The 274,326-nt window shown below is 41.3% G+C and overlaps 1 protein-coding gene and 1 long non-coding RNA gene across 11 annotated transcripts in view; both read left to right on the top strand.

The window, feature by feature from the left end:
* The window catches only part of LOC140469040 (uncharacterized), a 110,694-nt gene extending 24,937 nt beyond the window's left edge, over positions 1–85,757 (top strand). The window contains exon 3 of the long non-coding RNA XR_011955931.1: positions 83,244–85,757. This is a non-coding gene — a long non-coding RNA (uncharacterized lncRNA). The remainder of the gene's footprint in view (positions 1–83,243) is intronic.
* Positions 85,758–136,134: 50,377 nt separating this feature from the next.
* Positions 136,135–237,915, top strand: glceb (glucuronic acid epimerase b). Of its 10 annotated transcripts, none has more exons than XM_072565244.1 (6): positions 136,764–136,994; positions 186,831–186,944; positions 194,889–194,998; positions 203,406–204,022; positions 231,807–232,052; positions 233,587–237,915. In XM_072565244.1, exons 4-6 carry the CDS (start codon positions 203,419–203,421, stop codon positions 234,609–234,611), a joined length of 1,875 nt encoding a protein of 624 aa, XP_072421345.1. In that variant the 5' UTR covers positions 136,764–136,994; positions 186,831–186,944; positions 194,889–194,998; positions 203,406–203,418; the 3' UTR covers positions 234,612–237,915. The 10 variants fall into 10 exon arrangements, with proteins under 10 accessions (XP_072421341.1, XP_072421347.1, XP_072421342.1 ...); XM_072565243.1 differs by having other exon boundaries at positions 186,831–186,982; XM_072565240.1 differs by lacking the exons at positions 136,764–136,994; positions 194,889–194,998 and adding an exon at positions 136,135–136,408 and having other exon boundaries at positions 186,831–186,982.
* The last annotated feature ends 36,411 nt before the right edge of the window (positions 237,916–274,326 follow it).

Below are 274,326 nucleotides of genomic sequence, written 5' to 3'. Positions count from 1 at the left end.
GTGTCTGTGGGAGTGTCTGTATGAGGAGAGAGTGTGTGTGTGTGTGTGGGACTGCCTGTATGAGGAGAGAGTGTGTGTGTGTGTGTGTGTGTGTGTGTGTGGGAGTGCCTGTATGAGAAGAGAGTGTGTGTGTGTGTGTGTGTGGGAGTGTCTGTATGAGAAGAGAGTGTGTGTGTGTGTGTGTGTGGGAGTGTCTGTATGAGGAGAGAGAGTGTGTGTGTGTGTGTGTGGGAGTGTCTGTATGAGGAGAGAGTGTGTGTGTGTGTGTGGGAGTGTCTGTATGAGGAGAGAGAGTGTGTGTGTATGTGTGTGTGTGGGAGTGTCTGTATGAGAAGAGAGTGTGTGTGTATGTGTGTGTGTGGGAGTGTCTGTATGAGGAGAGAGTGTGTGTGTGTATGTGTGTGTGGGAGTGTCTGTATGAGAAGAGAGTGTGTGTGTATGTGTGTGTGTGGGAGTGTCTGTATGAGAAGAGAGTGTGTGTGTGTGTGTGTGGGAGTGTCTGTATGAGGAGAGAGAGTGTGTGTGTGTGTGTGCGGGAGTGTCTGTATGAGAAGAGAGTGTGTGTGTGTGTGTGTGTGGGAGTGTCTGTATGAGAAGAGAGTGTGTGTGTGTGTGTGTGTGTGTGTGTGTGTGTGTGTGGGAGTGTCTGTATGAGGAGAGAGTGTGTGTGTGTGTGTATGTGTGGGAGTGCCTGTATGAGAAGAGAGTGTGTGTGTGTGTGTGTGTGTGTGGGAGTGTCTGTATGAGAAGAGAGTGTGTGTGTGTGTGTGTGTGGGAGTGTCTGTATGAGGAGAGAGAGTGTGTGTGTGTGTGTGTGGGAGTGTCTGTATGAGGAGAGAGTGTTTGTGTGTGTGTGGGAGTGTCTGTATGAGGAGAGAGAGTGTGTGTGTGGGAGTGTCTGTATGAGGAGAGAGAGTGTGTGTGTATGTGTGTGTGTGGGAGTGTCTGTATGAGGAGAGAGAGTGTGTGTGTATGTGTGTGAGTGGGAGTGCCTGTATGAGGAGAGAGTGTGTGTGTGTGTGTGTGTGTGGGAGCGTCTGTATGAGAAGAGAGAGAGTTTGTGTGTATGTGTGTGTGTGGGAGTGTCTGTATGATGAGAGAGTGTGTGTGTGTATGTGTGTGTGGGAGTGTCTGTACGAGGAGAGAGAGTGTGTGTGTATGTGTGTGTGGGAGTGTCTGTACGAGGAGAGAGAGTGTGTGTGTATGTGTGTGTGGGAGTGTCTGTATGAGAAGAGAGTGTGTGTGTGTGGGAGTGTCTGTATGAGGAGAGAGTGTGTGTGTGTGTGTGTGTGTGGGAGTGTCTGTATGAGGAGAGAGTGTGTGTGTGTACGTGTGTGTGGGAGTGTCTGTATGAGGAGAGAGAGTGTGTGTGTATGTGTGTGTGGGAGTGTCTGTATGAGGAGAGAGAGTGTGTGTGTGTGTGTGTGTGGGAGTGTCTGTATGAGGAGAGAGAGTGTGTGTGTATGTGTGTGTGGAAGTGTCTGTATGAGGAGAGAGAGTGTGTGTGTGTGTGTGTGTGTGTGGGAGTGTCTGTATGAGAAGAGAGTGTGTGTGTGTGTGTGTGTGTGTGTGGGAGGGCCTGTATGAGAAGAGAGTGTGTGTGTGTGTGTGGGAGTGCCTGTATGAGGAGAGAGTGTGTGTGTGTGTGTGTGTGTGGGAGTGTCTGTATGAGGAGAGAGTGTGTGTGTGTGTGTGTGTGGGAGTGTCTGTATGAGGAGAGAGAGTGTGTGTGTATGTGTGTGTGGGAGTGTCTGTATGAGGAGAGAGAGTGTGTGTGTGTGCGTGTGTGGGAGTGTCTGTATGAGGAGAGAGAGTGTGTGTGTGTGTGTGTGGGAGTGTCTGTATGAGAAGAGAGTGTGTGTGTGTGTGTGTGTGTGTGTGTGTGGGAGGGCCTGTATGAGAAGAGAGTGTGTGTGTGTGTGTGGGAGTGCCTGTATGAGGAGAGAGTGTGTGTGTGTGTGTGTGTGTGTGTGTGGGAGTGTCTGTATGAGGAGAGAGAGTGTGTGTGTGTGTGTGGGGGAGTGTCTGTATGAGGAGAGAGAGTGTGTGTGTGTGTGGGAGTGTCTGTATGAGGAGAGAGAGTGTGTGTGTATGTGTGTGTGGGAGTGTCTGTATGAGGAGAGAGAGTGTGTGTGTATGCGTGTGTGGGAGTGTCTGTATGAGGAGAGAGAGTGTGTGTGTGTGTGTGTGGGAGTGTCTGTATGAGAAGAGAGTGTGTGTGTGTGTGTGTGTGTGTGTGTGGGAGGGCCTGTATGAGAAGAGAGTGTGTGTGTGTGTGTGGGAGTGCCTGTATGAGGAGAGAGTGTGTGTGTGTGTGTGTGTGTGTGTGGGAGTGTCTGTATGAGGAGAGAGAGTGTGTGTGTGTGTGTGGGGGAGTGTCTGTATGAGGAGAGAGAGTGTGTGTGTGTGTGGGAGTGTCTGTATGAGGAGAGAGAGTGTGTGTGTGTGTGTGTGTGGGAGTGTCTGTATGAGGAGAGAGAGTGTGTGTGTGTGTGTGTGTGTGGGAGTGTCTGTATGAGGAGAGAGAGTGTGTGTGTACATGTGTGTGTGGGAGTGTCTGTATGAGGAGAGAGAGTGTGTGTGTGTATGTGTGTGTGGGAGTGTCTGTATGAGGAGAGAGTGTGTGTGTGTGTGTGTGGGAGTGTCTGTATGAGGAGAGAGTGTGTGTGTGTATGTGTGTGTGGGAGTGTCTGTATGAGGAGAGAGAGTGTGTGTGTGTGTGTGTGGGAGTGTCTGTATGAGGAGAGAGAGTGTGTGTGTGTGTGTGTGTGTGGGAGTGTCTGTATGAGGAGAGAGTGTGTGTGTGTGTGTGTGTGTGGGAGTGTCTGTATGAGGAGAGAGTGTGTGTGTGTGTGTGTGTGTGGGAGTGTCTGTATGAGGAGAGAGAGTGTGTGTGTGTGTGTGTGTGTGGGAGTGTCTGTATGAGGAGAGAGAGTGTGTGTGTGTATGTGTGTGTGGGAGTGTCTGTATGAGGAGAGAGAGTGTGTGTGTATGTGTGTGTGGGAGTGTCTGTATGAGGAGAGACAGGTTGTGTGTATGTGTGTGTGGGAGTGTCTGTATGAGGAGAGAGAGTGTGTGTGTATGTGTGTGTGTGGGAGTGTCTGTATGAGGAGAGAGAGTGTGTGTGTGTATGTGTGTGTGGGAGTGTCTGTATGAGGAGAGAGAGTGTGTGTGTATGTGTGTGTGGGAGTGTCTGTATGAGGAGAGAGAGTGTGTGTATGTGTGTGTGGGAGTGTCTGTATGAGGAGAGAGAGTGTGTGTGTATGTGTGTGTGTGGGAGTGTCTGTATGAGGAGAGAGAGTGTGTGTGTGTATGTGTGTGTGGGAGTGTCTGTATGAGGAGAGAGAGTGTGTGTGTATGTGTGTGTGGGGGAGTGTCTGTATGAGGAGAGACAGTGTGTGTGTATGTGTGTGTGGGAGTGTCTGTATGAGGAGAGAGAGAGAGTGTGTGTGTGTGTGTGTGGGAGTGTCTGTATGAGAAGAGAGTGTGTGTGTGTATGTGTGTGTGGGAGTGTCTGTATGAGGAGAGAGAGTGTGTGTGTATGTGTGTGTGTGGGAGTGTCTGTATGAGGAGAGAGAGTGTGTGTGTGTATGTGTGTGTGGGAGTGTCTGTATGAGGAGAGAGAGTGTGTGTGTGTGTGTGTGTGTGGGAGTGTCTGTATGAGGAGAGAGAGTGTGTGTGTATGTGTGTGTGGGAGTGTCTGTATGAGGAGAGAGAGTGTGTGTATGTGTGTGTGGGAGTGTCTGTATGAGGAGAGAGAGTGTGTGTGTATGTGTGTGTGGGAGTGTCTGTATGAGGAGAGAGAGTGTGTGTGTGTATGTGTGTGTGGGAGTGTCTGTATGAGGAGAGAGAGTGTGTGTGTGTATGTGTGTGTGGGAGTGTCTGTATGAGGAGAGAGAGTGTGTGTGTATGTGTGTGTGGGAGTGTCTGTATGAGGAGAGAGAGTGTGTGTGTATGTGTGTGTGGGGGAGTGTCTGTATGAGGAGAGACAGTGTGTGTGTATGTGTGTGTGGGAGTGTCTGTATGAGGAGAGAGAGAGTGTGTGTGTGTGTGTGTGTGTGGGAGTGTCTGTATGAGAAGAGAGTGTGTGTGTGTATGTGTGTGTGGGAGTGTCTGTATGAGGAGAGAGAGTGTGTGTGTATGTGTGTGTGTGGGAGTGTCTGTATGAGGAGAGAGTGTGTGTGTGTGTGGGAGTGTCTGTATGAGGAGAGAGAGAGTGTGTGTGTGTGTGTGTGTTGGAGTGTCTGTATGAGGAGAGAGAGTGTGTGTGTATGTGTGTGTGTGGGAGTGTCTGTATGAGGAGAGAGAGTGTGTGTGTGTATGTGTGTGTGGGAGTGTCTGTATGAGGAGAGAGAGTGTGTGTGTATGTGTGTGTGGGAGTGTCTGTATGAGGAGAGAGAGTGTGTGTATGTGTGTGTGGGAGTGTCTGTATGAGGAGAGAGAGTGTGTGTGTATGTGTGTGTGTGGGAGTGTCTGTATGAGGAGAGAGAGTGTGTGTGTGTATGTGTGTGTGGGAGTGTCTGTATGAGGAGGGAGAGTGTGTGTGTATGTGTGTGTGGGGGAGTGTCTGTATGAGGAGAGACAGTGTTTGTGTGTGTGTGAGTGGGAGTGTCTGTATGAGGAGAGAGAGAGTGTGTGTGTGTGTGTGTGTGTGGGAGTGTCTGTATGAGAAGAGAGTGTGTGTGTATGTGTGTGTGTCGGAGTGTCTGTATGAGGAGAGAGAGTGTGTGTATGTGTGTGTGGGAGTGTCTGTATGAGGAGAGAGAGTGTGTGTGTATGTGTGTGTGTGGGAGTGTCTGTATGAGGAGAGATTGTGTGTGTATGTGTGTGTGTGGGAGTGTCTGTATGAGGAGAGAGAGTGTGTGTGTGTGTGTGTGGGAGTGTCTGTATGAGGAGAGAGAGTGTGTGTGTGTATGTGTGTGGGAGTGTCTGTATGAGAAGAGAGTGTGTGTGTGTATGTGTGTGTGGGAGTGTCTGTATGAGAATAGAGTGTGTGTGTGTGTGGGAGTGTCTGTATGAGAAGAGAGTGTGTGTGTGTGTGTGTGTGTGTGTGGGAGTGTCTGTATGAGGAGAGAGAGAGTGTGTGTGTGTGTGTGTGTGGGAGTGTCTGTATGAGAAGAGAGTGTGTGTGTGTGTGTGTGTGCGTGTGGGAGTGTCTGTATGAGAAGAGAGTGTGTGTGTGTGTGTGTGTGTGTGGGAGTGTCTGTATGAGGAGAGAGAGTGTGTGTGTGTATGTGTGTGTGGGAGTGTCTGTATGAGGAGAGAGAGTGTGTGGGTGTGTGTGGGAGTGTCTGTATGAGAAGAGAGAGTGTGTGTGTGTGTGTGGGAGTGTCTGTCTGAGGAGAGAGAGTGTGTGTGTGTGTGTGTGTGTGGGAGTGTCTGTATGAGGAGAGAGTGTGTGTGTGTGTGTGTGTGGGAGTGTCTGTATGAGGAGAGAGAGTGTGTGTGTGTGTGTGTGTGTGTGTGTGGGAGTGTCTGTATGAGGAGAGAGTGTGTGTGTGTGTGTGTGTGTGGGAGTGTCTGTATGAGGAGAGAGAGTGTGTGTGTGTGTGTGGGAGTGTCTGTATGAGGAGAGAGAGTGTGTGTGTGTGTGTGTGTGTGTGGGAGTGTCTCTATGAGGAGAGAGAGTGTGTGTGTGTGTGTGTGGGAGTGTCTGTATGAGAAGAGAGAGTGTGTGTGTATGTGTGTGTGGGAGTGTCTGTATGAGAAGAGAGTGTGTGTGTGTGTGTGTGTGTGGGAGTGTCTGTATGAGGAGAGAGTGTGTGTGTGGGAGTGCCTGTATGAGGAGAGAGAGTGTGTGTGTGTGTGTGTGTGGGAGTGCCTGTATGAGGAGAGAGAGTGTGTGTGGATGTGCCTGTATGAGCGACAGAGAGTGTATGTGTGTGTGTACATGTGTGTGTTTGTGCTTGTTCGAGTGAGAGAGAGAGGGAGTGCTTTTGTGCCTGTGATCCAGCATAGAATTCTCACCCTTGTGTACAAAGGCAGAGGATCCAGAATTCTGTTCCTGGATTTGAGCACAAAATGTAGATACACCCTCCAGTATTGCAGAGACAGAATGCTCGACTTGCAATGGTGCCATCTGTCAGACAAGACATGATACTTGGTCAATGATATGTCCCTCAATCAAATCAAAAAATGTTTTGCTAATGATTACATTCTTGTTTGTGGGAGCTTGCTGTGCGTGAATTGGCTGCCACATTTCTTACAGAACAATAACAATCACCATGAGACTGTGGTGCTAGGCCTGGAACCCTATTGCCCCCATTCCCCAGCCAGCAACAATCTGACTCCAGCACAGTAGATCCCCAAGAACCCAGGCCCTAGTTATTGGACCATGATATACACCCCTGTTCTGGGGTGACTGGGCTGCATTGATTGTAATGCACAATAGTATATCCTGAGGTTGTGAAGCTGCTATTAGTTCTTGACGCTTTTGCTTATTTATGAGTTACTGCCCTCCAGGTCAAACATGCTAACTGCTGGTTCACATACTCTCTCCTTTCTACTGAGATTCACAGAGCTTTACAGACGGGAAAAAGTAAATCAACCACTCCCCAAGCATTCCCTTATTTTCTCTTGTAACTGGTTCAGTTCTTGAGCTGAATACTAACCTTGCAGGCACTTTGGTGACTTTGCAACTGGTAATGAATAGTAGAATGTGATGCAAAATGTTAAGAGATTAGATGTGATTTTATAGGGCTGTGTCAGTGGATGCTGCATTGCAGACGTAGCGAGACCAGTGCTCTTCATTATAGGCTGGTGAAAAATTCATTCCTTCATTTGTATTTTTAGAGCTAATTTGAAATTTTGAATTTGAGAAACATATTGAACCTGTGTACATTCCTCTCGTTCTAAAGTGTCTCAAAATAAGATGGAACTTTGGAACAGTTCTCCATGCTCACCTTGTTTGGCATCAAGTACGACCAGACTCCTGGGATTCAGTCGGTAGCTCTCACACCTCCGAGACAGAGGTTTGTGGTTTCAACACCCACGCCAAAAGCTTAACAGTGACAATCAGGGCTTTTACACCAAGGCAGGATTGAAGCTCAGCTGCACAGCTGAAAGTGCCTTTTGTTTTACGAATGAGATATCAAATTGAGGTCTCGTCTGCTCTCAGTGAGGAGATGTTAAAAGATTCCCAGCCACTATTTTGAGAAAGAGCTGGAACATCCTCCCTGGTGTCCTGATCCATATTAATCATTGAATCAACATGACCAAAATGAATGTCCAAGTCAATAACACATCGTTGGCCATGGAGCTTGTGTATAATTTGGCTGCAGTATGTCCGACAGTAGAACAGAGATCAAAGTACTTCCTTGAAAAGTAGGTCGGGGCACCATAAGGTGCTATATGAATATACACTTCTTGGTTTTGGTCCTTGATAGGGTTAAGTTATTTTTCTTGACAGTTAATTGGTTGCATTGGAAGAAGTTTAAAATAGACTTTCCCATTTGGTATTAAAAAGACTTGACTGGAGGCTTCTTCCCAGCCTGTCAATTGTCTGCATTTTATAAACTGGCTGCACTGATGTGTGTAAAATATGAAAGTATGACTGCCCGGAAGGGAGATTTTAACCTATTTTCTCTGGATTTCTTCGGAATTTGCCACCCTCTTTGTAGTTCTGAAGGTGCAAAACAAATCAAAACTTGGGAGAAAATAAAACCTTACAAAATATTGTGGACTCTAGTTCGAAAATAAAACCATATAGAATATTGTGGACTTTAGGGGTACGTCAGGGCTTAAACACATAAACTTGAGCTGCCTGGTATCTTGGCACAGCGATACTGACGGAGTGCTGCTTGGTCAGACTTGTTGATAAACTAAATGTCGGCTTGCTCACTTTAACTTAGAAAGAGTTCAGAACACTTTTCAGAGAACTGTTTCCCCCGCATTCAGACCAATATTCTCACTTCTACAGACACCAGCAGAACAGATTATTTGCTCATTTGCTGTTCATTGGGGACTGTCTGTTACATTTTTACATCTACTTGTTGTCAACCTCCATGGTATGTAGCTGTTGAAGGTACACTACAATGTTGTTCCATTGACACTGCAGTCAGGCATACCCCAGATTGAATTAGAATCCACAGACGTGTGTTAAAGGCAAACTCAAGCACAATTACATTCTACATTCTTGGTTGAGATAGGTACTTGAGTCAGAAATAAATCTATAAATAACTACTGTACAAACCCCTATTATAGCAGATGCAAGCGTACACGTTATGTAAAATGCAATAAAAGAGGTATCCAGTTTCCACGGCAACAATTGTTGGCAGTTCTAATTCCTTTGTTATTTATGGTGGGAAATAGCTATTTGCTCTTTTTTCCCCATTCTGCACCATCTTCACGATAAACCTTGAATGAGCTATCACTTCGGTCACTTTAGCAGAGCACGGTTAAAGGAGAAATGAATTAATTAGAACTGCCAAATATAATAATTCATCGAGAGAAATATCTATCCATGTTTCTGGTGTCCATGTGCACTCTTTTGATCCATCCACTTCATGGTGTAAAGTTCCTCAGAGGGTATTTGTGGATCAGTGCTGTATTCCTTCAATGTTAGGCTTAAATGGTAATTTGACAAATTAATGTACGTTCTATTGTAAAAGCATAGCACACAATGGCACAGCAGAGAAGGAGCCCACTCAGCTGTGAAACCTGCTGTTAATTGAACATAATCAAGGTTAAATGTTAAACCTTGCCTAGAATTTTGGCAAACTCAGTTTTTCTTACAGCCTCCATTCAAAAATATTTAAAAAATTATTCCTACCAGGAGGAACAGACAAAACATAGTTGAAAAGGCTAAAAGTCTGAGACAACAAAAATGAAGCAAAACACAATATAAATGCCAGTTTCTGAATAGCTATAAACTGTATAGACGTTGGGAGGTCATGTTGTGGCTGTACAGGACATTGGTTAGACTACTTTTGGAATATTGTGTGCAATTCTGGTCTCCCTGCTATAGGAAATATGCTGTGAAACTTGAAAATGTTCAGAAAAGATTTACAAGGATATTGCCTTAGCTGGAGTGTTTGAGCTACAGGGAGAGGCTGAATAGGCTGGGGCTGTTTTCCCTGGAGCGTCGAAGGCTGAGGGGTGACCTTATAGAGGTTGAAAACAATCATGAGGGGCATGGATAGAGTAAATGGACAAGGTCTTTTCCAGGGGTGGAGGGAGTCCAGAACTAGAGGACACAGGTTTAGGATGAGAGGGTAAAGTTTTAAAAGGGACCGAAGAAGCAACTTTTTCACACACAGAGAGTGATGTATGTATGCAATGATCTGCCAGAGGAAGTGGTGGAGGCTGGTACAATTACAACATTTAAAAGGCATCTGGATGGGTACATGAATAGGAAGGGTTTCGAGGGATTGGGCCAAGTGCTGGCAAATGGGACTCGATTAATTTAAAATATCTGGTTGGCATGGACAAGTTGGCCCGAAAGGTCTACTTCCATGCTATACAACTCTCTGACTCTATGACTCTGCCTCAAACTCCATTTGAGAAGAAAAGATCAAGAGTTTTCATCCATTGAAGAGAGGCTTGGAAGATGGGCAATAAATGTACCAGGGCACATAGATCGCCTTCACATTTTAAAGTCTTATATTCTGCTCTTATTTTTATTTTTCCCTTATAAATCCTCATATTGATTGTTTTGGAAATTGCCAATATAAATGGTCTATGCTGTAATTATGTCCTCCCACCACTGTTGGTGCTGCAGCAAAGTCAGAAGCTGACACAACATGGTACAGATTGTGAGATTAATTGAATGGAAATTGGCCACCATCCTTGGGGAAATAAAACTGAATTCAAAGTTCAGGCAATCTTTTGATTAAGTATTTGCTTTTTTCCATCATAAATTCAAATCTGGTACCATGTTAAGGAGATTGGCAGAGATGAGGGTTGAGATAGATGCTTGAGTCAGGAATAAATATATAAATAATTATAGTACAAAGTTCCATTATAGCAGATAGAGATATATATTATGTAAAATGTAATAATACATATATCCAGGGATGCCATCACATAAGCCAATCATATTGAAGTATTATAACAGACAGCAAATGAGGAAGTAAATGCATTTGTTATTTATTAGGAGGATTACACTTCTTGGTTTTGCTGTGATAGTCACAGATTTTCAATAACTGCCCCAGTGTTATGTTTAACTTCATAAAAAAGATTATGTCCCAATATTCACTTTTATCTCCTCGTGTCTCTTACATACTGGGCCAGAGAGGGCGAGAAATGTTTTTAAATTTCATCCTTCTACCTGTAAGGATTCCACTGCATGGCACCTCATGCAGTCCACCTCGTATCCTTATCTACTTGATGTCTCTGAGGGATCTGTCATAACTGGTTTGGCAACATTGCTGATGATATCTTTTCAATGATCTACAGAATAGACCTACCAACACTGATTCAACATGACCTCTCACTTCCAACTTCCCCTCCTTCTGACTCCTGCTACTGGTCACCCAATATGTCAATCATCATGGAGCCTTGCCTTTTCAATATGTTGAAAACCTGATCACCTGACACTTTGTAAATTTTATAGAAAGTGGAATAGAGGTTGTCATTTACACATTATGAGCAGTAATAAATAACACTTTAAAACTGCCCATTAGATGAAACAGATTGAATTTTTATCATGAATAAAAAGTTTGAGACTACACGTACATAAAGTTAGTTTTCCAGGACCAGAGAGATTGTTCATAATAGCTGTAAATTTTTTGCTGTTATATTCCCAGTTGCATATTACAAAAAAAGCAAAGTTTTCCCAGGTGGAGCTGTTTAACAAAGATATTAAGACAAAAATGGGGATGTTTTCATCAGTTCAGTGATTCCAAAATAAAAATGTTGTATCTGAGGACTTCAACAACACCCTTTTGTGGAGAAGAAGAGAATCCAGAAACTTCTGGAATTTCACATTGAATTGCACACGTGAGGATATGAGATCTTCCTGTCAGTTTCACTGTTATAAGTGATGGTGAGTGTTGACAGTTTTGTTATAATTAAAACCACAAAATTAAAGCCAAAGTGTTGATATAAAGCAGTTCCATTATAAAGTAGACATAGGGATATAAAATAGAAAAGGAGCTTTTGGTAGGGATGTAAGATTTTCAATACATTAACATAGAAAGATATTCTTAACTGTGTATTGTATTCATGCTGCTTTTTGATTTCTCTTTGGGATTGAAAGGTCAGAGCCTTTCAAACGTCAAAAATAGTGGATCAGGAGCAATGTTCCAAATGGCCTACTCTAGTTTCTATATATATTCACTGAGAATACAGTCTCTTCATCAAATCTCTCAGGATTCTTAACTCAGGAGATGTGACTCTTTCCTTCAAAACGTAATTAACTATTTTTCATTTAATTGCACTGTTAATCTTTCTCCTGGTTCACAAGACCAACTTCTATTTAAGACGTGATTTCAGCATGAAACCAAGAGATCTGATAAGCAATCACAACCCCTAACCATTTCATTATTGCAAAGAATTGAAGGCTAGTCTCAAATGCCTACTTAAGTTCGACGATACTTAAATCTTAATGGAATAGAAGGAACCAGTAGATTGCAAGCAAATTTCACACTCTGCTAGAAGGAAATCCTCAAGATGGCATTGTCCCAAATGAGAAAGGTCTCCCCAGTGCTCTTACTGATGGTAAGTCAAATTAACGCTTTTATATTTTGTTTTTATTTTGTCATTGGTTTTCACTCTTTTTGCTGCTGATCGATGAATCTTTATTACGAAAGATGTGAGCCATGAACAGCCAACACTTAACATTAACTCCCTCTCAGTATGCAACTTGATAGTTTTTATAAAAGAGCTTTACTTACTAGAAATAATAACTTGTATTTATAGCAGTCCATTAACACATAATAAGAAACAAGGCATGTCAGAGTTGAGGATTTATCCGGACTGTAAAGGGCTAAGGCTAAAATAAAGGTTTTTAAATGTCTTTTTATGGGACGGAAAGATGGAATGAATCTAGAATATGTAGATTAGATTGCAGAATATTTGTCACTGTGGGTTAGATAGATAGTGGAATTCACAGTAAATGTTACTATTTCACTTGGCACAGCCTTGTTCACACTAGATGGTGAAGAAGGATTTTGTGGAAGGCATTATTGATGTAGCATTGGTAATTCTTTTCAATAATTCTGGAACAATGTAATGTTCATTAAATGTTCATTTATTGGGGAGATGATGGCCCAGTGATATCACTGGATTGTTAGTCCAAAGATGCAGATAATGTTCTTGGGACCCAGGTTTGAATCCCTCCAAGGCAGATGGTGGAATTTGAATTCAATAAAAAAAATCTGGAATTAAGAATCTAATAGTGACCATGAATCCATTGTTGATTGTTGGAAATACTCAACAGGTTCACTAATGTCCTTTAGTGAAGGAAACTTCCATCTTTACCTGGTCTGGCCTGCATATGACTCCACAACCACAGCAATTTGGTTGAATCTTAACTGCTCCCCGCCCCCCCACCCCGGGCAATAAATGTTGGCCCTCATCTTATGAATGAATTAAACAAAAACATATTAATTAGTTTTTGGAACATAAGTAAAGGCTAAGTATATTAAGCATTAAGGGGCTGGTTAGATCAGTTGGCTAGATGATTAACATATAGTTCAGAATAACAGCATGAGTTTGATTACCTGTCCTGGCTGAGGTAGACCTGTCCTGGCTGAGGTAGACCTGTCCTGGCTGAGGTAGACCTGTCCTGGCTGAGGTAGACCTGTCCTGAACTGAGGTAGACCTGTCCTGAACTGAGGTAGACCTGTCCTGGCTGAGGTAGACCTGTCCTGGCTGAGGTAGACCTGTCCTGAACTGAGGTGAGAGTGGAAGGCAATGGCAAATCATTTTTAATAGACGTTTTAAAAAAAAGCCCAGAATGAAACATCAGCAAATTCAAGGACTTGCCTTTGGTCCGGGAACACATATGAGGTTGAACATTATGAATATTTTTAGTCAACCTATTCAGAAATCTTATGACACACCTCTGGAGTAGGTGGGAATGGAACCCAGTAATGACACTACTTCTGAACCAAATGAGTTAAATGAGCCAACCCCTATGTCTATTGAACATTATATTATTAGCTACTTACCTTGTATGCTCTAATCTGTTTAATTCTCAAAACTTTATATACATTTATCTAATAGTTTTAGCCTGAACATGACAAATTGAAAGTGCAGCATTCAGGAGTGAGAGAGTGACAGAACAGTCTATCTCATGATCAGTGTTCAATAGTGAAAGTTAGTGTGTGGTTAACTGGTTAATCCATTCCTTCGTTCCAATTCATGTGAGGCATGGTTCTCATTAAGGAACTTGCATTTCTGGTGTGGGAACAAAACCATGAAACCATCAGACATAGGAGCAGAAGTAAGCCATTCGGCCCATCTACATGGCTCCACCATTTAATGAGATCATAGTTGATCTGATAATCCTCAATTCCAATTTCCTGCCTTTTCCCCATAACCCTTGATTCCCTTACTGATTACAAACTGTCTATCTCAGGCTTGAATAGATGTAATGACCTAATCTCTACAGCCATCTGTGGTAAAGAATTCCATGGATTTATAACCCTCTGAGAGAAGGCATTTCTCCTCATCTCTCTCTTAAAGGTTAACCCCTTATTGTGAGATTACACTCTTTGGTCCCAGATTTTCCCACAAAGGGAAACAACCTTTCTGCATGTACCCTGTCAAGTCTTCTATGAATCCTGTATAATCCAAACAAATGGCAGGTCTTGGGAGAGAGTTTTCATTGAGGCCTGAATTGGAAGGAGTCATACTTTCTATTTCACGACTTCACACACAGTTCTGCTGGTCTCAGCAGCTTCACTCCAGTCACCTACAACCCTTGTAGGTATTTTCCAATCTACCGATAACAGAGATGTTACTCAACACCTCAGGAGCATGTAGAACTTGAATCAGGCTTCCTTGCTCAGAGGTACGGACACTACCACTGCAATGAGGAGACCATGAGGACCGCAGATGCTAGAGAATCAGAATCATAAAGGGTGACGCTGGAAAAGCACAGAAGGTCAGGCAGCGTCCGGGGGGCAGAAGAGTCAAAGTTTCAGGTATAAGCCCTTCATATTCCTGAAACATTGACTCTCCTGATCCTCAGATGCTGCCTGAACGGTTGTGCTTTTCCAACACCACATTTTTTGACACTACCACTGCACCACAGGCACTGACACACTATGCTTGTATATTTTATGTTTACTGCACCTCAATTACTACCACGTTAATCAATCTATGTCAATTAAACAAAAGCAATGGATGTCCCCTTCTTGAAAAGGGCACACACTAATATATTGCCTTTTCACGAACAAAACTTAAAAAAAACTTAACTGATCAAATGGAGGTGATATATTGAGGGTGATGATGTATTTCAATCTCCCTCATGCCCACTACATAAGGAAATCTTCAAGTGTGCGAGAGAATACCCAGGGACTTCCAATTATATCCCTACAGTACGGAAACAGGCCCTCCTGCACAACAAGTCCACACCGACCCTCTGTAGAGTAACCCACCCAGATCCATTCCCTGCCCTATATTTACCCCGACAAATGCACCTAACACTATGGGCAATTTAGCATGGCCAATTAACCTAACCTGCATATCTTTGGATTTTGGGAGGAAACTGGAGCACCCGGAGGAAACCCACACAGACACGGGGAGAATGTGCAAACTCCACACAGACAGTCACCTGAGGTGGGAATTGAACTCAGGTCCCTGGCACTGTGAGGCAGCAGTGCTAACCACTGAGCCACTGTACTGCCCAGCTGTAGCTGTGAAAGAGACTCTGAATGTTCGGTGCTCCTCCTCAACTGCCAGTTGCCTGGGCTTCTCTACAGCCATGCCCAGGGATGGTTTCAAGAGGAAACCCTCTAACCTGCCTCTTGTCTGTCACTTTGTCCGTGCCTGGGTATCCTTGGAGAGGAATGCACTGTGCCCTCTACTGTTCTCGAGACCTTCTGCACTGGATGGTCAAGAACTATGACCCTGAGACTGAGGTGCATTCAAATATTGAGGAACAGCCTCTTTCAGACAGTGAACTAAGGCTCCCACCTCCAGAGGCAAGGTCAGAGTGACTGCCCTGAACTTCAAGGCCGCATGTGACTGAGTGTGGCAAGAAGTAGTCCCAGTAAAGCTAAAGTCAAGGGGAATCAGGGGAAGACTGTCTACTGGTTGAAGGCACAAACGACAATAGCTGTGATCATTGAAAGTCATTCTGCTCAGTTCCTGAACATCACTGCAGGAGTTCCTTATGCTCCATAGCCGTGTAAATACCGTGGCTGCATGAGCAGATCAGAAGTTAGGAATCCTGCAGTGAGAAACTCACCTCCCAACACCTCAAATCGCATCCATCTTCGACAAGTGTGAACAGGAGTGTGATGGAATACTCCCCACTCGCCTGGATATGTGGAGCTTCAACAACTTAAGAAGCTTGACAACATCCAAGACATGGCAGCCCACTTCATTAGCATCACATCCATAAACATTCACTCCTCCCACCACTGACATTGAATAGCAGCAGGGTGTAGGATCTGCAAGATGCACTATGGAAATTCACCAAGGCCCCTTTGGCAGCGTCTTCCAAACCCACCATCTGGAAGGACAAGGGCAGCAGATACATGGGAATTCCACCACCTGCGCGTTCCCTTCCAGCTACTCACGGTCCTGACTTGGAAAGTGTTGGCTGATCACAACCGTGGAACTCCCTCCCATATGGCATCTACAGCACATGGTGGTTCACCACCTCCACCCTCTCAAAAGCAACTAGGGATAGGCAATAAATACTAGCCCAGTCAGCAAGGCCCTCATCAGCCCCATTCTGAGTGACTTTTTAATAAAATCTTTACAAATCTTATAACCAGAGCCCTCCAGGCCACAAAAATATACAGCTGACTTTTGGAGTCTGCGAATTGACATAGAACTCCCATTACATAGAACTTCAACATGCAACCCTTCCATTCCAGATTCCTTACAGACTCCTGGGTAGAGAGCACTTGTTATTCCCATTTGGAACAGGCTACCAGGTAGAATTGGGTCATCAAAGATATCCGTAAATGGAAGACATTAGGGTTGATATTCAATTCCAACCTTATACCTCAGAAGGTTTGCCCACAATATTACAATGTGAGAAGTGAGAAAACAAAATGGATGTCTTGTGACCCATCTGGAAAGCAGCAATTTGTAATGTTATTCAGCTTGTGGACATTTGACTGCCTGGGTAGTTAGTTCCAATTTATCAACACTGCCTCGGAGTTCACCTTGACACAGGTAATAATGTAGGCAGAACCAACATGTTGCTCAGTAGGAATGTTTGTATAACACCTCTCTGCAGAAACACCAGCAGTAAATAATAAATTCTATTGAATATTTAATATGCTCTTACGACATTCCGCTGTATGTTAATTTATGTAGGTTAATGCCCCCAGTAAAAAACAAACAAAATATCAGCCAGAAATGGGTAGTTGTTCATTTTCTTTCATTAGAAATATTAGTTCGGAGGTTTATAATTCAATTTGTTTAGAATTACAGAACATTTTCAATGGAGACTAATAGAAATGATCTTTAGCCAGCAATTGAATGGTCTCAACAAGAGGCCATAGTTAAGGTTAAACATAAAAGATTTGGTACTTTGAGCAGGAGGCTTGTTTAACACAGAACATTCTGAGGCTGGAATCTACAGCTGAAATTAGCGTTCGATTGACGCAGAGACCATGTCGAATTGAAGACCACATTAGATGTGCCTCAAGAAGGGGAGACAAGGATTGCGATTAGCAGCATCTGGCTGTCTGCTTCAATTGACTTGTTTGCTGGTAGCTGTTTCAATAAAATTCAACTGAAGTTCTGGAATTATGATAGCCAAGCACTTGGAAAACAGTGTCAGGTTCAGACAAAGTTAGCATGGATTTGTGAAAGTGAGATCACACTTGACAAATCTAATGGAATTCTCTAAGGATGTAACTAGTAGAGTTGACTAGGGGAGATAGTGGGTGTGGTTTATTTGGACTTTCAGAAGGCATTCAACAAAGTCCTACATTAAACATTATTGCGTAAAATTAAAGCAAATGGGATTGGAGATAGTTTATTGAAATGAATAGAATACCGTCCAGTGGCAGACGGGAATCAAAAAGTGAGAGTAAACAGATCTTTTTCCGACAGGCAGGCAGTGATGAGTTGGGTACTGCAGGGGTCAGAGTTGGGACCTCAGCTATTCACAATACAGTATATATTAGTGATTTAGATGAGGGAACTACTTGTGTTCTCTCCAGATTTGCAGATGACCCAAAGCTGGATATGAATGTGAGCTGTGAGGAAGATGCTGAGATGTTTCTTTTCGATTTGAACAAGCTGACTGAGTGGGAAAATACTTGGCAGATACAGTATAATGTGGATATGTGTGACATTATCCACTTTTGGAGCAAAAGGCGGATTATTATCTGAATGGCTACAAATTGAGAGATGGGAATGTGCAATAAAATCTGGGTATCCGTGTACACCAGTCACTGAAGGTAACCGTGCAAATATAGCAGGCAATTAAGAAGTCATACTTTTTTGCCTTCGTAGTGAGAGGCCTTGGGTACAGAAGCAAGGATGTCTTGCTGTAATTAAATAGGGTCAAAGAATAAAGTGCTGGAAAAGCACAGTTGGTCAGGCAGTATCTGAGGAGCAGCAGAATTGATGTTTCAAGTATAAGCCCTTCATCAGGAATGAGGAATATGGGCCAAGGGGGCTGAGAGATAAATGGGAGGGGCTTGGGGTTGTGGGGAAGGTAGCTGAGAATGTGATAGGTGGATGAAGGTGTGGGTGGAAGTGATAGGACGGAGAGGAGGGTAGAACGGATAGGTGGGAAGGAAGATGGACAGATAGGGCAGGTCAAGAGGGAGGTGCCAAGTTAGAAGGTCGGATTTGGGATAAGGTGGAGGGAGGGGGAAGAATGAGGGGATATCTCATAGAAACCTATAAAATTCTGCAAAGGACAGATGCTAGAAGGATGTTCCTGATGACAGGACCAGGGGTCACAGTCTAAGGATGCAGAGTAAACCATTTAGGACTGAGATAAGGAGAAATGTCTTCACCCAGAGAGTGGACAGCCTGTGGAATTCCCTACCACAAAAAGCAGTCAAGGCCAAAACATCGTAGGATTTCAAGAAGTAGTTGGCTAGAACAGCTGAGATGAAATGGATCAAAAGATACGAAAAAAAATGAGAAGAGGTTATTGAGGTGGATTATCAACAAGATGGTATTGAACAGCAGAACAGATCAAAAGGCCGAATGGCTGACCGAGCACTTGTTTTCCAGGTTTCTGTATTAATACAGGATATATGTGAGGGTCAGTTTAAAAAAATCTACGTCAAATCTTAGATGTTATAATGTGAGACAATAGTCCAATATTGTCAAATGATCCATTGGGTCATCAGTGACATCAGGCTGAATTTTGTGGGTGTTTGGTTATAGAGTGTGGTGTTGGAAAAGCATAGCTGATCAGGCAGCATCTGAGGAGCAGGAGAATCAACGTTTCAAGCATATGCCCTTTGTCAGGAATGAGGCTTACGGTCCAAGGGGGCTGAGATAATTGGAATGGGGTGGGGCTGGGGGGAAGGTTGTTAAGAATGCAATAGGTAGATGAAGGTGGGGGTGAAGGTGATAGGTCTGGGGAGGAGAGTGGAGTGGATAGGTGGGAAGGAAGATGGACAGATAGGACAGGTCAAGAGGAAGGTGTGAGTCAGAAAGTCGGAACTGGGATAAGGTGGGGGGAGGGGAAATGAGGAATCTGGTGAAATCCACATTGATGCCGTGTAGTTGGAGGGTCCCAAGGTGGAAGATGAGGCGTTCTTCATCCAGACATCGGGTGGTTAGAGTTTGGCGATGGAGGAGGCCCAGGACTTTAATGTCCTTAGTGGAGTGGGAGGGTTTGGCCACAGGATGGTGGGGTTGTTTAGTGCGTGTGTCCCAGAGTTGTTCTCTGAAATGTTCCACAAATAGGCATCCTGTCTCCTCGATGTAGCATCAGGAGCAACAAACACAGTAGATGACGTGTGTGGAAGTACGGGTAAGTCTCTGATGGATGTGGAAGGATCCTTTGGAGCCTAGAACGGAGGTGAGAGGGGTGGTGTGGGCACACATTTTGCACTTCTTCTGGTGGCAGGGAAGGTGTCAGGAGTGGAGGGTGGGTCGATGAGGCTGTGGACCTAACAAGGGAGTCATGGAGGGAATGGTCTCCCCAGAATGCAGATAAGAGTGGGATGGGAGATATATCTCTGATGGTGGGATCTCTTTGTAGGTGGTGGAAATGATGGAGGATGATGCGATGTATTGGGAAGTTGGTGGAGTGAAAGGTGAGAACCAGGGTGGGGGGTTCTGTCCTTGTTGCGATTGGACAGGTGGAGAAGATGTGCTGGAGAGGAAATTGCAGTCCTTAAAAAAAGAGGCCATCTGGGATGTTCTATGGTGGAATTGGTCCCCCTGGGAGCAGATGTGGCGGAGGTGGAAGAATTGGGAATAAGGGATTCTCTTGCTCCCTGAATCCTGCCTGACCAGCTGTGCTTTTCCAGCACCACACTCTTCCACTCTGATCTCCAGTGTCTACAGTCCTTATTTTCTTCTAAGTGTGTGAGTTATGTCAAGTTTTTTGGAGAGTTTCTTGCCACAAGATCCATTTTCCTATCACACCAAACTCACCTCATTAACTAGCTGCTCCATCCCTATGGTATTGTGTTTTTTTCTAGCCCCATCTTACCACATACTATTCACAGAACAACTGCATATCCACCAAAAGACTGGCATTCCTCACGTCTGTGCCATCTTTAACAGCCCATTGTGCACGCAAACAAGCTCCATCAGCCTGGAGCTGCCCTGCACACTTTCTGATCATTTCTCTGGACATGGCAGACAGGGGGAAATTGATGTCCCACGTTGCAGGCCTGGAGGGAACCGCCAACACTTTCTCTCCACTACCTCACCCTCACTCTATCTCCCACTTCCCATCAAAGCTAATGCTCTCCCCCTCTCATGACCACCTGCAACCTCTTCCCTCACTCAGTGTTACCACTACAACCCCCCAACACCATTAACCTCACATTCTCTCTTTGCTACCCACTTGCTTGAGATGTCTCCATATCTTTATCAAAAGTGACAGCTACGCCATCAACTTTCAGCTCTCTCAATACCTGCTTCTCCCTCATTCCAGAGGACAGCAGCCCACAGTAGGGCAGAAAGAGTCAGGGCGTGTGGTAGGCTGCCCAACTTTCAGCTTCTTACTCCTCATGTGGAGAATATCCTGACTTGGACTAGCCTGAGTAACTGACTGACTGTGTCCAAGCCTCTGGGCCTGGCATCAAAGGCTGCCATTAACTCACTGTGCCAGGATCTCCTGAGTGAAGACTATCTCCATTCGCTTGATTGAGTACTGTTGATAATCATGTCAAGCTTTATGTCTGTGCTAAACAACAAGGCACGATAGAAGTTATATGACCCTGGTAACTCTGGCTGAGGTGGGTAAAGTGCAAAGAAGGCAAGGCAAGGCAATGTATGAGTATTGGGCTTGGCTCAGGGTGAGTGAGTGATCAGACAGTGAGTAAAGATCCTACAGATATAGCCTGGTCCAGTCCATGAGCTAGGAGGGAAGCGAAGGGAGTCTCTGAGCACACAGTGTCCATGCTGCCGAATTACAGTGAGAGTCACCAGGGCAGCATTGAAGTACAGAAGTGCCTTGTAAGGGATCTTAAAGATTGGCACATGTCAGATGCCAATATTTATGAATATGAGGTGCGTGCATTCGATGGCCATGGAGCTCTTGTTACCCAGGGGCCAACATGGAAGGCCTTTGGAGTCAGCAGTGAGCTGACAGGTATCCAGTCTGACTTCTAAGTCCGGAATTCTCAACATTTAGTTTTTAAATTTAGAATCTCTACAGGCCCTTCGGCCCTACAAGTCAACACAACCCTCCGAAGGGTATCTCACCCAAACCCATTCCAATTACTCTACTCTTGACCCTAACCTACACATCACTGAACACTACAGGCTATTTATCACGGCCAATTCACCTAATCTGCACATCTTTGGATTGTGGGAGGAAACCAGAGCACCCAGAGGAAACCCATGCAGAAACAAGAGAACGTGCAAACTCCATAGACAGTTACCCAAGGCTGAAATTGAACCCAGATCATTGGCGCTATGTGGCAGCAGTGCTAACTACCGGGCCACTTCTAGTTTGTTCAGTCAGTTTGGTATGGTAGGAAACTGGATACTAATGAGGTCTTAGACTATTAATAAGATGTTAACAAGCAATTATTCCCCTTAATTGGAAACTCGGCGTTGCCTAATGAGAAAATTGGCGGATGGATCAAAGATGCAGCTAGATAAATACTTCCTTCCGCTGCTCCGGCCCCGATAAGATTCCACTATCAGTTTGATTTTCATTTTTGTGGTAAGGTGGATGCAATGATGTTACAACATAATTCACAGCTGAAACCTAGTGAGAACATTCATAAGTGCAACTTCAAAAGTGCAAATATAGTAAGTTGTAAAAGGCAAAATGATTAATAATTAACTCTAAGTGCTTGTCACCAAGCTTGTTTTGCCAGCTGTATGAGGCTGTTTAGCTGAGTGTGGGTTGAATGCTCTCTGAACTAATTGATTCCTAATGTAGATCCAGCCAAGTTTCAATGGTTTTACAATAGTCTTGACCTTGTCCTCTAGTTCCATGTTGAAACATTGCAAAACGTTAACTTTCCTTTTCTGTCTCTGACAAGGGTGCGGGTGCGTCAGATTGACTAATAACAAACAGATGGTGGAAAACAGCTCTCGGGAGGGAGGGGGGGGGAATGAATGCAGAAGCAAGGTCATTGCTGACATGATGAATACCATACTGCATGCATCCCAACTATGGCAATGAAAAATTAATGAAGTCCTTTCCATTCGAGAGAAGCAGAGTCAACTGTCATTTTCTCTTGCCTTCACCTTATCAGATGCTCCTATAAGTGATGTTAAGTAAATTATTCAAAGAACCAAGGCTCTTTGATTGAAGGACAAATCCTGCTTTCATACGATTATAATTGCGCTGGCAGAGGAGAGAAAAATCAAAAGGCATGAAGGAGCCCACATCCTTACAGTGACAATTGGAAATACCTATTATTGCACAGCTCCAGGCAAGTGTTTTCCATTCTCGATGTGGTATTTCACTTAACTAACCAATCACGGAAAACAAATTACAGGTTACAATGGGTGAAATGACTCGCTCACTCAAGACATTTCATGCGAAATTGAATTCAGAAAACATGTTGGGTTCCCTTCAAAAGAACACATCTAGTTTCGCTAATAAATCAAATTAACCTTTTCAATGAACTTATTTTGCCTTTCCTTGATGTTGTCATTGTGGCGCTTTGAATCTTTCATATGTGCCTATTTAACCCAATAATTTTAATCTGTTGGGACCACTGAATAATAGAATATTTTAAAGTCTAGGCTGTGTGTCCAAGTGACATTAAACAGGAGAGTTTATAGGAGACATTGGTTTAAGGTTTACAAGAATGTCAATCAGATTCATTGAGACTTGACGCAATAAAAAGTATTGATTCTGCATAACAACACTGGCACAGTCTCTTGTGGTGAGGGCTTTTAAACTCTGCAAATTATATCCAGTTCAGAGGCATGTGATGCTAAACAAAGATGTCATTCTTTTCCCTTCTTTCTTCTGTGTTGTAACAGGAGCAGTGTCTTTGTAAATTAAGAGAACCAGTGATGGTAATTATACCATGATCATGACAGCTTATGAAATCAGAAAGGGATATGATGTGCAAAAATATCTGCTCCTATTAATTAATTGAGGGTGCAATGATACTGTGATGTTAGCAGCTACGGCTACACCAGCCCTGCTGCCTACAATGACAACTTCTTTTGTGCGCTGTGTTGGATTCTGGGGGCCACATTGTCAAACTATACTTTCAACGGGGATAAGTTTGAAATTCACTCCTCATTCCTAATGGATAATTGATTCATTGCGTTTCCCCAGTTTAGATCTTTAATGGGCATTGGTTGTCCCCCCTGCCCGTTCCAGTTAAGTACAGTGACAGGTGTTCACATAGATAAGGCTGGGAGCTATGTCTAGGCCTCTGATTGCCGACTGTAATTTAAGAATTCACGGCAGCCAGTAGATTATGTCGAATTTAGCATTGATGCTTGACGCTCTTTAACAGTCTGGTGAGGATACATCGCTAAAGTAACAGAGGAATAGAAGGCCATTTAGCCCCTTGAGCCTGTTCTGCCAACAACTATACCATCACTTCTCTACAACCCAAGTCTTTCCGTACATATCTTTCCTCCGTGTCTCTGGTTAACAAAAAAACTATCAAACTCCAATTTAAATTTAACAATTGAGCAAGCTTCAACAGTGAAAAATAGTCGCAAACTTCAACCATCCTTTTGTACGTAGGACTATTTCTTAATCTTACCTCACAAAGGAGTGACTCCAATTTTAGACTACACCCCATTAATCCTCGACTTTATGTTTAACAAAAATAGTTTCTCTCTCCATGTACATCAGTTCATTTCAAAATAAATCTTATGCTCAGATCATGGGCAGCACGGTGGCACAGTGGTTAGCACTGCTGCCTCACAGCGCCAGAGATCCGGGTTCAATTCCCGCCTCAGGCGACTAACTGTGTGGAGTTTGCACGTTCTCCCCGTGTCTGCATGGGTTTCCTCCGGGTGCTCCAGTTTCCTCCCACAGTCCAAAGATGTGCAGGTCAGGTGAATTGGCCATGCTAATTTGCCCGTAGTGTTTGGTAAGGGGTAAATGTAGGGGTATGGGTGGGTTGCGCTTCGGCGGGGTGGTGTGGACTTGTTGGGCCGAAGGGCCTGTTTCCACACTGTAAGTAATCTAATCAAGCTATCCTTAATGTTTTAATTTCCAAGAAATACAAGCTGTATTTTATCTGAGGGTGTGGAATCTGCTTGAGAGGAGCCCTTCAAAGTGAAATTGCTTTAATCAGACACTTAGACAGTTCAGATCAAAGATATGTGTAATCATAGAAAGCTGCATATGAACCACAGGCAGTGAGCAGCTATGTGGTATACAAATTCTGGTCACAAGCAATCTTGACCATGTCATTGGTCATTACAGATTGACTATCATCATCTCATGAAGTGGGGAGTGAGTGTAAATGTGTCCCCTCTGGACTAAAATTCAAAAACAATGTAAATTTTGTACGCTGCACAAGGTGTCAGAACTGATTGCCTTTCATCTCGAACTACAAGTGTTTGGCAACATGCCCTATACTCAAAGCTGTATTTCCTATTGACCTAGTGGCCTTGGTACAATGACAGTGCAGAGAAACTGAGGATAGACAAATGTGTCAGCAAGCCCAGGACCAGCAGCAACCTCTAGAAGCTGCTAAACAGCCTCCACATGGAGCCATACAGCTGGAAACAGACCCTTCAGTCCAACCAGTCCCTGCCGAACATAATCTCAAACAAAACTAGTCCCATCTACCTGCTGCTGGTCCATATTCCTCTAAACCTTTCCTATTCATGGACTTATCCAAATGTCTTTTAAACATTGTAATTGTACCCAAACCCACCACTTCCACAGGAAGTTTATTCCACATGTGAACCAACCTCTGTGTAAAAGATTTACCCCTCATGTTGTTTTTTGAAATCTTTCTCTCCTCACCCTAAAAATATGCTCCTAGTTTTGAAATCTCCCATCCTAAGGAAAAGATACCTACCATTAATTCTATCTAAACCCCTCATTATGCCTCTCAACATCCTACACACTCGTGATGGTGAAAGAGTAGCTGAAGGTTTAACCACAGGAAGGTAAAGGATACCCAGACTCTATTGCCGCAGACTGAGGATATCCTGTTACTGACCGGTGCTCCGTGCTCACCAAGAGAAACCCTCCACAACCCTGGAAAATTCACACCCAGCCAATTTTTGATCAAATTCAGCCTACAGTGTTGAATATCAAATGTGATTCCATAATTGGACAACAATTACTGAGTATTCCTAAGTGTGATCAGATTTGCACCAACAACTGATTTACAATTATCAGTTGAATTTGTGAGATCCTCTTGCATTAGTGCAACATATTCTCATAGCTGCATGGTTTGTTAATTAAAAGACTTGAAGGAAATGTCAAGTCTGTAAGTGGGAGTGCCATCAAACAAAACATGGCCCATTTATTCTTTCTAGAAGCTTAGAGTCATAGAATCATAGAGATATACAGCATGGAAACAGACCCTTTGGTCCAACCCGTCCATGCCGACCAGATATCCCAACCCAATCTAGTCCCACCTTCCAGCACCCGGCCCATATCCCTCCAAACACTTCCTATTCATATGCCCACCCAAATGCCTCTTAAATGTTGCAATTGTACCAGCCTCCAACACTTCTTCTGGCAGCTCATTCCCTACACACACCACCCTCTGCGTGAAAAAGTTGCCCCTTAGGTCTCTTTTATATCTTTCCCCTCTCACCCTAAACCTATGCCCTCTAGTTCTGGACTCCCCAACCCCAGGGAAAAAACTTTGCCTATTTATCCTATCCATGCCCCTCATAATTTTGTAAACCTCTATAAGGTCACCCCTCAGCCTCTGACGCTCCAGGGAAAACAGCCCCAGCCTGTTCAGCCTCACCCTATACCTTAAATCCTCCAACCCTGGCAACATCCTTGTAAATCTTTTCTGAACCCTTTCAAGTTTCACAACATCTTTCTGATAGGAAGGAGACCATATTCCAACAGTGGCCTAACCAATGCCCTGTACAGCCGCAACATGACCTCCCAACTCCTGTACTCAATACTCTGACCAATAAAGGAAAGCATACCAAATGCCTTCTTCACTATCCTATCTACCTGCGACTCCACTTTCAAGGAGCTATGAACCTGCACTCCAAGGTCTCTTTGTTCAGCAACACTCCCTAGGACCTTACCATTAAGTGTATAGGTCCTGCTAAGATTTGCTTTCCCAAAATGCAGCACCTCGCATTTTTCTGAATTAAACTCCATCTGCCACTTCTCAGCCCATTGGCCCAACTGGTCCAGATCCTGTTGTAATCTGAGGTAACCCTCATCGCCGTCCACTACACCTCCAATTTTGGTGTCATCTGCAAACTTACTAACTGTATCTCTTATGCTCGCATCCAAATCATTTATGTAAATGACAAAAAGTAGAGGGCCCAGCACCGATCCTTGTGGCACTCCATTGGTCACAGGCCTCTAGTCTGAAAAACAACCCTCCACCACTACCCTCTGTCTTCTACCTTTGAGCCAGTTCTGTATCCAACTGGCTAGTTCTCCCTGTATTCCATGAGATCTAACTTTGCTAATCAGTCTCCCATGGGGAACTTTGTCGAACACCTTACTGACGTCCATTTGGATCACGTCTACCGCTCTGCCCTCATCAATCTTCTTTGTTACTTCTTCAAAAAACTCAATCAAGTTTGTGAGACATGATTTCCCACGCACAAAGCCACATTGACTATCCCTAATCAGTCCTTGCATTTCCAAATACATGTACACCCTGTCCCTCAGGATTCCCTCCAACAACTTGCCCACCACTGAGGTCAGGCTCACCGGCCTATGGTTCCCTGGCTTGTCTTTACCGCCCTTCTTAAACAGTAGCTTCTCGTTTGCAGATTTCTGTCCTCGGTGAGCAGGATGATTGTGACCAGGCGTTGTGCTTTTCTCAAATAAAACAAACATGGATGTTCATGGTTATGTCTTTACCAATCAGGATCCATTTGCCAACAAGCCAGCACCTTTCTCTCACACAGGATAAATTGTTGTTCCCTTTGGGGTTTGCTATTCTTTCAACTGTCCTGATGAGTAAAAGACAAAGAGCTTCAGCAACCTGTCTTTCTTTTTTTCCCAAAAAATACTCAAGTTATGTACCACTGAGCAACAGTTTGAATATTAAAATGTTTAATAATTGTGAATATTAATATACTCAAAACAATATTAAAGCACGCGGGTGACAGGAAATGTTTTATACTGAGGCCAAAAGTCAGTGCAACTTCCTGTTCAGGAACTGAGGTAATTAACCTTACACTATAATTTGATTTATTTTTTCATTTTTTTCCAAATTTATAGCCCACTGTTTACTCATTAAGGTGCAGAGATCATTATAGGATCATATTCCACAGGCTGTAGTAACGTGCTCAGATGGTCTTGTCATGACTTCATTCCTGAGACGTGGTTATTGTTGGCTGGGCCTCCATCACTTGCTGCTGTCCCTAGTCATCCTCGAGAAGGTGGTGGTGAACTGCCTTACACTGCTGCAGTCCATTAGCTGTAGGTAGCCTCACCATGTATTTAGGAATGAATGTCCAGGCTTTAGGCTCAGAAACACTGAAGGAACATTGAGATATGTGTGTGTGTGTGTGTGTGTGTGTGTGTGTCAATGGTGAGTGTGTAAATCTGATTTTTATACTTGAGCAAAATGCGTGGTGCTGGATCAGTTGGGTATTGTCTTAGAGCGCAGTTGGTTCTGATATAACACGATAGTTCCATTTTTGTGCAATCTTGCGTTATAAGAAAATTACACAATAGCAACACCATTTAAACTAATGAGGCTGGAATTATGTTTATAGCCAACACAAGTGGGGAAAGTTTGCATTCTACAAATAATGGTCTAACTTCTTCAATTGCGTTAAAGTCAATCCATGTTGAAGGAACACGTGTTCTTGTAGAATCGTCTGTATATATCACGATGCACAATTCTAACAGTTGTGTGATACAGGCTGTATTGATAAGTGGGACCTTATATGCTATATGCCACTGTTCATGTGTAATGACCATTCAGGGGATATTTGGCAGGTAGGAATCTGTGACAATAAGATCAACTTGGATAAGCAGGACATTTTTAAAATGTTCCCAAAGAAACCACTGAAACATGATGGAGCAGATTTTTCTACGTTAGTGCAATATATTCCTATAACTACACAGTTTTTTAATTAGAAGACTTGAATGAAATGTCAAAGCCGAGAGTGAGACTACCATCAGAGCTTACAAGATTGCATAAATCAATGTGCCATGGTGAGATGATGCCAAGTCTGTTACAATTTTTTTGTCCCTGACCGATCCCTACAATTATCAGTTCAAGTACAATTATGTAGTTGTCTAGTGCCCAGATCATTATATGGTGTTTCCTGTCAATTACATTATTTTTCCTGGAAGTTATGTTTGTTTTCAAAGTACAGTTAAAATCAAGATTTAAGTCCCACTGATGTTTAGTTCACTAAAGGACAACTTGTAACTTGTCTGCCGTCACTGTGACAAATGCACTGCCGGTGTGGACCAGAGCTGAGAAGTCTTCGGGTTGGTCCCCAAGGTGTCTGTTGAGATAGTGGTTTCCCGCTTGAGTGACAGTCGATTCCAACTAACCTTAGTGATCCAGAGCTGTGGAGGGGTAATATTAATTGTGTGTTTGTGTGTATACACGCATGTACATGCTTGCGTGTTTGTGTGTACATGTGTATATTGTAAAGCTGTGGAGGAGTTATACAAATCATGTTTCTTCATTTTCATCCAGTGATTCCAGCCAGAATATGTGTGTGTGCGCGCGTGCATGTGTGTCTGTGTCTGTGCAAGAGTTTTTTTTGTATGTGTGTGTGCGCACATCTACAATAGTATTACCAATCTCGGTTTTTGTATTCTTGTTTGTGACATGATGTTTTAGAACTCAAGAAAGTACCTACTACATGCAGATTACGCATTTTTCTGTCCAGCTACTAGAATCATAGGCTGAGATTTCCCATTTCAAATTTAATGTAAATTGGAAGACAGAGGGTGGTGGTGGAGGGTTGTTTTTCAGACTGGAGGCCTGTGACCAGTGGAGTGCCACAAGGATCAGTGCTAGGTTCTCTACGTTTGGTCATTTACATAAATGATTTGGATGTGAGCATAAGAGGTATAGTTAATAAGTTTGCAGGTGATACCAAAATTGGAAGTGGACAGCGAAGAAGGTTACATTAGATTACAACGGGAACTTGATCAGATGGGCCAATGGGCTGAGAAGTGGCAGGTGGAGTTTAGTTTAGATAAATGTGAGGTGCTGCATTTTTGGAAAGCAAACCTTAGCAGGACTTACACACTTAATGGTAAGGTCTTAAGGAGTGCTGCTGAACAAAGAGATCTTGGAGTGCAGATTCATAGCTCCTTGAAAGTGGAGTCGCAAGTAAATAGGATAGTGAAGAAGGTGTTTGGTATGCTTTCCTTTATTGGTCAGAGTACTGAGTACAGGGGTTGGGAGGTCATGTTGCAGCTGTACAGGACATTGGTTAGGCCGCTTTTGGAATATTGCATCCTATCGGAAAGATGTTGTGAAACCTGAAAAGGTTCAGAAAAGATTTACAAGAATGTTGCCAGGGGTTGGAGGATTTGAGCTATTGGGAGAGGTTGAACAGGCTGGGGCTGTTTTCCCTGGAGTGTCAGAGGCTGAGGGATGACCTTATAGAGGTTTATAAAATCATGATGGGCTTGGATAGGATAAATAGACAAAGTCTCTTCCCTGGGGTGGGGGAGTCCAGAACTAGACGGCATAGGTTTAGGGTGAGAGGGGAAAGATATAAAAGAGACCTAAGAGACAACCTTTTCACGCAGAGGGTGGTACGGGTATAGAATGAGCAGACAGAGGAAGTGGTGGAGGCTAGTACAATTGCAACTTTTAAAAGGTTTCTGGGTGGGTTTATGAATAGGATGGGTTTGGAGGAATACGGGCCGGGTGCTGGCAGGTGGGACAAGATTGGGATATCTGGTCGGCATGGACAAATTGGACCAAAGGATTTATTTCCGTGCTGTACATCTCAATGACCTTGACTCTAAATCCACTAGTACCTGGCACAAGTTATCTCATGGGATCATGTGCTTCTCACCAAGGTCAGTAAGATGTCTTGTGGATTACTCACTCATAAGTAGAAGCAAGCTGGCATTTCCCAGGGTCAAAGCTTCAGGCACTATATTTAAAGGCCAGATGGACAACACTCCACTAACGGCAAGCCATGAACTTCCAGGAGCCCATGGTGGTCATCTCCAGGACCCCTGAAATGTTGGCCAAGCCGTCGAAGCTGAGCTGAGTTTAGCGGTGTGGACTTGCTGATGCTGCTGGAGAGAGTCACTGAGAGAAGATCAATCCTGTTCCCTGGAGATGACACAAGGCCATCCCATCAGACCCATTCGGCCTGGAAGCAGCTCACAGCATACCCCAGTAACAAGGGCCTGCACAAAGCAGACAGCAAGAAGTGCCGCAAGAAAGCAATGTTCAATCTCCTGTGCTGCACAAGCAATACCATCATCTCTCCAATACTCACACTCACAGGGACAACACTCAGTCTCACTTTGCCACTCCTTAGTCATTTCACAGAACTAGAGGGCATAGGTTTAGGGAAAAGTTACAAAAGAGACCTAAGGGGCAACTTTTTCACGCAGAGGATGGTGCGTGTATGGAATGAGCTGCCGGAGGATGTGGTGGAGGTTGATACAATTGCAACATTAAAAGGCATTTAGATGGGTATATGAATAGGAAGGGTTTGGAGGGGTATGGGCCAGGTGCTGGCAGGTGGGACTAAATTGGGTTGGGATATCTGGTTGGCATGGACAGGTTGAACCAAATGGTTTGTTTCCATGCTGTACATCTGTATGACTATGACTTAAATTACAGGCAGATTCAATACCAAGAATGTGAAGAAGCTGCTATTAAAGAAGTTACCATAGGGTACTAGGATAATTTAAAGGCAATCAGGTAGATGTGACATGGTTTTGTGAAAGGGATATTTTGTTTGACCAATTGATTCATTCTTTGAGGAAGTAACACATGTTGTGGATAAAGAGGAACCAGTGGATGCATTGGATTGGGATTTCCAGAAAGCTTTTTGGTAAGATGCCAAATCAAAGGTTATTGCGGAAAATAAAAGCTCTTGGTGTACAGCATAACACATTTGCATTGACAAAAGATTGCAGATTAACAGGAAGCACAGATTTAGCATAAATGGGTCTTTTACAGGTAAGCAAAATATTATTCTAAATAGTGGTGTGTCACAAGGATCAGTGTTGGGGTCTCAACTATTTACAATTTATATAAGTGACTCAGACAAAGAGTCAGAAGTTAAGGTTACTCAATTGGCTGATGACACAATGACAAGCCAGATAGTAAGTTGTGAAGAGGACATAAGAAGGCTATAGCTGAAGATACAGAAAGGTTCAGTGTGTGGGCAAAGCCATGCCAAATGGAGTATAATGTGGGGAAATGTGAAATTGTCTACTTTTGATGGGAAGAATAAAAGAGAACATATTATCTAAATGATGAGAGATTACAGAGCTCTGATAAAGCAGAGGGACCTGGGTATCCCAGTACATGAATTGCAAATGGTTAGTATGCTGATACAGAGAGTAGCGAGGGAAGGTAATAGAATGTTACCATTTATCACAAAGGGAGTTGAACACAGAAATAAGGAGATTATCCTTCTGATATCCAGGGCATCGTGAAACCACATCTGGAGTACTATGTCCAGTATTGATCTCCTTACTTAAAAGAGGATGTAAACACCTTGGAAGCAGTTCAGAAAAAGTTTGCTCAATTCATTACCCCCTGTGTGGGTTGTCTTATGAGGATAGGCTAGGCTCGTGTCTGCTGACATTTTGAGCAATAAGAGGTTACTTGTTTAAAACAGTTAAGATCTTAAGGGCCCTTGACAGTGTAGAGGAGGAAAGGATATCTTCTCTAATGGGAGAATCGAGAACCAGTCATTACTATTGAGAAGTCAGGGCTGCCCATTCAAAATAAATGAGGCAAAATGTTTTTCTCTCAAAAGATTGTGAATCTTTGTAACTCTCTGCCTGAAAAGGTGGTGTAAGCAGAGCCCTGAAATATGTTTAAAGGTAGAGGTGGTTAGATTCATGTTAAGCAAGGGGTTGAAAGTTACCAGGGATAGGCAGGATTGTGGATTGGAGGTTACTATCAGCTGAACCATGAAGTTGAAAGAATAGTAGAGCAGATGGAGGAGTTGAATGGCCTCTTCCTATTTGCACATTTCTCCATCGGGCCAAGCACAAGAGGCTGCTGCCTTAGCCCTGTTGTGGCAGCCCCACGATCCCCTCATTGAGGAGGAAGCCAATAAACCTTCAGAGGATGCACCTACAAGGTACTCCCCAGTATCACCTCAGTGGGCTTGCATGGATCACAGATTACAGGAAGAAATGGAAGTTTAGAAAGATGTTTACCTTATTCTAATCATAAAGCATTTTGTGTAGCCTCTCATTGAGTAGCTAAAATGATGATATGCCAGTGATGCTGACTAATTGAGGCAGAGCGATCCAAATTACCAATACTTTAACAGATTGCTGAAGGAGCTACTCATTAATGTTCCATTCCACTCAGAGTTGCTAAATCCAGGATGATAATCCTGATTTTCAGGTCACGACTTCAGCCGAGAGGCGTTAAAATTTGAACACTTGCTCACCAAGTGAAAACCTTTAAGTTTCACAAACTTTTCCCTGCAGAAATATAGCTACCTCACTAATCACCAGATCAGAAACTGTAACTTGAGGGGTACATGGTCAAGAAATGTGAAGATAAAGTACTTTTTCCTGAGTTGCAAGCTGCAGTGTATAGGATATTAGTCTGTTGCTCTGGGAGACAACCAGACAATCTGTGAGGGTTGTCAATAGCAGTGTGTGAATGTCTTATAGGGAAAGGACCAGGCTTTGCTAAGAGAAAGAGTGATATAAAGAATGACACTTTGGGTATGCTAGCAGAGAGCAAATGGTCCTGGTTTCAATGAACTATGTTCCAAGAAGTTGTGGCTTTAAAGTGGAAATGTAGGAATGGATGAAAAATCCCAATATGCATTGAATTTACCCCAAACATGTTACCACATTACAAATCATTTTATGTTACTCCTTAAACCTGCCTCTTTGATCAAGCATTAGGAAACTTAAAGGAGATTTCATTAAAATTTGATCAATTTTTTAAAGGTATTTTTATACCTTCATGGAATTTGTGTGGTTTTAGCAAGGTCAGTCTTTATTGCAATCATCCAGGCTAGTGGAGAATTTTCCATCACACTCCTGAATTGAGCCTTGTAAATGGTGGACATGTTTTGAGGAGACAAGAAGTGAGTTGCCCAGCACAGACTTGTCGGACTTGTTCCTGTAACTACAGTATTTATATGGCTGGTCCATTGAGTTTCCAATCAATGGTAACCCAGAGGAAGTTGATGATGAGGGATTCAGCGATAGACATGCCACTGAATGACATGGGGAGCTGGTTAGATATTGGCCAGTGGTCACAGTCTAACCAGTATGATTGTCCACCTTGGAAATTCTGTGTCACTGGTCATGCGTCCTTGTGTGGATGATGGTCCCAATCCTAGAGCTGCATCTCCCACCACGCTTCTGGAAACTGGAATTGGTTCATGGCTTTGAGATCACTGGCATTCCTTTCTCCGATTCCTTCTCCATACTTCTCGTTGCTGATGGGTGGTTGCAAAAAAACTGTGTCTCTTCATACAGGAGTCTGATCCAAATTGGTTTCCTCTGAATGAGGCTCCCCCAGGCGTTGGCATCTGTGTTGCATTTCCAAAGGGAAGCTTTCAAGGAGTCTTTGAACCACTGTCTTTGTCCTCCTATCATTTGAGTACCTTTCTTGAGTGGGGTGAAAATGATTTGCTTCAATAGTCAGAGCTCAGGCATCCTCAGCCTGTGACCAGCTCAGTGTTATTGGCTGCTTCAAGGACACTGACATTGGTATGCCTCTCCTATCAGCTGGTGCAGACAATCTGACTGGAGCAGTGTTAATGGAACTCCTCTGGGGTCTTGAGGTGGCAACTATATGTAGTCCAAGTTTTGGAGCCATATAAAAGTTAACAAGCTTGGTTACAATATATTCGTCAGATAGAGATGTTAAGTACTTTGAGTAGAAATTAGTCTCCTTGGACTTTTCTTTCCCCTGAAGCAATACAGTGAGGTTTATAATTGCTTTTTTTATGGTTACACCAGTTGCATTTTGAATTAGCTGAAAGTACTAAGCTGTATAAGCTGTAAGCCATATAGATTGAAATACACAAAAGATTAGCAAAAACAGTTGATCAGCTTATGAGATCACATTATATTCAGAATGTGGTGCAGATGAGAATGGTTTGCTATGTGAAAACAAAATGATCATATATTGGTTTTGAAATTCTGAATTCTTCTGTGGCATGTAAGATTTTGGATGTGTTATTGTACTAGATTAGACTAACATTTATTGATGGGCTAGATAGATAAGAGAAAGATTGGATCAGAGGATGGGCCAAGAATCCAGAAGGCATATCAGAGGAAAAGCTGAGCCAGATGGCTCAAGCCTAACTCTCAGCATCTGTGCACAGAGCTGCAGAGACTGAGTCACCCCACCTGCCCTCCCTTAGCTGGGAGATGCTTTGTGAGGAGGAGACAGGGTATTTTCAAAGCAGCAAAATCAAATTGACAGGCAAAGATTCAAAGTCATGTATCCTTGTCTATGTTAGAGCCACACAAACTTCAGCATGAATCTCCCAATCTCACTGAAGGTATTGTAAGGTCAGCTGGCTTGAGAAGTGAAAAAAAAATCCATCCTTAATGCAGTATGGTGCATTCTTCTGAGGCTGCAGTTAACATTGTTAAGGATTCAAACCACGTTGCAATGTTATCAACCAAACTAGTTGAACGCATTTACATTTCTGGCCAAAAATAAAGTGTTTTGTATATTTTCTTTACTGATATTGCACAGATTAATTTCATCCTATTGATCAGGACAGAGTTAAGAAAGACTTACAATGTACATAAGTTGTCACCTCTGTGATCTGGGAGTCTCTGTGAATAATACTAGATGCCTGAAGCACATCACCTAACACTGGCATTTCTCCATCTTTCAAGGAGCGGAGAATCCATATTTCAGGCAAGGAATGCTAAATGTACTAAGCTATACAGGCTGTAAGCCACCGCTGCTGCCTGACCTGCTGTGCTTTTCTGGTACCACACTCTCAACTCTAACCTCTAGCATCTGCAGTCCTCACTATCGCATATCTCTCCACCTTAGTCAATGCAAATGACTTTCTCTAAGGAGGTAAGTATTGCTGCAAAAATATTGTGATCACCTTCTCGCTGACTGAAGCTCCAAAGTTTTGCCCAAAAGATGTAAAGGCCATGACCCAATCATATATTAGGTGGGTATAGGGGTAATGTCTTAGAATGAGGAGACTAGGTCAACAACTCAGAGTCACAGAGTCATACAATGCGGAAACCGATTCTTCAGTCCAATTTGATCACACTGACCAGGTTTCCCAAATAAACTAGTTCCACTTGCTTGCATTTGGCCCATATTCCTCTAAACCTTTCCTCTTCAGGTATCTGATCAAATGTCTGATAAATGGTGTAACTGTACCAGCCTCTATCACTTCCTTTGGCAGTTCATTCCATAAAGGCACCATGGTCTGTGTGAAAAAGTTGCCCCTCACATCCCTTTTAAATCTTTCCCCTCTCACCTTAACCCTACACCCTCTAGTTTTGAATTCCTTCACCGTGGAAAAAGACTTTGGCTATTCACACTATCCATGCCTGTCATGATTTTATAAACCTCTTTAAAGTAACTCCTCAACCTCCTATGACACGGGGAAAGAAGCCCGAGCCTATCCAGCCTTTCTTTATAACTCAAACCCTCCAGTCCCAGTAACCTTTTCTGCAACCTTTCCAATTTAATAATATCCTTCCTATAGTAGGATGACCAGAACTGTATGCGGTACTCCACAAATGGCCTCACCAATATCTTGTACACCCACAACATGATGTCCCAACTCCTTTACTCAATGTTCTGACCAATGAAGGCAAGTGTGCCAAATGCTTTCATCCCCATCCTGTCTACTTGTGCTGCCACTTTCAAGGAACTATGCATCTGAACCCCTAGGTCCATTTGTTCAGCAACAATCCCCAGAGTCCTGCCATTAACTGTGCAAGTCCTGCCCTGGTTTGCCTTACCAAAATACAACACCTCACATTTGTCTAAATTAAACTCCATCTGCCACTCCTCGGCCCAGGGTTCCAGCAGATCAAGGTCCCATTGTACTCTTAGATAACCTTCTTCACTAACCACTATACTGTCAATTCTGGTATCATCTGCAAACTTACTAATGATATGTCCTATATTTTCATCCAATCGTTTATATAAATGGCAAACAACAGTGGAGCAATACTAATCCCTGCAGAACAGTGCTGGTCACAGGTCTCCAGTTTGAAAAACAACCCTCTACCACCAGCCTCTATCTCTTTCTGTCAAGTCAATTTTGTATCAAATTGAATAGCCTTCCCTGGATCCCATGTGATGTAACCATACTAACCAGTCTAACATGTGGAACCTTGTCAAACTTCTTGATGTAGATTTATCTACACACATCCTGGAACTTAGAAATTATCGCCACTGAAAGGTTTGACCTGGCAATCACATCTGATCTACTTTGGGGTAAATAAATACAAACTGTAACAGCTACAAAAACTGATACAAGTGTAAGATTCATTATGATACCTGTCTCCATTGGCAATTTGAATGTTTAGAAAGTTTATGGTGAAGGAATATTGATAGCCAACCGGTTGACGGCTGAAAAAGAAAATCCATTGCCTGCCTCCTGCAGGTACTAACATAACAAAATCAATGAACTGAATGTGGGTGGCCTGCTCCCTGTCAGTGAGTAATGAGCTCAACGGTTTAACCAAGTTAAGAAATATCAGCATTTTTAACATTGCACAATGCTTTCTGCAATAAATCTCAAAGTGGTAAAAGGTGACTTGTTCCAAAATAGTTGAGCAATTACAAACTAACCTGTGGGAATGTCTGAATCTCACTCAGTAAACTCCTGTAAAGGTTTGATTGAACAATAAAGTAATTCTTCACTTTGGACAATTGAAAGGCGTCATGTTGTGAAATGTTAACGCTGTTGCTCTCTCCACAGACACTGCCAGAGCTGCTGAGTATCTCCAACACTTGCTGTTTTTATTTCACATTTTCAATATCTGAAATTGTTGTAGTAGGGAAATACGCTTGTTTGTTTCAAAAATGTTTACACAACGTGACTTGCTGGTCATTGCTTCCCATTCTTGAATATTTCCAGAGATGAAAGGCTTGTCTAATGAGGAGCAGTTAAGTCCATAATCTCGAGTTTAGAAGGATGAGAGGAGGTCTAATTGAGGTATATACGATGCTAAAGGAGAATAGAAATGGAACGGGTGTGTTTCCCTTTGTGTGGAAATCTAGAATGAGAGGTCATAGTTTCAGGATAAGGGATGGCAGATTTAAAACTGAGATAAAAAGGAATTACTTCTCTGAAATGGTTGTAAATCTCTGGAATTCACTCCCTCAGACTGCAGTGGATGCCAAGTCACTGAATAAATTTAAGAGAGGACATAGAGAGATTTTTAATTAGTAAAGGGTTACAGGGATTGAGTAGGAAAGTGGAGTTGAGACTGAGGTAAGATCAGCCATAATCGTATTAAATGGCAGAGAAGGCTCTAGGGGCTGAATTGGCTACTCCTGCTCATAGTTTTTATCTTGTCCCACTAATCTAGCAAGTTGTAACTGCAGCTCCTGCATGTGTTGTTCAGATATCTCCTAATGGCTGTGGTGAGAAAGCATAGTGAGAGGATGACTGGGGCCCAATCTAGTTGGAATGTCAGTAGTTCACAAGCAATCCAGAACTTCCAGACAGAACTTCACTCTTTTTTAAAGTGGATGTATTGACCATGTTGTTATCTCCATCTCAGGAAGTTGTGGGCTTAAGTGCCACTCCTGGACTTGTTCACATAGCCCAGGCTCATGCAGCTGTGCAGTACTGAGAGGTGCCAAAGAAAAGGTCCTCACTAAATCTAAGCTTGTCTAACTCTTTAGATAAGATGGTAAGACCATGAGAAATAGGAACATAAGTAAGCCAGTCAGCCCCTTCCACCATTCAATCGGATCATGACTGATCCAAGATTCCTCACATCCATTCTCCTCTTTACTCGTGATTCCCTAAATGATCAAGAATCTCTCTATCTCAGCTTTACATGTGCACAAGGACTCTGCACCATGGCTCTCGGTGGCAAGTAGTTCCAAAGACTCACAACTCTCAGAGAGAATAAATTCTTCCTCATCTCAGTCTGAAATTGAAAGCCCTTTACTCTGGGATATACTGGAGATGAACACTAAAATGTTGTTCATTCAAGCTGTGGGAAGAGCCAACCTAAATCCTCTACACAACACAAAATACAAAAACAAGTGAATCTTATTTGAGATCTCATGTTTGTTGTGTTGAAATTTGTAGTGTGCACATTAGCTGTTACACTTATAATACAAGAATCGTTGCTGTTAAAAATAATTTGTGTTATACATATGATTTAAGGGCGAGCACAGTGAAAATCTTTTTGTCTAATGGGCAGGATGCACTGGCAAAGGGTTAAAGTCTTCAGGCATGTCAGCCTTTAGTTTTATGTTTTAAAATGTTTACATTCAATTCCTAGTTCCGGAATGTTGGTTGTTAGACAAATTCATCCTGACAAGACAATAGATGGTAATTCAGTTACGAACTGAAAGTCCCTCTAATGTACAATAGCAGAATTTGAATACAGACACCCATTAAAATAATAGTTTGCAGGTCATTGAAATGCACTGGTAACAACAGTGTCTGTGAAAAATGAGATACATGTTGTGTCATTGAATTTAATTTGTTCCTTTTAAGAATTATGGATTAAAGTTAGCAATAAAGTAGAAGCTCCAGTTTGTAGACTTGATAGTTCACATTCTGCATAGATACTCCCTCCACCTGCTTGTTACAATCCAATTCTGCGCTGATTTAACCCTTTCGACTCCAATGAGGTCTAACATATATAATGGTACAGAATTTCTTAGCACAGCAACAGGACATTCAACTCAACTGACTCACATGAGTGTCCACCCATTTCATGTTACCTGCATATCCTTCGATCCTCCTCTCCCTCATGTACTTATCCAGCTTCTCCTTGAATGCTCGTTATCACTACCATTGACAAGTGGTAGCAAGTTCCACTCTCTAAGTACCCTTTGAATGAAGATGGTTCTCCTGAGTTCCCTGTTGGATATATTAATAACTATCTTATGCCTATGGCCCTCATTTTTCAACTCACCCACAGGCAGAAACATTTTATGCTAGCAAACTCATCCATAATTTTAAAGACCTCTATTTTGTCTCTTCTCAGTCTTCTTAAGGAAATTAAAACTCCCAGTCTGCTCAGTCTTTCATTGTGCACATGCACTGGAGCCAATTTGCCTCTTGCAGGCACAGAGTACGGTAGTGGGATTGATCTCCAGCAGAAATGGACTGAGCTTTGCCAATTGACCTTGATCCCTGATTTACAAGGGCCAGAGAGGTGTTGACTGAAAGAAGACCAGGCTCCAGTATTAATAATCCTACTAGCATTGAAAACATTCAAGATCATTCTGTTCCAGTTATAGCAACTGACTTGAATGCAACCAACCCAAACCTGAACTGATTCACAATTTTACGTGCAACTGTCTTGCAGCTTTTTCAAAATTTATTGACCAATAAATTAAAATTTCTCCGTATCTTTGCTCTACCCTGCCTTTGTTATCTCCTCTAACTCTCTGAGACAGCTGCAATCCTCTCATTCTGCCCTCTTGTTGTATTCCCAAGTTAACCTGCAACACCATCAACGACCAAGTTATCAATTACCTCGGTCTCAAGCTCTGAAATACTCTTCCAGGACTTCACTAATTCTCTACACCATCAATGACCAAGTTATCAATTACTTTGGTCTCAAGCTCCGAAATACCCTTCTAGCACCTCACTACCTCTCTACACCATCAATGACCAAGTTATCAATTACTTTGGTCTCAAGCTCCGAAATACCCTCCCAGCACCTCTCTCTCTCTCTACCTTGTATTCCTCTCTTGGGGTTGCTCTTAAAACCTACCTCTTTAATACCTTTTTGATTATCTGACCTAACATCTCCTTCTGCAGTTCAGTGTTGTATTGTTTTATAATGCTCCTGTGAAGTCTCTTGGATTAGAGATCTAAAATCATGATATAAATATATTATTGAACAACGACATGTTTCTCACAATACTCCAGTTCCGTATTCCAAATGACTCCTTTATAATTTATCACTGTATTGGGGTCCTGGTACTTGGCAATTGGTCAGAAAACAAGGAAACAATGGAACTTTACTGGGAGATAGGTCTGCATGTGAATAGCTGCATTACACAGAACAGAGATGTCTCAAATGTGATCCATGATCTGGTTAGAGTTTGATGATTTCTGCCAGGCAGAACATACCAGTAGCTTCAGCAATCCCACTATGATGGGGGATAGTGCTGGAGGGTAGGGGAGGAGATAGTGGCTGGTGAGAGAGCGAAGCTGGCTGGGCTTCTCTTTAATTCACTATCTAGTGAGTGGGCTGGCGGACGTGTGCAGATGTGTTCTTGTAGATGAGGAGTAGATCAAGGAGACACAACTGCAGTCTGATCGACCAATTAGGTAAGGGGAGAGTAGCAATACACAGCGAGAAGGTACTTACAAACTGAGAAGAAACAAATGGTGAATCCAAAGAGTTTCTTTAAGTATATTAAAGGAAAAAAGAATAACTTGAGAGAGAATAGGGCCCCTCAAGGACCAAAATGGATATGTATGTGATAGATTCCCTACAGTGTGGAAACAGGCCTTTCAGCCCCATAAGTCCACACCAACCCTCTGAAGAGTAACACACCCAGACCCATTTCCCTCTGAATGATGAGCAATTTGGCATGGCCAATTCACCTGACCTCCACATCTTTGGACTGTGGGAGGAAACCGGAGCACCCCGGGGAAACCCACGCAGACACGGGGAGAATGTGCAAACTCCACACAGACAGTTGCCCGAGGCTGGAATTGAACCTGGGACCCTGTTGCTGTGCGGTAGCATTGCAAACCACCAAGGCACTATGCCACCCCTGTGTAGAACTACAGGAGATGGGCGAGGTTCTCAATGAATATTTCTCCTCTATGTTTACTGTGGAGAAAGACATGAAGACTTAGGAACTTGGGGACGTTAGTGGAGATATCCTGGGGACAGTCGATATCACAGTAAAGGAGGAATTGGATATATTAGAATGTATGATAATGGGTAAATCTCCTGGTCGTGATCAGATATACCCAAGAACACAGCAAGAGACAAGAAAAGAAATTGAGGGAGCCCTGGCTAATAGTTTTGCATCATGATTAGCCACAGGTGAGGTCCCGCAAGACTGGAGGGTAGCGAATGTTGTGCCCTTATTCAAGAAGGGCTGCAAAGAAAAGTCTGGGAAATATATACCAGTAAGCTTAACACCTGTGATGGGTAAGATACCTGAGAAGATTCTAAGAGCTAAGATACACATGCATTTGGAAAGACAGGGTTTTATTAAGAGTAGTCAGCATGGCTTTGTGAGTGGGAGATCATCCCTCACAAATTAGTTAGAGTTCTTCGACGAAGTGACCAGGAAGGTTGATGAGGGTAGGGCAGTTGACGTAATCGATATGGATTTCGGTAAGGTCTTTGATAAGGTTCCCCATGGTCGGCAGCTCTGGAAGATGAGATCACATGGAATCCAGGGGGACCTGGCAAATTGAATACAAAATTGGCTTGATGGTAGGAAGCAGAGAGTAATAGTGGAAGGATGTTTGTTGGACTGAAGGCCTGTGACTAGAGGAGTGCCTCAGGGTTGGTGCTGGGCCCATTACTGTTTGTTATCTATATCAATAATTTGGATGAGAATGTACAAGGCATGATTAGTAAGTTTGCTGATGACACTAAAACAGGCGGTGTCATGGAGAGTGAGGAAGGTTATTAGAAATTGCAGCAGGATCTTGATCGGCTGGGAAAGTGGGCTGAGAAATGGTAAATGGAGTTTAATATAGATATGTGTGAGGTCTTGCATTTTGGATGGTCAGATCAAAGCAAGAGTATCATGGTGAATGGAAGGGCCTTAAGGAGTGTAGTGGGACAAGGGACCTTGGAGTTCAGGTTCACAGTTCTCTGAAAGTGGAGTCACAGGTAAACGGGGCAGTGAAGAAGGCTTTTTGGCACACTGACCTTCATCAGTCAGGGTATTGAGTATTGAGTATAAAAGTTGGGAAGTTATGTTGCAGTTGTACAGGACATTGGTGAGGCCACACTTAGAGTATTTGTTCAGTTTTTGGTCACCTTGCTGTAGGAAGGATGTTATTAAACTAGAAAAAGTGCAGAAGAAATTTACAAGGATGTTGCCTGGACTCAATGGTCTGAGTTATAGGGAGAGTTTGGACAGGCAAGGACTTTTTCCTTTAGAGTAGAGGAGACTGAGGGGAGACTTATGGAGGTGTATAAGATCATGAGAGGCATGGATAGGGTGAATGCACTCAGTCTTTTACCCCAGGGTTGAGGAACCGAGGACTAGAGGGCATCAGTTTAAGGTTAGAGAGGAAAAAGTAAAAGGGAACCTGAGGGGCAACATTTTTACACAGAGGGTGGTATGCATATGGAAAGAGCTGCCAGCGGAAATGGTTGAGGCGGGTACATGAACAACAGTTAAAAGGCATTTGGACAAATATATGGACTGGAAATGATTAGAAGGATATGGGCCAAGTGCAGGGAAATGGGGTTAGTGTGGATGGGCATTTTGGTCAGCACGGACCAGTTTGGGCCAAAGGGCCTACTTCGTGCTGTAGGACTCTCTGACTCTATGACTGTAACAGGCAGGACTGTAGGTAGGAGAGAGACACAGAAGAATACCCATGAAGAAGTAAGGGAAAACGAAACAGTCGCTGCCTTTCCCCGGTATGTTGCTGAGAATTTGATCTCCCGTTGTTCAATGGGAGTTGGGCCAAAAATATGGCTAAGCCCATCCATGGAATCCACATTGTATCAATTCTCCTGTCATAGCTCCCTGTGCATACAGCTATCGCCAGGGGGCTGAGGGATAAGTGAATTTACTCTTACATGTTACAATGATGACTGCTGAGAGCTCAGTATCGGGACACAGCATCAGTAGATAGGCTCAGTATTAGAGTCTGTGCTGTGAACCCACGCCCGAGTTGCTAAGTTCCTTGGCATTGCTTCAAAGGGAGCCAGTAATCCAAAGCATGTGGTGAGGACTGCTCTCTCAGATTGAGTCTCTCCAGACACCATCAGTTTCCATGTCTGAAATACTTCCTAGTGGTTGATATTCTGTTAATAATGTGGAGAAAAAGGGGGAGGAGTGGATGACATAACAGGATGGGAAGTTGCCCTTTTAGTACAGGGATTAGTGCTTGGCGCTGGGTCAACTTTATACTTTCTTCTACCTGCAGTGAAATTTCAAAAAAAGTAAAATAATCAAAGCAACGCTAAACCAGAAAATGGTGGAGGTGATGATCAAGAACCTTCCATAGACAGAGAGAGAGAGAGAGAGAGAGAGAGAGAGAGACAAGGTTAACATTGATGGCCTATGATCTTCCACAGAACTGGGAGAAGTAAGAAATGGGCTTTGAACAGTTGGAAGGAGGAAAGGCTGAGAGGAAGAACAAAATGGAAGGTGTGCTTTCGGGTAGCGGGATAAAATAACAAAATGTTCATCAGGTAAGGCAATGGGAAGGCAATCAGAAAAATAAAGGAAGTAAAATTGTTTCAAAGCACTTAATTGACCTATTGGCAGAGTTTAAAATTAGGAAAGGTTTTGATAGTGGATATAGAGAGAACGTTGCTAATTATGGGAAAGAACATAACCATCAACATGAGATAGACTCCATAAAAGCCAATGGGAATTCAGAAGAAGTTTCCTTACCTAAAACATGGTGAAAATATGAAAATTGCAACCACAGTGAATCGAATAATGTATTTAAGAGAAGGCTACTCAAGCTCTGCCTATTCAAAACCCAATGTATTTCTCATGTTTCCCAGCTCTGATCGAAGTTCACAAGCCTGCAAGGTTAACTCTGTTTCTCTCTCGCCACAGAACCCTTTCTGATCTGTTGTACATTATCATCAATTTCGATTTACATTTTGTTTCTTTATGAGTTTGGGCCTACAACATGAGTCAGTAGTCTCAGCCAGAGAAGTGACAGGGTGGTTGCTGTGGGGAATTGGTGTGGCCCTGATGTTCTATTGTGGCTGATGTTGAGATGGAGGGAAGGATCCTTGTTCTTCCCCGAACACTGTGATGGGTTATATTTAAACATATGGGGGGGTGGGCAGAATGTAAAGCCTTCAATATCACAGCAAAACTATTTATTGATATAAAGAAAGAAGTTAATCTATATCACATCTTTAATGCCTCCAGCACATCCCAAAAACTTCACAGACAGTTATAGAGTTAGTCAGCATGGAAACAGACGCTTCAGTCCAGCCAGTCACAATGACAATATTCCCCAAACTAAACGAGTCCCATCTGTCTTTGCATTTGGCCCAAATCTTTCCTATTCATGTAACTTATCTAAATGTTTTTGAAACATTCTAACTGTGTCCGCATCTACCACTTCCTTTGGCAGTTCATTCCACATGTGAGCCACCCCCTGTGTGAAAAGGTTGTCCCTCAGGTCCTTTTTAAATCTTTCTCCTCTCACCTTGAAAATATGCCCCCTAGCTTTGAACTCCCCCAGAGGAAAGACCTTTGTCATTCACCCGAACTATGCCCCTCATGGTTTTATAAACCTCAATAAGGTCACACCTTAACCACCTATGTTCCAGTGGATAAAGTCCCAGTCTTTCCAGTCTGTTTATATCTCAAGCCCTCCAATCTTGGCAACATCCTGTTACGCCTTTTCTGAAAACTTCTCCAGTTTAACAGTTCGTCGTTTCGGATCTGCTGTCATTACCTCGGCAACCCAATTCTTAAATATCATAGCTCCACAGTCAGCAATGAGATAGATGACCAGGAAATGTGTAACAGTTGGCCAGGATGGTAGAGGAAGTCACTGATTTTCTTGTAACCTGCAATATGAACAGGTCAACACGTGTTTAATTTAACACTGCATTGAAAAGACATCCATCTCACTGTGAGCTGTCAGCCTGTGCTCCAAGGCAGTTTGAACCTTTATGAACCTTTGTGAAAATGTCCCTGAAGAAAGTAAAACTAAAAAAATGGAACATTGCCCAGAAAGAGGCTAAGGCAGTTTATGACCAAAAAACAAAGGATTCTGCTCCGTCTGGAAAACTTGGCGGTGTAGTGGACAATGAAAAGGTTATCTCAAAGTACCATGGGATCTTGATCAGATGGGCCAATGGGACGAGGAGTGGCAAATGGAGTTTAATTTAGATAAATGTGAGGCACTGCATTTTGGAAAGGCAGATCAGGGCAGGTCTTATACACTTAATGGGATGGTCCTGGGGAGTGTTGCTGAACAAAGAGACCTTGGAGTGCAGGTTCATAGCTGCTTGAAGGTGGAGTCGCAGTTAGATAGGATAGTGAAGAAGGTGTTTGGTATCCTTTCCTTTGTCGGTCAGAGCCTCAAGTGTAGGAGTTGAGAGTTCATGTTGCGACTGTACAGGACATTGGTTAGGCCGCTTCTGGAATGTTGCATGCAATTCTGGCCTCCCTCCTTTCGGAAAGCTGTTGTTAAACTTGAAAGGGTTCAGAAAAGATTTACAATAACGTTGTCAGGGTTGGAAGATTTGAAATGTAGAGAGAGGCTCAATAGGCTGGGGCTGTTTTCCCTGGAGCATCAGAGACTGAGGGGTGACATTATAGAGGTTTATAAAATCAAGATGGGCATAGATAGGAGAAATAGACAAGGCCTTTTTGATGGAGTGGGGCAAGTCCAGAACTAAATGGCATAGGTTTAGGGTAAGAGAGGAAAATTTTAAAAAGGGCCTAAGAGGCAACTTTTTCGTGTACAGGGTGGTGCATGTTAGGGAATGAGCTGCCAGAGGAAGTGATGGAGGCTGGTACAATTACAGCATTAAAAAGGCATCTGAATGGGTATGTGAATAGGGAGGGTTTAGAGGAATATGAGTCAAAGGCTGGCAAATGTGACTAGATTAGTTTAGCATATCTGGTCATCATAGAAGACATGAACCGAAGGGTCTGTTTCTGAGCTGTACATCTCTATGACTCTGTTGTCGTGACCATTCCAAGGATGATCACTCTTTGCATCTCACGTTAGTTTGCTGCCACCAGTCCTCCATTTATCTTGTCTTTGTCTTGGGCCTAACTAGTTATTAGTGGTAGAGGATACACTACCATAGAGTTTCTATATAGGAGACACTGTGCCTGGAGAGGGCTGCGTTGATATTGTGGGGCATGTTGGTATATTAGAGGAGATGGTGTTAGATGTTTTGAAAAGCATTAGGGTAGACAAGTCGCCAGGCCCTGATGGGATCTATCCAAGAATACTAAGGGAGGTGAGGAAGGAAATTGCTGGGGTTCTGTATGTAATCTTTAATCACAGGAGAGGTCCCAGAGAGCTGGAGAATGTTGTTCATTTGTTTAAGAAAGGCATCAGGGATAATCCAGGAAATTACAGGCCAGTGAGCCTTATGTCAATGGTAGCGAAATTATTGGAGAAGATTTTTAGGGACATGATTTATTCACATTTGGGAAAATATGGACTCTTTAGCGATTGGCAGCATGATGTCATGCAGGGGAGGTTATGTCTCACAAACTTGTTTGAGTTTTTTGAGGAAGTGACAAAGATGACCGATGAGGTTAGAGCCGTGAATGTTGTCTGTATGGACTTTAACAAGGATCCTCATGGCATTTTGATACAGAAGGTGAGGTCACATGGGATTGGAGGTGAGCTAGTAAGATGGATGCAGAACTGGCTTAGTCATCGAAGATAGAGAGTAGCAATGGAAGGATATTATTTTGACTGGAGGTCTGTTACAGTGGTGTTCCTTAGGGATCAGTGCTGGGACCCCTGTTACTTGTAACGTAAAAATAATTTGGAGGAGCATGTCGGTGGTCTCAATTAGTAAGCTTATGGATGACACAAAGACTGGGGAAGCTGTGGCAGTGAGGAGGATAGCCAGAGGATGTATCAGGAAATAGAGAGGTTGGAGACTTGGGCGGAGAATCGGTAGATGGAATTTAATCTGGACAAATGTGAGGCGATACATTTTGGAAGGTGTAATCCAAGAGGGAAATGTACAGTAAATAGCAGAACCCTTAGAAGGGTTAATATACAGAGGGATCTAGGCATACAGGTCCACAGTTCCCCAAAGATGACAACACAACTGAACTAGTTGGTCATACTTACCCTCATCAGTCAGGGCACAAAGTTTAAAATTGGCAAGTCATGTTGCAGCTGTGTAGAACTTTAGTTCAGCCACATCTGAAATATTGTATTCAGTCCTGGGTTGCGACACCACAAGAAGGATGTGGCGGCTTTGGAGAGGGTACAGAGAGCATTTACCAAGATATTGCCTGGTTTGGAGGGTATTAGGTACGAGGAGAGATTGGACAAACTAGGTTTATTTTCACTTGAATGTTGGAGGCTGCGGGGCGACCTGAAAGAAGTTTCCAAAATCATGAGAGGCCTGGATAGAATGGATAGTTATAGTTGGAGCTTGTCCCAGGGTAGAAATGTCAATTACTAGGGCATATACATTTAAGGTAAAAGAGGGGAAGTTTGAAGGAGATGTGAGATGTAAGTTTGTTTTTACACAGCGGGTGGTAAATGCCTAGAATGTGCTGCCAGAGGAGATGGTAGAAATGGCCACAATTGTAACATTTAAGAAGCATCTTGACTGATTTGTGAATAGGCAGGAAGTGGAGGGATGAAAAGTGTGGGGCTTATGCTCGAAACGTCAATTGTCCTGCTCCTCAGGAGCTGCCTGACCGGCTGTGCTTTTCCAGCACCACCCTTTTCGACTCTGATCTCCAGCATCTGCGGTCCTCACTTTCTCCTAGAAAATAGAGGGATCCAGATAACATACTATTCTTTCTTCTAGAACAAAGTTTTATCGCAAATGCTAATAATAAGTACAACTATGTTTGGTCAGATATAATTACAAGGACCTTATGGAACTGGTACAGATATATCTGCTCTCTCCAAAAGCTGAAGTAAAACTCTTTAGGTGCAATCTTATAAGGGCCTGAGCAACATGGGCGAACTGCAGTGAGACACCCAATGCGGCCTGTCTTGACATCGGGAGCAACTCGCTGCATCTTTTAACTGAGTTTCAGGCATTGAGGCAAGATTCTCACTATGGACAGTTGCCTATTGGGGGATTATTACTTGTTAATGAGCCAGTGTTCTGAGGAAGTGTCACTGGACTCGAAATGTTAATTCTGACTTCTCTTCACAGATGCTGTCAGTTCTGCTGAGCTTTTCCAGCAATTTCTATTTGTGTTTCAATTTCCAGCATTGCAGTTCTTTCGTTTTTTTTATATTTTGTACCTCTGACCTCTAACACTCACTTGTTCTGAAAAACCTGGATGCTTGAAACATCCCTGCCTTGCCTTGTTTTTATGCTTTGCTCCTCAGGCAGAGATACCAGGCTCACAGTACTGTTGGACTGTCTTGCCACTTAGCACAGACACAAAGCCAGGAAACTTGTTATGGTTGTCAACAGTGCTCAGTCAAGTCAGGGGAGACAGCAATTGGTCATGGGATCCTGGCACAGGGCAACCTCTGATACCAGTCCAGGGTCTTGGACAGTCAGCCATTGGAAGTGGTCAGTCAGGACCCTCTCATAAGGGGTAAGCAGCTGAATGTTGGGCAGCATTATCCCCACCACGACATTTTGGCCTGGAGTGTGAGAGAGGCGGGTATCAATGGAGATGGAAGTGGGTGGCACAGCTGTTACTCTTGGTGGGGAGTTACTCCAAGTGAATGGGCATCACAGATGGCATGCAGGGTTCGTGATGTCAGGGCTTGGGTGGGTGAGCGTAAGTGAAGGAACATGTTGCAGGTGATAGTGAGAGTGGAGGAACACGAGTTTTGGGAAGAGGTGGGTAAAGGAGCAGAGAGAGTGAGGGTGAGGTATCGGAGAGAAGATGTTGGCACTGATCTTGGAAGAATGGAGAAGGATATCAACCTACTTCCCTGCAGCGCTGGGCATTCCCCAGGCACTGAGATTGTTTTAACAGCAGTGGTAACCTCGGGGCAGACTGGCATGGTCTGATATTAAGGGTTCCACTGCCAGTCCTCGGGGCTGCTTCTACAACACCCAGGTATCTGCCCATAAAGTGAGGTGTGCATTTCCCCCTGTCTGCCATGCTCAGGGCAAATATATGGATCCATACTGGCAGCTATGGACTGACAGTGCCTGGTTGGATGCAAAACAGCCTTTAATGATGGGATTGGCTCTGGGAGATCCCGGCAGTAGTGACTTGTTCTGCATACAGTGGGTGGTAGAATGGGGCTAGAATCATGTGAGATAGGTGGGATAGATAAGGAGACGAGTTTGGTAAAATACAGCAAGAGATCTCATTTACCATCCAAGAGAGAAACCCTCCATGGAACATGACAAAACTGACACAGCCATAAGCTTCGGCCTTTAATGTGTGAGATCTGAGGAATGGGGTGGAGCCAATGCAACAGGAATAGCAATTCTTTAAACAATTCCCATGAAAACTAGCATGTGACCCCACATTTCTTTCCCCTTGACTTGTGGTGACCTTTACAATTTCCCCAGCATTCATGAGGAAGCAGGCAACCTCCTTGAATCCCACCTTTTTTTTTGGCTAGACTGAGATCAGCAATTCTTTGTATGGAGAATGAGGATTACTAGCTGGTCTGAACCAGTCTGGATGCTTAAAACCCAATCCAGTGTCCATCTCTCCCTGTCTTGATAAACAAGAACTTAGAGAGAGAGAGGCAGGGAAGGAGAAATCTGGTACAGTTTAACGCTCATGAATTCATTGAGGCCTACAGCACAGAAAAAGGCCCTTCAGCCCATCAAATCTGGACTTACCACATGACCATTCTAATCCTATTGTTACGACACGGCAGTGAACTCCTCTGCTAATTAAACCAAACACCCAGAAAAGCTCACCTCGCTTCATAATCTGTTAAAAAAATATGAGTGACAGAGAACTCCCACATTATAATATTTAAAGGAAATAATATCAATTTATTCTTTAACTCTAAAAGTGAGCATTAAACAACTATTCAAAAATCTAAGCCCTCCTTTCCCCTAACTGCTTATTACCTGCCTCCAACTCTGTAACAATATGCTGTTCCAATACAACACTTATTAAAATTACATCAACTTAATTTCGAAACCACACAGTGGCTATCATCCTTGATGTCTGTCTTCTTTCGGCTGAAAATCTCTCTGGGTCATCTTCTTTCTTTTTACTGTGAGGATGTTTCATATGAAAAAGTCCCTTTGATAGAGAGTGTTTCAATGTCTTGGGTCTCTTTTGATGGAGTTCCTCTGTCTGATTTTCAAACTGCCTGCCATTTTTATATCCCCAAGATCGAATCGTCTCATTGGCTTGATGTTGGCAAAATAATAAATTCAAACTCGATTGGTTTTTAGTATTTTGGGGCATAATTTAAACTATTGGTTAAATTAGAATTGTTGTCAAAACAGCTACCAACTCAGGTACCTATTTCACAGCCAAATGTTACACATTTTCAATTTTCCAGTACACTCCGAGACTGCTCTTGTTAGGTCTCAGTGCAGAGGAGCATTCACTGTCTCTTAAAGGTACAGTACACACCTTCAACCTCATAACACTATTTCCCAGCACTTGGCCGATAGCCTTGAATGACATCTGATGGGGGTTTCTGCCTTTACCACCCTAACAGACAGTGAGTTGCAAATTCCTACCACCCTCTGGGTGAAAATATTTTCTCACATCTCCAAAGATGTGCAGGTTAGGTGGATTGGCCATGATAAATTGCCCATAGTGTCCAGGGTTGAGCAGGCTAGGTGGATTAGTCAGGGTAAACATAGGGTTACGGGGATAGGGTTTGGGGTGGGGGTTGTGGGTCTGGCTAGAATGTACTTCCGAGGGTCAGTGCAGTCTCGATGGGCTGAATGACCTCTATTTGCACTGTAGGGATTCAATGATTTTATGATTCAATGATCTCCTCTAGACCTCCTGTCCTTATCTTAAATCTATGCCCCTGGTCATTGATCCCTCCAGTTACAGGATAAGTCTCTTCCTGTCTGCCCTGTCTATGTGCCTCAGAATTTTATCCATCCCAATTTCCTCTGCACCAAGGGAAAGGAGTTGGACTGAAGGGTCTGTTTCTATGCTATACAGCTCTATGATCCTATGCAACATTCAAATGGCATCTGGATGTGTGTATGAATAGGAAGGGTTTAGAGGCATATGGGCCAAGTGCTGGCAAATGAGACTAGATTAATTTAGGATATCTGGTCAACACAGTCAAGTTGGACCGAAGGGTCTGTTTCTGTGCTGTACAACTCTATGATTCTAGGACCAATTTCTCTTCATAACTAAAACTCTCCAGCCCAGGCAATTTCCTGGTAAGTCTCCTCTGCACCCTCTCCACTGTAATTACATCCCTCCTGTAATGTGGATTCCAGAACTGCATCTCAATAGTCTAGCTGTGGCTTTTATACTGTTCCAGCATAACCTCCCTACTCTTAAACTCTATACCTCAACTAATAATGGCAGGTATCCCTTACGGTTTCTTAGCCACTTTCTCCATCTGCCATGCTACCTTAAGGGACTGGTGAACATGCATACCAAAGCCCCTCTAATCTTTGGTGATCACCAGAGTCCTACTATTCATCAACATTCATGTCAGGGAACTTGGTTTGGTTAATGTGGAAAATTAATGATGTGAACCAAAAGGAGAAGCTCTTCGTATAACACAACCATAGGGTAAACAAATGCATCTCAAACTAATCAAGGGACAGGATCTACAACACTTTATTCAATCCAACAGGTTAACATGATAAAATCTAATTACATACTTCGTGGAGCTCATTCAACCTAGCAGTTAACTTATTGTCTGGGTTTTGTGTTGCCCTGGTAACTTTTAAGAATATACGTGGAGCCACTGCCATCTAAATCATCTAACAAGCCTGAACTTGTGAATTATGAATGATAAACATTATAATCTAGGGCTTTGAAGACAAGAAATCAGGATGCATTTCCAGGTGAAGAGTATATCTAGTGAATGGAATGTGAAATATATTGCCTCTAATGCTGTTGTCGTGCTTAAAACAGCTACTTCTTTGTTAAATATCTGCGAAGGAGCATACAACATGCCATGGATCAGGTCTGCTCAGTGACAGTACAACAAGGCCACTAATTATGTTGCTTCACCGCATGTGGTACATTTGGATAGAAAATGTTTTTGCATATTCCTCCGTTTCCTCCTACTCCCTGCAGATGCCTGTGGGTGGCTATATCTATCTGGCCTCTGAGGTAATCCTTTGATCCCTGTCCAGCAATCAACAAAAACATTTTGTATAACATTTAAGGCAGAACAATGTTATACAGCGGGTGAAACCATAGACATATTCAGACTCTTGTTGAAAATATATAACAGTGCCATGTTGGAGAAATATTTTCCCTGTCAACCGTCTCAAACTGATTACAATAATTATCTGTTCCAACCACCTTGCCCAATGTTCAATAGTGCGCAGTGAACTATACTTCCCTGCTTTCAAGATTTTCAATGCGAACTGGGAAATATCCACCTGCTTTACAACAGCCTTTTTAAACGATTCTACAGAGTACTATTTCCAGCAGCATACTTCTGAATAAATTAATAATTGGGATTAAAAAGAGGAAGTGTTGGAAATGCTCAGCAGGTAAGGCAGCATTCATGGAGAGGTAAATAAACTTCACATTTCATTTCAGGTCAACCATCTTTCATCAAGAGCGTGTGAAAGGGTGGCAGGTCATTAACAAGTAACAGTATTGCTGTCTTCCCCTACGCTGATGGTGATGTAGTGGTAATGTCACTGAGTTAGGAATCTAGTCATACAGGTTAATACTCTGGGGACATGAGTTCAATTCCCCACCACAGAGCTGCTGAAATTTCAGTTTAGTAAATTTGGCATCAAGAGCTAGTCTCAGTAATAGTGACCATGAAAATATCATCAATTGCTATTAAAGCCCATCTGGTTAACTGATGTCCTTAGGGAAAGAAATCTGCCATCCTTACCCAGTCTGGTCTACATGTGACTTCAACCCTACAGCTAATGTGTTTGACTCTTAACTGCCTTCTGCAATGAGCCTAGCCATCCGCTCAGTTCAATGATAATTAGGAACGATTTTGATTTGATTTATTATTGTCACGTGTACCGAGGTACAGTGAAAAGTGTTGTGTTATGTGCTTTACAGGCAGACTGTACTGTACAACTGCATCATGGTAACAGAACAGAATGCAGAGACAGTGTTACAGCTGCTGAGAAGGTGCAGAGAAAGAGAGATCAGAATTAACATTTAAGAGATTCATTCAAAGGTCTAATAACAGTGGGGAAGAAGCTGTTCTTGATATTTGTGTTTATGTGCATACAACTTGTATCTTCTGCCAAAGGAGAAGGATAGAATACAGTATAAGAGAATGGGAGGGCTCTTTGATTAAGTTGGTTGCTTTCCTGAGGCAGTGTAGACAAAGTCAATGGATGGGAGACTGGTTTGTGTAATGGTCTGGGCTGTGTTCATGACTCTCTGTAGTTTCTTTCAGTCCTGGGCGGAGCTGTTGCCATACCATGCTGTGAGGCATTAGCATAGAGTGCTTACTATGGTACAACAAATCCTGGCCTTGACAGTGATCACTCACATCCCTTGAAATAATAAACAAAATAAAAAAGTTGTCAGACCCTCTAGGGTTTCCAGCACTTGCTGTTTTTATTTCAGAATCTCAGCATCTGCAGTGCTTTACTTTTGCATTGATAACCCATGTTTGGCTAACACAACACAAAGGAATTGCTCTAGTTTTTAGTAGCATAAACTGAAATTCCAATTCCTTTGATGCATGATTACACCTCTGTACATCCAGGTGCTATGACTTGTGGTTGCTTTTACATTGAAGGAAACACTGATCAATTTCAAAATAATAAAGTTTTGGCTCCTTGGCGACAACCATGTTCATTACCAGCTTTGAAATTCTCATTGCTGGACTGGAGAGAAAGATAGGGTTGGTAATAGCTACAATGGTCAAATGAAATGATCTAACCATTACCATGTTTATTGATCTGAAGCACTGAAAACTGCCACAATGATGGTTTTTTTCCTTAAGTCCTAAATCACCCCTGTGTGATTTTCTTGATCAGTTTTGCTATGATAGCGTTCACTTTCAAAGTTGTCAGGGTTCCAGCAGTTGTGTAACTCTGCTGTTTTGCTGACGTAATGGCAAATCATTAGATATTACGCCTGGTTTGATGTGTCTTTATTGTTGGAGCTGTCATGATCTTTGGGACACAGCCTGTCGAGAGTTTTCTATCTGAGGCTCTTCCAGTCTCTTCTGGTAATGGTTTCTGCTTCATTATAAACACTGCTGTTGACTCTGGTATATATGTAAAAAATTGTTTAGTTGAACTATTTTACTTAATGTTAATTTCTGTAGTATGGGTTGTTCCTGTGTCTTCCCCACCTCATGCAAGGAACTGTTGCATTATGCCCTACATCAACTCTTTTTTTAAGTATTGTCGCATGGGATGTGGGCATCGCTGATTAGACCAGTATTTATTGCCCATCTGAAATGTCTGGAGGACAGTTATGAGTCAACCACATTACTGTTGGATCTAGAGCCATATGTAGGTCACACCAAGTGCGGACAGCAGATTTCCTTCCCTAAAGGGCATTAGTGATTAAGACAAGTTTTTACAACAGTTGACAATGACAACTGTTACATAGTTGTCATGAGTTTTCCATTTTTATTCTAGATGTTTGTTATCAAATTCAAATTTCACCATCTGTCATGGTAGGATTGAAAGTCACATCCCCAGAATAATAGCCTGGGGCTCTGGATCACCAGCCCAGTGACATTACCACAACACTGCTGCCTCCTCATTCTCATTACATAAGGTCTCACTTTAACACATTTCCATTTTGGCCAAGACATGGACTGCAGGATCAATTAATTTTATGTTTTCCAATAACTGCCACATGGAAGGTTTCAATTGCCATATCAAACAGGCTCTGGTTCCCCATTGCACTCCGTGAGGTCATCACCCTGGCTTCAATAAAACCTGAAACCCTTCAGTAATACTTCGGGCTGAAATCAGGCTGTGCAGCTTTTGTGACAAACCTTTCAATACTTTGTGTTTGGAATGTCTTTGTTCAGCCTCTTACAGAACATCTTATTTGGTTTTACAAGAGGGTTAAACTACCAAAGTGTCGCATTTCCATACATACAATTCCTTGCTAATATCACTCAGCAGGCATTCAGCGACTTCTTAAAGTTTCAGAACAAGAGAGGAATATTAAAACCTTCGTTATCAATCAATCGGAAAACTACGCACTTCAAATGCTGTATCTGTTAAATAAGCACATTACATGACTCCACAATTTATAAAATATTCAAGAGCATCCACTGTTGTCTGGATCGTCTTCAAAGTTGCTCTCTCTGCATGTCAGAGACGGCTGATTGTGTTTGAAACAGAAAAGAATCTAACATTTCAGGTGGATTTTGACTTGGAGACACAATATGATTAGGGGCTGCTTTTGTGTCAGAGGCAATTTTTAAAATTTCAGCTTTGAGCACTGAATTACAAGCAGGAAAGGAATAACCTTTGTTTGATCTAAGGGATTTATTTATGATTTCAAGTCCTTAGCTATGAAACTAATAATGTAACATCAACATGGGGCACATATTGAAATGTTCCATTTTTGGAGCCTAATTTGAAATGAAAGTGAGACTTTCTGTGTCATTTTCACCTTCCTCTGTTTTTGCTAGCACAAAAATTCCTAAGGAACCAAACAGTCAGCCAAATACAGTGGAGTAAACCACCTTTCTGCTCTCGCCCCCAGACGGACTCCTCAGACAAAGGGCAGGAATGGGTCATTTGCATTGCTGAAGCAACTGGATTATGGCTACAAGGGCATCCCATGGGTGACCATCTTGAACAGCTGGGAGGATGGCCTGAATGCTGCCTGTTACAGAACAGGTGAGACCCAAAAAAACCCCTCAGCTTTAGATCTTCTATTCCCACTGGGGCTGTCGTTTCCTCGGAAGCTGACTCTGGCAAAATTGCAAAGTGGGCGGGACCACAGAACAAGGAGTCAACCTCAGGTATTCTTTGTTCCAAGATGTCGCCTACATGGTAGCTGGTAGGCAGACTTGTTGGAGCCCATCTGCTCCAAGCCAGCGGTATCACTTTCTCTGCGTACTTTTCATCTGTTTTCTTCTCTCCTTCATTTCCTCTTTATCTGCGAGGCTGGAGGAGTGTTGGCAGGGTTATGGCTGCAGCATTGGCAGTGTGGATTGGGACTCCTTGTGATAGTGGCAGTAGGCCCAGAGCCTGGACTCAGGACAGTGGTAGGCAGGATACTAGGCACCTGGCAGTGGTCCCGATGCCCGGATCCTGGACTCCTGGTGGTGGTGGTGCCCAGAACCTGGACCCCTGGTGGTGTCAGCGAGTGATAGCAGAACTGGGACTCGATAAGGTTGTTGCTGTTCCTGGAGCAGGGCTCCTTGAGGACTGGAACACATTGCAGAAACCCTGAAGCTGCACTTGAGATCCCAATTTGAACAGAAGATAAACTCTTATTTAAATAATTTCTTTTTATTCTTATTGTAACGCAAAATGGCGCTGGATTGTGGCAACAAAACACTTTTCACGGTAAACTCAAGATACATGTAACAAGAAATAAATCATTCATTCATTTTCACTATTTTGCCTCAATCATGTCTCCAAAGTCCTGAGAAATGCATCCCCAATGCCTGAAGTTAAATTCTTTTATTCGTACATGGACACAGTCATCACTGACAAGGCCAGGGCTTCTCGTTCATCCCTAATTGCCCTTGAACTGCAAGCGTCATTTCAGAAGGCAGTAAAGAGCCAAACTAAAGTCACATGTGGGCCACACCAGTTAAGAATTATAGCCTTCCTGCCAATCGTGAACCAGATGGGGGTTTTATGATGAGAGTTACATGGTTACCATTACAGCAGATTTTGTTACATTTCAGATTTGATTGGATTCAAATTCCACTACCTGCTGTGGTTGGATTTAAACCCATATCCCCAGAACATTAGCTTGGGGTTCTAGTTTACTCTAATGGCATCACCACTATACCACTGTCTTCACTACTATGGGTCAGGACTCCAGACGTCCCTTGCTTTTCTACAAAAGCACATTGGAACCTTTTACACTCACTTAAGAGAGAATACTAGGCTGGATTTTGATGCCTCGTTTAACAGACTACATCATCAACAATGTGGCACTCTCTCAGTGTTACGCTGCAGCGTTGACCTGGATAACGCACTCCTGCTTCAGCTAATGGTCTGTTGTTCCTGAGTCACAGATGAGAATGCTATCCAATGACCTTCATCTCGCACAAAGCCTTTATTGTTATGATCTGGTTGAGTAAAGATGAAAACACAGATATTGCTGCCTTTCAATGCAACATGTGTGGAATTGTAGTTTTGTGTGGACGTTCACAATTGTACATGAATCATTTTAACAAGCTCTGTACTCAAAATTTTCATCATTTGCAAGGGTCCTCACAATGCCAGACTCAGACCTATGCTCATTTTAGATCCACATTGGAGTAAAGGGTTCTGGAGGGAAGCAGGAAACTGGAGCTGAGGCATAACTAGTTGAGCCATTAAATGGCAGAGCAAGGTCAAGGAACCCAATCACAGGGGTGTTGCAGCACAGAAAGCAGCCATTTGTCCCATCATGCCTCAACCAACTCAAAATGAATATCATTACCTTGTTCCAATCTCCTGCTTTTTCTCCAAACCTTTGTAAATTATTTTTATCCAAATAATCATTCGATGCCCCTCCTGAAGCCTCATTTCCAGCTGCCTCCACCACATTTCCTAACTACTCACTGAATGGAAAACTTCTTCCTCACTTCACTCTTGCTTCTTTTACAGATCACTTTTAAATCTACACACCCTCATTTTTGTTTCTTTTATGTGTGGGACAGTTTCTCCCTATCCACTCTATCCAGCCCGCTCATGATTTTGAAATCCTCTCAGTCCTCTTCTCTCCAAGGAGAACAGTCCAACTTCTTCCATCTATCTTCAACACTGAAGTTCCTCATCCCTGGAAGCCATTCTTGTAAATCCCTTCCGCACTCTCTCCAATGTGTTCACGTCTTTCCTACTCCTGCTTTGATTTTGTTTGTTGCAACAAATCCCTGAAAAGAAATAACCAGGAGAATCATTGCTAGGATCTGAGATTAGGAATGGATCCTGCAGCATTTGGTTAGAGTAAGGAACTTGGTGGATTTGTAGCAATCCTAATCACAGGTGTAGAAAGCGAGGGTATTTCAGTGAATATCAGTGTTATAGGCTATAAGTAGTAAGCTGGTTTAGTTTCTGAAGATTGTGATCCTCCAAAATATATTAGAATTTTTTTTCTCAATGAATTATTGAAGATGAATTGAGGTGGAATGAAACATACTGAAATTAAGAAAGTAGGAACAGAGGGAATACTGCTGGGGAATGAAACTGTCTGGATTGCTCTAGAGAGAGCCATCATGGACCCAAGGTGCTGAATGGCCTACTGAGTGGTAATCATAGAATCCCTACAGTGTGGTAGCAGACCATTCAGCCCATCAAATCCACACTGACCCTTCGAAGTACAGCCTGACCAGACCCACCCCTACTACCCTATCCCTGTAACCCTACATTTCCCATGGCCAACCCACCTAACTTGCACATCCCTGGACACAATGGGCAATTTAGCATATCCAATCCACCTAACCTGCACATCCCTGGACACAATGGACAATTTAGAACAGCCAATCTGCCTAACCTGCACATCTATGGACTGTGGAAGGAAACCGGAGCATCCGGAGAAAACCCACATAGATATTGGAAAAATGTGCAAACTCCACACACACCCAAGGGTGGAGTTAAACCCGGGTCCCTGGTGCTGTGAGACAGCAGTGCTAACCACTGAGCCACCATACTGCCTCAACGACTGGTGACTCAGCAACTCTACAAGACGGAGTCCTGCCTTGTATAAGTCCTCGCTTATACAAACTTTCTCTCATATGGATCTATAATAAATCTTTAATACTTGGATGTTGTGAAATGTTCCATATATCAAAGGTACAGGATTATCTTTTCAGGCAAGTAAATTATCATTTCCTTTGCTGGTCGCAACATGTACTGAGGCTGTATCTTGGCACCTGGCCAAGAAACGCATTGTCTGTCTGACTTCGTCTCATCCTAGAGCCAAGCAAACAAGGGTTGCCTTCCGAGGATATTTGAAACTAAACTGGGAGGAGCAGAGAAGCAGAAAAATGAACCGACAAGGCCAGACTCAACTCTGAACTCTGATATTTGCAGACGGATAAGAATTTACCAACTTTACAAAATTTCTCTTCTCAAATGAGTCTGTGACATTCTCTATCCCACAGGCAATGGAGGCAGCATTATTGAACACTTAAAGCAGAGGCAGATAGATTCTTGGCTAATGGAGAACTAAAGCTTATAGAGGGTAAGCAGGAAAGTAATTTGAGGCCAAACTTGAATCAGTTATGAGCTTATGGAATGGCAGAGTAGGCTTGAAGGGCCTACCCCAGTCCTAGTTCAAATATTTGTACAGTCAATCCTCTATGTCCATTAAATTACATATCATGAATTTGCCTGTCAGCCCCCAAAAATAAGTAACAACAAAAATCAACATCTCCTGGCAAAGATCACAAATCTGTGATATTTTGAATCATTTTAACAATATTTTCATCATTTGCAGGGGTCCTCAGGAACAGAACCCTTGTGGATACAGAGAAATGTCTGCATGTTCATATAATCTGCTTAAATTGAGTATCATACTTTAGAGAAAGAAAGATTTGCATTCATATAGTGTCTTTCACAACTGTATGACATCACAAAGCACTGTGCTGCCGCAAAGTGCATTCTACTGTTCGATAGAAACTGCAGCAGCAAATTTGCAAACTCCCACCAGCATCAATTTGATAATTGACAACATTTATTGTTTGTGATATTGGCAGATCACAGCAGAAAACTCTCCTTAACATGTTTGGCTGGCACTCCCTTAAATACCTCCTTATTATTGCCTCAAACACTCCTTGTAGTACTGAAGTCCACATTGTGACCATTCTCTCGCTGAAAAAGTGCCTCCTGAGTTCTTACTGAGTTTATCTGAGGCTGTCATACATCTGAGTCTTAGTTTTCAGCTCCCCCAGCAAGTAAAACCATTTACTCTATTGAAATGGAATCGATAGAGTCAATAGATAGCACAGACTTCCAGGTGACCCCTGCAACTACAATTGGCTCATCTTAGTAAATATAGCTCATCTTGGTCTCAGGTTTGATATCATTTGCTCTATATAGAAGTTTGTGGCTGCCAAATTGCTGACTTAACTTCTGTTATACATGAAAGTGATGAGGTTTATATTACTATTGGTAATCATTAGCAATGCTCATACACTTTAAGATTTGTAAACTATCTTTTATTTTGATAAACTGCACTGGTGAGGAAAGCACGTTGTGCCGTATTTATTTGGAAGGCTAACCAATGTTTAAAGAAGCAAATGGATTCCTATTGCAGGCAAGATAAAAATGCACTCAGTAAGGATCAGAGCAGCACAGAGTTCCATGTGTCAGGCTATGAAGAAAAGTTCTTTCTGCAGATATCCATTAACAGAATTCTATTTCGATAAACGTGAAAACTATTTTTTTGCTGTGAAGAATAGGATTCAGTGAAACTGGGAAAGGTTATTTCTTACTTAAAACATAAACACTAAAAATAAACACACATCCACTCAGCTCCCTGGAACTGGTCTGCAATTCAATCATGGGTGATCTGATATTGATCTCAAATCCATTTTCCTGTCTGACCCAGATGATCCCATGTGCATGAAGACTTTGTCCAACTTAACCTTGAATAAATTCAATGATTGTTCTCTGGGGAAGGATTCCACAGAGTCATGACCCTCAGAGAACGAAAGGTCTCAGTCTGAAGAGGGAGATCTCTTATTTTTAAACTGGGTCCTCTAGTTCTAGTCTCTCCCACAAGATGAAACATCCAATCAGCATCCATCACATCAAATCCCTTCAGGATCTTATATGTACAACAAAGTCACCTTTCAAACTTCTAAACACCAATGGATCCAGACCATATTTCATAAGCCTTTCTTCACAACATTAGTCCCTGATTTCAGGAATGAGTCAAGGGAACCATCTCCGAATTGATTCTAATGCAATTATATCATTCCTCAAATATAGAGTCCAAAACTGTACAGAGTACTCTAGATGTGGTCTCACTATGTTCTTGTAAAACTGCAGTAAAACATCCCAACTTTGATATTTCATTCCCTGTGCAATAAACCTCAATATTCCACGTGCCTTCCTAATCATCTGTTGAACTTAGGTTCGAGCCTTTATTGATTCACGTACTACCACTGAGTTCTGTAAATTCTCATGAGTTATGCAGCACACTATAAACATTAGGATATTTTAATATTGTTTTCTAAACATTTTCACTGCCAACCTATCATTATAAGCCAATTTTTAAAAAAAAACTTGCATTGATATAGCATTTTTCATGATCATTGATTGTTTCAAATCTCTTGAAATGATGTTCTTGTACTGCGGTACTGTAGGAACAGCAGCAGCTAATTTATGCACAGCAAGTTCCCACAAACAGCAATAAAATAATGATCAGATTATCTGTTTCGTCAGATGTTGGTTGAATGTTGACTGCCCGGCCCACATTCCACTTCCAACCAATGTGATCAGATCAGCATGGACTGTGACCTCTGACTTAGCACTCTCCTGGGAAGAACGTCTCCCAGCTGCTCTGTCACATCCTTAACCCCCAGCACCAGGGAGGCGACAGACTATTCTGGGGTCATGTCTACACCACAGTCTGTCTATTTCCCTTAACAGTGAATCCCTATCATGACTGTTGTTCTCCCTTCCCTCCTGTACAGCTAACCTTGCTGCACTCCTCTGAGGAACCATCACCCTCACCAGTATCGAGAATGAAAAACCTCAGCCGATTCCTGCACTCGTCCTCTTGGACTGTCTGATAGTCCCCTATTCCTTATCTACCTGCATGCTCTCAACACCATGGTGTAACTATCTCTCTGAATGTGCCAACCCATAGCTAGCCCACACACCTTTGGACTGTGGGAGGAAACTAGAGCCCCTGGCGGAAACAGAGAGAATGTGCAAACTCCACACAGACAGACAGTCACCCAAGGCTGGAATCAGACCCAGGTTTTTTTTAAATTTCAAAAATAAACTTTATTCATAAAATATTTTGATGATCTGTGCGGTTTGTCCTGCCAAACATACGTAAACATTTCATTTCTTTGCATACAGAGATCAGAATTGATCATTTTTATATATAGGTCTGTACGTTTAAGAATCATATATCCATATATTTAGCTGAGGCATCAGCGAAACCCAAATGACTGCTTGGGCCCCCTGTTCTTCTTAGGCAGGCAGACGTTACACGGTGGTCTTTCCCCACCGCGCCTTGGTGGCAGCTGCCCCAAGCTTCAGCGTGTCCCTCAACACGTAGTCCTGGAGGGTCAACTCCTTCAGCTGGAAGATTTCCGACCACCCAGAGAGCATCCTTCACCGAGTTGATGATTCTCCAGGCACAGTTGATGTTCGTCTCGGTGTACGTCCCAGGGAACAGACCGTAGGGCACGGAGTCCCGCGTCACGGCGCTGCTCGGGACGAACCTCGACAAACCACCACTGCATTCCTCTCCAGACTTCTTCTGCAAAAGGCACATTCCGGAAGGAGGTGTGTGACAGTCTCGTCCCCCCTGCAGCCGCTTCGAGGGCAGCATGCAGTGCGGCTGAGAGTCCGGGCGTGCATAAAGGATCTCACAGGCAGAGCCCTTCTCACCACCAGCCAAACCATGTCTTGGTGCTTGCTGGAAAGTTCTGGCAATGAGGCATTCTGCCAAATGACTTTGACAGTCTGCTCAGGGAACCGCTCGACAGGATCCGCCCTCTCCTTTTCCCGAAGGGTCTCAAGGACGCTACGTGCTGACCACTTCCTGATGGACTTGTGGTCAAAGGTGTTTTTCTTCATAAACTTCTCACGAAGGACAGGTGATACGGAACAGTCCAACTACTCGGAGCGTTCCGCGGCAGCGAGGCCAGGCCCATCCTTCGCAACACCGGGGACAGGTAGAACCTCAGTATGTAGTGACATTTGCTGTTTGTGTACCGGGCATCCATGCACAGCTTGATGCAGCCACACACAAAGGTGGCCATCAGGGTGAGGGTGGCATTGGGTGTGCTTTTTCCCCCGTTGCCCAGGTCTTTATACATCAAGTCCCATCGGACCCGGTCCATCTTTGATCTCCATATAAAATGGAAGATGGCCCTGGTGACTGCAGCGGCACAGGTTCTGGGAATAGGCCAGACCTGTGCCATGTATAACAGCAATGACTGTGCCTCACACCTGATGACCAGTTTTTTTCCCGCGATGGAGAGCAACCGTAGCTTCCATCTGCCCAGCTTCTGCCTCACTTTTCTGATATGCTCCTCCTAAGACTTGGCACACGCCCCAGCCCCCCCAAACCACAGACCCAAGTCCCTGATGCCATGAGGCAGCAGTGCTACCTGCTGTGTTACTGTGTTGCTCCTAGGTTCATGGTCATGAGTTCAATCCCCATATCAGTCAACATTACTGGCTCTGCCCCAAAGATTTTGATTGGGGTAGTTAGATAGTAGATTTTGACTGACATGATGGGCTGACCTTTTTCTGTGCTGTAGACCTCCATGTCTCAATGATTCTAAGAGGTTGAGTCATCATGAGGCATTGGTAATTGCTTTTGAAAACTGGTTAATGTGAAATAAAGGCAGCAGAGTCTGTGCATCTTCGGCACTGTTATCACTGGACGTGGAATGGGGTGACCTTAATAGAACCAACGTGCCCCTTTGCACATTTGGAATGACTGGCATTTGGAGTCATAACTCAGTTTATTTACGCTAATGAAATTCAGAAAATCTACGATCTGACAGTTACACAACCAGTTTAAACCAGACGGTTAATTAACATAGCTGACCTTCGCCTCAACTTGATTAAAGCCACCTTGGAAGAAACCTCAAATGTAAAAGCAGTAAATTTAAGAAACCAATGGTGTGGAAGTTGTACTAGATCTTATACAAAACAATTACCCCATAAAAATACACTCCCTTGCTCACCAAACTCATAATTATCCACCCTGTTCCATTGCATTCCCACGCACCATCAATCCTGTTTCCCAGATGTCTTGAATCTGTCAGTATTTTGGCAACAGTGATTGGTTTTAGGAAGAGCTGTTCCCTCCTGCTTGAAATACCCATAAAGTCACAGTTTAATCTGTGGTTAATGAACTCATAAGAATGTATTTTTAAACAGTCCAAATATTAAATCCTAAAAACAGATGGATTGGAGATAAATCCAGGGTTAAAATGCAAACATTTTGGAGTAAGAGCCAATCACATCCTGCTCTGTCTTCATTGGAGGTGGGTCAAAGGCCAAGGTCTAATGCACGCAAACTGGTCATTTACATATTTACATAATAAGATGGTGCGTCTTCATTTCAATGGTCATTTTGTATTTAACAACATATGGCTGGGTTTGCTGGGGCTGGGGAGAATTCAACAGCTTGAAGGAGGTTGGAAGAGCTGAATTAATGAGATAAGTGTCTCTGTGGCACTGCTTGTGGGCCAAAGGAGGAAAGATCCCTTCAGGCTAAACAAGTTGCCACATAAACCCCACCACTTCATCACTTCCACTGAGTGATCTGCCTCTCCCTACCACAGATCACATCGAACATTCTCCGATCAACACCCACTCCCCTGGACCAGCAACCAACACGCGCATACACACACATACAACCACACAGACACACACACACACACACTATGGAAGCACTTCTACTTCGACAAGTAAGAACCATCCCCTCGCCCTAACCCTAACCCCAGCCCTGTTACTCACCAATACACCAATCTCACCTTGGAGACTGTGTACCCTGTGTCTCTAGCTGGGGGGCCTGCAATTTCCCAATCAGGCTGCCTGGAGCAGGAAACCTTGAGTGGAGAAATAAATGAAAGCAGTTACATTCTGCAGGAGTAAAACCATTCTGCTGAGGGCTTCCCAACTGTACAGCAGGCTACCTGCTCATCTCCCAAACTCTTACAGAAAACTCCTCACCAGGCAAAAATCCATCACATAACTGGACCATGTTTTCCTTCATGTAACTATTGTTTCTAATAACAGACTACAGACCTTTAATTAAAATCACAGATAATGGTGCTCCCACCTTCTAATATTGCCCCAGAGTTCCACACATTCTGAAACTGGCTTGTAATTGTCCACAGCCTCACTTCTCATCTTTCCATCCAGGTTATGTGGCTGATAACAGGCTTGGGTCTAAGACCAATAGCTGTTCTAAGTACTGGAGCTCTTGACTTGAGGCTAGTCATTAGAATATTTTGTGGGTTTTTTTATTCTGCTCCCAGTGGCATGGATGCTATAATTATCCAGCTTTGTTTGCAGTATTCTGCACTGCAAACCTTCCATTTACCAGCAAATTGTTGGCCCTAACTCTGAAAAAAAGACACAACACTGAACTGAGAGCAGCATCAGAGTAAGACATGGCTGTTTCAGATAATCCTTTCAGCCTAGGACATGTAGATACAACTGGCAACATTAAGGGAAGGGAACTTTATGACAAAAAAGAACCGTTGGATCCGTCTAACGAGCTCTTGTTGCCATGGTAATGATACACCTTACAAGATAGCTCTTATTTCATTGGAACACCTAAGGTAAGATCAGAGCTAAATGAGTTTGGAACAAAAAGGATTAGGAGCTGAGGCAAATCAGCAATTAACAGGGAGCAGACGCCAACTGCATTGCCTTACAACTCTGTTAGTTATACAAGGAAGGAATGAGAGGATTTTCACAATTTTGTGTCACTCAGAAAGAATATGCTGGCACATAGAAATGATTCTCAATTCCAATCAGCTGCAGGCTTGGCTGATGTTTCAGTGCTGCCGTGACGGCGTGCTATATCTTCGGAGCTGTCTCCTTTCAGGTGAGTTGTTAATCCAAAGCCTGGTCTGCTTTCTCAGGTGGGTGTAAAAGATCCTGTGGCACGACTTGATAAAGACCAGTGGGCTCTCTGTTCATCCACTCCCCAAAATCATCCAGATATCAATGTCACTGTGCTTCATGTGCAACAACATTTCAAAGCTAAGGTTCTTAACCTTGTGTCCAAATGCCTTTGGGACTTGCCTCTCCCTACACTCCACCACTTCCTCTGACCTTGCTACCATCTCTGATATCCATATTCCTCATTCTGGCTTCCAGATCCCTTCACCCTACCACTGTTCAGGCACTAAGCTGCGGTATTTCCATCCTTTACCCAGTTGCTTTGGTACTACTCCCTCCTCCTTTATGACACTCCTTGAAAATGCGCATAGCGCAATCCCACAAACAACGATGAGACGAGCAACAGCAACAATCTGCATTTGCATAGAACCTTAAGCATAGTAAAACACCCCAAGATGAAATGCAAGAGTATTATCAAAGAAAGTTTGACCCTGAGCCTCATGATGAGCTATTAAGAAAGGCAACCAAAGGTTTGCTCAAAGAGTTGGTTTTAATGGGTGCATTAAAGGAGGAGAGAGATGGGGAGACAAGGATGTTTAGAGGAGGGTGTTGGTTAGGGAACTCGATGATGGAGTAATCAGCCGTCACTGGCAGAGTGATTAAAATCAAGAATGTGCAAGCAGACAGAATTGGAGTAGTTCAGAGTCGTTGGAAGGTTGTAGAGTGGGAGGAAATTACGGATGAGGACATATGGAGGGATTTGGAAACAAGAAGAGCTTAAAATGAAAGTGTCTCCACAATGGAAATAATGTAAGTCGGCAAAAACAGGGGAGCGAGCATCATTAAACCAGTGAGGATATTTTGATCAAATGTTACAAGATAACATAATACAATAAATGTAGCTAATAGAATTTCATAATAAACAATGATGTATCTCTCAATAATCTGGAGTAAAATATATAACAGGTTTTTATCCTTCACTATGAATGTCTTCACAGGTCAATGATACAGAGCAGATTTATTAGAAACTTTTGATAACCTGAAGGCAGCAAGGCATGACTAAATGTGGCAGGTGATGGCCTAGTGGTATTACTGTTGGCCTATTAATCTGGAGACCCAGATTCAAATCTTGCCATGCTGAAATTTGAACTCAATTTTAAAAATCTGGAATTACGAGTCTAATGATGACCATGAATCCATTGTCAATTGTTGGAAAAAACCCATCATATTCATTAATGTTCTTGAGGGAAAGAAACTGCCAACCTTACCTGGTCTGGCCTACATATGACTCCAGACCCACAGCAATGTCGTTGACTCTCAATTGCCCTCTAGGCAATAAATGCTAACCTAGCCAACAACGCCCTCATCCCATGAACGGATTTTTAAAAAGTGACTTAAAATTTATACAATACTCATTTAAAAAATATTTTTCTGGACCTATTTCCCAGCTATCTTTTAAGCTTGAGGTTCTGACGGAATTTTTTGTTGAAAGTTCACTTGTGGGCATCGCTGGCTGGGCTGGCATTTATTACCCATCTCTATCTGGCCTTGAGCCTTATAAACCATTCAAGGTTCCACATTTACATTTGCCTAATTCTCATTTGATTATTTGTAAAACAATATACAAAAGCAGCCAAATCTGTATTTACTGCTGAGCACACCATCCAGAATAAAACTGATCATTAGGAAGCTGGATTGTTTATATTTGACCTTTAGTTTTGGGTGAATTTCCGGATCTAATAGAACAAAAGTGATGAACTTTAGAATCCCTGGGCTAGGAAAGAAATAAAGAATTGCATGTAAATTGCGCATCTCATTAGACAACACAGCTTCTGCCCAATGTGCATTAATGAGTTGTTGTGATAAATAACAGGAGATGGGGGCATGGGCTGCAATCATCAGTAAAGCATTGAGATTGTTGGGAGGCTCCAAAGGACAATTTGCAACATTTTTGCACCTGAAACTGACAGACTTGTTGCTGCATGTTGCAGTGCTGTTGACTTTCCTGTGATTCAATATTTGTTTCCCATTCCCTCTCCACCAAAAACAAGGTGAGAGAATTCAATTAGCAGCATCAAATTCAACTTCCCATCCCACTGTGTTAAAGACCCATGAATTCTTTCCAACTTGTCCTGTACATTGAGTCGCCACAGCTGATAGTTAACTTACTTCTTGGTTGGAAAGCTATGGATTTGAATCCTTTACCAGCTAATAATACAGGCTGGGACATCAGCACTGTGCATTATTTAAGTAGCAATGATAAGGCTGGTCACAAATTACCTTTTGTGTACTACTGCCAGCCAATACCACTAAAACAGTTAGACTAACTGGCCCTTTATTGTGTCGTGACATTACTGCACAGAACATCTGATCTATTTGCCTACTTAATAGCAGTCACAGCAGTTCACAAGTTACTTGAAGCATTTTGGCATAATTGGGTTCTACACTGACTAAACTACCCTGGAGTCTCAAAGTTCATAATTTTCCAACCAAGACATAAATTAACTGAGGTGACTTAATGTACAGAACAAATTTTATTTACGTAACGTATTCACATTCTGAGCAGTGAGAAAATGGGCTGGAGGCCATTCAAGTCACAGCAAGAAAAGGATGGTGCATCTGTCAGCTCCCAAGAGGGTGGGTTCACGGACAAGTGCTGCTGTCGAGGATTTAGGTGGGGGGTCCAGTGAGGCAGCACACAGGGAACAGCTATGATCAAAGCAAAAGTGTGCGGATGCTGGGAATCTGAAATAAACAGGAAAAGAGCTGGAGAGACTCAGCAGGTCTGGAAGTATCCCTAGAGAGAGAAACAGAGAGCGTTTTGGGTCCAGTATGTCTCTTCTTTGGATTGAAAAGAGCTGGGAAACATAGATTTCCACACGCACACAGAGATGCTGGTTAAAATGGCTAGCTTGTCATCAGCCTCCCATCACAGGCAAACAGCCTGAAGGAGTCCAGCTCTGGGTTGGCCAGGAAAACCTGCCCAAGCTGCTGCTCCCTCCTACCTGTCACTGCCTGGGTGTAGGTTGCTCGCCTGCTCCCCTGCCCCTCCATTGTACGTGTGGAAAGACAGTGCGGCACATCCAGGAGCTCAACACAAGAGTCCTCCAGAAACACAGCAGCACATTTCCAGACACTTTGCAAAAGAGAAATAAAAATTCAAAACGAGCTTACCTGCAGTTTGAGTTCCTAGACTTTTCTGTGCCAAAAACAGTAAGTTGGATTATTGTAACCTGAATGGAGATAGATTGGGAAACGGGGGGTGTCCTTGTGCACCAGTCACTGAAAATAAGCATGCAGGTGCAGCAGAGAGTGAGGAAGGCAAATATTTGTGTTTATTGCGACAGAATTTGAGTGCAGGAGCAGGGATGTCTTACTGCAGTTGTACAGGGCCTTGTTGAGACCACATCTGGGATACTGTGTGCAGTTTTAGTTTCCTTTTTTAATTCATTCGTGGGACATGGGTGTCGCTGACTGGGCCAGCATTTATCGCTCATCCCTTAGTTACCCTTCAGAAGGTGGTGGTGAGCTGCCTTCTTGAACTATTGCACTCCAGATACTGTAGGTTGACCCACAATGCCCTGAGGGAAGGAATTCCAGGATTTTGACTCAGCGACAGTGAAGGAACCATGATATATTTCCAAGTCAAGTTGGTGAGTGACTGGGACGGGAACTTGCAGAGGGTGGTGTTCCCATGTATCTGCTGCCTTTGTCCTTCTAGATAGAAGTGATCATGGATTTGGAGGGTGCTGTCTAAGGATCTGAGGAAGAATGTTCTGGCAGGGACCAAAACATTGAGTGTTTACAAGACGAAATTAGACTTGGTACATTGGGCTAAGAGGAGTATGGAGGAAGTGGAAATAGGATAGAGTGGTGTGATCAGCTATGATCATATTGAATAACAAAGGCTCAAAGGGCCGGATGGCCTACTCCTGCTCCTTTTTATTCTGTTTCTTTCTCAAGAATTATCAATGTAGGGCCCACCTTGTCTCCTCATACCGGACCTTAGCTCAGCAAATACAAACCCAGGATCCACATGCCCAAACATTTGAGCACTGGTACTCTATCAGCTGATTGGGCTGTGGAGAAAGTGAGGACTGCAGATGCTGGAGATCAGAGCCAAAAGGTATGGTGCTGGAAAAGCACAGCCAGTCAGGCAGCATCCGAGGAGCAGGAGAGCATAAGCTCTTCATCAAGAATGAGGGCTGTGACTCAGGACAGAGTGGGTGTAAAACCTCACATTCACCCGTTTCCAGTCACAATGCCCCATACACCTTGTAGGAAGAGACTGGTGGCATATTGCCAAAGGGCGTTCATACGCAATCGAAAACCCAACCCATAAAGTCAACAATACCAGGAAATTCAATCAGAAAAAGAAATGCCATTTAATATTCGAATTGAAGCAGGTGGTGAGTTCTGTCTACCTCCCACAGATTTTCACCGGATATGTGAAACTTCAACTAATTAACAGCTAGCAGTCGATTGTGGTGCTTGGGCCAAAATCAAGAGAAGTTGAATGAGTGAATTATCTTTCAACACCACTGTAAGTCACTCAGAAATGACAATTTAAGACCAACAAGAGCAGGAAATAGAAAATATCTATCACTTGGAATAGTCCCTATTTGTATTATTGTACCATTTACTTTCAAAATGCTGACAAGGTGTTAGAGAGGGATGTGATAGCAGCTCACATCAGGAAAAAAAACTGGGCCATGAATAATTGAGGTCAAGCAACACATTGAATCTTGAACAACGGCCATCCTTACCTTCTCCCCATGGACACTTCCTGGCAATTTCCCTCACCCACCATCTGTATTTTTCATGCTGCCTGAGAGCTTCTAACCTCTTATAACATCTAAATTAGTTCAAATAAAGGTTTGAGAGACATGTTCAGATGGAAAGCCAGTAATGTTATGTCCCTCACAATGTGTTCTATAATGCTAAAGGAAGACTGCACTATAACAACAAACAGGCAATTTGTGGTCCATTTAGTAATGTGAACAAAGTGTGGATAATTACAAGGGTTTTAAAATAAAACAATGTATGAATTCATCAGACAGAATGTTTCTGGAGAACAAAACTCAATTGATTTGGTGCACCCAGTGCAGACATCGTACAAATTTGGTTTGGATGCCACAAGGTCAGATCCAGGCCATGATGGAACAAAAATATCATAGAATTCTTGCAGTGTGGAAACAGGCCATTCAGCCTAGGAAATGCACCTTCTGAAGAGCATCCCATCCAAACACAGCCCCCCACCCCCCCCCCCCATCCTATCTCTTAAACTTTGCATGTATCATAGCTAACCCACCAAGCCTGCACATTCCTGAACACTATGGGCAATTTAGCATGCACATCTTTGGATTGTGGGAGGAAACTACAGTACCCAGAGGCAATCTTCACAGACACGGGGAGAATGTGAAAACTCTACACATGCAGTCGCCTGAGGCTGCAATCAAACCTGAGGCCCTGGTGCTGTGAGGCAGCAGTGCTACCCACTGAGCCACTATGCCACCCCTGCAATGGTCATTTATACCTACAGCAGTAACACTAATAAGCATGTGAGCCTAACCCTCCCAACAGCTAACTGAATGGATTGGTCTGTAAGCTGGTTTGACACCCCATGTGACTTTACTCTCAGTTGAGGATAACAGAGCAACATTAGGTGGGATGAGAAACTGGCTTTGGATTCAATTTGATTTGTTCCCATCCTGTGAGTTGGTTTAAAATTACCTCACATTTCACCTTGCTTACCTTACAACGCTGACTAAAATTGGGATATCAGCACCACATTTTCCACTTGGGAACCCTGCAGCCTTCCGGACTCATGGTCAAGTTCAACAGGTTTAGGGCTTGAGCATTTTTCCCTGTGCTTTCCTGCACCCCCACACACCAGGCCTTGTCATCGTGGGCTGCTACCACACACTACCCATTGTCAGACACTAATAGGCCCCATTAGCAGTTATTCATTCTCCCAGAATGACCATCAACCTCTCCTTTGTCTGTCTAACTGTTTTTCTCTTGATGTCTGATGTCAGTTCCAACACCTTCATAATTAAAACAAGTTTGCAATGCAGTGCCCACTGTGAACTGTGATGTGAAGGCGCCAGTGTTGGGCTGGGGTGGACAAAGTCAAAGTCACACCACACCAGGTTATAGTCCAACAAGTTTATTTAAAATCACAAGCTTTTGGAATGCTGCTCCTTTGTCAGGGGTGACTTCACCTTGTGATTCAAATAAACGTGTTGGACTGTAACCTGGCATCGTGTGACTTCTGACTTTGTCCACTGTGCACTGAACACACACATTAGCATCAGCCGACATCAATTCCTGGTTTTTGCTGAGTTAGGTGATTTTAGGCCAGGAGCAGTAGAAATGGTACAAAATAGCTTTCATGGACCGACACAGGAGGGGAAAGATTAGCCAGTGACTGATATCCAGTTATTCTTAGTAGAAAGTGTGATTTGTGGATGATATGTGAAGATAGGATTAAATTGAACTCTGTAGGTCTTCCCCTGACAGTTAATTAAACTGCTGTCACTCATTGTCTGGGCTGACATACAAAAAATGGTCACTTCAGCAAGCACAGGGCAGTGGATGCCTGTTAGACCAAGCAATAGGGCAACTTCTTTAGGACAGAGGGGAGGAAATTAGGGTAAGTAGGGAAAAAAAGATTCTCAACAAACAGCATTATCAACAATTCCTTGAAATTGACTTCTGATCTCTTCCCATTAATGTTTAATGCAGTTAATTTATAAAAATTTCACTCAAAAACTTGGCTCTCGAAGACCAAGTTATAACAAGGATTGAGAGTAGTATCAACACAGACAAATGGTGGCAACACATATTCTAAGACAGAAACACATTAAGTAGTAGCAATGGCTTAGTTAACTCAGACAGTTTAACAACTGTTTATCCTAAAAATAAGATGCATTAACTGCCTTGAAACATTCCCATTCCAGGCAATATTCGTTAGTCTCGATGAAGCTAAAATGCAGCCAAGTTTTGAAGGGTTTCGCTCCTCCCTTCCAATAATGTTCCTCTCAGAAGATGCTCACACAGAATCATACAGAGGACAGTCTGCACATTTGTTCCATCCTGGTTCTTTGAAAGCTATGTCTAATGGCTCCCTTTCTGTGTAGCCATGCATTTCTTCCTCTTTCAGCATACCCATATCCCATGTGTAATTTATCATAAAATATGTTTCTACTATCATTTCAGAAATTGCCTTCTAGCTTGTAAACAATTTGAAAACAATTCTCTGAATTTCCCCCTCTGTATTTTATCCCCTATTTTCTTACATTGGCATCTTCTAGACACTGACACTTCTCCTGATGGCATTGGTTTTCCCTGCCTATCCTATCAAAGTCCTGCATGTAGATATGTCATTCCAAGAACACCAATCTCTTCCAGAACTTCACCCAATTTGCCCTGTATTTTATATAAAACTGCCATCTGAGTTTCAGCATGTGATACAACTCTCAGAGCAATTACAGCCAAGCTTGGCACTGGTCTTATCTCAAATACACATGCACACAAACACAAACAAGTAAGAACAAAAACACGCACATACACACAAACACACACATACACACAAACACGCACATACACACAAACACGCACATACACACACACACAAACACGCGCATACACATAAACACACACATACACACAAAAGCGCACATACACACAAACACACACATACACACACACATACACACAAACACGCGCATACACACAAACACACAAGTATGCATATACACACAAACACACAAACACACACATACACACAAACATGCACATACACACACACATACACACAAACACACACATACACACACACATACACACAAAGACGCACATACACACACATACACACAAACACGCACATACACACAAACACGCGCATACACACAAACACACAAATATGCACATACACACAAACACACAAACACACACATACACACAAACATGCACATACACACACACATACACACAAACACACACATACACACACACATACACACAAAGACGCGCATACACACAAACACACACATACACACAAACACGCACATACACACAAACATGCACATACACACAAACACACACAAACATGCACATACACACAAACACACACAAACACGCGCATACACACAAACATACAAACACGCACATACACACAAACACACAAATACACACAAACACGCACATACACACAAACACACACATGCACACAAACACACACATACACACACATACACACACACAAACACGCACATACACACAAACACACACATACACAGAAACACACACATACACACACATACACACAAACACGCACATACACACTAACACACACATACCCACAAACACACACATACACATAAACACACACACATACACACAAACACACACATACACACAAACACGTACATACACACAAACATACAAACACGCACATACACACACATACACACACACAAACACACAAATACACACAAACACGCACATACACACAAACACACACATCCACACAAACACACACATACACACACATACACACAAACACGCACATACACACTAACACACACATACCCACAAACACACACATACACATAAACACACACACATAAACACAAACACACACATATACACACAAACACGCACATACACACAAACACACACATACACACAAACACACACATACACATAAACACACACATACACACACACATACACACACAAACATGCACATACATACAAACACACACACACATACACACACATACACACAAACAGACACACACAAACACGCACATACACACACACACATACACACAAACACGCACATACACACAAACAGACACACACACAAACACGCACATACACACAAACACACACATACACACACACATACACACAAACACGCACATACACACAAACAGACACACACACAAACACGCACATACACACAAACGCACACATACACACACATACACACAAACATGCACATACACACAAACACACACATACACACAAACACACACATACACACAAACACGCACATACACACAAACACGCACATACACACAAACAGTCACAATTAAATACAGGCACAAATACACATAGTTACACAAGCAAGCACTTTTCAGTAATTTTTAGATAAGGTGCAAGATGCCTGGCTGACTTTTCTTCTCCTTAATGCTAGGCACTGAGTCCATGAACTTATGAATTAGGAACAGGAGTATGCCCTTTGGCCCCTTGAGGTAAAAACAATGACTGCAGATGCTGGAAACCAAATACTGGATTAGTGGTGCTGGAAGAGCACAGCAGTTCAGGCAGCATCCAACGAGCAGCGAAATCGACGTTTCGGGCAAAAGCTCTTCATCAGGAATAACAGAGCCTGCTCCATGGTTAGGCAAGATCATGACCCATCTGATTCCTACCCACCCTTGAGAACCTCTCACCCTCTGGCAAAACACAAATCTATCTACTTCTACCAAATAAAGTTCAAATATTCTGCTTCCAAAGCCCTTTGGGTAAAAGACTTCCAAAGCCTCACGACCACCTGTGACAAAACATTTCTCTTGTCTTAAATGGATGACCTCATGACTATCTGGGTGTAAGTGAGAGATTCTCTCCCACTGCCCTGACTGAAAGTAGATGAGTTGACACAGTAAAGATCGAAGTGGGACATCTCCACCCTGAGTCACTCAGCTGCACACCAGCCAATTGAATGATCAAATCAATCTCAACATTTTGAACTTTCATTCTAAAACTTTTCTGTTCTGCTTCTTTGCTTACACAATACAGCTACAAATAATGTGTAACCTATCCCAATGCCTGGGTCAGAGTTCACTGGGCTTTGGAGATGTTTGAGTGCAGTTCCTCTATCCATCCTCAATTAGCTATTAACTCATCCTGTCTTGCAGGGTTTGTTTTGACACATACCTAGGAATTTCATCACAAGAATCTCAGGGGGAGATGTTGCATGGGGTTGGGGGCGGGGGGGGCAATGTTAGGAGCAGGGTGAGGTGTTGCATGGGGTTGGGTGCGGTGTTGGGGGCAGGCGGATGGTGTTGGGGCAGGGGGCGGTGTGGGGGATGGGGGGACGGTGTTGGGGCAGGGGGAGGGGTTGCATGGGGTTGGGTGTGGAGGGGCAGTGTTGGGGACGGGATGAGGTGTTGCATGGGGTTGGGTGCGGGGGCAGTGTTGGGGACGGGGTGAAGTGTTGCATGGGGTTGGGTGCGGGGGCAGTGTTGGGGACAGAGTGAGGTGTTGCATGGGGTTGGGTGCGGGGGGCAGTGTTGGGGGCAGGGTGAGCTGTTGCATGGGGTTGGGTGCGGGGGAGGGCACAGTAGGGGTGGGGTGAGGTGTTGCATGGTGTTGGGTGTGGGAGGCAATGGTGGGGCGGGGGGAGGTGTTGCATGGGATTGGGTGCAAGGGGTGATGTTGGGGCGGGGGAGGTGTTGCATGGGTTGGGTGCGGGGGGCGATGTTGGGGCGGGGTTGGATGTGGGGGTGGGGTGAGGTGTTGCATGGGGTTGGGTGTGCTGTTGGGGCAGGTGGATGGGGGTGGGGCAGGGGGCGGTGTGGGGGAATGGGGGGACGGTGTTGGGGCAGGGGGAGGTGTTGCATGGGGTTGGGTGTGGAGGGGCAGTGTTGGGGACGGGGTGAGGTGTTGCATGGGGTTGGATGCAGGGGCAGTGTTGGGGACGGAGTGAGGTGTTGCATGGGGTTGGATGCAGGGGGGCACAGTAGGGGCGGGGTGAGGTGTTGCATGGTGTTGGGTGTGGGAGGCAATATTGGGGCGGGGAGGTGTTGCTTGGGGTTGGGTGCAAGGGGCGATGTTGGGCGGGGGAGGTGTTGCATGGGTTGGGTGCGGGGGTGATGTTGGGGCGGGGTTGGATGTGGGGGTGGGGTGAGGTGTTGCATGGGGTTGGGTGTGGGAGGCAGTGTTGGGGGCAGGATGAGGTGTTGCATGGGTTGGGTGGGGGTGTTCGTGTTGGGGGTGGGGTGAGGTGTTGCATGGGGTTGGGTGTGGGAGGCAGTGTTGGGGGCAGGATGAGGTGTTGCATGGGTTGGGTGGGGGTGTTCGTGTTGGGGGTGGGGTGAGGTGTTGCATGGGGTTGGGTGTAGGGGCAGTGTTGGGGCGGGGGGAGGTGTTGCATGGGGTTGGGTGCGGGGGGTGATGTTGGGGCGGGGGTGAGGTGTTGCATGGGGTTGGGTGCGGGTGGCAGTGTTGGGGGTGGGGGAGGTGTTGGGGCGGGGGGAGGTGTTGCATGGGGTTGGGTGCGGGTGGTGGTGTTGGGGGTGGGGGAAGTGTTGCATGGGGTTGGGTGCGGGGGGCGCAGTGTTGGGTGCGGGGTGAGGTGTTGCATGAGGTTGGGTGTGGGGGCAGGGGGAGGTGTTGCATGGGGTTGGGTGCAGGGGGCGATGTTGGGGAGGGGGAGGTGTTGCATGGGGTTGGGTGTGGGGTCAGTGTTGGGGGCAGGGTGAGGTGTTGCATGGGGTTGGGTGCGGGGGGTGCAGTGTTGGGGGTGGGGTGATGTGTTGCATGGGGTTGGGTGTAGGGGCAGTGTTGGGGCGGGGGGAGGTGTCGCATGGGGTTGGGTGCGGGGGGTGCAGTGTTGGGGGTGGGGTGATGTGTTGCATGGGGTTGGGTGTAGGGGCAGTGTTGGGGCGGGGGGAGGTGTCGCATGGGGTTGGGTGCGGGGCGGGCGATGTTGGGGCGGGGGTGAGGTGTTGCATGGGGTTGGGTGCGGGTTGCAGTGTTGGGGGTGGGGGGAGGTGTTGGGGCAGGGGAGGTGTTGTATGGGGCTTGGTGTGGGGGGCGCAGTGTTGGGGGCGGGGTGAGGTGTTGCATGGGGTTGGGTGTGGGGGCAGGGGGGAGGTGTTGCATGGGGTTGGGTGTGGTGGGCGATGTTGGGGTGGGGGGGAGGTGTTGCATGGGGTTGGGTGCAGGGGGCCATGTTGGGGATGGGGAGGTGTTGCATGGGGTTGGGTGAGGGGGGAGGTGTTGCATGGGGTTGGGTGCGGGTGGCGGTGTTGGGGGTGGGAGGAGGTGTCGGGGTGGGGCGGGGGGAGGTGTTGCATGGGGTTGGGTGCGGGCAGCAGTGTTGGGGGTGGGTGGATGGTGTTGGGCGGGAGGAGTTGTTGCATGGGTTTGGGTGTGGGGGGCGATGTTGGGGCGAGGGGTGGTGTTGCATGGGGTTGGGTGCGGGTGGCGGTGTTGGGGGTGGGGGAGGTGTTGGGGCGGGGCGGGGGGAGGTGTTGCATGGGGTTGGGTGCGGGTGGCAGTGTTGGGGCAGGGGGAGGTGTTGGGGCAGGGGGAGGTGTTGCATGGGGTTAGGTGCAGGGGGTGGTGTTGGGGGTGGGGGGAGGTGTTGGGGGCGGGAGAGCGCGGGGAGGTGTTGTACACAGTTGTGGGCAGGGGTTGGAGTTGGGGGCGGGGAAGCATTGTTGCACAGTGTTTGGGGCAGGGTGCGGTGTCGGACAGTGTTGGGGGCAGGGTTGGAGGTGGGGGCTCAAGTGCTGTGTGTTGCTGCAGTCTCCTGCATGGGGAGCAGACTTTAAAAACTTCAAGCCTGAAAGAAAAGGCATTTAATCGATTTTCCAAATAATCAATTATCTGAACGAAATAGTGCCCGCCCATCATGTTTGGATAATCGAGGTTCCCCTGTATATCTGTCAGCCAGGCCTCCCTTATTGGACCAGGTTAACAGTCTCAATCAGGGAACTCATATTCTATGAGGTACACCTGGCTGACCTTGTCCCAATCAGTATAACCATCAGATGGACAATCCTTCACTTTCCTTACAGCTCCAAACTTTAACTGTTCGTCATACGTTTTATTGTATTTCTTTTATTAACTTTTATTCATAATGATCACAATACTTGTCAGTGCAGCTAACCAGCTTTTCTTCATTAATCTGACCATCTCTCCTCCTCTTCATAATCCCTGTGAAACCCTGCATTCATTTGGAGGATATCAACTCTGGATGGATATATTTCTGGGAGTTTTATCACATGACCTTCCATCTCCAAACATCCCACCCAATTAAAAGCTTTAATTTCCCTTATTTCCAATAAATCAACAACCAGTAAACTAATGTTAAACAAAAAAGAAAAGATTCACAGTTGGTTTAATGCTCCTGTTATTTATCACCTGGGTTTTTCTGACCACGGTGTCCAGGAGATTAAACTTTAATTCTTGGAGATTTGAGGATCCCAATCTGACCTAGCTCCATTTGCCAATTACCCCTCTAAATCTCTTCTATTCATATACCCATCCAGTGTCTTTTGAATGTTGCAATTGTACCAGCTTCCACCATCTCCTCTGGCAGCCCATTCCATACATGCACCACCCTTTGTGTGAAAAAGTTATGCTCTAGTTCCTTTGTAAATCTTGCCCCCTTCCCCTTAAACCTACACCCTCTAGTTTTGGACTCCCTCACAATGGGAAAGATACAGAGGAACCTCAATTATCCGAATATCAGATTATCCGGTAAGATCATAATGTCCTGATGCTCAGCTAACTGATGTTATCCAGCATTTGATTATCCGGAATTTGATTAACCGAATGAAATACTCCCCGCCCGTGTCCTTTGGATAATCAAGGTTCCTCTGTATTGGCTATTCACCTGATCCATGCCCCTCATGATTTTATAAACCTCTATAAGGTCACCCCTCCGCCCCTGACACTCCAGGAAAAGAAACCCAGGTTATTTAGCTTCTCCCTGTAGCTCAAACCCTCCAGTACCAACAGCATCCCTTTCAGCAACTTTTCAAGATTAACATCTCTCTATTAGAAGGGTGACCAGAATTATACACAGTATTGCAAAGGTGGCCTCACCAATGTCTGTACAACTGCAACATGACCTCCCAGCTCTAATACTCAATGTTCTGACCAAAGAAGGCAACTGTGGCAAGCGCCTTTTTCATCACTCTGTCTACCTATGACTCTACTTTCAAGGAACTGTGCACCTGCACCTCTAGGTCTCTTTGTTCAGCAACACTCCCCAGGGCCTTACTATAAAATGCATAAATCCTGCCCTGGTTTGCCATACCAAATTACAACACCTCACATTTATCTAAATTAAACTCTATCTGCCGCTCCTTAACCCATTGGCCCATCTGATCAAGGTCCCATTGTACCCTGAGATATTCTTCTTCACCGTCCCCTACACCACCTGTTTTGGTGTCATCTGCAAACTTTACGAACCATATCTTTCATATTCACACCCACATTGGCAGGAAGGAATAGGACTAGTCTTATTCAAGTGATGATCATTTCAATCATAATGTCATTGAATGACAGAGGAAACTCGAAGGGTCAAGTGCCCAATTGTCAAGGTCTTATGTTTTATGGTATGTAGAACATCCTAGAGTCCAAAACTGTAAAGTAACACTTCCTGAGCAGTTCCTAACATGATCAATTCTTTGGGAGGAAATTCAATTTGTGGTTCCAACTTCTGTGTCAGCTAATAATGGATGCCAATGTGTGTGTTGGTCGCAGCTCCCAAGATCAATGAGTGAATGTCTAGATTCCAAGCCTGAATTTATGCCTTTGTCCATGTACACCAAAGAAAATGAGCCAGAGAGGTTGTTCAGCTAGATGAAAACATACACAAGAAATTGTACTCAAATAATTGCCTTTGTGATGTGTGACACATATATTATATATATAGCAAAATCACTGCTTTAAGGGTTTGGATTTTAAACTAGTGACATATGGGTGTTGGTTTATTTTGTGAAGTTTTAAAATTTAGTGAGCCTTTCCAGAACCATGTCAGACAGTATGTGTCAGTCGCCAAATCACTGAAAGAACTCCTCGAGTGTTAATGGAAGTTGTTTACATTATGGAGATTTACGACAGGAAAGACAAACACTCAGCCATTAGCTTCAGCAGAATCTAGAATGAGCAATTTTATTTTTCAAATTTAGTTCTAAACTTTTGGGTTCAGTTTGAATGAGGCAAGACTGGGGTCAGAAGCAAAATACGGCCTCTCCTAGAAAAGGAGATTGGTCAGAGCAGTTTTTAAAAAATATGTTTCACCCCTGGGATGTGAGTGTCACTGGCTGGGTCAGCATATACTACCCATTCCTAATTGCCCCAAGGCCAGTTAAGAATTAACCACAGCACTGTGAACCTGTTCTCACATGTAGGCCAGACCAGGTGAGGACAGCAGATTTCCTTCCCTAATGAACATTAGTGAACCAGATGGGTTTTTATGATAATTGACTTTATGATCAGAATTAGATCAGTGTTTTATCCCAGATTTTTACTGATTTAAATTTCACTACCTGCCATATTCAAAATGCTTGTGCCCAGAACATTCACCTGGAGTTTTGCATTACTAGCCCAATGATAGGACCATTATGCCACCACCTCCTGTCTTTAAACAAGCGAGTTACCTCAGTGAAGAGTGTAGTTGGTGAAACTCCAGACCATGAGTGTTTGGTTCAAATTCTGCATATTAGTAAAAGACTGAGAAAATCTAATGTAATGGAACTTCTAGTAGCAAGTGGCAATGGTTAGGGAAGGCACTCAATCAATCAATTGGACCACCACTGGAATAAAGGATATCTTTTGGGAAAGGGGCACTCATGGGAGGAAGATTCCTCAACCAAATGTAAACTACAGGCTTTATTCCATCTAAGCACAATAAATACTTCCTTGTTTAATCTTAATTTCCCTTCATGAATAAAGAATCCTTGCTTCATAATCTTTGGGACCCCTGTGTGTCTAAATCTCATGTTACACTGAACTCTTGGTGTCTGAGTATTCCAGGGAAAGTGCTGACAAATCCACAGGACAGGAACTGAGAAGAAATATTTAAAAACATTTTGGATAGGTACACGGATGAGAAAGGTTCAGAAGAATATGGTCCAAATGGGATATGTGGGCAATTGGACCTAGCTGATGGGCATCATGGTCAACATGGACCAGTTTGGGCTGAAGGGCCTGTTTCCATGCTGATTTACTCTATGACTATGTCTCTAAGACAAATCTACAGACTGGACAGAGAAAGAAAATTTCTCTGGATTTTGATTAACTGTAAAGTGATAATGTTGGGGACTAAATGAAACTTTGCCCTCCTTATAATATGATCTTTTTGAACTGTATTATTTGTAAGTATCTTGGTTTGGTTTATTTTATTATTAGTTCTTTTGTGAACTAAACTTCTGTTTCATTTTTAATATAGCCACGTGCACTTATGTTTCAGTCAAAGACTACGTTAAATTAAGAGACAACAAAATATCAAGCCTTTATTTGTCATGGCATAGATTATAAGAGCAGAGAGGTTCTGCTGGAGCTGTAAAAACTTTGGTTAGGCCTCAGCTACAATATTGTGTGCAGTTCTGGTCACCTAACTATAGGAAAGAAGGGATTGCACTTGGAGCAGATGTAAAAGAGATTCACCAGGATGTTGCCTGGGATGAAGCACTTTAGCCATGAATAGAGGCTGAATAAGTTTGGTTTGTTTCTTGGGAGCATAGAAGATTGAGGGGGGGTAGGAAGCTGGTAGGAATTCAGTAAAAATCTGGGATAGTGATGCACAATTTTATGAGGAGCCTGAATAGGGTGAATGAACGGTTCTAACCTGAAATGTTGACTCCCCTTCTCTTCTGATGCTGCTTGACCTGCTATGGTTTTTCCAGCCCTACACTTTATCCACTCTGACTCTCCAGCATCTTGAGTTCTCATTATCTTCACAGACAGGGCAAATAGAAAGCAACAGTTCCCCTTAGTCAACGGTTAATAACAAGACAACGTCATTTTAACGTGAAAAGCAGGAGGTTTAGAGTGGATTTGAGGAAAATCTTTTTCACCCAGAGGGTGTGGAGGTCTGGAATGCACAGCCTTGGAGGGGAATTGAGGCAAGAAGCCTCACAATCTTTAAAAGGTACTTGGGTGAGCACTTGAGGTGTCTTAGTAATCAAGGCTATGGGCCTAGTGAGGGAAAGTGGGACTAATATAGACTGTAGCATATATTTGTGTCAGTACAGACGTGGTTGGCTGAAGGCCCACTTCTGTACTGTGTATGATTCCATAGTTCTATGAATTGAGCTGGCTTGTCCAGTACTAACACTTGTTTTTATTGTTGTCCTTACAGGCTTCAGAATGAGCAGCAACTGACAGTGAAATATGATTTCCTCTGTTTCGGTATGAAGGGAAATGAGATGTAAAATCAAGAAACATTTTTTTCACGCAAGCAATAGTAAAAATCTGGAACTCTCTCCCCTAAGTTACTGGAATAATTTGTGCTTTCTGGATCGATACATTTTAAAAGAATTTAAAAGATCAATGTAAGGATATGGAGCTAAGATGAAGCTCAGCTCTGGACCTAATTGAATGACAGATCAGGCTCATGGGGTTGAATTGCCGCCTCCTGTTCCTGTTACCGTATAAACAAAGATGAGTAAATCTTTTCTGCTACTGCTTCCCACACCACAACAAAATGTCAAACTGCCTTGATGTTGTTCTCTAGCTACTGGCTCCCACAACACCCAGCTGAAAAAAAGCCTGTATTTTACTTTCAATCAGAGACTAAAAAACAGACTATAGAATCCCTACAGTGTGGAAACAGGCCCTTCTGCCCAACATATCCACACCGACCCTCCGAAGAGTAACCCACCCAAACCCATTCCCCTACATTTAACCCCCAACTAATATACCCAAACTACACTGATGTACCCCCAACTAATGTACCCAAACTATCCCTGAACACTGTGGACAATTTAGAATGGCCAATTCACCTAATCTGCACATCTTTGGATTGTGGGGGGCAACCCACACAGAGAGTCACCCAAGGCTGGAATTGAACCCAGGTTCCTGGTACTGTGAGGCAGCAGTGCTGACCACTGAGCCACCATGCCACCAATATTTATTTGCATTTTATTTTTTGGTGGGATGTCAGCATCCTTGGCAAGGTCAGGATTTGCTGCAAATTGCCCTTAAACTGAGTGGCTTGCTGGGCCATTTCAGGGGCAGTTAATAGTCAACCACAGCAGTATAGGCCAGACTAGTTAAGAAAGGTACAAAGTTAAAAATCAGGCAACAATACATTATAGTCTAACAGGTTTATTTGGAAGCACTAGCTTTCGGAGCGCTGCTCCTTCATCAAGTGGTTGACAATATCATGGTGTTGTGTGATTTTTAACTTTGTACACCCCAGTCCAACTCCAGCACCTCCAAATCAAAATAAAAGGTACATTTTCTTCCCTAAATGACCAATCAATGATAGTTTCCTGTTGTGGTAGGATTTGAACTCACACCCCCAGCGGGCATTAACCCAAGCTTTTGGATCAATGGCCCCATGACTTTGCCACTATGCCATTCACTCCCTCTTCACAGCTATCCATATTCTGGGATGATAAACTCTTTGCTCCAATGGCTGCACTGATGATGCCTCAACTCTGCCATGGTCAGAGTGACCGCGTTGTTGTAGACACTGACCAAAATGCTGCCATCAGTTGGCATGGGCACAGAAAGTAAAGGACACAGAGTTTACAAGAAAGCTGCCACTAGGTCGAAAGTTAACTATGGGATAGTGGCACATGCAGCTCAATCTCCCAAAATCTGGGTATAATTGCAATGTAAAAGCATTTCTGTTGTGTTATGACTCACAGCAAATGTGCGTTATACCTTTAAGGGACATGCTTATAATGGCATGTGATCTAATGGTATAACAGCCTCAGGCTCCATCTTACTGAGCCCTGTCCTCTTGAAGCATAATGCTGAGGGGAGCATCTGACAGTACATATGTACTGCATAGATCGAGCCATTCAAGTGCCTTGCTTGTGGGGTAAATGTGTAGGTATGATGAGCTGTAATAAAATTAATTGAAACCTTCAGGACTACATATGACATATTTCATATTTATGTTATAGGAGCTAACATAAGCATCACAGCATGTATAAGCTGTAGACCAGCAACTATCATGCTGTTCCATCATTCCTGGTGGCAACACAGTAGTAAGCATCAGTAACAGCTTATAAAAGAGTCCTCACTGAAGATTATTCAACACAGGATTGTAAAATATTCAAACAAACAATTACAATACATTTATGTGAGTATAGTTCGCGAACACAGAAAGAAAGATTTACTGTTCTACTGAAAGGTCAAGACCCAGAAGCCTTCTATCTTGTTTACAAAACTTAAAATGTAATTTCAGCCCTCTCCCTGATATAGAAGTTAAGCTACAGCAATTAAAAGGCTTCTTACAGATTTAGCAGCAAAGTCCTCAGCCAAAAGCTTCTTACTGGCTTCAAAACCATATTGCGGCATGTGACCGAAACGTATAAAGCTTTCAGTCTCAATCTTACTGAGCTCAGTCCTCTTGTAGCATGAGGGAGATGTTCAACAGTACCTCAACATTGCTTACCTTAAGTCCAGAATGCAAATACATGCATATATGGAATTATAAAGAGCCATAATTAAAATGGATTTAATTCTTCACTAGTGCATAGCCTATGTATTTATGTTACCGGAGCTAACATATTTACTGCATGATTTGAAATCTTCCAAATTGTGTTTTATATTCTGTTTATTTTAGTCTATTTTGCATAACAGCCTTTTGTTGTTATTATTAAAACCAATTCTGTAGCGTTGCATACTTGTAGTTGAATGGAAGGTCACCTTATTAAATAAAACAAAACAAAATATGATTTTTCAAGCTAGCTTTCAGTGTTGGATCTGACTTGTCTAGTAATTACATTAACTTCATGACAATAAAGCTAATTCAATTCAATGATAACACTCAATATTCATACAAATTGCCCATTTAGGTGCGGTAATGTATTGTTAGAAGCAAAGTTTGGATCAGATACTAATCTGAGGGTAGTCTGCCTGGTCATACAGACTTAAACATTTGAAACACTATTTAAAAAGTAACTTTGTTTTCCCAGTAGCCTGACCAACATACCTCCCTTCATCAACACAAATAAAGTGAATTTTTGTTTTCATTTTTCACTTTTTGTTACTCTCTATTTAATTGATACTGTCACATCCATATTTCTTTGATAAACATATTTTATTTATCCTACTCTGCAGAAGATGTTTCCTCTCTGGATCTTTACTGTGTTGAAATTCAGACGGACCAATTCTTTCACTAGTTCTTTCTTGGAACTACAAACTTGTGGAGACACCTTCACTTTTACCTTCCTCAAACAGCTCTCATTTAGTATTATGTGTCAGCACATAATGATCTACTTCATTTTCACGCCAACCCAAACCTTGATGGAAACTCCACCACAGAAGTTGATGTCATCTCATGACCAATCAGAAAAAAAAATTCAACCCATGGTTACTAATTTACATTTCTCAAATTCACTAATTCCGTCAACCAAGTTCCATCAATCACCATCATCTGCTGTCCCTTAATTCAATTATAATGTCAGATTTAAGGTCTTTGTGTGACTGAACGGGCCAAATCTTGACCTGCAGATCTTGAGGCTCAAGCCTCAAGATGGCCCACAAGATATTAGGACCATGGGAGACAGCATTTGCTTCCTTTCCTCCTCTGCTGCTACTCTGCCTCATTGGTAAGACGTCGTGACTCAAAGTGTGATGCAGCTGGATGGACAAGTCCTTGCCGTAAGCTGCTCCAAGTTATGAATGTCAATGCTGCTACACTTCAAGGAGAGCTCAAGTGATTTTGTCGCGATTTCTTTGTCCTTCCCTGGAACATTGACCATTCGAGAGTTGAGAAACAGGATCTGGCGGCAGAGACATTCTTCAGTCATTGGATACCGAGTCCAGTCCATTCCAGTTTTGCTGGAATTTTGCCATGATGCTCCTGGGACTAAGTTCCAGGTTGACATGAAGATTTGTTTGATAATCTTCCAACTTTCTCCAGAGGATATGGTGGAAGCATTGCAGATGGAATTTCTCGAGCACGTCATTTGATTTGATTTATTGTTGTCACATGTACCTAAGTGAAAAGTTTTGTTTTGTGTGCAGTACAGGCAGATCACAACATACAAAGATCACAGGGTGATTGAACAAAGTGAGGAATACAGTATTTGAGTGTGTCACTAATCCATAGCCCAGATCTCAACACAGGATGGGAGGGTGTAGATGACAATTTGTTCAGTACACTACAGCTTTTGTTGACCTGTCTTTGTTGCCAAATAATTGATGCCATAGTGTGTAAAAATCTGAGCTGGCCCAGTTTATTGCATGTTAGATTTCTTTGTCAATGATGACCTTTTGAGAGAGCTATCAAAGGAGGGTTAGAAATTGCTCAACATATTCCAGAATCGCTTCTTGAAGAGATTTGGGTCAGAAGTCACACAACACCAGGTTATAGTCCAACAGGTTTATTTGAAATCACAAGCTTTCAAGCACTACCCCTTTGTTAGGTGAAGTCTCTAAGCTCTGGCAATTATGCACTTCACCTGACGAAGGGGCACTGCTCCAAAAGCTTGTGATTTCAAATAAGCCTGTTGGACTCTAACCTGGTGTCGTGTGACTTCTAACATTGTCCACCCCAGTCCAACACCAGCACCTCGACATCATGAAGAGATATAGATGATGGAATATTTAGCTGCTTGTGTTTTTGAGTCAGTGAGGACCAGTAAGTGACCATTGATTTACAGATGGTGCTTAAGGCACTAGATTTAGGATAAAATTGGAACAAAAACTTGACACCTGTAACTTGAACAGGATTGTTGCAACTCAAATAGGCTCTTCCAGACCCAACGCTTTCAGCTCCTATTGACTTTGTAATTTGATATCTGAGTTTACTTTGGGTAACATTCAAGGACTGGATGAGTTTCTTCTTTATAGACACAAAGAGCTTGTGAGTGGTTTACTAACTCACCATTCTGAAACTCTCTAACTCCACCAACCCAGCTCCCAAAGTTACCTCATTAGCAATAAGTGTCTCCACCAAAACATAGAATAGATTACACAAAAAAAGTTTTTAAAAAATAATCACGATTCTTTGGAGATTTTTTTTCTCAAATGAGCCTACTGTTCTAGCCTTTTCTATTGAAGATGCCTGGGGTTATGGTAATACAAGTGTCAATTACCCTCTGGTATCTCATCAAGGGACCACTCTTGAGCTTTACGTTTAGACAGTGAAAATTGTTGCTTAATTAGCTCGAGGAGACAGTTTCCTCTGAGCCTGCTGGCACTTGAAAGGTCAAGTGGGAAGTAGTGAATAATGAAATATTTAAAAACTGACCTGTTTAGGTAAACTGTTGATTGATTCACATTTGCAAAGGTCAGAAAGGAAGAAATTAATCTAATGCTTAAGCATCCATGGTAAGAACAATACTACATGTTAATGAAAGTAACCCTAAGTGTTCAACACTTAGGATAAAAAATAAAATGTATTGGATGGAGGATTTTCAAACATTGTTTGAAGAGAGGTATAACGTTAAGTATAATGATTGCATTTCTGTGTATGGACTAACGCGACCCTGGGTATTGGGAATATGTAAGACATGTTACATCAAAAAGCCAAATTAAATGCCAGTCAAGGAGTTTACTAGCTTGCACACATGGGGCGGCATGGTGGCTCAGTGGCTAGCACTGCAGCCTCACAATGTTAGGGGTCCAGTTTCGATTCCAGCCTTGGGTGACTGCCTGTGTGGAGTGTTTCTGCTGGGTGCTCTGCTTTCCTCCCATAGTCCAAAGATGTGCAGGTTAGGTGGATTGGTCATGCTAAATTGCCTATCGTGTCCAAGGATGTGCAGATTAAGTAGATGAACCATGATAAATGCAGGGCTACAGGGAAGGGGCATTGTTATGTTCTTTGGATGGCCGGTGTAGACTTGATGAGCTGATTGAGCTGCTTCTACACTGTAGGAATTCTATGACTATCTTCTATGTTAGTGTGTTGCTCTGTATCAATACAACCTGATCCAATGATCTGTTTGGAGGGGTTTAGGTGAATAGCTTGGGCTTGTCACTCACTGGAGTTCAGAAGAATTGGGGGGAGGGGAGGGGATCTGATTGAGGTATATAAAATGCGAAAGGGGATTGATAAGATGGACGTTAAACAGATGCTCCCCCTTATAGGACAGTGTCTGAGAGGAGGTAGGTTCAAAACTGAGTCCCCGTGTCCATGTGGATTTCCTCTGGGTGCTCCGGTTTCCTCCAACAATCCAAAGGTGTGCAGGTGAGATGAATTGGTCAATGCTAAATTGTCCATAGTTATCAGGGATGTGTATGTTAGGTGCATTGGTCAGGGACAAATATAGGGTAGGGGAATGGATCTGGTTAGGTTAATCTCTGGAGGATTGGTATGGACTTGTTGGGCCGAAGGGCCTGTTTCCACACTGTAGGGATTCTATGAAGTCTTCTACGAGATGAGGAGAAACAACTTCTCTCAGACAGTTGTGAATCTGTGGAGCTCACTGTCCCAGATTGCAGTGGAGGCAGAATCAATCAACACATTCAAGAAAGAAACAGATATGTTTCTCATGAAAAGCAGGAATAAATGACCATGAGGAGCAGGCAGGAGAGTGGAGTTGAGACCAGGAGATGAACAGCCATGATCATGTTGAATGATGGATTGGCTCAAAGATCTGAATTGCCTACTCCCGCTCCTAATTCCTATGTTCTTATGTGTTGGGTGTGGTATAAATATGGCAACAGGATGCTTCCTATGCCCTTCCTCAGATAATGCTATAGGTGACAGGTGGGGGCTGTGGTCTAACATCTCAAATAAAAAGGTTTGAACCCCAAACAGAGGCAAGAGTTTAGGGTAGAATCCATTATCTTGTCTTCTGTCATCTGATAATCTCTGCCTTTACTCAGGCACCCTCCTTACCCCGAAGGTGCTCTCTTGAAAGAGAGACTGACACCTGCAGAATCACAGGAGAGGTTTTGATAGAATAGCTGGAGCAAAGCAGAGCCAGTAATCTGAGGACACATATTTAAAATCAACAACAAAAAATATTATATGGCATCTTTCACCAGCCTTGGACATGTCAAAACGCTTTCCAGCCAATTAGATACATTTGAAGTGAATTCACTGCTGTAATGTAGCCTCCAATTTGTGTGAAACAAGCTCCCATACACAACATTGTGATAACAACGAAAACATCAGTTTTTGTGATGATAATTAATGGAAGAATATTGGCATGGACATCAGAGAGACATCCCCTGCTCATTTTTGAAATTGTTTCGTGGAATCTTTAGCATCTATCCGAACAACAGAAGTGGTCTTGGTTGAATGAACAAACAAAATTGAATTAGGTGACTTCTGAAGATGAATCATACCGGACTTGAACTGTTTCTCTCTCCACAAGATGCTGCGAAGACCTGCTGAGTTTCTCCAGCATTTTATGTGTTTAAAATGAATGAGGAGCGAGTGTAGGCCATTCAGCCCCTTGAGCCTATTTTGCCATTCAGTAAGATCATTGTTGATCTGATTGTAACTTCAAAGTTGTGTTCCCGCCTGCCCATGATAACTTTTACCCTCTTGCTAAACAAGAATCTCTACCTCTGCCTTGAAAAATATTCAAGGATGCTGCTTCCACTATCATTCCAGGAAGAGGATTCCAAAGATTCACAATCCTCTAAGAGAAAGATTTTGCCACATCTTTGTTTTAAATGGTTGATCCTTGATTTTCAAACAGTGAGTCCTGATCCTAGATTATCCCATAAACCGTAACATTCTCTCCACATTTACTTTGTTGGGACCATTTGGGATCTTACAAACCATCCTAAAGGATAGCACCTCTGATAGTGTCTCTCAGCACTGCACTGAAGTGTGAATTTTGAATTTTGTGCTCAGTCCCAGACTGAGTCATGGAAGCAGGCCATTCAGCCCATCAAGTCTGCACTGAAGCTCTGAACTGTATTCCATACACACCATCCCATCTCTGTAACCCTGCATTTCTCATGGCTAATCCACCTAGCCTGCACATCACGGGACATCACGGGACACTACAGGGCAATTTAGCATGGCCAATCTGCACATCTTTGTGACTGCAGGAGGAAGCCAGAGCACCCAGAGAAACACACGAGAATGTGCAAACTCCACACTGACAGTCGCCCAAGGATGGAATTGAACTGAGGTCCCTGGCATCATGAGGCAACAGTGCTAACCACTGAGCCATCGTACCATCCCTACTTGAAGGTAGAATATTAGGACCCAGAAGAGAGAGTGCTACCAATTGAGCCACAGCTGAAAATTGGCATTAGATAAATACATTGGAGGAGATGAGGTGAAAACTTTGTAATGCCATAATCTGTAATCCACTGGCTGAAAGACTGGTGGAAACAAACTCAGTAGTAACTTACAAAGGTGCATTTGAAGAACACTTGAAAAATAAAAGCAATGCCAAGCAATGAGAAAAAAAAGGGAGTTTTCTCAGTGGGCTGACAGAGACACATTGGGTTGAATGGCTTTCTTGAGCTATTCAATGAAATTTCAGAGAAATAAAGGTGAAAATTAATGGAAAATAAGCATGGAATTTGTTACTTTGTGAGGCTGGTTGATAGAAAACATGCATTAGACATTAAGGCTTTTTTTGAAAAGAAAACATGCTACACTGTCAGAATTTCCTACACAGCTCAAACCATGCCAGAGAACAAGGTATAAATCTGTGTACTGTCCAAAAAGCTGTTGCTTCCAGCTGAATGTTTTAGTTGCACAACACTGTGCTAAAATGATTCCATCAGATTCTTTGTTTTCTTTATTCCAGTGGCTTCAAGCATGACAGAGAGGTTAATAACAGATACAGGACCTAATAAGTTAAAGCCTGGCACCGCAACACATCACAATGTGACAATTAGAAGCACGTCCTGAATACAAATCACCAACAACCTGATAGACTTCAAACCAATCCACTAGGTTTTGCATTCTCTCTTACTCTCTGACTCATCTATCATTTTCCTGACAGCCTACAAAGCTCACACTGAACATTAGGATCACTTCCTAACTCCACTGTGAATGATCTATGCAATAAGAAAATGGGATAAAATCAGTTCTCCTACCCATTGAATATTTATTACATGCTTCTTCCACCCTCCTTGCAGCCTAAGGGCCTTTAAAAGGAGGAGGTTATGTGGGTTATGCTACGGCTATCCGTCATACAGCAATGTCTACTGATTGTGTTATTAAGAACATCCATTTACTGTGAGTCATTTTGCAAATGCAGATAAAAGAACAATCTGCCATATAGGCAACTCATGAAATTCTCTTGGATAGAAACAAAACAAAACCACAAAGAAATTACGAAATTCACAGGCGTGATCATGGGAACTGAAGAACCAATAATGGATTTTAAAAAAAAATCTGAGTTTTGATGCAGGTTTCTTACATAGTTCTATAAGATGCCAATTTTCACTCTGCAGTGTTGAAATTGCTGTCATTTCTGACGTTTGATCTGCCCACCTAGCAAATGAATAAAGAATTTGGCTCAGCCAAGGCAACCGCGGGGACGCTCTAATTAGCCTCAGATCCCAAGCTGGGAGGGAGGATGAGGCAAGTACATACCACTGGAAATCAATCAGGGTGCTTGCCAGTGAATGAAGTATCTCAGCATGGTTAAAGGTCAGGGAGTGGGGGGCAGGGGGGGGGCATTGAACGATGCAGGTAGTGCTGATGCATGTTCTTTCCAATGATGATCTTTTTAACAATGGGATGATCATTACACTCAGCTCATTTATTGTGTATTTTTTGGGAATATTTTGGTTTATATTATTTTTCTGTGTGAATTTGAGTTGTGGTTGTTGAGTTGAAGTGCGCAGACTCATTGCAAAGGGGACCTCCTGAACCAATGACATCAGGGAACTGAATTATAGACTCATAGAGTCATAGAGATGTACAGCATGGAGGCAGACCCTTTGGTCCAACTTGTCCATCTGACCAGATATCCTAAATTTATCTAATTCTATTTTCCAAAATTTGGCCCATATCCCTCTAAACCCTTCCTATTCACATATCCATCCAGCTGCCTTTTAAATGCTGTAATTGTACCAGCTTCCACCACTTCCTCTGACAGTTTGTTCTATACAAGCACCACCCTTTGTGTGAAAACATTGCCCCTCAGGTCCCTTTTAAACTTTTCCTTCTCACCTTAAACATATGCCCTCTAGTTTTGGACTCCCCTACCCATAATGCCGTTAGGGAGGGAATTCCAGGATTTTGACCCAGCAACATTGAAGGAACGGCGATATATTTCCAAAGCAGGATAGTGAGTGGCTTGGAGAGGAACTTGAAGGTGGTGGTGTTCCCATGTATGTGCTGTCCTTGTCCTTCTAGATGGAAGTGGTCATGGGTTTGGAAGGTGCTGTTTGAGGATCTTTGGTGAATTTCTGCAGTGCATCTTGTAAATAGTACACACTACTGCCACTGAGCATCAGCGCTGGAGGGAGTGGATGCTTGCGGATGCAGTGCCAATCAAGCAGGTTGCTTTGTCCTAGATAGTGTCAAACTTCTTGAGCGTTCTTGGGGCTGCACTCATCCAGGCAAGTGAGGCATATTCCATCACACTCCTGACTTGTGCCTTATAGTTGGTGGACAGGCTTTGAGGAGTCAGGAGTTACTTGCTGCAGTATTCCTAGTCTCTGATTTCCTCTTGTAGCCACTGTGTTTATGTGGTGAGTCCAGTTGAGTTTTGGATCAATGATAACTCCAAGGATGTTGATAGTGGGGGATTCAGTGAAGAATGGCAAGCAGCGGTGGTTAGATTGTCTCTTTTTGGTGATGATCATAGCCTGACATTTGTGTGGAGCAAATGTTAGTTGCCACTTGTTAGCCCAAGCCTGGATATTGTCCAGATCTTGTTGCATTTGGACACAGACTGCTTCAGTATCTCGGGGATGCAAATGGTGCTGAATACTGAAATCATTGGTGAACATCTCCAGTTTTAATTTTTATGTCTTTTTTAATGAATTTCAATAAAACATGCTATTCTTTAAAAAAAAAGGGGGACGTGAAACGTTGTAGAATGGGGTAAATAATTAGTTTTAAATCAGACTATTGGAGTGAAATTCCTGCCACGCTGCTCCTATATGTGCTTCAGCCCAAACTTCCCAACATGGCTTTCCTTAACCTTTCTCCCATTTCTCAGAGTAAGGAAAGCAAAGTGGTATCAAGTTATACAATTTGTCAAGCTGTGCTCACTGAGAGCAGGAATGGTGCTTCCCTTAATTCAATGACCATTTCATTTTGCATGTGTGCATTTCAAACTGCTCCGTCCAGTCGTGAGAGGCAATCATACTTCCCTGGAGTTTCCACTCACTCTCTCCAACTAAATGTGCCATGATGTCACTTTCTATTCAAGAAATCAGAATGCCTTTAGCATTGTGGGTGCAGATTTTGCTTTCAGTCCACAAGGATCACTATTATTTTGTGAGAGGGGTCACTGTGGATTTTGGTGTGAATTTCTGTCATAGTAAAACAGATTGATAAAACAAAGATGCTAATCAGCTGTGCCAGCTCTGGAAGAGTAACTTCATTAGTTTTCACCTGCTGGTCTTTTCCTCTTCAAATCTTTGTTCAATTTCCTTTTGAAATTACCATTGAATCTAATTCCTGCACCATTTCGGTCAGTGTGCTCTGTTATAATATGAAGTGATACCTCTGGGTACCAACCACTGGTGGCTGAAAATGTTGGGAATAAGAATCCCACATTTACTGTAGGTAGATGGTAAATACCCAAAAACAGCCAACAAAATCAGGAAATATGCAACCTATCATCTGGACTGCCTTTCTGCACCACACACCATCCTGGCTTAGGACTATATTCCTTCACTGTCACTGGTTCAAAATCTTGAAGCTCCCTCCCTATAGCAGAGTGGGGTCTCTATATTACATGGATTGCAGTGGTCTAAGACAGCCTGCCATTACCTTCTCAATGGCAGTTAAGGAAGGCAGATGCCTAAATCCCACAAATGATGTAAAAAAGTGTCACTTCTGAAGTTGTGAAGTAATTTAAGATATCTGATCAGCATGGACAAGTTGGACCAAAGGGTCTGTTTCTGTGCTATACATCTCTATGACTCTATGAGTGCCTTGAGATGGTCAAACGTACCATATAAAGGTAAAGTTGCCATTGTCTTACTGGACCGTAGAGCTGCACTTCCATCAGAGAGAGACATGCAAATGATGGTGGTTTAACCTGATGGTCACCATACTTCAGGCAAGGGGAGAGGTCGAGGAGAGTCCTTCATAGTAACCCCAACCAGTACAGGAACTGAACCCATGCTGTTGGCCTCATAAACTGCATTGCAAAACAACTATCCAGTCAACTGAGCCAACTGACCTCTTGTGCAATGTGTTGTTGATTGGGAGACGAAGACTTATGTGCATCATAAGATTGGGATGAAAGAAAAAGGCCCAGATGATTTCAAGAGTTCATCATCTCTATTTTTTTAGTTTCTCTGAAGAATTTCCAAAGCTTGAAGATTCAGTCATGGTGTTGGAGTGAACATAACAGAGAGAAATAACTGTTGCAGTAGTTAATCTAAAACCAAAATTTGAGACTCGTAATTGCATATTTGTCAAGAGCGACATAGAGTGAATTCTTAGCTTTCCATCACATTTAACATTCAGGTCCTGATTTACATTCCTGGGTACATGGTACCATCAATCCAACCTTTAAAAATAGCCATCTGAATTTCCCATTTGGGGAATGTTGAGGGGCAGAACTTGGTGTCAGATTTAGTGTCTTGAGGACAGCTAGGGAGGTTGCTAGCTCATATGTTGAGCTGGGAGAAAACATTGCAGTTAGAAATTAAAATGAAATAATAAAATGTAGAATATTCTTCCAGCCTTTAGCCCCTCCTCACCCATACACTCCCCATGCATTGCCAATGCCAACCTCTGCCACCCAATGCACTCTACCCATCCCCCATTGTGCCTCATGCCCTTATACCATCTTATGCCCCTCCATCAATCCTCCATTGCTCCTCATACAAAGAAAGTAATTATCAAGAATACAGTTAGCAGATGCCTAGATGCAGGCCAATCCCCTATCCTACTGGACAGCAAAGATTAGCCTATGTGGGAACAGGAAGGGCACTTTCTTGGTAAATCACATAAATATAGAATTGCCCCCTAATTTTTAGAAAATATTTGGCTACATTGATGTACTCATCAATCAGTCGTACTTGGTATATGTTTAAAATGTGTAGGAGAATTTTAATTTGATTATTTGTTACAGTTATACACAAGAAACATAACAGAACATAGAACATTACAGTGCAGTACAGGCCCTTTGGCTCTCAATATCGCACCAACCTGTGAAACCAATCTGAAGCCCATCTACACTATTCAATTTTCATCCATATGTCTATCCAATGACCATTTAAATGTTCTTAAATTGGCAAGTCTACTACTGTTGCATGGGATGTTGGGTGTTGATTAATTATGATTGATTAATACATAATGGGTGTTGTAAACATGTACTGGTGTCGGCATTAAATGAAGGACAAAAAGTGCATACATTTTATTATAAACTTATGTGAAACATGATCCACACACATCTTGAATAATTATAGATATTTTCCTAATCAACTTGATGATTAAATGTTATTACACACCTCCTGAGCAGGTGGGACTTGAACTAAAGCCTCCTGGCCCAGAGATTGGGATGCTACCACTGCCCCTTTGAATAACTGTATGTTGTATACAGGGCTATATAAATTTGTTGCTTTGCAATTTCTTTTACATGCTTTCTTTCATTAGACTTATTTATTTACTCTGTCCAAAAGTTCTATGGCTAACTAAACCTTAGCGTGTAACCAAGCCATATGGTCTGTGAGAGTGCTAGGCTGGGAGATCTCTGTCAGAATGCTGAAGGCGCATGGCTAATGACCAGTCACTTTGCAGCTAGTGAAGTGAGAATCAATTCTTTGGTTCTTCAGCTCCTGTTTGTAGTTCAATAATAAAATGTGCATGCCTTTGTATGTTCAGCACAGAAAGGATTTAGCAAGTTTTGAAAAGATCTGTAGCTCAGGTTGAGGTTCTGGATGTAGGTTTGCTTGCTGAGCTGGAAGGTTCATTTTCAGACATTTCGTCACCATACTAGGTAACACTTTCAGTAACATAGTCAGGAGGCTCACTGAAGATGTTACCTAGTATGGTGATGAAATGTCTAAAAATGAACCTTCCAGCTCAGCGAGCAAACCTATATCCTAAAAGAATTTAGTTGAAATGTTTCTTTTCCAAATTTAAAACCCTGAGAGTGTGGAGGAGGCAGACTCAATCAAGACATTCAACAGGGAATTGAGTAATTATTGCAATATGGAATAAGGAGCAGGGTTATGGGTGGACAATGGAAGTATGACATAGCTCATTCAGAGAGCTGGTGCAAAATGACCTCTTCTGTGCTGTCAAAATCTGGGAATTTCTGCTGATGTTCACTTTCAAGGTTCACATATGAAGAATGATCACTAAGGTGAAGAGGTTTCTGAGGACTGCTGGTACCCACAGGATTAAGTGGCATAACTTAATTTGTTCATGGGATGTAGACATTGCTGTCTAGGTCAGCATTTTCTGCTCATCCCTATTTGTCAGACCAGGTAAGGTCAGCAGATTGCCTTCCCTAAAGGACATGAGTGACTTTTTGCAACAATCAACAGTGCTTTCGTGGTTGCCGTTAGGCTAGTATTTTATATTCAGGTCAGGTGTGGAAAATAATTGGGAAGAAATTACATTAACTTCGTCCTTCGAAAAATATACACAGTGTGCTTAAAATTCTGATGATTGACAATGGAGTCAAAACCAATGTTAAAATTCACTTGTTTCATGTAATTTACTGCTTATATATTATTAAAAAGAACTTTCATTGTGGCCATATCAGTTTTATGAAAATTATATGAGAGGTTTTCAGACCACACCAAGTACTTTCTGCAGGCATTTGGAAGAGTCACATAGACCAAAGCTCATGACTCTCATAAAATGCAGGATTTTGTGAAAAGCTGTCAGTCCATAAATCTATCAATTTTCCAGGTAAATTATTAAAAGCTGGTTCAGAATGATTTAGAAGCATTGAAGTTTATCAGTTGTAAGAGAAAAGAAAAACAGTAATCTTAATTTAATCTTCTTGCAATGTTTCTTCTCATTCTTGCTTTTAATTTTGCTTCGTGGTTTTATATGAAAACGACAGAATAGTCACGCTTCAACTCTTCCACAAATTCCCATACTGATTCTGCTTGAAGGCCTGGTTCAGGTGTGTATGTACTGACAGAGAAAAAAGAAAATAATTGTTCTCTCTTCATCCTCCTTGAGTACACACCATAATGAAGTAATTCATCTCTGCTTGAAGATATGTTGAGTCAGCCATGATAATTGGACCAAAGCTCTAAAAATATATTAAATGGTGGAAATCTAAAACAAAATACTAAATGACAAGAAATGGACAACAGGTCTGTCAGTATGAGAGAGATCAAATGATATAAACAGTATCAAATGATTAAGGATTCCACATGAAGCATTTATCAGTCTGCTCCAATTTAGACTTTCTTGGTCTGTTTCCATTCGTAATATGTTCCATCATTGCTGGTTTGGACCCGTAACTCGAGGAGTTGTGAACTAAACAGATGTAATTCCACAGAACCAAATTGGTTCTGTATGTTTATCATTTGAAATTTCTTGCTTATTTTCATAGCTTTGGCACTGGAAACTTTAATACTTTTATGTCTGTTGCAGAATGAGAAATCTTCAAAGAAAGAATTGAATGGAGGGGAGTTACCAGTCTTGTACCCGAGCCTATTAATGTAAACATTTACATTCCTTTCTAGGCAATGTCAGATAGAAAAGAAAAAAAATTGAAGGCAGCTAAGTTGGGTTTCATGGAGAACAAGTGCCTCAGTGTTAATCTAAATGTGATTGTCCTATAGTGCTTTAGCAAATATGTAAGTTTAATCTTAACCAATACAAAGTTTGTTACTGAGCTACATACCACTGCCTGACAACCGAGGATGACCGAGACCGAATGTAGCCTGAGTGTCATGTTTCTCATGAAGATTAAGTTATGACCACATATCTGCACCATCACTAAGACCATTTATTTATACATAACATTGCCCAGATTCACCCCACCTCAGTTTGCCTGAGACTGTAACCCTCATCTATGCCTTTGTTACCTCAAGTCAATGCTGCCCTCCTATATTCTACTCTGCATAAATTTGAGGTCATCCAAACTCAGCTACCCACAACATAACTCACACCAAGTTTCACTTATCCACCACCCCTGTGCTCACTGACTTATACTGGTTCCACACCAAGCAATATCATGATTATAAAATTTTCATCCTTTTTTTCAAACACCTCCATGCTGTCACCAGCTCTATTTTTAAATTCTCCTCCAGTCCTACAACCCTCTGAAACATTTGTGCTTCTCCAGTCTATTGAACATCCCTGGTTTTAATTGTTTCAGAAATAGCCATGCCGACAGTTGCCAATTTTAAGTCAGAATTTCATCCCTAAATTCTTACCCCTTATTCCTCCTTTAAGATGCAACTTGGTCAAGCCCCTGGTTATCTGGCATCATATTTCGGTTAGTGGCTTGGTGTTAGATTTTGCTTGATAATGTATTTCTGATACACCTTTGGGTTGTTTCAGTATTTTAAAGACTTTATATAAATGTGAGTTATTATTGATAGCTTGCTGTGACCATATAAATCTTATATATTGAACTCTAGTGACATCAATATCCACGGAAACTAACATAAACCCATCCAATGTGACACTTCTATTCAGCTTTAGTCAGTTACTGGGAAGACCATTTTCTTTTCACTTATTTCTGTTTGACCATATCCAACAAGTTTACTGTGCATTTGCTCCCAGTTGATGGTGTTTAACAAATCGATATTCATACGTTGAATTATCCAGCAAAATACTTTGGGTTTTATTGAAAATACATAGTTTAGCATAAACATTATTTTACCACCACCAAATCACCAGTGTTTCGAACAAACATTACAATTATTGAGGATTACCCACTAGGAGCATTACAATGACAAATAGTTAAGGAAACGGAAAGAACAAAATTAAAATGGAGTTAGAGGGTGAAATAAGGCATTCCAACCCTGCGGTGCCCCTCTCTCTCTCTCTCTCTAAAGGCATCGAGAGTGATGGTAGACATCACATACTCCACCTCCAAGGACGCGCCCCAGAGACAGTCTTTTAGCCCCTTTCTCATATCCAGAAGTGTTATAACACACAAGTAAATGGTTTTTTCCTCACCATCAAATCACACATATCCAACACCATTAAATTCCAGAGGTAATATTTTTTAATGAACCTTTTAAGAGGTTATTACATAGCCCTATTGCAGGTGAGACTTGAGGTAGGGGCACTTTAAGCTCAGTTGGCTGGACGGTTGTTTTGCAAAGCAATGTGATGCCAACAGTCTGGATTCAATTCCCATCACCAGCTGAGATCACCATGAAGGACTGTCTCTCTCAACCTCTTCCCTCGCCTGAAACATGGTGGCCCTCAGGTTAAATCACCACCAGCCATCTCTCTCTAATGAGCGCAGCCCTATAGTCTTTTAAGAATGTGGCATCACACAACCACTGAACCACAAGAACCCCTCTGGGAGCTGCCTTATATAGAAAGCCCAAGGAGCATCACCGTGTCCTGGAACTATTCTGGTTGAGCCGAACACTAACAAATAAGAACATGTACATTGGGATTGGAGGGCAGTATGTTCTCAATAGCAAGTACGGAAGCAGCTAGTTTTAATATTTTGTCCTGCATTTCTCCCCCTGATAATAAAAGCCTAAAACATAAATGCCTGCTTCGATGGGTTGCAACGTGAGACTGGTCTTCTCAGCCATTTCACTGAAGATTGTCTCATTTTACAACCATCTTTATTGTATTAAACTCTCCAGTGCTAATGCTATAAAATTAAGCAGGAATTGACAAGCAATAAAAAGACAGAATCAATTTGGTGCTGTGGGAGTGAATCTAGTTGATTCACAACTCTTCAAATTAATCAATCAATTTTTCATTCTGCATTTTAGGTTTTGCATTTCACATATATTGGTACTGTCAGCTGTCTTAAATGTTATTGATCTGACAGATCAGGAGAGAGAGTCTATGATAAAACAGATAAACTGAAGATGCATCAATAGGTTATACGTATAACATTTAATTCTGCAAGTTAGATAAAACTAATACAAGTTGAAAAATGCAGAATGAAGGCTTGTGTGATTATCAGGCAGACTAAACTTGTTGATTTATTTTTGTGATTTTTCTTCACCTTGCTGTTTCTTTTGTAAAGAGCTCTATAACCTTTCTCTAACACAGTTAGGAGAGTGGGAAGAGGCATAAGTTATTCAGTAACAATCTTTAAAAAGATGGTTATATTTTCTCCCAGTGATGGCACATGATTAACGTGGCTGACCATCATAACAGCTTGGACCCACTCAAATTAGATTATCATTCTTTGCGTTACAGTACTGACAAAAAGCTAACAAGAAACTAATGACTTTGAACAGAAAGTGGAATTTTAATATGTCTAATGGCATGGTGTGAGGATTTAGCCTGAATGTGACAGAGTTCCATTTTTCACAGAATGCTTTTATGGACCCATTTGATCCTTTTTATTTATTATTGCCATATGTACCTAAGTGTAGTGAAAAGTTTTATTTTGCGTGCAGTGCAGGCAGATCATAACATTCCAGAACAATCAGATCATAGGGTGATTGAATATAGCAACGCATACAAAGTTACGGCTACACAGGAGGTATTCTAAAGCAAGATCAACATTAGATTTGAAATTTGAGAGGTCCATTTAACAGTCTAATAACAGTGGGAGAAAGCTGTTCTTGAATCTACCACGCAGTGGGGTGATCAACATCAGCATTAGATAGCCCCACAATTAGCCTTAGCAAAGCTGGTTTGGGGAGGAGTACATGAAGGGCCCTGGGGAGAAATCATGGGTGGATGTAGGTTTGCAAGCTGAGCTGGAAGGTTTGTTTTCAGATATTTCGTCACCGTACCAGGTAACATCTTCAGTGAGCCTCTGGATGAAGCACTAGTGGTGTAGCCCACTTTCTATTTATATGTTTGGCTTTCCTTGGGTTGGTGACATTATTTCCTGTGGTGACATCAGTTGCTATGGTGATGTCATTTCCTGTTCTTTTTCTCAAGGGGTGGTAAATGGGATCCAAGTCAATATGTTTGTTGATAGATTTCCAGTTGGAATGCCATGCTTCTAGGAATCCTCATGTGTGTCTCTGTTTGGCTTGTCCTAGGATGGATGTGTTGTCCCAGTTGAAGTGGTGTCCTTTCTCATCCGTATGTAAGGATACTAGTGAGAGTGGATCATATCTTTTTGTGGTTAGTTGATATTCATGTATCCTGGTGGCTAGTTTTCTGCCTGTTTGTCCAATGTATTGTTGGTTACAGTGCTTGCAAGATATTTTGTAAATGACATTAGTTTTGCTTGTTGTCTGTATAGGGTCTTTCAAGTTCATTAGCTGCTGTTTAATATGTTGGTGGGTTCGTGGGCTACCATGATACCAAAAAACCACGGGTTTTGGTATTTCTTCTGCTCCCACGCCCCTTATTGTATACAACCACACTCCTCCATCCTAGCTCACCTTTATTTCCTCTTCCTGTCACAATCTTCAGAAAACAGGGTCTGATGAGGGAGAGACTTTTCAGTCACCTTGACTGCGTTTATTCCATTGCGGTTTGTTTTACAGGAGTTTTGCCTGAATGCTTGTGGAACTGATCTTATGAATGACAGATGGATCTGCCTTTTTTCCCTGAAGGCCAACTGGGATTTGTCACCTTAAGTGACCTCCAGGTGGTTCCTGTCTCACTTTCTCTTCTTTCTTTATCCATGGAAGTTAATAACTGGACACATTCACAATAGTCTGCCAATGTACTTAACATAAAGAATAAATATTTATTAAACAAGAAACATGAACTGTATTACAACAGACAAAGAAATTGGAAAAAATCATTGCAAATACCGATAGTGCATTCAAACAATCTCTTATTTCAGCAATATCCTTACAACATGAAAACACTTGGTGAAGATTTATCACTATCTCCAAAACTAATGTTTTTGCTCAGCCTGATACAACTGCAAGCAGTTTCCTTCTGGTGAATTTCTGATCATTCACTCAATATTTTATTTTCTTTAGCACTTTTTGTCCCTGAAATACTTCATACTTGCATCATCTCTAAATTACCTGTACATACCTCCATGACATTGTACGCCATCAGCTGCTGAAGCCCTCATCTATGTTACCTCTGTACTTCACTATTCCAATGCAATCCTGACTAGCCCTTTTCATCTTAACCTCCAATCCTCCTCTGTCCTGACCTTCGCTCACAGCATGCCCCATCACCATCCCACCATTTTAGCCCAACCACGTTCACTGGTCTACATTAGCTCCTGGTCAAGCAACATCTTGATTTTAAAATTCTCATATTTCTTTTCAAATCTATCCTAATCTTTGCCCTTCCTATCTAACCTCTTACAATCCTGTAACCCTCCAAGATATCTACGCTCTTCTTATTCTAGCTTCCTGTACATCTCCAATCATAATTTCTGCACCATTGGTGGCTGTATCTGCAGTTGCCTGTGTCTGAAGTGCTGGAAAACCCTGCCAGAAGCCCTCCACCTAATTACACCCATTGAGTCTGCTCTGCCATTTATTGACTGATCTGATTATCCTCAACTTTACTTTTCTGGCTTTTGCCTATAACCCTTCATTTCCTTACTGATATAAAAAAACTGTCTATCTCAGCCTTTACATGCGTAACCTCCTTATCACCTTTCTTAAAACCTGTCTGTTAACCAATTCTCAATCTATGCCAATATAGTACCACCATCTTATGTGCTTTGATTTTGCACATTAACTTCTTCTGTGAGACTATTATTAAAAGCTCTGAAAATTAAAACATACCACATCTACTGGTCCCCCTTATCTATTCTATGAGGTACACCCTCAAACCTCTAGTACATTTGTCAAACATGATTACCATTTCAAAGATCCATGCTGACTTAGTGTAACACTGGTAATATTTTCTAGGTGTCTATCTCACCCTTGAAAATAGACTCTCGCATTTTCCTTACTACTGGTCTGTAGTTCCTGATTTTCTCCCTTCCGTTCTCCTTTTTAAACTGTTGAGTTACATTTGCCAACCTCCAAACTGCTATCACTGTTCCAGTATCTACAAACTTTTGAAAGATGCCAACCAATGCATTCATGATTCCCATGACACCTTTATTACCCTGGCCCTGGGTATTTATAAGCTTTCAGTCCTGCTAATTTCTCCAGCACTTCTTAATATTAATATTAATATTAATTGTTTTCAATTCCTCCTTTCCAATACACCATTACTTCCCTAGCTATTCTAGGTAGTTATTTGGGTTTTCTTCAGAACTAAAAGTAGTTGTTTAATTGCTCTGCCATTTCCATATACTCCACTATCAATTTTCCCAGAACAAACTATATGATACCTTCATTTAGAATTAAGATTTATTTAGATTTATTTAATATTTAACCTAGGTATAGTGAAAAATGTATAATGCTGCCAGTTTGCGGCACCATCTTGGATTACACAATCATTTACTGAATCAGTTGTATAAATGATAATATATTGAATAAATTAGCATTAAATTGATATTGCTAAAACTGACACAGCTTCAAAAGTTTATCTTACCCTCTCCGACGACTTCACTTTTTTTGGTCTTCCAGTCACCGTCGTCAACATCATCCCTGGGGTCCTTATAGTGTGCGTCTTTTCTCTTGGCATTGGCACTGTTGCTTCCACATTTGCCACCTCCAAGGCAGAGGTGTTCATGCTGTGCGGGTCCTGCACCTCCTCTGATGCTGGGCTTTGACTGATGGAGTCCTGCCTCTGGGTTGGCCAACATAGTTGTGGCATGACTTCTGATGCTGCCTCCAGAGATGGAGCAGGGATGGAGGTACACAGGGACCTGGTCTCACAAAGACAACAGGAGGAAGCCCCAGGGCAACCAAAAACCAAAATAAATTTGACCAAGCTACCAAGCTAGAAATACAACAATGAAACTGTGTGGAGGTAGCTGGACCCCCTGCATGAACAAAAAGACCCCACACTCAGGAGCGGAATGCTGCTGCCCTGGTGCTACCATCTTGGAATTTGTCTTCACTGACCTTTCCTTTTTACACACTTATAGCTCTTACAGTCTTCTTTTATATCCCTTGTAAGTTTACACTCATGCTCTATGTTTTCCCTTTTAAACAATCTCTTCACCCTCCTTTACTGAATTTTCTATTGATCCCCGTCCCCAGGCTTGCATGACAGGGATGAAATGAAATAAAATGAAAGGAAGCTTATGTGGAACGTAAACATGGACTTGTTGGGCCAACTGGCCTATTTCCTTCTGTAAGTTCAATATATTGTGCAATGAGGAGCATTAGTCGAAAGAAAGCATGTTCAAACCGTGGTTCCTTGCCAATTCCAGCACTTTAATCCAGCCCACTAAATCTTTTTTACATTTGTTTGGGGTAATCCACAATCCAGGTATTGTAAGTCAGCGATGATGCTAACAACTGTAGCCCTAATTCTCTCACACCCCACAGAGAATAATTCTCACAATTAGTCATCATTGAGTCATAGAGATGTACAGCATGGGAACCTTCGATCCAAGTTGTCCTTCCATGCTAACCAGTTATCCTAAATTAATCTAATCCCATTTGCCAGCACCTGGCCCATATCCTTCTAAATCTTTCTGATTCATGTACCCATCCAGATCCCTTTTAAACATTGTAATTGTACCAGCCTCCACCACTTCTTCCAGCAACTCATTCCATACACGCACTACCCTTTGTGTGAAAATGTTGCCCTTCAGGTTCCTTTTAAATCTTTCCCCTCTCATCCTAAACCTATATCCTCTGTTTCTGGACTCTCCCACCCCAGGGAAAAGACCTTACCTAGTGACCTTATCCATGCCCCTCATGATTTTACAAACCTCTAAAAGGTTACCCCTCAGCCTCCGACGCTCCAGGGAAAGTAGCCCCAGCCTATTCAGCCTCTCCCTATAGCTCAAGCCCTCCAACCCTGGCAACATCCTTGTAAATCCTTTCTGAACCCTTTCAAATTTCACAACATCCTTCCTATAAGAGGGAAACTGGAAATATTCCAAAAGTGACCTGTCCAATGTCCTGTACAGCTGGAACATGACCTCCCAACTCCTATACTCAATGCTCAAACCAATAAAGGAAAGCATACTAAACACCTTCTACACTATCCTATCTATCATGTTTGTTTTTTTTAGTTTTTGGAAACATTTTCTGAGTGCTGTTGCTTCAATCAATAGATTATTTCTACAGAACCTGTTCCTATTAGTAATTTGGCAGACATTGAAATTAATGGAAAAGTTGATTCAAAGCTTGTTTGTGAGCTCCTGAAAGTTTACGTAATGCACCTACTGAACTAGCACGCAATGTCAAAAAGTGTACACTATTGCTCTAAGTCTGTAACTCATCTTACTCTGAAGAATCAAAAATAGCTATAAAGTGACCTGAAATATTGGTGTTGTGTAATTCAATAGAACATTAGAATTTCGTGGAACAGAAAAAAATATTAGGCCCAACAAATCTGTCTCTGTCTGATAAATCGAAATAGCGTGCCACTGAATGATGGAATTGGTCATGCTTTCCATTCAGGACAACGGCCTTGAAATTATAATCTATGATGTACACATACTGCATCTGCATGAAACTTCTATTTCTGCTGTGTTAACTGGGATATTAAAGCATTCAAAATTAACAAATTATTTCCTCCATTAACATAGCAAAGGAATTACATATGAAGATATTAAGTATGCATGAAATAATATTGTGCAAAGTAATTTCAAGGTCATGTAGTATTTCTAATTTAAGTGAAGCCATTGGGAGAGAGTGTATAGTAGAGATAAGATGTTTTATCAAAAGAGAGGGTACAAATCAGAAACAGCGTCGATTCTCTTTACTGTAGCATAGCAGCAATTAACAGCCAAAATACTGTTGGTGAAGGAGAGAGAGTTCCTGCCAACTTCTTGTGTTAGCAATGGTATATCTATTGAAACATGTTGTGACAAGACAGAGGACATATTAAAGCTTAATTGATACAAACTTTATTTTGAGAACTGTATTGGGTAGTCAAATCTCAACAAGGAAGCACATGCCTGTTTCTATTAAAAAAATGCATCACCTAACCATCAAAAGTCCTTGTAGACAATGTGAAAATATATAATTAGGATGATGCCTTAATTAAGTTGCTGCTTTGCTTTTATTGCCACAAATCTACAAAACAGTGCCGAAGCAGTGCTATGCATTTACACCTCAGATTTGTAATTTTGTACATGCTTTAATGCTGTCTCACAAAGTGTTAACATTTTAGGTTCAGCGCCAACAATTATATCAGGATCAGTAGTGTGACACCAGAATATTAAAATTTAACACCTACTCACATTGTTATAAAATATGTAAAAGTACACAGATATGATGTGTGATTTTGTTCCTGTTTGTGTCTAGTGTTATTTGTTGTAATGAATTTAGCAGATTATTAGCTTAGCATTTAAGATGACATTTTACAAAACCTCCATTCCAATATCTCAGCTGATTGAAACAAGCAGTAGTAGTGCTAGGGATAGTAGAAAGATCACAGGCTGAGGCACTAATCTATTACGAGTTATATTATTTTACTTACGTTTGGGGCATTCAATGGCTGTAAGGGGCCAAAAGATCAGCCACAGTGTTATCTTCAGCGCTATACAGTCAGAAATGTGTGTGACCGTAATATAGTAAGAATCATCATCTTCAGAAAAGATAAACAGAATTTATAAATGCTGGACTATTGATCTTGGTCAAACTGGTCCCACTGTACCAATCTCTAAGAAGAGACAGAGCAGGTGGCCAAATCTTCAATAATTTCTAAATGTTGTAAATAACACTGCAGAAAATCTATCTGGAAGGCTGTTCCTGTAGATGCCCACTGGGTAGACTCGGACTAGCTTTATTCAAAATTTGAGAGCTGTCTGTTTTCCCCTTATCCAACAATGGTATGTGATGAAGGAAAACAGTCAAGAAAAATATTGCCCCCTTAAAAATGAGAATCTTAAATAATTTCTCCCCAGCCTCCCAATGTCAAATTTCTCAACTGTGCCTCGATTGATATTCTCTCATCCAGCAGAGACTTGGGAATGAACCTGTTATTTTCCTAATTAGTACAGCTCTGCTATTCAGCTTAATCAGCTGAGTTAGTTGGTGCAAGTGTTTGCAAAATGTCATCTTAAATACAGATAAAATTACTCGGCACAAACAGGAACAAAATTACACCTAACATCTGTAGCAATTTTACATCTTATTATAGTAAGTTTCAGTCTAAATTTGAACATTTTGGTGTCAGATTACTGTTTCAATTTAAAGATTAGCCCTATAAAACCAAAATTCACACATTTTGAATATTAACCAAAGAATTGAACCTCCTAATACATGTAATACAAAATGATTTAAGAATAGTCAGCAACAGATTAACTAGCTTCAAATGGAACACTTTAAAGTTTTATTCCTTCAGCACATATATAGACTATATTAGCACCAATGTACTCACAATAAACTGTGAGGACTGTATATAGAAATTATAATCTCAAATAGATTGCAGTGACCCTGCTGCAGTTTATTGAATGTTAATGAATTGCTATGATCACTCCTCAGGTTAGAGTCCCCAATTTGTAAAGATTCAATATGGGATACTTCCAAGCTATGCTCCTAGCCGAGGAGACTCGAGCTGATACTCCTTCTTTATCCCATCCCTCTCAAATGTGGTCACAACAATGTTGATTTAGAAAGGATTTCATCATTCATGAATGTTTAACCCAGCCCAAATATATTTGTTTTTTTTAAAAAGACAAATAATTTGTAAAACATTGTGGTCATTAAGTAGGTGATTCTGGTAGCACTAACACTGAGAGCTGAGTACAGAGGAACCTCGATTAACCAGCATTCGATGATCTGAATTTCAGATTATCCGAACAAGATCACAAGGTCCTGATGTTTGGGTAAACTGTGTTATCCGGCATTCGATTATCCGAACGTTCAATTATCCAAACAAAATACTTTCCCCCCGTGTCATTCGGCTACTCGAGGTTCCTCTGTAGAGTCATAGAGTCATAGAGATGTACAGCATGGAAACAGACCCTTTGGTCCAACCCATCCATGCCGACTAGTTATCCCAACCCAATCTAGTCCCACCTGCCAGCATCCGGCCCATATCCCTCCAAACCCTTCTTATTCATATACCCATCCAAATGCCTCTTAAATGTTGCAATTGTACCAGCCTCCACCACATCCTCTGGCAGCTCATTCCATACATGTACCACCCTCTGCGTGAAAAAGTTGCCCCTTCGATCTCTTTTATATCTTTCCCCTCTCACCTTAAACCTATTCTCTCCAGTTCTGGACTCTCTGACCCCAGTAGCTGTTTCCAGATTCCTTGTTCAGCAGTTAGCTAAAAGGAGTTTGTCTAACTTTATTTAGTAGTAGCTTTGTTGACCAATTGTTTTCAACAATCAGAGCAGCTTTATTCCTTTTTACCTGCACACATAAAGGTGTTAATGAAAGTTCTCAGCTCACTTTAGAACAATATGATTCAAATCACAAACTAGCGCATTAGCACAATCGTGTTCTAAGTCACAGGGGTCAGGATATTTGTTTTTTTTTAAACCCCATTTCTTTTGTATTCCTGGAAAGCTCAAACACAAATATGCAATTCACCCAGAACCATTTTTTTCAATTCCTATCTACAGTCTGCGTTACAACCTAAAGGAAATCATGGATATGTTTTTTGAATGGTACCTCTCCTTTTGAAATGTTGCTGTCTGAGGTTGCCTTGACAAACCTCCTGGTGTAACATTTCATCGTTCTGCTTGGTACTCAATGTAAATTATACTCGGATTTCAGACAGCCACTGAATTTAAATTTTCAGTAGGCAGCCTGTCTCCCCAATGTAGAGGAGGCCACATCGGGTGCAGCGGATGCAGTAAATGATGTTTGTGGAGGTGCAGGTGAATTTCTGATGGATATGGAAGGATCCCTTGGGACCTTGGAGGAAAGTGAGGGGGGAGGTGTGGGCGCAAGTTTTGCATTTCTTGTGGTTGCAGGGGAAGGTGCCGGGAGTGGAGGTTGGGTTGGTGGGGGGGGGGGGGGGGGTGGATCTGATGAGGGAGTTGCGGAGCGAGTGGTCTTTCCGAAATGCTGATAGGGGTGGGGAGGGAAATATATCCTTGGTGGTGGGGTCTGTTTGGATGTGGCAGAAATGACGAAGGATGATCCAATGTATCTGGAGGTTGGTGGGGTGGTAGGTGAGGACCAGTGGGGTTCTATCCTGGTGGCGATTGGAGAGGCAGGGTTCAAGGGCGGAGGAGTGGGAAGTGGAGGAGATGCGGTGAAGAGCATTGTCAACCACATCTGAGTGGAAATTGCGGTCTTTGAAGAAGGAGGCCATCTGGGTTGTTCGGTATTGGAATTGGTCCTCCTGGGAGCAGATATGGCGAAGGGGAAGGAATTGGGAATATGGGATGGCATTTTTACAGGGGTCAGGGTGGGAGGAGGTGTAATCTAGGTAGCTGTGGGAGTCAGTCGGTTTATAGTAAACGTCCATGTTGAGTCGGTCGTCCGAGATAGAAATGGAGAGGACTAGGAAGGGGAAGGAGGAGTCTGAGATGGTCTAGGTAAATTTGAGGTCGGGGTGGAAGGTGTTAGTAAAGTGGATGAACTGTTCAACCTCCTCTTGGGAACACGAGGTAGCGCCGATACAGTCATCGATGTAGCGGAGGAAAAGGTGGGGGGTGGTGCCAGTGTAGCTGTGGAAGATGGACTGTTCCACATATCCAACGAAGAGGCAGGCATAGCTGGGGCCCATGCAGGTGCCCATGGCTATTCCTTTGGTTTGGAGGAAGTGGAAGGATTGGAAAGAGAAGTTGTTCAGAGTGAGAACCAGTTCAGTCAGTCGAAGGAGGGTGTCAGTGGAAGGGTACTGGTTGGTTCGGCGGGAAAGGAAGAAGCGGAGGGCTTTGAGGCCTTCGTGATGGGGGAATGGAGGTGTATAGAGACTGGACGTCCATGGTGAAGATAAGGCATTGGGGGCCGGGGAAGTGAAAATCATGGAGGAGGTGGAGGGCGTGGGTGGTGTCCCGAATGTAGGTGGGGAGTTCTTGGACTAAGGGGGACAGGACCGTGTCAAGGTATGCAGAAATGAGTTCAGTGGGGCAGGAACAGGCTGAGACAATGGGTCGGCTGGGGCAGTCAGGTTTGTGGATTTAGGGCAGGAGGTAGAAACAGGCGGTGCGGGGTTGTGGGACTATGAGGTTGGAGGCTGTGGATGGAAGATCCCCTGAGGTGATGAGGTTATGGATGGTCTGGGAGATGATGGTTTGGTGGTGGGAGGTGGGGTCATGGTCAAGGGGGCAGTAGGAGGAGGTGTCCGCTAGCTGGCATTTAGTCTCAGCAATATAAAGATCGGTGTGCCAAACTACCAGCGCGCCTCCCTTGTCTGCCAGTTTGATGGTGAGGTTGGGGTTGGAGTGGAGGAAGTGGAGGGCTGCATGTTGCGAGGGTGAGAGGTTGGAGTGGGTGAGAAGGGTGGACAGGTTGAGGCGGTCAATGTCGCGGCAGCAGTTAGCTATGAAGAGATCGAGGGCGGGTAAGAGGCCAGCATGGGGTGTCCAGGTGGATGGGATGTGTTGGAGGCAGGAGAAGGGGTCGTCAAACCATAACGCAAAACCATTATCCTGATCCTGATCATTTATAATTTGACTGTAATCAACCAGTATTGTCTATGCATTGAATGTTTAGACTAACAATTATTTGCAGTAAATGGTGACAAAACTACCATCTGGTGCTAAACCAAGGCCTTCTCTATCAGTGGTTCTTGTGAACATGGCACTATTCAATAATCCTAGACTACTAGACTAGATGGGATTGAGGTGCATAAGGAGGAGGTATTAGCAATTCTGGAAAGTGTAAAAATAGATAAGTCCCCTGAGCTGGATGGGATTTATCCTTGGAATCTCTGGGAAGCCAAGGAGGAGATTGCTGAGCCTTTGGCTTTGATCTTTATGTCATCGTTGTCTGCAGGAATAAAGCTAGAAGACTGGAGGATAGAAAATGTTGTCCCCTTGTTCAAGAAGTGGAGTAGAGACAACCCTGGTAATTATAGACCAGTGAGCCATACTTCAGTTGTGGTTAAGTGTTGGAAAGGGTTATATGAGACATGATTTATAAATATCTAGAGAGGAATAAGTTGGTGAGGGATAGTCAACACTGTTTTGTGAAGGGTAGGTCAAGCCTCACAAACCTTATTCAGTTCTTTGAGAAGGTGACCAAACGGGTGGATGAGGGTAAAGTGGTTGATGTGGTGTTTATGGATTTCAGTAAGGCATTTGATAAGGTTCCCTATGGTAGGCACAAATTACAAAGGCATGGGATTAAGAGTGATTTAGAGGTTTGGATCAGAAATTGGCTAGCTGAAAGAAGACAGAGGGTGGTGGTTGATGTGAAATATTTTTCCTGGAGTTCAGTTACCAGTGGGGTACCACAAGAATTTGTTTTGGGTCTACTGTTGTTTGTCAATTTTATAAATGACCTGGATGAGAGGATAGAAGGATGGGTTACTAAATTTGCAGATGACACTAAGTTTGTTCGAGTTATGGATAGTGACAAAGGGAGCTTGGACCAGGGGCCTGCCGGGAGCGGTGAGTCACTGATTTGAGCTGTTATATTTGAAATCAGAGAGCAGAGGTTTCTGGGAAAGGAGGAACTTCTTCTTTTTACTTCCGTCCAGCTATATAAGTCAGTGTTTTCTAATATACCTTCTTTAGATCTTCATATAAACTCAGGCCAGACATTGAGGTTAGTTTTAAAGAAGGTTTATTAATAGATTGTACATAACGGTATGGCTACAGAGCAGCATGCAGTGTTGTACTAGTTCCAACCTCCTAGCAGAACACCAGTGCATAACAACTCATATCACATCACAGTTTACCTCGGAAGCTTATCTACATATTAATTACACTCTCATTATGGACTAAGCATTTAGGAGTACTATATTTTGTTTTAAGAATTGAGTATTGTGATGTTTTCTATGTCTCAGTTTTATTTCTTGAGCATGAGGAGGATGTTAAAGTCTAAACAAAGCACATCACCAGCTCACATTTACATTTGTCACCATTTTTATGTCAGTGCATTTTAGAGCTGTGTAAATGTTCGGTCTTGAAAAGACAGCAGTCCATAAGCATACTACAATATTATACAATGGAATGCCCAATTTACGTTTTACAGTGAGGGCATGGTTTTTGCAGTCAAAGGCATAAGTTACTTGATGGTTCCAGAAAGCAAATACTTTTGTAGGAACAAATAGAAGTGCTTCTTCTGCTAACTGAGGTTTACCTCTCACCTCCACCATGACTGCAATCAACCCCCATCACAAGATCACTGTTTCCATGGTCTGTTCTTCAGGGTAACTATGCATACTTTTGCTGCCCATTTGCACACATGAGAGGAAACAAGAAAAAAAAAACTCATTAAATTCAGAAGATCTCTGCCACCTTGGTTTAATTTAATTTTGGGAACGTGGTTGGGGAAGTTCTTTCACCAAGTCCATCATTGCAAATGCAGCATGCCCTGTCTATGTCCATGGACAGATCAAAAGCTCATCTCACAATATGAACTCAGAACTGACACTACCTTTGGTTTCTTCAAATTCTTCATTATGACTGTGAGTAGATTTTCTTTATCTGGAGATGTGTAATCATGTTAGAGGTACGGATTGGAAAAGTTGACAGATATAGACAAATTTTCATCTCTATTTCCTAAGAAGTGAAGAAGAAGGAGAATGTACATGACTGGATACACTTATCTGATTAGGCTGTTTGACAATCACTATATATGTATTTATTCCAAAAGGTTTTTAAAAAATTACTCACAAATCATTCTATTTAATCTGGTGCAATGTTAGTTCTCTCACATTAAAAGGTTAAAATATTGAAGTTATCAAACGTAGTTTCTTTAAAATGTGTCATTAGTTCTATGCAGTCAGGGAACTGACAAAGATTATGTTTTTTTTATTAATTTAGGGAATTTAATCCACATCAATGAGGTACTCTAGTGATGAGGAATTAAACGTGTTGCCATTTCAATTACCAAGGGTCAGCATCAGATACTTGCAGTTGGAGTACATCATAGGTTCATATCACCTCTATCCAGCGACATAGCTCGGAAATGCATTTCCTGTTGCAATTGGATGGCTTTCAACTACGAACACAGCCATTTTGCAGTCTATCAGAATGCAACTGCCAATTATTTCAGAACCTGGAGCAATTTTGTGAAATGAACGGACCCTCATTACAAATTTTCAGGACACAAGCGATCAGGAATGGTAATGTGTGTTCAAGTCAGATAATTTGAAACTTGAAGGTCACAGGTTTTCCATGGCCCTTCTGCCCACCTTTCTCAGTGGCGAGTTGCTGCCAAAATTAATTGAGCAGTCCATTCTATAGCTAGCATATACCAGAACTGGAACTTGCTAACAGAGAAATTGATACAGCAGCAAGAGTGCTGGTCAAGCAGATGTTTCTGATCTGGACAGTTTCAATTTCCTCAAGTGTGTTGCAGCTACATCCTTCCAAGTCAATGTCAAACATATTCAAAAGAGATGTCTTTTTTTAAACTTAAGTAATTAAGGGCTAGTGTGTGATGATGGATTTGAGGAGAATTTAAAAAAAAAAATTCATTATATAGGATGTGGGTGTCGCTGGCTGGCCAGCATTTTTTGCCCATCCCTAGTTGCCCTTGAGAAGGTGGGGGTGAGCTGCATTCTTGAACTGTTGCAGTCCACCTGCTGTGGATTGACCTACAATGCCATTAGGGAGGGAATTCCTAATGACACTGTGGGTCAATCCACTACACGTGGACTGCAAAAGTGTAAGAAGGCAGCTCACCACCACCTTCTCAAGGGCAACTAGGGATGGACAAAAAATGCTGGCCAGCCAGCGACACCCACATCCCATAAAATGAATAACTAAGAAAAATAATTCTCCTTAACTCCAACATCACACACTAGCCCTTAATTACTTTAGTCAAAACAAAAACTTGACCAGTTTGGAATATGTTCAACGTTGACTTGGATGGCTGCAACTATACTTGAGGAAATTGAAACTGTCCAGATCAGAAATATCTGATTGATACCCTAACATCCTAATACCCAATAATCCTGTTGATGGCAAAACAGATTGGAAAAGCCTACTCCAATTCACATTACTTCTATTATTTCACTGCACTCTGATTTGAGCCAAGCAGAAGATGGAGAAACATCAAGGGAGTTATGGCTATGAGTCAATCATTAAAGCACACAGTTTTTGCTTGGTTTTACAGACACATTATTGATATGGCTAGTCCAGTTAAACTTCTGGCCAATGGTGGTCCTATGATACTGCTTATACTGACAATTCTAGGAGATGGTTAGTTGGGGGTGGGGTAGAGTAGATTGATGGGCACTAATACTACTGATATAAAATTATATTTAATCTCCTATTTGCTGTACCCAAAGACAGATCCTTAGCTCATCATCTAATGATGCTTTATTTAAGTCATTTTGTTTTTCAATGGCTATTGTCTGCCACTTTCAGGGATAGAGCAAGGAGACAGCCCCAAGTCTACTGCAAACAGGAATCAAACTCATCATGTTACCATGAAGCTGAATCTTGTACTAGCCATCTAGCCAACTGAGCTAATCAGCCTTCTATTTGATCTACTATATTTGTCATACTTATATCATGAATATACAATCATAGAGATGTACAGTATGGAAACAGACCACTTGGTCCAACTCGTCTATGCTGACCAGATATCCAAAATGAATCTAGTTCCATTTGCCAGCATTTGGCCATATCCCTCTAAACTCTTCCTATTCATGTACCCATCCAGATGCCTTTTAAATGTTGTAATTGTACCAGCCTTCACCACTTCCTCTGTTAGCTCATTCCTTACATGCGCCACCCTCTGAGTGAAAAAGTTGTCCCGAAGGTCACTTTTAAATCTTTCCCCTGTCATCTTAAATCTATGCCGTCTAATTTTGGACTCTTCCCACCTGAGGAAAAGACCTTGTCTATTTACCCTATCTATGACCCTCATGATTTTATAAACCTTTATAAAATTATCCCCTCAACCTCTGATGCTCAAGGGAAAATAGCCCCAGCCTATTCAACCTCTCCCTATAGCCCAAACCCTATAACCCTGGCAATATCTTTGTAAATCTTTTCTGAACCTTTTCAAGCTTCACAATACCCTGTAAGAAACATTCTGTAAGAATGTTTTGAAAACACTATTAAAATTTCAAATGAAAATGTGTAACCATCCCACTTTGATTTGAGCCTCTGTAGTCATGGGGACATTATAAATGAAGCTTCGCTGACAATCCCAGAGGACAAATTTACATTTCAAACACCTTTCTGTTATTCCATGAAACTGCTCATTTCAAATTCTCCAGACTGCAGGATGCTACAACATTAAGATGTACGGTCAATATAATTGCATTTGACTCCTCCCACTTTGTTTGAGGCTCTGCTCAATGTGTGAACAATAATGTCTTCATTATTGAAGACAAGATTTTAAGGTGACAGGATCAAAAATGGATGAGGTAATTCGTGTATCTGGATGGAAGTATATTGCCTGTTATGACATTTCCCACTATCAGTACTTTGCTATAGTTATTAAGAAACGTTTAGGTCTCAACAGTAAGGGAAGGTGGGAAAAGAGTGTCAAGGAAAGGTGTGGAAGGGTGTGATGAGGTTTGTTGAGGGTCTTACTGCAATGAAAACAAGACTCAATTTCAATTATTCAACATTAACTATGTTTAGTTTTTATGGAATTATTGTGTAGTGGTAAAGTCTTCTGTCAGTTGGATAACAGATGATTTAGAGGTAGTAATTTAAAGAAAAACACCAGTGATTTGGTGGTGGAAACTAAACAAAAGTCAGTTGTGCTTGATAACATTTGTCGATGCGAATAAAAGGAAAAAATAAATCCCTACCACTAGACCAGGTTCAAATCCCAACTGCTCTAGAGGTGTGTAATAACCTTTTCCCAGCCCAATGCTATATTTTACGATGCAGTCCATGTATCTTTTTTTTGGTTTTGAGTGGCTGCATCCCCTTGTACATTATTTGTACTTTTGTTGGCAGGTCAACACCTCCCAATGTTTGGGCAACTGGTGTGTAGGGATGTTGGCAAGTCATAGGTCCCCTTCACAGGTATGCTTCTGGGTCTGGCCAGGTTGGCCATTAACATGTCCACAAAGAGGATAGTGGAGTGGAGTCTGAAGCTGCTGACTGCCTGCCCTTCGTCTGCGGCTACATTTGCATCCAGGTGGCGTTGGAGAAGAAGAATGTAGTAGCTACTGATACTCTCAATGGCTTTCCACAGAGTGTGGAATGCGTTATCTCACCCTCCAACTCTGGAGTCAAAGAGTCATAGAGATGTACAGCACAGAAACACACCTTTTGGTCCAACTCATCCACGCTGACTGGATATCCCAATCCAATCTAGTCCCACCTGCCAGCACCCAGCCCATATCCTTCCAAACCATTCCTATTCATATACCCATCCAGATGCCTTTTAAATGTTGCAATTGTATTAGCCTCCACCACTTCCTCTGGCTGCCCATTCCTTACACGTGTACCAGCCTGTGCGTGAAAATGTTGCCCCTTAGGTCTCTTTTATATCTTTTCCCTCCCACCCTAAACCTATGCCCTCTAGTCTGGACTCCCACACCCCAGGGAAAAGACCTTGTCTATTTACCCTATCCATGCTCCTCACATTTTTATAAACCTCTATAAGGTAATCCCTCAGCCTCCAACGCTCCAGGGAAAACAGCCCCAGCCCATTCAACCTCTCCCTTTAGCTCAAATCCTCCAACACTGGCAACATCCTTGTAAATCTTTTCTGAACCCTTTCAGGTTTCACAACATCTTTCCGATAGGAAGGAGACCAGAACTGCACGCAATATTCCAACGTCTTGTACAGCTGCGACATGACCTCCCAACTCTGTATTCAATACTCTGACCAATAAAGAAAAGCATACCAAACGCCTTCCTCACTATCCTATCCATCTGCGACTCTACTTTCAAGGCGCTATGAACCTACACTCCAAGGTCTTTTTGTTCTGCAAGACTCCCTAGGACCTTACCTTTAAGTGTATAAGTCATTCTAAGATTTGCTTTCCCAAAATGCAGCACTGCAGATTTAACTAAATTAAACTCCATCTGCCACTTGTCAGCCCATTGGCTCATCTGATCAAGATCCTGTTGTAATCCGAGGTAATCTTCTTTGCTGTCCACTGCAGCTCCAATTCTGGCGTCATCTGCAAACATACTAACTATACCTCTTTTGCTCACATCCAAACCATTTCTATAAATGACGAAAAGTAGTAGACGCAGCACCGTTCCTTGTGGCACTCCCGGTCACAGGCCTCCAGTTTGAAAAGCAACCCTCTACCACCACCATCTGTCTTCTACCTTTGAGCCAGTTCTGTATCCAAATGGCTAGTTCTCCCTGCATTCTATGAGATCTAACCTTGCTAACCAGTCTCCCATGGGGAACCGTGTCGAATGCCTTACTGAAGTCGATATAGATCTCGTCTACTGCTCTGTCCTCACCATTCCTCGTTGTTACATCTTCAAAACACTCAATCAAGTTTGTGAGACATGATTTCCCACGCGCAAAGCCATGTTGACTATCCCTAATCAATCCTTGCCTTTCCAAATACATGTACATCCTGTCTCTCAGGATTCCCTTCAACAACCTGCCCACCACTAACAGTAACACTGGTCTACAGTTCCCTGGCTTGTCCTTAACATCTTTCTTAAATAGTGGTACCACGTTAGCCAACCTCCAGTCTTCCGGTACCTCACCTGTGACTATTGATGATACAAATACCTTAGCAAGAGGCCCAGCAATCACTTCCCCAGCTTTCCAGAGTTCTAAAGTATGCTTGATCAGGTCCTGTGGATTTATTCACTTTTAAGGATTTCAAGATATCCAGCACTTCCTCCTCTGTAATATAGACATTTTTCAAGATGTCACCATCTATATCCCAAATTTGGTATCTTCCATGTTCTTTTCCACAGTAAACACTAATGCAAAATACTCATTTAGTATCTCCCCCATCTCCTGCAGCTCCACAAATGCCACGTCTCTCTCTCTCTCTCTCTAATCTTTGGTGTTTGCTGCATCACATTTCATGAGTTTGCTCATAAATTAATCAACTGGAACACAGGTGGAGAAGAGATGAAAAATACCACTGGATGGTCTTAAGTGCCCAAAGTAACTTTTTAGTTTAATTTTGCTAGATTATTTTAAAGTTTTGATTTCTGTTGCAGTGTAAGGGACTGTCACTTACCAATTTGATTAATATAGTTTGACTTATTTTAATTTGTACTTTCAAAAGAGCCATTTACTGAAGGTGCATCATGTTTGAGTGAGGAAGGAGTTTAAAAATTAATCCCTAAAGTAAAATGAAGTTGTAGTGAAGGGAGAGCAATTGTTATGGTTGTCATGATATACAGAGATACAACATTGCAGCTGTGCTGATGACAAATAAACTAGACAACATGTCTCTAGGATCTCTCAGTACTAAGCCTTACAGGAACAATTCTGGATTCTGGAAAAATACAGCTTTAAGGCTTCAAGACTGTAAAAGGAAAGGAAGACTAAGAGAAGTCAGAAGTTTTGAAATCTTATAAAACAATGACTTACACAAAAATGCAATACAATGACTCTCAAATTCAACAGAGGAAGGATCCAGGTACAAGAAAGCTTCATTTATTTAGAGCTTAGGGTGCTGGTAAGGAATGCTCAAAGGTGCAATTACCATAACAACCTTCATAAAATATAAAATGCAAAAAGCTGCAAATGAGCACATGGTGAGGTCATTGCAGGAGAGAGAGAGAGAGAGACAGAGAGAAAACCTGCACAGTTACTGCTTTTGATGTTTGAATTTGTGTATCACTAGATATTGGAGTGCAACTGGGGAAATTATCAAACAGTGAAATTCACAACTGATCTTGGAGGAGCTGTTGGTCGAAGTTCACAGCACAGAATCAGATAAGGTAATCATTGTTTTAAGTGTGGCCTACAGAGAATCTGCAGTAGTGAGTAGAGTAGGTTCTTTCTTGATTTTATATTTTTGGAGATATGTCTCTAGATTAAACTTAAAATATAAGCCATAACTATTAATTTAACCTGGGGCAGTGTTTGTAGAGGAATAAGACGGTATTATTTTCTGGGTCTGTAGATTGTGAAGGAGCAAAAATGGCCTTTAATAGAGTGATATGTACTTCTTGTCAGATGTGGGCATTTAAAGAGAGTTTAAGGGTTATTGCGGATTATATCTGCCATAAATGCTGCCCATTGTATAAACCTCTGTAAGGTCACCCCTCAGCCTCTGACGCTCCACGGAAAACAGCCCCAGCCTATTCAACCTCTCCCTACAGCTCAATGGATCGGTTGGAGAAACAGTTAAAAGCAATGAGGAATTTGCAACAGCAACAGTATGTGATGGATGGCAGTTATAGGAAGGGGGGAAAGTCTCAGATACAGTCACATAGATGGATTAACTCCAGGAAAGGTAAGAGAGGTAGGCAGCTAGTGGAGTCTTTTGCAGATATACCCGTTTCAAATAGGTATGTTGGTTTGGAAAATGTAGGGGGTCTTGGATTCTTAGGGGAACGCAGCACGAACAGCCAAGTTTCTGGTCTTGAGACTGGCTCTAATGCAACGAGGGGTACGTCGGGTTCCAAGAGATCAATTGTGTTTGGGGATTCTCTAGCTCGAGGTACAGACAGACGTTTCTGTGGCTAGCAGCGAAAAAGCAGAATGGTGTGTTGCTTCCCTGGTACCAGGATCAAGAATATCTCAGAGAGGGTACAGAATGTTCTCGCGGGGGAGAGGGGCCAGCAGGAGGTCATTGTCCACATTGGAACGAACAACATAGGAAGGGAAAAGGTTGAGATTCTGAAGGGAGATTACAGAGAGTTAGGCAGAAGTTTAAAAAGGACGTCCTCAAGAGTAGTAATATCTGGATTACTCCCGGTGCTACGAGCTAATGAGGGCAGGAATAGGGGGATAGAGCAGATGAATGCATGGCTGAGGAGCTGGTGTATAGGGGAAGGATTCACATTTTTCCATTTCCACAGTAAATACTGATGCAAAATACTCATTTAGTGTCTCCCCCATTTTCTGCGGTTCCACATAAAGGCCACCTTGCTGATATTTGAGGGGCCCTATTCTCTCCCTAGTTACCCTTTTGACCTTAATGTATTTGTAAAAGCTCTTTAGATTCTCCTTAATTCTATATTCTCACGTCCCCTTTTTGCCCTCCCTCTTAAGTATACTCCTACTTCCTTTCTAAGGATTCACTTGATCTATCCTGTCTATACCTTATATATGCTTCCTTCTTTTTCTTAACCAAACCCTGAATTTCTTTAGTCATCCAGCATTCCCTATACCTACCAGCCTTTCCTTACATCCTAACAGGAATATGCTTTCTCTGGGTTCTCATTATCTCATTTCTGAAGGCTTCCCATTTTCCAGCCATCCCTTTACCTGTGAACATCTGCCCCCGATCAGCTTTCGAACGTTCTTGCCTAATACCGTCAAAGTTGACCTTTCTCCAATTTAGAACTTCAACTTTTAGATCTGATCTATCCTTTTCCATCATTAGTTTAAATCTAATAGAATTATGGTCACTGGCCCCAAAGTGCTCCCCCACCTCAGTCACCTGCCCTGTCTTATTTCCCAAGAGTAGGTCAAGTTTTGCACCTTCTCTAGTAGGTACATCCACATACTGAATCAGAAAATTATCTTGTACACACTTAACAAATTCCCCTCCATCTAAACCCTTAACACCATGGCAGTCCCAGTCTATGCTTGGAAAGTTATAATATCCCCTATCATAACCACCTTATTTTTCTTACAGATAGCTGAGATCTCCTTACAAGTTTGTTTCTCAATTTCCCTCTGACTATTGGGGGGTCTATAATACAATCCCAATAAGGTCATTTTCCCTTTCTTATTTCTCAGTTCCACCCAACTAACTTCCCTGGATGTATTTCCGGGAATATCCTCCTTCAGCACAGCTGTAATGTTATCCTTTATCAAAAATGCCACGCCCCCACCCCCCTCCTCTCTTGCCTCCCTTTCTATCCTTCCTGTAGCATTTGTATCCTGGAACATTAAGCTACCAGTCCTGCCCATCTCTGAGCCATGTTTCTGTAATTGCTATGATATCCCAGTCCCATGTTCCTAACCATGCCCTGAGTTCATCTGCCTTCCCTGTTAGGCCCCTTGCATTGAAATAAATGCAGTTTAATTTATTAGTCCTACCTTGTCCCTGCCTGCCCTGACTGTTTGACTCGCTTCTGTTCTCAACTGTACCAGTCTCAGATTGATCTTTCTTCACTATCTCCCTGGATCCCACCCCTCTCCACCTTCCCAGTTTAAATCCTCCTGAGCAGCTCTAGCAAATCTCCCCACCATATATTAGCCCCCTTCCAATTTAGGTGCAATCTGTCCTTCTTGTACAGGTCACTTCTACCCCAAAAGAGATTTCACTGATCCAAAAATATAGACTGTCGGGAAATAGATGGTGACATCTTGCAAAATGTCCAGATTACAGAGGAGGAAGTGCTGGATGTCTTGAAACGCATAAAAGTGAATAGATCCCCAGGACCTGATCAGGTGTACCCTAGATCTCTGTGAGAAACTAGAGAAGTGATTGCTGGGCCTCTTGCTGAGATATTTGTATCATCGATAGTCTAAAGTGAGGTGCCGGAAGACTGGAGGTTGGCTAACGTGTTGCCACTGTTTAAGAAGGGTTGTAAGGACAAGCCAGGGAACTGTAGACCAGTGAGCCTGATGTCGGTGGTGGGCAAGTTGTTGGAGGGAATCCTGAGGGATAGGATGTACATGTATTTGGAAAGGCAAGGACTGATTAGGGACAGTCAACATGGTTTTATGCGTGGGAAATCATGTCTCACAAACTTGATTGAGTTTTTTGAAGAAGTAACAAAGAGGATTGATGAGGGCAGAGCGGTAGATGTGATCTATATGGACCTCAGTAAGGTGTTCGACAAGGTTCCCCATGGGAGATTGATTAGCAAGGTTAGATTTCACGGAATGCAGTGAGAACTAGCCATTTGGATTCAGAACTGGCTCAAAGGTAGAAGACAGAGGGTGGTGGTAGAGGGTTGTTTTTCAGACTGGAGGCCTGTGACCAGTGGAGTGCCACAAGGATCGGTGCTGGGTCCTCTACTTTTTGTCATTTACATCAATGATTTGGATGCGAGCATAAGAGGTACAGTTAGTAAGTTTGCAGATGACACCAAAATTGGAGGTGTAGTGGACAGCGATGAGGGTTACCTCAGATTACAACAGGATCTGGACCAGATGGGCCAAGAAGTGGCAGATGGAGTTTAATTTGGAGAAATGCGAGGTGCTGCAGTTTGGGAAAGCAAATCTTAGTAGGACTTATACACTTAATGATAAAGTCCTAGGGAGTGTTGCTGAACAAAGAGACCTTGGAGTGCAAATTCATAGCTCCTTGAAAGTGGAGTCACAGGTAGATAGGATAGTGAAGAAAGCATTTGATATGCTTTCCTTTAATGGTCAGAGTATTGAGTACAGGAGTTGGGAGGTCATGTTGCGGCTTTACAGGACATTGGTTAGGCCACTGTTGGAATATTATATGCAATTCTGCTCTCCTTCCTATCGGAAAGATGTTGTGAAATTTGAAAGGGTTCAGAAAAGATTTACAAGGATGTTGTCAGAGTTGGAGGATTTGAGCTATAGGGAGAGGCTGAACAGGCTGGGACTGTTTTCCCTGGAGCTTTGGAGGCTGAGGGGTGACCTACAAAATTATGAGGGGCATGGATAGGGTAAACAGGCAGTCTTTTCCCTGGGGTAGGGGAGTCCAGAACTAGAGGGCATAGGTTTAGGATGAGAGGGGAAAGATATAAAAGAGACCTATGGGGCAACTTTTTCACACAGAGGGTGGTATGTGTATGGAATGAACTGCCAGAGGAAGTGGTGGAGACTGGTACAATTGCAACATTTAAGAGGCATTTGAATGGGCATATGAATAGGAAGGGTTTGGAGGGATATGGTAAAAACAATAACTGCAGATGCTGGAAATCAGATTGTGGATTAGTGGTGCTGGAAAAGCACAGCAGTTCAGGCAGCATCCAAGGAGCTTCGAAATCAACGTTTCGGGCAAAAGCCCTTCATCAGGAATAAAGGCAGTGAGCCTGAAGTGTGGAGAGATAAGCTAGAGGAGGGTGGGGTGGGGAGAAAGTAGCATAGAGTTTTCATGACATGGTTGAAGAGCTTCAGGGCAGAGGAAATGACCTGGGAGTTGCAGTGGGAGAGGGACTCTCTGAGATTCTTGTAGAGAGAGGAGGAAAACTTCTTCAAGGCAGGAATCCTTGAAAGAGGATTCGCAGTAGGGTTAAAATCAACGAGGTAAAAACAATGACTGCAGATGCTGGTGAAGGACTTTTGCCCGAAACGTCGATTTCGAAGCTCCTTGGAGGGATATGGGCCAGGTGCTGGCAGGTGGGACTAGATGCGGTTGGGATATCTGGTCGGCATGGACGGGTTGGACTGAAGGGTTTGTTTCCATGCTGTATATCTCTATGACTCTATTAGAGGTTGAGGGATAGCATTACATGACATGCTTATCACACAATAAATCTCGTTCTGTTTATTCCATTTGCCAAACTGAAAAGGTCATTCATTTGTTGCATAAATAGAAGATGCACAGAATGGTCGTCCATATCTATGCTGGCATTGAATGTTGGCAATTATTTCACAAACACCATATTGTCTTCTATCGCCTCAAGTCACAGAAACATTGCAACCCATTGTGTATAAACAAATAGTTGAGATTTTAATGAAGCTCAATAATAACCTTTGCACAGCAGCAACACCTGCTTCAGTTTTTCAGGGGGAGAAAGATTCAGAGAAACCTCTGTTCATGTTCCATCCACTTCCACTGCATGAGGTAGCCATACCAGGAAGATAAGTAAACTTATTTATTCAATAAGGTGATAAATGTGGCTGCGAAGACTGTGTGTCTGCAGCTCTGCTTAATCCATTTTTTCTTGTCAGTACTCTGTTGTGGAGCCTGCTGATTTTAAATGTTTACATCAGCTTTGTTGAATATGTGTGCATGTGTCACTTGGGAGGAAACTGCCATTCTGCAGTAATTAAAATAATGTAAGACTGAGCAATGGAGAATTTTCAGATAATGCTGCCAATATTTATTGTTCAATTTTGAGGTGACAGTACAGTTTCATGGCTTCACCCATCTTGATTTCTGCAGCCTCCCTGAGCTCTACAAAATTTTCTATTCGCCTCAAATGTTGGTCTCTTGTGTATTCCTGATTTTATGGCCTCTATAATGCAGAGGCATCTTCAGCTTCTTCGGTACTAAAGAACTCTGGAGGTGCTTGCAGACACATTAATGTCTTAGCACTCTCCTCTTTGAAAGCAATTCTTACAATCTATCCACTTGGTCATGTTTTTGGTTACCTATCCTAGCCAATATCACATGTAGCTCAGTTCAGTGACAAATTTAGCCTGAAGTTTCTGAAAAGTGAAACAATTTAATGTTATGCAAGTTACATAAATGCAAAATGTTGCTGTTACTGCCAGAATGATTACTTGATTTGGTCTGTGTACTTGGTTGCAAAAGGTTGTCTCCCTCACCACTGTGGACCTTGTCCCTATCAATGGACATCACTGCCCAGTATACAATGAACATTGTTTTGCTTGAATCTGGTCCAATTTTATGTAGCATTTTATGTAATAGGCACATAGAAGGAAAATAAGGCTAAGAATGCTAGATCTGTGCCTGAAATACATTCTTAGTACCCATATAATCTTTCTTTGCCAAGCACAAAACTCCAGCAATTCCTAAATAACTTTCATAATGTAAATGTTAAACTTTAATATTTGAAGACTGAAACCATCTTGTTCAGGTCCTGTCAGATGGTGTTATGTCTCAGATACCAATTTCACTTTCCTTCCCAGCCACTTGCTTGTATAGAAACCAAGGTTAGCTACACTAAAGGTCCTAACAACACCAGTCTGATCTTCAAAATTCACTTCTTAGCTGACATCAGGAATATGTACCTTTAAGTTTGGAATGGTGCTTGTTTATTCTCATCCCTTGAAGTGCTTAATTGCACTTCCTCAGTTCAAAACCTGATGTTTCTCTTTGCTGGTTGCTCTTGCTGGATTTTACATAACTCAGAAGTTTGAGGCCTTCATTCCAATCTCTGTTGCTTGGCAAACATCCATTACTCTTAAGTCCCTAGTATATCAACTACAAATCTTCTGCTGCAAGAGAGGTACAGGGGAAAAAAAAACACAAATCAAGAATTTATGGCTCTGTGAAATGTAAATTAGTAAATAATGCTGGTTGCGAGTTATTCAAATCTAATGCCTGGGAGCTGTCAGACTAGTTCTGTCTTGTATTTTACCATAACCCATTCTGATTTTGTTGCTGTTTCATATAGAGACAGAGACGTATAGCACGGAAGTAGAACCTTCAGTCTAACTCGTCCATGCCGACCAGATATTCCAACCCAATGTAGTCCCACTTGCCAGCACCCAGCCCAGATCCCTCCAAACCCTTCCCATTCATATATCCATCCAGATGCCTTTTAAATGTTGTAATTGTACTAGCCTCCACTCATTCCTCTGGCAGCTCATTCCATACACGTACCACTCTCTGCATGAAAAAGTTGCCTCTTTTACATTTTCCCCCTCTCACCCTAAATCTATGCCCTCTAGTTCTGGACCTCCAGACCCCAGGGAAAAGACTTTGTCTATTTACCACATCCATGCCCCTATAGCTCAAATCCTCCAACCCTGGCAACATTCTTGGAAAATTTTTCTGAACCCTTCTGATAGGAAGGAGACGAGAATTGCACACAATATTCCACAGTGGCCTAACCAATGTCTGTACAGCTGCAACATGACCTCCCAACTCCTGTACTCAATACTCTGACCAATGAAGGAAAGCATGCCAAATGCTTTCTTCACTATCCTATCTACCTGCGACTCTACTTTCAAGGAGCTATGAACCTGCACTCAAAGGTCTCTTGGTCACAGGCCTCCAATCTGAAAAACAACCCTCCACCACCACCATCTGTCTTCTACCTTATAGCCAGTTCTGTATCCAAACGGCTAGTTCTCCCTGTATTCCATGAGATCTAACCTTGCTAACCAGCCTCCTATGGGGAACCTTGTCGAACACCCTACTGAAGTCCATATAGATCAAGTCTATTGCTCCGCCCTCATCAGTCCTCTTTGTTACCTCTTCAAAAAACTCAATCAAGTTTGTGAGACATAATTTCCCACGCATAGATCCCATATTGACTATCCCTAAACAGTCCTTGCCTTTACAAATACATGTATGTCCTGTCCCTCAGGATTCCCTTCAACAACTTGCCCACCATTGATGTCATGCTCACAGATCTATAGTTCCCTGGCTTGTCCTTACACTTTTCTTAAATAGTTAGCCACGTTAGCCAACTTCCAGTCTTCCGGTACCTCACCATGACAGCTGATAAGTTCTAGAAGATGACTTATTTATGAGGCATCAAACTGTAGTCAATATTTCAATTCTTTTGAAGGAATGGCAATAATCTTTAATGATTGGATGTTTCAGCAAACATTAGACAATTGCAGTTTGGCACCAAAAGCAATCACTTAAAAGACTGCCAAACTGGATAGTAATGTGCATAGGTTGTCTAATATATTCTGTAGTTTTAGAAGTTAATATTCAGTTTACATAATGTAGCGCAAATACACTCTTTGAATGATATATCACTTTATCCATCTATATTGCATGCTGGTTTCAACACTGTAAAATTACTTTAATAGAAAATAAACACAATGATAAATGTACAATGTCATATGGTCTGAGCCATATAGACCAGATTCACTCCTTTCTATGATTTTAGTCAGCTAGATTTGTCTGAAGTAGCAACTGGGGTTCTACAATTATTTTTAGCAGCTCAAGGGGAGATACAAAAAATAAAGTTAACCAGAGCCACTTACATTTCGTAACCTTCAGGGCCCTCATCTAAGAGCTGGAAAATGGGAATCGTGTAGTCAGATCTTTGCTGACCAGTGTACACGTCTGTGAGCCCTTTTCCCATACTGTTACCAGTGAATGTTGCTGGAAGTTAAATATCTCTGCAGGATGGGTGATGACAGGATTATTTCTGAACCTTCCATAATCGAGTACAACTGCACCCGAACAAGTAGGTACAACTTTGTTCTAATAGTCCTAAATAGCTACTGGCACTCATTATCTGAGTTCACAAAAATAGTCTCTTAAAGGACTGGATAGCTTAAGGCACTTGTGTAATTCCATTCTTTACAGCTGAGAGCCCTCAGGATAGATGAGGCAATTGTTTGTAATTTTTAAAAAGTCATAGGATTATTAGATCCATCTTTAACTTAATCCATATCCATATTTTTAATTTAATTGATGCAGGAATGGTGTTCATATACATTGGGAATATTTCTAATACGTTCTCATCTGTTGACAACATTCTAAATGCAAAGCGTAGAGTATGATCATTCATTTCACTTGAATATCCTCTTTGGTTCAGAAGTAGCAATACAACCTGCAAGACAAAAACTTGTTGGCTCAAGGCTTGCGTGAATGATTTCATCGCATAATCCAAGGTGACATGTTAGTACATCACTGAGAGAGTGCAGCATTATTGAATCTTTATCTTTTCAATGAGTTGTTAAACTGCGGGCCCGTTTGCGCTCAAAGAGGATATAAAGGATTCTACGACATTATTCAAAACACATGGAGTTCTACAACATACCTAAAAGAAAAAGAAAGATTTGTATAGGCATAGCACTTTACATGGCATGTGAGTGCCTCAACACACTTTTCGACCAAAGATATACCGTCCAGTGAAGTCACACTCTCTAATACAGGGAACACAATAACCAATTTGCTCAGAGCAAAGTCCCAGGAACAGTAAATTGATAATGACCAGTTTTTTTGGGGGTTCAGATTGATGGATAAATATTGGCTAGGATACTGGGTTAATTCCTCTGCTTTCCCTTGAAATAGAACCATGGATCTTTGTCATCAACCAGACAGAGCAAGAAGGGTCTTTAGTTTGGCATCCCATTCAAAAGCTCCAATAGTATAGCACTCTCTCAATATTATAATGCAGTGTCAGATTTGATTTTTGTGTTGAGTTGTGGAGTGGGACCTCAGCTGAGAACTTGGTGACTGAAAGGAAAGAGAGCCATAACCAAAACAGCCATATTATTATCTTGTTGCTGCTATGGAATTTTACTAAGGGCAAATTAGCTGTTGTGCTTGCTCCATTGTAGCATTGACCCCAAGTCAAAAATACTGTTTTGATTTCAAAGTGATTTGAATGTCCTGAGGTTGTTAAGGCTCTATAAAAATGTTTTGTAGGACAATTATGTGTTCTCTGAAGAGGGTTGACGGAACCTTTATAATCTGTTTAATATCCTTTCTGAAAGATTGCATTTCTATTTTCAAGAGTTCCTTCTGTACTGCAGAAAGGGCAATCCAGGATGTGTTTAATTTCTGAACTGGAGATTAGACCCACAGATACTTGATTCAACTCAAGGGGTCAACTAGCCTATTTCTACTCCTTTTTCATAGCTTCATTGATTCTGAGGCAAGAACACAGAACACAGAACGTTTCAGCGCAGTACAGGCCCTTCGGTCCTCGATGTTGTGAAGACCTGTGAAATTAATCTGATGCCCATCTAACCTAAACCATTCCATTATTATCCATATATATGTCCAATGCCCATAATGTCTACTTTTGTTGCAGGCAGGGTGTTCCACGCCCCTACATCTCCTGATATCTGTCCTAAATTTATCATCCCTCAATTTAATGCTATGTCCCCTCATGTTAGCTTTTGCCAATTGAGGAAAAAGGCTCTCAGGTTCCACCCGATCTCACCCGCTGATTATCTTATGTGTCTCGATTAAGTCACCTCTCAATCTTCTTCTCTCCAACGAAAACAGCCTCAGTTCCCTCAGCCTTTCCTCATAAGACTTTCCTTCCATAACAGGCAACATCCTAATAAATCTCCTCTGAACCTTTTCCAAGGCTTCCACAATCTTCCTAAAATGTGGTGATCAGAACTGTACGCAATACTTCAGGTGCAGTCTTATCAGTGTCTCATCCAGCTGAAACATAACCTCGTGGCTCCGAAACTCAATCCCCCTACCAATAAACATCAGAACACCATATGCCTTAACAATCCTATCAATCTTGGTGGCAACTTTCAGGGATTTATGCACCTGGACACCGAGATCTCTCTGTTCATTTACACTGCCAAGAGTTTTACCATTAGCTCAGTACTCTGCATACCTGTTACTTCTTCCAAAGTGAACTACCTCACATTTTTCTGCATTAAACTCAATTTGCCACTTCTCAGCCCAGCTCTGCATCTTACCTATGTCCCTCTGTAACCCACAACATCCTTCCGCACTACCCACAACTCTGCCTACCTTAGGGTCATGGCAAATTTAGTAACCCATCCTTCTACATCCACCTCCAGATCGTTTATAAAAATGACGAATAGCAGTGGGCCCAAAACAGATTCTTGTGGTACACCACTGATAACTGAGCTCCAGAATGAACATTTCCCATCAACCACCACCCTCTGTCTTCTTTCAGCTAACCAATTTCCAATCCAAACCACTAAATCACCTTCAATCCCAAAACTCTGTATTGTATGCAATAGCCTATCGTGTGGAACCTTATCTAACACTTTACTGAAGTCCATATACACCACATCAACGCTTTACCTTCATCTACCTGTTTTGTCACCTTCTCAAAGAACTCAACAAGGTTAGTGAGGCACAACCTACCCTTCACAGAACCGTGTTGACTACCCCGATCAAATTATTCCTTTCCAGATGATTATAACTCCTATCTCTTATAACCTTTTCCAAACCTTATCCACAACTGAAGTAAGACTCACTGGCCTATAATTACCAGGTTGTCCCAACTCCCCTTCTTAAACAAGGGAACAACATTTGCTATCCTCCAGACTGATACCAAAAGAGCCAAAATTAATGGTGTTCTACAATATACAAGTGACAAGGCCTGTAAGCTTTATTTGAGATTTCTATCAAGGCCTGTTTGTTCCAGATCTTTGGATGGTTGTTAAAGATCCTACTTTAACTGTTGCAAGAAAAGCAGAATCTTCTCCCAATGTCCAGCATTTCTTCCTCAACCATCATTAGCAAAAAAAGATCAACTGATCTTTCATCTGAATGTTATTTATAGGAACTTGCTGACTGCAAAGCAGCTGCTGCTTTTTACTATACAACAACAAGTGCACTTCAAAGCAGTCTATCATATTTTTAGTTCATTCTCAGATGTGGGCATGGAGGATGGCATTGATTGTTCATCTGTAGTTTCTAAGAGGTGGGATGGTGGTGCACTTTCTGCAGGAACCAGGAACTAGATATAGCGTCATACAACACAGAAACAGATCCAACCAGTCCATGCCGAACATAATCCCAAACTAAACTAGTCCCACCTACCTGCTCCTGGCCCATGTCCCTCCAAACCTTTCCTACTCATGTTATCTATCCACATGTCTTTTAAAAGTTCTAAGTGCACCCACATCCACCAATGGGGTATTCTTTATTGTATTTTAATACATTTCAGAGGGAAAATCAGAATCATTGGGAGCACAACTGTCCCATTAAGGGCAGTAAGACAGCAGGTTTCCACCCCGAAAGAATATAATGAACTACTTGCAATCAGAATTCATGGTCACTTTTACTATACTAGCTTTTTATTTCCAGTTATAATTGAAACTAAGTTTACATTTGCAAGCTGCTGGGACCAATTCACTTCCATAGCCACAACGTTACCTTATCTGAATATGTGAAGTACTTTAAGATCAAATACATTTTCTCAATCCATAGTTACCTTGGTCAATACACAAAAGGGTGTTGCTTGTAGAACTGCTGTTGAAGAATAGCCAAGTGTTTCCAGTTTTCTTCTTGAATTTAGAAAAGCAGAATGGTATTTTACTTCTATCATTTTAGATTAAATAATTATTCACTTGACCGTGGGGACGACATTTGAGAAATTTGCAGATGACATAAAAATTGGCCATGTACTGGATGGTATAGGGGGTAGCTGAAGCTGCAAATAGATGGGTTGATGGAGTGGGTAGGAAAATGGTAGGTCAAATAGTTAAAAGGAATACACAATAAATGGGAATAAACTGAGAGGAGTTGACGAAGTGAGAGATCTTGGCATACAAGTTCAAAAATCCTTAAAGGTAGAAGTAGAGGGGGAAAGAAGGTTGTTAAGGAGGCATATGGAATGCTCTCTTTCATTGGCAAAGGTATAGAATACAAAATTAAGGATATAAAATTGAAACTGATGAGGCCACAACTGGAGTATTGTATGCAGTTCTGGTCACCATATTACAGGAAGGATGTTTACAGAGAATATTTACTAGAATGTTGCCAGGGCTGAAGAATTGTAGCTATGAGGAGAGATTGGAGAGGTTGGGGTTGTTTTCCTTTTAACAGAGAAGGCTGAGGGGTGGCATTATTGAGGTACACAAAATTGTCAGCAGTAGGATAGACAGGAGGAATCTGTTTCTCTTGGCAAAGAGTTCAAAGGCCAGGAGTCATAAATTCAAAATAAGGGCAGAGGTGTTAAAAGGGGTGTGAGGAAAAACTGTTTGTACAAACAGGGTGGTGTGTGTCTGGGATTCGCTGCCTGAGTTGGTTGTGGAAGCAGAGAACCTAAACTCTTAAAAGGTATCTGGGTCTGCACCTTAAGTGCTGTAAGCTGCAGGACTATGGGCCATATGCAGGAAAATGAGATTCGAAAAGGCATAGGGATAGTGATTTTTGAGAAGATTTGTAGCTCAGAATGAGGGTCTGGATGTAAGTTTGTTCGCTGATCTGGAAGGATCGTTTTTAGATGTTTCGTCACCATACGAGGTACCATATCTGTGATTCTCCATTGAAGCGCTACTGTTATGTCCTGCTTTCTATTTATGTGTTTAGATTTCCATGTAAGGAAACCTAAAGTAAGGAAAACTGAAGTTGACATAGACAAGGTGGGCCAAATGGTCCCTTTCTATGCTGTATAATTTCTATGGGTTTTAACAGTTAAAAAGGCATTCAGAAATGGAGGGCTAAATTATAGAGTGGTAAAATTGAGATTCTCCAAAAGTATTGTAGAAGAATTGTCAAACCCGTCTGAGGCGAGGGTCGAAAATTCTTAAGTTAGAAAAAAACTACGATATGGCGAATTTGATTTTCTTTCCCATTATTTTGAAGTCTGAAAAGAGTTTGAACTTTAATGAAGGGTCTGCACAAGCGACTGAAGCAGATTTACGTAGCTTAGCTGGTTCCTGATCTTCACATTCTGTGTAGCCAACCATAATTAAGAGGCAATTCTGCTGGACTGGCAGACGTAATATGGTGAAAATACATGCAACACTGAGTTCCAGTTCGTAATGGTCTAGCACAGTACAAGTCCAACTGAAGGTCTACAATCATAAAAGCTTTTTCAATGTTTGTGTAAAGATTTGTAGCTCGGGTGCCAGTTGCCATAATTGTGTGTATGTTCGCCGAGCTGGAAAGTTGATTTGCAGATGTTTCATCCCCTTTCAAAGTGACATCCTCAGTGCTTTGGAGCCTCCTGTGAAGTACTGCTGTACTTTGTCTTCTGGAATTTATTTCGATTTTTCTGTTCTATTCGATACAGTAGTGCTTCACAGGAGGCTCCAAAGCACTGAGGATGTCACCTAGAAAGAGGACGAAACATCTGCAAATCAACTTCACATCTCGTTGAACATACCTATAACTATAATTAAAGCTTGCATTTATTCGGCACTTTAACATTAACAAATATCTCAATGTGCTGCACAGAGACATTATACGACAAAATGCACCGACTCATAACAAGATATTATGGTAGAAAAAAAATCAACAGTTTGGTCAAAGAGGTTAGGTTTTAAGGAGTTCCTTAAAGAATGAAAGTGACAGAGAGGTTTAGGGATGGAACTCCAGAATTTCAGGCCCAAGCAAATGAAGATCTGCATGCCAATAACAGAGCAATTAAAATTCACAATGTTCAAGAGGCCAGGATTAGAGAACTGCTGATGTATACTTATATGAAATAGAAGGAGTGGGCCATTTTGCTCGACAGGAATCATGGGTGAATGGGATCTGATGAGAGTTAGGGCAAAGGCAAAACAGTTGGAGGTTACTTCAAGTTTTAGAGTAAAATGCAGCAAAGATGCTGTACTATTAAAAAGCCACGACTTAATTACTTTTTCTCTTCACACAAAAAGCCAATGATAGCACAAAAATCATATGTCTTCCCTCATAACCTCACTCTCCTATCATTGTATTGTCCTTCAGCCCATACCCAACTAATTCTAGTTACGAGCATTCCTCTTTTCAATGTTGCACTATTGATGGCCAAACCTTCAGCTTTATAGGTTCTCACCTCACTACCCAGCCTTCCTCCTTCAATACATTACATAAAACATACCCCTTCAACTAGATTTTTGTTATCTTCCTTATAGATGAGAACCTAAGATGAATCAAAGGAAACCAAAGTAGCCATTTGGCCCATCAAGACTGCTCCACCATTCAATTAGACCAGCTACCTGGGTTCAATTCCAGCCTCGGGCAATTATCTGTGTGGAGTTTGCACATTCTCCAGTGTCTGCGTGGGTTTCCTCCCACAATCCAAAGATGTGCAAGTTAGGTGAACTACCTTTGCTAAATTGCCCTTAATGTTCAGGGATGTGTAGATTAGGTGCATTAAGGTAAAAACAATGACTGCAGATGCTGAAAATCAAATACTGGATTAGTGGTGCTGGAAGAGCACAGCAGTTCAGGCAGCATCCAACGAGCAGTGAAATCAACATTTCGGGCAAAAGCCCTTCAGCATTAGTCAGGTGTAAATTAGGGGAATGGGTCGGTGGTGCGGGGGGGGGGGGGGGGGGGGGGAGGGGAGTGAAGTGCCTGTTACCACACTGTCAGGATTCTATAACATTTTCTGTTTTTATTTCACATTCCCAACATATAAACACATAAGGAACAAGTGGTAGGCCAGTCAGCCCTTTTCACTATTCAATAAGGGCATGACTAATCTGTGCCAGCATGGAGTTGGCAGGAATCATATCAGCCCATGGTCTAGTTGAATGGTAGAATTGTGTTGAGGGGCTGAGAAGCAGACACAGAATCCCTTACATTGAGAAAGGAAGACGTTCAGCCCATCGAGTCCATAGCAACTCTCTGAAGAACATCCCATCCAGACCCACCCTCCTTTCCCTGTAACACATCCCTGAACACTATGGGGCAATTTCGCATGGCCAATTAATCTAATCTGCAGATTTTTGATTTGAGACAGGAAACCGGAGCACCGGGAGGAAAGCCGTACCTCTGCTCCTCATTCACAATTTAGCAACCTTGGGGTGGGGGGAGACCTGAGAAGGAGTATAGAGAGGGGGAAACGTTAGGCAGACAAAGGAAATTGTTGTCCATCTCCAGTTATCGGCGCACTCCTTTCACATTCATCCCCCATCATGGTAAATACCATGGCTTTCTGAAGAAGGGTCACTGAACTCGAAACATTAACTCTCTCTGTAGATGCTACAACACGTTTCTGTTTTTGTTTCTGGCCCAGATGCTACTTGGTCCAAGCATCCCAAGGGGCGTCTTCATCCTGTCTCGCAACCCCATTGGCCAGACGGGCCCGGCCAATCAGCAAACACGCTCCCCGGGATTGCCAATCGAGTGCCAGCGGTGGGTGCGATTGACAGCGAACCGCCCCCCCCCCTCCGTCTCCACCCCCAACAGAGACCGCGGTATCCGATTGGTTGAAGGACCTTCGGCGCCCCGCCACATTCACGCGCCGGGGGGCGGGGCCACCTGTCAACCGCCTGCATGTCGTGACGTCGGCCACTAGTCAACTCGAGCCGCGGCCTCCACACACATTGCCCCCCACCCCACAGCCGCCCCTCAAAATAAAACAAAAACTCCAGAAAAAAAAATCCACGGCTGCTTCAGCGAGGCTAAAGATCAACCCCCTTCCATGAACGGGAGCAAGAGTGAGGCCTTACTGCGATATGCGAGCGAGTTAGTGCCACATTGCAAAAATAAAAATTCCGTGATTTTTTTTTAAGAGAGAAGTGGGTTTGCGGTCCGGATTACCTTTGGTTCAGGTAGGCCGCTTCAACAGTGCGAATGAAACCGGCTTTCATCCGATTTATTTATTTACCTGTCGCTGCATTCAATGCCTTCCCTTTGGAAAGGGCGGCTGGCGGCGATCGCGCGGAAACAGTTGGCCCCCAACGAATCCCCGCCTCCCCGCCAGTGCGCTGCAGCGGATTGGCCGGCCGGTTCCAAGGGGGCGGTGTTCGCCTCCGGCTGCCGATTGGTCGATTCACGTGTAAATCACAGGCTGAGTCAGGTGCGCGTGCGTGCTCCCTCCCCGCCACCCCACCTCCTTCCGGGTGTCTGACTGCCCGGGGATGTAGTTGGTGAGCGGCGCTCCTGCCTGCTTTTTCACCGGTAAGGTGTTCCCGTGCAGAGTTAGGAGCGTTGTACCGATTGATCTCTATGATTTCTCTTCCTTCACACCGTGTGCCCGCCTGCGTACGTGTCTCTTGCACTCCTGAAAATGTTACATTTGCAGGAAATAATAGTAGACCGGAGGTTGGGGAAAAAGAACTGAAGTACAACAAACCTTCTGGTGTCAAAATCAGTGCCTCTGTTGTGATGACTGAACGCCTTCTGTGGGATTGAAATGTAAGGCGTTTGGGTTTTTTTTGTTCAATCGAGATAATCAGTTTCGGGCACATCAGTAGTTGAGAATGCGCCCTCTGGTAATTTTCTTTCTTTCTGTTTTCCCCTTTCCTTCATAAAATGCCTTGTGTGTATTTTACTGCGATGCTTGCTTTATCTCGTGTAGTAGAATTAGATCTTTTTTTTAAGATGGTGCGTGTGGAATACCAAAATCTCAAGTTCGACATCGTACGGAAAATTATTGGACTAGCATTTAGTGAGAATGTAACAGGTACGCAAATCGATGCTACTCCATGAGATTAGAATTTTTATTTTGTTAGTGAAAGTTCTCTAGTATAATTTATTTATTAAATGCTAACTTTACATTCTCTCTCCCTCTTGTTTAATCTCGTCTGATGTTTGCTAAGCATCTTTGAAAATCTATTGAGGTAAAAATTAAAATGAGCAAAAGGTTGAACTCGAATATTACCAAATCTGATTTGAAAATGTGAGGTTTTTGATAGAATTTTGAAATGCAGTACAGTATATTGAAGAGGCACAGTATTCATCCCATGGTTTTATATTGTTTTGTGCAACTCCAGATAAGTCCTTCAATCTATGAATTTAAAGTATGGGTAGTCCAGTTTTGTTTTGCTTTATTTAAAATTGTGTATTAATTCAGCAGGAGTTTGAAACATTAGCATAATACTGTCTAATGACATTAGCATTTCAATTAAGTGTAAATAGATTTGTGTGAAATTTTATTTCTACAATATCCATCTAAGAAATGCCAAAAACAGAAGTAAAATTCAGTCCTTTGATTTTACAGTTTTATTGCAATTTGGTTTGTCTTTTGAAGTACATTAAGATGAGATGTGGTACATCTTGATTTGCAGCTTTCACTGGTGGTGGGAGCAATTTGTGATGGTAAGTTAGGAGAAGCGGAGAAGAAGGTTGTCACAACATTTGATCGTGTTTGCTTAAGTGCACTTTTCTCTTGAAGTGTGTTGCTGTTGAACATGCCTGTGGATAACGCTGCACAAAGTTGTTACTGGACAACTGTAATGTGGTTTGTGAAGGATCTGTGATGACTGTTCAGTTCAGTTTAGGCACCTCTTAATATCAACTTGACTGGAGAAGTATCAAGGTTTCAACTTTTATTCTGAACCTTTTCATGGGAAAAGATGATAAATCTTATTAATGCCCCTTCATAGTCAGTGTTATTCTGATTTTTAATTTGTAATGTACGTGTATTTATTTGCGTTAGTGGGTGTAAGTAGGAATGAAAAATGGATATTGTCTATCAGATAATAATCAGATGTATATATTTTTTTAATAAGTAAGTGACTGCTTTATCTGTTCATTGTATCGCATTCAATATCAGTGCAACAGGGAAGCTGTCAATTTATTGTGAAGCCTAATATATAACGCATTGATCTATTTTCAGTTTCCTCTCATCCTGCGGCAGCATATGTATTGACGATTCTTTATCACAGTTATTTGAAAACAACACACTTTCTATAAGCATTCCAATGCTTTTTTTAAATAAGTAAAGCTTTGGATGGATTGCATGATATGTGAGATATTGTTTGGACCATTTGTCTTCAGTCTGTTTCTCTAACTAATACCAAACAACAAACGTTTGGTTGCTCTTGTCTGAAATGTTCTGTGGCCTACACTTATTTCATAAATGTGATCATTAGATTTTTGCAAAAACATTTTTTAAAATCCAGACCATTTATTGTATAAACAAATATGTTAATTTATTGAAATTAGAAAGCTGTGCTTGATATTATGAGTGCAAATCTTAGTTTGTTACTAAGATAACAATCAATCACACGTCAAAATTTCTATTGCACGAAAGCTTTTTAAATAAGTGAATTAAAAGCATGATTTTTTTTCCTTCTATGATTTTGCAGAATTTTGTTTGTTTTTAACATTTATCTTTATGCAAGCCTGAAACAAAAAAGTATGGGAAGAAATGAATTGAGCACCGCATGTGGACAGATTCTTATGAAAATAAAATTGTGCCTGTTGGCACTTGCACTCTGTTTTTTTATTCAGTTATTTGTTCCTGGGGTGTGGTTGATCCTGAAGCACTAAAGGCCATATTTGCCTTAAGGACACTGTACTTGAATGTAGGGTTAGCACTGTCCCTATCTGAAGGAAGTTTAGTGAGGGAAATGAATGGTTCTTTAACACATTGTTTTACCACAGTGCAGCTTGAATTTTGATCTTTGGGTGACTAGTCTAGTGCTTTAATCCAAAGGCTACCACGCCATCAGTTCCTCTGTCATCTTTCTTTTTAAGCTCTTGATTTACCTCAGATATGCATGGGTCCAGTGTGAGTCAGCATGAGAGCTTGACGCAAGGTTTCTCCCTTTTATTCTGTAAAAATTTTAGTATCTAATTTACTTCCTGAATGGATAAGATTAGGAGTGAGTCTATGCTTTTGTGACATTTGCAGGTTTCTAAATATCTCTAAGCTAAATTGCATGTTCAATTTTAAAAAAAGTATTTTTCTTTTTCCCTTACAAATCCCTCCCCCCACAATCTGTACCAGATCCTTGTTCTCCATTTGGTGGGCATTATTCAGATGATTTACTTTTTTGTTTTTCTACTATAATTGAATGACTCAACAATTCATCATACATTATGCTTTCTAGACTTTTCTAAAGTACAAGTCAGTAAAACATTTCACTAGTGTGTGTTTTTGTCATTTGGAAGTTCGAGAAGTGTTTCACTGCCAGTTATTTTAGTGTGTAGACACTGGTGTGTTGATTTAATGGTAATAAATACTGGACTTGCCCATCATACCCTGTGACGGGTATCTTTGTTTTAGAAACACTCACTTGTGAATGTCACAAATTAATTGACCAGTCACTTCCTTTAACCTAGGCAGAACTGTTTTACTCCCGTTGGAATGGTGTCATGCAATTTCTACTTGTAGACAAATCAAGTCTGTAATGAATATCTTTTGAAAGTGGAATGGGACATGAAGATTTTGTTTAAAAATTACATTTCGTGGATATCTTCTATAGTATCTGCTTGTCGTCAGGTATTTGAAAGCATGAATTTTGTGAAATACTTTTTTCTTTGTTAACCTCAATCTATTGTCAATGGATGACTATTGATGCAGCTTCTGAAAGTACTGCCCCTTTCCACTGTGTCTCTTAATTAGCTTATCCAATTAGAGACAGTGAACTGAAGCCTACATTATTTTGATTATTTTGCTCTCAGCCCAATAGGAGTGGTAATACTGAGGTGAATAACCCTTTGCCTAGTATTTTCTCCTATTAAAGCTGTATATAAATGTATGATTTGTTGCTGAACTTTGCTTCAGAGGTTTGGTGCATTCTAACATTCTCTTCCAATGTTATGATTTCTATTTGTACGACAGATATTTTGCACACGTAAATTGTAGTAATGCACCTTTTTCATGCCCAAAGTAGTTGGAGCAGACTGATCCCGTTCGTTCTATTTAGAGTCATAGCGATGTACAGTATGGAAACAGGCCCTTTGGTCTGGAGTACATAATGGTACATATTTGAAAAACGATGGTATAATTAGGGAATGTTGGATTATTGGGCCTAAATTAGTTTCAGGGTATCTCATAAGTTTAACAGTAAGTGTTTCAACAACATCTTGAGGACTGCTCTGTACCAAATACAGAATAAAAAAAAACCAATTTGTTGCTTTTGTAAAAATGTAGGTGGATTTTTAATAATTCAAATTAAATATAACTTCAGATTGATCCAAATACGTTGATCTGAGAATACATACTGTTGATTTGTACCCATCTGCTTTGAATTCTGTCAGCCATCTCTTTATTATTTTGAATATTAGTTTTTGCTGACAGATTTTGTCAGATGACAAAACAGAATGTTGTACTGAATTATGCAGGCTTGTATGTGGAATGTTTCCTTTGGGCAAAGTTTATCATGATTATACTTGCTTTTTTAAGTTGATCTGAGAACACAGCACTATTCCAAGAGCCTAAAAAACCTTCACTCTACTCAAGCCTGTTAGAGCTTCCAATATACTGTAGCTTTAGTAGAAATAATATGTAGCTATTTACACTTCAGGCTAAATATTTTCTGGTTGCAATCACAAAGAATTCAATTTGAAATACAACAACAATTAGGCATGCTTAAATTATTTCCATGTGTAACTTTCCCAGCAGTGTTATTGGATATAAATATATTAAATCTAAGGTTATACTTCCAAAATGATGTCACTTATACATTCCAGTAATCAAAATGGCTCAGGTTAGAGGTACAAAGGTAGAATTCGAGGCTGATACTGAAATATCAACTGTCCAACAATCGGGCATTTCATTTTGTTTAAAAAAAAGCTATTTCTTTCTTTAGATGTACGGAGCTTGTCAAATGCTCCCTTTATATTATTATTGTTGTTGTTGTTCTTTATGGATAATATTATGTTTTTGGAGAGACACTTCATTTCTTACAAAGAAAAGGCCACCTTCCAACTTGTTAAATGTTCAAACTTATTTATCCTAATTGCAAAGTGATTGATTAATTGACTGTTTTTAATATTTACAAATATTGAAAATCTTGTAATTAGCAACAAGTGTGGTTTTAGATTAGAGAAATAGCTAGTTACCTTTTTTTTTAAATCCAGCCCTTGCATTCACCAATTAATGTACTTCTATAGAAATTGGAGATAATACATGAGGGTTTAGAATTGCATCCATGTCAAATGTGCATTCAATAATGCTGCAGCATTTATTAAATTAAACTTTTTTTTGAGGCTTGTAGTAAGGTGACACAGGTGAATATTGTAATATTTTTCCCCAACATGACAATGCTCTGTAGTGCCAGTGAAATTCATCTAAAAACCATTAACCCCTTCAGCTTATGTTAGAGCAGTGATGAAGGCAAATCAGGAATGTATACCATATTTTATTTTATACACTATTTTATTTTTCATTTAAATATTAGGGCATATGAATTTAAATTAGTCAATGTTAATTTTTTTTTTCACTGATGCTAGAGTGAGCTATGTAAATGGATTAGAAGTGCAACATTGAACAGAACATTGCAACTCCTGTCATTCAGTTTTGGTTTACCTCTGGCTGATCTTTCCATGACAGAAACTGGTAAATTAACTGAAGCAGTCCAAGCCTCAGTGCAACAAGACCTGGATATTATTCCGGCTTAGATTCAGAAATGATTTACAAGGATGTTGCTAGGGTTGGAGGGTTTGAGCTATATGGAGAGGTTGAATAGGCTGGGGCTGTTTTTGCTGGAATGTTCGAGGCTGAAAGATGACTTTTAGAGGTTTGTAAAGTCATGAGCGGCATGGAAAGGATGAATAGCCAAGGTCTTTTGCCTGGGGTGGGAGAGTCCAAAACTAGAGGGCATAGATTTATGGTGAGAGGGGAAAGACATAAAAGGGACCTAAGGGACAACTTTTTCATGCAAAGGATGGTGCATGTATGGAATGAACAACAAGAGGAAATGGTGGTGGCTGGTACAGTGACAACATTTTTTAAGAAGGATCTGGATGGGTATACGAATAGGGAGGGATATTGGACAAATGCTGGCAGTTGGGACTAGGTTAATTTAGGCTATCTGGTCAGCATTGTGAGTTGGACCGAAAAGTCTGTTTCTATGCTGTACCTCTCTAAGACTCTATGACTCTAAGTGACAAATAAAATTCATTCCACAGAAGCACTGGGCAATGACTGTCTCCACCATCACCCCATGACATTCACTGGCATCATCATCATCATCACTAAATTCCCTACAATCAACGTCCTAGGGGTTACCATTGCCCAGATACTGAACTGTATTAGTCGTATAAAATACTGCACTAGCCAGTCAGAGTCCAGGAATCTCTGGGTGAGCAATTCGCCTTCTGACTTCCCAAAGCTTGTCAACCATCTATACAGTACATATTGGGAATGCTCCCCATTTACTGAGAAGTGCAGCTCGAACAACACTCAAGAAGCTTGACTCTGCCCAGGAGAGTGCAACTGCTTGATTGGCACGGCATCCACAAAGGTTTGCTCACTCTCTCCATCACCGCCACCTCTCGGCAGTTGTGTGTAATAATAGCTACAAAATACACTGCAGAAATTTGCCAAGGCTCCTTCGTGCCTTCCAAATCCACAACCACCGCCATCAAAAAGGGCAATGCACATATGGGAACACCACCACTGCAAGTTCCCTTGCAAGCCTCTCTTCATTTGGATAGTATTGCTGGGTCATCTCTTGGAACTCCATTTCCCAACAGCTTGTAAGTCTATCTATAGCAAATGAACTTTAATGGTTCCAGAAAGCAGCTTAGCTAACTTTTTCAAGGACACCTATGTATGTGCACTAAATTCTGGCCCAGGCTGCGAAGCCACATCTCCTGAATAAGTAAAAACCTCCCGCGATTGTGTGCTGTATTACTGTGTTGTTCCGGATTGTAGTGTGTAAGTTGTCATCTCCCTGATCTGCAAATTGGTGGACAATTCTGTTATGTAAAATATGGTGCAGCATGGGTAAAGAAGGTACCATTGACCAAGGACCACATATGAGCACTTGAAATAACATTTGCATGTAGACTTCAAACAGTATATACAAATTACAACGCTTTATTTACATTGAGTCATAGAGATGTACAGCATGGAAACAGACCCTTTGGTCCAACCTGTCCGTGTCAACCAGATATCCCAACCCAATCTAGTCCCACCTGCCAGCACCTGGCCCATATCCCTCCAAACCCTTCCTAGTCATATACACATCCAAATGCCTCTTAAATATTGCAATTGTACCAGCCCCCACCACTTCCACTGGCAGCTCATTCCATACACGTACCACCCTCTGCATGAAAAAGTTGTCCCTTAGGTCTCTTTTATATCTTTCCCCTCTCACCCTAAACCCATGCCCTCTAGTTCTGGACCCCCCAGGGAAAGACTTTGCCTATTTACCCTATCCATGCCCCTCATAATTTTGTAAACCTCTATAAGATCACCCCTCAGCCTCCGATGCTCCAGGGAAAACAGCCCCAGCCTGTTCAGCCTCTCCCTATAGCTCAAATCCTCCAACCCTGGCAACATCCTCAAATCTTTTCTGAACCCTTTCGTGTTTCACAACATCTTTCCAACAGTGGCCTCACCAATGTCCTGTACAGCTGCAACATGACTTCCCAACTCCTGTACTCAATACTCTGACCAATAAAAGAAAGCATACCATTCGCTGCTTTCACTCTCCTATCTACCTGCACTCCAAGGTCTCTTTGTTCAGCAACACTCCCTAGGACCTTACCTTTAAGTGTATAAGTTCTGTTAAGATTTGCAAAATGCAGCACCTTGCATTTATCTGAATTAAACTCTATCTGCCACTTCTCAGCCCATTGGCCCATCTGGTCAAGATCCCATTGTAATCTGAGGTAATCCTCTTTGCTGTCCACTACACCTCCAATTTTGGTGTCATCTGCAAACTTACCAACTATACCTTTTATGCTCACATCCAAATCATTTATGTAGTGGATCCAGCACTGATCCTTGTGGCCTCCACTAGTCATGGGCCTCCAGTCTGAAAAACAGCCTTCCACCACCAACCTCTGTCTTTTACCTTTTGAGCCAGTTCAATGTCCAAATGTCTAGTTCTCCCTGTATTCCGTGAGACTTAACCTTGCTAATCGGTCTCCCATGGGGAACCTTGTCGAATGCTATACTGAAGTCCATATAGATCATGTCTACTGCTCTGCCCTCATCAATCCTCTTTGTTACTACTACAAGTTTGTGAGACATGATTTCCCACGTGCAAAGCCATGTTGACTATCCTTAATCAGTCCTTGCCTTTTCAAATACATAAACATCCTGTCCCTCAGGATCCCTTCAAACAACTTGCTCACCACCGACGTCATGCTCACTGGTCTATAGTTCCCTGGCTTGTCCTTACCACCTTTCTTAAACAGTGACACCACGTTAGTCAACCTCCAGTCTTCTGGCACCCGTGATTATCGATGATACAAATATCTCAGTAAGAGGCCTAGCAATCATTTCTCTAGCTTCCCACTGGGTACGCTTGATCAGGTCCTGGAGATTTATCTACCTTTGTGTTTCAAGACATCCAGCACTTCCTCCTCTGTAATATGGACATTTTGCAAGGTGTCACCACCTATTTCCTTACAGTCTATATCTTCCATATCCTTTTCTACTGTAAATACTGATGCAAAACACTTGTTTAGTATCTTCCCCATTTTCTGTGACTCCACACAAAGGCCACCTTGCTGATCTTTGAAGGGCCCTATTCTCTCCCTAGTTACCCTTTTGTTGTTGAATGTGTTTGTAAAAACCCTTTGGATTCTCCTTAATTCTATTTGTCAAAGCTATCTCATGTCCCCTTTTTGCCCTCCTGATTTCCCTCTTAAATATACTCCTATTAAGGATTCACTCAATCTATCCTGTCTATACCTTACATATGCTTCCTTCTTTTTCTTAACCAAACCCTCAATTTCTTTAGTCATCCAGCATTCCCTATACCTACCAGCCTTTTCTTTCACCCTGACAGGAATATATTTTCTCTGGATTCTCGTTATCTAATTTCTGAAGGCATTTTCCAGCCGTCCCTTTACCTGTGAACATCTGCCTCCAATCAGCTTTTGAAAGTTCTTGCCTAATACCATCAAAATTGGCCTTTCTCCAATTTAGAACTTCAACTTTTAGATCTGGTCTATCCTTTTCCATCACTATTTTAAAACGAATAGAATTATGGTTGCTGGCCCCAAAGTGCTCCCCCACTGACACTTCAGTCACCTGCCCTGCCTTATTTCCCAAGAGTAGGTCAAGTTTTGCACCTTCTCTGGTTGGTACATCCACATACTGACTCAGAAAATTTTCTTGTACGCACTTAACAAATTCCTTTCCATCTAAACCCTTAACACTATGGCAGTCCCAGTTTATGTTTGGAAAGTTAAAATCCCTTACCACAACCATCCTATTATTCTTACAGATAGCTGAGATCTCCTTACAAGTATGTTTCTCAATTTTCCTCTGACTATTAGGGGGTCTATAATATGATCCCAATAAGGTGACCATCCCTTTCTTATACCTCAGTTTCACCCAAATAACTTCCCTGGATGTATTTCCAGGAATATCCTCCCTCAGCACAGCTGTAATGCTATCCTTATCAAAAATGCCACTACTCATCCTCTCTTGCCTCCCTTTCTATCCTTCCAGTAGCATTTGTATCCTGGACAATTAAGCTGCCAGTCCTGTCCATCCCTGAGCCATGTTTTTGTAATTGCTATGATATCCCAGTCCCATGTTCCTAACCATGTCCTGAGTTAATCTGTCTTCCCTCTTAGGCCCCTTGCATTGAAGTGATGCTTTCCATGTGAAGAGATGTTTCAAAGCTGTTGTCAGGAGGGAATAATGGAGATAAAATTAGAGGTGAGGCAGGAGATTTAGAAAAAATGACTGAAGGTGTTGTCAACAAAATATGCTTTGAGCTTTTTAAAAGGTCACAAGTTGAGACAAGTCCGATGAAAGCATAAAGGTGTGATGGCCACAGCCTACTGCGTGTAGTGGAGTTGATACTGCACTGCAAGTCGGTTGTGAATAGAACAATTGGGATATATAGTTGTGGCATGCATGAAGGAATTTGCAATACAGGGTTAAGAATCATTGGTCAGTAGGACAGCAGTTGTAAATGAGTATTTTGGCTCTAGAATCTTTTAATGTATTGCTGTATAAGAACAGCTTGGAATTTTTTTTTTGCTTAAAATAAAACTGACTTAGTGTTGTACATGGAATGCTAAGAAGTTGGAAGTGAAAGTTGCCAGTAGACTCTGGCACATTTGGAGTTTAATGTCAAGTCATATTGATAATGTGTACACTCGAATTTTCTGTTATGAGTTTGGGGAGGCAAAAGAATTAGTAGATGGTGTGATAAGAATTCAACATTTTAAGATGCTGCTTAATTTCATAAACCAGTTGTGGCTGATCATGTTCTAATTGATGTCATGCTAATCAAAAGTTTGTTTTTTGCAGTTTAGTCAAACTTGCTGCATTCTCTAGATTTTGCCACAGACTGAATTTTTTTTTTGTATAAAATAACTTTTTAAAAAAAAAATTTCAAGTAATGACATTCCAGAGATGAAACTGAGGCTTTTTTTTGTGCTTGCTTGCGTTTCTGCATTGGTAGATTTGAGTTCTGTGGCAGAATAGCAAGTGCTTGATGGCATTATGGGAACTACAGACAGAATAGTGTGAATATATAGAAAGTGAGTGCAGATTGTCAATAATCTTTCAGGTTTGCTTAAAGACCTGTGTTATTCAGATTCTTTCTCTGCAACTCCAAAGGTTGAAAGTTTTTGAATGTTCACTTTCAAAACAAATCCACCTTGGATTGCCTGTTATAGACAATAGGTGCAGGAGTAGGCCATTCTGCCCTTTGAGTCTGCACCACCATTCAATATGATCATGGCTGATCATCCTTAATCAGTATCCTGTCTGCCTTATCTCCATAACCCTTGATTCCACTATCCTTGAGAGCTCTATCCAACTCTTTCTTAAATGAATCCAGGGACTGGGCCTCCACTGCCCTCTAGGGCAGAACATTCCACACAGCCACCACACTCTGGGTGAAGAAGTCTCTCCTCATCTCTGTCCTAAATGGTCTACCCCTTAGTTTTAAGCTGTGTCCTCTGGTTAAATGAATAATGAGTATGAGCATATATCGTAGTGAATGTGAGCCTAAAGAAAGTAACAGGCAATTCAAAGAATGCTGGTTTGAAAAGTATAAAATTCTGCCAACTTCTGTGATGGTGACAGCGGCACATTAGAAAGTGTAATGCAGCAAAGGGAATGTGGTCTTGTGGTGAAATGGCTAGCGTCCTCCTTGCTGCATAAAAAGCTCTGGGTTTGAGTCCCTTCCCAGGACCTGTTAACCAAGAAAAGTATGTTCACAATGTGACCAAACAGGTTGATTTTTTATCATCCTGCAAATTCTTCTACAATGGTAATGGCAGGCAGGAAGAGTGAGTGTTTTTTGGTCAGCCATATGTTGAAAAGAAAGTTGAAGGTTACCAACAACAGGTTACAATATGCTTTATAAGTGTATGTTGCCACTGCAGTAACATACTCCCAAATGATAAATTTGCCATTGGGCTGCCTAATATATGATTACATACTTTAACAGGGAATTCATCAAAACCTAAGGGTACTAAGTAGCAAGAGTACAGATCAAGACTTTAAAAATTTTGCATTTACTGTAATACCGCAGTATCGAGATGTTCAGTCCTAAAAACGTGAAAGTATGTGAAGGTAGCCAGATCTGAACAGTGGAACTGCAGGAATAGCTAAACAGCTAATGGTTGGCTTGACCTGCAATTGAATGTTTGTTTGTTTTGAAACTTTTAAATTTGAAGCTTGCTTAAAACTTTTTAAAAAAAAATGATCTTTTTGAGGCCTGCATTTGGGTTTAATTACTTCTGCAGTTATTTGATTATTTTGATATTTTTATCATTTGGCTCATCCTATTATGCTGTTTTCATGCTTTGCTTGTAAATGTTATTATTTTTCTTCGAATGTCCAACTCCCTATCAAACAGTGCAAATTAGTAAATGTAATGCACTCATTGGAAGTATTTGTTTCCTCAGAGTAGTTTGTTTTTAAATGCTCACTGTCTTCTTCTGTGTGTACTGTCCTTCTCCAGTGTACTTTTTTAACAAAAATGCTTGCTGTAATGCTAGTGGTTAATGTTCTGTATGTGTCAGTTCTTCTGGTGCATATCTGCTGAATTTGATTAAATAGATATAAATGCACATTTGAGATGCTGACGTGCATTCTCGGAAGAATTCTGTATATTTGTAACTATACCTGAATTTTAAATGATGTTCTGTGGTGTAAATTAAATGCCCTCGCTGCTTTCTGAGGCAAATCTGTTACATTCACACCTAATGCTAAATCTCCTTTTTTAACTGTAAGGTTCTGCAATACTATGCAGTGTAAAGTAGTAGCATAGTTGTAAAGTCATTGGACTAGTAAAACAGAATCCCAAACTAATGTTCTGGGCGTGTTCGAATCCCACTGGAGCTGATGGTAAAATTTGAATTCAGTTAAATTTTAGAATACAAGGTAGCCTGATGATGACCAGGTAACGGCTGTTCATTGTCATGAAACCTCCTCTGGTTCACTGACATTTAGGGAAGGAAATCTGCTATTCCTACCTAGTCTGGTTTACATGTGACTCCAGGCTCGTGGTAATTTGTTTAATGCTTAAGTACATCTTGGTAATTAGGAACAAGCAATACAGTTTAGCCTAGCCAATGATGCCCACATCCATGAATGAATACAGAACTTGAGTTTTGCATCTGTCATGAGAGTGCTGAATATTAGGTAGAAAAGTTAAATTGTACTGAATTTTTACAAACCTGATCAATAATTAATTCTGATGACAGGAAATCTGCAATTACATTTTCTAGTTGAAATGATTTTTATATTGCAATCAATATTTTGAGTGAGGAGAGGGAGCAGTGCCAAGTGGCTTTGTTTGAGGCATATTGAGAGTGCTAAAACTATTGTTTTCAGTTCCTGCTGTAAATTTCATTTCTTAGACACCAACTCCATCCCTCCCTCTGGTTGAACTACTATCGTTTGCAAGCTTGGTATCATTTTGACCTCCTGGGCTGCTGGCTACACTTTGTCAAAGAGTAATACAGTCATACAGAACGGAATCACACCCTTCAGTCCAACTCCTCCATGCCAACCAAGTTTCCTAAACTAAACTAGTCCCATTTGCCTCAGTTTGGCCCGTATCCCTCCTAAACTTTTCCTATTAATGTACCTGCCCAGATGTTAATTCTAAATATTTTAACTGTACTTGCATCTATCACTTCCTCTGGCAGTTCATTCCATATGCAAACCACTCTGGAAAAAGTTCCCCTCAGGTCCCTTCTAAATCTTTCTCCTGTCACATTAGTTTTGAACTCACCAACCCTAGGAAAAAGATCCTTGGCTATTCCACTTATGTGCCTTTCATGATTTTTTAAAAATCTCTATGGTCACCCCTCAACCTCCTACACTCTAGTGGAAAAAAAAGTCTCGGCTTATCCAGCCTGTCCTTATAACTCAAACTCTTTAGTTGCGGTAACATTCTTGGAAATCCTTTTTGCACCCCCTCTAATCCTTCCTATGTCAGGGCAACCAGAACTGTACACAATACTCCAAGCATGGCCACGCCAATGTCCTGTCCAATCTCCACCTGAGGTCCCAACTCTTTTATGTTTAATGATCTGAGCAACGATGCCAAGCATGTTAAACACCTTTTTATCACTGTCTACCAGTGGCACAACTTTCAATGAACTATGTACCTGAATCCATAAGTCTCTGTTCTATAACACACCCAGGACCCTACCACTCAGTGTGAACCCTACACTTGTCCGTCTTACCAAAGTTCAACATTTCGCATTTATTTAAACTTAAACTTCATCTGCCACCCATTGACCTAATTGATCAAGATCCCTTTGTAATCTTAGATAACTTTCCTCATTGTCTACTATACCACCAATTTTAACATCATCTGCAGACTGACTAATTATTCCTATATTCTCATCCAAATTGTTTATGTAAATGACAAACAGTGGACTCCGCACCGATCTCTGTGGAACGTCACTAGTCACAGGCCTCCAGTCTGCTTATTTCTACCTCTGTCCTATCAATGAACCTTGTCCATATCATTAACATATCTGTTACTATCTGTACTAATAAGCATGTCTTTGTTACCTCCAGACTTGACATTCCAACAGATCTCGCTCATTTCCTATGTTCTACCCTCTTTTAAATTTGTTCACCTTAACTAATGCTAGGTCCCATTAACCCATCTGCACTCACTGACCTACATTGGGTCCTAGTTAAGCAAAATATTTGTTTCTAAATTCTCAAGTTTGCTTTCAGATCTCTCCCAAAGCCTTTCATACCCATTCCCATTTTTCCAATCAACGTCATTCAAGATATATCGACTCTTAAGCTTCTCTGATTTTATGTCTTGCCTCTTGACTCCACAAAGTCTTTCCGTCACCTATACAGCCCAGGATAAGAAAGCATGGGAATCTCTCCAAAAGGATGTATGAATGCAGCTCCACAACACAACTCAGTACAAAAAAGGGCAGAACTGCTTGATTAACATCCCATACATTGGTTTAAACATTCATGCTCTGTACGGCCAATGCACCATGTGTTAGGTTCTTTTCCCAAGGTTTCACACACTAGATGCAATTTGCACACACCAACTTCTGCAAACAGTTAAAGTTTATTAGAGCTTGTAAAAGCTAGATGACCCCTTTGACCACCCCCCCCCCCCCCCCCCCCCCCACCCCGCCCCGGCATGTGAAGTTGAGTCAAAATGAGCCCCTGAATAAAGAAAACACATCCCCTTTATACAGGTCGGTTGATCGTGCTTGTAGATACTCTATTGACTCTCCCATAGTCACATGCCACTCAAGACAACCCCCCCCCCCCCCCCCGGCCATTCCCTACCTCTGTCATTGAGAAAGACAAAGACAGCAATTCTTGAGAATGCCACGATTTAGAAATCTCAGTCCTGACTTGGAAATATGGAGTCTTTTTTTTTGATCAGTGATAGGTGGAATTCCAGAATTTTTATCTAACAACATCATGAAAGTACCTTTTGAATACACAGACTACAGTGGTTTACGAAGGGGCTGACAACAGTCTTAACTGCAGTTGGGATGGACAATAATTGCTGGCCTTACCAATGAGTACCAAAGCCTGCTTTTTAAAATCACTCCATCATTGGCTGCTGTGTTTTCAGTTACCAAGGCCCGAAGCTCTCAAATTCTAAACAGCTCTGCTTTTCTCCCTCGTTTTCATCCTCTAAATCTATCCCTGACCAAAACGTGTATCATCTGCCTTAATATCACATTATGTGGCGTAGTGTTGCATTTTGTTTTATTGTAATCTTGTGAAGTGCTTTTTGCGATTCTATGACATTAACACCAATTTGTACTTAAAAAAGTGACTTTATTGTAGATTTAATGTATGCAGAAAGGTATGAGCTACTATGATGGTAGCGAAGTGATTAGGAGCAACTTTCAGAAGACATCTCAAAGGAAAACAAGCAAGAATTTTCCTTTTCTGGTCCATCTTCAGATTTCTAATCAACAAGCACCGAAATTAAGGACCTCCTTGATGGCCAATTGTTTTCTACACATAACCAGTAACTCAACCATAATTTCTTCGAGTATTTAAAAACATGGATTTGTCAGTTATTTTCCCCGGATTCACTTCATGTTTTCAGCTGAAGAACCTCAAGAAGACAATAGATTCCCTACTGTGTGGAAGCAGACCATTCAGCCCATAGAGTCCACACTGACCCTCCAAAGAGCATCTCACCTCCTGACCCTAAGCCTGCAACCCTGCATTTCCCATGGCTAATCCACCTGCCTTCCACATCCCCGGACATTGAGTAATTTATCACCGCCAGTCTACTTAACCTGCATATCTTTGGACTGTGGGAGGAAATCAAAGCACCCGGAGGAAACCCACACTGACACTGGGATAATGGGTGACTGTGGAGTTTGTACAAGGATGGAATCAAACCTGGGTCCCTGGCATTAACCACTGAGCCACCATGCCACCAAGATGGAATTGGAAATTCCGTCAGTTGTTTCATTTGAATTTCATAAATCTGAAATAAATTTGTGTTGCGGTTTACTTCATTTCCTATTTGTGTGCTAAACTGCAACATTGCAAATTTTGGGTTTGAGGATCGAGCTGAGCAGGGATTTGAATTGAACAGTGCATGGAATCATAAATCAGGTTTGATATCTGCAACCCCAGATTTCAAAGGAATGTCATTTAAATGTAATGGATGTCTCTATGGATGGCTGTTCAGCATTTGCAGCGTAGAGTCGTGTTTAAAGCTCTGCAACAAAATGACTTTTTTGTCCTGCTACAGCTACCAATATTATTTGTCTGCACTATATATACACCTTTTTTCTCCTCTTTGTTACAGACACGCGCTGGTTTATTTTCTCCAGTCTGTGTAGATCAACTGTGAAAACAAGCAATTGATTTGCAAAAGAAATGTGTGATACTTTACTCTTGCTTTGTATTGTGGGAAGAAGGAATTGAAATTGGTCTGACGGTGGCAAGTAGACATTTTGCAGAGAATTCCAACAGGGAATTGTATAACAACTTGAAGATTAGCGTTCAGTGGCTGAGTAAAGGAACTGGACAATGAACATGGAAGGATCAGCAGAGTGGCAGATGCATGCATTCATTTGCAGCTGGAAAATGTACTTCGAATAATGTAACTTTATTTTCAATTTGACTTTTTGCTTGGTGGTATAATAATTCATGGAACTCATCAAAGATGAGTGTGGAAACTACATGCAAGTTTCTGCTTGGCTACCTAGCTCTCCTAGATTGTCAGGTAATCACCCATTCCTTCCCTGTCTGTACTTTCTTAACCTTCTAATGTGACCAACTAATTAAATGTGAAAACCCTGTAGTTCTCAGTCTGTGGATGCAGTCAATGACTCTAGCCATTGCTCAAGTTGTAAAATCCAGAGCTAAATTTTCAGTTGGTGACACATTACATATCTAGTCAACTGGGCACTTTGAACTCTTGTGATATAGTGGTAATGTCCCTACATATGGGTCAGAAGGTCCAGGTTGAAGTCCTAACTGCTCAAAAGGTGAATAAGAATATCTCCTGATATTTTTCTCCACCTTTTTCAACGAGACCACTGAAAGTGCCATGACCCCACATCATAGGATTCATGTTCCACTAAGCTAGATTAACTTGCCTTTACTTTGCTGACTGTGTTTATTGTGCAGGCATCCCTGATTTCTACAAACTTCTGACTCTCAAATGCTTGTACTTATGAATGCGATCCCATACGTGGGAGTAATTTTTAAAAACTGAACACTTTCTGTACTTAAAAACAGCTGCTTTACATTGTTCCGCGTTATGTACAAATCGACTTGTGAGCTAAGTTCAAAATGGAGCCCATTCACAACTCGGAGTGCCTGTATACTAGAGATTATTATGTAGAATTACTTACCAACTGCTTGCTAATCATTTCTTTCCATATGTCACTTTTTTTTCCACTTGATGTCAGGTTTCAAACTCCACCTATGCTCCATTCCCGCTGGCTGTTTTTGAATCCTGCTGAATTTTTATTCCTGTTGCCACTCTCCAAGTTATGTTATAACTACCTCAATGACATTAAAGTTTTTTTATTTTTGTTTGCATGATTTTTTATATTTCAATACATTTTAAGAACAATTCCACCCCCCCCCCCCCACCCCCACCCCCACCAAGCAAAACAGTTGACAGCAGTGTACTAAATTATTTACACCTAGTCCCTAACAGTACTTTCCAACCAATCAAATAATGGGGCTGTCTTTTGAGGTTCAAGTTTTTTTCTTTTGTCGTGAAACCCAAAACTGATTTTCTGCAGCAGCTGCATTAGCCCTAAGCACTGGTAAGTTTACACTAAAACTATCATTCTGAATTTTTTAAAATTCAAGTTTGATTATTAATTTCCATGGTCGTTTTCAAATGCAGAACTTGAGCATTGCTGAAAAAAATACATATTTTGTCAAAGCCAGGGAATGACTGTCAGTTGCTTTGTTGAGTTGATTGAGTTGAAATGGGTGCAGTATTGTGCATATTCTCTTTGTTTCTGCAAAGCACTGATTTAATGTTTAGATTCCAGTCTAAGCAAGTGTGCTACACGGTGAACTCGTAACCATCTGACTTTTGTTGTCAGCACTTAGAATTATTTAGCAAATGTGAAATTGTGGAATTACATCTATTGTTCAAAGGAAACAGGTAATCACCATTCTCTGATCAAAGCCCTGACCAGAGGAATAAACCAATCAGGATCAACATCCCTTGTTTGAGTTTAAATTTTGACAGTTAACTGTCAGTTGTTATTCATGAGTGCTTTCTTCAAGGCAATACCTTTGCTGATCAGAATACACTTGCACCCAACCAGCACTCTTCGTGTCCAGTGTAAAGAAGTTGTTTTTCCATTTATGTTGACATTTCTTTTGGATTTCCTTGATGAATGCAAAGTGAAAACTTTAACACAATATTTTTTTTTCTGCAGCTAAACTATTTCCTTAATTTTGTTTTTGAAAGCTTTTCCATGTAATCCTATTCCCCAGCTATCATCCTAGAATTAGAGAAAGCAAGTTAACGATTTGCTATTTAAAGTCTGCATGCGACCATTGCATGTTCACTAAATTACATTGCAGTAACTGGGGTTAATAAAGGCATTAGTATTGTTGAACTGCAGTAAATATTTCTTTAATAGATTTTCTGTTCTGCGCATGTTACCATGTGTATTTTGTTGGTAGAGATGCCAGGTTATGTGTGCCTGCTTCTTTGTCAGTGAGCTGTTGACCTTGGATTTGATATTGGCACAATACAGTATTGGGTTCCAGATCAGTTGCTTTGCTGCAAAAGAATTGAAAATCAAAGTTGGAAAGGTTTGCTAGTGAGGCTAATTGAAGCATTTCTGTCAACTTGATTCTTATTTATAACAATTTTGTAAACAAGTTTTCTAGATCCTGCCAGCCAGCTTGAAATAATGGCCATCCAATGAATTTCTCAGCATCCCAACATCAAGTTATCAATAGACAGCACGAATACATCCAAGTACCAATACAGAGGCTTGGCAAGTAAATCCTCAAGACATCTATCTCAGCAAAAACTACTGAAGAAAATTGCTCCCTGTTTATCTGCCACGGTCACTACTGCTATCGTTCATTCATCCATTCATCTATCCATTTATCCAATCTTCCAACCATCATCAGTACCACCTTTTTCAAGTCCAACTCCACTGCCATGCCATTGTTCCTTCCACTGGCAAAATGCCTAAATGGCACTTCTCAAGGATGCTGAGATAAACAATTCTTCATTGTTGATTTGCTGCTCTAAAACAGCTTTCTAGCAATTGTTTTTCTTCTTATTTGGTTGTGGGACTTGGGCGTCACTGGCTGGCCAACATTGACAGCCCATCCCTATTTGGCCTTGAAGGTGGGAGTGAGCTGCCGCCTTGAATTGCTGCAATCCACTTGCTGAGGGTTGACTCACAATGCCCATAGGGAGGGAATTCCAGAATTTTGACCCAACAACTATGAAGGAATGGCAGTACACAGTATTTGCAAGTCACGATGGTGAGTAGCTTGGCGGGGATCTTGCAGGTGGTGGTGTTCCCAAGTACCCACTGCCCTTCTCCTTCTAGATGGAAGGTGCTGTCTAAGGATCTTTTGAATTTCTGCGGTGGATCTTGTAGATCGTACACACTACTGCTACTTAGTGCCAGTGGTGGAGGGATTGAATGTTTGTAGATGTGCCGATCGAGCAGGTTGCTTTTGTCCTGGATGGTGTCCAGCTTCTTGAGTGTTGTTGGAGCTGCACCCATCCAGGCAAATGGGGTTATTCCATTACACTCATGACTTGTGCCTTTTAGATGGTGGATAGACTGAGGTGTCAGGAGGTGAGTTACTCACCACAGTATCCCTAGTCTCTTGACCTGCTGTTGTAGCCACTGTTGATGTAGTGGGTCCAGTTGAGTTTCTGGTCAATATTAACTCCAAGGATGTTGACATTTTGCGGGGGGGGGGGGGGGGGGTGGGGTGGAGGTTTCAGTGATTTCAGGGGTGGTGGTTAGGGTGTCTCTTATTGGTTTAGTGATGCTGGAAGAGCACAGCAGTTCAGGCAGCGTCTAACGAGCAGCAAAATCGACGTTTCGGGCTAAAGCCCTTCATCAGGAATAAAAGGCAGTGAAGTGAGCCTGAAGCGTGGAGAGATAAGCTAGAGGAGGGTGGGGGTGGGGAGAGAGTAAGAGCTTCAGAGCAGAGGAAATGACCTGGGAGTTGCAGTGGGAGAGGGACTCCGAGATTCTTGTAGAGAGAGGAGGAACACTTCTTCAAGGCGGGTATCCTTGCAAGAGGATTTCACTGCTCGTTGGATGCTGCCTGAACTGCTGTGCTCTTCCAGCACCACTAATCCAGTATTTGGTTTCCAGCATCTGCAGTCATTGTTTTTACCTTGTCTCTTATTGGTGATGGTCATTTTCTGGCATTTGTGTGGTGTGCATGTTACTTTCCACTTGTTGGCCCAAGCCTGGATATGGTCCGGATCTTGTTGCATTTGAGCACTGACTGCTTCAGTATTTGAGTCGTCACGAATGGTGCTGAATGCTGTGCAATCACTGGCAAATGTCCCCACTTAAGATCTTATCACAGAGGGAAGGTCATTGATGAAGCAACTGAAAATTGTTGGGCCTAGGACACTACCCTAAGGGGCTCCTGTAGAGATGTCCTGGAGCTGAGATGACACGCTGTCCACAACCACAACCATCTCCCTTTGTCTAATTATTGGTGCTCAACGCCGTGCGTTGATTAGAAGAGTAGTTTTATCCTCTCCTTCGCTTCAAAATATTGCAAACTATTCTGACATTAAATCTTTGAATTTTTGGCTTCCAGTAGTAAGGATGCATTCTAAAATATTTAATGTTTTGCATTACAATACAAAGTAATGAGTTTCTGATTTTTGCCAATTGGTGCTATGTCAGTGCTGTTAGGAGCTCCTTGTCAGAAATCACTCTCAGCTTTCTGCTTTTAAAATTGTTAAATGTTGAAAGTAGTACTCTTTTAATTTGTGTATTCTTGGACCTGTTGCCTTTTTTTTTAAACTTAGTTCTGTAAAAATTGAGACTGACAAAAATGAGTCGGTGTGACACTCAATAAAAGCAACCATAGGATCCTAAATTAAATGTAATAACCTGACTGGTAACCTGTTTTCAAGGCTGCAGACCCGATGAATAAACCCCCTCTAGATACTGAAATAAAAATGATTTGCACTTCTTTGTTTTGATTAGAGACCCTCCTAATACTAATTTGCTCGTTCATAAAAAGCGGTTTTCTGAGGTGGAAAAAATAGGATTCAAAAATATAGGAAAGTGTTTGAAAAGCAGTTTTGTGGCTGATACAGTTTTTAAAGAAACAATCCATCAATAATCAGTTTCTGGAAAGGTCTGGGTTGATATGTATTGTGGCCTTGCATTATTGTGTTGCAATCTCTACTCCATATTGAGTACTTAAAATTTTGGGGCAGGGAATGAAGTTTGGTCTGTTTCTACACCCCAACCCAATATACTGTAGATTTTCTGTGTGATGCCCGATTAATGACCAGAACAGAGGCTGTCCAGTTGAGTGTGGCAGACAGGTTATCTCATTTGGAGGTTCAATTCAAGGCCGTGCATCTTCCAAGGAGCAGTTGGCTGAAATGGAAAGTCAGCAAGCAAGAGGGACTTCAACTTTGAAATCTTTTAATGAAAAACTAGATTCAACAAATACTGCAAAAGTTGCTTGGATGAAGCTTTGACCGGTCTCTGATTTCACTGTTGGCAGGGGCTGAAAATCCAGCCCTTTTTTTTTTTGAAAGTTGGGAAGGGTGAGCTGCCTGATTTTCTTTTTAGGCTGTTGGTATATCTGTGTTTCCTTTGCTCTTTCAGGACAATTGCATTAAATAATTCTGCCTTGGTCCCAAACAGAAGTGTCATGAGTGTGTTCTGGGTATGCTGGATTAATTAAGTCAGGGCAGCTGATTTGAAAGAAGAATAAACTGAAATGCCATACTTTAATCACTCAGTCAAACCTGTTTTGTCCTCTTTTAAATGCAAAACAATTAGTTGGCAATGGAATAATTCCTTGGCCTCTGCACATTTCCTATAGACATACAGTTGTTTTCAAAACTGGCAGTCTGGGAGCTGAGGCCACGCAGGATTTTGGGTTTTTACAGATTTTAGGTAAGTGCTTTGGGCAATGGTCACTTCAGGTCAGTTCATGTTGAGTAGGATCAAGGGTTGTTTGGAGTGTTCTCATAGGCTGGCATGCAAGATACAGAAGCTTGAACACGCGCACCAACTGGTTTTAAAAAAAACAACTTATTGGACTACTGAATGGACCTCTCTAGTTTCAAATCTAATGTTGAGCTTGCTTTTGTGCACTCCTGTGTCGTCGTAACCTTGTTTGTCTTGTTCTGTCCAAGCAACCTATGGTCTGTATGTCCTAGTTTATGATTTGGCTGTACTGCTCGCAAAACATGTACTTAGGTACAAAAATTAAATCAAGAATGAAAGCATAACTAGCCTGACATCATGCAGCATCTGACTGAATTATCCATGGACGTTGATTTTTTTTAATTGAAATTAAAGAAATTATGCATTGTGTTCAAAAAATGTCTAGTATTTAGAGAAGCAGCTTTTGAACTATAATGTTTTGATTGAGTTGACTGCATAAATTGTGATATCTGCCTTTTCTTCGTTCAGAATTAAAAGTAGTAGTAGTCTATCAATATACTTTTCTTGAATGCATTTGTTTTTGTTCAGGTTTTTGTTGTTCTGTTCTTGACTCTTGGATTAAAATAAGGTAAGAATAGTCATGGTTTTAAACGTGTGCTATCTTGTGCAGCATTCAGTAGGCAGAATGATTAAAGCTCTTGCTATTTATTTGGCTTCATAGGGTGGTACAATGTACTTTTAAAGTTGAAGATGTAAGTTGGTTTATTTATTCATGTTTTGCTCTTACCTTACTTTTTTGTCAACCTGGAACAGTGCTGTTTTATGAAAAACCTCTCAAAAGCATTTTTTTTTAAATTTGTGTTGGGATATAATCCCTTCTTTCTTTCAAAATGTTTCCATTTGGCTTTCAGTTCAATAAACAACTTTAAGATAATTATTCAACAAGTCTCTTTTGTTGAATTGGTCAATCCTTTGTTAAAAAATGGTCATAATGAACATTGGAACCATTTGACTAGGTCACCTTGCAGATGAAAATTTCTCCCAATTAAATAGTATTTTACATCCACATCTCATAAATCAATTCTGAATTTAAAAAAAAAAATTCATTCATGGGATGTGGGTGTTACAAGCTGGCCAGCATCTCTTTCCTGTCCCTAGTTGCTCTTGATAAGGTGGTGGAGCTGCCTTCTTGAACCACTGCTAAAGGTTGACCCACAACACAATTGGGGAGGGAATTCCAGGATTTTGACTCCGTGACCGTGAAGGAGCAGAGATTGTATTTCTGTCAGGATGATGAATGCCTTGGAAGGGAACTTGCAGATGGTGGTGTTTCCATGTATCTGCTGTCCTTTTATTTCTGGATTTGGAAGGTGCTGTCTTAAGGGATCTTTGAATTTCTACAGTGCATCTTGGAGGTGGTAAATGCTGCCTGGATGGTCATACATAACGGAAATAAACCCTTCAGACCAACTCGACCACGCCAACGAGACACCCCAATCTGACCTAGTCCCATTTGCCAGCATTTACCCATAGCTCTCTAAATCCTTCCTATTTATATACCCATCCAGATGTCTTTTTTAAATGTTGTTGTAATTTTGTCTGCCTCCCACCACTTCCTCTGGCAGCTCATTCTGTACATGCATGACCATCTGCGTAAAAATGTTACCCCTCCGGTTCCTTTTTTTTTTCAATCTTTCTCCTGTCACCTTAAACCTATGTCATCAAGTTTTGGACTCTTTCCCTCCCCTTCTTCCCCACATCCCCCACCCCCACCCCCAACTAGGAAAAAGACCTTGGCTATTCACCCTAGTCATGCCCCTCATGATTTTATAAACGTCTACAGGGTCACCCCTCCGCTTATTCAGCCTCTTCCTATAGCTCAAGCCCTCATGTCCCAGCAATATCCTTGGAAATATTTTTCTGAAGCTTAACAGCATCCTTTTAAAAGGGTGACAAGAATTGCATGCAGTATTCCAAAAGTAACCTCACCATGTCTTGTACAGATACAATATGACATACGACACCTTTACTCAATGTTTTGACCAATGAAGGCAAGCTTGCCAAATGGCTTTTTCACCACCCCTGTCTACCTGCGACTCTACTTTCAAGGAACTATGTACCGTCACCCCTAGTTCCCTTTGTTTGGCAACACTCCTCCAGGGCCTACCATGTACTGCCCTAGTTTGCTTTTACCAAAATGCAGTACCTCGCATTTATCTAAATTAAACTCTGCCTGCCACTCCTGAGCCATTTGGCCCATATGATCAAGGTCACATTATATCCTGAGAATACCTCCTTTGCTGTCCATTACACCACCACCTATTCTGGTATCATCTACAAACTTACTAACTCTACCTCCCATATTCACATCCGAATTATTTATATAACTGATGAAAAGCAATTGATCCAACATCAATCCTTATGGCACACCACTGGTCGCAGGCTACCAGTCGGAAAAGCAAGCCTCTGCTACTGCCTTCTGACTCCTACCTTCAAGCCAACTTTGTATCCAATTGGCTAATTCCCCTGGATCCCAAATGATCTAACTTTACTAAGCAGTCTACCATGCGGAACTTTGTCCAACCCTTTGCTGAAGTCCATATAGATATCTACCACTCTGGTATCATCAATCTTCTAAGTCAACTCTTCAAAAAAAAAGTCAGTCAAGTTAGCAAGACACGGTTCCCCACACATGAAGCTATGTTGACTATCCCTAATCATGTCCTTGCCTTTCCAAATGCATGTAGACCTTGTCCCTCAAAATCCCTTCCATCAACTTACCTGCTATTGACACAAGGCTCAACGGTCTATAGTTCATTGGCTTTTCCTTACAGCATTTGTTCAGGAATGACACCGCATTAGCCAACCTCCAATCTTTCAGCACCTCACCCTTGACTATCGATACAAATATCCCAACAAGGGGCCCAACAACCTCTTCCCTAGCTTCCCACAAAGCTCTGGGAAACATCTGATCAGGTCTCAGGAATTTACCTATCATTGTGCGTATTAAGACCTCCAATGCCTCCTCTTGATCGTGGGTGTACCAGAACCAGGAGTCACAGTCTGAGGATTTGGGCTAGATCACTTAGAATGGCGGTGAGGAGGCATTTCTTCACCCAAAGAGTGGTGAGCCTGTGCCATTCATTATTACAGGAAGTAGTTGACACTAAAACATTGAATGTGTTAAACAGGCAGCTGGATATAGCAAATGGGGCGAATGGGATCAAAGATTAGAAAGCAGGATTAGGCTATTGAGTTGGAGCATTAGCCTTGATTATAATAAATGGCAGAACAGGCTCGAAGGGCTAAATGGCTTCCTCCTCCTATCTTCTATGTTTCTATAATATGAACTCCTCCTGTTTTTTTTTTTCAAGGCATCTGTCTTTTCATCAGACATCTTTTCAAGCTTCTCTGTCCTTCTCCACTGTAAATACTGGTGCAAAATATTTGTTTACTATCTCTTATTATATAATTCCACGCATGAATGGCCACATTGATCTTTTAAATGGCCTTATTCTCTCGCCAGCTATTCTTTTTGTTTTTAAGGAGAATCCAAAGAAATTCTATAACTCTATTTGCCAAAACTGTCTCTCATCCCCTTTTTTGCCCTCCTGCGTTCCCTCTGGTATACCGCTTCTGCTGTTATACTCTAGACATTCGCTTGATCCCAGTTGTCTATATTTGTCATATACTTCCTTTTTTTTTCTAACCAAAGTCTCAATTTCTCAAGTTCTCCAGCATTCCCTGCAACTACTAGCCTTGCCCTTCACACTAACAGGAATTTGTGGTCTCTGGACTCTCGTTTGAAGGCCTCCCACTTCCCAACTATCTCTCTTTTACCTGCGAGTAGCCTCCCCAATCAACTTGTGAAAATACCGTCAAAATTGACCTTACTCCAATTTAAACTTTAACTTTTTGATCAGTTCTATCCTTTTCCATAACTATCTTAAAACTAATAGAATTATGGTCAGTTGCCCCAAAGTGCTCCCCCATTGACACCTCAATCACTTGCCCTGCCTTATTTCCCAACTAAAGGTCAAGTGTTGCTCCTTCTCTAGTAAGTACACTCTCTCAAACTGAATAACAAAGTTTTCTTCTACACACTTAACAAATTCCTCTCTGTCCAAGCCTTTAACACTGACAATCCAGTCTACGTTAGGAGAATTAAAATCTCCTACCATTACAGACCTATTGCTTTTATAGATGTGAGAACTGCTTACATATTTGCTTCTCAATTTTGATTTGTCTGCTGGGTGACCTATAATACAATACTTGGCAGATGATCATCCCTTTCTTATTTATCAGCTCCATCCATATAATTTCACTGGACAATACCCAGGAATATCCTCCCTAAATACAGCCGTAATGTTAACCCTCCTCAAAATTGCCATTCCCCTTCCACCTCTCTCACCTTCCTATCTATCCTTCCTATAGCATCTATACTCGATATCCAGTTGCTAAACCTGTCCATTCCTGTGCTGTGTTTCTGTAATAGCTATGATATCCCAGTCCCATGTTCCCAACTATCCTCCAAGTTCATCTGTCTTATCAGTCAGGCCTCTGCATTGAAGTAAATGCAGTTTAATTTATCAATCTTGCCTTGTTTTCTGCCAAACTCGTGTCTGCCTTGACTATTTGACTTTGCCTCCCTTTATCTATTGTACCAGCCTCAGCCTTTTCTCTTTTCTCTCTATCACCTTGATCAGGATTGTTGCTTCACAATATGAGCAGTTGCAAATGGTGCTGAACGTTGTGCAATCATTGAATATCCCCACTTTAGACTCTATGATGGAGTGTCGGTTGTTGAAGTAGTTGAAGATGGTTGAGCCCAGGACACTACCCAGAGTGACTCCAGCCAGTGGAGAGTTTGCCCACTGATATCTACTGATTCCAGTTATGTGAGGGCTTCTTGATGCCATTCTCATTGAATGTGGCCTTAATATCAAGGGATGACTCTCTCGCACCTATGTTTGAACCAAGGCAGTAACAAAGTCAGGAGCTAAGTCACCCTGATGGAACCAAATTGGGCATCCTTAAGCAGGTTATTGCCGAGCAGCTGCTGTTTAATAGTACTGTTGATGACCCCTTCCATCAGTTTCATCACCTTCCACCTCCTGGACAGTTTTCCACATTCAGGTAGATGCCAGTGATTTCACTGTACAACTCTTCTAAGGGAGTGACAAGTTCTGGACCTCAATTCTTCATTTATGTGACTCTTCCTAAATTGGCAATCTTTTTAATTTTAACTAAGGTCACTTACATGTCAGTCTGTCTCTTGCCTACATCGGGAAACTGTTTTACAATATCAGAGGAACATACTTTACTATGTCAGTTTTCTAAGTAGCTGGACCAATATTTTAAGATAGTACTTTTTAAAAAAAAACTGTTTGTTTTGCTAATATACCTTTCTGGTAAAGTACAAAAGAGACTTCGTACAGGAAGTAAAAGTCCTGGCTAATGCAGTTGTGCTGAACTGCTTAACCCATAATTACCAGAAAATAGAACTATCAGAAGCAGTAAGTTTGATTCTGTTATACTGAAATAATTCACTTGATATGTTGTCGTTTTTGTTCTGTGCCATATTTTGGCTGGTTGGTGAGGAGATAAATTTGAGTGGATTGTACATATCCCAATAGAAGTGAAAACTCCCATTTCACAACTACTATTGAAATTATGATGAACAATGGAGTTTAAAACTATGGTGGTTAGATTTCTATTTAATTAGAGGTTGAAGTAGGCATTCTTCAGTTTTCAAAATAGGAATTTATTTCTGAAGCAATGGAATTTATGATTGAATTAAAAATACATTAAAATTTCTTTATGGCATGCAGATGTCATTGGCTAGCCTAGAAGACAATTTAAAGTTGGCCACATTGCTGTGCAACTTGAGTAGCATTTAGGCCAGATCAGCCAAGGATGGCAGATTTTCTTTTGAAAAGCGGCGTTGGTAAAACAGATGGGCTATTATGATAATTGTTACATCTTGCCATTAGGCCAGCTCTTTACTCCAGATTTGTTTTTAGTGAGAATTTCAACATCAGACATGGTGGAATTTGAATCCATGCCCCCAGAACAATGGCTTGGTGTTCCAGACTACTACTCCACTATGTTAACACCACCTCCCCTTATGCTCCCCTTTTAGATTAGATTAGATTCCCTACAGTGCGGAAACAGGCCCTTCCGCCCAAACAAGTCCACACCAACCCTCAGAGTAACCCACCCAAACCCATTCTCCTACTCCCCTATTAATGCACCTATCACTATGAGCAATTTAGCATGGCCAATTAACCTGATCCACACATCTTTGGACTGTAGGCGGAAACTGGAGCACGGAGGAAACCCACGTAGACACAGGGAAAATGTGCAAACTCCACAGTCCCCCAAGGCTGGAATCGAACCTGGGTCCATGGTGCTGCAAGGCAGCAGAGCTAACCACTGAGCCACTGTGCCATCCCTTACTAACTCCAGTGACTGCTGTTGAAAATGTATTGATTGGTAAGCACATAATCAAGCGTGACTGTTACTTTTCACCACCTTTTTCGACTGCACCCCGCACTACACCTTCTTGGTAAAAACAATGACTGCAGATGCTAGAAACCAGATTCTGGATTAGTGGTGCTGGAAGAGCACAGCAGTTCAGGCAGTATCCGAGGAGCAGTAAAATCAACGTTTTAGGCAAAAGCCCTTCATCAGGAATAAAGGCAGAGAGCCTGAAGCGTGGAGAGATAAGCTAGAGGAGGGTGGGGGTGGGGAGAAAGTAGCATAGAGTACAATAAAAAGAAAACAAAGAACTGCAGATGATGGAGATCCTGACGACACACTCCAGCCATTTCTGTTTTTTGTGTGTTCCTGTCCTACGACAGAGTGAGGGTGATGCTGCTGACGGACTACCATAGCATGAATGATAGGATTTTGGAGAAGTGGAATGAAGGGAAAACATCCCAAAGAGTTACTTTTTGGCTCCTCTTTTATACTTCTAGTTTATATTTATTAAAAATGAAAATCTGACAATATATTTAAACTATTATATTTTATAAGTATTGATTGCAACATGAGTAGAAATCTTTATTTTCACCAAAGATAAATTTTCATAAAGTTTGAGTGTTACAGTTTTGAGTCTTTAAATATTAAACAAAAACTGCAATACCCATCTTCAGCTAAAGTTTTGGAAACTTTTCTCGATCTGGACTGTATTGTCACATTTCATATAAAACTATTTACATTGGTTTGACTCATTTTAAAGTTAAATCTGGTGTGTATTTCCAGTTGGTTGAAAATTGTTGGCTAGTTTTCATTTGAAGAATGCACCTTTTTTGGAATGAAAACAGCTTTGTTACATAAGGTTTGTGTAAATAGTTTAAAGTCTACCTTAGAAAAAAAAATTCAGAATACTAAATATCTGCCTTTTATAATTAAGATAGAAAATATATGTGAGTCCAGAACCTCAGCTATGTGATATTCCAGCATTAGGTGGATTTTAGAGAGTTAGTTTAAAAGCATGCAATATGTTTTGAACAATCCTGATTTATGAGATCTTAAATGTGTTATGAATAATAGGGAAGAAACGTTTATTATCTTATAGGTGTATGTTTTTGTACAGAGATTTCAGGCAGTAAAGAGGGCATTTCTAAAATAAAACTAACCATTAACTTGGATCCATCTTCATAAGGATTTTTGCTGCAGTAAAGACATTAGAATTTTTAAGTTGTGTTGTCCTTGGCTATTGTATGTTTTTTTTTTGTCTCTCTAAAACATTTATCTTTGTGAGCTTAATGTTTTGTAATACTTCCTGTAATTTAAACTGCCCTTGAAAGATGATACGGGATCTTAATGTAGTTAATCCAGCATTTCTTTTTTTTAAAAAATCCTATTGAGTAGCAATATTATTTTAAAAACTAATTGTGGAAGAAAAAGACCTTTTTTCATAAGATTGGAATTGACAACATATATTTTATCCTCATACAAGTTTGTAATACATAAGAAAAAAAAATGTTTTACCTCTTTCAGTAACATGATTGGATATTTTTAACATCTGTTAAGAAATATGAATGAATATTGAAGACTCCTTGTTTTGGTTGAAGTTTCAAGTTGGAGATTACTTGACAGTTCAGTTTTTTTCCGCCACCAGCAGTTTTGCATTCTGTGCACATTATTGTGCTCATTTTTCAATTGGTAGGACGATTGAAGCCATTAGACTATAATCCGTTTGTGATATTCACTTCATTAACTATACTGTTTCATTAGATACAAATTGAAACAAAAGTGCATTTTAGCTAGATCCCAAGCAGTTATTAATTATGTATTCTAAGATCGTAAACCTTCCATCTATGAAAAAGCTTCAAATGACCCATTTATTTTGACAAATGAAGAACACAAAAATGGTCTTTTATTCATTCTTGCACTCAAATAAAAGCTGCATAACTAATTTCTGTGCAGATTAAGACCAAATCATTGGACTATTCAGTTGGTACAGATGGCGCAGAAAAATATGGATCACCATTCGCTGGTAATATTTTATATAAAGATGATTGCATCATATCTGAATCACAGGTTTTCAACAGTGAATACAAAATTCAGCACTTGCAGCATTTTTAAAAAATGCTGCAAAAGGCTTTAGTTACCCCTATCCATGATATTTGCCTTTGAAACTGAACGTGTCATTTCATTAGCATGATCAATATGAAAGCTGATCAAGATTTGAGTAATTTACATTCTGAGTACAGATATTAATGGTAATAAAATTGCATGCTTGGAGCAGTATCCACAATAAGATATTATTGAATTTGGTGAATTTTTGTAAGGTATAATTAATCACAATCACTATGTTGTTCATGTTAAACTGCTCTTGGACAGCCTTCTGTTGAAACAGCAAAAGGATATTATTACAAATTTGAGGTGCTAATTGTCACAAATATTAAGTGGGATGTACAGCTCTGGCTAGGAAGCAAGTAGGAACAGGACTTGCAGAAAATGAGTGAGTATTGGTGATACAGAAATGACCATCTGAAAGTCTAGAAGGGTCATCTGCTATGGAAGGAAGTAAACTTAACAGCTTTGGGTGTCTAATCCAGTACGGGCAATATCTGTCTGTCTTGTATAAAAATACTTGATGTAAATGTTAACATTTCCAATTTCTTGGATAAATACAGCTGGCTCACTGATGTAATTCATGGAGGAGCCTTTTCACCCCTGACTGACTTGGTTCATACGAAGTACGTTTCCAACTAAGTACAGGTCATTCTGCTATAACGTGTGTTTCGTTAATGCGAATTCACTATAGCACTACTGACAAATTGAGGGTACTGTTGCTGTAGTGAAAACTTTTCAAGCATATATTAGTTATAACACAATTCCAGCCCCATTAGTTTAAATGGTACTGCTATTACACTATTTTCTTATAACACGCAATTTCACAAGAACGGAACTGCTGCATTATAGCAGAACTGACTGTAGTACACTGTTCACATCCTTAAGAACACGTGACACAAACAATAGGAACTTCATTGTCAGTCACCTACGTCACAAGTAGAATATTTTATAGAAAAAAAGTATGCAGAGCCAGAGAAATAGGAGCTAATATAGAAGCAGGGGTTGTTTTCAAAAAAAAAATCTGGAAGTACAATTACTAACTGTAAAGATTTCTATCAAATATAAAAATTATTTTAAAGTTTCCTCTAAGCTCTGAACATACCATGTGGTGACTATTTGTATTCTCGTGACTTTGTTCATTAGTGGTACATCTTTCAGCTCTTTTGTGAGCTGCAAGTGTCTTTTAAACTACAATGATACAGCCATCAAAAATAACAGTTAACAGCACCATCCCATGGAAGAACCAAGAATAGCAGTGGTTAACATTGCTAGCATTTTCCATGAAAGCTATCACCAATTCAAAACATTTGTAGAATTGCTTAATATTTTTGAGTTGAATTAAAAGGCTGAAGTTGAGCTTTTTGCACAATAGTAGATTGACTGACTGATTCCTATCGTATCAGTTGCAATGCATTTTTTTTTTGGCTTCGGAATTTTTTGTATTTTTCTCCCCAAAGTACCCACATCTTTTTATAAAGTGTTGCTCTGTGTACAAACCCAACCTGGCCCCATTTTCCCCCAGATCTGGAATTCTTGCATTGCAGGCTTCCCTGTTTTTTATCTTGCTTACTCAAGCAGAAAAGAAAGGTAGTTGACCAGCTGTCTGTTTGACAACAAAAAAAACTCTACTTTTATTGTTTTTTTAAAAAAATTCAGTAACTTTTTTTGTCTTTAGTGGAATGTCATACATGGCTGCACTCAGTGCTTGCATAGGTCCCTCCAGTTCACTTTTTAAGTCTGCTCTGAATGCTGGACTCTGAGGCCTGTTGCAACCTAGGCATCCAGCATTCTAAAACTGTGCTTGACTGTGGTTATTATAACTGCAATCATCCCTTGTTTACAGTTTGACAAGGATCTTTTGGCACCGTGGTAATGTCTCTACCTCCCTGAGGCAAAACGTTTAGGTTCAAGTTCCACTTGGAGATGTTATAATGTGTCCAAAGAAGTTGAGCTAAGAAAAAGACATCTGCTAATATCTGAAGTTTTTCAGACGGCCCTTTCTTTAGAAAAACATTGAGGGAGTACAAATACAGTTAACTGCTTTCTGGGTTGTTTTAAGCCAAAAGAGATCGTGGTGGACTTTGGCCTGGATGTTAGAAAGTGAGAGAACTTGACTAGCAGTTTACTGGAAAATCTCAGGAGGTCTGGCAGCATCTGTAAGGAGAGAAAAGAGCTGATGTTTCGAGCCTAACTGACCTTTTGTCAAAGCTGTCAGACCTGCTGAGATTTTCCAGCATTTTCTCTTTTTTTTTTGGTTTCAGATTCCAGCATCCGCAGTAATTGACTTGCAGTCTGTTGATTTTATAATTTTTAACACCTGATCAAATAGGGGGAAAAAAAGTACATCTTTGAATTTGAGCTGAGAATTAAACTTATTGTATGGTGTGATTATTGGTTCAGAAGTATTCAGAAGCTTTTTTCCACAAAGGGTGGTAGGTGCCTGGAATACACTCCTAGGGGTGTGGTAGAAGCAAATGCAATAACTGTGTGTGTTTTAAAAGACATTTAGATAGACACATGAACAAGCAGGGAATAGAGGAATATGGGCCATGTGTAGGCAGATGGGATTAGTTTAGAATGGCATCATGGTCGGTGGCTATGTGGTAGTTTGAACGGCCTGTTCCTGTGCTGTTCTATATTCTGAAAAGAATAGGCAATTTGACATAATATTGCCATTCTTACTTTATCCTCTTTCAGTGTTAGTCACTTGTGATTAATCTTTTCAATCTGGACATGGCAAGAGTGTTGCATATACAGTGGTGAAAAATTAGCATTATAAAAGAACTGTACAATGTCAATACCTTGCTTTGACACCAGTTGTGAAATTCATGACCGACTTGGCGTTGAGTTATTTCCTGTGATACTGACATTGGGCATATATAATATTATCACCCTTTTATTTTTAGTCTATTTGTAATTAAACATTTGTATGTTAAATCTCAGTCTGGGTTGTTTGAACTTGAATGCTATAGATTGTCACAGCTGTCAAAAATGTGGACAGCATTTCGGAGCAGTCTGTCGGGTATGGATTTGCCTAAAGCCTTTTCTGAGAGATGGAAGCTCTTGACAAAAGTATGTGCTCTGAGAGTCTTAGTCATTTGTTCTCAATGTGATCACATCTATGATTCAAATATAAAAGACAGTCCTTTTTTAAAATCTCTAATAAAACCATGGTTTTTCCAAATTTGCTTGCAAAGTTAAGCACATTTCTTTATGGTCTTTATTCTGAAAGACCGAAAAATGCAAATAATATGGTGGAGTGATGAGGGGAACAAAAACTTTAAAATGGATCTTTTTTTCTTTTGAAGTCTCGGTTATTTGCCCTAATCAGCAGAAAACTGATTTACCTCCCCTCCATTTGAAAACTCTCAATGTACTGATTTTAAAAAATAGCTTCACTAAAAAAAGGTTTACTCTTAGTCTGTTTGGGAGAGTTTAACTAGTCTTTTCGCCTTTCGCTTCATTCAAGTGCTACAGTTTGTGTCAAATTTTACTCTGCATCGCAAGACCGTCAAAACAATATGTGCAGTTTACTTGCATAGTTATTTTAATGACCATTCTAGAATTCTTGAATCTGTTCTTTCTTTTAAAGCCTGTTTATTCCTCTCCTTTCCAAAGTTGACACCCTGGAGTAAATGCCTCAGAAACAATAAATATATGTTGCCTCTTACATTTTGATGTGTGGAGAAAAGATTCTGCAGTTTAATCCATTTTTCACTTGTCCAAAAAAACCAAATTTTTTTTAAACTGACTACTAGTTTGAAAGGTGCTGTTGTCAGCTAAAAGAATTAGATTTACCCAATAATGGCAGTCACATGTTATAACTTGTGTTTGATTCCCCTTTTTCCTCCATCAAAATAATACAGTTTCAAAAGCTGAGAAATGTGTTGTGTTAAAACGGTGTTTTTATCCCGTAGTTCTGAGAAGTGGAAATGGACAGTCTTTTAAGAGAATGCTTACATATTCGTACCATGCCTACCTTTTACCGTTTGGTTTTGACTCTGTGTTTTAGTGGGATGAGATAGAAATGCACACTATGGTATTGTTGAATTTAACTAGGAAAACTGCTGTGAAACCCTTTCAAGAAACCATTGAAAGCCACATTAAAAAAACACATCTGCAGAAATTGAAATTCATGCAAAGTCTAAGCGACGCTGCACCGTTTACTGACTCCGAGCTGAAAGCTTCTGACAAGCATATCGTTTTTGCCTAGTAACATCTGAATTATTAAGCCTGGCTTTGTTCATCAAATTGAACAACCAATAAGGTGGTTACACATAAATTAGGGAAGGGGACATAAAGATGATGTGACTGTGTGCATTACAATGCACGCAATCATTGTGAGTACAAAAGATATCTTGGTGCTATTCAGTTGAATTGATTAAAATGGGAAAATAGAAAAAGTAAAAAGAAAGCTGATGCACATTGGGGAATCTGTATGGATAAGTTTTTGTTTTCATGCAACATTTCTTCAGCACTAATTTATATTCTTATTCTGTTAAACCTTTCTCTATAAAATAAGTTAAATTGCGACTGGCCTTCCCTTCTAGTAGGGAAAAGTGGTACTGTTGACTTTTTTAAAAAAATTATATTTTCCTCTGTAATTCATACATAACATTTGCACTATTACAGGAAAGTTGAGCCACAAGTGTTTTTATTTCCAAAACCAGGTGAAGCTATACTTTGACCCTCCTAACTCATTTGAATTGAATTGGGCCAATGGACTACTATTATCCTATCTGTAGCATCCTGTCTGTAGCATTCCATCTTGGCTTTTGCTACTTCCTCCCTACAATATTATTAATTTGCAAATGTGCTATACAAGTAAGGTTCTGTGCAATCTAAGCACTGTTTATTCTACAACCAAGTGTATTTATAAGCTACCTGTATTTATAAATCTTATTTCCCTCTTCCAGTAGATTTTTGCATTGTTTGTGGGCCTCTTTAAACATTTATCAATTATGATCCTCTGCTCTCCTCCTTGATGTAATGGCTGCGCTTGGAATCTCTGCGGGTGAGAGGAAGTACCTGCACACATTGAGAAGGTGTGTAGAGTTCACGTAAAATGATGTCCCATTACATTTAGTTATTAGGACTTCTTCCGGGAATTGGTTTATTTTCTTTCAAGACATTCTCAGGGTAACTGCTTAGTTTGTAACAGGGGCAAAGTCCTTACCTTTTTAGGGTGGAACTGTGGCTCAGTGGTTAGAACTGCTGCCTCGCAGTGCCAGGGACCCGTGTTTAATTCCATCCTCAGGCGACTGTGTAGTTTGAAATTCTCCTTGCATCTGTATGGGTTTCTCTGGGTACACTGGTTTCCTCCCACAATCCAAAAATGTGTAGGTTAGGTGGACTGCCAAGTCACTTATCCATAGTGTGCAGGGTTAGGTATTTATAGCCACAGGAAATGCATAGTTATGGGCAATGGTAGAGTAGGGGGCTGGGTCTGAGTAGCTCTTTGGTCAGTGTGGTCTCAATGGGCCAAATGGCCTGCTTCCACAATGTGGGGATTCTATGATTTCACAACTGTACTACAAGTTGTCAACTTGGTCTCAATTGTTAATCCTTGTGCAAATATTTGTCATCAAACTTTTGAATAGTTCCACTAATGCACATGTGACATCAGTGATTACTATCATACTACAGTATTATGGATATGAGTTAGCTCGCTGAGCTGGACAGTTTGTTTTCGGGTGTTTCGTCACCATGACTACGTAACATCATCGGTGAGAGTCTGTGTTGAAGTGCTAGTCATGTGTCCCACCTCTTTATAGGTCTTGGTTTCTTAAGGTGGGTGATGTCATTTCCAGTTTTTTTTCCAAGGGAAGGTAGATGTGGTCTAAATTGATATGCTTATTGATGGAGTTCCAGTTAGAATGCTCGGCTTCTAGGAAAGGAGGAAGCTTACTTAAGGTTAAGGAAGCAAGGGTCAGACAGAGCTTTAGAGAGTAACAGATAGCTAGGAAGGAACTGAAGAATGGACTTGGAGCTGGAAGGGGACATGAAAAAGCTTTAGTGGGTAGGATTAAGGAAAACCTTTTAAGGCATTCTACACTTTATGTGAGGAACAAGAGAATGGTCTGAGTGAGGGTAGGGCCAATCACTGATAATGTAGGGAACCTGCACCTGAAGTCGGAAGTAGGGGAGGTCCTTAATGAATACTTTGCTTCAGTATTCACTACTGAGGGTCCTTGACATTTCTGAGGATAGCGTGAAGCAGACCGGTTGATGTTAAGGAGGATGTGCTGAAAACTTTGGAAAACATAAGGATAGATAAATCCCCTGGGCCAGATGGGATTTAGCCAAGGTTACTACAGGAAGCGAGGGAAGAGATGCGCTATTGGTAATGATCTTTGCAACCTCACTGTCCACTGGAGTACTGACAGATGATTGGAGGATAGCAAATATTATTCCCTTGTTCAAAAAAGGGAACAGGGATAATTCTGGGAATTGCAGACCAGTCAGTCTTTCATCTGTAGTGGGCAAATTATTGGAGAGGATTCTGAGAGACTGGATTTGATTACTTGGAAAACCATCATTAGAGAGTCAGCATGGCTTTGTGAGGGGCAGACCATGCCTTAGAAACCTTATTGAATTCTTTGAGGCTGTGACAAAACACGTTGATGAAGGTAGAGTAGTGGATGTGATGGACATGGATTTTAGCTAGGCGATTGAAATGGTTTCCCATGGTAGGCTCATTCGGAAAGTAAGGAGGCATGGGATACAGGGAAATCTGGCTTTCTGGATACAGAATTAACTGGCCCATAGACAGAGGATGATGGTAGATGGAAAGTATTCTGCCTGGAGCTTAGTAACCAGTGGTGTTCCACAGGGATCTGTTCTGGGACCTCCTGCTCTTTGTGACGTTTTATAAGTGTCTTGGATGAGGATGTGGAAGGGTGGGTTAGTACGTTTGCTGATGACACAAAAATTTGTGGAGTTGTGGATCGTATGGAAGGCTGTTGTAGCTTGTGATGGGACATTGACAGGATGCAGAACTGGGCTGATAAGTGGCAGATAGCATTCAACCTGAAAAAGTATGAAGTCATTCACTTTTGGAAGGTTGAATTTGAATGCAGAATACAGGATTAAAGGCAGGATTTTTGGCAGTGTGGAGGAACCGAGGGATTTTGGGGTCCAGGTCCATAGTTCCCTCAAAGTTGCCACCCAGGTTGATAGGGTTGTTAAAAAGGCGTCTGGTATGTTGGCTTTCATTAGCAGGGGATTGAGTTCAAGAGCCACGAGGTTATGCTGCAGCTCTGTACAGTACTGATTAGACCACACGTGGAATATTCTGTTTTTTCTGGCTGCCTCATTACAGGAAAGATGTGGAAGTTTTAGAGAGTGCGCACAGGAGATTTACCAGGATGCTGCCTGGACTGGAGGGAATGTCTTATGAAAGGTTGAGGGAGTTAAGGTTTCCATCATTGGAATGAAGAAGGATGAGCGGTGACTTGATAGAGGTGCACAGGATGTTGAGAGACATAGAGTAGATAGCCAGAGACTTTGTCCCATGACTGAAATGTCTATCACCAAGGGGGCTTAATTTTAAGTTCATTGGAGGAAGGTTTAGGGGAGATGTCAGAGGTAGGGGTTTTACACAGTAGTAGGTGTGTGGATTGTACTGCCGACAGTGCTGGTAGAATCCGATACATTTGGGACATTTTAGCGACTCTCAGGCACATGGATGATAGTAAAATGAAGGGTATGTAGGTTAGTCTGATCTTGAGTAGCATAAAAGGCCAGCACAATATGGAGAGTCGAAGGGCCTGCACTGTGTTGTACTGTTATGTTCTATGAGGGAATGCAGGATTGCAGGGAATAAGGTTAGCGGGGATGGGTCTAGGTGGGATGCACTTCAGAGGTTCGGTGTGGACTTTATGGGCCAGATGACTGCTTCCTCACTGCAGGAACTCTATGCAAATTCTATTATTTTAATTGTGCAAAAGAGAAATTAACACCTGCCATGACAGAATCTGAATTTTCTTTCTGTTCATTACTATTATAATTTTCTGACAAAATTGCAGCGGAGTAAGAGCGGAGTAAATTGCAGCGGAGTCTAGCTGGAACCCCTCTGCTCCACCTATTCTTTTTCTTTATTCTTTCTTTTCTTTTCAACTAATGACTTGGAGTTACCCAGAGGAGGGAGCGGGGTCCTACCGAGCCCCGGACACGAATCCTGGAGTGGCAGCTGGCAAGGAAGCAGTCCCGGAGCAATGGCCATCAAGTCCAGAAGTGGCGTCTGGCACAAGAAAGCAGTCCTGGAGTGGCAGGCAAAGGAAGGCTGTCCTGGTGGTCAGCATGAGGGAATGAGTTCTGGAGAAAACTTGGAGCTGAGAACCGTGTGGAGCAGACTGGAGGCTTGGAGCAGTGCGGCAATGGTTGTTGGGCAGGGGTCCGATGTGAGCAGTCAAGCCACATGTGGAAACCCCTGCGCTGAACTACTGCAATGTAATGTTTTATTTGTAATTTGTTTAACTGCTTGTAATGTCCATCCCTTTTTAAATATATCTTATCTCTAACTTTTATACAATGAATCAATGTGAAGTAATGCTCTTTATTGAATCTAAGATTTGTACCTAGGTACTTGTACCTAAGATGGTGCCATAAGAGGCGATATTGTAAAACTTTTCTCTGTACTTCTGTACTTAAGTACAAATGACAATAAAGGATATTCTATTCTATAATCCAATGTGTTAAGTTTTTGCAGGGCTTCATAACATTATAGTTACTAAATGTAATTGAACTTCCTTTACTTTGTACACTGGCATTTCTTTTATTGGTGCTATAGCTTACTGAATGCATATAACTGGCAAAAAAGGCAATCGGATGGTCACTTGAGTAGAAAGGGTTTAGAAGGATATGGGCCAAATGCAGGTAGATAAGACTAGATCAATTCAGGATATCTGGTCGGCGTGGACAAGTTGGACTGAAGGGTCTCTTTCTATGCTATTCAACTCTGTGACTCTAAGTTGAAAGAGCTATTGCTTTTAAGATTATTTTCATTAAACTGTTACATTTAGAGGTACTGACTTGAATAGTTGACTGACAAAGCCATTAAGTTATCAGTAACAATGATTGTCACTTTTGGAGTATCTTAAGTGTTTTAGTTCAATGATGTCCCACTCTCCAGCTTAATAACTGCATCAAACGAGTTTTCCTAATATCCAGTGCTTAAGTAGATCATTTTAAAAAAGGCTTTAAACTTGCATTTGTAATATAGATGCCCATGATAGAAGATGAAATGGTTCTCTGCCACTTTTTTTTTGGAGTGTATGTCTGAATCAACATCCATAAGAAACTTCAATTCCAGCTGATGAATGTAATTTCATTTGAGTCCTGAACCCTGTTAGTGAGAAATTGATTGTAAAAATGTTATTTGTTCCATTATGTTACTACCAGTACAGAAAAATAATAATTTTTGTGATACAGCCATTTTAAGACAAAAGCTCCGAAGTTTCCTTCACAAAAGAAAAATTAACCTGGGGCCCATTTTTGATACCATTGTGAGGCGAAATTAAATAAATTGCTTCTAAAGCCATCAAATGCTTGTAGCAAAATTGATTACATTCCCTAATAGCTCCAAACAGTAATTGATTTGTTGACTTGTAGTATGGCTTTTTTTTTTTGCCTCTACAATATAGCTGTATATAAAGTAACTTCTGACTTCTAAACTGTTTTGTTAGGAACAAAAGCAGAAATTGTTGGAAAGGCTCAGCAGGTCTGACAATATCTGACGAGAAATGGCTTTGTTTCAACATTTTAGTGCACTTGCTGAAATCTTGAGCTGTCTGATATCCAGAGGTCCCTTGAGCTATTGGTAGAGAAGGGAGAGTGAACATACAAATCGTAGTTCTAAAAAGAAATGACAGTGTTATATGTCAATACTAGAAAGCTTTCTTTACTTAATTGATGTACAAGTAGTAAATTAATGTCTCTATTAGAATTCAAACTCAATCCAGAAGGCTAAAAGTAAGTATTTTGACCAGTTTTGTAAAATGGGAATGTGTGTATAAATTGTTTTTTGTCTGCTGAATAAAAGCAATTGTTTGATTCCAGATGCTTATTTATGTACTGGTTTTTATTTTCGCTTGTATCTGATTTCTGTCATAGTTTGCAATTGCTGTTTTTGTATATTTGCACCAAATGGCACCTGCTATTGTACAAGGTAATTGAAAGTAGGAAGATGTATTGTATTGTATTGTATTGTATTATCATATACTGTATACTAGAGGTTTACTCTTACAGTACTAAGGTAGTACCTATGTTTCAAAAGAGCAATACTGACCAACATCTGAAAAGGAAACAAAATGCTTAATGTTTCTAGTGGAAGCTATTTGGCATCACTTTATGGAAGGCAGAAATGATTGTGTGCTCTTTGAAATTTACTTCAGTTGGTTGGTGGGGTGTGAGTGGTGGGGGGGAGGTGGTGAGAGAAGGGGGGTGGGGGAGAAGGCATTTGTGATAGAGTGCTTGTTTGTACTTGAGCATATCTTTAGTTCTGCCTTAAATTTCACCCTTACTGGCTTTTCTTTATCAGCATTTCGCAAAACAAGCCTACAATGAATAAGCAGCGTTTTTTTTTCCCATGACCATTGTTATTTTGTGTTAACTTTGAAATACAGCTAAGAATTTTAATTTTGATCCAGGTGAAAACAATTGATACCAGGAAACTTATCTCTCTTGAAGAATAATCTGCATGGCTAGGGAAGCACTTATAGTTCATCAGATTATTAACGTAGACAATCAGCAGCACCAGCTGACACTGTGTAAATGGTTGTGATGTCATCTGGAATAGAGAGCTCAGTACTAGGGCAATGGCCAGAGTTCTAATTTGAGTTGTTCCTCATCTTCAACTTGAAAAGTGAGTGGCCACATCTTCCCCGACCTGTCCTCAAGCATTTGAGGGTTATCTTTCATGCTGGCAGGTATCTTTGATTTTATTAGGAGGTGTGCAGTGACAACGTCAACATTGATTGATTGGTTGATTGTTTCCAGACAGCACAGGGATTTCTATGCCTTTTGGCTTGAATGCATATCTAGAGGTAGGCAATACCATTCATGTGGTCCTTGTGGTAGAAATGATTTTTCAAGCTCAAATCTGATTTACTGTCAAGAAGGCAACTAAACTATAGCTTATAGGCTATGGGTCCAAGCAGTTTTTTAAAAAAAAATACTGGAAAATGAAATTTCTCATGGACCACAAAGCCAAGAAATAGGACCTGCAACAAAAATATCCCAACTTTTAATGTTGAGGGCCTGTCTTAACCGAAACATAGCTCTCTAATAAGAACGCAGACAGAATTGTAGAGTAAAATTTAAAGAATCCCTGCAGTGTGGAAGCAGGCCACTCGGCCCATTTGAGTCCTCACTGCCCGTCTGAAAACCATCCCACCCACACCCAACCGCCTACCCTATCCCTGTAACCCTGCATTTCCCATGGCTAACCAACCTAACCTGCACCTCTTTAGACACCAATGGGAAGAAACAGTAGCAGCTGGGGAAAATATCTCTGTCTCTGTCAAGTTTGCACAGTCTCCTGAGACTGGAATCAACTAAGGTCCTTTACACTGTGAGGCAGCAGTGCTAACCACTGAGACACTGCGTCACCCTGCAGGAAGCCCACCTCATGAAAAGTTCAGCCGTTGTACCAGCCTCCACCACATCCTCTGGCATCTCATTCCATACACGTACCAGCCTCTGCAGGAAAAAGTTGCCCCTTAGGTCTCTTTTACACCTTTCCCCTCTTTCCCCCTAAATCTATGCCCTCTAGTTCTGGACTCTCCCACCCCAGGGAAGAGACCTTATCCATTTATCCTATCCATGCCCTTCATGATTTTATAAACTTCTATAAGGTCACCTCTCAGCCTCCGACGCTCCAGAGAAAACAGCCCCAGCCTAATCAACCTCTCCCTATAGCTCGGCGTGAGAGATTGTGGAGAAAGGAAGTATGAGGAGGGAAGGACTGCGTGAAACCTTAGACTGACAGTATATTCTCTCTTGTGCACGTTTGCACTCTTTCTTTCCCTCCCTTCCCTCCCTTTCTCCCTCCTTCTTCTTGAAATACAATAAACTATAGATGCTGGAAACTGATATACAAGCAGATATTGCTGGAGAAATTCAGCATCTGTGGAGAGAAAACTATTAACGTTTCAAGTCCTTCCCTTCCCTTCCCTTCCCTTCCTCCCACCCCCCCGACGAGTGGGACAGACGGGGAAAAACGGTAGGCAAAGGAGGTGTAGATCGTAAACCAGGGAAGAAGGAAAGACGGTCATAAAGGGGAACATAGTGGGTGGAAACGAGTTGGCTATGCCGAAAGCAACCCTCGTCATGACGGGACCTGGAGTGTAGGGGCATGGAAAAAACACAGACGAAGACGGTCATGCTCTAAAATGTTCAAACGTAATATTGAGTCCTGAAGGCCTTAAAGCCCCCATATGGAAGCTAAATGTTGTTGTTCTTCCAGTTTGCATTAAGCCTTGCTGGAGCACTGTAGCTGGCCTGAGGCAGGAATGTTGTTGTGTCTTGATCACTATCTGGTATGGCAACAGTACCATTCAAGATCAGAGATGGGTACAGAGAGTGGTGAACTTGGCCCGGACAATCACAAAGGCCAACCTCCCATCTGTAGAATCTATCCACCAGGCCCGCTGTCAAGGAAAGGCAATGCTTTTCTACAACCTCTACCATCAGGGAGTAGGTACAGAAGCCTGAACACGAGCACCAGCGGGTTTCAAAACAGTTTCTATCCTCCTGTTAGAATACTGAATGGATTCGCAAGCTCTTAACATTTGCCTGTCCCTGTGTTTGTTTTTGTTTTTGCTGCTGTTTACCTATTATTTACTTATCTATGCTGCTTAACTCTGCGATCTGCCTGTATTGCTCACAAAATAAAGCTTTTCACTGTGCCTCGGTACACATGACAATAAATTCTATTCAGTTCGAATGGCAGAAACTAGAAGCTTTTGTGGACATGTCACTGATAGGGTGACCATTCTGCGTGGTGAAAGCATTTACAAAACAGAGGTTTGTTTGTTTGTTTGTTTATGGCTGTCTCTCATGAGTGTTTACTCTGAATATCGAGGTCTTTAAATGTGAAACGCTGAATTGTATTCCGTTACAAACTCTGTATCAGGTGGTTGTTATGAACAGTAGTAGGAGGTGAATGCTTTAAGCTGTTTTAAAACGTTAGTCTTTTTATTTCAAAACTTATTCCATCTGAAAATAATTAGATTAATATTTAATTTAAACCAATTACATAGAGTCATAGAGATGTACAGCATGGAAACAGATCCTTTGGTCCAACTCGTCCATGCCGACCAGATATCCCAACCCAATCTAGTCCCACCTGCCACCTCCTGCTCATATCCCTCTAAACCCTTCCTATTTATATATCCATCTGGATGCCTTTTTAGATGCTGCAATTGTACTAGCCTCCACCACTTCCTCTGGCAGCTCATTCCATATGCATACCAGCCTGTGCGTGGAAAAAGTTGCCCCTTAGGGTGAGACGGGAAAGATATAAAAGAGACCTAAATCTATGCCCTCTAGTTCTGGACTCCTCAAACCCCCCCGCCCCCCCCCCCCCCCCCCCCCCACCAGAAAAAGACTTTGTCCATTCATCCTATCCGTACCCCTCATGATTTTAAAAACCTCCTATAAGGTCACCCCTCAGCCTCCGATGCTCCAGGGAAAACAGCCCTAGCCTTCTCAACCTCTCCCTATAGCTCAAATCCTTCAACCCTGGCAACATCCTTGTATATCTTTTCTGAACCCTTTCAAATTTCACAACCACTTTCCGATAGAAAGGAGACCAGAATTGCACGTAATATTCCAACAGTGGCCTAACCAATGTCCTGTACAGCCGCAACATGACATTCTCAACTCCTATACTCAATACTCTGACCAATAAAGGAAAGTGTACCAGACGCCTTTTTCGCTATCCTATCTCCCTGCAACTCCACTTTCAAGGAGTTATGAGCTTGCACTCCAAAGTCTCTTTATTTTGCACCTTCTCTAGTTGGTATTATGGTTATCTACACAATGATGTAGTCATTTCTCCCTCTATATTTTGTCTAAGCTTATGTTTTTGATGCAATGTACAGAAGAATTAACATTAATCAACTACACAAATCAAAAAGTTCAATTTCTTGCTTTCCATTTCAATGCCTCAATACTATATTTGTTATGGTCAGCTGGAGTATAAATAGGCAGGTGAGCCACCTAATACATTCTCACCAAATTTTAAGGTACGTGGAACAAGAACACGGTGGCACAGTGGTTAGCACTGCTGCCTCACAGTGCCAGAGACCCAGTTCAATTCCCGCCTATGGCAACTGTCTGTGTGGAGTTTGCACATTCTCCCCGTGTCTGCGTGGGTTTCCTCCGGGTGCTCCGGTTTCCTCCCACTGCACCAAAGATGTGCAGGTTAGGTGAATTGGCTGTGCTAAATTGCCCGTAGTTTTAGATGAAGGGGTAAATGTAAGGGAATGGGTCTGGGTGGGTTGCTCTTTGGAGGGTCGGTGTGGACTTATTGAGCCGAAGGGCCTGTTTCCACACTAAGTAATCTAATCTAAAAACACAGCAGCAAAAACAGAAGCTGCTAGAAAAGCCCAGCAGGTCTGGCAACATCTGAGAAGAGAAGTCACAGTTAATGTTTTGGGACCCTCCTGTATATCCTATGATAGTCACAAAGGCTGTCAGGTGCCTTTTTACAGAAAGATCTCTGGAAAAGGGCCAGGCTCTCTTTCAAATTGAGAAACTGCATAGAAAATACCATGGCCTTCAGACATTGGCACTTTGATCTGGTTTAACTGGCGTGTGACCACCTGACAACTGGTCCATTCATCTTTGGGTAATCGTACCCACCCAGTGCTCAAGGCTGAAACCACATGGTCAAGACCAATGCACATCTCCTATGTTCGCTCTATGGACTACTGCAAGTTGGTCTGTCTGGTCTGTCTGTCTCTCACTCTCTCACCTCCTCTCCACTCTCTCACTCTCTCACTCTCTCTCTCTCTCCTCTCTCTCTCTCTCTCTCCTCTACTCACTCTCTCTACTCACTCTCTCTACTCACTCTCTCTACTCACTCTCTCCACTCTCTCTCTCTCTCTCTCTCTCACTCTCTCTCTCTCTCTCTCATCTCTCTCCTCTCTCTCTCTCCTCCCCTCCCCCCCCCTCTCCCCCCTCCCACTCTCTCTACTCACTCTCTCTACTCACTCTCTCTACTCACTCTCTCTACTCACTCTCTCTACTCACTCTCTCTACTCACTCTCTCTACTCACCTCTCTACTCACTCTCTCTACTCACTCTCTCTACTCACTCTCTCTACTCACTCTCTCACTCTCTCTCTCACTCTCTCTCTCACTCTCTCTCTCACTCTCTCTCTCACTCTCTCTCTCTCTCACTCTCTCTCTCACTCTCTCTCTCACTCTCTCTCTCACTCTCTCTCTCACTCTCTCTCTCACTCTCTCTCTCACTCTCTCCTCACTCTCTCTCCTCACTCTCTCTCCTCACTCTCTCTCCTCACTCTCTCTCCTCACTCTCTCTCCTCACTCTCTCTCCTCACTCTCTCTCCTCACTCTCTCTCCTCACTCTCTCTACTCACTCTCTCTACTCACTCTCTCTACTCACTCTCTCTACTCACTCTCTCTACTCACTCTCTCTACTCACTCTCTCTACTCACTCTCTCTACTCACTCTCTCTACTCACTCTCTCTACTCACTCTCTCTACTCACTCTCTCACTCTCTCTCTCACTCTCTCTCTCTCACTCTCTCTCTCTCTCACTCTCTCTCTCACTCTCTCTCTCTCACTCTCTCTCTCTCACTCTCTCTCTCACTCTCTCTCTCTCACTCTCACTCTCACTCTCACTCTCACTCTCACTCTCACTCTCACTCTCACTCTCACTCTCACTCTCTCTCTCTCTCTCTCTCTCTCTCTCTCTCTCTCTCTCTCTCTCACTCTCTCTCTCTCTCTCCCGTACATTTTGCACTATGCCTTTAGTATCTGCCATTTTATTGATTCCCATAACTTGGCATCTACACAAAGCTGAGCAATGTTAGTTGTGTCCTCTTTGCTCTTGTGGGAACTGACTGGAGCAGTCATGACCCATTTAGCGTCTGGTCAGCATGAATAAGATAGTAAATTAACTGCATTTTGGAAGATTGCTGAGGAAGCTCTGCCCATGCGGCCACACAATCTATAAATGACCCATATTTTGGATAATGACTCGACTCCACTTCTCTGGTAAAACCTAGCCCATTGTCGCAAAAGCAACTCCAGAAATGAAAGGAGCTCTATTCCAACAATCAGTAACAAAGAACCGAATGCTGGAAATCTGAAAATAAAACTGAGCTAATCACTAGCCTATCCTGGGTATGGAGTTCAATTCCCACCTATGGCAACTGTCTGTGAGGTATTATGAGGTGAGGTTGGGTAGGTTCAGAGGAATGAGAGGTTTAGGTTTAGAGGAATGAGAGGCAACTTTATTGAAAAATATAAGATTCTTAGGGAAGTTGACTGGCTAGATGTAGAAAAGTTGTTTCCTTTGAAGTGAACATCTAGGACCAGAGGGTATAATCTCACAATAAGGGTCACGCATTTAAGACAAACATGAGAAGAATTTTCTTTTGAGGATAGTGAATCGAAGGAATTCTTTATCAATGAGGCTGTCAAGACTCCGTCATTAAGTATATTTAAAGACTGAGTTAAATATTTAATCAGCAAGGGCGGGTTATTGGGAAAAGACAGGAAAGTGGAATTGAGGGTTATCAGAACAGCCATGATCTCATTTGCAGAGCAAAATCAATGGACAGAATGGTCTGCTTCTGCTCCTACGTCTCTAACTTTACAAACTATTGTACAAAGCGCATAAATGTAAAGTTTCCAGTAACTACTTGAAGTGCTTCGTCAATAAAGCATTGTGGAAGTGGTCGATTGAGTTCCATTTGTAGTTTGATTTAACACGCACTTTGTTTTAATGACCCTTTATTGTTATTGCCAACCGTAACTTTCTTTTCAATAGATGGCAACTGTTGAACATTGCATAGTCCATATCACCTGTGTTTTATAGCAGGTTTTCTTCAATTTATTACAAAACACAATGGGGAATAGTGTTTTGCTGGGTGGATGAAACAGTATCACTAAGTATTATAAATATGTATTATCATCGCCTATTATTTATGGCCTTATTCTCAATATTATGGATTTATACTATAATTCCCGTAACCACCCCCATAATTTAATGTCTTGTCGAGCCAACGCATGTGTTTCTGTGTGGTTACGTGATGTATCAAATAACTTGGAATCTGTTGTTATGTATTTTCTGTATTGCTTATAATCAAATTACTGTGTGAATTCATATCATGATGAATTAGCAGGCATGCTAGATTATAAATCTGACAAATTGACTGCACAACTGTATTTATGAAATAATTACTCTTTGCAGTTGTGTATGTTTGTTTTGTAGATGCTAGTGTTTCATGCCATTTAATGGTGTGGCATTCTGATAATTCTAAAATTCAACAAAAGAGACTTGATTGGACGAATGACATCCAAACTTTCCTTCTGAGTAAGAATTGTTCTTTCTTTCTGGTTTCTTTCTTACTGATCAAATCCTATACTTTGTCTAGTAACATTAATATATGTTTCACAAATAATTACCATTCTTAAAAACTCAGAGGGTTGCTCAAAGTTTGAGAAGGTTGTGAGAAGAGCTACAAATTGGAGGGTTGCTTCTCACAATGGAAGCCTGTAACCAGCAGTGTGCCACAAGGATCAGTGCTGGACCCATTGCTTTTTGTCATTTAGATAAATGATTTGGGTGAGAATATAGGAGGTATGGTTAGGAAGTTTGCAGATGATGCCTAAATAGGTGGTGTGATAGACAGTGAAGAAGATTATCTCAAACTACAATGGGACCATGATCAGCTGGGCCAATGATCCAAGGAGTGGCCGATGGGGTTTAATTTAGATAAATGTGAGATGTTGCATTTTGGTACGGCAAACCAGGACAGAACTTAAACTTAATGGTCGGGCCCTGGGGAGTATCACCAAAAAAGGAGACCTAGGGATGCATATGCATTGTTCCTTGAAAGTGGGGTTGCAGGCAGACAGGTTGGTTAAGAAAGCATTTTGGCATGCTTACCTTTTTATGGGTCACGGCATTGAGCATAGGAGTTGGAATGTCCTGTTGCAGCTGTACAGGACGTTGGTGAGGCCACTTTTAGAACACTGCATACAATTCTGGTCGCCCTTCTATAGGAAGGATGTTGTTACCCTTGAGAGAATGCAGAAAATATTTACAAGGATTTTGCCGTGATTGGAGATTTGAGTTATAGCAAGAGGCTGAATAGGCTGGAGCTTTTTTCCCCTGATGAATTGGCGGCTGAGGGATGATCTTAGAGGTTTATAAAATGAGGGGTGTGGATAGGGTGAATAGCCAGGTCTTTTTCCAATGGTGAGGGAGTCCAAAACTAATCATAGATTTAAGGTGAGGGGGAAGGATTTAAAAGGGCCATAAGAGGTCTTTTTTTCATGTAGCGGGTCGTCAGTGTGTGGAATGAGCTGCCAGAGGAAGTGGTGGAGACTGAGACAATTGCAACATTTAAAAAGCATCTGCTTGGGTATAAGATCAGGAAGAGTTGAGGGATATGGGCCAAATGCTGGCAAGTGGAAGTAGATCAGATTGGGATGTCTGGTCTGCACGGATAAGTTGGACCAAAGGGTCTGTTTCCATGTTGTATGACTCTGTCATCTTTATTTGAACCTGTTTACCTATCAATGCTGCTCTTTTATACGCTTGGTCTTTTAAGGCACCTCTTTGACCAAGCTTTAGGGAATCTGACCTAGTATTTACTTTTATGGTTTGATGTCAAATTATGGTTTGCTGGTGCTTCTTTTAAGCATGTTGGGACAAGTCACCATGTTACATATGCTGTATAAATGCTTAAAAAAAAGCAAAATACTGCAGTTGCTGGAGATCCATGACAAAGACAGGAGGTGCTCTGGAAACTCAACAGCTCTGGCTGCATCTGGGGAGAGAAGCAGTTGTTTCAAGTCGAATGTGACTAAATTCTAAAGTATTCAGAACTTTGCTTCTGAAGAAGAGTCACATTGAGTTCAATGTTAACTCTGTTTCTTCAGATGCTGCCAGACCTGTTAAGCTTCTGATTTTGGTCACCACAATAGCTAGCATATATAGGAACAAAATGCCCAGTCAAAGTCAACTAATTTGATGTGAGAAGTATTTTTATTTAAGAAGAAATATATCCTGGTGTTAATTAGCACTTTCCATCATTGTGAAAAGTTAAGCATAGGAAATGTTGATTTGAAATTGTTTTTGATTTTTGGAGCTGTATCATTATTGGCAAGAAGGAAAGGCAAAGGAGTGGGGTTTTTTTCAATCTGACATATCCAAATCTACAATTGTCATTTACTGTGTCATTGTTTTTTCTTTGTTCCAGAGTTAGCTGTAGGATATCCGGATACTAAGTCGAATTTCGGGCATCTTTGTCCGAAGTAGAAAATGAATACTGCTTTTGGGGCTCATCAGTATAACTTGATGACAGATGAACTACGTACGTATACTCCATAAACTATCATCAAAGTGAAAAAGGTAAGTTCAGTTTGCCTCTAGTCTCTAGCATAATATTAATGAAGATTGGTGCTACTCAGAATATGAAAATGAGCTGTTCATTTAAGAGAGCTAAACTTCATGAAGATATATTGTGAGACTGGAAAGGACTGTGAACAGAAGTACAATTCCACACTTGATAAAGGATAGCTGCTGAGTGCTCGGCAGCATCCAAGGAACAGGAGAATCGACGTTTCGGGCATAAGCCCTTCTCCTGTTCCTTGGATGCTGCCTGACCTACTGCGCTTTTCCAGCAACACATTTTCAGCTCTGATCTCCAGCATCTGCAGTCCTCACTTTCTCATCCATTTATTCCAAGAGTGTTTGAGTACAGGAAAAAGGTACTGGACCTTGATGAGACTATACTTGAAGTATTGTGTGCAGTTTTAGTCTCCTTACCGAAAAGCAAGTGCGAAGGAGGTTCAGCAGATTGGTTTCTGGGGTGGCAGGTTTATTGTATGAAGAGAGACTGGGGCAACTGGGCCTGTATTCACCGGGGTTTAGAAGAATGAGAGAGCATCACATTGAAACATATATAAATTCTGACCGACTGGGATGTTTTACTTGGCTGGGGAACTGCAGCAAGGTGTCACCATTTCAGTATATGGAGTAAGCCATTTTGGACTGAGATGACAAACTTCTTCACTCAAAGTGAACTTGTGGAATTCTCTAGCACAAGGCTGAAGAAGCCAAATCACTGAATATATTACATAAATAGATTTCAAGAAGTTAAAGGAGTAAAGGGGGATGGGCTAAGGAGTATAGTTTTGAGTTAGAGCATCAGTTGTGATCATGTTGAATTGCGAAGTGGGCTTGATGAGCAAATGGCTTGCTCCTCCTGTTTTCTGTATTCTATTGTTCAACTGATCAGCCTTCAGTAGTAAAGAGGTCCAGCTGTAATTTAGTGCATTTTGTGGCTTTGAACAGTTGCTCAGATTGGAGCAAAGCCTTTTGAGATTTAAGATAAGGATTGGTAAGTCATTTGGAACGAGAAGGCTTGTCATAGAGTGCATATATTGTGAAGTTCTGGGATTGCTAACATTTGGAAATAAACAGGGTGGCGCAAAGGCTGTTGAATTTTTTTTCAAAAAAAGTAACAAAGCAAAATGTTCCAGATGCAAGGATTCCAAAAAGTATTAAAGGGCTGGAAATACTCAACAAGTCTGTGTCTACAGATGATATCTCAAGCCTTTGACGGTTCCTCAGGATTAATATCTACAAAGGGTCAAATGCTGAAGCAGTGGTGTTTTTTCAACAGTTGCTGCCATTCTTGTTTCCTGCTTTTTTTGTAATTTTAAGATCTCACCATTGGTAAGGGAGTATTTCAGAAAGCCTTTCTATCTTTTATTTTTACCCCCACACCAACACTGCCCCAAGAGAGTCCAGCATTAATGTTCCTTTTTTTATCTTGTGTTACGACAGCGAGTTTTGTGAAGTAAAACGTTCAAGTCAAACAAGAAAATCATTCTTGTACCGTATTAACTTCAGCCTGGATAGGTAATGTGGTAATGGAATCAGATCAGAAGCATGTGTAAGTGGTGAGAGCTAAAATTGGTGGTTGATAATAAACAAGAGCAAATTTTGACGAGTCAGATTTGATTTTTAAAATGTCCATTATTGTTAGGTAACTACTGCAGAGGAGTTTATGGCAGTAATAATAAAGGAATAAAATTGGGTATAACTAATGTGGTAAATGTTTCTGGAAAATGTTTGCATTGTAAACAGTGCAGACAAATGAGAAGTTCGGTAATTGGTCCCTTCTAAAAGTGACTGTGTGAATGGACGTCATTTGCATCACTACCTGAACTTTGAAACCGTGTTAATAAGATGCTCTTATTTGTGCCGGAGTGAGTTTCTTTTGTAAATATTGTTGCAATGATTTGAAAGGATCTGTTTGATTCACAATGAGACACACCACTCCGCACCAGATCTGCTGTTTCCTCTCCTTCCGCCCCCTGCTGCCCTCACGCCCCCAAGTCCTAACCTACTCAACCATGTTTCTATGAGCCATCACTTTTATCTGATTCTTTCTATACTCCAATCCTGGCAGTTTTTGATTATCTTTCTTGGCTAAAGTAAATTGATGATGAATACTTTTGCTTGAACCGTATCTCTTGCCCTAGTCAAGTCACAAATTTGCTGTCATATCGGTTTCTGTCCTCCGTTTCTGTTCCTTTTGCCCCCCCACACCCCCAACATTCCATCATTGACTGGGTCCAACTACCTCTTTACCTCTAATCTCCCTTTCTAACAAGTTCCCATTTACTGTAATCTCTCCCACCTTCATGAATCCTTCGTCACCTTTGGCTCAATGGTAGCATTCTCACCCCTTTGTTAGAAGATATTGGGGTCAAGTAACGCTTAGGAGACTTGAGAGTATGAGCCAGATTGTACTGCATAAGGTGTCCCCTTTCAGATGTGATGTCAAACAGTGGTCCTAATTGACTACTTGAGTAAATCTAAAATATTCTGTGACACCATTTCAAAGAAGAATAAGCAAGCTTCCACCATGTCCTGATCATAATTTCTGTCTCAACCAATATCATCAAGCCAGATGATTTTGGTCATTATTGCTGGTTGTCAAATTGGTTATTATGTGACATTTCACTAATTCAGAAAATACTCCTTTGGCTGTAAAGCGTTTTGGGGTACACTGAAATCATGAAAGGTACTTTGTTTGATCTAGTATTAATGTTCAAAGCCCACATCTTTCTCTTCATCTCTAAGTTTTACAACAGTCTACCCACACCATTGCTTCTCTCCCCTCACCACCGCCATTATTGCTGAAACAATTAGATTCATTTTCTTAACATTGCCCTTATCAGGTTTCCATCTTTCAGTTTCCAATATGCTCATGCATATGAAGTTAAGCAATCGTCCGTCCTCATCACACGAGTTACTTCATTAATGTACATTAAATTTTCAAAACTCTATCTGCAGAGCTTTTCAATGCCCTTTTTTTGCTCCATGCTGGTGTTCCTTCTCTTTAGTCCCCGTACTATCCTCTGCATGTGTCTTCTGCACAAATACTTTTTCATCCTTTTGATCTCTTGCTTTTTGTCCATCATTTGCCTTGGCCCCAAATTCTGGTCCTTCCTCCTTTTTTTATTAAAGCCTATGTCCATATCTAAAACAAATGTTCCCAAAACCATTCAGGTGGTACTGTTTCAGTCATCTCTCTTATCTTGACATAACAGTTGGAATCTTCTGCTATTTCTCATGGTGAGCTTGGTGTTGGGAATGCACTTAATCAGCTGGGAGGGTGATGCAGTGTTGCTTATGTTCCATCTGACAACCAAGGCCCATGTCCCCTCTCAGATCCCAGCTGATATCCATCTCTGCATTCCCTGCTAACCTAAGTTCTTTTCTTACTCCTACCTGTTTTGCTATCCATCCTCATTAAGACATCAGAAAGTGAAAGTTTTTAATCCTACCTTTTAGATTGTATGGATGTTTATTTTATGGTACTTACCTTTCAAATCTGTATTAAAAATAGGATAAGTATGCCACTATGGAAATTGTAATCTTAGAATGTACTAACTACCTTTTTGTCGTCTTTTTTGAGTTTTTGTGGCAGTCTGCAGTGCAGTCCTCCCAAGTCTATTTTTACAAATGTTCTTTTTTTATTACCGGTTAGTAAGTTGTAAATTTATTTTTTTGGTTGAAGTGCTGTCTCTTCAGATCAACACTTCAAACAATGAAATGTCAGTGAGCAATTCATTCTGTGAATGAGTTGAAGTGCAAAGGTCTGTAATGTCGAAGGCTGATGTTTTTTTGTGTAGGAGGCTTCACAAAAGATTGCAAAGTCTACTTCATATGGTTTTACTATTGTTATTTGTAGAGTTTCATTTGTGCCAAAATTCCTTCGAAGCAAAGCATAATTTCACTTTGCTGGATTGCTGGTTTCAATTCTTCCCACCACTGTAGAGCATCAAATTCACATCATGAGTGTGTTATAAGGCAGTAATTTGATTGTTACATCACAAGCTGCATCATAAGATAAAAAGAACAAAGCTTTAACAATGTCTGAATATTACCTGAACTAGACAAGATTACGATCTCTCAAATCCTGCCTTTTTGATTTTATAGTAAATGTTTGGCATTGCTTATCTTGATGTAAGCCTGAAGCTGGAAATGTTAAGATATTGAGAATGTTTCATACTGACCGAATGAGAACTGTATCATGGCTATACCCAGATATTCCAGATTTGGTAATGCTGTTGGATCAGTCCCAGCTAGGGGCCCAGAGGAAAACTTAAAAAATTCTTAACACATTTAAGAAAACATACATTTTTAGGTCACTCATCTGTTGGCATTACCTCAATTTTTTGGCTCAACAGATGCTTCCTTACGGCTGAGCGTTTCCATCATTTTATGACTTTTCCACAGCTACCATATTATAATTTTTGAAGAGTTACTCTGGTTTGTTCACACACAGTTTAACAATGGGTCAGCTTTCTAGCTACTGTCATGGAAAATTATACAAGGACAGTTAAAAGAGAGCAGAAAAAATCATTGATATACCTCCCCTGGATTTAGAAACTTGAGTAAAACTCTTGCTTCCTCTCCTTCATGAGATTTTGGTTATCTAGTTTGAGTGCAGGAAGGTCCTCTTGATCAATGATATTAATAAATCTACAATGCCAGCAGTTGATTTTTATCTCTTTTTGAGTCATTGAGAAAGAGAAAATCAGCGAAGGCTTCATGCTTCTGTTTGACATTTATGAGACCCCATAGAAGGTGACATTTGCTGCAACCAAATTTGGGCTATGTCATGATGATCTTAAGTCAAAGAACCTGCTTATGCTCTTTGTTTATTGCTAACTGAAATTGAGAAATCTATGGTAGACCTTATTCTTAAACCAATTGATTCCATGTTGAAGCAGGCATTCCTCTAATTGTTTGATAGGGACAGTTTAAGCTGTGTTTTTCTTTCTTTCCCAGTTTATCATTTCAGACTTAAAATAATGTTGATGGTCGTAAAAGATGATGCAGTGTTCTGACCAGATATCCACAATGATTCCTGGATTGTGATCTGCAGTGGGAACCCTTGTGATCTATGAAGAAGAAATAGCTATCGTCCCGTTTCCCCCCTTGGTCGAAGCAAAACCCTCGGACACAGTGTAGTTTTACTTCTTCCATCTTTATTCCGGGCCCTGGAGCCAGAGAACGATTGCCCATGTGCACAGGGACATGAGTTTTCGATCTGCTCTTTCAAACAGCAGTTTCTTAATGAATTATGTTGTCACTTTACAGGGAGAAGCATCCAAATAAGGCAACATACATATTGATTGGATGATCATTACAATCAGCGAGTGTCAATAGTAAAGATTAAGCCATCTGCTGTTATACAATGAATAACTTCACTTTTCACCTTGTTAACTGACTTTACATACTGAATGTTTCTAATATTGTTAAATGGCTCTACATAATAAATGCTTTTCCACCTTGTTAACCCATTACCCTTGCCTCCAGCACCCCATTGTTAACTGCAAGTTCTTATCTGATCTGAGTCATTCTCAGCTGAACCTCTTGTTTCACAAAACTTTACTCTTTCCCTACCTGGTCATATCCTATACACATGGTCATGACATGCGATATCTATGAAATGACATTTGTTGTTGAGCCATAACAGCACAGTGCTATGAAGGTAGAAGAAAATATGTTTGAATGGAATTATTAAGAGATCTTCAACTCTGCCGATGGCTGATTAGAGTAACTGAAAACCTTGTTAGGAAATACCTGATGATCAGAACTTTAGAAAGTGGAAGTCGGATGCTAACTTGGGGGGGGGGGGGGGGGGTAGAAAAGGGCAGATATGCAGATTATTTTATTGAAGAAGAAAGTGATGATGTCTTTGAATTATGTTGGAGTTGAGTGGAGGGTGTGATGATAGACTTGCTGAAGGCAAGATGGAAATGAACATTTAACTTTCTCATGAGAATGCACAGATCTGAAACACTAATTCTGTTTCTTTTTCCACAGTTAATGCTACATCTGCAGACAATGTTTCTATCATGTTCTGTTTTATTACAAATTTCCAACATCTGCAATATTTTGCTTTAGGAGCAGAATTAGAGGATTATAGGACTAGAGATGATTTTAGAAATTGGCAGAGAATGAAGCTGCAACAATTAGATTAGATACCCTATAGCATGGAAACAGACTCTTCGGCCCAACAAGTCCACACCGACCCTCCAGAGAGTAACCGACCCAGACCCATTCCTCTACCCTATATTTACTAATGCACCTAACAGTATTGGCAATTTAGCATGTCCAATTCACCTGACCTGCACATTCTTTGGACTGTGGTAGGAAACCAGAGCACCCAGAGGAAGCCCACGCAGACACGGGGCGAATGTGCAGGTTTTCAAAAATTCCACAGATTCACTACTCTGTGAGCTAGTGTAGATCAGCAAACACGCAGGTGAAGGAGACAGGTGACAGTATTTTGGATGACCTCCAATTTTTGAGCATTAGGGTTAGACAGAAACGCGTAGAAATAGTGAAATCTAGCAAGTTCAGTACATAGGAGTGCATGAGTTTGAGATGCTTTAGTGAACTTGTCATAAATCAAATCTAATCTTTTATAGTTTCTCACAAAATGCAGTCCTCAATGTTGATATGTTGCATTGCATTTTCTGCTGATCTTCCCAAATCAGGCAATGTATGGCTATTGTTTCTACCGTACCCTCTTGGGATTCTAAATAGATTTGATTGAATTTTGCATCTGCCATGTATGTTGGGTAGAGAGCAAGCTTTCAGTGATCTATAATTTATTGTAAATTTGCCACAAGTTTTAAAAAAGAGCTTTTAGAAACTGTATTTGTATTCATAGAGCATTCTGTGAAATGTAAAGTTGAGGTTCATTAAAATTAATGCTTAAACACAAACAGTTTAAAAGTTAATCCCTCCTAAATCACTCACCCTTTTTATTGATATTGATGCCATAGGACTTGGAGGCAGGTGTAGCCCATTCAGCATATCAAGTCTCCTCCAATATTCAGTGAGAACATGGATGACCTGATGATTCTCAACTCTGCTTTGTTGCCTTTTTCCCATAACCCTTGATCCCTTTACAGTTTAAAAAGTCTCTCTATCTTTGCCTTAAATATACTTAATGACTTCACCAGTCCTCTGGGGTAACAAATGCCACAGGCTCATTATTCTGAGAGAAGAAATTACTTCTCACCTCTATCTTAAATGGATAAGTGCTTACTTTAAGATTACGCCATCTGGCCACAAGGGGAAACATTTCTGCATCCTTGTCAAGTTCTTGAAAATCCTGTATGTTTCAATAACTTTGCCTCTCATTCTTCTAAACTCCAATGACCTACTTGGACCTCTATTCATAGAACAATTCTGTGATCACCCCCGAGAACCTTTTTTGGACTGCCTGCAATAACCTATACCTTTCCTTATAAAAGGGGCCCAAAATTGTTTCTAGCATTTTGAGCTGAGTCTGACTAATGTCTTGTACAGTTTAGACAATATTAATACAAGTGACAAAAAGGTTGGTCAACAGATTATAAAGTGTCTTGAAGAGGAAAGTTTTAGAGCCTGAACATCTGAAGGCGTCACTAACAATGATAGAGTAATTAAATACGATAAGCTGAAGACATTAGAATTCACTCTGAGACAACTATGCTCATTTTTGGGCTGGAGGAGATTACATGGATAAATGGATAAAGCCCAGAAGGAATTTGAAAGTAAAAATGTTAAGCTTAAATTAATTACTTTGTACCAAAAGTTGTTTCTTGTGTCTTCATTTCTCTTTTCGCATCAGTTCAATAATATTGATATTGGAACATATGTCATTCTCCTCTTTTCATTTGGCTGAGAATTTAAACTATGTTTGGTTTTCATCCTTTTTTTTTTTCTTTCGCAGTTGGAAAAGTGCTGCCCCAAGATACTAATTAAAAAGCTCCTCTCCTTACTATTCTTCCATGAAATACAACAGCACTCTTAGGAGGCTAACAGAATTTCTGGGAGCAAAAGGTGAAGGCACTTGAAAACTGAAATTAATCTCCTTCCTACTGTGAAATTTAAAAAAAATGCAAATTGTTGTCACACTTGTGGCAATGTGTTCAACAGTATCAAACTGGCAATTTATTTTTCTTGTGTAAATTTTCTAATATGCCATGCATTTAGTAACTAGTATGCATTTTAAAAAATATTTATGAATTTAGTGATGTACCATGTTTTTAATTCTTAACAATCCGATGCATGAACTTTATTTATATAATGTAGTGTGGATTAGTATTCACACTCATATTTTTTTAAAAATCTGCAGTAGATTTAATTTCTAGTTGCTACCCTAATTGACTTTGGAATGGGCTTCCAACACAAACTGGTTATCAGAGTGGACATTCTTTCTGCTGTTATCGAGTCATGAAGTATTACAGCATGAAAAGAGGCCTGTCAGCCTATGTACCGCTAGTCATAGAATACCAATATACTCTAAACCCATTTCTCAGCATTTGACTGCAGTTGTGTATGCTATGGCATTCCAAGTGTTCATCTAAATATTACTAAAATGTTATGATGGTTCCTGCTTCAACACTCTCTTTCATCCATCAACCTGTAGGGAAAAAAAAGTCTTCATTAAATCCCCTCTAAACCTTCTGCCACTTATCTTAAATGACACCCCTGGTAATTCCCCTTCTGATAAGGGGAAAAGTTATTTATTTCTGGTGATCTTAACAATGCACTCCTAAGTCAGGTGCCGAATGGGAAGTATCTAAAAACTTACATAGTCAGCATCTTTGAATTAAAATTGCATGACGACAGCAGAGAAAATCAGAATTACTGGAGAAACTTTGCAGATCTGGCAGCAGCTGTGAGAAGAAAGCAGATATGATGTTTTGAGTACAGTGTCTCTTCATCAGAGCTTGTCAGAGTCACTGGACTTAAAGCATGACTGCTTTCTTCCCACAGATGTTGACAGATTTGAGTTTCTCCAACAATTTCAGTTTTTGTTTCAAACCTCCAACATCAGTTTTTTGTTTTATTATAGCAGAGAAAATCGACCTGTTTCAATGAAATAAATAAAATCATTTCATGTAGGCTGTGTTCCAACAAGCTTCCACAATAACAATCAGTCAACTGCATAGCACTGATTGAAAAAATGTTATTGCACACTTGTCAGCAGCTGCCACAGTTTGAAGTTATTATTTGTGCCATTAGCAAATATTTTAATAACAGTACCCATCTGGTGATTAGTTAGATTTATTGGACCGTACCTTAAATGGACTTGTAATTATGACAGCAATTTTCATAGTGGCTGTTCACTGTTTTGAGTGATGTGCCAAGTAACTAGCTGTGGGAAACTGACTCAATCCCATGAAATTTGTTCTCTGTTAGAACTTTTTTTTTCAGTAAAAGCCATATGGTAGCAGGCCACAGCATTTTTGTTTCAGCATTTTATGAATAATTGCAATGTTTAATTTTGAGACTGGCAATAGTGTATTGTTCATAATCCAATTTAATAAGTCACAAAAGCATGAGTATGTATGTAAATCATATGTGTAAAAAGAAAGGTTGGATGGCAAGCATCTTGCTTCATCTAACAATATGAAATTTTGATTCAGTGTGTAATGCTTCCACATAAGTCTATGGTTTGTTTTTGTTTATAGTATGTAGCAGTCCTCAAGCTTTATATGATATACAAAGAAAAATGATTAAGTAGTTTTATGATACACTGTAGTATAGTAGTATATGCACTAGAGTCATCCAGCCTGGAAATAGACCCTTTGGTCCAACTAGTCGATGCTGACCATGAGCCCAAAATAAACTAATCCATTTGTCTGCATTTGTTCTATATCTTTCAAAACCTTTCCTATTCGTGTACTTATCCAAATGTCTTTTAAACAGTGTAACTGTACCTGTTTCCACCACTTCATCTGGTAGTTTATTCCACACACGAGCCACTCTTTTTTTTTTTCTTAAATTACCCTCAGTCCTTTTTTTAAAACTTTCTCCTCTCACTTAAAAATATGTCCCCTAGTTTTAACTTGCCCCATGCTGGAGAAAAAGGCCTTGCTATACACCTTATCTATGCCACTCATGATTTCATAAACCTCTAAGATCACCCTTTAGCCTCCTATGTTCCAGTGAAAAAGTCCCTGCCTATTTTTGAAAACTCAAACCCCCCCATTCCTGGTAAATCTTTTCTGAATCCTCTCCAATTTAGTAATGTCGTTGCTATAGCAGGACAACCAGAACTGCAACAGTACTCCAGAAGAGACCTCACCAACCTCTTGTACAACCTGAACATGATCTCCCAGTTTTTGTACTCAACGATCTGAGCAATGAAGGCAAGCATGCTAAATGCCATCTTGACCACCCTGTCTACCTGTGACGCAGATTTCAAACAATGATGTATCTGAACCCCGAGGTGTCTCTGTTCTACAATATCTCCCAGTGCTCTACCGTTAGTTGTACAAGTCCTGCCCTGTATTGCATTTTGATCAAACCAAATCTTGTATTTATCAAATTAAACTCCATCTGTCACTGCTCAACCCATTGATTAAGATCTCTTTGTAATCTTAGATAACCTTCTTTGTCCATGATACCACCAATTTTGGTGTCATCCATAAACTTACTAACCATGCATCCTATATTCTCGTCCAAATTGTTTTATATAAATGATGAACAAAAGTGGACCCAGTACTGATCCCTGTGGAACACTGCTGGTCACAAACCTGCAGTCTGAAAAACAACCTCCACCACCCTCTGTCTCCTGCAGTCAAGACAATCTTGTATCCTATCTTGAATCCCATGTGATCTAACTTTACTAATTAAGCTACCATGCAGAACCTTATCAAAGACTTTAGTAAAGTCCACATAAACAACATCTACTGCTCTGCCCTCAGCAATCTTTTTTAAAAAAACTCAGTCACTTTTGTGAGAAACTGCTGTAAAAACTCAGTTGCTGTAAAAACTCAGCAGGTCTGGCACATCTGTGAAGAGAAATCAAAGTTAATGTTTCTGATCTGGTGACCCTTAAAACCTTTTCCAGCAACTTCTGTTTTTGGTTCTGATTTACAGGATCTGCAGTTTGTTTGGTTTTTAAAGAGAAACTTGCCTGCTGGATAAGAAGGAACTGACCCTGACTCCTTGCTAGTTCCAGAAATGTTGGTTGTCTTCTGGACCCTTTGTTTTAAAATGTTAATTTGTCAGTAATGGCAAAGAATGAAGCAGGCTAATTAAATGTAAAGAACATCATGGCAAAACCATATTCTGTCCTCCTTCAATGTCCATTGTGGATGACAGTTAAAGATTGTTCTTTATATCTATTTTTCTTCTCTGCCCTAAGCCATAGATGTTTGAGACAATTGTGGTGGTACAGATTTAAATGAGTGCAAGGGTAGTATTACTAATGTGAATGAAATTATGCATACTAGGACTTGCATATAACTGCAGGCCATTCTGCTATAATGTGCATTTCGTTCATGAGAATTTACTGTAACGTGATTGACAAATTGAGGACACTATATCTAAAGTTTGGACTTTTAAAGGAAGAAACTTGTCAGCATTTGGATGATATCAGTAGTTTAGCGCATGTTGCCCAAGTTTCTGTTTTACTTAAGCTAATTACAGATTGAAAATTAAAAGGGCTAGTACAGTTATGATAGAGACATATGGATATCCCATTGTATCTTCCAGAATTTGAATGACTTCTCTTTAATTCTTAAATTAATTTGAAGGAAATTTGGTCATGCCAGGTGATTTTAATTTAAACGCTGATATACATTCTAATATTATAATATTTATCCATTTTTAAGATTGTTAAAGTATGATAAATGTATGACAATGCTAAACAGTAGTCACAGTATTGGAATTTTGGTCTTCCGTCTCTTGGGGAATTCTCTCAGTAGCTTCTGTGTAGCTTTGTGTTTTCAGTTTTACCAATTTCTGCATGTTTAAAGCGAGGCACTAGTGTATTAATACTATAATGCGCCTTTCCTGTGCTTGCTGGTGTCTGAACTCTATGCTGTTGTCGTTTGTTTGAAAGAAATGTAATTCTGCCCTAATCTATATTATGTGGATTATAAACTAGTTTGAAGTTGTGCTTACTAAGTACTCTGTGCATTGCATACTTGAATGACTTCCTATTGTAAACAGGATCTCTTTATAAGTAATCTTACTCTGTAGTTAAGCAAAGATTCTCCATTTACAAGCATTCTGTTTCTAATTGCTACAATAGTTGAAAATATTTCTGTGAAATGGATTACAAATGAAATGAAACACAAATTATTTTTTGTTTTGTTTACAGTGGAGCACAAATTGATAGATTAAAAGCCAGCATCTTAACTTCTCTCCTTTTTCCTGCCCGGTGCTTCTGAAAGAAACAGGCAATAGACTACTGGAAGATGTAACAGGGGCTGGTATTGTTAGAAAATAGTAAAGTAGACTTTTGAACAAGTTTTCAGAAGAAATTGCAAGTGTTATAGTATACAAAGGCAAAAGCAAGAAATAAGTGAATAGTCAGGAGTTGAGTGAGACTTAGAATGTAGAACAAAGAAAAGTACAGCGCAGTACAGGCCCTCTGGCCCTCGATGTTGTGCCGATCCAAACCACCTAACCTACATTAGCCCACTATCCTCCATATGCCTAACCAATGCCTGTTTAAATGCCCATAAAGAGGGAGAGTCCACCACTGCTACTGGCAGGGCATTCCATGAACTCACAACTTACTGAGTAAAGAATCTACCCCTAACATCTGTCCTATACATACCACCCGTTAATTTAAAGCTATGCCCCCTTGTAATAGCTGACTCCATACACGCAAAAAGGTTCTCATGGTCAACCCTTTCTAAACCCCTAATCATCTTGTACACCTCTATCAAGTCACCCCTAAACCTTCCTTTCTCCAATGAAAACAGCCCGAATTGCCTCAGCCTTTCCTCATACGATCTTCCTACCATACCAGGCAACATCCTGGTAAACCACCTCTGCATCCGTTCCAGTGCCTCCACATCCTTGCCATGGTATGGCGACCAAAACTGCGCACACTACTCCAGATGCGGCCGCACCAGAGTCTTGTATAACTGCAACATGACCTCAGGACTCTGGAACTCAATTCCTCTACCAATAAAAGCCAGTACACCATATGCCGCCTTCACCGCACTATTTACCTGGGTGCAACTTTCAAAGATCTGTGTACATGGACACCAAGATCCCTCTGCTCATCCACACTACCAAGTATCTGACCATTAGCCCAGTACCCCATCTTTTTGTTCCTCCTACCAAAGTGAATCACCTCACACTTACCCACATTGAACTTCATTTGCCACCTTTCTGCCCAGCTCTGCAGCTTATCTATATCCCGCTGTAACCTGACACATCCTTCCTCACTGTCAACAACTCCACTGACTTTCGTATCATCCGCAAACTTGCTCACCCAACCTTCTAGCCCCTCCTCCAGGTCATTTATAAAAATGACAAACAGCAATAGTCCCAAAACAGATCCTTGCGGAACACCGCTAGTAACTGCACTCCAAGATGAACCTTTACCATCAACTACTACCCTCTGTCTTCTTCCAGCTAGCCAATTCCTAATCCAACCCTCCAACTCACCCTCAATGCCATACCTCTGTATTTCTTGCAGTAGCCTACCATGGGGAACCTTATCAAATGCCTTACTAAAATCCATATACACCACATCTACCGCTTTACCCTCATCCACCTCCTTAGTCACCTTCTCAAAGAATTCAATAAGGTTTGTGAGGTACAACCTGCCCTTCACAAAACCATGCTGACTATCCCTGATCACATTATTCCTATCCAGATGTTCATAAATCCTATCTCTTACAATTCTCTCTAAGACTTTGCCCACAACAGAAGTGAGACTCACTGGTCTATAGTTACTAGGGTTATCCCTACTCCCCTTCTTGAACAAGGGAATCACATTTGGTATCCTCCAGTCTTCTGGCACTATTCCTGTAGACCACGAGGACATAAAAATCAAGGCCAATGGCTATGCAATCTCCTCCCTTGCTTCCCAGAGAATCCTAGGATAAATGCCATCAGGCCCAGGGGACTTATCTATTTTCACCCTTTCCAAAATTTCCAACACCTCTTCCCTACATACCTCAAAGCCATCCATTCTAATTGTGACTCAATATTCATATCGGCAACAATGTCCTGTTCCTGAGTGAATACTGACAAAAAGTATTCATTCAGTGTCTCCCCAATCTCTTCAGCCTCCACATGCAACTTCCCACTGCTATCCTTGACTGGACCTATTCCTACCCTAGTCATTCTTTTATTCCTGACATACCTATAGAAAGCCTTTGTGTTTTCCCTAATCCTACTAACTAAGGACTTTTCATGTCCCCTCCTTGCTGCTCTTAGCTCTCTTCAGATCCTTCCTGGCTACCTTTATAACTCTCAATCGCCCCAATTGAACCTTCTCGCCTCATCTTTACATAGGCCGCCCTCTTCCCTTTAACAAGGGATTCCAATTCCTTATTAAACCATGGCTCCCTCACACAACCCTTTCCTCCCTGCCTGACAGGTACATATTTATCAAGGACACAATAGTTGCTCCTTGAACAAGCTCCACATATCAATTGCCTTACTTTTCCAAGCCACGCATCCTAAGTCGTGCCTCACTGCATCATAATTTCCTTGCCCCCAGCTATAACGTTTGCCCTGCAATGCACACTTATCCCTCTCCATCACTAGAGTAAAAGTCACTGAATTGTGGTCACTGTCCCCAAAGTGCTCACCTACCTCCAATTCTAACACCTGGCCTGGTTCGTTACCCAAAGTCAAAAATCAGTGTTCAAATAAAAGTACAGTTAATTTGAATAAATTGTGCATATATGTGAGTAAAATGAAGTCCTGGATATACCTATCTCAGAAATGTGACCATTGCAGAACTACTGGCTCAAATATTACTGGAAAAATAACAGTATATTAACAATGTTAAGCAACTATTGATATGTAAATTGTTGATCAAATTCAGGGGACTGAAATACATTGTGAATTATGAATTTATAGACTTACAAAATGCTGCCTTTTGCTGTTCACAAAAATAATACCCGCTCCTTCCACTTTGGAAGGTTGCATTGTCCGAACAGATATAACGTAGGTGAAGGAACTGGGAGAATGGGATGGAATACTTGCAGGACATGGAGTGGAAAGAGCTGTAGTGAAGGGTAGCTATGGAAGTTGGTGGCTTTGTGGTGGATGGTAGTGGACAGTTTATTCCATGAAATGGAGACTGAGGAGTCGAAGAAAGGAAGGGAACTGTCTGAAATGGATGATGTGAAAGTTAAAGAGGTGGAAATTGGAGGCAAAGTGAACAAGTTTTTCAGGGTTCAGGAGGGAGCATGAAGCATCTTTCTTTTAACTTTACTTGTTGCATTCTCTGTCACCATTTCTATCCCCCCAAAAACCCAGTGGGGCTGTCTGTTCTTTACAGTTTGGCAGCTGGGCACACACCATTGTCTGCCATTCTTACATTCCAATCACTTAATCTGAGCTATCAACAACCTTTCTCCCCATTATTGCATAAGTGCTACACACGCCAAACTTCTCTTCAGGTCTGATGAAGAGTCATCTAGACTTGAAAAATTAGCTTGCTTTCTCTACATGGATGCTAGTTGACCACTGTGATCTCCAGCATTTTTTGTTTTCAGTTCATGTTCCAGCATCTCCCAGTAATTTGCTCCTATTTTGTTCCCACTGTAACTCTATTTCAAAGCTTGAGAATTGTCACAACCCCTAGTTAAGCTTGGGGCAGCTGTGACACCAGGTGCTTATTAAACTGGGATTATAGTTATAACTGTTCAACGGTGACCATCTCTGCCACCAAGTTCATGACTGGAACCCTCGTTTGGGAAGTGCTTATCTACAGTATGGAATTGACTCATTTGTAATCGTTCAATAATGGGAACTGTCCATGTAGCAAAAGGATTCACTATATTTCTGTCGCGCATGCTAGATGCATAAAACTGTTGGTTAATGCCACCATCAGGTGGTCAAGCCAAGTTGCTTGACACAAAAGGTTCTTGCCTCTAATGGGTCAGCATCCCCCAGTCATTTTACAATGTGTTTAGGCTGCCATCTTGACACCAAATGTTTTTCTGACTCCTCTTCACTTTAGTTTTGGATTCTTTGGTGATTGTTTGTTTGCCATGGAATGGAGTTATGTTCATGCAGTAATGGTGTGCTTTTGTGCCCAGCTTCATAAAATGGAGATATGGTTTTGTAGGTGAACAGTAAATTGTTGTAGGATCTTATTCTTTTTAAAAAAAGTACAGCTTCTACTTGATTGATGTATTTTACATACTAAAGTCCTTGCACTTAAGGATACATCAAAAAGTTTCAGTTCTGAAAAACTATGTTTTGATATTGGATTTGTTGATTGTCTTTGGATTTTTTTAAAATATAGGTATGATGTGAATATGCGGTGCCTGGCAGCTCGAGTTAACTACAAGACTCTTATTATCATCTGTGCTTTGTTTACACTGGTCACTGTACTTTTGTGGAACAAGTGCTCAAGTGATAAGGCAATCCAATTTCCAAGAGACTTAGGTCATCTGGAGGACCTGTTCAGAGGAGAAGGTTTGGAAAAGCAGGGAATTGACTCTGAAGGTAACAATGAAGTGAATAGCCTTTTACAAATGGGCAAGTCTCTCCCAAAACAACCATCAGCAGATGCATCCCATCAAGAACAGCAGAAAGCTCCACCTGTAGCCAGTCTTCTAAATAACAAACTGTTGGGACTTAAATATGAGGAGATGGATTGCTTAATAAATGATGACTATACTATAAAAGGACGGAAAGAAGGCAATGAAATTTATCTGCCTTTCACCTGGATCGAAAAATATTTTGAGGTCTATGGAAAAATTGCCCAGTATGATGGCTATGACAGATTTGAGTTTTCTCATAGCTATTCAAAAGTATATACTCCACGGGGTACTTATCGACCAGATGGGGTATTCATGTCCTTTGAAGGCTACAACGTGGAAGTCCGAGACCGTGTGAAATGCATCAGCGGCATTGAAGGTTGGTCTTGCTCTAGTAAACTTTTCCCTATCTATCTAACTGACTAACTTCTCTCTTCCTTCACCTTGGATGGGTATTGCTCCCTGCTTTTGTTACTATATTATATCCTTTTGTATAGACGTTTTTTACAAAGGCAATTTCTTTATATAATCTAGTTTATGAAAACCTGATTTGTCTGCTGATTTTCTTTTTTTAAATGATTACAAATTAGAGTCCAGTTGCTGCTTGAGCAGATGACGGGGAGAGGGAGGGGGGAGGAAAAACCCTGTGTTATTTTGTTAAAACATATTTAATTTTGAGATGTTTTGTATTACGTTGTATAATTTTTTTTCAAAATTCTATAATTTTTGCATGTTCTGTCTGACTATAAACTCCAATTATTTATAAACTGTCATGTATTATTAAGTATACAGTTGGTGCACTTGAAAGTAGCTTCAAAGGCTTATTTATGTGGCTACTTTTGTGAATTAATTACCAATATGGCTATAATATAATTTTTCACAATACGTAATTTGTGTGATCAGGAAAATGATTTGCAGTTATAATAAAGGATATCTGGAATGTCTTGAAGTTATCAGAGTTTGGACCTGAAGAAGAAAGAACATGCAAATTGTTTTGCATCTGATTTAAGAAACTCTGAAGTACAGCAGGTTGTTGTATTGTAGGAAAACACAGCAGAAAATTTTTGTAACCTGTGAAATGATGTGCACTTATTGATCAATATCTTAATCATAAGGTTGGAATGTTACACTTCCAGGCACTTGACATTTTGATGGAATTTACAATTTGATTTGGAGGTGGAGAAAGTCTTTATCTAATGAAACACAAAATGATTGTTGGCCTAAGTTCTTCATGCATGAAATCCTCCAACAAGATGTTTACACTTGAATAATTCAAATATTTTGATTAATATACTGGTAATATGCAAGGAAGGAAGTATATTTTTCATTGCAGTAATGATCTCATTTTTTTGTGCAAGTTATTCTCTCTCGCTTATGAATCAAATCATTTATCTAAATTTCCCCTTTCCCCTCCCCAGTGATTTTTCTTTTTCCCTCCATTTTCTGAAGGTGTTAAGCCTTTGTTTGGCATAGTGCTACTGCTGCCATGTACCCTCCAGTGCCTTGCCGAAGTAGCCATTATTCATTGATTCTTAGCAACAATTAAGATTGCAGAGCCATTGGCCTTGATTTTTATGTCCTCGTGGTCTACAGGAATAGTGCCAGAAGACTGGAGGATAGCAAATGTGGTTCCCTTGTTCAAGAAGGGGAGTAGGGATAACCCTAGTAACTATAAGCTGGTGAGTCTCACTTCTGTTGTGGGCAAAGTCTTAGAGAATTGTAAGGGATAGGATTTATGAACATCTGGATAGGAATAATGTGATCAGGGATAGTCAGCATGGTTTTGTGAAGGGCAGGTCATGCCTCACAAACCTTAGTCACCTTCTCAAAGAATTCAATAAGGAGGTGGACGAGGGTAAAGCAGTAGATGTGGTGTATATGGATTTTAGTAAGGCGTTTGATAAGGTTCCCTATGGTAGGCTACTGCAAAAAATACGGAGGTATGGCATTGAGGGTGAGTTGGAGGGTTGGATTAGGAATTGGCTGGCTGGAAGAAGACAGAGGGTAGTAGTTGATGGTAAAGGTTCATCTTGGAGTGCAGTTACTAGCGGTGTTCCGCAAGGATCTGTTTTGGGACTATTGCTGTTTGTCATTTTTATAAATGACCTGGAGGAGGGGCTAGAAGGTTGGGTGAGCAAGTTTGCGGATGATACGAAAGTCGGTGGAGTTGTTGACAGTGAGGAAGGATGTGTCAGGTTACAGCGGGATATAGATAAGCTGCAGAGCTGGGCAGAAAGGTGGCAAATGGAGTTCAATGTGGGTAAGTGTGAGGTGATTCACTTTGGTAGGAGGAACAAAAAGATGGGGTACTGGGCTAATGGTCGGATACTTGGTAGTGTGGATGCGCAGAGGGATCTTGGTGTCCGTGTACACAGATCTTTGAAAGTTGCCACCCAGGTAAATAGTGCGGTGAAGGCGGCATATGGTGTACTGGCTTTTATTGGTAGAGGAATTGAGTTCCAGAGTCCTGAGGTCATGTTGCAGTTGTATAAGACTCTGGTGCGGCCGCATCTGGAGTAGTCTGTGCAGTTTTGGTCGCCATACTATGGGAAGGATGTGGAGGCATTGGTACGGGTGCAGAGGAGGTTTACCAGGATGTTGCCTGGTATGGTAGGAAGATCGTATGAAGAAAGGCTGAGGCACTTGGGTCTGTTTTCATTGGAGAAAAGAAGGTTTAGGGGTGACTTGATAGAGGTGTACAAGATGATTAGGGGTTTAGAAAGGGTTGTCCATGAGAACCTTTTTTGCGTGTATGGAGTCAGCTATTACGAGGGGGCATAGCTTTAAATTAAGGGGTGGTATGTATAGGACAGATGTTAGGGGTAGATTCTTTACTCAGTGAGCCGTGAGTTCATGGAATGCCCTGCCAGTAGCAGTGGTGGACTCTCCCTCTTTATGGGCATTTAAACAGGCATATGGAGGATAGTGGGCTAGTGTAGGTTAGGTGGGCTTGGATCGGCACAACATCGAGGGTCTAAAGGCCTGTACTGCGCTGTATTCTTCTCTGTTCTATGTTCTAATTATCAGCAGGCTATTGTTTTTATTAGTGCCTCTGAAGACGAGAGTGATCTAGCCTTCATCTCCATCTCTAATTTACACTTCAAAGAAAGGTCTTTAGATTTGAAGCATAAAGAGCAGGAATCATAACCTAATATACACCATTTTTAATCCGCAAGTACATAGACCAGCTATTATTGTTGCTTCTGCCCTGTCTGAGATCCGTCAACTTGACAATTTGAAGATGAAACCTATGAGTTCGTTGGCCCGAATAAATGGAATAAGACAGTTATTCTTCATAATATTCATTTCATTTTTTCTCACAAGACTGATATCTGCTCGTCCATAAGTTCAGGTAACCCCCAGTATCTGATTGGGATTCTCTGATTGATCAGCTGTAATGGGTATACCTTTAACTTTGTATGTTAGGTCCTGATAACTTCAGGGCATGAACTTACTTTTACCTAGTGACCTGAAGTGGCAGCTACTATGGCTTCCCTGCCAGATGAACACAGCAGGAAGAGGCACTCGAAGCAGAAAAACCTCAAACAGTTGAGTTTTTAAAACATTTAGGAAGAGCAAATGTTCCAATTTTCTATGCCCTCAATGCAAGGCAGCCCTTTTGTCAGCAATGACCTCTTTGCTGCGCCATTATGGTCTTACCACCACCACAAACTATTCAGAATGAGTGTGAAGTCATCTAGCAGATTTTAAGAGACCCAGGTATTAAAATAGCCTTGACACTGTGTCTGGAACAGTAAGTGAGTTTCCAGCTTGTCACTTCCGCCATCAGAGCTTTTATCTGACACCCAGATGTCTTTTCAGTTAATCAATCTCAGTGGAGACCTCTTTGTGTCTGAAGGGAAAAATATCAACCCAAGGTCTCATACTTATCTCAGTGCATCATTGACTTATATAAAATCTTGTTAAGTTCAGAAGTTAAGTTCAGTTACATTTGGAACTGATGAAAGGTCTTAATCCAAAATGTGAACAAATCTGTATTTTCCATTTTCAGATGCCATCTGAACAGTATCTTCGCATTTTCTCTTATTCCAAAATGCATTTATTTGTTCCTATTCCCCAAAAGATTTTGTACACCTAAATTGTACTGCACTTTGTGACCTACATGCTAAATCTAGTTTAATAGGACCCAGCAGGCCTGTGCAAAGTCTTGAAATATGAAACTTAGCATTGGCAACAGAGGTTTTCCAGATTGTCTGTGATTTAAAATTGTAGGTTATATTTTACATTGAGCTTGATCACTTGCTGATAGAACTATGCAACAACTGAGAAAGAACAGATGGTCAATTTTTTGAAACAACATACTACTTGCTACCAAGTAATAGATAATCTTGAAGTATCTATAAAGAAGATAAATGTAAAGAATGTTGAGATGATCCAAGCCTTGCAGGCAAATGGCAAACTTGCTAGGGGTTTGAAGACTCAAGGACGTTTTAGAAAGCCATTTGCTTTTCTCGTTAAGAAATTATTCTGCATTGATAAGCTAATGTATATGGGGCTGTGAGTATAAAGCAGCTATATATTTAAGTGAAAATCAATCTGTACCAAGCAATTTCATGCCTACTAGAAGTTGATGAGCAGGGGTATTCATTATAGCATAACTTGTTAAATAGTTTGGATTCAGAAAGAGGAATTCATTTTTGGCAAACATTTTTAAGGTCAGTACAAATTAGAAAACTGAGCTTCCTACAACATTTAGAAACTTCTTGGAATTTCCAACTAATTCTCATTGTAAGACAACTGGAATCCTCTGTCAAGATGGAACTAGAAGAACGCTATTTTAAAAAAAATAGATTAAAGACTGTCAGAATATAATATCGAATTGTGTGGGAGGTGTCAGTTCCTAAAACATTAAAGCTTAGTACACTATTTTAATCTAAATTAATGACTTGGATACTGGACCTAACAGATACTTGTCAATGTTGTGAATTAGGTGAATAATCAGTAGAAACGGAGGATGCAGCCAAAGTTCTTGAAGGTTTAGTCTTTGTGCATAAAAATGGCAAATGAAATTTAACTATGGTAACTGCACAGTGAAGCTGTAGTGTTACATGTTGGTCAAAAATATCATTCGATTCTCTTTATAAGACACTTTGCGGGAGGAAACCTTGAAAGGAATGGACTCTGTCCTTTCATTCTCTAAGTAATGTGGCAAAGCAATTTTAGAAGGTATTGGAATGTTCAACTACATACCTTGAACTGTAGAATACAGATCTTTTAAAGGTTATATGAAAGTCTTGCAATACCTGAGTTTGGCCATAATTAGAGAAAAGAGTTTGATTATGGTCACCATGTTGCCAAAGACATTATTTTGAAGAGTTAATAGTACTGATCTCAAACTTAAGGGTATGTTGCAAAGAAAATTTTGAAGCCCCAACTCTAGTCCTGAAAGTGAGTGCTTGAAGGAAGATAGGAATGCAGTTCTGAAAAGGAGGATATGGGATGTAAGTTTATAAAAAAAATTAAAAGTGAGGAGTGAACCTTTTTAACTGTAGGCTCACGAGTCCGCATTCAAGTTGCACCTACCATATGTTATGTTATATAACATGTCTGCACAGATTGATTAAAAATATCTTTTGAAAACGCATGAGTTGGTATTGTCAGTTTTTGGAATTGCCTTCTAGGCAAGGCAAGTAAGACAAAAAAAATCCAGATGTTTACAATACAATTGGATGTAATTGGAGAACAGCCAAAGTACTAGAGGTCAGAAGGTCATGATGCTACATGCCATTTTCTCAACCTAAAATCATCATCAGGGAACAACTGTTCAGAGCGATCAAGACAAATTAAATGTTATCTAGCCATCACTAGAATTAAAATGAAATATAGTTGTTTGGAAATTTGTGAGCAGTTTTGGATGTTATTTCTAAGGAAGGATTTGCTGACATTGAAAGGGGTCCAGAGGAGTTTACAAGAATGATCCCAAGAATGAAGAGCTTGTCTTTTAAGGAACGGTTGAGGTCTCTGGGTCTTTTCTTGATGGAGTTTAGAAGGATGAAGAGGGATCTCCTTAAAACTTAGAATACTGTAAGAAATATAACAGCTAATATGTGCACAGCAAAACCATCTGATTGTGATTAGCTGATCTGTTTTTAAGATATTGATCAAAGGGTTCAATTTGGCCAGGGCACTGAGGATTACTTCCTTTTTTTGTTTCAAAATTGTGTCAGGAGATCCTTTACATCCATGCAGTCAGACAGATGGTTCTGAAGGACAGCAACTACCATGGTGCTGCAGCACTCCCTCCATACTGAACTGGAGTGTGAACCTTGATATTTCTTTTGCTCAAGCCTTGGTCTGGGATTTAAACTGGGAACCAACAAAGTAAGAGTGCTACCAGCTGAGCTATGGCTGGCACTTTGTCTCTGTCTCTGTTTTGTTTGAAGAGTTAAGAAAGCAGCTAGAATGCAAATATTTCATTGATTGCTGAGGTGCTCGAGCTATTTCAACCTCGGTTATGTATCAAACTCATTTCTCCATTTATGTTCATTTACTTTTCACCTTTTTATTAAAAGCAACAAGACTATTTTTTTTGTGGTACATTGACATTGAAATATATTTCTCTCAAATTATAGTCACAAAAATGGAAAACAAATATGTTGGAGGGATATAGGTAGCAATAATTCAATATTTTGAGGGAACTGCAGTTTTTCCTACTTGAAATGTACAGTTGTCTGCACTGAATCAGTTATACTGATATCTTACAGTGTAAAGTTGCATGTGATCATTAAACTGCTATGAAATAAGCATCAATGTATGTTTCCTTTCTATGACCAGTAATTCAGTTACTTGGATGTTTTGAGGCGGCTAAATTGAGGGTGAAAATCTAATTAGTGAACGATTACTACTGATAGCTATTTTTACATTTCCTGCTTTTATGCCAGGAAAGAAAGAAAATCAATGTACTATGGTTAATCTTGAGTTCTAAGAAATTGCCGTTATGTAATCAGTTGAGTAATAATCATGTTTATCTCAGCTTCAAACATAGAATTAACTTCAAACCTAATCATTCGAATATATTTTTGTCACTTATTTATATCAACCTGGGAAACTCCTGTGATGTCATCCTGGGGCTGAGGTAATCTCCAGGAATCTATCATTATCTTCATTTTGTGCAAGAATGACAACAGCTTGTGAAGTGATTTCTCTGATTACATCAAGTTTGGTTTTGCTAGGCTTTGTGATGCCACACTCCGTAAAATGCTGCTTGTTTGACTGCAGGAGTGTGTTTAAGGTCTTTTCTTCCAGTTAATGGTGGTGGAGAATGAAACATTCACAACTGGATGGCAAGCGTACAGAGCTTTGCTCTATTCTGTTGCTTCTGCTATTTAGCAAGTCTTGTAACTTCCATTGTTTACATTTTTTATTACATCAGATGTGATTACTGGGTGAGTGAGATCCCAGAATGAAATCTGGCCATTAAATCATGTTTTGCTTTAATGAAGTGATATCTAACTGCAACAAAAGCATATAGTATTGCAGGTTTGGTTTTAACAATAAAACTAAAGTTTATTAAGCATAAAAAATTAAGGTGAAAGGAATAGACTCAAATCTTCTCATACAATATACCCTTTAAAGGTTTTGAAACATGGCAGAAGTGTAATCCCATTATTCCTAAAACAGTTCTTTACATCCCAAAAACACCCTTAATTGTCTCCAAAACACACCTTTGTACAATATTCACTGGAGAAAAATCTTTTTACAATACCTTGATAGGTATATGGTAAACTGAGTTGAAGTCACAATCTGGAAAATCTGATAGCCTTTTCCTGGAACTTTCATACACCAGAGTTTAAATATTCTTGGCTTCAAATAACCTCTTCAGAGCTTTATGCAAATACTCCTGATCTGGGACTTTTGCTAAATTCTTTTACTCTCAGCTAATCTAGTTTTATTGTCTTTTTCCCATCTTAGGAACACTGCTTGATGCATCCATCTTAATCCAAGGATTTAGGCAGAACTGCCCCATACTGAAAATGAATAAAAATCACTTTTTTTTTCCCCACCCCCAAGCTAACAAAAACCTTGATGCCTGAGAAATTTAAATTGTAACCCTCCTAGTCTAAATATAAACCCATTAGTTCGGAGAGCCATTCCTTCAAGCTGTTTGAAAAGAAATCAGAGGCTACAGAAATACCTGTAACTTAAAAATTAACTCCTTAGATGGGTTTTTCAGTGTATCTATCAGTAGTTCAAAAGGCAACAATCCAAACTTAAATGATATCAAAAATATATAAAGATCACCTAGTCTACATCACATTCGAACCTCATTTTTATGAGAGTCTGGTACTTCTCCAGCATACTATCCTATTCTCCTGATAATAAATGTACAGTGAGGGATATGCCATGAAGTCACAGATTGTGGTAGAGATATGTTTCATGCGTGTCACATACAGAGGAATCTCTATTTCCGAATATTGGACTATCTGGCAAGATCGCAAGGTTCTGATGCTCAGATAAACAGTTATTGAGCATTTGACTATCCAGAATTTGATTAACCAAGCAAAATACTGCCCGCCCGAGTCCTTTGGATAATCAAGGTTTCTCTACAAATGAAAATTTGTTAAGTCTTACAGCAAAGTTAAAGGATTATATCCAAGAAATGGGAAAGATTCTAATCCTACAAAACTTGCTTTAATCTGTGTAGTTTTCAAGACCACTTCATTTGAATATGCTTATTCCAAGTCACATACATTCAAGTTGAAAAGAAACAACACGAGACCACACTTGAAAATGTTAGTGCCATTCTAAACAAACCGAAATGTTACTGTGTTGATCATGTTTAAACTTTCTTTACTGGCTGCTACCACACCAACACATATTCTCTTTCAGGTGACAGGTTCAAACTCTAAGAAGACATTGTGTTTTGCAATTAAATTTCTTTGAAATAATTTAATGATTTCGTAACATAGGTTATATGGGAATTTTGACTCCTAGAGGGCCAGCCTATGTAATATAAGGAGCCATAATGATGAGGATTAGAGACATGATTAGATCAATTTTAACTGGGCCTTATTTACAGTTTGTCTGACACTTGTCCAGCCAAGACATATCCAAAGGCTGCCCAATGGCTTTATAGCCCTTTGAGATTGGATAGCTTGGAGGTTACTAGGCCAGCTGTTTGATACATTGTTGGATTGGGGTTGGGAGGGTATGGCTGGGTTTGGGTGGGAAGTGGTGGGTGAAGTCTTAGATACTTATTGTAGTGTTTGTAACAAGGTCAGCCAGGTTGACTTCCCTGTGAGTAGAATGTGAGTTCCCTGATTGGACCAATTAATATCTCAATCAGGGACCCCTGGCTGACAGATAAAAACAGGAGTGTCTAACATCCTGATACTGAGAGCTGAATCTGAGGGAGCTGGGTCAGTGGTGAAGGGCTGTCCATTTGTGTCAGGGAGGGGACTGACTCTGAGCTGGCTGCTCACTTCCAGTGTGTACTGATGCTTTTGGTTTCTGGTTATTTTGGAGGAAGCTTGATTCCTAAATTGGTTGAATTATATAGCCAGTTTTCCTTTTTATTGAGGGCTCACTTTTAAACTGGCTGATTTAAACAGTCAATGTGTTTCGTGTGTAACTCAGTTCTCATTAGGGAATTGTTGTTTCACTGGCTGGTTACAGCCTGTGTTACTGCTTTTCTCAAAGTAAAAGAGAAAGAGTATCTTGATTTTGTAGCAGGGCTTAGCCCTTGCATGTTAGTTTTCTTTGTTTTTTTTTGCATGTGTTTTCACTTTTTTGGTGTTTGGACTGAGCCCTTGAGAAAATACACCATTCCAGATGAGCTGTTCATGTATGGGTAGGCCTAGTCCTTTAGTGTGAGTTGAGTATATTGACAATCTTAAAAGCCAATGATCCAATCCAATGCTCTGGAGTATAAGACCAGGGAAAATTGAATAGTTGAGAGGAGATCGGCCATGTCCTAGCATATAAGAGACTGCTTGGAAAAAATCTCTCTTAAAAGTCCCTTCTCGATCAGTAACCTGTAAAGCAGAAATTTCTAACCAGAAGAAAAGAAGACAGGAAGATCTGAAGACAAGAACTGAAAGTTGCCTGGTTTTGACATGAGAAGTGGTGTTTTTGTCAGTCTTAATTGGGAGTTTTATTGGACTAGATTAGATTTTTAGATTAGATTACAGTGTGGAAACAGGCCCATTGGCCCAACAAGTCCACACCGACCCGCCGAAGCGCAACCCGCCCAGACCCATTCCCCTACATTTACCCCTCCAGCGAACCTACAGGCAATTTAGCATGGCCAGTTCACCTAACCTGCACATTTTTGGATTGGGGGAGGAAACCCACGCAGACTTTTATTATAAAAGGAAAGATAAAGAGCTTAGAGAAAGAAATTGTAAATAGTGGTTAGTTAATTATTCTATGATATACTATAAGAAGTAAAGTTGTTAATTTTACTTTTAACAGTCACTCACAGAACACCCAGAACAGTACAGGCCCTTCAGCCCTCGATGTTGTGCTGGCCTTTTATCCTACTCCAAAATAAGACTAACCTACATACCTTTCATCGTACTATCTTCTGTGTGCCTATCCAAGAGTCACTTGAATGTCCCTAATGTCTTTGGCCACTCCAATTTTCACAGATTACAGGGGAACCTTGATTATCCGAACGTGATGTGCAAGCACTATTTCCTTCGGGTAATCGATTATTTGGTTAATTATTTAAATGCCTTTCCTCTGGGGCTCGGAGCTTTTAAAGCCTGGTCCCTGTTCAGGAGGTAAGGCAGCATCACAGTGCGTGAGCTCACACAACCCCTCCCTTCTCTCTTTCCCCCCCCCCCCCCCCCCCCCCCCACCCCAAACCCTGTCCAACACTGCCGCTGCACACCACCCCCTGACTGCCCTGGCCCCTCTCCGGGGCAGCTGAACTGGACACCAACAACAAGGCTGCTGCAGCTGCCTTTGTGGGGTAAGTCTCCAAAATAGCGCACACACCTTTTTTGACTGCAACATTTTGGCAGGTTGCATGTTTGCCCTGTACAGGACAATGTTGGAGAGATTATCTGGGGAGTAGGTGGGGGGGGGAGGTTAGGGCACACCCTTCTGTGGAACTCCAGGGAAAGTGTGGAGGGAGAGAGCGTGCGGGCAGTCCGTCATTTGGAGACGGTGCCTATTTAATCCCTATAAACAAAAGACATGATCACTGGTGGAAACACGTCTTTAATGTAATGTTTCTGTTGGGACCTTGAGCTTTCCTTTGGATAATCAGATTTTTGGATAATTTGGTATTCGGATAATAAAGGTTCCTCTGTACTGCTCGGGATAAGTCTTTTTGTGTTGCTGGTTTTAAATTAAGTAGGAGAGTTTACCCCGTGTCGTGACACACTGGCCCCGATTTTTTTTTTGTGCAGCTCAGAGGAACACTTTTTTTCCCCTACAAAAGTGGGAATTTGCCTATCTGGATTTTTGATCCAGAATGTTGATATCCATTCAATGATTGCTTGGGTGATATAAGGTTAGTTATAATTTACTGTGCTGTCAATATCTTTGATAACATTTGTTTCCAAATTGTTGGAAAATAATTAACAGTATTTGTTATGCTACCTGCTGATGGTGTCATATCATTTAGCCTTTCTCAAGCTTATTGTAAATTAACCAATTGTATTATTTTTCACTCCACAAAAGGGTGCAACATATATAAGTGGAGGATATTTGTCGGGCATCTAACACACACACAGTTTACTTAAGTTATCATGACTGAGTTCACTAATTTATTTAAGATGTATGGAGCTATCTAGTACTTTCTGATTGTTGTTGTACTTAATTACAGAAAAGATATTAAGGTTATTTTCTTTTTCTCAGTGTATTTTTCCCTTAAAAAGACTAGAAAAAGCTAGCTCCTGCAGTTAAATGATGTTGTTGCAAATCAAGATTAAGCATTAAGTTTTGGTATCTGGTGTTCTGTTGTCCAAAGGAAACTTAATGCTTAACTGTTGATATTCCCTCAAATCACTGACTTAGGAAAAAATGAAATTATCTGAACTGATGCTTTGTGAAGCACTTATACATTGAGTTAAATAGTGTTATTTTGTTCCATACTATATTGAACAGCAATCATGCTAATTTTACCAGTAATTTGAAAGATGCTGATTATTCATAATCTTTGTTAATCAAGTAGGAACAAAGTTCAAGACTGCTGTAAATTGTATGAGAGGACATTAATGGCCAGGAAAGAAAAATTGTTATTGAAAGTATCATGCTAGTCCAAACATTCTTTAAGGATTAGGTTTCTGTGCAACCTCTGCTCGACCATCCTGCTTGTCTCTAGCAGCTCCACTGTTATTGATTGGTGACTGCTTTTCCTTCTAAGTTTAATTTTGTCGCTGACCGTGAACTTGACCATCCAATTAGTATCAGAACATACACTTGTTATAACCTTGTTGAGAAAGGTGGCACAGCATTTAAGATCTCAGAACTCCCTTTTATTTGCAAGAGCACTGATTATACAAAGTACCATTTTCTCTGTTGAAATCGCCAACAATTTATCCACCTTAAAAAGAGTTTAGAAGTACTGTATGCATGAATGATTTGGAGATGCCGGTGTTGGACTGGAGTGTACAAAGCTATGCATGAAATTACCATGCTAAATGCAAAGTTTTTAATACTGCTGAGTCAGGTCTGACAATCAGTACATGAACACCTACAGGTATGTGAAATAGATTATTTCACCCCTCAGCCTACTCCTGTATTCAGGTAAGAATATGGCTAAAATTGTTTGTGTTTTGAATTCCATATTTATGCAGCTAATTACCATCTCCAATAAGAGTCAATCTAACCACTACCTCTTGATATTCAATGGTGTTACATTAACTGAATTCCCCATTGTCAATATCCTGGGGGTTTTCATTAACCAGAAACTCAGGTGGACTTGCCATAATAATGCAGTGGCTACAAGAACAGGTCAGCGGTTAGGAGAACCATGGAAAGTAAGTCATATCCTGACTCCACAAAGCCTGTCTACCATTGACGAGGCTAAAATCAGAAGTGTGATGGAATACTCTCCTCTTGCCTGAATGGGTGTAGCTCTGAAAGCACGCAAAAAGCTTGACACTATCCAGAACAAAACAGCCTTGTTTACTGACACCACACCCACAAGCATCCATTCCCTCCACTATCAATGTTTTGTAGCAGCAGTGTATATTATCTACAAGATGCACTGCAGAAATTCACCAAAAGTCCTTAGTTAGCACTTTCCAAACCCACTGCCACTTCCATCTCAAAGGACAAAGGCCGTTGAAGCGTTGGAACACTACTAACTGCAAGTTCCTCTCCAAGCTACTCGCCATGCTGACTTGGAACTGTATTTCTGTTCCTTCACTGTCACTGGGTCAAAAAGTTGGAGATCCCTCCTCAGGGCATTAAGAGTCTACCTACAGCACATGGACTGCAGTGATTCAAGAAGGCAGCTCACTGCCACCTTCTCAAGAAAACTAGTGATGGGCAATAAATGTTGGGCAGTGAAACCCCTGTCCCATGAGTAAAGTTTCTTAAGAAAAACAATAACTTAATGATTCTTTATCTAAAACAAATCTAATTACCTGTGCCTTTAAAAGTAATCAATGACCCCACTTTCATCACCTCTAGACAGAAAATCCCAAAATAGTAAAATGTTTTGAGAGCAGACTTTTTTCTCATCTGTGTTCTAAAAGGTTGACTCCTAATGTTAAAATAGTGCTCCCAGTGCTGGTCTGGCTCACAAAAGGAAACATCCTTCAATCACATTAAGAGCCTAAAAGGTCTTGACATACGTCACTCCGCACTCTTTTAAATTCTAGTGGCAACAAGCCCAGTCTAACCAACTTTCTTTATCATTTGAAAATAAGTTATGATTGCCTAACCAGAGAACAACATAATTTGCAGTCTTATCCAGTTTCATAACAGACTCAAAATGTGTGTTACTTTGTTGTTGTTGTTGCAGTTATTCAATGGAGTTCGGTTTTATAAATTGTAAATGAATTAAATTGTTGATTTTAAGTTATTCGGTTTTTGGGGCTTGAGCACCTTCTCCCATGTCCTTATCCCAACCCCTACACACCAGGCTGTTAGCACACACAACCCGTTGTCAGCTACTCATAGTCCACATTAGCAGCTATTCATTCTCCCAGACTGACTTCTACTTATTACTTTGTCTGTCCAATTGTTTTTCGCTCTCTCTACCTGTCATTTACTCCTCCCCTGTCCCCACCCTATCTTCTGCATAAATACCAACCTTTTACTGGCTGCATTCAGTTCTGAAGAAGGGTCACTGGATCCAAAATGTTAACTTTGATTTCCGTCCACAGATGCTGCCTGACCCACAAAGTTTTTCTAGCAATTTCTGTTTTTGTTGTCATTGATAATACTAGATTGTACAAAATATAATGAGTGGGTTGGAAGACTAAGTGCATTTTCAATTTGTCCCCTTTCAAAAGGTTTCTCATCAAATGCTATTATGTTAACCAAACATGTGTTGTATGTAGAATCTACAAAACCTGTTCCTTACTGCTCAGCCGAATGATGTAGTTTTATTTCTACAGACGTACACTTAAATAGTTTTGTGTGGTTATCACATTTGAAGATAAATGACTGCATTGACCATGGACGAGGATCCATTTATTCTTCTTTTCACTGCTCAGAGTACTTGCCTTGAACTGTCTTGTAGATAAATGGCAGTGGAGTCCTGTAATTTGAAAGTTGAAATACTTTACAACACAGTGCTGTGTTGAAAGCCAAAATTCACCAACTGAATAAAATAATTTAATGAGGATTTTTAATACTGTATCCACATCCTGTTTAAATGTTGTGAAGGAATTCATTCCTGAATCCTGAATCCTGAAGATAATCTGGTAAAAGCCCCTTTTATCTTGGTAGGTTTCCAAAATAGGTAAAACAATTAATAAACACATATCTGTTTTAAATGTTCAGAGTGAAATTTTAAATGAATCTTTTTTACATTGCATCTAAATTTGGAATTTGTGTATGTGTGTGTGTGTATATATATGATGAGATGGAACGTAACCTAGTTTTTTAACTAATGTTATGCCTTGTCACACCCAAAGTATTATAAAGGTCATGAATTTTATTGTGAACTAATGAACCAGCTTTTTTTACCCTTGCATGGTATTTCCATGCTATTTTGGAGATTAAATTGAGTAGCTGCCAACCATTTATTCTTGTGAAAAGGAAGTCTGAGGAATTGATATTGCGGTGGAGGAATTTGTTCGTGTAGTGCCACTTGGTTAATTTCTACGTTTGTGTTCTGATTAAAAACCATTCTTGCATTAAAGTTGGAAACACCTCTCAGTATGATTATTGACTTTCCATTGCTTCACAGCTAACCTGTGTCTCCGCTTTAATGGTAAAAATCTTAAATTGTATGCCCCATTACAATGACATGATTTTGTTGCATTTAGTAAGAAACTGGCTTACGAGTGCATTAAGGAAAGTAAATCCTTGTCGCAATTAACTTGCAGTTTTAGTGCTGAAGGAGTATATTCATAAATTATTTTCTACAAGACAACTTGTCATAATTCTTGACAAGTATTTTTTTCCTGAAAGTCATCCAAGGAGTGACACAAGCAAATAATGATTGCATAAACAAGTCCAGGTCCTGGACCTCTGACTGGTACAATGTCACACACAACAGTAACAACAGCTTGACTTTCTAGAGTGATTTTAGTGTAGGAAAATATCTTTGCACTTCAACAATAGAATCAAAACCGAGGCGCACCAAAGTAAAGATGATGATACTGGATGGAGTGATCAGAAGTCTCTTTGAGCCATTGAGGTAGACAGCAGGGAAACAGGACCTTTGGCCCAACCTGGCCATGCCGTCCAGATTTCCTAAATGGAACTAGTCCCGTTTGCCTGTGTTTGGCTCATAATCCCTCTTAACCTTTTATCTATCTGTTTACCTGTCCAAGATTTTTTAAGATGTTATATTTGTACCACTTCCTCTGTCATATTCCATATATGTGCCACCCTGCATGGAAGAAGTTGCCACTCAATCCCTTTTTTAAATCTTTTGTTATCTCACCTTTAAGTCCTATGCCCTTTGTGATTTTATAAACCTCTATGATCACCCGTCAGTCTCCTGTACTCCAGGGAAAAAAATTGCAGCCTATCCAGTCTCATCTTTATAACTTAAACCATCCAATAACGACCTTGTAAATATTATTTTGCATTGTTTCCAGTTTAATAACATTCTTCCTATAGCAGGCTGACTAGAATTGTGCACAGTATTCCAAATGTGGCCTTACCATGTCTTGTACAACTGTAACATGACATCCCATCTCCTGTACTCAAAACTCTGACGGATGAAAGCAAGAGTGCCAAATTCCTAATGAAGGGCTTACAACCAAAGCATCGACTCTTCTGCTCCTTGGATGCTGCCTGATCTGCTGTGCTTTTCCAGTACCATCCTTTTTCAACCCTTCCTCACCACATGTGACACAGCTGGGAAGGGAAGATATTTGTTTGAGAATTCTAGAGCATGAGATGAAGTTGGTTGCAGACAGAATTACCACTGTTGGAGAAAATGAGTACATAAGAGAGCAGGGTTGAAGAATTTGAATTCTGGCAGGTTGTAAAGCTAGAGGAGTTTGGAGACAGAGCAGGTTCAGGCTATGAAGAAATTTAAGCACAACAGTAAGGGACACTGGGGGTCCAGGGATCATTTTGATTAGCAAGTATATGGTACATTATGGACTGATGTCCAAACACCAATATCCGTGGAACATGAAGACAAGGAAACCAACCAGGAAAGAATGGCAGTAGTTGAATCTGGTGGTAGCAAAGGCATAAATGAGAATGTTAGTAGCTAAGATGATGTACACAACGAATATGAACATAGGTAGTCTTTGATGAAGAATATAGAGTTAGCATATTTTGGCAGTTTTCATGAGGGATGGTGTTCTGCTGTCAGTGGTAGGGTGAGGAGAAGGATCCAAAGTCTAGCTGAGCAGGAATGAGAATCAAATGGAACAAAAATGATTTATTGGTAATTTCACTGAACTGGTAAACGAAAGATCTGGGTGAAATGATGTGAACATACTGGTTCATATCTCATGTAACTGGTTGAGTTTGAATTCCATTCATTAATCTGGACTATTAAACTAGTCTCTGTAATAATGACTATGATATGTTGTCATAAAGACCCAAATGGTTCACTGAAGTCTTTTTTAGGAAACCATTCTTACCTGATCTGTCCTTTGAAATAGCCTAACGAGCCCCTAACAAGTTCAAAGGGAATTGGGGGATGAGCAACAAAATTTGGCCTTGCAGCAAAGCTTGCATAATGTAAAAGAATGAAGAAAAATTCCAGCCCGTTGTCATTAGTCTGAACCAACCAATCTAGCCAACTTAATTAACTGGCCATCCTGTTGTGAAATAGGGCATCACAAAAATTTGATCACTTTTGACCTTTTGTTTTCAGAGGAATGCTCTGATTGTACTATTGCAATTATTGAATTATGGTAATTTTGATTCTCTAAAAGGTCTGCAATAGAAATCCTAGGCATCCAAGCTCTTAATCTCTTTTCTACTTTAGTTGAATTGTTGAAATTTAGTTTAGAACTTATGCTTCATTGAATTTGTTTTATAATTTTGAGTACATGGACCTAAAAGAGCTTGATTATACAATAAAACTATTAAAACAAATTGTTCTGACTTGTTTCTCACAAATGAAGAGAAAATCAAAGCAATTTACAGTTCAGTACTATTCAAGCAACTTCAATAACTGGCCTCCTAGCATTGATTTTCTGAAGCAACAAAAAGAATATAATTGTTTTTGCCTGTATATTCTTAATACTATGTTTAAACAGAAGTCTGCAGATTAACATGCTGTGCCTTTATAGACCTTCATGTAAAAATGTTATTACAAAAAATCTTTTTAGAGAAGGTGCAGAGGAGATTTACCAGGATGTTGCCTGGATTGGCGGGCTTGACTAATGAAGAAAGGTCGTGTGAGCGCGGGCTTTTCACACAGAAGGAAGAGAGGTGACTTGAAAGAGATGTACAAAGTAATGAGAGGCATAGATAGAGTAGATAACCAAAGACTTTTCCCCAGAGCAGAAATGGCTGTCACAAGAGGTCATAGTTTAAGGTGATTGGAGGAAGGTATAGGGGAGATGTCAGAGGTAGGCTCTTTATACAGAGAGTAGTGGGTGCATAGAATGTACTGCCAATGGTGGTAGTAGAGTCAGAGACATTAGGCACGTTTAAGTGACTACTGGACAAGTACATGGACAGCAGTAAATTGAGGAGTGTGTAGGTTAGGTTGATCTTAGATCTTGGACCAAATGCAGGCAAGTGGGACTAGTTTACTTTGGAAAACGGTTGGTATGAACGAGTTGGACTGAAGAGTCTGTCTGTACGACTCCATATAACTGAAAAATGTTATTTTGTCACTGTTAATTCTGTTCGATCTGCTGCAGAAAACCGTAGTTCCCTTTTGATGCGGTTGTAAGCATTTTGAGTTCAGTTGCCATCAGAAATTGGTACATTTATCAGGGAGTACTTGGCAATTTCAAGCATGGAAGCTGCCCTTTTGTTTACTGTACCTCATCACCTTAGTCACACTATATACCCTAGGTGTACATATCCAGTCTACACCTAGATAGAGGGAGGGAAAGGATAGAAAAACCTCAAAGCATGTAGGTGTCCATTCATTGTAAATACATTTCTCATTTTTGTGTGTATTATGTGTTCATGTTTGTCATAGCTCTGAGTGAATGTGATTTTAGCTGCACTGCATCAGATTTAATCCTTTATCCATTGCATTTGCTGCTTCCAGTAAAGATGAAACCAAATGCTGGGACACCAGTAAAGGGCAGCGAAGTTAACACATCATTGCAGAGGAGTATTTTACAGGATAAGCTTTGTTGGACCTGGAGGAAACATTCAGACGGCTCCTAGCCTACAAGTAGTGTCATTAAAAACGTCCCTAATCCGGCTGGTCTTGTCTCATTTATAAGCTGGTTTTCTCAAGGCCAGAGAAATCTACAGAAGGTACTAGACATTTTTTAATCAACCTGTACAGCGATGTAATTACACACCTCTAGAGCAGGTAGGATGTGAACCTAATCTGCCTTGTTCAAAGTTGAGGACACTACTACTATTGTGCCACAAGAACCATCACAGAAAGTATTAAATTAATACTTAAAATATCACCTAGTCTTGGTGGTATGCTTGTAGGTCAATAAGAAAAGTAAGAACAAAAATTGTGCATCTACTGGCCACAATCTTCCATTTGCCCTCAAGTATAAGGTGATAGCAAGTGTCTGTAGGATTGCAAATGTTACACCTTTCTTAAGAAATAGAGAAGCAGGATAATCCTGCAATTGCATTCTGTTTAACATTGCTGGTAAGCACACCTTTAGAAATAATACAGATAAAATTAATAGCCATTTGAACATAGACTAAGAGGGCAAAGAAAATATTTTAAGAGAAACTCCTGTTCAACTAAGTTTTTTTTAATGACTAGTTACGACCCACTGGGGTAGCACACCATAAATCAAGCCCTGCTATTTGCAGAGTCTGGGCTGGCTAGCCACAAATACCCTCAGGATCTCCTAAACAAAACACCCAAGGCCAGCAGATTCAGTTATAGGGTAATCTGTCTCCAACCTAGCTGCACAAACCAGAACTGCACTTCCTTTGAAAGTTTCCAGTGATTTATGCCAATTCCTATCTGCCTCTATTAAACTTAGCTCTGGACAGATTTTATACATCCCTCCCAACCTAACTCAGCTGTTTTCTTTCTTGGGGTGTGTTGTGATCCCAGCTGATGTTGTTCCTGAACAAGCCAAATCCCAGTTTGAAAGATTTCTTTTTACTAAGTAAGGTGGTCTTCATTGAAACACAAGCATGCAATACTGCAGATCTGGTTTTATCAACAAAACAGAAGTTGGTTATGGAAAAGATAAAATATAATAAGGAGAAAGTGAGGACTGCAGATTAGAGTTGAGAATTTGGTGCTGGAAAAGCACAGCAGGTCAGGCAGCATCCGAGGAACAGGAGAATCAATGGTTTGGGCACAAGCTCTTCACCAAGAAATGATGAAGGGCTAATGCCTGGAATGCCGATTCTCCTGCTCCTTGACTGCTGCCTGACCAGTGTGCTTTTCCAGCACCACACTCAAATAAAATACAATACAATAAACCAAGCTACTTGCATATCACAAAAATGTTGAATATTATATCAACAGCATACTGTTATAGTATTCAAACACCAGAAAGGTTTCCTATGCTAGCACATCTGCAGCTTTGACTTAACTGTTGCTTTCAATTTTAGGTATAGAGGATTTGATAGCCTCATCCTTAAACATTTACACAACTGAGTACAGACCTTTTCAGCTTTAAATAACCCTTTTAATGTTTTCATCAACAATTCTGGTCTGAAACCTTTAAACTAAAAGCCCTTAAATAAAGATAATGTATTACCTAATTTTTCAGAACTTAACATCTTTCTGTGGGAGAAACTGTTTCATACATTTAGCTTTAAACAGGATATTTGCAAACTGAAACCTAAAGGTTTCCAAGTTAGGGGTGTTTTAGCTAAACAAAAAAAAAATCAATTCCTGATCCTTCAAAAGGAAAGCAGGCTAACACTATTGAATGTTTATTCTGTCTAGTCTCCCAGTGCAAACAAATTTCCATCACCACTTCAAGATGGCTCTCCTATTACTGACTTTTTAAAAAAAAATCAAGGCTCCAGAAATACTGACAAATTAATCATTAAGCCCCCTCATAACCACAGACCAAAGCCCACATGCCACTAGTTCAAAGTCCAAATTCTAAAATAAATTATATTTTTAAAATTACCCACATTATATCACAGGGGTGACAGTTATGATTACCCCCAATTTGCACGCACACCTGATAATTGGCAATTTTTAACCTACGAAAACTGAAAAGGTCTTTGCAATTGCCCTCTTCCTCTGAGCTGTCAAAAAATTGATAAAAAAATCTGCTATTTCTATTTAGCTTTAATAGGTTTTCTTGCTCTCCAATAACACATTTTGATTCAGTTCTTCTAACATTTAACAACAAATTACTAGGTTGGATAAAAAAGCAGAGCTTGTGCTATGAATAAACATTACTTGTTTAAGGCATGAATTTACTAAATTAATGCAGTTGCATGTTTGTTGGTCAGATCACAAATTAGTGTGATTATTTGTATAGTATTTGTTTGCAGGCTTAAATAACTGCTTCCAAAATTTCGCAAAGTGACTTTCCATTTTTTTTCTTGGAAAAAAAACCTTCATTTTGTTTAAACCAGATCTCAAGCATTTCCTATCAAAATATTACTTTGTAATTGAGTTAGTCTTGCATAGAGTGTCTAATACATCCATAAGCTCTGATTAGTAAAACACTTTAACAATTTATAGTAAAGCACTTTACAACATTTACAAAATATTTATACTAATGATGCAGCATGGATTTACAGTATGGTCTACTAATTGTATTGTCCCAATTATTGTAAAAATGAAGAATAGCAGCATATATTGCCTTGGCACATTGTTTTAGTTATTCCAAAGTAGAGGATGAGTTAGTTTGTCAAACAAATGTTACTTTAAATCACTTGACTATTAACTGCCCATGACGTTCAGCAGCAGTGTATAGGAAGTCCATTGCAGTACGAATTTGGAAAGTGAAACTGCATTGTAGCTAGATAACATTAATGAAAATTGCTATTTTCAACTAGTAAAGTTAAGATTTAAATAAAGATTTACTCTTTTACGTGCTTGGGATCCCCATACTTTATGTTAATTCATAGTATATTGAGCTGTGTTATAATGATCTTTCACTGTGGCCAGAAAGACCTCAAATGCTGCAATAAAGGAACTCAGCTGGATCTTTGCTGTGGTAATTCCATGTCTTTGAAACCTTTTTTTAAATGTCATTGCTCTAGACCATTTGTTTTATAGAATGAAGGACTTTTAAACCAAATTTTAAGATTTGTTGACAGAAAATTATGATAATCATTGGAATCTGTTAAACAGATTCATTAAAGTTGGTTGCTTGTAGAAATTAACTCCCCATTCCAGTACTAAATCAAGAACAAATTGTAAATCAGTATTGACATAACACTGTCAGTAACCATAATGTTAGTTACACAGACATGCTAAATATTTGAATCTAGTCAGTCAAGTAGGATTAACATAATTTTGAAGTAATCAGCACAAGAACGCATTTATATAACTTTATTGGACTGTAATTAAATGTTTAGCATGCAGTTCCAGCATTTTTTAAAAATTCCCTCACAGAATGTGGGTATTGCTGACTGTGCCAACCTGTCCCTAGTTGTCCTTGAGAAAATGATGGCCCATATGCTATAGGTAGACCAACGATGCTATTAAGGAGGGAATGTCAAGATTTTGACCCATTGACCCTGAAGGAACAGGAATACATTTCAGTCAGGATGGTGCATAGCTTAGAGGTGCAGATGGTGGTGTTCCCATATATCCGCTGCCCGTGTCCCTCCAGATGGTAGTGATCATAGCTTTGGAAGATGTCTACAGACCTTTGGTTAATTTCTATGGTGCATCTTGTAAATGGCACTCACTGCTGTTACGGAGTTTCCGTGATGGAGAGAGTGGACGTGGTGTCAAGTTTATTAAGTGTTGTAAATGGTGGACAAGCTTTCGAGAGTTATGAGGTGAGTTACTTACTGCCATATTCCAAGCCACTGGCCTGCTGTCCAGTGTATTTATAAGGCTAGTCCAATTCAATTTCTGTTCAATGGTAATCCCTAAGATGTTGATAGTTGGGAATTTATTGTAATAGCTGTGGATCATAAACTAGTATTTATTTTGCAGTTAGTATATAACTGCAAAACTGTTTTTCTAAATGGTGAACAAGTTATCAATATATCATGAAAGCAAGCATAAAGGTGGACAAATGGCTTTGCAAAGCAATGCATGTTTAATGTTTGTGAAGTCATTGTAAAGATGTAGTAGGCTTGAGCCATGTGGAAGTTTTCCTTTATCCTGTATAACTTGCTCTTGATACTGCTTTTTCATTCACTCACATTGACTAATATGATGCCATTTTCATATTTTAAAATTTTTCATGGAGGTAGTTAATATGTGTGCATATTAAGGCCTAAATTTTGTTTGGCTGATTTTTGTTTGTAAAGGCATTCCACATTCATGGTAGATGTATATTGTTTGATTCTACAATTCCAGAGTTAGGCTCCTGAAATTTGAACATTAAATCCAAATAAGTGCTTATTTTTAGAACTCTGCATCTGATAGTGAATGTCACCACTTCTTCACTCCTCTGTATTTGTTAGAATACAGTTGTAATTTATTCATTGGAGCAGGACCATTTATCATGAATAATTGTTTGTTGTATATACGATAGAACACAATTTTTTTCTTAGTCAATCTGTTTTATTGAAATGATCAGACAAACAATATTGAGCTTGGGATTAGTGTTTCCAAATGTGCCTACTGATTTAGGCCCAATGATATACTATTGAAAGTTTAGATCCTGTTTATTAATATAAGTACAGTTGAAAAAACAATTCAGAATTCATTACATAAGCTTAAATTTAATTTGACCTGTTCTGCCAAGAAGTATTTAATTACAGATGTTTTGTTGTAGTTGTTGCCATCAGGAGCATGCAATCAGTGTGCTCACCTTTTTAATGGTAACATGCTTAAACTGAGATGAGGAGGGGTTTCTTCACTCTAGTGGTGAAGCTTTGGATTTCTGTACTGCAGAAGACTGTGGAAGCTCACTCATTATCTCTATGTCTAAGACAAAGATGAATATATTTCTAGTTACTAATGATATGAAGTGATATGGGAATAATATGAGGTAGATGATCAGCTATGATCAAAATAGCTGAGCAGGCTTGAGGGGTTGAGTGGATAACTCTGGCTTTTATGTTCCTTATACACATATTCCTCCACTTTTTTATCTAACATCTGCAGTGAATAATAGCTGAAGAATAGCTGGGCTTTAATTCTGCTTGTATGTCAAAAGAAATTTGACTTGGGTAGCTACTATTTTAACAAATTTTCTGGATTATATATGTTAAATTATTCTAGCTGTTTGAAATCTAGCTGTTTTGAATTATTGTTTGAAATCCACCTGCATTATCTATACTAATCTTTAACTTCAGTTTGCCAAATCTGTTGTTGGCATCAGTCTGATGTTCTGGAAGCTTTATATTTTATCATTTTTGTGGACTTGAGTTTGAGAATGCTTGAACTCTTATTTAAGAAATCAATGAAAAGACATCTGAACTTTTTTTTTAAACAAGGCATTTCTTGGTAGTCACCATTTCACATGACTACTTTTTTTTACTGGCGATCACCTGCCTGGATTTATGACTGTTGGGTTCTAGTTTCTGCTTTGGAGACTGCGTTTGTTTGCTGTATTTGAAGGAAAGCATGCTGAAAGAAAGGTTTCTGGAAAAGATCCCTTGCTCTGGGTACAGTATAGTACCTGGAGTCCAGGTCCAGCTGTTGTCACATGAGAAACTTCTGGAAGCGTGATTGAGGTATCATGATCAACTGCATTTTCAAAGGTTCTTAATGATAACTACATGTATTTAGCAACATCCATCTTTGTGTGCCAGTCTGGTGACAGAATGTTATCTTAATATCTCAAAACTCATCCTTGTCTTCAGAAACCATGATAAAATAGCACTCTTTTTAAAAAGTGAATGTCTGCAGAGAAATCTTGTTTCCCTCTTTTTCTCGGGGGTACATTTGTTTGAGTTATTTAAAGGGGTAAACTTTTTTATATATTACAAACAACTTTATGAAATTTTGGATTTTTTTTAACTGGAAATCCCACAACCCGCCATGCATTTAATTTAGCCTCTTGCCGCTGTCTAATTTTAATCGCTCCACTCTTAGCGACCGATCTTTCAAGTGCCTCACACCTAAGCTCAAGAATTCCCTTCCTTCCTAAGACACTCAAACTCTTTACCTTACTTTCCTCCTTTTAATGTGCTTCTTACATACTATCTCTGACCTAATGCCTTCTAATATGACTTGGTGTCGTAATTTGTTTATAACGGTATTGTGAATGCTTGCAACACTTATTATTTTAAAGGTGCTGTGTAAGAAAAGACACAATAACTGACTGAATTCGACTGACTGTCATGGTGGCTTTTTCTTAAAAAATGACAATTCCAAAATATTTATATTCCATTTGGTATCACAACATACTGTATTCAATTTTAGTGTCACTTTAACATTTTGTAACAATTTTTGTTTTTGGAGATTTTCTTCCCCTGTTGGTATTAGTTTCAGCAAGCTAGGAGCCCTCCAGTTCTTCAACTCAAGTGGTCATTCTTGATGTGTGATACAGAATTACCAACCGGGTGTAACGATATAGTCAACCTCTGTCCTCTTCCAATGTCCATATGTGCAGTTCAGCATATAATTCTGTTTAGTGACTCTTAGTTGGAGCCTGGGATAACTTTGTTCAGAATATGCAAGGAAACAGTCTTTGTAAATCTCCTCCTGCTCCACCTCCTAGGATCCATATATTTGTGTGCAGACCTGAGACCATCGCTTAGCTATTCACTGCCTTAGTTACTAAGCCATCAAAGTAAGTAACTTACCCACTTCAAGAACAATTAGGACAGTTATGATTTTGACCTTCTAAATCCTGGAATAATATCTGAAAAGCATTTTGAGGTGATCTAATCTAAAGCTAATGTGACCTACTGTTGCAAATGTGAAAATTGCCCAGTATGTCCTATACACAAGGAAAAAAAAAAGACAAATCCTACCCAGCCACTTAGTACCACCACCATGCCCACCACACACGTGCACACACACTCTCAACTGAGTGTGGCATCAAGAAACCATAGCAAAACTGGAATCGGTGGTATCACAGGGGAAAATGTTCAGTTGGTTAGAATCATACTTGGCACCTAGGAAGGTGGTGCGGTTATTGGAGGTCAGTCATCTCAGCTCCAGGATGTCTCTACAGGAGTTCCTCAGGATTGTGTCCTTGATCTAACCATCTTCCACTACTTTCGCAATGACCTCCCCCCCCCCCCCCCCCCCCCCCCCCCCCACCCCTATCATAAGGGTTAGAAGTGGGGATGTGCAATTATCAGCTAACCTCTTTCACCACCAGTCACGACTCCTCAAATATTGAAACAATCCATGTTCAAATGCAACAAAATCTGGAAAATATCCAGGTTTGAGCTGACAAATGACAAATAACGCCACTCAAATCCAGGCAATGACCATCTCCAATGAGAGATAATCTAGACATCACCCCTTGTCGTTCAGTTGTATTATCATCACTGAATTCCCCATTAATAACACTGGGGGATTATCATTGACAGAAGCGCAACTAGACTTGCCACATAAACAGTGGCAACAAGAGCAGGTCAGAGGCTAGGGATACTGTGGTGGGTAGCTCACCTCCTGACTCCCCACGGACTGTCCATCATCTGCAAGTACGTGTCAGGAATACTCCCCACTTGCCTGGATGGGTGCAGCTCTCAACACTCATGAAGCTTGACACCATCCATCCAGGACAAAGCAGTTGCTTGCTTGTTTACTGCAGCCACTCACTCAACCAAATGGCTATTTACAAGATGCTTTGCAGAAATCTATCAAAGATCCTTAAACACCAGCTTCCAAACCCACAACCACTTAAATGTAGAAGGACAAGGGCAGTAGATAAATGGAAACACATCCCCTGCAGGTTCCCCTCCAAGTCACTCAGCATTATGACTTGGAAATATATCACCATTCCTTCAATGTTGTTGGGTCAAAATCCCGGAATTCCCTCCCTGTCAGTATTGTGGGTCAACTTAGGGCACATGGACTGCAAGAAGGTAGCTCACCCCCACCTTCTCAAAGGCAGTTAAGGACTGGCAAGAAATTATGGCCAGCCAGTTTGGCTCATGTCTGATGAGTGAATTAAAAGGAAAAATGTCTCTGCTGTTGGGAGCAACTTCAAGGTGGTAAATTGAGAACAAGGACAGTTGTAATCCTAGGCTGAGGTTCTGTCAATTCCCAGTATCTATATGACAAGTATTGGCTTTGAAACATTTCAGGCCATCTCTAGGTTTTGAAAATCACAGTATAAATGATTGTTATTTATTATGTAAAATTCTACTGAACCTTGTAAAATCTTGAATCTGTAACTTAAAAGACCAGCAAGTATAACCCGCAGTGTACTGCAACCGAGAAGTTTTACTGCGTTAGACTCTAATTTTTGTTATTAAATCTCAAAGTAAATTGCATGTTAAAGTTTGATAATGCTGGAAATACTCAGCAGATCAGGCAAATGACCTGACATGGAAACTCTGTCTCTACACAGATCCTGTCTGATGTGTGGAATATTTCTAGCATTTCTGTTTGAATTGCAGATTTCTTGCATCTACAATATTGAGCTTTTGTTACACATTAGCTTTTATTGATTCAAATGCATTTTCCTCAAGTACTGGAACTAACATACTTTGTGATCATAATACTCAAATTTGATTAAGTAGCCAACCTTAAACTCCATTTGATTACTCTGAAAAAATATCCAAATAGCGGTAAAGTATTGATGTGTCACTGGCATCTAATTTGAATATTGTTCTCTGCATGACCATTCATCAAAAGTAGACATTGTGAAAATTTGTATATATTTATTTAGCAGGGACAAAGTAACTATACTATTGAAACAGGATAAAAATTGCCATGCCAATCAATATGTAGGTTGATGCAGGTGGTTTTCTGTTTCAAACTCTTAATCGTGGCAGTCTTGGTAGAAGGCTTTAGAGTGGCAAACTGGGACTTTAGTTAGCATCCATTGATAGATTGTAAAAGGCTTGGCAAGGTAACCAAATATGTTGCAGATATAGTGGAAGATTTAGTGGCATTGCAGCTTAAAGGCTCCTATGAGGGAAAAAAAAAGCAAGGACAATTTTTGCTTGACTCTTGAACAATTGAGGGAGAATTACACAATCTTATTTGCTTCCTTTAAACGTAATGTTTACCGACTTTTTCTTTCAGCATATTAAAATGTCTTGCAGGTTTTATGCAGTTTTGATATAGCTATGAGGTCCTGGTCTTTATTGGCATGCCTGTTTCGAAAAGTAAGTTTTTAAAATTATATTTTATTGTTCATGTATTATTTTCATTTTTAGCCCTAATGACTTTTCACCCCTTTCTTCCTCAGGTGTTCCTTTGTCCACTCAGTGGGGACCTCAGGGTTATTTCTACCCTATTCAGATAGCACAATATGGGCTAAGTCACTACAGTAAAAACCTAACTGAGAGACCACCACATAGTGAAGTATACGAAATCGCAGAGAAAAGAGACAAAGGCACAAGACAAAATGACTGGATTATGCCGAAAGGATGTACAGTCTCTACAGTCTTTGACAAAACTAGATCTAGCAATGTAAAGCAGTTCACCACCCCAGGTATTTTATCTTACTGATCAATACTTGTTAAAATTAACATGTTACTAAAGAAAGACCATGAAGCAATTATTTTCAGCACCAAACCCTCAGATCTTTGTAGGAAAACTGTGAAGAGGTTTCCAGCTTTTGACATTTATAAGAAAGGAGGACAAACAACCTAATGAATTCTGTAAGATTTTCAAGACTCTCCTTTTTATTGATGGCAAAGTAATTTCAAGATCCCACAGGCCACTGACAAATCCACTTAAACTTAGAATGTCTTAACTAATGGATTTACAAGTGATTTATGCATTGATTTTTTAAAATAAAAATTGAAATAAAATTTTAAGCTCTATTCCCTTGTTAGCTGGCATCTTAAAGCTATATCTGACCTGAAAAACCTAAGATTTTAAAAAAAGTAAATGATTTTCAGCAGTGTACATTAAATTTATAATAAAATTGTGCAGCAAAGGCTGAGTACAGGTATTAACATGTTTAAAAAGCTGGCAGATGATCTCCATTGGTTTAATTCATGAAAGCTGAAGTTTGAAAATTATACTGTCTCGGGAAATATTTAGTGGACTTGGATGAGCCACTACTTGGAATTAGAATCTTCCATGTATAAAAATAAAATTATTTTAAACACCTGGCATCTGCAAAGTCCTTTACCTCACTGATCTAACTCTAGAAAAAGCCCCGCTGACAAAAGGTGAAAGTTAAACTTTCCTACACATTCCAACTTGTCTGCTAATAATGTGCAATAACTAAGCATTGGTAAAATGAAAGTGCAGAATGTGGCTTGGGTTAGGCATCTGCAATGATTTTTGAAAATTAGAATAATTGTTAAGAATAGAACAGGTGGTATGAATGGACATACTTTTAGAGTCATAGAGATGTACAGCATGGAAACAGACCCTTCGGTCCAACCTGTCCATGCCGACCAGATATCCCAACCCAATCTAGTCCCACCTGCCAGCACCTGGCCCATATCCCTCCAAACCCTTCCTATTCATATATCCATCCAAATGCCTCTTAAATGTTGCAATTGTACCAACCTCCACCACATCCTCTGGCAGCTCATTCCATACACATACCACCCTCTGTGTGAAAAAGTTGCCCCTTAGGTCTCTTATATCTTTCTCCTCTCACCCTAAACCTATTCCCTCTAGTTCTGGACTCCCTGACCCCAGGGAAAAGACTTTGTCTATTTATCCTGTCCATGCCCCTCATAATTTTGTAAACCTCTATAAGGTCACCCCTCAGCCTCTGACGCTCCAGGGGAAACAGCCCCAGCTTGTTCAGCCTCTCCCTGTAGCTCAGATCCTCCAACCCTGGCAGCATCCTTGTAAATCTTTTCTGAACCCTTTCAAGTTTCACAACATCTTTCCGATAGGAAGGAGACCAGAATTGCACACAATATTCCAACAGTGGCCTAACCAATGTCCTGTATATATTTTCACATTGCATTAGAAAGCCAGTTGCTACACTCTAACAAACGTCGGGTATTATACAAAATTTTCAGTTTAATATTAAATTGATCTCTCTTTCTTTTCAGAATCTTCAGATGGCGTTTACCTGATGTTAGGCAATGCAAGAGATTTCATCATTTCATTCGATATTAAATTCTTAACAAATGGGAGTATTTCTGTCGTACTGGAGACAACTGAAAAGAACCAGCTGTTTACAATTCACTATGTCACAAACACACAACTTATAGCCTTCAAAGACAAAGATATTTACTATGGCATAGGCCCACGGACAAGCTGGAGTACTCTTACTCGAGATCTGGTAACTGACCTGAAGAAAGGGGTTGGCTTGTCCAACACTAAGGCTGTAAAGCAGACTAAAATAATGCCCAAGAAAGTTATAAAGCTGGTTGCCAAGGGAAAAGGCTTTATTGACAACATCACAATAGCAACCACAGCACACATGCCTGCCTTCTTTGCTGCCAGCGATTGGTTGGTAAGAAATCAGGATGAAAAGGGTGGCTGGCCCATTATGGTGACCCGTAAGCTAGGTGAGGGTTTTAAGTCTTTGGAGCCTGGCTGGTATTCAGCTATGGCACAAGGTCAGGCCATGTCTACACTTGTAAGGGCCTATTTGCTTACAAAGGAACAGGTGTACCTCAATTCAGCCCTGCGGGCAGTGGTGCCCTATACTCTCAAATCAGAGGATCATGGGGTAAAAGCTGTGTTTATGAATAAGTATGATTGGTATGAAGAATACCCAACTGTTCCCAGCTCTTTTGTACTGAATGGTTTCATATACTCTCTACTGGGTCTATATGACCTCAAAGAAACTGCAGGTGAGAAACTAGGACAAGAAGCTAAAAAACTGTATGAACGAGGCATGGACTCTTTAAAAGCCATGCTTCCATTGTATGACACTGGCTCAGGTACAATCTATGATCTCCGCCATTTCATGCTTGGTACAGCTCCAAACTTGGCACGTTGGGACTACCACACCACCCACATCAACCAGCTACAACTGCTGAGCACAGTTGATGATGCACCTATCTTTAAGGAATTTTTAAAGAGGTGGAAGTCCTATTTAAAAGGAGGGAGAGCAAAGCACAACTAGAGCTGAAAGCCAAAATATAATCTTATGAATCATACATTTAATATATAAGGGAAGATTCCTTAATTTAAACATTTTTGAGAGTACGAATAGTACCTTTTGTATCCCTGCCATCATCTTAATGGCACATTTTAAGAGTGTAGCAATCAGTAACATTATGGGGAAGAACGAATCAAATTGTGGCGAAAAATTATCCCTTTCGAAACATCCTTTTGTTTGTATTTGCCTTTCTGTAAGTGGAGATGCTCACTGATATGAGGTGATTTAAGCGGTCAATTGTGCATATTAATTCACCCTAAGACTTACAATCCCTTTCTGGCACTTCACCCTTTTCAGCCGTACTTGTATGTTTTTATTTTTATGTTTGTTTTTCTTCACTGGTTTTGTTTTTGACATTTTGCATTTGATTATATCATCAAATCATGTATTTTTATTAGAAGTAGATGAAGTTGTATTCCTTTTTTTCAAAATTGACATCCATTTAGAATTTCTGTTATGGCACCAGTCTCAACACTTGTTTCTGTTTAGAGACTCACTATCCTTGTCTGTGTTCCCAATCCCTGGAATCGAAATAATGTATCAATTTCTACAATTAACAAAACGTTGACAATTGTGAATGACCCCTAAGGTGGTTTGTAGCATGTTTTTGTTTTACTTTCTGTTTAGGGTGAGGCTGCTCTTATAAACTATTAAGTAGCATGAACTTTGTAAAAATGTATCTTTTAAGTGTCTTTAATTAGCACAGAATATTTTTCCATTGTATGTTTTAAAAAGGCCCTTCAAGGCGTATTGCTCATTTAGCTTTTGATGCACATGGCAAAGCACAACACAAAAAATTTAAAAAGTAACTGCACAAGTAAAATAATATATGTTTCATAGAACTTGTTATACCGTGCAGGGGAGAGAATTTTATTTCCAGTTGAATCAATAAGTTCCATATGGTGGTTGGTGCCATTTCCACCCTTTATTTTTTGCCTCAACATTTTGAATCCAGTCCCTCCATTCATGCAGAACTTTGTCTTGATTTGTGTAATATCATCCTAGAGTTATTTTTTTCTTTAGAGGCCACATTGTAATAATTGTGATTATAAACAAAGCCTAACGTTTTGAAGGCAAAGTCTTGTTTGAATGCAAAACCATTGTTTCTGTGAATTGACCATTGTTTCCCTCCAGATTAGGATAGCCAATGAGATAAAAGAATCATGTATGGGGATGTTGATGTAAGGGGCCAACTGTGTGGAATCTAATCCATTTTAAACATTTGTGCTCTGGATTTAAAAATAGGAAATGCACATTTGGATCTGCAACCAAAAAGAAAAAGCAGGTTACTGATACAGCATTTCTGATGTGGCCAATGTATGAACGATACATAAAATAGCAATCAACCGAACTTTACAGATACTGATTACCTGTTTGTATTTTTAGTGTGTTATGTCTGTATTTCTGATTTTTCTATCTTTTTATTTCAAAGCTTGAACTACTTAATTATGAATCAGTAAATGACATGGTGGGGGCAGGGGGAGGGAAGCACTTGAATCTGTATTACTGTATTTTAAGATAGTATGTGTTTGGAAAAAAAATCACCAGCCCAGAAATGAATTTGAATGTCAAAATCATTTACATACTGTGAAAGTAAGAATATTTTCGTAACTGTTTTCATTGCCAGAGCTTCTCCTGAGTTCAAAATATATTTTTTTCTAGTATTTCTCAACTGTTAGGGATTTCTAAATACTGTAAACCCAAAATAGTGACCAGTGAGTGGGAGAGAGTCATTGCATTGTGCATATGTAGAATCAGGTAAACAGTCTAACTTGGGTTTCCTTCCAATTTTGCCATTTGATGGCATAGGAAACAAAGGACTAAATGAAAGTGAAGGAAATCTTGCCCTTGTTTCTCTTTCAAAATCTAATTTTCTCTTTTTTTTTGTACATGGGACCAAACCAATGTTTGGCTGTTACTAGCATTGATGCATGTAATAAGGAGGTTACTTCAGTGTTAATGTGCCCATTTGATCCAGTTACAATTAGCTTCTTTGGAAGCTGCACCTTTCAGCTCTCCTAATAATCCTCCGATTTCTTTATAGAGCCAGAAAAAGAACATACTTGACAGTTTTCATTTTTTCTGTTCCTCAGTAATTGTAATTGATGCAAATCATTTCACCAACACTGAACAAAATTCTCAATGATTGTCTAGTTTATTTTTAAACTCAATCTCCCTTCGCCTTTTTATTGAGCTATGCCTGCTAAGAATTACCAGCCTTCGTACAGAAGTATGGAAGTCAGTAGCCAAAATGTAGTAGCTGATTAAAAAATAAAATCAGTCTGCAATATTTATAGGTATATTGCTCAAGTACAATATTATTTAAAAGGTAAAGCATACAGAGAGCAAACAATTTGCAAATCAAGTTGCTGGTTATGTTGGATGATATATTATCTAACAGTGTAATTTTTATTTTCTCTGCAAAACTGATATCTATTTAACTAAATGGTATATATTTGAGAGATGTTCATTTTGGCAGTCAGATGAGTATAGAAATATTTAGCGCTTGACATTTTGTTATCCAAGTTTTTCCAATGCTGTACTGTTCTCTGTATGCAGTATCACACTTTCTTTATTTTCTTTTCCCACCTCAAGGTTCATTTCCTTCTTCATAACGAAACTGGTGATGGTGATGTATTTTTAAAAAATGTGTTTTTCTATTTCCTTTGTTCATGGCTCTAAATCATCTTTTCCTCTGAGCTTAAGTGTTGTCAATACCAAAGCATTATATTAAAAAAACATCCAAACTGTTCTGCACCTGAGAAGATCTTGTTCATAACTCTTAATATTACGAATCATTCTCTCATTAGATGTATTAGAATGCAAGATGCAGCTGGGTATATGCAAACAGAAGACACAAGCACAATAGTAGACTTTGTGCTGATGTACCCTCACTGGACAGTGTGCAAGACTTTCACTGAAAGCTGCTATTTTCATTCACACTGTACTTTTTATCATTTTAACTTGTATTTTTACATGCCAATTGAACCATATGTTGGATATGCAATAAACTGTTTACTGAACACTGTTGCCTGTTGACAGGGCAAGGCAGTGTTATAGAGCTGTACCAATTTGCATTTGTTAAGCACAATGTGCACACAGTTGTACAGCTTTGCCATTTTGTACACGGCAAGAATTCATAATTTTTTCAAATAAAGTGACTATATACAATTATGTTTATATAAAAATATTGATTGGATCAATCTTTGCTGTGCTAAGTATCTTTGCTTACTGAAGTTGTACAATAAAGCATTTTCTTAAAAAGGGACTTCTTGGTTCTGGTTATTTTGTTCCATTGTTGCAAGAATGGACAATGTTTGCTGTTTAATTCTGAGGTTACAGATCTATTTCTTTCTTTTCTAAGGAAAATGACTGCGAGCTCGAATTGTATTTGCCTTAAATTCTGTATTCATTGTCACCAGGCAATAACAGTCAGTTTCCTAATATATTACTAGAAAATGTACTTTTCAAGCAAAACAGCATCTTAGTGATTTTACTTCACAATATAGAAAACGTGATGGATTGATTACTGGTCTAAGATCCTTTTCATGGACAAGAATTGTGAAATCTTTCAAATTTATTCTCTGGAAGTGAAATCAAGCAGTAGCATTTTGCTATAAATAGACAAAAATAATGTATCTGTCATTCCTATATCTGGACAAATAACTTCAGAGAAATCAATATGTATGTATTTTAACATACTGCGTTTGAATAGACCATACTTTGTTTGCCTGGTTTATTTAGACAAGTGGTATTTGCCAACTGGAGCCCACTTATATTCAAAATGACAAAGTACTCCTGTAGTTGTCAATGGGAAGGTGCATTAAAACAAATGCAAAGTGGTCTTGGTGTTTTTGGAAAGCATGGATTTTCTTTCTATTATAGTGACACAAGTTTCTTCTCTCGTGTAGTCTGGCTTCCTGTTGCTGATTTTACCAGCCCTTCCAAAGTTGACAGTTGATTCTTATTCCAGGAGATCTTTGTGCATAACTAATCATATAAAAATACTTGTTTTGTAAATGTAATAGAAAAAGTTTCATTTTAAATATAAGGCAGTATCATGAATAACATTGGATGCATCATTGCTCCAGTGCTCTGACTCTGGTCTCATTGTGATTAAAATGGCATGTTGTTTTTCTGACCTATGCCCTTTTCTATAGAAAGTTAATTTTATCAAATGCTTTCTAATTTAATCAAAACAGCATCATGTGGTTCAGGTGTCAATTGCATTGCCTCGTGTGGAACTATGGCAGATTTCTTTTCCTAGTCTGTACTAGGTCAGAGGATCTGGAACAAAAAAGTACTGGAAATAATCAGGTATTATCAGCACCTTTTGGTGAGAGAAACGAGGTGAATATTAATAGGGTAGGAAGAGCAAAAGGGAAGATTTTTGTTGGGTGGAAGGGTGAAAAAGTACCAAATATTTTTCATGATCTTGTAAATGCGTTATGATCTGTTCCCAGTTGTTTAGCCAGCAATGTAAAATACCAGCTATTTATAATTATTGATTATTGTCACATGGATGGAAGCATTATAAGAAATTAAATATTTATAATGTCACCTATAATATACATCCCAAAGTGCTTCAGGTAATGGATTTCATTTGAGGCATGATTGTTCATTATATATAACCAATTCTTTATGCTGAAATCATTACACAGCAAATTAACCATTTTTTTTAAAAAAATGAACTTAAGACTTTGGAGTCACTCATTCCTTCCAGTCTGATCTACCACTGAATCATGTCTGACATGGTTATGGTGTCAACTCCACCCTCCTATTGTACCTTCCTTTCAGCTCCTCCACTGCTTGACATCCTTGACTATCAGAAAATCTAGGCAGAAGTGGGTACTGCAGATGCTGGAGATTAGAGTCAAGATCAGTGTGGTGCTGGAAAAGCACAGCAGGTTGGGGCAGCATCTGAGGAGCAGGAAAATTGATGTTTTGGACAAAAGCCCTTCATCAAAAAATCTATCCAACTGTGCCTTGAATAAATTTAAGGCACAACCTCTACTACTTTGGAGGAAGAGCATTCCACAGACAAACAATTCTCCTCATTGTCTTAGAAGGAAGATTAGATTAGATTACTTAGTGTGGAAACAGGCCCTTCAGCCCAACAAGTCCACACTGACCCGCAACCCACTCCCCTACCTTTACCAACACTATGGGCAATTTAGCATGGCCAATTCACCTAACCTGCATATTTTTGGACTGTGTGAGGAAACCAGAGCACCCAGAGGAAATCCATGCAGACACTGGGAGAATGTGCAAACCCCACACAGTCAGTCACCTGAGGCAGGAATTGAACCTGGGTCTCTGGCGCTGTGAGGCAGCAGTGCTAACCACCATGCCTTGTAGTAAGTAAATCAATTTTTTGCCCTGTATAGTGCCAGCAATGGCAAGACACTTTCCAGACTTGAGAAAATTTTATTCTACTTTATAGGTTTCTGTTTAATATCCTGTATCACAGCCTACCCTCCTTCAGTTCAGATGCTTTGCTGAGGTAACTTTCTTCAATAGAATGTGGCATATATTTTTAGATGCTTAGTTAGGCCAGTGTTTCCACCTCATGCAGAGGATAAAACTTGAGTGACTTCTGCTTAGACGAGTGGAATGAAATATTTTAAAAGTATATGTCAAACCTGTAACTGTTAGTCCCTAAATTTCAAATGAAATCTGTGTACTCTCCTCACTGTAGGCTTAAAACACTAATACATCAACTGCACTGTTGATGAAGCAGTTTTTCTCAGATGACACATTAAACAAAAGGTCCCATTTATTTACTACTTGGTGAGTAGAGGAAAACAGAAATAGGAGACTAGAATTAGGGGACACATTTAAGAGTGAGGACTTACTACAAGCAAATGGCTGCACTTCTAGTAATGTGATGCCAGCAGGAAAATGAGTGCTGCACTTTGTTCTCCACTGACAGATGTCTTTTAGCAACCAAGGAGAAATGTTGACTTGCTTACATTTCCTTCCCTTTACTATTTGAGTTGAGACAAGAAGGAAAATTGGAAATAAGCTGTCTTGGTGATAATTCTTGATTATCAGCTGCAAAATTTGTGACAAATCAATGTGAAGTATCTTTTAAGACCAATAATAGAATAGAACATTACAGCACAGTACAGGCACTTCAGCCCTTGATGTTGTGCCGACCTGCGAAACCAATCTGAAGCCCATCTAACCTACACTATTCCATTGTTATCCATATGCCTATCCAATGACCATTTAAATGCCCGTAAAGTTGGTGAGTCTACTGCTATTGCAGGCAGGGCATTCCACACCCCTACTAGTCTGAGTAAAGAAACTACTGCTGACACCTGTCCTATATCTATCACTCCTCAATTTAAAGCTCTGTCCCCTCTTGCTAGCCATCACCACCTGAGGAAAAAGGCTCTCACTATCCATTTGATCTAACCCTCTGATTATCTTATGTCTCCATTAAGTCACCTCTCAACCTCCTCTCTAACAAAAACAGCCTCAAGTCCCTCAGCCTTTTCTTGTAAGACCTTCTCCCCACTCCCATACCAGGCAACATTCTAGTAAATCTCCTTTGAACCCTTTCCAAAGCTTCCACATCCTTCCTACAGTCCAGTGGGAAGTACAGTACAGTGCTCCAAGTGCGGCCGCACCAAGTTGTGTCCAGCTGCAGCATGACCTCATGGTTCTGAAACTCAATCCCTCTACTAATAAAAGCTAACACACCATATGCCGCCTTAACAATCCTATCAACTTGGTGGCAACTTTCAAGAATCTGTGCGTGGACACAGAGATCTCTCAGCTCATCTACACTACCAAGAATCTCTTGGATTTAAACAAAAAACCTTTCAGTTCTGAATATCTCCTTTTTGCTGTATTTTTCTGAATGTTTACACATAAAGCTTCATAATTTTTAAAAAACATGATTCAATGTTTAAAATTCTATACATAGTAGCTGATTTTCCAGCTACACTTGCATTGTGTTTGGAACTGTAGTGTTTTACAAAAAGTCTGCAAAGTTTCAGGTAATGACCTCAGTACTGATACTGGATGCATAAATTCCTCGAAGCTGTCTCATACGGAAGAGAAGATATTATTTACAATCTCAACATTTAAGAGACATCTTGACAAAACCTAAATAGACAGGGAATTGAGGCATACAGACTGTGTAGAAGCAAAAGGTTTTTAAGTTTAGAAAGGCAACATGTATCAGTCAGACATGTTAAGCCAAAGGGCCTTTTTCTGTGCTTTGCACCCAGCCAAATGAAGAAAGAACAGACACAAATTGCATACAAAGTGATCTGTCTTCTATCAGTTGTAATCCAATATTAAATTTCAATTTGTCTGGAATTGCAATTTTCATGTGCCAGTGACTGTGTGAGTGCAGGGTAGATACAAAGACACTTTATGCTTTCCTCTTTTTTTTTTCCATACAATGTACAAGGTTTGAACTCCACACCAACAAACTTCCATCCACATGAACAAACAATATAGACTGAATTTTCTTCTTTCAGTAAATAATGCTGAGCTGTTGTCCCAATGGAAGATTAACAGAATTCTGGATATCAAAGAATGGGTCTCAATGTTGGGGAATATTTAGCTATGCAGTTTTCATTCGGAAGATTCCTACTTAAGATATAGCGCAACACCTGCTGATCTGATATTGTTCTGGTATGCATTAATCTTTTACACTAAAGGCTATTCTTTAAAATATTAATGGTTCTTTCATTGTCATAGAGGCATCTTACAACCTGAGTGAGGCTGCCAGTCTGTGTGAAAGTATAGATAATTGGTCATTTATCTTATTAGCCAAAGAGGTAGCCCATCTCCTATGCATATTTGAGAACAGTTAGAAACTTTTTGTTTTTGATTGATGCCATTGATCTAAACTATCACTGAAAGAACTGGGTTATTGATTCAGTGCATCAACTATCTCTCCTTCCTCATTTAATATGTGTATATCACCTCTTGCCATGGGGCTATAATAATTGCTAGACAACAGAAGACCAAAATCTAAATGGTTGATTTTGAACAATCCTGATGGCTGCATGATATAATAGTTATGGAGTTGTTAACAAATCATAGAAGTTAATATATCAATTAGACTATATCAGATCTAGACATAACATGAGGAAAAACATGGTGGGGGTAGAGCTCTGACAACCCTAGGACCAAAGCCACTTGTTCTTCCCAAACATGTTACTCTCTGCATATATAATGACTCAAATTAGTCATATACTATCATAGAGTCACAGAGATGTACAGCATGGAAACAGACCATTCGGTCCAAATTGTCCATACCAACTATATCCTAAATTAACCTAGTCCCATTTGCCAGCACTTGGCCCATATCCCTCTAAACCCTTCTTATTCATATACCCAATCCAGATGCCTTTTAAATGTTGCAATTGTACCAGCCTCCACCACATCCTCTGGCAGCTCATTCCATACACGTACCACCCTCTGAGTGAAAAAGTATATCTTTCCCCTCTCACCCTAAACCTATGCCCTCGAGTTCTAGACTTCCCCACCCCAGGGAAAATACTTTGTTTACCCTATCCATGCCCCTCATGATTATATAAACCTCTATAAGGTCACCCCTCAGCCTCTGGCATTCCAGGGAAAACAGCCCTAGCCTATTTAACCTCTCCCTATAGCTCAAATCCTCCAACCCTGGCAACATCCTTGTAAATCATTTCTGAATCCTTTCAAGTTTCACAACATCTTTCCAATATGAAGGAGACCAGAATTACAAGAAAAATATCTAATTTACTTTGAAAGAAATAGCTTCCAGCATAACCTAGAAATGGTGCTCTGGCTTGACCAAGCTGTCACTAAAGTAGTGACCCAGACTTTTCAGTCAGGGTTAGAAACTTGGTTCCCAGCCTTAATCGTATTAAAAAATACCTGAATACCTTCAGATATTTTCTCACTGGAAATTCCTAATTGGGGCCATCTTTTAGGAACCTGTCCTGGAAACTACAAGTCTTGCAGTGAGGAGAATCGGCACAGCAACAATTACCCCTTTTACTGAAGTTAGAGTGCTGTGTTCTGTGAAGGAGTAAGAAGTAAAGCTAATGAGGCTAGGGTGCCAATGTCCAAGGGCTACGGGGTGGTCATGGACATAATAGGTAGAATGTCAGATGATAAATGCTAATAGTGTCTTGAACGAGTGGGTGTCAGGTAGCTGAATGTGTGCTTAGGGGGAGTGTCTGGCAGTTTGGATGTTGGAGTGGGGTCTGCAGTACGGAGTCAAGTCTGACATGGGAAAATGTTATTGGGTCCCTGGTCCATCAGGCTAGCAGGATAGCGTGTTGCTTAGTTAATCTTTGTTAATCTTCAACAGCAACTTGTATTTAAAGAATTAAAATATTTTGGCCTTCTGATTTAATCTCCTTATGTGGTTTAGAGTCATACTTTGGGATGTTACATTATATTAAATAGATCTACGTTAATGAAAATCTGTGTTAGTGCATCAATCGACAGATAGGCGACTATTTTGATGCAGCCTCATTAGTGTCACTGTTTATTGTTCACTGTAGACATTTATGTGAAGGATGTTCAAATGTCCTTCAATACCTTTTCTCCTTCAGATATATTATTACACAGACATGCTCTGCTTTCACACTTCTTTTTTGAGTCCCAGACATTCTGGCGTTTATTTTCAGTAATTAATGTTCCATTCTCACATTAGTCTAACACCTCACTGCTGGGCCTGTGTCTTGGGAGTGTCTGGAGTATAATTTAATCCAATTGAAAGCTTGCTCTTTTCTGGCCTAAAGATCTATACACTCCCAGACTTCTGCCAAGTTTACTTACAAATACCATGACAATTGAACATCTTTGTTCCACCTGTGGTTAAGGGCTCATATGTGTTCATGGGATAACAGATGAAGAACCAACCAACAATGCAATGAATAATGCACTGAAGCACACACTTATTCCACTTGTGATTCATTGTGCCATGCTGATGTACTGACCTTTATTTTTTTTAAAATCTGCTATTTTCATTCTAAATAATTTTGAGGTTTGTTTTTCTGTTTAATTACTTTCAGTGTATATGACATCAGTCCATGCTCCTTAGATATCCCCAAGTTTTTGTAATGTCAACTACAAAATGTGCATTATACTAACCTCTTTAATAAGCCAGAGAAACCCTTTCTGCAACTGGTTGCACTTACCTTCACTTTTTTTACCTCCTGTTTATATATCTTTTTTTAATCTTTTTTTAACCCCCACACTATCGCCTAACTGCGGTAGTGCTTATTTTTTTCCCCAGCACCCATGTTGTGTGTGTGCAGATGTGAGACACAGTGAAAGACATCAGGTGCACGAATCTTTATTCAAATTTCTATGCACTTACCTTCATATTGTAGTGATCAGCATGAGGACCAGGTGGATCTTATTGACTAAGAGATCCCTTATTTGGGCTGTTAACTTGGGAGAAGGTGAGGACTGCAAATGCTGGAGAGTCAAAATTGAAAAACGTAGAAAAGCATAGCAGGTCAGGCAGCATCCAAGGAGCAGGAGAGTCGTGTTTTGGGCATAAGCCCTTCATCAGGAACCTGGGTCAGTTTGGGAGTCCTGACTGACAGATGTAAACAAGAGTCTCAGTAAGTCACCTCACTGTAGGGACCGGCTCTGAGCTTGCTGGTCATAGAAACATAGAAGTTTGGAGCAGGAGGAGGCCATCAGCCCTTCAAGCCTGCTCTGCCGTTCATCACGATCATAGCTGATCATCCAACTCAATAGCCTAATCCTACTTTCTCTCCATAACCTTTGATCCCATTCACCCCAAGTGCTATATCTATGTACCTCTTGAATACATTCAATGTTTTGACATCAACTACTTTCTGTGGCAGTGAATTCCACAGGCATGGGTCAGAGCCCATGTATTGTGCACATGTAAATAAAGGGTGACTTGGTGACAGAATACTGGCTTCTGCAGTTATTTCAATATAAAGGTTTCTCTCTCATCCTCTACTGCCTGATGCCTGTCCTATGCCAGGATTTGTTTATGCATTTTAAACAGGAATTAGTGTAAGGGATAACGTTATGGCCTACAGCTGTGCAGCCTAGAATATCTTATAACTGTGGGGGAAGAAATTGTATTTTATCCAGCCCACCCACATTTTGGAGTCTCGATCACTTCTGCCATCCATTCACCTAGATATAGCTTCTGATACACCATCAATGTAGTTAGTTGAGGCCCATCTTCTATCTTTGCCCTCCTCCTCACCCTCTCATACAAACAAAGCCCCTAGCAATTGATGCCAACTACTAAACCCAATCGTTTTACCTTCCACCAACTCAATAGCATCCATGGATTTGGATAAATGATTGAATAGAAATGAACTCAAATCTCATCATGCAAGGTTGTAAATTAACGTTTATTTAATTGAATAATGATCTCTAATTTATCAGATTATAGTTTTAAAAATGTGACTGCAGACATATAGCAAACAAGATTTTTAACTGCAATTAGATTTTTAAAAATTAATTAATTATGGATGTTGCTAGCTGGCCAGTATCTATTGTCCATCCTTGGTTGCCCTTAAGAAAGTAGTGTTGAGCTGCCTTCTTAAGCCACTATAGTCTCTCAATACCATGTAATTAAGTGAATATAATTTCATAACGTTCTGTAGTGCAATTTGAGTTCAATTTGTTTGAATCATTAGTCCTAAATGGCCTAGCAAGACATTCATCTGCATTCTGCTTACCACCACCTTTTTGTGGGTGAATTGGCAATGGGGAATCAGTGCTGACTCAGTCAGTAATGCCTACGTCCCAGGAGTGAATAAAAGCCTAAATTGGTGTCCATTTTAGAATCTAAGACACTAAAGAAAATTTGCCTTGATGTATAATTAACAGATTGGAGATTACTAATTGTTGCTGTCTGCTCCAGTACAAATATACTTGCCACTCTTTGGTTAAATGCCTGTTTGATTGGTATCCATCTCAGTTGAATTAGCCTCAATATATTTTGGCTGTTGCAAGTGTGAATACTGTCTGATTATGTAAAAAGGGTCTGTGATGGAGTTCTGTTAACACTTGCATTACATAAACCATTGCATTTTGATTCATAACTCCAACTTATAAGGAAATATATGCAAACAGCTTCCTTGTTTTGGAATCTTAACAGGGAGAGAGTTTAACTGAGATTGGAAATTCTAAAAAAAACCTTTTTGTATTTTCTCCACATACTACACACGTAGCAATTCATTCATCTGTGCTCTTCCCAAAGACAGACCCGAGGTTTATTGTCTGCTGATAATTCATCCTGAGCCATTTTCTTGACCGTTTTTCATCAGTGGTGACTTGCCATTGCTTTTCACACGCAGGGGAAGGGCAGGTTCCAAGTTCACCATTGCTTTAATGCCCTCAGGCTCCTAAAGGGGTGAATGGGTTAGCAATGTAGGTTGTGTTCACTATCTAATTAGAGTCATAGAAATATACAGCGTGGTAACAGACTTTTGACTCCAACTCATCCATGATATCCCAAATTAATCTAGTCCCATTTGCCGTCATTTGGCCTATATTCCTCTAAACCTGTCCTTTTAATAGACCCATCCAGGTACCTTTTAAATTGTACCAGCCTTCACTACCTCATCTGGCAGCTCATTCCATACATGCACCACCCTCTGCATGAAAGGTTGCCACTTAGTTTCCTTTTAGATCTTTCCCTATCACCTTAAACCTGTCTTGTGCAATTGTGTGACTTTTGGTATCAACTTCTCTGTCATGGTTGAATGCCTAACTCAAGTTCATTGCTATGCAGTAGTGAATAGGAGGCTAACTGGTGCCTATCAGATAATATTTCAAGACCATCAAGAAAATTCATAAACTTCGCTTCCAGTTTCCATCCCTCCATCACCCTTCACCTGGTCCATCTCCAATACTTGCCTTCCTTTCCTTGACCTTTCTGTCTCCATTCCCGGCAAAAGAAAACAGCTTTGACAAAGGGTCAATTAGACTCAGAACGTCAGCTCTTTTCTCTCTTTACAGATGCTGCCAGACCTGCTGAGATTTTCCAGCATATTCTCATTTGGGAAGGAGGGGATTAAATTGGACTTGGGGGTCTGGGGGAATGAGAGTGCACCACCATTATCCACATTTGCCAACCGTCCTCTTAGCAAGGGTCAGATGCAATGTTATGCCAAACATTACTACAGGAAGCAAAAGCCTTAAAATTAGGATTCATCACAAGCCTCCCAGCTTGCCTTGATACGCTACAATTTGCCTGCTGTTGCAGTAGGTCCACGGCAGACACCATCTCCCTGATCCTACACGCTGCACCGGAACATCTGGATAAAAAGAACATCTATGTCAAGTTCCTATTTATTGACTTCAGCTTTGCCTTCAACATCATTTGCAACCAATGTCATCTCGAAAACCGAGACTCTGCTCCACCCCACCCCAACTCTGCAACAGAATACTTGACTGCCTGACCTGCAGACCACAATCAGTAAGGGTAGGCAACAACATCTCTGCAATAATCCTCAATACCAATGCCCCACAAGGCTGCATACCCAGCCCCTTACTATGCACCTTATGCACTCACGAATGTGGTCAAATTCAGCTCTAACTCCATTTACAGATTTTCTGAAGCCACCACTATAGTGGGTCGGATCTCAAACAAAGACGAAACAGATTGCAGGATCTTAGTGAGCTTGGGGGCATGGTGTACAGACAACAATCTGTCCCTCAATGTTAGCAAAACAGAGGAGCTAATCATCAACTTCAGGAAGCAGAGTGGAGGAGGTGCCCCTGTCTGTACCAATGGTGCTGAGGTGGAGATGGTCGAGAGCATCAAGTTTCTAGGTGTAAATATCACCAACGATCTGTCCTGGTCCATCAACATTGACACCTCTACTTCCTCAGAAGGCTAAGGAAATTTGGCATGCTCACGATGACTCTTTGCAATTTTTATAGATGCACCATAGAAAGCATCCTATCCAGAGGTATCACAGCTTGGCATGACAACTACTCTTCCCAAGACAGCAAGAAATTGCAGAGAGTCGTAAACACAGCCTCGTCCATTACAAAAACCAGCCTTCCATCCATTGACTCCATCTATACCTCCCACTGCCTCAGGGAAACAGCCAACATAATCAAAGACCCTTCCCATCCTGTTTATACTCTCTTCCATTCTTTTCCATCGGGTAGACGATACAATAATTTTACAACATACCAACAGGTTTAAGAATAGCTTCTTCCCTTCTATAGACTTACGAACAGACCATTCATATTAAAGTTGATGTTTCTCTGCACCTTCTCTGTCGTTGTAACGCTAGATTCTGCATTCCGTTTGATTACCCTAATGTATTTATGTAAGGTATGATTTGTCTGGTTAGCATACCAAACAATACTTATCACTGTATCTCTGTACATATAACAGTAATATATCAAATCAAAATCAAATCATATTTCTTTTCATTCAGGGCAGCACAGTGGCTCATTGGTTAGCACTGCTGCCTCATAGCGTCAGGGACCCAGGTTCAATTCCAGCTTCAGTCAATTGTCTGTGTGGAGTTTGCACATTCTCCCTGGGTCTGCATGGGTTTCCTCCAGTGCTCTGGTTTCTTCCCACAGTCCAAAGATGTGTGGGTTAGGTGGATTGGCTATAGTGTTAGGTGCATTAGTCAGGGGTACATGAAGGGAAATGAGTCATAGAGTCTCAGTGGGTTACTCTTCGAAAGGTCAGAGTGGATTTGTTGGACCAAACGGCCTGTTTCCACACTGTAGGGAATCTAATCTCATTTCAAAAATACAATTTTTTCATTAAAAATATCTCTATATACATAATGTGGAGGTGCCAGTATTGGACTGAGGTGGACAAGGTTAAAAATCACACAGTAGGTTATATTCTAACAGGCTTATTTGGAAGCACTAGTTCTTTCACAAGGTAGCTACCTAAAAAAGGAGCAGCATTCCGAAAACTAGTACTTCCAAATAAACCTGTTGGACTATAATCTGTTAAGTGACTTTTGACTTTATATACATACATAGTCACTGAAGCAATTCTGTACATTAGCATATGAAGAAACAAACAAACATTGAAGGTTGACTTGATCCAGCAAAACAAACCAAAGGCATTTCTTATTTGTACAAGATTATATTTACATATGTTTGAGGCATCAGGGGGGTCTGATAACTGAATGGAGCCCCATTTAATTCCAGCAGAAAGACCTTTGACGGTGGTCTTTCCCCGCTGCGCCTTGGCAACAGCTGCCACTTGCTTTAGCACATCCCTCAGCACATAATCCCGGACTGTGGAATGTGCCAGTCTGCAACACTTGGTCGAGGTCAATTCCTTACTCTGGAAGACCAACAAGTTTCAGGCAGATCAAAGAGCATCTTTCACTGAGTTGATGGTCCTTCAGGTGCAGTCGATGTTTGTCTCGATGTGCATCAGGGAACAGACCATAGAGCACAGAGTTCCACATCACCAAGCTGCTCAGGACGAACCTTGACAAAAACCATTGCATCTTTCTCCAGAATTCCTTCGCAAATGTACTTTACAAAAGGAGATGTGTGACAGTCTCAACCCTGTGCAGCTGCTTTGAGGGCAGCACACAGTGCCATGCAGAGTTCAGGTGTTCAAGACAGATCTCACAGGTAGAGTCCTTCTCACCACCGGCCAAGCAACGTCATAATGCTTGTTGAAAAGTTCTGGCGATAACGCATTCTGCCAATTGACTTTAATGGTCTGCTCAGGGAACAACCCAACAGATCAAAATCAAATCAAATCAAATCAAATCATAGTACTGTCTAAGGTGCCAGTGTTTGCCTTCAGATCCAATGCCCTCTCACTTGAATCAAGTGTCTGTTCCATCAATCCAGATGTCATGTTTTTTGACCAGAAAGTTCAAATCCCACCTGCCCCTGATGTGTGTCATATTGTGCCTGAACAGGTTGATTTATAAAAATAGCTAGAGATGTCACAGAACCTGTTTTAGACTTCAATTAGCACAGACAATTACAACTGAAGCATCTTCATTTAATTGGTATCGATGCTGCTTCTCCAGATTCAGCAACATATTCTTCAATCAGGATTTGTAGTGAAGCTCAAACTTTAAAACATTTAGCAAAAGCAGTGTTGCATATTCTGTGAACTTTCTAACAGTTCCTGCTCCATTCAAAATAAGCCCATTTACAAACCAGTTCCACAAATGGAATGTGAACTATCAAAGACAAGCAGTTGTTGGAACTAGATTCCCCTGAGAAGTGTTTTCATGGGAATTGTTAAAGGAAAATAGCTCTCTGTGCCTGGTTTTATCAGGTAAGTATACTTTTCCATAATTATAAGAGCACTTTATAACAATAACAAGAGGCATTTATATTGACGCTTTAACATGTTGAAACATCTTGGCATTTAACTATCAAACAAAAATTTGACGTGGGTTTTACAGGGAAATGTGAGTACAGGTGCCAAAGGCTTAGTCAAAGAGAGCGGTTTTAAGGAGTGTCTTAAAAGGGAGGAGATGAAGATAAGTATGTTTTGGGACATAAGTCCAGGACATACCACCGAGGCTGTGAAAGGTAAGTTACCAATGGTGAAACGGTGGAAATCAAGAGGCTGGAATCAGCAGAGGGCAGACATCTGGAGGTTGTAGAAGTGGAGATCACAGAGATAAGAAGCAATGCCATTTGTAAGCAATGATGACATTTTTAAAATCAGGGTGTTGTGGTACTGGAGACCTATGCAAATCAATGTATTAAAAGTTTTTTAGTTGTTTGGGTAGATTTCCATTGCAGATGAGACTCAAGCCTGGACCTCCTGACCCAGAAGTTATTCTATAATGTGGTAAATGCTTGCACCCTTCCTTTATTGATGTTACTTCCACAAGTGCTATTTACAGATACGAGGAGTTGTTAACCTGTCCACTCTGAGGATGTAAATTCTGATGATTGTAAATGAACAGCATCGTGGTCAGTCAGAGCTGCTGCTGGGGAAGCCTAGATGTTTGTAATTGTCTGCCTTGCTGTTTGTGGGTGAGAGATCAGTTGACCATCACCAAACACAACTGGCAGCTGTAGGCACCACTTTATTTTTAATGTCTAAAAAAGACTTTTATTCATAAAACTTCGTTATCTACATAACTGTCACTAGTGCAGTTCGATTCTACTCAGCCCTGACATCTGGAGAACAAACAAACCCAAGGCATCTCTTACTTGTACAAGACTATATTTACATACATTTGAGGAACCAGCAGGGCTCAATAACTGATCAGATCCCCAGGTAGCTTCAGCAGGAAGACCTTAGATGGTGGTCTTTCCTTACTGTACCTTGGCACAGCTGATCCAAACTTACCTGGTGTCACTACATAATAAGGTACTGCCTGTCCCTGGTGTTATGAAGGATGGTACTGGCCCTGGCACTGCAGAATGCTCCAAGTAGTTGGGCCATTCCATATCGCCTGTCCCCTCATGGAGAAATTTGTAAAGAAACACACTTTTGATCACAAATCCATCAGGAGGTGGTCAACACATAGCATCCTCGAGACCCTACAGGAAAAGGAGAGATAGTTCCCTGAGCAGACTGTCAGAGTCGTTTGGCAGAATGTCTCATCACCAGAACTTTCCAACAAGCACTAAGACATCACTTGGCTGGTATGAGAAGTGAGATCCTTTACGCACGTTTGGACTCTCTGCACCATCACACACTACCCTCAAAGTGACAGCAGGGAGTTGTGACTGTCATACATCACCTGCTGGAATGTGCCAATGCAAAGGAAGTCTGGTGGGAGAGGCACTGTTTGTTGAGGTTTGTCCTGAGCAGCTCTGTGATGTGGGACTCTCTGCTCTATGGTCTGTTCCCTGGGACAAGCATCGATTGCACCTGGAGGACCATCAACTCGGTGAAAGTCTGCCCAAAACTTGTTGGTCTTCCAGGTAAAGCGTTTGACCTCGACTGAGTGTTGCAGTCTGGCACATTCCAAAGTCCAGGACTCCGTGCTGAGGGATGTGCTAAAGCTTGGGTCAGCTGCCGCCAAGGCACAGATCTGAAGTCTTTCTGCTGAAGTACAATGGAGAAACATTCAGTTATCGGACCCTCCTGGTTCCAATAGGCATCACCTTGTATCTGAGTTAGACAAAGGCTAAGTGAGTATCTGGGAATGTGGATCAAACTGAGAATTCAGTGTAGAGGAGGAAAGAGTAGCTTCAAGTAAGGTTGACTGCAGTGAGGACTCTCTCTCTAGAGTGAGAGGTGAGTGGGAGAGGATGAAAGGCAGAGTTCCACAGGCTGACCAATACTGAGATCAGTGTCAAAAGGTGCGGCACTGGAAATGCACAGCCAGTCAGGAAACATCCAAGGAGCAGGAGAGACGATGTTTTGAGCAGGAATGCAGTCCTCATTTTCTCCCAATATTGACATCGGCAGCGGGTGTCATCATGAAGCACAATGTGATGGAAATGCAACAAAAGATCTGATTGGTGAATATTTCTTGTGGTTGAAGCAAAGGAAGGTCTTTAGTTCGTGTTTACATTTCCAGAATTTATTTTTCTTAAAAACAGCTTGTTAGGTATAACATTCATGTTGGTGTATAAAAATAAAGTTCCAATAAAATATAAAGATTAAGGGGATTCAACAAACGTAAAGAGCAGGGATACTAATGGACATATAAACATCATGGCTGCAAGAGCAAGTCAGATGCTGGGAACAACAGAGGGGATTCCTCAAGCCCAACCACTGTCCACAAGTCAGGAGAGAAACAGAATACTCCCCACTTGCCTGGGTCAAATCTCTCACTCCCTCTGTAAGGGCATTGTGGGTCAGCCTATGGATTGCAGCTCACCAAGAAGGCAACTCACCATCACCCCCCCTAAGGGGCAACTAGGGACGGGCAGTAAATACTGGCCCAGCCAGCAATGCCCACATCCCATAAGTAAATTGAAAAAAATGAGGAACAGCTATAGGAGCAGAAGGCAAAGTCAGGGGAAGGTTAAAGGTGAAACGAGATTGGGGATCACAGGTGTCACAGAACAAAAGGCAAAGCGAGATGGAATGGTTCTGGGGTTGAGAGATAGGTCCACAGTGGGTGTTAATAGAAGAATATAGCTCATCTCTGACCTAAGCAAAACTAAACAAACAGGGAAGTCAAGGGAAACATAATGAAGAATAGATGACAAGTATTGGGGTTGCCATATTTTCATACATGGAATTAACAGTCATCAATCCTAGACTGATATAGCACTGGGAGAGGCCATTCATCCCATTAAGCCTGTGCTGCCCCTTTGGAGGCACTTAGCAAATGCTTCACATTTCCAGCCCAAACCCAATAGCCTGCACATTTTCCCCTTCAAATATTTATCCAGTACCTTCTAAAAAGTTATGAAAGAAGCTGTTTCACTGAACCTTCCAGGCAGTCAATTCCAGATCAGAACAAAAACAAAATCTCATCTTGCCTGTCATTCTTTCGTCAATCATTTTAAATGTACCCAATTTGTCCAATGTCTAATCTGCAGAATATCAGTATGGCAGGAAGGAAAATATCAGTGACAGACAAGGCATGAACCTTTATTGCCGATGAGTAATCCTTCAGTCTGAAACTGCAAGGTCTGACAGAGTTAATCTCATCCAGTTTACTGCAAATCTTCCTGGATCCTCTCAGAAGTTACGTCTAACGAAAAAAAATTCCTTTCTGTTTAAACATTAATATGAAGCCATTACCTGCATGGCAGCATTTCCATAACATTTATTGAAACGGCAGCGTGAGAAATAAGTGTAAGAGCCACTGAGTTACAGCAGGGAATCTTTCAAAACCAAACAGTATTCTAGTTTGCATGCTTGGCATTTAATCAAGTCTCAACAGATTTATGTCACTGTTGTATTTTTTCTCCATAAATTAGACATAAAAATTAAATGGATTAACTTTTTGAGTACCGAAAATGGTTGCCAGGAATTTTTTTTTGCACCTGATGCCATCTGCTTATACACACACTTTGTGAATTTATATATTCCCACTTCACCACTCCCCTCCTTTATTCCATTCAGATAGCACCTTTCAGCATGTTGAAATATCTCAAGACGTTGCACAAAGAATGGGCTTCGATGGTTAAGGGATGGAAGGAGGCAATTTGGTCCCTCGAGTCTCTTCCAGGTCTTTGAAAGAGCTGCTCAGTTAGTCCCACTGCCCTACCCTTTCCCCATAGCCATGAAACTGATTCAAAGTAATTGGCATAAGAGACAGTAGGAAGAGATGAGATAACTTTTTGTTGCCAGCTGGACTTCAGTGTCCTCCAGTAACCGACCCTCTTCAGTGGAAACAGTTTGTGTCTGGTTTCCCATTCAGTTCAAGAGGAAGAGTTGTTAAGCTTTGCAAATCTTTCCACTGACTCCAACTATGCAACTTAAAAACCCATGTAGAAAATGCAACAACCATATCTGCCGTTAAAGGGGCACTGCCCATTCCGTTGTCCCTGCATTTGATTTGACCTGCAGTAATAAACCAAAGCTATCTCATCGCTGTGGTAACGCTTTGGTTAAAAAAATAAACTGCCTCCAATTTTCTGCAGTTCAATGTTCTAAATCCCCAGGGAGTTGCTGATTAGCAAAGACGGTGAAAACTGTCTTAATTTTTACAGGCAGGCAGCAGTTCAGTCTGTGGAATTCAAATTAAATGTCTTTCCCCTCCTCCCCACAACCCCTCACAACGATAATTGAATTCCTCATGCCCATGGCTGACAAACTCAATCAGAATCATCTAAAAGAGATTAATTCAGGAAAGACAAAACCGAATTTCATGCTTGCCTTTGGTCAGAATGGTAACAAGATCAAACAGTGCTTTCTAACAATGAAATCAAATGAACTCTATAGATTAACCATTTCATTTTGTTTTAGGGGGAAGGACATATATTTTTGTATTTAAATGTCTGACCATCACTAGGTTGTAGCCTCTAATTTTCGCTGCAGATCCAAATTCATCAAATCAGATTCCAGATTAGGCTATTCCTGGCATTGTGGGTCAACCCACAGCAAGTAGTCTACAGAGATTCAAGAAGGCAGCTCACCACCACCTTCTCGAGGGGCAACTAGGGATGGGCAATAAATGCTGGCCAGACAGCGACGTCCACGTCCTACAAATGAAGAAAACACCAGGATTGGTTAAAGTGATATTGCAGTGATTTAACTGAAAGGTGCACTGCCCAGTGTCAAGCAGAATTACACACATTTAGGAGGACAGACAGGAGAATAGCAAGTGTCTAGTCATGATACTGCAGCTATTATGAGGTAGAGCTGGTGGATAAGCTCCTCCTCCCCATCATGTGTGGATCTTTCTTTTATACCGACAGATTGAAATCCTTCCCTGGATATTGTCCCAGACTGATTTGTTCTCCAGTGATAGGTTCTCTATACATACACTCAGCTCCTTGGATATCAAGGTGTCTTCTCTATCCCGCTCTGACATTGTCACTTTGCCTCCAAAATTGGAAACACTCAAGATCCATTTTCCTTCCCACCTCCTTTCCTGCTTTCAGACACCTCCTTGCAATCCATCAGTTTGACTATGTCTTTGCTCTTCCTCTCTCATCTCTGACTTGCCCACTCCCCTTTCCCAGCTCTGCATGCGACATGCGTTGGTCAATTTCCCATCAGTTCCTCTGAAAGGTGTGGGATATGTTACAGGGTTTGATGATGTCAGTATTCCTGGTGGACCCTGGGGAAATCTCTTGATTCCTCACATGGCCAGCCCACTCTTGATGTCAGATTCGCAAAGAGTGGGGCTGGAAAAGCACGGCAGGTCAAGCAGCATCCGAGGAGCAGTCTATTTCTTTGGGAGAAGTCTATTTCTTTGTGAACACTGTTAAACTCAATTTCTCTATTCCAATGTGCCCACTTTCAAGAGCAAAGCAACAACATCCAGTTGAATGACTTTGTAATAAAAATGGCGATGAACTAATGAGGCTGACTTTCTTGGATAGGATACCAAGGAATCCAGCCTATTCCCATTGCCTGTCGATCTCAGTGGTTTTTACTGGAAATGGAAGATAACAAAGTCTTTGGGTTGAATCTTAACATTTTCTTGGTTAGTGCCAGTTACCTCAGGTTTTATTTTGAGGGCAGGGGGAGGTTTTCATTGTGAGACCCAGCATGATGTCTCATCAAATGTATCTAAACTCTATCATTCACTACCCAGCCCGTCTCTATGTTGTCCCTCACATCTGATTGTGTTTTGTCTGGAGGAGCGTGCCACTCAGTGGATAATTGTCAAAAGACCGTTATGCACCTGAACAAGTGTTAGCAATTCAATGTTACCCCTCACGGCAAATAGCCACGCTGTTCACAGCACTGAGTCAATACTGTTCTTACACCCTCTCACATACAGCCCCAATCTCTAACCAAAGTGACTGTTAAACTGCCAGGTCACACAGTTTACCTGCACTTAGCTACATCCCTTCTAAATTGTCACTGATACTTTGCCCCCAGTACCCACTGGAGAGCCGCAACTTGTCGCTGTCCAATAAGGGAGCATCACATCCAGAAGGCAATCAGACAATTTCAAATGAGTGTTTATTTAAGGCCAGCTAAAGGGAACAGAGAGGAAGCCAATAACAGGCTGCAAGTACCACCTCCCCCTCCCCCACAATGTGAACCAAATGCATCTCAACCTGAAGGTCCACGATGCAGCCAGCTTTCACCTACTGGCACCAGGACACAGCCAGCTCTCACCCACTGGCACCGGGACACAGCCAGCTCTCTCCCACTGACACTGGGGCTCAGACAGCTCCAGTCTGGGCTTGGAGCAGCTGGCATCGCGGAGCTCTGACATACACGAGGAGAGGTCCCTCCAGCTCAGTGTCCTCGCCCTCCTTCTCCCTCCTCCTCCAAGGCAGAGGCTGCTTATTAGATTAGATTACTTACAGATTAGATTACATACAGTGTGGAAACAGGCCCTTCGGTCCAACAAGTCCACACCAACCCACCGAAGCGTAACCCACCCAGCCCCTTCACCTAACACTACGGGCAATTTAGCATGGTCAATTCACCTGACCTGCACATTTTTGGATTGTGGGAAGAAACCGGAGCACCCGGAGGAAACCCACACAGACACGGGGAGAATGTGCAAACTCCACACTGAGAGTCACCTGAGGCAGGAATTGAACCCGGGTCTCTGGCGCTGTGAGGCAGCAGTGCTAACCACTGTGCCACCATGCCGCCCACAATTTCTACTGCCCCAGTTCCTCTCTGCCTGCTCCAACTGTGTGTGGGGCACAGGGCTCTAGGGCAATGCAGTACACTCTGTCTGGACTGTAATGGAGAAGCCCCAGCCTAAGATTGCTCCAAGCAGAGGAATCACATCATCAGGAGCCCCAGCATCTGCTCCACCGCAGCCCTGGTTACAGCGCGGGCACCACCTTGGTGAAGGTGGCACTCCAGCTGAGAGACCAACATATGACAGCACAAAGGGACTGTCTGCTGTACTCTAACCCCCTTCCCATCTCAGAGCCACATCCACCATTTCACTTTCCCCTGCGTTCATCAAAGACCAGTGTCATCCTTATATCGAGTCATCAATGATGGAGCAATGTTCCTCCATTCACCATACTTTAAGTCACTGTTGGAAAGTTCTATCTTTGATCAGCATTTGAAGCCTAAGCAGGTTCAACTTGCATGCATTGTCAATGGACAAAGACATGAGTGTGAATGAAATGGAGGTGCAATTTGCAAACCCATGCTTCATGTATTTGCCTCTTCAATGTCCTAACATCCAATGGACACAAATCCCATGCTTTCTCCCATCGAACTGACTCTGCCCCTTTAAGTCTGGAGTTACACATAGACCAGACCAAGTAAGGAAGGTAGATTTCCTGTCCCAAAGTGCATTAGTGATTCAAATGAGTCCTCGCAACAAGTGAGATTTTTATTGAATTTGAATTTTGCCATCTGCTACACTGGGATTCAAACCATAAGTCCCCAGATCAGTTGCCCAGATTTCTGAGGAAGGGTCACTCAACCTGAAACGTTAACTCTGATTTCTCTCCACAGATGCTGCCTGACTTGCTGAGCTTTTCCAGCGAGTTCTGTTTTTGTCTCTGATTTACAGCATCCATGATTCTTCTGGTTTTTATTTCCCCAGGATATTAGCCTGGAATTCTGGATTACTAGACACTGACATTACCACATGCCACATACCAATGACCAAAGGTTGGGGGGACAGTAAAGGCACAATTTCAAATATTGCAGATGACCCAGTCATTGAGGATATTCAAGACAGTGATCTATATCAAACACTCATCAAGGGATGTGGCAAACTCCAGGAAGTGGAGTTGATAGAGAAGGTTGATGTTTATCTGATTAAATGGTGGAAGAGATCAGCAGAGCAGAATGACTGGCTATATCCACCAAGCTGCTGCCAACCAATTCTGTAGGACATAGTGCCTTCACCTGACAATGGTCACATGGAAATGTTTCTTAGGCTCAGAAAGAGTCCAAAACAGCACCATCGACTGCAGGGAGTTGCATCCAGGGAGCAAAGGTTAGCATAGACGCATAATGTTTGAAACTTCTGAGGGTGCTGTGGCTCGAGGGGAACATTGCTCCATCGTCGACCCTGTAAGGATGACACTGGTCTTTGATGAACGCAGGGGAAAGTGAAATGGTGGGTGTGGCTCTGGGATGGGAAAGGGGTCAGAGTGCAGCAGACACTCCCTTTGTGCTGTCATATGTTGGTCTCTCAGCCAGAGTGCCGCCTTCACCAAGGTGGTGCCCATGCTGTAACCAGGGCTGTCGTGGAGCAGATGCTGGGTCTCCTGATGATGTGGTTACTCTGCTTGGAGCAGTCTGAGGGTGGGGGTGGTGGTCTCCAGTGCAGTCTGGACAGACTGTACTGCATTGCCCTGGCGCCCTGTGCTAGGCTCTGGCCTGAAACATCTACCTCCTTGCAGGCAAGCTGCACCACTGAGCAACACATATTGAGCAGGACGTTGACACAGTGCACCAACCTCCAGTCAACCACTATGTCTAGCCTCACCTCCACTTTAACACTGAGATTAGGTGCTGGCTGTCTCGTGCTTCTAGATTGGTGACCTGGTATTAAGCTGCTAATACATTAAGATGGCTTTTTCAGACTTCCTCATCTTTGGGAATGCTTGTCCTCATATTGTGTCACTTCCCACCCCGACCTTTAACTGTTTAATTCCCCACTTTTACATTTCACTCTCATGGAATTCTGACACCTACCTCTAGTGGGTGCCCTGGAGTCTTTTATGTCTGTTTGCTGAGTCATTCTGACAAGTTGTCTGAAAGAAACTGGGTCTAAAGAGCAACTTGTTTTTAACAATAGAAACAGCCAGCCAGTGAGCTAGTGTCAGTGGAGAAAGGAACTTACAGTTTTGGTCAAAACCAGACATTTCTGGAGAAACTCAGTGGACTGGAACATCTGTGGAGCGCAAAAACAGTTGACGTTTTAAGTTCAGCAAGTAGATTAGATTCCCTACAGTAATGAAACAGGCCCTTTGGCCCAACAAGTCCACACTGACCCTCCAAACAGTAACCCACTCCCCAACCCTATATTTACTCCTGACTAATGCACCTAACACTATGGGCAATTTAGCTTGGCCAATTCATCTTTGGGAGGAAACCAGAGCAAACCCACACAGACATGAGGAGAATATGCTAACTCCACACAGACAATCACCCAAGGCAGGAATCAAACCTGGGTTCCTAGCACTATGAGGCAGCAATGCTAACCACTGAGCCACCGTGCCACGCTAGTAGCAAGTCTAAATAAGGATTAGGCATCAGCACAGGCTTAGTGGGCCGAAGGGCCTGTTCCTGTACTGTATTGAATTGCATTGTCCTGTATTGTATATCAAAATTAAGCTGAGGACAAATACTCAGGTAAATTAGCAGGAGATTTCACAGGCAACAGGTTTAACCAAATGTTTGGGGAAACAACCTTCCTCCTCTGGTCCCCTAGCACCACCTGGAGGGTGGTCAGTACAATGTAAATACAATCCACTCAGAAACCTGTTCCACAGCACAATGTTCACTCCCATTCTCTGTGAAGAATTACTCTTTCCAGCCAGTTATTTTTTTACTGAAAAGTTTTCTCCCGCCCAGACAATTTCTCACACATATATGCTATTCCAAAACAGATTTAGGACATTTTCTTGCTGTTCTGGGAAATATTTATCCCTCGAACAACATCATAAAAACTGTACCCAGTCAATAATACAACATTATCCTTTATCTAATTATCAGTGTACAAATTGACTAACACATTCCTACATTCCAATAGGAACATATTTTACTGGTTAACTAGTCACAACACTCCAAAGGTATTTAATTTGCTGTAAAATGCTTTGGGACATCCAAGGTCTTGAAAGGCACTAAATAAATGAAAGTCTTCCTTTGCTGGTTTTAGATTCACAGGAACATCCGGTTCTGGAGCCCACATGCTACAGTTGGATGAGCTTTATCTCAGTTTGGCCAGACTGATTATCTGATACTGCTCCCTCTATCTCACTAAGGGAAGGAGAAACTAACACTGACTGCTTTGTCTTACTCAATGATGCTGCCTGCCAAATTTTCTGCTCCTCCTGAAAAGAGGCTATCTGCCCAGAATTAATTGACATGCGATTATCTCTGACAGAGGGAGAAATATTTGTATCATATTGTGGATGTTAAATGGTGGCATGAGAATTTGTTTTGCCTTTTCATGTGGTCTTTTGGGTGCAAGCATTGTCTTTGAGGGAACATTAAGAGTTCAGTATTTGGTAACTAAACAGCATTAGTGACAATCCTGTGTTCCAACTGGACAAAAGGGGGCATCAAAGAGTCATAAACCTGTGGCATTCCCAGGGTCACGGAGGCTAACCTGGCAGAATCACTGAAGGAAGGGTTGGATTAGTACTTGCAGGTTTGTTCAATGTTGATGATTTTGAATGGATTTCCTATTCTGTACCTATCTTGGTGATCTCCCAGAATTGTGATAATACTGTCAGTCCCTCCCCCACTTCATTCAACCAACATGACACAGGTTATGCAGTGGGTCAAGAAAGCAGCTCAGACCACCTTCTCAAGGGCAACTAGGAATGGATAATAAATGCTGGCTCAGCCAATGAAGCCCAAGTCCCACAAGTGAAGAAAAAAAAATAGATGTATCCATTGGGAAAGCAGACAAGAATGAGAACTCTTGCGGTCACAGATGTAAGTTTTTGTTCTCTCTTTTTTTCCCAATTCTGACCACAGACACTGTCATGAAGCACAGATCCATCTCCACCACTGGAAACTTGAGAGATCAGAGGGTGTGTTTAATAACTGGTGCTGGTAATATGACAAGAGACATATGTTGAGAGCATGGGGCACGGTGGCTCAATGATTAACGCTGTTGTCTCACAGAGCCAGGAACACAGGTTCAATCCCAACTTCGGGTGACAGTCTCCCAATGTCTGCACAGGTTTCTCCCCACAGTCCAAAATTGTGGAGGTTAGGGGGACTGGCCATACTACATTGTCCCATGATGTGCAGGTTAGTTGAATTGGCCATGAGAAATGCAGGGATGGGGTGGGTCTGGGTGGGATGATGTTCGGAGGGTCAGCGTGGACTCAATGGGCCAAATGGCCTACTTCCACACTGTAGAGATTCTCTGAAAAAGAATGTTAATTTACACTGAAGGAGATCCAACCTGAAAGCCAATGAGAATCCTCCCACTTGGAGTGAAATGTCAATCCCTCACTTAAACAATAGAAAGATATGATGCAATGGGGGAAATGGCACATGCCCTTTAGGAAAAATTTAATTATCTTTTTTATTAGACACATCCTAGGCCAACAGGTATTTTCAGAATCTTATTGAACCAGGACACAGCACAAAGAGGAGATGGAGCAAGGGGTTGTGTGCATGTGCTAGGTATGTCTGTGTTTCTATTCACTGTACGGGGTTTTAGCAAGTCCACACTGGAGTGCTTTGTACAGTTTTAGTCACAAAGTTAGGAAAGGATATCCTGCAATTGGAGGCAGTTCAAGGGAGATTCACTTGGCTAATTCCTGGGATGAAGGGATTCATTTATCAGGAAAGGTTAAACACAGCTTTTATTTACAAGAGGTGAGAAAATGAGGAGCAATCCTTTTGAAATGTATGAGATTCCAAGGGTGCTCGACAGGATAAATGTTAAAAAGATGCTTCCACTAAACAGGGAACCTCAAACTAGGGAGCATGGTTACAGAATAAGATAGGCGGAGATGGGGTACTGCAGATGCTTGAGATTAGAGTCAAGATCAGAGTGGTGCTGGAAACGCACAGCAGGTCAGGCAGCATCCGAGGAGCAGGAAAATCGATGTTTCGGGCAAAAGCCGTTCATCAGGTTATAAGATATGCAGGTTAGGTGGATTGGCCATGCTAAATTGCCCAGAGATGTACAGGCTAGGTGGGTTAGCCATGGGAAATGCAGGGTTACAGGGTAGGGGGAGAATGTCTGGGTGGGATGCTCTTCAGAAGGTTGGTGTGGACGCAATGGGCCGAAAGGCCTGCTTCCACACTGTAGGGATTCTTTGATTCTGATTCTATAAGGAGACACTCATTTAAAACTGAGGTGTGTCGGAATTTCTTCTTTCGGGGGTAGTGAGTACCTAGAATTCCCGAAACCAGAGAGTTGTGGGGGGCTAGATCATGGAAATATTTATAGGGGAGGTGGATAGATTTGTGAAATATCAAGCAGAAGATGGCTATGAGGAGCTGGCATGGTAGAGGAGTTCAGGGCTGGAACAGATGAGCCTTGGTCCATCAGGATGGTGGGGCTGAATGGACTCCTCCATCTATAATTTCTTATGTTCCTCTTGTTTGAGAGAGACAAGAATCAGCCAGTGTCCATGAGAGACAACTATTCAGCCTGCTGCACAGCTCTTTTATCATCAGTGTCCTGCTTTGAGTTATAGTCCAGACCCCAGGGTTCTGGGTTTCTGTTGTGGAATGTGCAGATTCAGTTTCTCAGTGAGAGGTGAGGGGGCCTTTAAATCATAAAATCATCAGAAAGTGACAGCCTGCCTCACACTCACATTGGCCAGAGTATCGTGATGACCAGGCCTCCAACATTCATGTCATCGTTGAGGAGAGGAGGAACATAAGCTCAAGGTCAATAAGAGTGAAACTAAAGTGCAGACATTTCCTCTCCAGTGTCAGTACAGGTATAAAAAGCAGTCCAGAAGATTTCATTGACTCTGCACATATTTTCCTTTCACTCTTAAAATAAATAAGATTGGTTGATACAACCCTGGGGCAAGGTAACCACAATAATCAAAAACGGCAATGGAAATTTACAGAGGAAAATAATCAAAATTGAATTCCAAAGTCTTCTTCACTTTAATTTATCTTCAGTACTCTGTCCTCTCCCCTACCCTCATTTATATTAATCTGTCCCTCTCCCCCACCCTCACTTTCATTAATCTGTCCCTCTCCCTACCCTCACTTTCATTAATCTGTCTCCCTCCACCACCCTCACTTTCATTAATCTGTCTCCCTCCCGACCCTCACTTTCATTAATCTGTCTCCCTCCCCCACCCTCACTTTCATTAATCTGTCTCCCTCCCCCACCCTCACTTTCATTAATGTCTCCCTCCCCTACCCTCACTTTCATTAATCTGTCTCCCTCCCCCACCCTCACTTTCATTAATCTGTCTCCCTCCCGACCCTTACTTTCATTAATCTGTCTCCCTCCCCCACCCTCACTTCCATTAATCTGTCTCCCTCCCCCACCCTCACTTTCATTAATGTCTCCCTCCCCTACCCTCACTTTCATTAATCTGTCTCCCTCCCCCACCCTCACTTTCATTAATCTGTCTCCCTCCCGACCCTCACTTTCATTAATCTGTCTCCCTCCCCCACCCTCACTTTCATTAATCTGTCTCCCTCCCGACCCTCACTTCCATTAATCTGTCTCCCCCCCCCACCCTCACTTCCATTAATCTGTCTCCCTCCCCCACCCTCACTTTCATTAATCTGTCTCCCCCCACCCTCACTTTCATTAATCTGTCTCCCTCCCCCACCCTCACTTTCATTAATCTGTCTCCCTCCCCCACCCTCACTTTCATTAATCTGTCTCCCTCCCTACCCTCACTTTCATTAATCTGTCTCCCTCCCCTCCCCTCACTTCCATTAATCTGTCTCCCTCCCCTACCCTCACTTTCATTAATCTGTCTCCCTCCCCCACCCTCACTTTCATTAATCTGTCTCCCTCCCCTACCCTCACTTCCATTAATCTGTCTCCCTCCCTACCCTCACTTTCATTAATCTGTCTCCCTCCCCCACCCTCACTTTCATTAATCTGTGTCCCTCCCCTACCCTCACTTTCATTAATCTGTCTCCCTCCCCCACCCTCACTTTCATTAATCTGTCTCCCTCCCCCACCCTCACTTTCATTAATCTGTCTCCCTCCCCTACCCTCACTTTCATTAATCTGTCTCCCTCCCACACCCTCACTTCCATTAATCTGTCTCCCTCCCCCACCCTCACTTTCATTAATCTGTCTCCCTCCCCCACCCTCACTTTCATTAATCTGTCTCCCTCCCCCACCCTCACTTTCATTAATCTGTCTCCTTCTCCCTACCCTCACTTCCATTAATCTGTCTCCCTCCCCCACCCTCACTTCCATTAATCTGTCTCCCTCCCTACCCTCACTTTCATTAATGTCTCCCTCCCCTACCCTCACTTCCATTCATCTGGCTCTCAAACAAAAACCAAAGCCTTCCTGGGTTGCAATGTTATTGTTGCACGTTTACACAAGTTTGAAGCCAATATACAAAGACCCATTCCTCTCCCAGGGATTCAAATCTAATCTCTTTGAGATTTAGGGGGTGTTATATGTTCTCTTGTTCCCTCCCACTAAGCCCCACATGATACAGTTCAAGCACCAACTTCTTTTAAATGGGGTTGTAAATCAATGCTTTGCTTGTGCAACCTAGGGTCTCCTCAGAAAAGTCATGCATCAACGGCAATGTTCGCTCGGCAAAAAAAATTGGAATCCAAATCTGGATTAAGATGGTGTGGATTCCATTACATTTATTCTTAATTGTTAAGCAAAGGTCACTGCAGCATCTAACATCTGTGTCCCAGCAACAGCCATAAAGAGGTGAAACAACAAAACAACACATTTACACAGCAAGGCACCTCATACATCGGACAGAAATATGAGAAATCCGGGAATTCGTGACCAAATGTGACCAAATCCATTCTCAAAAATCTCAGTTTTAAGGAGCACTTTGGAAGAGGCGATGTTTTCCAATCAGTTTGGAGTGGATTTTAAACAGTGCCGCAATAATTACACTATTAAGTCCCACACCGCATTATTCTATAACGTCCTGACTGGAAAGCATAAACTGCATTGTTAAGAAAGGAAATTGGAGATTTGAAGCAAGGTATTTTCATGAGTGCTCTGTTTAGTTGAAAGTTCCTTAAAGAACTTATACTTCCAGCAGGACTTATTGCTACAATTCCCAATTATTATTGTATGAGCTTCTCAGTTTAGTGCACTCTGGATTAGTGGTGCTGGAAAAGCACAGCAGTTCAGGCAGCACCACTAATCCAGAATCTGGTTTGCAGCATCTGCAGTCATTGTTTTCACCACAGTTGAGTGCATGCCAAACCTTCTACTGATAATGTCAGCTTGGATGGTGTTCTGAAATCTGAGGATTAGCCCATTCACTTTCAGAGTCTTGAAAACATAACAAAGTACTTATTATCTGGGGTGCAGATAGAGCAGAAAGGTGGAGTACAAAAACTGATCACAAGATAGAGTCATAGAGTGATAGAGATGTACAGCATGGAAACAGACCCTTCGGTCCAACCCGTCCATGCCAACCAGATATCCCAACCCAATCTAGTCCCATCTGCCAGCACCCGGCCCATATCCCTCCAAACCCTTCCTATTCATATACCCATCCAAATGCCTCTTAAATGTTGCAATTGTACCAGCCTCCACCACATCCTCTGGAAGCTCATTCTATATATGTACCATCCTCTGCATGAAAAAGTTGCCCCTTAGGTCTCTTTTATATCTTTCCCCTCTCACCCTAAACCTATGCCCTCTAGTTCTGGACTCCCCTCCCCCAGGGAAAAGACTTTGCCTATTTATCATATCCACCCCTCACAATTTTGTAAACCTCTATAAGGTCACCCCTCAGCCTCCGACGCTCCAGGGAAAACAGCCCCAGCCTGTTCAGCCTCTCCCTGTAGCTCAGATCCTCCAACCTTGGCAACATCCTTGTAAATCTTTTCTGAACCCTTTCAAGTTTCACAACATCTTTCCAATAGGAAGGAGACCAGAATTGCACACAGTATTCCAACAGTGGCCTAACCAATGTCCTGTAAAGCCACAACATGACCTCCCAACTCCTGTACTCAATACTGTGACCAATAAAGGAAAGCATGCCAAACACCTTCTTCACTATCCTATCTACCTGCGACTCCACTTCCAAGGAGCTATGAACCTGCACTCCAAGGTCTCTTTGTTCAGCAACACTCCCTAGGACCTTACCATTAAGTGTATAAGTCCTGCTAAGACTTGCTTTCCCAAAATACAGCACCTCACATTTATCTGAATTAAACTCCATCTACCACTTCTTGGCCCATTGGCCCATCTGGTCCAGATCCTATTGTAATCTGAGGTATCCCTCTCCGCTGTCCACTACGCCTCCAATTTTGGTGTCATCTGCAAACTTACTAACTGCACCTCTTATGCTCGCATCCAAATCATTTATGTAAATGACAAAAAGTAGAGGGCCCAGCACCGATCCTTGTGGCACTCCAGTGGTCACAGGCCTCCAGTCTGAAAAACAACCCTCCACCACCACCCTCTGTCTTCTACCTTTGAGCCAGTTCTGTATCCAAATAGCTAGATCTCCCTGTATTCCATGAGATCTAACCTTGCTAATCAGTGTCCCATGGGGAACCTTGTCGAATGCCTTACTGAAGTCCATTTAGATCACATCTACTGTCCTGCCCATTTTGTGAAATATATTACTATCTCCTTGGGGATTAAAATGTGACACTGGTAACCTGAGCTGTGAATTGTTTTTCTGAACCAGGTTGTTTGTTTCATGTTTCTGTGTTTGAGTCATGTGCCTCTACCTACCCTATACCCCAGAGACCTCTCCTATTTAGCTTCCAGCAGTTTGCACCAACACAAACAGCGAGCATCACCCTTTTGCATTCCTATCAGGGACCACGTGTGCTTTGGTGGGTCCTTTGATATCAGCCCTTGTTAACTCTCACTGCTCCTTGAAGCCAGAAGAGAGACTGGACTGTGAGGTTCCAACATTGAAGAAAATTTCCACTTGCTGCAGAAGAAGACAAAATAAGATTTCATGAAATTTTCAAAGAAAACAGTTGAGTTTTGGTAAAGTAAAGCTATTTGCACTGGCTAGGGAGTTGGTGATAGGAATCCAGAGGAACGTGTCAACAGGAAATGTCATTCAGCCCCTTAGGAATGATCACAGAATCATACAGCCCAGAAACAGGCCCTTCAGCCCAACTTGTCCATGCAGATCATTATTGTATTTGTGGGATTATGTTGTGTAAAATTGACTGCAGTGTTTCTTACAGTGATTACACTTCAGCTGTACATAAATGATTTGGGATGCACTGAGATGGGGAAAAGCACACTCCAGATGCCCATGTACAGTATTTATTTTTGGAGTTGGTGTCCCAGTGTATCTCAGTAAACCCTCACTTCCCTTACTTGTGTCACAGCTGTAGAGCAGTCAGTGGCAGATAAGGGCAGGCTTAGGTCATGCAGAGGTCAGCCTGAGCACCTCAGCACGATGGGCAGGCAGCAGCAGGGTGTTGGAAACAAGGCTTTCAGTTATGAAGAGGGCGTGCAGAGCTTAAATATAAGAGAACCATAAGTAGGGTGGGACCAGTACTCTATTGTCTCATCTTTGACCCAAGACATTTTGTGGAACTTCTGATACTGAAGAGGAAACAGAGGTCACCTTTCTTCCCACGAGCACTGCAGCAATTCACATTGCTTTGATTCCTCCTACACACAATGGGTTTGTTTGTGGTTCGAACTGTAGCCTGGGTAACCTAAGCTCAAACAATATTAAAGTAATAGAAGAGGCTAGACTGCATTAACATCCTAGTGATTATAGAATCCAGTTACAGTGGGTGCAGCCTCTCAACTCTTTAATGAAGCCAAATTGATTTTTTCCGATCGCATAATTAATTAGACCATGACGTATTGATTAAAACATGACGGTCCAGGTCGCTGCTCTTCTTCAATGGGCAAAGCTGATTGTGCAAATCATGCAGTTCTAGTTCAGACAAATCAAGAAGCTTCCGGGTTCCATTAGCCTGTGCTTTCCAGCAATCTGTTCCCCGTCAGGAAACCAGCCCAGGGATCTCCCCCAACCTCTCTCTCCCTCTGTCTCTCTCTCTCTCTCTCATAGCCTTGCTAAAAACAGTATGTATATACAAGGTAGAAAAAGCCCAAGATTCAGCTCATTTCTGACACTGTAAGGCCATAAAGATATATGAGCAGAAGTCAACCATTCAGCCCATCAAGTCCACTCTGCCATTCAATGAGATCATGGCTGATCTGATCCAATAGCTTACTGCCAAGTAGGTGCCTTGAAATCATACCCAATAGGTCAGTTTGGCCTAAAGAGGGAGATGCAATCAGGATTAAATGGTGAGAAAGACTGAACCAGGAATATCTTGAGAAGCAATGAGGTAAAGCAGTAAGTATTGCAACACTTAACCATTGCAGAAAATCTTGAAATTTAGCAACCCCTGCCTTTTAGCTGTGACAGTAAAAGTGGTCAGTTCTTTCGAACTTCACATTTTCTTCTCCACTCCCCCCTCACCTTCCTTCCTCATTCCAATCCACTTCATGGTAGCAGCATTCTAGAATTTTTTTTTAAAAGTCAACCTGCTCTGGGATAGGTGGGACTTGAATCTATGTCCTTTTGGTCAACAGGTCACCATCGACCACAATGGGATTTAAACCTGCGTCTCCACAAGTGCTAAAAGAAAAGGGGACTTGGTGTTCTGCATAATTAGGCCAGAGACCTTATCTCTTTGCCACCACCTTCCCTTTACATGACAGTACCAGTCTATACTGGATTAGTGGTGCTGGAAGAGCACAGCAGTTCAGGCAGCATCCAACGAGCAGCGAATTCGACGTTTCGGGCAAAAGCCCTTCATCCGTCGATTTCGCTGCTCGTTGGGCAAAAGCCCTTCATCCGTCAATTTCGCTGCTCGTTGGATGCTGCCTGAACTGCTGTGCTCTTCCAGCACCACTAATCCAGTATTTGGTTTTCAGCATCTGCAGTCATTGTTGTTACCTTGTTAGTACCAGTCTATACGTCACTCAAAGTCTTCAAGGCCATTCCTCAACAGTCAGCCCTATTTAACCCTTTGGTCTCTCAGAGTTGAGTTCAATCCTGTCATCGATACCTGCAGGAACATTGCATTATAACCTGGAGGAAGACTTTTCCATCTTTTAAGCTACAACGATGCCCGTTCCAGCAGAATCCCACAGGGTGTTTGCTAATCAAACAGGTTCTTCATCCTGGGTTTATAAATGGCCCAATCCATTTCTCTATAATTAAAAAAGGAAGAATGGCTTGCATTTATGTTAGTGGCTTTCAATGACCCCAGAACTTCCAAAAACACCCTACCATCAGTGCAGCACTCTCAAAATTTCAGAAACAAGTCAGGCAGCATGCACACAGCAAGATCCCACAAATAGCAATGAGCCACATTGACTAGGTAATCTATATTTTACTCATGTTGATTGAGGGATGAATTTTGACCCGGGCACCAAGCATATTTCCTCAAATAGTATCTGAGGTTCCCTTGTATCTACATGAGAAGGCAGACTGGGAAATCAGCATGTAGAAGACCTAGAATGCTGTCTGGCTCTGTGTATGGACGTCACACAGAGCACTTTACAAACAGTCACACTTTTGGATGGATATAAGACAATTTTTAAAAATGAAACACACCATCGACCTGAAACTAAAACTTGGCCTTACTCTTTGATAAACAAGAATACAAACCCTGGCCAATAAAAGGGGATTGACAAATTTGTTGATGTTTACTCAATGGTAATTACATTTGATGATCTTCAAGGGACACAGAAATACTTTAATAGAATAATGCAATATGTACAATGGAATAACATCCCTGTTCCTATAAATCAGAATATTAACCATGCTCTGGACTACAGGAAATCGGCTCGTACACTTGTCATCACTTTGCACTCTGGCTTAGGGAACACCACCACTTACAAGTTCCCCTCCAAATCACTCACTGTCCTAACTTGGAATCAAAATGGTGGAATTCCCTCCCTTATAGCATTGTGGGTTAACACCTTTTCAAGGGGCAGCTAGGAATGAATAATTAATGCTGGTCCAGCCAGCAATGCTTAGATATTTTCAAATCAAACTGTTCAATCCCCTCTGGGGCATTTGGGATTTGAGCCTTGGCCTCTTGGCTGAGATGCCTTACGATGCCTATTTCCCCCGAGTGAATTTTAAAAATCTGACTACTGTGGTGATTGTAACCTGGTCAGCCCAGGTGGATGTCATAGAATATGAGTTCCCTGATTGGGGCTGTTAACCTGGTCCAATCAGGGAGCCCTGGCTGACAGTTATAAACAGGACTATCAGAGGTTCTGTTCACTCTGAGAGCTGGCTCTGTGGAAGCTGGATAAAAAGAATGACTGCAGATGCTGGAACCCAGTTTCTGGATTAGTGGTGCTGGAAGAGCACAGCAGTTCAGGCAGCATCCAAGGAGCAGCGAAATCGATATTTCGGGCAAAAGCCCTTCATCAGGAATAAAGGCAGTGAGCCTGAAGGGTGGAGAGATAAGCTAGAGGAGAGTGGGGGTGGGGAGAAAGTAGTATGGAGTACAATGGGTGAGTGGGGGAGGGGATGAAGGTGATAGGTCAGGGAGGAGAGAGTGGAGTGGATAGGTAGAAAAGGAGATAGGCAGATAGGACAAGTCTGGACAAGTCATGGGGACAGTGCTGAGCTGGAAGTTTGGAACTAGGGTGAGGTGGGGGAAGGGGAAATGAGGAAACTGTTGAAGTCCACATTGATGCCCTGGGGTTGAAGTGTTCCGAGGCGGAAGATGAGACGTTCTTCCTCCAGGCATCTGGTGGTGAGGGAGCGGCGGTGAAGGAGGCCCAGGACCTCCATGTCCTCGGCAGAGTGGGAGGGGGAGTTGAAATGTTGGGCTACGGGGCAGTGTGGTTGATTGGTGCGGGTGTCCCAGAGATGTTCCCTAAAGCGCTCTGCTAGGAGGCGCCCAGTCTCCCCAATGTAGAGGAGACCGCATCGGGAGCAACGGATACAATAAATGATATTAGTGGATGTGCAAGTAAAACTTTGATGGATGTGGAAGGCTCCTTTAGGGCCTTGGATAGAGGTGAGGGAGGAGGTGTGGGCGCAGGTTTTACAGTTCCTGCGGTGGCAGGGCAAAGTGCCAGGATGGGAGGGTTGGTTGTAGGGGGGCGTGGACCTGACCAGGTAGTCATGGAGGGAACCGTCTTTGCGGAAGGCGGAAAGGGGTGGGGAGGGAAATATATCCCTGGTGGTGGGGTCCGTTTGGAGATGGCGCCAATGTCGGTGGATGATTTGGTTTATGCGAAGGTTTGTAGGGTGGAAGGTGAACACCAGGGGCATTCTGTCCTTGTTACGGTTGGAGGGGTGGGGTCTGAGGGCGGAGGTGTGGGATGTGGACGAGATGCATTGGAGGGCATCTTTAACCAGGTGGGAAGGGAAATTGCGGTCTCTAAAGAAGGAGGCCATCTGGTGTGTTCTGTGGTGGAACTGGTCCTCCTGGGAGCAGATATGGTGGAGGCAGAGGAATTGGGAATACGGGATGGCATTTTTGCAAGAGGTAGGGTGGGAAGAGGTGTAATCCAGGTAGCTGTGGGAGTCGGTGGGTTTGTGAGGAAGCTGGACCAGTGTCAAGAACTCCGCACATGTAAATAAAGGGTGACTTGATGACTGGATATCAGCCTCTGTGGAGATCTTTCAACTGCTGGCTAGCTCCTCCCATATCCTGATGACAGAGCTTATCTTGTGATCTAAGTTAACTCTTTCAGCTACTAACCATCTGCTACAAGAGCTCCCCCAAGTCTCATGCCTGGTTAGGAAATCTAGTTGGAGAAAGTGAGGACTGCAGATGCTGGAGACCAGAGTTGAAAAATGGGGTGCTGGAAAAACACAGCAGGTCAGGCAGCATCCGAGGAGCAGGAGAATCGACGTTTCGGACATAAGCCCTTCTTCAGGAATGAGGCTGGTGTGCTAAGCGGGCTGAGATAAAAGGTAGGGGGGAGGGAATTTGGGGGAGGGGCGCTGGGAATACGATAGGTGGAAGGAGGTGAGGGTGAGGGTGATAGGCCAGAGGGGGGGTGGGGGCGGAGAGGTCGGGTAGAAGATAGCAGGTCAAGAGGGCGGTGCTGAATCCGGGGGTTGGGACTGAGATAAGGTGGGGGGAGGGGAAATGAGGAAGTTGGAGAAATCTAGTAGCATGTTATCATTTATCATGAGGGGAATTGAATATAAATGTTGAAATGCTCTGCTTCAATTATACAGGGCATTAGTGAGACCTTTTGTGGAATATTGTTTACAGCATTGGTCACCTTATTTAAAGAAAGATGTAAACGGTAGAGGTGCAGAGAATGTTTACTAGATTAATACCTGGAATAAGTGAGTGGTCAAATGTTTAGGTCTACCCAACTACAGTAAAGCACATCTCAGAACTGCTGAAGTGTTATGGTGGAGAAGGAGACCATTCGGTTCTTCATGCTTCCTCCTGTTCATTAATCAAGCATCATTATCTCATGCCAGTCTCCTGACATCCACACACTCTTGCACATTATTTTTCTCTGAACAATTATCCCTCTTGAATGCTTCAATTGAATCTGTAACCACCAAACTTTCAGGCACTGCACTGGATTGGGACATCTGGTTGGCATGGACCAGTTGGACCAAAGGGTCTGTTTCTGTGCTGCACATCTCAATGACTCAATGACTCTATGACTCTAGGTAGGGACACTACCCACTGCACCATAAGAGCTCCTTGTGAAGCCTATTTCCCATGAGTGAATTTTAAAAATCTGACCACTGTGGTGATTGTAACATGGTCAGCAAGGTGGATGTCATCGAATATACCCTAACTGACAAAGTTTTACCTCACTTCATCTTATCTTCTTTTGCAGATCATTGTCAATCTATGGCCTCTTGTTATTGTTCCTTTTATGAGTGGGGACAACTTTTCCTGATCACCTCTATCCAGTGTATTCATGATTTTGAAAACATCGATTAGATATCCTCCTAGCTTTCTTCTCTCCCATGTGGACAGTCCCAACTTATTCAGTTTTAGTTTCTCATTGCTGGAAACATACTTGTAAACAAATAATCTGATCTTTGGCACATTGCTGCTTGTGGGATCTAGTGATGTACAAATTGCCGATCATGTTCCCTTTGTAACGACAATGATTACACTTCGAAAGTACATCTATGTTTATAAAGCACTTTCTGATGCCTTGAGGTCATGTTAAAGGACTATATAAATGCTAATCTTTCTGTTACTTTTACCTCAACGATCAATATATCGTTGCATATATCGTTGGAACTTGCATTTGCCTGAAGTGTTTCCACAGCCCGGCCTAAGTGACATACAGGTGTGATCAATAAGAGTCACACTTGATTAATGCTCCTTACAATCCTGCTGAAGCAG

The sequence above is a fragment of the Chiloscyllium punctatum genome, chromosome 48, assembly GCF_047496795.1.
Source record: "Chiloscyllium punctatum isolate Juve2018m chromosome 48, sChiPun1.3, whole genome shotgun sequence".
Classification (NCBI taxonomy): Eukaryota; Metazoa; Chordata; class Chondrichthyes; order Orectolobiformes; family Hemiscylliidae; genus Chiloscyllium; species Chiloscyllium punctatum.
The sequence above is the reverse complement of the archived record's forward strand: the minus strand, read 5'-3'. Positions and strand labels throughout refer to the sequence as shown.

Bases quoted from the DNA above. Each gene is read 5' to 3' on its own strand.
- glceb (XM_072565238.1), top strand. The intron at 204,023-231,806 runs GTTGGTCTTGCT...TTTCTTCCTCAG, and splicing joins ATGCATCAGCGGCATTGAAG to GTGTTCCTTTGTCCACTCAG. The intron at 232,053-233,586 runs GTATTTTATCTT...CTTTCTTTTCAG, and splicing joins AAAGCAGTTCACCACCCCAG to AATCTTCAGATGGCGTTTAC.